Genomic DNA, 288,358 nt, shown 5'->3' on the forward strand with positions numbered 1-288,358 from the left:
GATGCTGGAGACAGAGGATAGTAAGTAGATTTTGACAGTGTGCAGATCCCCACAGATGTTTTACTCTTGTCAGTTTTGCATTTGAGCTTGAGTGGAAATCTGTTTGCTTTCACTTCAAAGGAAAACAAAATTAGGAGATGACTTCAAAAATACAATCTTATTCCTTACTTTCTCTCTCCCTATGAAAGATTAAAAGACATGTGGGCATGCTAGGATCTGTAGGGTGATGTGCAGTCAATGTGCAACACAAAATTCAGAACAATTAAGAACAATTTTGCTTTGACGTATTTTATGATACAAATAATTTTCAGCAGGTCTTCAAACAAAGTCGATCTACAGCAATGGCATTGTTACCTGTTCTGTGTCTCCGAGGTGATCATTAAAAACCCTCCCGCCCTTCATACGCATATAGACAAATAAGAGTCTGATGGGTGATGCTCTGACTACCTGCCTATTTAGAGAATGCCAATAGAAACCCTGCTAAAGGACTTTGTGTAGAAACCACTCATTCCTCCTTCACCAAAGGGAGAGATTTGCTTAACTAGAGAGTCTTCTGACCAGAATAATGATGTAGAACAGGGATGAGTGGGATTTTTGCCAACTCCCCTTGTATAAACATTGCTTCAGCATTTCAGCAGGGAGATGAATCCCAGAGTGTGCAAGCTTGCCTCAGAGGAGCTGATGTTTTTAGCATGTGGGGCACATGCTTGTAAATGGAGTTGCGTGGGAATAAGACCCATTAATTTCAGTACGGTTTGAATGAAGTTTCTTTGGAATATGCCCACTGTTTGCAATTCAGATGGCCATTTGGAGTTCATCTCCTGTGATGATGATGTAATGTTTTTCTTTACTAATACTTGGTGCTAAGAGATGGGGGGGGGGGGAGTTGCAAGATCCATGACAGAAGGAAAATTGAAGGAAAAGCAATTAAAGGTTAAAAAAAGAGAGAGAAACAAACAGGACCTCCCTGCCCTGAAACAAATCCCAAAACTTTGTAGCATTCTCGAATCCCACAATCAGCTACAAAACTTTGCAGGGGAAAGTAAACAGACTTCTTGAAAACTATTTTTATCTGATCTATAACTCATTTGCAGGGTATATACACCCCACTGGATTTTGAATAAGCCACAGCCATTCAGTTCATACTTAATACTAAGCCATAGGAGATTCAATCATAAAATTTAGCCGAAGATTGTACCTAGACAATATCTCTCAAGAGTTCTTGGTCTTATATACTCATGGATGTCACGGTAAGCAGATTGTGCTCAGTCAGATTTCATCTATCTTCCTCACCCACCCCTTCTACAGGCTACTAATTTATTCAAAAGTCATTTTAGCATCTTTTCTTTTATCTATTTCTCTTTTTTCATGCCGTAGTCTCTCCATTTAAATCCAGTGTGTCTAGAACATTTACCATGTTTAGGTTTCTTTCCAGATTCTGATGTTATTAAATTGCCTCTTTTTCCCTCCTTGAATCAAGACATATCTACTAATTATACTACTGTTTATTCTGTACTAGAAAAATCCTTCTAGGAGTAAATATTTCCCCATTTCATTATACTCCCTTTTTTATTAGTAACTCCCTTTATACTCCCTTTTTTATTGGTATGTTAACTTTGGATTCCTTGATCCTGCCATTAAAGCAAAGGCTGCAAGGGGAAAATGTTATTACAGCTGCAGGCTGTCTATTGACTGTTGGAGCTTCTGAAGTTGGTATGGTTGGAATTTGCTCCACTTTGCTTTCAATTGCTTGTGCATTTAAATCTGTGTCCACTTTTCCAACCTCCAATCACTGGCTACCTATAACACAAAGCCAAACCGTAACACAAAGCCAACTCCTTTACATGAGGAGAATGGGTATAAGTAGGACATCTTTGAACTTCCCTAGGATAAAAGTCCTGTTTTACAATAGCAATATGAGATACTGTAAATCTTGTGACAGATACCTGAGATTAAGAATAGTGGTTATAATTAAACTAAGGTTAATTTTGTTTACATCTAAACTCTGATTAAACTAAACTCATGTGCAATGTCATGTCCATGCTTCCATACTTATTAGATAAACCTAATTATTGGAGCAAGGGCAAAAGCCATCAACTGGCAAGAAGAGAAAATACTGCAGCAGTGGCCAATGCATGCAATTAAATAAAAACAGTAACTGAAGTTAACCCACAACCCAAGATAGTGGAGGAAGAAACCTAGCATTTCTTATGAATCCAGGGACAGAATGCAGATGCTTCTGGTTACTTTGGAGCTTGGAGTTCCTCTATTCTCTCTCTTCTGGAAATAAATACAGTTGAGGACAATGTGGAGAAGAAACATAGACAGGAATGAAAGAGATAAGAGCTTCTGTCATTCTTCCTTTAAAACAAAAACATTGAGAACAAATACACATTCCTAAATGAAGCCTTTCCAACTGCTTGGCAATGCCTTTGATTGCTGCTTCATCTTGCCTTTTTAAGTTGCATTTCAGCTTGTCCTTCTATTTGAGAAATAAGATGTATTCATACAGCAGTCTCTCAGCTCCCGATCGCTCCTCATATTTTTTTATTTTATTTTTCATTTCATCCAGCTGTTTCAAATTTCTCAGATTTTTCTCCTTTGGATTAAGTCAAATTAATGTTCTAATTACGTAATGGAAGTCATAGTGATTTGCTTTATAGATATATTGAAAGAATAACAGAAATTAGGACTTGCAAAATATATTGAAAAACAAAGCATTAATAACTGTGTCCTAAAACATGGTTGCTCTGATTTAACTATTATTTTAGCAAAGGCTAAAAAATATGCTTTCAGGTGTATACATGCAAGCATCTAAATGTATGGTAAACTGACTCTCAGACCAGTTCCTTTATTCACTTGGTGCATTTAGCTAGTTGTTTCAGTGGTATCATAAGAGGCCTTGTAGTCCTGAAGTGCAGCCTCCTGAAATCTGAACCTTGGTTCAGTCAGAGTAGCAGTCAGCCTCTGGTAGGACCTCATGCTGGAAGTTTCAGAAGGAGCAGCAGACACTCTCACTGCGTGTGTGAGGGAGACATCATTTTATTCCATATAGTGTTGATACCAGATCCAGTTCCTGAGAACTAAGAAAAGTGACATTGCTGCTCCTAGCCTATGCCAATATTTGTTTTACTGACAAAATGAAGAATGGATTGGGGGTGGGGGGGGATGTACCAAAGCTGCTTTCATTTTGCCCTTTCCATAGGATCTTTAATTCCAGTTGCTTCCATGCAAAAGATAGATCCCAACAAATTCATTTTCTCTTAAAGGTTCTAACCCTCATTTTCCTCCAGAGCCTCTTCAATGGTCTCCCCATTGGCGATTTCTTCTTCGCTGCTGTCAGAAACACTTGCTCTGAAGTTGTGTCTTTCTGTGGGGCCTCGTTCCATATTGTAGCATGTTCTCACTTTGGCCGCTTGCTTTTTGGGAGGCTGTGTCACCTCAAGGGAGGGATTGTTATTGCTCAAATGGTGCTTGTTTGGACATTTCCTTAGGTGCTTGATGTTCTTTCCAAGAAAGCAGGGCATACAGACAAAGGGATATGCTAGCAAGAAACGAGACCATTGCTTGCGTAATTCAGCCTTTACCTGAAAAAAAAAGTAAAAAGTTAGGATTATAGCAGCCTTTTCCAACTGGGAATCTTCTAAATAAGAGCTATGTGGCACAGTAGTTAGAATTCAGTATTGCAGCCTAATTCTGTTGACTGCCAGCAGTTTGATCCTGACCAGTTCAAAGTTCACTCAGCCCTCCATCCTTCCGAGGTTGGTAAAACGAGGACCCAGATTGATGGAGGAAATAGGCTGATTCTGTAAACCATTTAGAGAGGGCGCTACTGCTAATACAATATAGTTATTACATAGCATGGCTGATTCTGTAAACCATTTAGAGAGTGCCGCTACTGCTAATACAATATAGTTATTACATAGCATGGCTGATTCTGTAAACCATTTAGAGAGGGCCGCTACTGCTAATACAATATAGTTATTACATAGCATGGCTGTTTGTGATTATTGAGTGACTGATTTCTGTCTCTCTACATTCAAATGTACGTGCATCCACCAGATTAAACAATCCCATAGTCATCTGAATCCATCTGTTAATCTTATTTTTATTTTGCCTCAGTAATTCTGCATGACAAGTGAAAGGCATCCAACCAGTTAATATGAGAATGGGAATGTATTCTTTCCTAAAGTCCCCAATATCGCTACAATCCATTTTATACCATTGTGCAAAGCGGCACAAAAAAAAAAAATCATTGAAAAAGCAAAGGGGGAAATTCTTGCACCTGCTCTTTCAACTTGGATTGCGTCCACATTTTTCTACTAGAGAAAATGGGCAGCCCAAAACCTCTCTCCATAAACAGAGGCCCTCCCAGGAAGACTATTGGCTTATTGCGGAGCATGACAAACTGTGCATGCCTCTCACAAGTTCATCTGTTCTCAGGTAGATAGCCAACTTGCTGGGTCAAGCAGGGTCTTTTCAACCATTACAAGTAATATGATGGAAAAAATAATAATTCTTCAATCAATTTTTCCATAACTGAATGATCATCAAGAACCATAAACCGTGTGTTCTGAGCAACTGAAATGGGGATTCAGGGCTGAAGAATGAGAAATGAAAAAGATGATGTACCTCGCCATTATAAAAGCAGTATAATAGTGCTACGAGAAAACCCTGGAAGAGAAAGAGGAAGTCAATTAGATTTCAGAAACATATGCCAGAGTACAATTTGACTTGGAATTTATATAATCAGAGAATACTTTTACAAAATACTGCCTGAAACATGAGCCATCATGCTGGCAAATTGAACATAAAAGCAACTATCTTCCTCTCACTCAAAAATCATTTTTGCCTCTTAACAATCATAAAGGTTTTGACCTGTATCCTTCCTGAGTAATCTGCTTAATTTTACTTTGAACATTTTGCTGGAGGAAATGTCTGGCTTGCTATTTTAAAGCACAATGGAGCATTAAATTTAAGAAAATTTCCAAAAGATCAGTTCATTCTGCTCCCCCACTTATTATGCACATGTTTCAAAATTATCTTTTCAGAACTACCCATATTGGACTGATATAAATCTAATACTGTTGTGTGGAATTTCTGATGTTGGTTGGAGTGTGTGGAGTTCTAAGACTCAAATAGGTAGATTTGTGAAATATGAAAAGCAGCACACAACTTCCAACAAGCATGGAACTGACTTCAAATGTCTCATTCTTTGGGGCTAACATTCTCCAAGAAAATTTAAATATATTAGATACAGTACCAAATAACCAACAGACTATAAAATTAGATTAGGACAGGGAAATATTGTGACAAATTTCTTGAGAATGTTGTTCCTAATAACTAAAAAATACTTCACTGAATTGTTTTAATTGAACTAGGTCTCCAATAGCAATCAAGCTAAATTTAACAGAAATAGAAAATTTATATAAAAATAGGCTAAGCCAAATACTGCACATATGATTTTTCTTCACAATTTTTTTATTCTTTTTTGATAGCAATGACAAACTAGGTTTGCTTTTTGTTGTTGCTTTTTTGTCTGGTAAGTAAAAAGATTTAGTTTATTAAAGGCATTGCTAATTAAGAATTATCATTATACTTATTAGCCAGTTCTATTCCTCTGACTTATGAGGAAATGTAGAAAATTTGAATTTGGCAGTCACTACTGTACTTAAAGATTGTTTCAAAAAACTCTAGCAAATAATTGAAGTGACAATACTGAAAAATCATATTAGGTTTGGAAATAATTCTATACAAATAATTTAGTGAGACGCTGGTATTTTTAAATATGCTAGACATTATTTATTCAGTATTAGAAGTTTAATGTTTGTATCAAATCCTATTTTAAAAATATGTTAATTATATTTTAAAGATTATTTTATTATGCATTATTTATTAATGAACTGTGATAATGGTTTTTGATTATTTTTTTCTCAACTGCATTCTGTAAAGTTGATATTAAATTTGTTTAATCTATTTCCATCACTATACCAAACTTACATGGAAAGAGCCAATGGTTAGCTGGATGAAGGTTTTGACATTCCTGGAGAATCCTTCAACGTGATCATCCATAATGAAACTAAAAAGGATCTCATGAATTCCAAGTAAAGGTATTAACACCATAGTTGACCTTACCAACCTTAAAATAAAAACAATCACCAACATGAATTAAATTATTGAAATAAAACTTAATAAGAAACACATAATGGAATTATGGCAGTCAATTCCTTGAAACATTGATTTGGGATTAATATTAGATTGGGAGTTTTAAGCATTCTAGTGATAATTCTATAATAAGACTGACGCCCTGTGATTCTTGGAACAATGTCTGAATAACTTTAGAACCAATTGATATCTCCCTCTCAAGATCACAGACAGGGCCTTCCTTGGTCTTGGAGAAGGAATCTGACATTGCATCCCCAAACTTGGGCTTTGTGAAATTGGGGAAAATCTAAGTTTATAAAGCTCTCCAAAGGAACCTAGTGAGGGTTGAAGAAGACAAAGGGCCTGGGGAGTAAGTATATTTCATTTGTTTCTGTTTTAAAATACTAAGTAAATAAAGAAGAGTGAATATCATTCTTTTGTTTCTGCCCTGATGATATTCAGTAGGTATGGTTTTAATCAGGGATGGGATGCTACCCAGTTCTATAGAACCAGTAGCTCTGAAGAGTAGCAGACACCGAACCAGTTTGCTGCGATGACCTTTTGGTTGTCTGTTTGGCCCACCTGCCTGCCCGTGCTGTTGGCTGTCCTTTATTTCCTGCTTCTTCAACCTCAGCTGCTTGCACGGCACAGCAGAGGTTGAAAAAGCAGGAAAGAAGGGGATTTTCAATGCTGTGCACGAGCGGCACAACTGATGTTTTTTTGCAAACATCATGCAAAATGCACTCTCACTGAACCAGTAGTAACACTTACCAGTGGTAACCCTGGTTTTAATGACATACCCCAAAATTAGAATAGATCTACGTTTTCTTAGAGTTATTCCTTAATCCTTCTACTTTATGATTTCTATTTTAACCTTCTTCCTGATATATATTTACCAGGTTTACATTTTGGAATTGTGGATTTATTTCCTTTAATGATATTTTAATAACTTTAATAACTGTTGTACCTTATGATTCTTGATGAATGTATCTTTTCTTTTATGTACACTAAGAACATTTGCACCAACGCAAATTCCTTGTGTGTCCAATCACACTTGGCCAATAAAGAATTCTGTTCTATTCTATTCTATTCTATTCTATTCTATTCTATTCTATTCTATTCTATTCTATTCTATTCTATTCTATTCTATTCTATTCTATTCCCTTTAATAACAAATGCATTTAGCAAAGTAAATCAATGTTTCTCAAGCTTGACAACTTTTAAGATGTGTAGATATGCATGGCTGGCTGGGGAATTCTGGGAGTTGAAGTCTACACATCTAAAAGTTGCTAAACTTGAGAAATGTTGCTATAAATCTTTGCATATTTTTATTTATTTTATCAGGTCAGTGAAATGTCAAACAGATGTGTATTACACTGTTGGACAAATACATTGACTCCCATATGGCTGTGAATCAAATCCAGTGTGTGTGTGTGTGTGTGTGTGTGTGTGTGTGTGTGTGTGTGTGTGCGTTTTAAAATGGTGCAGAAAATTATAAGGAAGTAATATCTACCTGAACTTATAGTCACGAAAGGTCATCTGCTGAGCTTTAAGTTTGGAAAGTAACAGTTTCAGAATGATCAGGAAGATGCAGAAATTAACCTTAGAAAACACACATCACAGATCACAGTTGGTTTCTCCAAATACAATAAATCTTTGTTTGTTCATAAAATTATTTCCTAAGGGAAGACAACTGCAAGAAACACCCTTCAGACTGTTTTTAATAAGTTTAATGTACTATATGGAGTCTCGGCTTTCAAGTATTTCCTATACAGTGTTGTTGCTCTGTCCTGCTTGTATTTTGAAAACTCAAAGCTTACCAATAGTAATTGGAGATCAGGGGAGGAAAGGGTTCACTATTACATGAACCAAAAAGAAGGCCAAAATGCTGAGATTTAATTGGCTAAGTGGCTTCTACAGAAGAAAAATATATACAAAATATCCTTGAACTTAAATAATTTTTCCAATGCCGTATTGTCACAAAAACAATAAATAAACATTTCTGACTTTTCTTCCTAATTTAGAATGATGATCGTAATTATTGGACACAGATCCTTCCTGCTAAGTTGCTATTTGCCAACTCTGGACTCCTCTTAAGGAGTAATTACAGCTTAACATTGATATAAGATATAATATTTTCAAATAACTAGAATCTTTTGAGCTACATATTTGCTACCTAAAACCTGACAGGAGGACAATAGGAATCCTTCATGTCTTTCTTACCTCAGAAAGGCAACTCTATGGAAATGGAGGGCCTGTATGTGAACTGATGACCTGGTGTTACTTATGATTTGCAAACAAGTTGTTTATAGATGTTGAATTCTAACCCAAGTTTGAAAGCTCTTGCTGTACCTCACTGATTTGAGTATTAATCACAGCGTACAGTAAAGAATTTCCCAATCTAGACATCCCAAATGGATTGATTACAAGTCCCCATCATCTTTTTCCTTATCCTATCATTACATCTCCTTGAATTCTGTAAATTATTCAAAGTGCCCCTTTTGTCTTTGCTTATCTACTAACTAAAGTATAGGAAAATAAAAGCAATATTATACTGGATTCTCTGCACGATAAGATAGGAAGCAGTTTTCCAATGATCCTTACAACAATGGAAAATAACATGGGTCCTCGAATGATCCACCAGACTATCATGTTCTCATTTGTTGACCAGCATCTAGAAAACAAATAAATGTTTATTATGTCATGTAATAAAAAATGATAAACCACGTTTGTTATTATTCTTAAAAAACCTCTATAATTCATCTTGGTGAATTATAGAATTGTATCAAAACTCATTTGAAAAGTTTTAAAAGCTTCAAGGAAGATCAGCAAAACTGCTGTTGTATGCAGGATGTCTCACCTCTCCCGCCAAGTTTTGTTCTCTGGGGAAATTATCCATTGTATAGATAATACACTTTTTCCCCAATGGCACCACAATTTTAAAAGAAACTTAGCACTCCAGCTTTCCTCTTGAGATTCCTTCAGAACTTCTGAAATTGAACTCATTTATTCATTGTAGAGCAGGGGTGTCAAACTTGCGGCCTGCAGGCCAGACGCATCATGGACTGACCATGTCCATCCCCATTTTAGCAAAGGGGGAAAAAGTCGTGATACGTCACATGATGACATCATGTCATGAGTTTGACACCTGTGATGTAGAGGGATGGACCTAGAATCACTTAAGTTAGAAATTATTCTGAATCTCTGACACCTGATTCAGAATGTGATAGCCATCCATCACTTTTCTGGTGGAAAGAAATATAGTGTTATGGACCAGAGGATCAATAGCAAGAAGAGGAGGAGTCAGGAGTCCTTCAAAATATTCAAAACACAGCAATGGACTGATCTCCATTTCATGAGAATTGTTTGGGGCATAGTATACAAAGTGCCATCTTTTATACCACTAGACTTCACAAGGATGATAATATAAAAAAGGTATATCCTTGGCACACTTTAGAGTCAAAACTTGTTCTCAGTTCTGCAACACTTTAGAAATTAAAACTAAACTTGATATGCAACTACAGGGATTTTGGAAGGAAGAATTGGATCAACACTAACCTTTCTTGATTTCTAACAAATAATCCACTGGAAGTTTTCAAGAAATTGGACAATCATTTGTATGAAATGGTATAAGGTTTCCTACCTGAGCAAGGGGTTGGACTAGAAGACCTCCAAGGTCCCATCCAACTCGGTCATTCCATTATTATGTAAATCCAAATTCTCCCCTCCCTTTTTTAGCCTTTAAAAAAATATCTCTCTGATTGTCTTCACTGTAGCAGACTATAACACAATTTCTTATTTATAATGGGAATGGAGATTGCCAAGGGAGGATTGAATGAAGAATAATAATGATATTTTTAAAAAAGCCTTTCTCCTATTGGATATTTCTAAACTTTAAGATCCCATGAATGCCTACTTAGAAATAAGATAAATTAAATGCAACGGAGCCTACTTCCAGATTAGAACAGTGCAGAATTACAACCTTAACTTCTTAGAAAAGGACACAAGCAGACAATCTTCTTTCTCTGAATGATACTGAATTGCAATTCCCCACATTTTTCACTATAACCCATATTTCCATGGAATGTTGGGAGTTGTTCACAATATTTGGAGTGCCAAACATTGCCTATCCTGGGAATCCAGAGTGGTTTAACATTAAGAATGAAGAGCCTAATTATTCTGAATCTCTGACACCTGATTCAGAATGTGATAGCCATCCATCACTCTTCTGGTGGAAAGAAATATAGTGTTATGGACCAGAGGATCAATAGCAAGAAGAGGAGGAGTCAGGAGTCCTTCAAAATATTCAAAACATTCTTCCCTTCCTTTAAAACACTCAGAAGAGTATATATATATTGAGCTCCCAGTACTGTTCCATTGAAATCAGGCCCACTCAATGTCTACAAGCATCCTTACCATTCACAAGAATTATCTTATCACATCTGGTGTTCTGAGCCCAATTCTAAGTATGGCCAAAGCCCAGCTAGACATACATTGACTCTATTTTCAATGTCTTGCCATTTTTTTAGGACTATTCACAACCTAAGATACCTTTGTGGCAGTGCTGTATACATCTTTGCTTTCTTATTTCTGTTTTAACATGATGAAAGTTTCTTCCCTTTTTGCTGTTTCTTCCTTTCTGTCCTTTGTTCTGCTCCTCTTTCAATCTGGAGTAGGCCATAGAAGTGATTTTTGCTGCATTCTAACCTTTCTAGTTAGCATATTTTTAAAAGTTAAAATTATGCCTTTAATCACAATTTTGCCTTTAATCATGTGTTTAGGAGGCTACACTTTTTTTTTTCTTATTGCCTAGCAATGTAGCCACCATAACAAATGGTTGATCATCTTTAGTCTAAACATTGTGGGAAAATAAACAAAAGGCTCTTTTTTCTATTGGCACAAAAAAGGCAAGAAAAGAAACAATGAAACCAATTAAGGGAACATTTAAGACAGTAACTTACACGTTATGATCCAATTGGTATTTTAATATTCCCCAAGGAGCTACAAACAAAACTGGAAAACCTGAAAGGAAAAATATAAAGCGGATATTCTTGTTTGACAAGGCCTAATATAATTTCTGAGAATATCAAGTCTTTTGAGTTAAAAGCAGTTCTAGTTTGATTGATTTACTATTGCCCTCTTCTATTTTTTCTCCAACATCACAGTCTAATATATTATTAAATCAATATAACAAGGATAGCTGATATATAGGGATTATCACTAGTTATGTAAATAAAGGAAAGGCTAATGTCCTCAATAATTTTGTTTTTCTTAGAGTTTGTTCCTTGTAAAAAAAAAAACTTTTTCCCACTCAACAAATATTTTCATAGATATTTGTTTTCTGGTTTTTGCGTACTTTGAAAGTCTCCAAGCAAATAATGGCAGCAGTAAACCGCAAGAACTGCATTTATCTAATAATTTGATGTAAAAACCAAGAGCAAATTTAGCTTTCTCTGCTGACTGAAATATTTTCAACAGGACAATAAACAGGTACTAAACGAAAGATTAGTTTTGACTCATGCCAGCCGAATAACTGAACCAATCATGAAACTGACTGAGGTAAACCTTGTTGTTGTTGTTGTTGTTGTTAGTTGTGAAGTCATGTCCGACCCATCGTGACCCCATGGACAATGTTCCTATTAGTCTATAAATCAAGTCCTTCTCCTTGGAAAAGTGCAAGCTTACCCCATCCAATGAAGATGTATCTCAACAGTTGATGTTTCTCAAACAGCACAGTAGCTACTAATAGCCTGTAGAGGTAAATTCCTTCCACTAAAAGCCAGTAAGAATTTGCTCCAACAACATAATGCATGAAAAGAGGACCCATTTTGCATAAGGCTAGTTTCTGCAAAAATGAAACAAAAAAGAAGAATAACACTGTGCAGAATCCCAGTAGGAATTAATTTATTTTGCCCTTGAGTTTATTGGCTGCAAGAATACATGCTACTTGTCTGGAAACAATAGGACAGATGTTACATTTCAAGTCCAAGGGGTAAAGTGTTGCTAATATTAAGCAGGTCTGTTGAAAACTCATTCAGAAGTTTCGTGTTTGAATTTTGTTCCTCTTTCTTTCTTTTAAACTGCCTCATTTTGGGACATCATGCTTTAATTTATTGTGTTGTGTTGCCTTAGTGATTAGAATGCTGTATTGCAGGCTAATTCTGCCAACTGCCACCACTTTGATTCTCACCAGGCTCAGGGTTGACTCAGTCTTCCCTCCTTCTGAGGTCAGTAAAATGAAAACCGAGATTGTTGGGGGCAATATGCTGATTCTGTAAACCATTTAGAGAGGGCTATAAAGCATTATAAAGCAGTATATAAGTCTAAGTGCTATTGCTATTGCTATTTTTTTCTGAGGGTTCACAAAATAGTAGTCTATAAACAATATATACAGACAAAAACTATTTTAATCTGCTTCCTGATCTTGTACGTCAATTATTGTTGCTTAAAATTAGCCACTAGTTCTCAGGCAGTAAACACGGGATCAGTATCATATAAATGTTACGAATGAATGTAGCTAGAAAATATAACCCTGCAACTTTTATTGCTTCTTAGTTTAAAAATATACGTGGAGAACAACAGACATCATTCTTGCTGCTTCGGTCACTTAATATGAACACTGCCTGCTGCAATACCTCTGGACTCAAGGAAGAGATCCATCCACTTTCATCAGCCGGCATTTCAGATTCTGAAGAAATAAACTTGTAAGTACTGCGTGTTATGCTGTCTTTTATTAGAACTCCTGCAGCTCGGAGGATAAACGAAGCAAAGAGATTCATATGGATGTAGTTTCTCGTGCAATGCAGTTTCCTGAAGGGGAAGAAAAGCATAATTGAGTAAAGTTGTATTCGATGTATTGTACATAGTGTTTTTCTTTTTTAATATTTAATAAAGTTTTCTTTTTAAAAAAGAAAAGAAAAGCATAATCTAAGAATAAGAATATGCCAAAGTTAGTTATAGTTTTATCAGAAGAGCAATGTGTTATTTTCCTGATGTGACTGGGAAACTATACTCTTCTTTTTGGATGAGGGTGGCCTGATCATGAAGGGTTTTACTGGACTGTTTGCTTAGCACTTAGACTTATGAGCCATGGTGGTGCAGTGGTTATAGTGCAGTACTCCAGGCTACTTCTGCTGACTCCCGACTGCCTGCAATTTGGCAGTTTGAATCTCACCAGGCTCATGGTTGAATCTCACCAGGCTCAACATTCCATCCTTCCGAGGTGGGTTAGAGAGGGCTGTAAAGCACTGTAAAGCGATATACAAGTCTAAGTGCTATTGCTATATACTGTTTCACAGTGCTTTGCAGCCCTCTCTAAGCAGTTTGCAGAATCAACATATTGCCCCCAACAATCCGGGTCCTCATTTTACCCACCTTGGAAGGATGAGCCAGTGAGACTCAAACTGTCAAACTGCTGGCAGCTGGCAATTAGTAGAAGTAGCTTGCAGTACTGCATTCTAACCACTGCACCATCACAGCTCTTAGGTGGACTTAAGTTGACTCTTAGCTTAGTTAGGTGCAGGGGTGGGATTCTATAGGTTCGCACCTATTCGCTAGAACCAGTTGTTAACATTCTAAACAGTTCAGAGAACTGGTTGTTAGAAGAAATTACTGGCCTAATCCTGTAAGGAAGGCAGGAAGGAAACATTCTGGTGTTGCTTACAGAAACTGCCTCTCTGTTAACTCTTATTACATTCTTGGCAGGACTAGACTACCTGTCTCAGGAACTTCTCTGGAGTTTTTTTCCCCTCCTTTGCTGGTACTTTGCTTGTGTGGAGTGACCATTCAAAGTGACAATGGCACTGAAAAAAGTCACTTATGACCATTTTTCACACTTATGACCGTTGCAGCATCCCCGCAGTCACGAGAGGCCAGGCGAGGAGAAGTGTGCCTCAATGTGAGTGATGTTGAGTTGGCCACGCCCAGACAGTCACATGACCACCAAGCCACACCCACCAACTAAGCCACGCCAACAGAACTGGTTGTTAAAAAATTTGAATGCCATCCCTGGTTAGTTGTGTGGAAGGTGAAACTGTATAGGATGCCACAGCTAGATTGTATCAAATCTTTCAACTTTCAATTTCCAAACATTAGGAATGCTCAAAAGTTGTGACATGCCTTGGAGATTGCAAAGATATTCTAATTACTTTAATATAATTTAATGTGCTTGATAAATAACTACATAAACATCATAACTTTTTAACATTTCTTTTGTTTCAGATGTCTTTGCTGAAAAAGCAAATTCATGGCATTTGACATATTCTGCATATTCGTACCAGGGATTTAGATTAGGAGCTTTTATTCCCTTGATGGCAATAGCACTTAGACTTATATACAGCTTTATTGTGCTTTACAGCCCTCTCTAAGCGGTTTACAGAGTCAGCATATTGCCCCCAACAATCTGGGTTCCCATTTTACCCACCTCAGAAGTATGGAAGACTGAGTCAACCTTGAGCCTGGTGAGATTCGATCTGCCAAATTGCAGGCAGCCGGCAGTCAGCAGAAGTAGCCTGCAGTACTGCACTCTAACCAATGCACCACCGAGGCTCCTAATGTTATGTCCTCCTCTCAACATAATCAGTTTTTCCCAGTTGCTGCACAAATTCACTTCTGTTCAAAGGTTCCATTTCAAAGAATCCCATAGGGCACCATTCCCTCCATAAGGTGATCAAATGGTGATAGGATTTACAGGTAGTCCTGGACTTACAACAGTTCATTTAGTGACCATTTGAAGTTACAACCATGCTGAAAAAAATGACTTATTAATTCTCTCACACTTATGATCATTGCAGCATCCCCATGGGTCACATGATCAAAATTCAGGTGCTTGGCAACGGACTCATATTTATGATGTTTGCGGTGTCCAGGAGTCATGTGATCACTTTTTGTGACCTTCCGACAAGCAAAGTCAATGGGGAAAGCAGATTCACTTAACTACGGTGTTACTAATTTAATAATTGCAGTGATTTACTTAACAAACATGGCAGGAAAGGTCATAAAATGGGCCAAAACCCACTTAACAAATTTCTCACTTAGCAACATAAATTTTGGGCGCAATTGCAGTCATAAGTCAAGGACTACCAGGACTCAGATGTTCATAATCCTGTTCCTGCCTGTTCAAACTTTCTTCCATTGTGTCCTTCTCTTGTATGCTCCCAGTACAGCAGCAATTGTGAGGGTTCAGGCATTTTAAAGGGAGGGGGGGCGGGATGAAATCATCATTTCAAAAAGCTCAGACGTTTAGCATTACTTGAGAATTCCTATCATAATATAATCACATTAATGTTCCTGTGTTTGACAAGTGAAAGCTCTTATTTGCAATATAACCAGATTCCAGAGGTCAATTAAGACAAATTAATGTACTGTATTGTGGAAGAATCCTAATAGAGGAATGGTTCAGGTATAATTTGCTAGACAGTGGGTGACTTCATTGTGCATCTCCTTCCCCTCCCGAGGACCTGCGTTGTCTTATTCATAGTAAGAATAATTATTGATTTAAAACAAAAGAATTATTATTTGCAAGATGTTCCTGCCACTGTTTATGTACTGGAAAATGTTCTTCTAGTCTGAACAGAGCAAATGAAAAGATAGCTGTTTAGCTGAGAGTGTAATAATGTTGATGATTGCAATCAAAATGTCAACGTTGCAGTATTTTAAAATTCTAATTCTTTTTTTTTTAAAGAAATGCATGCAGATATATAAAACTGAGCAGGACTGAGCAAAACCAGAGCAACAAGTGTTGCAGTTGGAATCAAAGTCAACAGTACTCACCAGCGACCATTCATCACTCCAAAAGTCTACAAGAGTTCAGTAACATTAAACATTAAATTTGTTCCTTGGTTCTGGATCTTTTCACTTTAAGGTTAGCCCAATTCAGAGCAAAAAGTGATACAATGAAATTGAAGCTTGATCTAGTACTAAAAGGTAATATAATACTAAATACTAAAAAATAAGGAGATTTTAGATTTTTATGAAAATATCCTTACATAAAATTCATAAAATCCAACTATGGGAGTGCTCATTTGTACATTTTAATCTGAGAATATTCTTTCCATATCCGTGACTCATTTACAATAAATAGCCGTGGTTTCTATAAGTAATCCATGTCACCAAAAAGGAAATTGTGTAAAAGAGAACAAAACTCAGAAATTATGCAGTAGTCTGGCACGAAGGAGTTATGTTGACTAGAAATGATCCACAAGGAATTGGCATATTTTGAAAAGCATTAGTGAAACAGTTACAACAAAATGTGCCTAAATTGTAGATAGTATATAGAAAAAGCCTGATGTTTGTCGTATTTCTGCATCTTTGAAGAATTCTCCTTATTTGTCTGCTATCTAACCAAGGATCATAAACAATCATTACAAGACAGCCCGCTTCCTTCCAAATACTTGGCTCTTTAAATGAAATGATTGCTGTACTCTTCATGAATTATATCGGCATGTTTATATAATAAACTTTGGAATAACTAAAACACTAAAATGATGAAAAACAACAACAACAGCCCTCACGCCATACTGAAGAACAGAGCAAAGTACAAAGTACAAAGTTAGAAATAAGCGTTGGAGAAAGGTTGAAGACTCAATTCCATGGCATATTTTTATTAAGCCATACCTGTATAAAACTGCCTTGTATTTTCATATGAGAACCAGTTTGGCATAATGATTAAAGGCCCCAGGCTAGAAACATGGAAACTGGGAGTTTTAGTCCCGTCTTAGGCATGAAGCGAGCTGTGTGATCTTGGACCAGTTTCTTTCTCCCAGATCCAGGAAAAAGGCAAAAGCAAACTACTTCTGAAATTATTGCAAAGAAAACTGCAGGGACTTTTTTTTAGGTAGCAGCAAGAGTCAAGATTGGCTCAAAGTTATCAAAACAAACCAATCCCCATATAAAACTATTAAGATTTCTTTTTCATTTTTCCTGTTCTTTCTGTTCTGATTCTCCAGACTATACACTTCATTACATTAAGTGGCCTCTCGTTAAAGTCTTTGCTACAACTTTATCTTGTATCAGCTTATTAAAGTTACTCATGTATTATATGCCTATTATTACTTGGTTCATTACTGATATAATGTAGGATACTTCAAACACAACATGAATCTTGAGGCTTTGATGGCTTCGTGAAATGTACTCAACACATCACTGTAATATTTAACACAGTCAAAGTTCTTTAAAAAAAAAAAAAGAATAATGTTCTTGCCATCAAGTAAGCATATTAAATCTTTTAGGCAAATTTCTGCTGGTTATTCTACTTTCTCAAGCTCAGTAGTTGATGTATTTCATTGCTTTTATGTGTGAACATAAAATCATACAATGCAAATTGCAATGGAACTGAACCAAGTACATGAGTTTCAGGATGTTTTTCAGGGTCAGTTATAATTCTGTTCATCAAAATGGTTTGAAAGAGTTTGGATTCTCTCCGCTCCCTTCCTCTCATTACAATCTGTACTGTCCTATTCTTGGTAACAAAATTTTAATTGTAATTTAGGAATCCCATTGTTCCATTTACCAATGGATTTTACTAACAATCTTCACCCTTGAATTCATGGTAAGGTTGTTCGCTTGTATTTAAAGTGTCTGTGAGGATAGCTGGTAACCAGAGGTGGGTATTCAGCAGGTTCTGACCAGTTCTGGAAAACCGGTAGTGGAAATTTTGAGTAGTTTGGAGAACTGGCAAATACCACCCTTGACTGGCCCCACCCTCATCTACTCTCTGCCTCCCAAGTCCCAGCTGATCATCTGGATCTTCTTTTGTTGCCCTGCACAGGAGAACGGAGCTGGAAAACAGGTTAGTGGGGTGGGGAGAGAATGGGGATTTTACAGTAACCTTCCCCCTGGAGTGGGTGGGAATGGAGATTTTGCAGTATCCTTTCCCTGCCATGCCCAACAAGCCATGCCCACCAAGCCACACCCACTAAACCGGTAGTAAAAAATTTCAAATCCCACCATTGCTGGTAACTAAGCTGAGCTGCATAAGATTATTCCATTCTAGGTCATTAAACTTGAGAATTTGTCTGGCTGGCTTGGTAGTAAATATTTGTTTACAGTAATAGCAATAGCACTTAGAACTTATATGTCATCCCATAGAGCTTACCACACTCTCTGGGTGGTTTACAGAGTCAGCATATTGCCCCCAACAATCTGGGTCTTCATTTTGCCAATGTTGGAAGGATGGAAGGCTGAGTCAGCCTTGAGTCCTCACAGGATCGAACTCAGGCTCTGAGCAGAGTTAGTCTGCAATACTGCATTCTAACCACTGCACCACGAGGGCTCCTTAATAAATAAATAACCGAATGTAGTGATTCCTCAGCAATTCCTTTAATTTCAGTGTTGATTCTCAATGGCTGACATTTGCAAACTAGTCACGACTGTCACAGACTTATTTGAGGAAGGATGATTTAATTTGGATGCAAATACTTTTGGGCAAAAAAAATTGGGTGATAAGGTAAATATATTGGAATAAGATATATTTTAAATATTTGATATGTTATTGAGTGTCATCAAAAACAATTATTTTACTAAGGCATGAGATATGAAAAACATTTTTTTCATTGTTTGAGTAATGTTTATAATTTTGTAATTCATTCCCTCATCTATTTTTCCTTTGTTAATATCTAATTTGGCCATTGTAGAAAGATATTTTTTTACTTCTTTGTATATTTAATAGTCTGTGATCAAGGGAAATCCTTTGGGAAGGTCTGACATCATCTCCTTCTCTGTTCTAACATATGTGGTGATGTATAAATCAAATAAATAAAATATTCTAATGAATAGTTAAAACAGACCATATTCTACTGAAAAAGAAAATGGTTATACTGACCTAAATAACAGCAGAATGATGAATGCTAAGACAAGGGAAACAAGAGAAATAGAATATCCCACAGTAGAAAGTTTTTCAAGTACCATAAACAATGCAAGGTCTTCTGGCTGGAAACAAAAAGAAACAACATAGTTAATGTAGTCAAGTTTTCCTGGAGGAAATAAATTAACAAATATCAGATATATGTGAGTTCCCAAAACATCTACTACTATGTTGATACATACAGTTGACTGCAAATTTTTAGGCATCCCTGGTCTACATGAATTAGTACCATCACTCATACCTTGGTCATCATCCATCCATCCATCCATCCATCCATTTATCAAAATTCTTAACTACGCATCTCCCTCGAAGAGGGAATACAGTAATTCAAATGATTGTAATTCACTCTCCATGGCCCTTTCCTTGAAGATCACTGTGAAATTTCAGCTGCAATACCTCTGGTTTATTACCCTTATTGTAAATCACTTTGAGTCCATTTTCATTTCATTCTCTATCCCTCTATCTTTTTTAATTCTTGGGCTTTTCTCCTAACAGATCTTCTTTTTTAAAAAAAGAAGACAATCAGAGGTATCATATTAAGGAACAAATCTGATCGCCTAATGTTACAAACAAGGAGGTAACCACCCACTTCCTGCCATATTTAGAGAAACACTTAGCAGCCAGTACTTGAAACAGAATGCTATATTTGATTATTGCTTCTCCAATGACAGCTCCTTATGTGCTCCAAAGTGCCAGGACACAGGAAACTCAAAAACAGGAGCTAATAGCAGTCAATTAATCTTTATGATGGTCAAAACCATTATAAACATAAGTTAAAACCACCCAAGTATAACCCCAAAAATATAATAACATTTTAATATTTTAATGCATGGTGAGCTTCTATTAACAAAACTGGATATGATGCAGTTTATGGCAAGGAGACAAAGCCTAGCAATTAAAAGTGTGATTTCAGAATTCTGTCATTTAAAAAAACTTCAGGGTGGCTAGGCATTCTTTCCATTCAAGGACAAATTAATTGAAAATGCAGTTGCACATATAATTCATGCTTTACAATAACACGTTCTAGAATTTCAGGTTCACCAGAGGAACAAGGACATTGTTTCAGCACTAGAGGGATTCTATTATATCTGCCATTCATAACTGGAGCGGAGAAGGCATTAAAATGTGCTGCACAATGGATGTCGGTAAGAATTATGGTATTGCTAACAAAAGAAAAATTCTTCATCATAAAAAGGCAATATTTTCTCTCTCTCTCTCTCCTCCCCCCCTCTCTCTGTCTTTCTTTCTGTATCTGTATAAGACAGATTTGTTTATTTTGTTTTATTAGTCAAGCCTCCATTCTATATTGACTTCCCCTCTTCTTTATATAGGACCATTGTGGAAAATAGATCATATGTGCTATTTAATTGCTGTGCATGTTCCTGAATGTTTCTATGTTTTGTACCTGGGAGCCATAACATTGTTAAAACTATACTTTTGAGCTCATCTTATAAAATATCATTACAAGTTAGGTTTCTTTGGGGTACAGAAACCCAGTATGTAAATTCTCAAAGGAGACTGTATAGTCAATAAGGAAATTAAATCAAATGTAGAATCTTGCTGATGGCTTGTCTCTCAGATTAGTTTGATGTGCTTCTTTTGAATAAACTCTGTAGTCTGGAATCCCAAAGGAGAGAGGGAGAGGGATTCCCTTAAGCCTCCAGTCTAAATCATGCTAACCCTCTTTGCTAAAACAAATGCTACCCATTTTCATGCAAGGTAACTTGTATCATAGGTGAGGTGTAATCACTGTACCAAATAAGACAGAACATAGAATAATAGAGTTGGAAGGGACCTCAAAGGTCTTTTAGTCCAGCCCACTGCTCAAGCAGGAGACCCTATATTGTTTCAGATAAATAATTGTTCAGTCTCTTTTTGAAAGCCTTCAATGATGGAGCAAGCTATTCCAATTGCTCTCACTGTTAGGAATTCTCTTCTTAGTTCTAGATTAATTCTCTCCTTGGTTTCTTTCCAACCATTATTTCTTGCCTTGCCTTTTGGTGCTTTGGAAAATAGTTTGACACCCCCACTCCTCATTTTGGTAGGAGCTCCTCAAATATTGGAACAGTACTTTCATATCCCCCCCAGTCCTTCTTTTCATTCATCCCCAATTCCTGTAACCGTTCTTTGTATATTTTAGCCTCCAACCCCTTAATCATTTTTGTTGCTCTTCTCTGCAGAGAAGAATTTCAACGTTTTTTTGGTATTGTATTGTGACCAAAAAGGGATGCAATATTCCAAGGGTGGTCTTACTAAGACCTTGTAAAGCAATACTAGAACTTTGTTTGATCTGGACTCTATCCCTTTATTAATGCAGCCTAGAATTGCTTTGGCTTTTTTGGCTGCTGCCACACATTGTTGGCTCAAATTTAAATAACTGTCCACTAGGATTCCAAAATCCCCTCTCACAGTTACTGGCATTAAGCCAGGTTTCACCTAGTCTATATTCATTAGGCTAAAAGTAGATACCCAGTAGGGCAAAAGAGGATTTCCAGAGAAGCTTAAATAGTGAACGTGTCTCCCATAAAAGATGAGCCTACTCACTTTTACTTTGAAATCATTCTCCTCAAGGCATTCTGAGCGGTTATTCCAAACCTCTGTTGTATTTTCGATGTTTTGCCAAATCCCTTGATCCAAGCAGACTCTGTATACGTTTCTTGCACTTCCTAAAAGTAAACAGACACAGGCTCAAAGGTCAAGCCATGCATTTCATTTTTCAGCCCTGGTTTATTACTGTCACCCTTTCACCCCATGCTGGAAAGACCAAAAAAAAGGAGACTTGGCTTACTGTAGGGCAGCTCTTTGTAATGCCTGTTTATTTGGGAGGTAACTGTAGAAAGCTTAATATTTCTCAGTGGATTAACACTGCCACATCTGCACATTTCCCTATTTTTAAATATTTTTAAAAGCCTAAACGCTTGGGATAAGATTGTATTTCTTCAAATAGCTTTTAATATCTTTGTCATGCTTTAAATGAATTGCACTTGAGGTTAGAAAGCATTGATTAATTCAACATAATTGGGGTCTTTTTCTATGGAAATAGATTTCTGGTCAAAAGGATCTCTCCATCTCTTCTGTCTTTTGATGTAATATCCATCAAATTTAAGGCATCCATCCTTCCTTCAAATGTATCTCTTTCCTAAGCACAGCTGATCATGAACAGTTCTCACCAAAAACAATTATATTTGAAGACATATGAACACTTTTTTCTGTTTCCCATGATTTTTAGATTGTTTCCATCAGTTGATGTCACAATCATTGTATGATGATCATGCTTGCATGAACACAGCCAACTGATCATTCATTTAATCAACAGAAGTCTTTCTAGTTCTGCTACTTATGTTCCCTTTGACTAGAAATAAAAATGTGAATGTATCGATCTTGTATTCTGCTTCTGGGTGGTGGTGGAATGTCTTTCCATTAGGTTATATTAAGCATTAGCTAAGATCCTAAGAAAATCACTCCAGATTTGCCATGTTAAGCACACAGAAATACTGGTTTTGCCTAAAGAGAACTTTGCATTGGCATAGATGTGAAAATATAACTGTAGAATGCCATTCCATACTTAGCACCTGCTAAGAAATGACACAATTACTCCTATTCCAACAGTTATAGGTACATTACTTTCAAAGACTGCTGAACTCCAGCCAATTTTGCTAGCAAGCCTAGTGGTAAAAGATGATGGGACCTGCAGTTCAGGACATCTGGAAAGTCAGGGGTGCCCCATACCAAATCTATAGCCTTAGATGTTCAGTTTTAGGGACTCTTGCAAATGTAGAAAGATAATCAAGTTCCAGATCTTAATACCACTGCTTTTATAATTGTTGTAGTCTCTACTGATGATAGCAGAATCAGGCTGTAATTTAGTTATTTCTCCAAAAGTGACCAGAAACTATTAGTACAGAAGAATTTCATTTTAGGTCATGGTGTACTCAATATAAAACTCCAAAAGGGAAGGAAACTTATATAATGTATTACAATTTAGCAGGTTTCCAAGTTTGCATTACCATTTTTAAGCCACGGTAAATAAGATGGACAAGCAACAGAGACATTTCCTGGTGGCGAATGAGGCCAGCAAGCAAACTGATCAAAACTTCCATTACAATATATTCCTGTGAAGAAGGAGAGAGAATATTTTTGAAAGTTAACTAAATGTTACAAGAAATTGATCACCAAGGAATGCAATATCTCTAAACTAAGCTCTACAGCAATTATGTTAGGAATATGTAACTATTTGTTACTTAGTGTGTACATAAAATTACTATTTGTAACCAAGCTACCTTTCTGTAAACAGGTTTAAATGCTGACCATAAATATATTAAGTGCACCTAGTTGCCAACTTATTTTTCTTTCATAAACCAAACAGATATTGTTGAGACTAAGCCAATTTTAAATGAAGCTGCCTCACTTTTTATTTCTTTATCACAAACTTATTCTGTTACTGTTTTTAATACTAAAATTATACCATATTGCAAACCAACGTGGTTGGCTGACATTCCAGGTAGATAGAAATGGTAATTTTGTTTAGGACACTCAGCTTATTAAACTAACAATATCAAGACCAGGGGTGGGATTCTACCAGTTCTGTCCACTTCTGTAGAACCAGTTGCTCTGAAAATCAGCAAACAGAGAGCATACATAGAACCGGTTCTATGTTTGCTGCTGTTTTGGCCCACCTGCCCACCCCGGCTCTTAGCTGACCTTTATTTCCTGCATTTTCAACCGCAGCTGCTTTGTGCAAAACAGCTGTGGTTGAAAAAGCAGAAAAAAGTGCTTTTCCAACTGCTGCGCACCCACACGCAGCGCTGCTCAGCTGTCCAGGCAGCTAGCTGATGACGATATACATGTGGGCGGAGCAAAACATAAAATCACCGAACCAGTAGTTACACCAGTCGGATCCCACCCCTGATCAAGACCAATCAAAATAAATATAAACTGTCAGATTGTAACCATGATAAATAAATTTAAAAGCCATGGGAGTATAAAAATAAAATAAATTTCCAGGGTGCCCTTCCCCATTGCTTTTCCTCTCTTTGTCTTTTCTTTATCTTTTTTTGGCTTTATATACATCTTAAATGTCACATTTTAAAAAATCCTCTTTTTATGTATGCATTTCTTGCTTAGTTTTTTATTCTGAGAATTTCTTTGGCTGCATACTAAAAGCAAGTACAATATGGTAAACCAGAGGAAGTAATTCATATTGATCTCAAGAGGCCAAAAGCTTAAGTCAGAAAGTTTAAACATGAGCAACAACCAGAATTTAGATAAGGCAGACAAATAATAATTTTATCATCTTGGCCAGGTCACAACTTTGTGTTACATGTCAGTAAGATATAAAGATGTGTGAAAGGAAACAAAGAGAGAAATCAGTAATGGTTGAAAACATAAAAGCAACAACAGCTCTCTTTTTTTCACTCCTACCAACCAGATAGATAAATTTTCTCCATGACTATTTATCCTTAACTTTGGTCTTTCAGGTTTTCCAAAGTTGCATTCATAGCCACTGTAATTAAATCCATCTACCTTGCTGCCAGTCATCCTCGTCCTCTCTTTCCCAGTTTCCCATTAGATTTTTTCCAGATAGCTGGATTTTCTAAGTAAATAGGCTGGCTTATTTTTCCCATTTTATTAGGGAAAAATAACCCAGTCTATTTATTATCTATTAGTTCTTTTTAAATTCAGTATTATGTTGTATAAAATACATAGCCTCTAATAAATGACTTGCACCCAAGCCATTCTTTAAACAATGCCTTCATTTAAAATTAGTTTCAAAAATATTTTTTACTTTCTTTTTACAGTTCTTCACTATTGCTCCTTTTTATAATAACATTTCACTTAACCTCCATCTAAAATAATTATATTTTCTTTTATAAATGAAACTTACAGTTTAATTGAAACAATGTTAGTTGGTACTAAGCTTTCAAAATGAGATGGGATGGAAGATTTATAAAGATGAAGGAAGTGATGAAATAAGAAGTCAAAAAGGTCTGGAGAAGTAAAACAGATTAATAACAAAGTGTAGCAGAAGAAGAGGCAGAACCTGGGGGCAGAGTCAAGAGAGGAATCAGCCTGAAGTTGTTATGTTCCCACAAGTGATCTAAGTCTAGTCTCGCTTGAATTTTGTTAACTTATCTAGCACCAATTTAGTGCTGATTGTTAATTGCCTAGATTCTTGTAGATAGGCTTGAGTAGTAAGTAAGTTTGGCTAGAACTTAACATTTGATTCTGATTCTTTGTACCTGACACAAAGTGGAGATTTTCAATAGGAAAACAGGACTTATAGACGCAGAATTAGAAAGAGAATTAGACAACTTGGTTCTACTGGAATTAAGAGTGAAGGAATTTTCTTTGAGATGTAGAGCAATTGCTGAGCCTTCTGATGAACATATTATAGAGACAATTAGCTCTAGCAAACTTTTTCTATTAAGAATTGGAGACTAATGAGGCAGAAAATGATAAATTTTACAGAATATGTTCTAGATTTGCAAGAACTAGAAATATCCAAGGGATATTTTGGTACATTTTGTTAGAAAGAAGGCAAGGGATCAAATTTCCCAGTGGCAATTTAATACAAGATAATTGTTTTAAAAGAAATTTTAACAGGGTTTTACACAGAAAATTGAATATACTTTTTGACTGAAAGAGTAAAGTAGAAAAAGATCTTTCCAGACTAAAAAGTATGACTTTTTTCTTTTCAACAGTAGATACTTCTATTGAACTCTGTTCAAAAGGTAAGAGAATATCTAGAAAGATTTAAGGAATTGGAGAAGATATAAGTGGAGGTATCAAAAGAGGTTTTTCAAAAATCACACAGATGCAATAGAAATTTGAAATGAATAATGCTGAATTAGATGCTCAGTTTAATTGACTATTTTAAATTTTTGGCCTGATCATGGATTACAAATATTTTACAAGAAATAAAAATGGAGGAAATGTTCATCAAAATAGAACAAAAATCATTATTACTATTTAAAAAACAAGATATTATTTGCTTTCAAGACATTCTCTGTTTTCATATCAGAAAAATATATATAAAACACTTGATTTATAAAATTTAGGATGAAAAGTTTATCTCAGCAGTTGTGTAAGAAAAGAAAAGTTGTTTTATATATTTATCCTCAACTAAAACTAATACTTGTTTTGACTGATAACCAAGGTAGGTTTTTTGGGAGTGGAAATTATTCTACATGTGATTAAGACTTTGCTATTAGGAATTGGTGCCTTTAATGAGAAGCAAATATTGTTTTATAGATGGTTTATGGAGATATTAATAGGTTTCTTTTTATGAAAAAAATGGCATTTGATGGAGGATTGGAATGGAGTGATTTCCCCACAGAGGATAGCACTTGAGATGGACAATTTAGGGTTGGTTGAGGCAGAAAAACGGCATTTCAAGAGAATATATCTATTTTTCAGAATTACATTGGTTTTTCTCAAGAAAAGATTTGATTTGGATTTCAAAGGACTTGGCCACAAAGGTTTCTGGAGTAGAGATATTATCAAAGACCTTTTACTTCTAATAGTCATAAACTTTAGCTCATTAAAATAATGTCATCGGATTTGATTTGTTTTAATTTCTTCTTTGTCCCATCACCTTAGTGTCTTTTGTAAATCCATAGGCAAAAAATATCTCGGTCACTCTTCTGGTTTGTCATTTGTAATTCCCCTTTAAATTTTAAAACTTCAGCCAATTTCTTCTATTGGCCCAGTCCAGTGAAACAGCATTTCCTAAATCATTCTCTTGACCTGTCCATTTTCAATACCATCTCTACCTTGTCATATTAAATTTCTTCTACATCTGATATTTGTTGGAGTAACATCTTTTGGACATAATCCATTGATAGAAACAGATATCATTACTGACATTGTTGATAATATGGCCACTATTTTATGATTCCATTCATCAAAAGCTATTTTCAGTATGTTATGTTTTCTACAAACCAAAACAGGAACTATTTCCCACATGAAGCTGAGTGTACTTTATAATTCATTCCATCTCTTCCTACTGGCTATTATGGGCCCTCTTTTCTCTCCCCCCAAATATAGCCAATATAAAAGTCCCACACCTTCTTTTTTTTTTCCCCCACCACATTTACTTTGGACAGTGAGGAGAAAAAACGAAGAAAAATCTACCCTCACCCAAAGTAGCAAAGCCATCTCTGAAAGCAGCTAGGAAGCAATGGGGCAATGACCCCAGTGCTTTACAATTGCTTTCCTACAAGAGGGGAAAGAAATCCAAGACATTAGAAGACGTCAAGGTGGATGTTTTCAGCAAGAGGGCATTGCTCACTACGCAGGTGAAGAGGAAAACAACAACAATTCTGTCTTTTCTGCTTTTGCTCTGGAGCCCCAGCCCAGCTGATGCACTTTTGAAGTACATTGCCTCAATGTGCGGAGACTACTGGAACATGGTGGGGACATGTAAGAGTTCTTACATTCGTGCTGGTGGTGGTAGATGGTGGAAGATGGATTTCTGCCTTACCTTTGCTAATTTGAGATTCTTGTAGTCTCTTCAAACATTCATCTTTATATTCAAGCCATTTAGATTTGGTTAGCTCAAAATTTCCTTTGACCTGTAAGTAAAGAAAACATATTTAGCCTCTGACAGGATCCTGTCAATTGCCTGTTAAGTGAAGTTTCTAATACTCACAACCACCTTCAGTTGTCCACTCTGCTATTGTGCAAAGATTTACCCTGCAACCTTTGAACAATGAAGTAAGCAGGACATGTTAATTGCCAGCTGCCAAATTTTTGACACATACTGTAGGCTTTTCATATTCCATTAAATCCTGTGGCAGCTTAGCAAAATGGCAGACTTTTAACATCTGACATGAGGCAGAATGTTACAATACTACAGTCTGAGGCAGCTGTAGTAGAGTGGCTAAGCTTAAATGAGTCAGTGTCCTCAGATTTGGACAGTTCAAACATGCCTCTCTCTCTCTCTGCTATCCAATGTGGTTTGATATGACACATTGTCAATACTGTTGGTCAGGCAGCTCAAAAGATTAAACTTCTGTTGCTCCCTCTGTATTTTCCTCTTATGTCTCTTTGATATACCAGCAATGTCACTTCATCCTAACCTTTCTTCAAGGGACTTGTTGCACACCATCAATGAGAACTGGGGTGACAAACTTGCTTCTTGTTTTGTTCTGTGGTCAATTGGATGTTTGTGAGAAGCTCATAAGCAGGACTTGAAAGCACACTTCCTGCCCAGAAAATAGAACCACAGAGCCAAGCAGTCTCTGAAACCAGGAGAATACATTGTGCACATTCATCAATCATTTTATAGGTACTCCTTGTTTACCTATGATTTCAGACAAGATTTCTGATGCTAAGTGGTTGTAAGGCAATGTGTCATGGTGACCACACTGCTTATGACAACCTACCTAGCAGTTCCATTTGCCCTCATTAGTTGAATTTCACACAGACATGCTTCCTGCATTCATGTGATCACTATTTGTGACCTTTTGCAGGCTTCCCCTTTGACTTTCTTTGTAAGAAACTGGCAATGAAGATCAGAAGTGCTGATTACATAACTCCGGGATGCTGCAACATAATAACTGCAAGCCAGTTGCTGAATACCTGAATCGCAATCATATGGCCATAGGGACACTGTGACAGCCACAGCTATGAGGACTAGTCATTAGTGTCTCTCATTAACTGCTATTGCAACTATGAGCAGTTGTTGAATGAGTGGGTGTTAAATGAGGATTGCCTGTATTGATCAAATTCCAATCTGGTCATCCAGAGAGGGCCTGTTGAAATTTCCCTTCCCTAGTAAAGTCTGCATTGTGAGGCTGAGAAGACAAACCTTTCCTGCAACAGCCCTCACCTTTCTGTCCCAGAAAGAATGTGCAGCTTGCTGCAGTTTCAGAAGCAGGTTAAAATAGTCTTATTTTCAAATGTGCTTTCAGACCCTGCCAACTGAAGTTTAATGATTTGTTTAAATTTTTATTTTGATGTTCTGATTTATTGGTTTATTTATTTAGGCTTTCTTTTTGCTGATGTTGTAAGCCACCTAGAATCCTTTCAGAGAGAAATAGGCTATAATTACTAAAAACAATAACTAAAATATATTCTACTATTTATATATTTATACAATGTGATAAGATGATTCTGTGGGGAAAAAGCAAACCAGAAATTAGGCAGGGAATCCAATCTAAACCACAACACACTACAGCAAAAATATACAGGTAGTTAAAATATAGACAGCAAAAACATCTTCAATATTACAATGGTTTGTGGCCCTCCGAAGCTCAATCCTTCTCAACAAAATTTTATTTCTTAGCGTTTATTTCCTTTTGTTTGGTTTTCTTGGGTATCACATGAGCAGCATTGACATTGAGTTCATGAAAGATAAACAAAACATATGCAGGATCAGCACTGCAAACTACAGCTAATAGATGTGTGATTGGAGAACTTTAACTTGATCGATCAATCTCAACGTTATATTGTGAATAACCTGTCTGTGCCTATTGACTTCCATGGGCTTCCTTGTAGTTGTTTATGGTGGTTTGAAATGGCAAAAGTGCTTCTCTTTTCCAATATCTTGTACAGTTGAAAGTAGTTGAATAAATAATATATTAACAAAGGAAAGACACAAGAATTAATGTATGTTCAAGAGGAGACATTAGAATTAAATTTATTAACATCATACTGAACACTGAACATTTAGATGAAAACCATCAAGCTCAGGAATCCCATTAAATCGTTCTTGGGTATGTAATTTTCCCTTGTAAACTGCTTAATTTAAATGTTACTTTCTCATATCAAGCAAATGTTAAAAGTTGACAAAAATATTCCTAAAAAATCAAACTACTTTTTCAATTGTTTTACTTTTGCTGCAAAATAACAGTTTTGAATGGGTTTTTTAATTGATTATATTGCTATAATTATTATGTATTTACATACATATATATATATATATATATATATATATATATATATATATATATATATATATATATAATTTGATACATTATAATTTATATAAGTAAATAAGTGAATAAATTACATTTAAGCACAGTTATAAATTTACATTAAAGGTTAATTGTTTTTTAATGTTTAACTTTTAATTTAAACATCCTATTTAGTTTTTCTTTTCCTGTATTGCATAAAAAGTAAGTATGTATAAAATTCAACAGTAAAGTAACAAATAAGAAACATGTTGGAGATTACACTTGGTAAAACCGACATGAAGTGCTTGGAAGAGATGCTGTGATGGGTCTATAGCTATTTGAGATATTTAGATGCTGTGATGGGTCTATAGCTACAAAGATCAAAATAGTGCAAACCATAGTAGTCTCTCCGAAACTCTATGGAAGTGAAAACTTTGAAGAAACAGATAGGAAGAGTATTGGTGCCTTTGAACTTTGAAGTTGGAGAAGACTCCTGAGAATACTATAGACATCCAGGAAAACAAACAAATGGATCATCAAAAACAATCAACCCACAGTTTCTCACTCAAGCCACAAATAACCAAGCTTAAATTATCTTACTATGGACACATTATGTCAGGAGACCTAGGTCTCCAGAAAAGGCACTAATACTGGGAAAGGAAAAAGGAAAGAGAAAAAGAGGATGTCAAGCAGCAAGTTGATGGATTCAGTTATCCTGGCAATGGATGCACTCTTGGAAGATCTCAAGGACCAAATTGGAGACATAGCATCATGGAGAAAATCTATCAGTGTAGGATTTGGCACAGACTTGATAGCAGTCATCATATAACGCATAGGTATAGATAAAATATTGCACATCTATGATACTCACATTTCATTGAAATAATTAGGAAAAAGCTCCTTAGGGTGGCAATAATAAAAAAAGGTTCAAGAAACACTGAACTAAGGCAATATGAATGCTCTCCTGGGCAGTGAATGAAATTATGTATATTTTAAACAGGTATCAATTTCATAAGGTTAAGCACATAAAAGTTATGTTTAGAGAATACAGATTAAAAGCGTACTTGTGTCTAAAAGCAAAAGACATCTAGAAAAACAGTTATAACAAACCCACCTGGCCCCAGCATTGGCATTTCCAGGATGAGAATCTGTTATATTTTTAAACTGACTTAAGTCTGAAAAGTAGACAGGAAGATCAGTGGATACATAATATACAAACAAAGGCTCTAATTTTAAAACAGAATGAAGCGTAACATCAAATAGATTGATTTGAGGAACCATACTTATTTTTGATACTTCACTGTTTGTGCTGTTGACATGGAAAATGGTTAAATCATGGTGTGACATAAATGTAGCAGGTCCACTTAATAGAAAGAATGGAAACTGGTTATTTATAACATAATATATAATCTGTGGTTTGTGACAGTAGTGATTTTGCAGATGTGATGCTTGTGGTCAAAACTCCTCCATTTATGTTTTTTGTTGTCTGAGTCTGCCTGCTATAACCTCTGGTTTTAAACAACGGCATATGGATCAATGGTCACTACGACCTTTGGCCCACTTTGAGATGCAGACCAAACTTTTCTGCATACTTCCTCTATGCCTTGAGTGATTTTCTACACCTTGATTATATTTCTCAGTCACCATTCAAGTTTCAAATGTACTCCATATTTGTCCCTTTTCTCATAAGGAAGGTATTTGAGCCCCCCATATAGTTTTCCAGCTTCATTATATCCAAATGTAGAAGTCTTGCTCTCTCACACTTTTCTCTCTCTCAGGGAGGGGGGGGGGCATTGCAGTGTTAGCTATTTTATTTTTATTGCCTTTCCTAATGATCTCCAGCACAGAATTTGCCTTTTTTTAACAGTTGCTGCACATTGAGATGAGTCCAAGAGCTTCTTGATTTGTTACAGACATCTCTGATCTCAAGAGCATATATGTATAATAGGTATTTTTTACTCCAGTGTGCATTACTTTAAACTTGAATTGAATTTGCCATTTGACTACTCAACTAAATTCACCCAGTTTAAAGACACTTTTCTAGAGTACCTCATAATTTTACCTTGTTTTTACTACCTGAATAATTGAGTATCATAAACAGACTTAGCCAGTCCATTGCCTACTGCTTAAACTGAGATAATTTATGAATAAATTTAAAAGGATCAACCCAGATTTTTGACAGACTCCACTTCTTCTTTCCCTTTATTGAGGAAACTGGCCATTTACAAGCAGGCCATTGGGGGTCACAAACTGACCATTTTGAGAAGATGTCAAAACCTGCAAGTTGGCAGGAAGATATCAACATTAAAGCCTCTTGTCAACATGGCACTTTTCTGTTAATTAAGCAAGATTTCTCCTTCATCAGATTCTGGATTACACTGCTATTTATTTTAACAGATGGTTGTAGACATTTGTAATGTTATTTAAAGAGTATCATTAAAAGATAATGAATTTAGAATAAAAACCCAATATGACATCAATCCTGCATAAAAATACATGACTCCAAAAATTTAAAGTACCACAAAGCATACTGTACTGAATGACAAAATTAGAATCTTTTGGAGCCTGGAAGAACAGAATAGTTTGATCTGCCATTAAAAACAGACATGACCATCAATTTGATTTCATACATCATTGGAATTACTTCACAATATCAATATAGGAGCTACAATTATCCACAGAAATTTGCATCCTATATTAACCAAAAATGGAAGATTAGTTGCTTCTTGACAGGGGCCCAAGTTTTCAAGTCAGCCTTCGGAACAGAAGCCAAAGCTTCTAAGCTGTCTTTAGTGACTGCCCATACAGAAAACCATTCCAGAGAAGAGCCATTTGTCACTTGGCTGAGTTAATGCCCTTGCCATCGTGTCAGTTGTTAGCAACTTGGCCAAAATCCCATATGCTGGCAAGAAATATGAGCAAATGCCTGCCTTTGCTTCAGCAAGACAGAAATCTCTGTTCCTCGACTGCCTGTGAAACTCTTCATGAGAATTACTGTTCTTTGAAAGGGCAGAGAATGAAGCTGAACCTCAAGTACTTTGGCCACCAAATGAGAAGAGAGGGCTAATCAGAAAAGACCTTGATGTTGGGAGAGGCAAAAGGAGAAGGGGATGGCAGAGGATAAGATGGTGGGATGGTGCCATGGACACAATAAACAAGAATTTCATCAAACTCGAAAAGGTAATTAAAAAACTTTATGGACATCTATTAGAATTTAAATTGGAGGAGGAGCAAGTTGAAGAAACGATGATTGCCTGAGGGAAAAATTTTGGACATGGGATTGATTTGGAAAAATGGCAAAAATTGTGGTCTCAAAATTATAAAATGACAATGTCAATTCCATATAAAGAAAATCTGTATAAGATGTTTTACAGGTGGCACTTAGCCCCGACGAGACTTGTGAGAATGTTTAAGAATAAATCGGATAAATGCTGGAAATGTCATCAGATACCTCGTTCATATTACCATATGTGGTGGACATGTTCAGATGCAAAGAAATATTGGACTAAAATCCACACATGGTTGGAAAAAATGATAAAACAACATATAAACTTTAAACCAGAGATCTTTTTATTGGGAGTCATACCGGACATATACAATAAAGAACTGAAATATTTGATTGTAAATGTTTTAACAGCGGCTAGAATTGTATTTGCGAAGAACTGGAAAAATGACAAAATACCTATGCAGGAGGAAGTTACCAAAAAATTATGGACTGTGCTGAAATGAGTAAACTGACATTTGAAATTAGAGAACAAGAAGATAAGCAATTTTATGTGATATGGGATTTGTTTTATCAATGGTTGGATAAAAAGGCATGGTAATATAATAGATAATTTTGTGATAGAAATCTAACAGATTGATATAAAACATAATATAGATATATATATAACCACTGGTTGAAAGTATAACATAAATTTTAAGATAAAACTTGGAACATCTCGTATAAAACGATGGAATAAATAGTTTTGTCATGGATGATTAATAACTGATAAATATATAAACATATGTTAGTTTGACAATGTGAAGACTGATATAAATTTTGAGTAAATGACTACAAAAGTATAACTACGTGACCAACTGACACACTGCATGTATATAAAATGGAAGATGGAGATGTTTGTGTTTAAAAATAAAAAAACTTTATTTAGAAAAAAAAATTCATCAAACTCCAGGAGACAGTGGAAGACAAGAGGAGCCTGGAGTGCTGTGGTCCATGGGATCATGAAGACTCGGGCATGACTTATCAACTCAATTACAACAAAAGTCACATCTCTTTCCCATTTTTTCCCCTTGCGAACATTCTCCAAGCTTGCTATCATGAACTTCTCACCCCTTTGCTGCTATTTATGTTCATTTTTCTGACATCTCATCTGAGGCAGATGAAGGAGGCAGAAACATGTCTCTAGTCAGAGAAGGATTCCAGTCTCTTCTGCATCTATTCTGGCAACTTATCAATCTAGCTTATTATTAGTTGAAGATGATAAACAGGGTCAATCAATGGATGGGGTCCATTGTTCATCAACAGCAATTATGTAGGCGATGGTACACAATTATTTACATGAGCCGTGAGAAAGGAATCCTCCTCTAGAGGCTGGAGTCACTTGGATTCTTCCTACTCCTTCCGTTCTTCCTTCCCAATGTAAGCAATTACTAGAGTTTTGTTGGTCAATGAACCTTATCTTAGAGGAATGGAGGTTATGCATGTGCATTGCTGTGTGTGGTTTTTTTTTTTTTAAACACTTAACTTAAGGCACAATTTGGCTTTAAAATAAACAGTGGGGACCTTAAAAGGAAAACAAAAAATGCTGTTAGTCATGGACTTCAGCTTATTGCTCATGCTATGTCATGCTCATCAGTCATTTGTAGTTTTTTTTCCCCCTTCACCAACGGCTTTTGATTTATTTATTTTTTCAAAATGTAACAGTGGCAGTTTCAGTTCAGAACAAATACCCTGCTTAGAAGTGTGGGCTTTTAGCTCTTTTCTCTGCTGGTCAACTTGCTCAAAGTACTCCCCACATCATGCCCTCAGTTGCTTTTCCTTTATGCAGGTGTGTGCAGGGACCCTTTAAGGTGGTCTCCTGATAAATAAATTTACTTGTTTTCAATCAAGGGAAAAAAATTAAAATTATTGAAGCTATCTTTAAGAGGCTCTATTTATACAGCACACTGAACCAGAAGACACCATCCTCAAGTAGCCCAAGATGTTATTCAACTCTAATCTGTGTGGTTGGTTTATGACTCAGTCCCAGGAAACTGAGTTAATTCCATAAGCTATGGTCAACTATGGCTATGTTAACGCAGCCACCAGGTTGCTGAATTTGCCTCTTGTTCTCTGAGGATGGGGCTGGGGAGAGGGGAAGAATCTCCCAGCTCAGCCACAAACCAAAAGTTACAGGAGAAATTCCAGATGGCATTCTGGAACAATACGCCATGTTTGACTTAAGATTGTTTCTGTATTAGACAAACAAGGACCATCAGAATGGCAAACAAAAATATCAAGAAAAGTAAACTTTTCAACTTTCCTTAGATTAATAGATGCAATTGAGTAAAACAATTAGATAGAATAATCATACAGCCTTCCCTCCTCTCTTTTCAAGATCCTCCAACTTTGAACTTCATACAGAGACTCCCCCCCCCCCCATTCAACAGCCTACATTCATTAAGCTTTACCAACTCAAGGTTATGGGGTAACTATGATCCTTGCATAAATCCTTACATGGGGCCACACGTAACTGCTGGGAGCCTTCTGCTCCACTGAAAAGGGGAAGACCCAGTGTGCAAACTTTTGCAAATGTATATAAGCCTCCCTTAATAATCCAAGCAGTGCAGATTGAACAGTTCTGCTTGCTAGTAGCTGTTCTATTCTTCCCCCATGCGCCTTTCTCAGGCTGTGTTCACCCAACATACAGACCAATGTATAATTGCACTGTATTATGGTGAATCACCCAAGATGTTTTTTATTCATGTAATATGCTCCATGTCGTATTCAAGCTAACCATGTCATCACCTATTTGTGCCATTATTTTTTCTGTTTTCAGGGCTCCTTAAAGGGTACATGTACAAAAAAAGGGGGGGGGAGGAGTGGATCTTCACTTGCAACACCATTCTTTCAATCTTGTAGTTTTGACCCACTCACACTGTGCATGCTCCTGATTTCTTTAATGGCCATTTAACTAGAATTCTTAGTGGATGTGCAAAGGGAAAACAGCTAGAATTCAGTACATTCCAACGTGTCAAAATAAACAGCATTGCTAAGATACAATTAAACTTAGTCTTATCCCACTTACAATGGTATAGCTGGACTAGTGCTGTTGGATAACAAATTCCCACCATTTAATTCCCAGTTAAATATAGATTACTGTTTTCCTGGGGTTTTTTTTCTCACCCTGAAATATAAAAGATAGAGCAAATACTTCTAATGGATGAGCCTCTGCCCTCTGAACTTCATCCATAGCATCTCATTCAGACTGGAGTTTGACCTAAAGCATGTAAGAAGTAGATGAGCTTCTGCAGGTATTGATCAGAGGTCTAGATGGGAGTCAATAAATTAAGACTAAATCCCAACGAGATAGCACGATCACTAGATTTCCAGGAACTAAAGAGCTGCTATGATGCAGAGGTTAAGACATTGCTCTAGGATCAGAGAGACCCAGATTCATGTCCACACTTAATCATGAAAACATAGTCAATGACTTTGGACTCAAGTTGTATATCCAGGTTGTTTTTGTGGAGATAAAATAAAGAGAGATCCCCACATAAGGCATCTTGAGTGCATAGAATAAAGTAGAATATAAATAAAATTATTCAACTGCTGACAGTAATACTATCTTTCTGAAAGAGCAGTAACCAGGCTAGGAATACTCGTTTATTCATTTTTATCACTGGAATTTCAGGTAGTTCAAAATTGTCCAAACAGCTTCAATTATATTATAAATTTCAATTATATTATAAATTTATTATTTTTCTATCTTAAAATGTACTAGGTAGTTTTAGAATGTGCTAAGCAGAATCAGAATGAGAATTATATATTATTTTAAGTGTTAAATTTAGGGGAAAGATATAAAGGCGTCATACTTCAATTAGTGATTACAGGAGAAATATTGTGTTAATAAGAAAAGAAAAATAGATGATTACAGAACGGACAAAATATATCAGTATAATGATTTAAATCGAGATGAAATAAATAAAATAGAATTAAGAGAGTGAAAAGAGGGGCGAAGCCATATAGAAAATATAGAATGGTAAATAAGATATGAAATGGTGAGCATGAACTTGAAAAGTGAGCATGAACTTGATTTATGTCTGTACCAAAAGATGTAACCCGGGACTAGGCTGTTTTCCAAAAAGAAGTTTTATGTTTTTGTTTTGTGTTTTGTTTGTGTATGTTTGTTTATTTAAAATTAATAAAATTCATTAAAAAAATGTTCAAACAGCTTGAGTTGGTCTTTTGCTTGTTCCAACTGTTCTTGAAAAGTCAATTAATTCTTATCTAGAACATTGATGGGGTATTTTCCTTGAAGGTAACCAAGAAGCTACAATAAGGCAGATTGAGATGACTACATTATTGAGCTGTTATGTTACACATTAAAGTAGCCCAACTTTTTCTAGGTGTTCACTTGAGCCTGAAAAAAGGCTTCTGGTGCTGGCACCACTTTAAGAATTGCCTTAGGTTTAATAAATCAGGTTTTTTTTTTTTTTCACAAAGAGCTGAAAGATGCTATGTGTTCCAAGCGCTTTTTCCAAATTATTTTCCAAGCACACACAATACTATAAATATTAGTCTGAAACAGCGCATAGATATGTTATAAGTTTGTAAGGACTTCTGGAGTCTTCCAAAATGTTTTTAATCCAATCTTCTTGGCCAGGGCATCCTTTGAAGATGGGAGTTTATAATCTCAGAATTACTAGCCTGCATGCGAATTGCTAAATATTCTGGAAGCTTTAGTCCACATATCTGGAGGTGAAGAGTGGTTGAGGTAGGGTATCCTAATCCCAATCTCACAGAGAAAATGAAAAGAGAATACACTAATGAAAAGCAGCATGGAATGGAGGAACTTCATTATCCTACCTGTTGAAAACAATATGTTATATTATTAACCTTAACCTAACTACAAGAATTTTTTTATTGCAGACTTCTATTTTTCATTGTCGGGCATTGATGTTTAGGTCTGTAGAAATATTTTAATTTGGAAATTTAATCTCAAGACAATTCAAATCAACTTTCTAAATTGAGTCAGAAGTCAAATGAAAGCAGATGCATCTGAATCACTTTCAAATATTTTGCTTGTTTCTGCGCATAAACTAAGCGCCTGAAAATTTGCCGCAAATCAATTCATTCTGACAAAGTGAATTCAGGATTTGACTCTAATTGTTTTTCCAAAGCAATTTGAATTGGCAAATTGAATTGGACTGGGTTAATTGAACCAATAATTCAAATGGGATTTTATATCATTTGAACATCCCTACTGATGTTTGAGCCTCAAATAAAATCTGACGATTCAGTCTTTTTGGATCTTATATCACAAAATGGTTCTGTGGGGTTAACGATGTTTGCTTTCCATTATTGTTCATTTAGTTTTGTACTGATTGGTCTTACTCAGAAATCTATATACATGGATTGCTCTATAAATAAATAAGTATCCTGCTGATTTGAAAGAGTTATGGTCTTGGGATAAAAGTTTGTTTTAAAAAGAATGCTCTAGTAATTGGAACATAAAAAGATAACTATGCTAATACTATCAATAATTTCTTTCTGCATCTGGATCCTGGTATTTAGCTCCTACTAAAATAAAAAGGGAAACATTAGTTCTTTGAAGCTAGATGAAGAAATATATGCAGGATGGAAGAATCTAAATTTTGCCTACAGCTCAGTCCCAGTTTTAAACATCACGTCTACAGTGATGTAGTGAATGCAAGCAATATGAATTCTTTTCTGAGTAGGAAATGTGGCTTAGCAACAGCAGTCCCAATCAAAGATGACAACCTGCCCCTCCCAAAAGGATTTTTGTTACCTTTTCTCAAAATGCATTAAAAAAAACATTTTTCAGGCTTTTCTTTGAAGTCTTAAATGACTTATTCAAATAGGCTAAATAATCATCTGTTGCTTGGCATGTATTGCAAAAATGTAGCAATGTGATCATCAGTCTCAAAAATCAGCTCAGCGCTAATGGTATCAAATTGAGTTGAGGTCTTCAAGGTATAGGCTTTCCATCCCATGAGGTACGTGTATTAAGCCACTTTACTGCATAACTTGATCTGTGCTCTGTGTATCACAACACATAGGAACAAAGAAAGAATTGACTGGCACAATATCACAAGAGAACAGCAAAGCCTGAAATAAAACAAGGCTATTGCTACTTGGTGATAGTAGCTGTTGCCACTGTAGCAATGCCAACAAAAAAGTATTGCTGTGTAAAGACATCTTGGTTCTTGCTATGAAGGTGATGCCACATATCAAATTGGCCTGGCATGGCAGCCACTGTTTACCATACTTATGTTCACTTGTCAGGACAGAAATTCAGAGAACTACATCAAACCACCTTCAACAGATTGCCTTACTTTCAACCAACTGAGGTCTAATTAATACCATGTTTCAAGGAAGAAGGGACTTTTACAATAAACACTTTTCTAAACATGAGGAAGATGTTGCACCATCCACCCCAAAACCTTTTCTTTTAGGCATAGATCTGACTGCGATCCAGGCTTTCATATAAACTGAATTATCCATTCTATGGGTGAAAAAGAAAAGCTTTTTAGACATTTAAAAATTAAATCAGAATGTTAAATCTGAATAAGTCAACACTTATAGAGGTGGATCAAGTCTTTAAGTAAAAGCATAGTTCTGGGAACAAAGACAGTTACTGGATTAAAAAGAAGATTGTGAATTTATGCATTTTGGAAAGTCTGAACAAATGGCTGGATTATAAGGGACTCTGGAAGGGAATCACTGCATAGATTGTAGTTGTGAACCTGAAATATCAAATATTTGCATTCTAATTACTTATCTTTAGCAGTTATATAAAAGATTTGCATGGATACTGTTGAAACAAACAAAAGGGAAATGAGCAGATAAATAACATTTAAGAAGCAGACCAGCTCAAATACATGAACTGTTATGGAAAAACTGAATCATATCGACTCTGATTGCAATTGACAAGAAAAGCCACAGCCAATTTGCAAAAACATCGGGGGGTTATTAGGCAAGCCTTGCCCAATCATATAAAAGTAACCATCTGTAAATTTCATACCGTTCCATTAAAGAAGCACTACTTGTGACTACCTCCTACCAAGTGCAAATACTGAAAAATAAGTTCAGTGGAATTTCCATATTTGAAACTGATCATTCTGAAAGTGACATATTTTCTTACCTCTCTGAGTAGAAACAACATTGTGATTGCAAGGAATGATCCGAGACGGGTCCCATAGCATTGGATCATGGCGAAGAAGAGAAGGGCGAGTGTCCAGCTTAATCCAAAAAGATAAACTTCAAAAGTGATCTCTTCAAGCCTTCTTTGCTTGTGAGCGTTTTCAGATCTCTTCTTTTCTCAGTAAAAAAAAAAGTATAAAATGTATATCACTATCGTATGGCACAGACTTTCTCCCACTTGAAATATTTCCTGGTTCTTTTAAAGGTAACAGATGACAGAATTGCTCCAACAACCTGCAGGCATCTTAGCATCAGACTTCCTTTGACTTCTTCTCTGAAAGAATGAAAGAGGGGAGGGAGAGGCTGGAGAGAGTTTACTGTAAACTTTAGAAGCACATTTATTTTTTGTTGTTTTCTCTTCTTGGCCAATGAGGAGTGAGAAAAGCATCAGACAGCACTCAGAGTTGGAAGTTTTGCTGGGGTGGTCTCTGACTTTTGTCACCCAAGAGGCTGTCTCTGAAAAACAGTTGCTTAAAAGGTGGAAGAGTAAGTGAACAGGGGGAGGAGAGAAAGAGAGCCCGCCTCTTTCTGCAGGAATCTAACAGACCAGGGCTTGTCCTGGCCCCTTGCCAAGGCACAGGCATCTGAGCAATGTTCTTTAACTCTGTCCCCGAGGTGGCTAGTCAGGGACTTGAAATATGTTAGTAAAGGAAAGCAAGAGGAAATTATGTGGTTGGGGGGTTGCATCCCCTTGGGCTGAAGGAGTAGCAGGGCTGTCCAACTTTGGCAACTTTAAGACTTGTAGGTTTCAACTCCTAGGATTCCCAGTCAGTCATTCTGAGAGTTGAAGACCACAAGTCTTAAGGCTGGACTGGACACCTGGAATAGAACATAGGATTATATTTAATTGACTTGTGTGTGTTATGATCAGATCGATAAAGCAAGGGATTTTTTTCCCCCTCTGCCATGCCCTGGCAATATTTGCTTATTTACATCACACAGATTCTGTAAAGCAACAAACAAGAAAAGGATTTGGAGTCATAATAGTTCACACAACATGAGCTGAATACTACAATATATATGGCTGACTCTATCAACAAAGAGGGCCATCCATACATATTGTAGCATTGAACTCAGGTTGTGTTAATCAAGATGATCCCAACTCCTTTGTAGACAGAGAGACAAGATTTATGAAGTGTAAGTCTTAAGCCTCACCCAGTAATAGCACCTAGCCAAGTTTGGCTGATTGTAAAAACTAAGTTAATTTAACCCTGGTCAGGCCTTGGAGGGCAGACAACTTGAAATTAGAGAGCTGTTGGTTAGATTGGGTCAAAAAATATGCCAGAAAATAATGGCAAACCTTTCTATAAGATTAACAAGAAAACTTCACAGATGAATTAACCAGGAATTGATCTTGACTTGAGAACATAGTAATTTTTACAGCATTTCATTTAGACACAAGAGTATACTGTCCCTTAATGCATAGCCCAGGCTCTAAATTCCTTACAGCACCTGGAGGACTAGAAACCCTGTTGCAGGCCAAAAGTGAAAGACTTGCTAAGGAAGCTCAGAGCAATACATTAGTTCATTGCTTTTATTTGAGATTGAATCCAAGCACTCTCGTGATAGAGAACATGATATTAATTTACCTCCAAGACATTCCAGAATTCATTGGAAGAAACTTCAACATTTGCAACTCACATGGATCTGCATAACAGAATAACAGAGTTAGAAGGGACCTTGGAGGTCTTCTAGTCCAACCCCTTGCTCAAGAGGAGACCCTATACATTTCAGACAGATGGTTGTCCAGTCTCTTCTTAAAAGTGATGGAGCTCCAACAACCTCTGAGGGCAAGTCTTTCCACTGGTTTATTGTTCTCACTTGGTATAGTGAAAACTAACCTTAAGCTTAGTGAGGATGCAGAAGTGGAGAAAGTCCTGCAGAGAATTGAAGATCATTTATTAGCTTTCCATATAATTGTAGCAAGACTAAAAGAAGTTGTGCTCCAGTACAGGTGTCATAGCTTTAATTTTTTGCTCCAAAAGATGGCGGAAGTAATTAGGAGCTACTTTAGCATTGATTTTGATTAATCAAGCTGAATTGGTTGAAAATAGAGATTGAGTGGCAAATCAGGAGAAACAAATTCATCAAATTCTTCAAATAAAAAAGAACAGGAACAAAGGAGTCAGCAAAGACATTTCAGTGAAGTTGGAATGATACTTGAATTTCTAAGATGGAATTTCTTGAATCTGTTCAACTATCCTATCACTTTCAGCTCACAAGCAAGGCCCCAATGGCTGATGTTTACATGAGTTGAAATCTGACACATCTGGATGGCAGCATGTTGAGGAACCCTGCTAAGTTTGTCTTGTTTCTCTTCTTTCCTGCTTGATAGTGTACAACCTACTGTGCCTCTAGAACAATTCATTTTTCAAAATCGAATGACAGCTTTAAAATATTGAATGGATGGATTTCCCCCACCACCAGCTATGTAGGTAGCATTGCTTACATTTAAAATATGCAGACTAGCTTGGGAAGTCAGCAGTAAGATCACAATTATACAATATGTGATGTTTCATACAACTGCAGGCTTGGTGAATATAGTCCTTCAGATGCTGTTAGGTTAAAAATGCTATCACCTCTATCTGGTGGCCATACCTGTGTTCTGTACCTGAATATTTACAGGATATCCTCTTGCATTTTTCCTGGTTCACAATTTAATCCTAAAAATACCTACTTTAAGTAATTCTCACTGAATTTAGTTTTTGTGTGTGTGTGTGTGTGTGTATTCAGTAGTAACTGGATCTGTTTAATCCCTTAGTAGCAAGAATAGAGAACCTCCAGTCCACAGGTCAAACCTGGAGAACTAGACTATACCACCCAGTCTGTGGGATATCAGACCAGCCCTTCTCCACCATCTCTACTCACTTCTCAGCCATGAAGTACTGATTTCAAGAGAATTGCAGTGCCCTGAAGTAGGACCTCCCCATGCTTTCTTGAAGGGAAAGGGAGGGAAACAAAAGAGGGGGAGCTCTTTGTGAGCCAGTATTTCACCTTCCCAAAATGGAGCACTTTTGACCTTTAGTTTCCCATCATTTTGAGAAAGGAACGAGGCACTTTGCCTACATTTTAAGGGCTGCATCCTTCATTTGATTCAAACTATACATTGGGTGAAGGGAATCTGAGACAGCATTCACTATGGGCTATAAAGGCAATCTCTGAAAGGCAAATCTGGGACAAGTAAACACCTGTACTTCCTATACTCTGGTTAATTTCAGGAGGGTTCAGTGTGTATCCATGCAACTCACTCTCCTTAGAAAGAAGTAAATGGAGACAGGTCATGTTTTATGACGATACAAAGTTAATTTACGTATATATACACAACAGGCTGCAACACCTAGCCAGCCTTGAACCTCTCAAAGAAAGTCAATACCAAACCACTTCTGTTCTGTTGCCAAGGAAAACAAATGAATGTGTTACCAGGAGTCAAACCCAACAAGGAGTCTTTATCTTACTGTTGCCAGTCGAATGAAAAATGACGGCTGATTACATATATAGTACAACAAATAACCGTTTCCTCCAGATTTCTAAGAGTATCCTACAGAGAACAAATTCAGCCTTGTGGCTCATTTTCAGATCCAGCCCTATATATTTTCCTACTACACACGTAAAGAGTTTGCTTGATCCTTTAGCTTGTTTGATAGAGGAAATAAAATTGGTCATTTCTATCCATCACCCGCATTTCTTAGGCTCTTCTAGCTCCTATATTTCTGACTATGATTTGTCTTTCTTGATGTTAAGAAGTCTCTCTCAGGAGATACAGTAATCAACAACGACTGCCTGTACAGAAATCTTAGGGGGCAAGTTGATCTGAGGCACAGGTGCCAAACTCGTAGTGTCACGTTGCCGTACGTGATGTATTACAACATTTTTCCCCTTCATGGAGCTGGGGTAGGCGTGGCCTGCGTGTGACACCTCCAGCCCTTGGGCCACCAGTTTGACACACTTGATCTGAGGGATCAATTTGATCAGCCCTACTTATTCAAACAGTTCTTTTAACTGGCCCCAATGATGACTGGGGGTGGGTGGGAATGTAACTGAATTAAAAAAGCACCTAAGGAAAACAGTATCTTAATGAGTCTATATTAAGGACAAGACCATGAACAAGTTTTATGCACTGGAAAGAATGGAAGGGGAATAGAAAAAGAGACTTATGTGACACCACTGGGCATTTTTTAATTATAAAAAGTCATAGGAAAAAAAGCAAAGTACCAGCATAACATGAATTGCAATTAGCTAGAGTTCTCCACATCAGGTAACATAATTTTTAAAGGCACACTAGAGAAGGATGAAAAAATGTGCCAAGAAGTTGCATCAGGTATATAGGCACTCTATCCTCCAGTATACCAGGTTTTAGTTAATCAAGTGTAGCTTAATGGCAACCTATTTATGCCAGCACGTAGACACAAAAGTATCCTCTGTGCTAAAGTCATACATTACTTGAGTTCGGACATTGCACGAAGCTGTCATTTGTTTTAAGAATGTTTGGCTGAATAATCCACAGAAGTCTTGTTCATATATCACGTGCAGTGCAAACTACATTATGGCTAAGGCAATGGATGATCCTTGGCTATAAATTTGGACCCTCAGCAAGACTGGAATTTTTAGCTTCTGAGTTTATGTAAACTCTAACATGGTTTATTTGATTCTGTCTTAGCATGCATTATTTGCGAACACAAGCAGTTATTGATTATAATTTTGCCTTAGAGTTGTATATGAATGAAGTGATTATGGTTTGCTAAAACAACTTATGACTTAGCATGATATAATAGCTGATCAGCTAAATTTGGCTTCACAAACCAGGCAGAAAATTTTGTTAACATCCAAGTAACTATGTTAATATATGGAATAGAGTTTTGTGGAGGGATGCAGTGTTTGGAAGAGAGTCCAGCAGGTGTATATTTTTGGCTTCAATTTATTGCTCTTCAAACACGCTGAACTACAATTCCCATCAATTATAGGTATCATAACTATCATAGTAAGACTCTCATCAATCCCTTTTTGGAACCATTTAGTTATATAAATTATGGAGGCCAAAGTTGCCTATTGATGACTCATGATTAACTGAATCTCCTTTGACTAAACCAATTGTGTCATTTCTGGCCTGACACACTGAACAAGATCACCTGATTTGGGCTGAAACAATCTAGACAACATTGGATGACAGAAAAGAGTTAAATATTCCTGTATCTTCCTGGTCCCAATTAATGGTCTTCAAGATTTTTGTAGCCAGGATCTTGTAGCCTCAATTCTTAATCACAATCTAGACAACATTAGATTGCATGCTGTGCCACTCAGTTCATTCAATGATTTATAGCTCAAGATGTTGAATAATCCCCAAATTTAGGTTGAGTAAACCATCATTATTTTAACTATGGGTAAGCATTTCCTGCAAATAGAGCTACTGAGGCAGATCAAGTTGACAGCTCCCTTATTTTCAGCCAATGCTGCAGCATCAGCATTTTCAAACCACTGTTGCATATTCAGTACCCTGTTCAAGTGAACCAAAATCAGGTTTGCAAAATATCTCTACCTTGTTAGCTTTAATAGGTAAACAAATTGCTGCCTGATGAACAAACAGTGAAAACTGAGGTGTTCCTCCACTTCCCTTGATAAGCAGTTAAAATGATAGATTGGCCCAGCATGTGACCTTTGTGGCATTATGCCCAAAAGTACTGGTGCATCCAAACTTAGTTGTGTAATGTCTCCATCAGTACAACCTAACATTGTCTGCTTTCTCTTCCTCTGTGGCAGGTGTCTCTTAAATCTCTATAACCTTTAAATAGTGACTTGATAAAAGCATTGCCTACAAGGCTATAAATGGGGGATGGGGGGAATTTACTTTTAATGTCACGTAGCAGCAGGGAGGAGGGAGCAGAGATAGGTTTCTGTCCTATATTCCAGAGGTGGTATTCAGCAGGTTCTGACCAGTTGTGGAGAACCGGTAGTGGAAATTTTGAGTAGTTCGGAGAATCGGCAAACACCTCTGATTGGAGAGTTTACAGTATCCTTCCCCTGCCGAGCCCACCAAGCCACGCCCACAGAACCGGTAGTAAAAAAAATTGAAACCCACCACTGTCTCAGTCCTATATTCCTTCATTTTGCATGATTATTTTTAGCTTAGTTAACTGACCAAAGCGGACAAGAAAGAAACAAAAGACACTTATACTGCTATTTTCCAGATGGTCCATTTGAAAAATAAGATCTGTACACAGAATCCTACACACAAACATCTGGATGATCCTTAAATGGCAGCAGAAAGATACATAAAATAATAGTTTTTCAGTGTTGCTGGGATTTTTACAGACCTCGTAGCCCTAATACAACCACACTGGCCAAACAGAATGCCACATTTTGCAAGAAAGCTTATACTACTCCCTCCTTTACTTTTTCCCCCACCACAACAACCCTGTAGAGTAGGTTAGGCTGAAAAAAAGTGATTGTATCAAAGTCACCCAAACAACTTCCATAGAGAAAAATGGAAGCTTGAAAAAGAATGATATGCAGCAATAGAGATAGATACATGAATCTGTAAAAGGGCTTTTTTTTTTTTAATTCTAAGGAAGCTACTCTGTTTGGAAGAATTTTTGAGTAAGGACATAGAAAATATTTTGACTTTTGTGCATTACGATAGCGATTTTGTGACTTGTAACCAATTTTCTTTTCCATCACCACCACCCCAGAATTTTTCCAGCCGTGCCTGTGCTACACAGCAGCAAAAACCAACTCTTAATGTGCTGCTTGCCATCAGTTTAAATTGGAAAGGTTGATGTGGGAGTAGAGAATTGAAAATTAAACACAAGCAGGAAAAAAAAATACAACATTACGGCTGTTTGGAAAAAAAAACCTCTTTGCTAGAAGAATGTTAGAATTCATGTAGGTGGATTGCAGGTGGATTGTGTTGTGCTCTGTTTTAAAAGCACATCTTGCAATGTGTGTGTTTGTGTGCACACTATTGTTGCTGAGAAGAAGTATGGCTACTGCTGCTGAAGTTATGTTTCTCTGTATGTATGGAAACAGAAAAATAGATGATATACAAATAGACAGACAGACCATTGGCACTATGTTGCTTTGGTTGGTGAGTTAATTAGTTAACCTAGCTATTGGTGCATTCCATATCTGTTAAGATTTACTGAACTTCAGAGTACTTTTAGAAATGTGTACTTTGAGCTATTTGGTTGAGATTAGTGTACATTCTGTACATGATCGGATCATTTCCTGATCCAATTAAAATTAATTGTCTGGGGCTTCTTCTGAGCTGACCCCATTAGGGGAGTTTGTGCCAGGTGAGTTGGGGAGTGTATCTTGGTTTATTCACTGGTGAGAGGTTCTAACCCAGGGGTATCAAACTCACGTCATCACAGTGGTGTCATGTGACATATCAGACTTTTTTCCCCTTCTCTAAACCAGGCATGGGAGTGGCCAGTGCGTGAGGCATTTGGCCCATGGGCCACAAATTTGACAGCCCTGTTCTAACCCCAAGTCACCATTAACAGCAGTTGCCCATGTTTTTACTGAGGAACTGAACATAGGTCTGATCAAAAGTTTGATCTCACACACAGTGACAGGCAAAGCATCATTACTTCTCCTATGTTACATTAGCAGATTGTCAGCCAACAGCTGTTTTTAGACAAGTAAATTTCTTTTTAAGGAAAGATAAGCAGCAAAAATTCCCACCTGGTTTCAGTGGCTATTTTGTCCAGCATTTGTCAGAAGGTTGCTCACGTTTACCTACGTTTTGACTCCTGCTGCTGATGCTGAGTTTTACATAGCCACCCTGGGCTCAACTGAAGATGCTGTCTAAAGTCATGCCCAGAAACTGCTGGAATCTAGATAGGATGAAACATGAAACAAGTTAAACCTAAACCCAAACAAGACCTGGGTTACTGTTTGTTCATCATGGTTCTGGGCCAGCTCCACTGATGTCTCTCAAAGGGCATTGCCCTTGAGGTCTCTCAAAGGGGTTGCATTGCCCTTGAGATCAGGAGTCCTCCTGGCCTCATAATTACTGCTAGATGGGCAGAGGAGGCCATGACCAAAAGGCCTTTTCCCAGCTCCCTCTGGTATATCTTCCCACTTCCAAGAGTGGAGGCAGGGAATCTGGCTGCAACGTCTCATGGCCTACCACCATCTGATTAGATTTCTGTAATGCCCTTTGCATGGAGTCCTAAAAGTTTTTTTTCCAAAAGGTAACTGGACTGTCTTGTTTTTTTTTCCTTCGTGAAAACATTTTGCTTCTCATCCAAGAAGCTTCTTCAGTTCTTACATGTAAGGAAACTCAGAGCCGAAGAAGCTTCTTGGATGAGAAGCGAAACGTTTTCAAGGGGAAAAACTCAAGAAAGTCCAGTTGTCTTTTGGAAAAGCACCTTTGGGAGAACCATGACTGGGACAATTGAGAATCTCCATAGATACTTTGCATGGAGCTGCCTCTAACAGCCCCTTGAAAAGTGCAGTTGGTTCAAACTGAAGCAGGCTGCTTATTGACTGGCACTAACTGTTCTGAGCATATTACATGTAATTGGCTTGACTTGCATTGATTGCTAATAGACTACGAGATGCTGTTCAAGCACTTAGTTCTTGCTTGTAAAATCCTATCTGGCTTGGCACCTAGATGTTTCCAGGACTGTATACCACCAGGGGATTCAGCCTGACAAAGGAAGTCCTCCCAGAAAAAGCTGCCTATAGCACCCTATTTCTATGAGGTGAAGGGGACTGATGCTACAAGGTTCTGCTTTGTTCTTATTGTGTCTAGATCACAGAATAGATTTCCTTCCTCTAGAAATAAGGCAGCCTCTCAGTGATGGCTTTCTGGAAGCTTTGAAAGGCTGAACATTTCCAGACAGCTTTATGAAATGATTGCAATTGTTACTTCTTGGGTATCTATTTTTTATTGTTGGCTATGTAATCATTGCTTTAATCATTACTTTAATGTTTTGTTTTAATGTTTTAATGTTTTATTTTTCCTGCATATTTTTAGTGCATTTTAGTAGGCTGCAAGCCAGCATGAGTCATGGAGTATGGGTGACACACATGTTTGGTAAATAAATCCAAGAAATAAATCAGTCCTGGGGTCTTGGAGGGAGTGGTAGGGAGCTGTGTCATTCATTTGCCCTCTGGTAAATTAGTGAGTTGTGATTGGCAATGGCCCTTTGACAACTATTTTCTCAATAGGCAATCCCTCTCCCAGAGTAGTTATTTTATGAGAAGACACACGATCAAAATCTCCTGTGTGCGTCTCAGCCCCCAGAAATTGCCTACCTCCAGTTCCGCAATCTAAACTCCTGCACATGATTACATAGGAGTGAATCCCACTGATTTCTTTGGGGAGACAGCACGTACTTCCCCCAGCGTGTCTAAAATAAATTAACTGATGCATCTGCTTGCACAATGTAGATACGTAAATAAACTGTGTATGTCTGGAACAAAGTCAAAACTTGATCCCAAGTCCCTCTTCAAGTTTCAGATCTATCTTTCAGGAGCAGAGATGTCTGATTTAGCGTCTCTCAAGAAATTGTCTGCACATTGGTTGACCTGCTGGAAGGTAGTGATGGAAAGTCCTCCAGAGCTTTAAGAATCAGGGGCGTCTTCTCCTTTGGTGTTATCTCCCCAGCCTCCACTTAAGTTAGCAGTTGGTAGCATTAGCAATGAATAAAAATAATTGCCTGCTTTGATTTGTCCAGCTGAGATCCATCCTTGGGTGATGGTTGGCTTGTTCAGGATGCTTTTTGCACTCTTGACAGGAGGCAACTGCTTGGCTTTTCAGGCTGCACTTAGCAGCCTTTAAAAAAACACATTTTTCTATCATTTGTTATGTAATATTTTTCTCCATAGGCCAAAAATGCAAACGCCACTGTAATAGATGGGGTTCATCTTATACCCTCCCTAATGGGCTTCCTCTCTTAGAATTAAACAAGACAAGGAAAGCATGCAGGTTATAGCTTCTGGAATTTTGTCCAACTCCTTGACCAACAGTAGCTGTAAACAGTATTTGTACTTCCTTCTAGATACCCTCTCTATGTGTGTTGAGAGTATGTCTATTCTCCCCTTATGCTGTGTCTGGTTGCATTATGAAGCATAGAGCTGTTTGCAAACCCTCCTCTCCAGGTCATATGACAGTGGGCAAGGGCCTAGAATGGCATAGTGGCTAATATCCCAGTTGTTTTTTCAATCTTTTCTTGAAGACCTCCAGGGATAGAGGTATGCTAAACCGTTGATTGGTTGTTCTTACTGTCGGGAAATGTTTCCTTAGTTCCAGATTGGATCTCTCTTCCACCCACTACTTCTTGTCCACAGGTACTTTTGAAAATAAATCAACCCCCTCTTGTCTGTGACAACATTTCAAGTACTGGAAGACAGCTATGACATCACCTGTAATCCTTTCCTTTGTAAAGCTAGACATATCTAATTCCCACAATTGTTCATCATACAGTTTAGCCTGCACATTCCTTATCACCTTTGTTGCTCTTCTCTGCACTCTTTCTAGGGCATCAGTATCTTTTTCTGTATCATGGTGAGCGGAATGGGATGCAGTATTCCATGTATGGCCTCACAAGTGTATTATAGAGTGGTACTATCACTTCTTGTGATCTTGATGCTATCTCTCTGCTGATGAAGCCTAGGATTGCACTGACTTTTTTTGCTGCTACAGCACACTGCTGGCTCATATTTAAGTGTTGTTCACTAGGACACTAAGATCCCTGTCATAGTTACTACTGTTGATCCAGCTATTGCCTGTTCTGTACCTGTGCTTTTGGTTTTTCCTGCCTAAGTGCAGGACCTTACCTTTCTCACCACTGCACAGCATCTTATTGGATAGGGCTCAAAACTCAAGTCTGTCAAGATTTTGATTTTGGGACTACCTGCCTTACCCGTAAGGCTAGTACTGCAATGAACCTGAACCAGAGACTTTCAGCCCACAGCTCAGGTGTCTTGCTAAAAGATTGCTTCTTTATGATACAGATGCAGATTAAGGAAAAAGCTTTAATTGGAAGTTCCCTTGCAGAAGGGAATGCTTGACCTGCAGAAGTCTAACAGACTTTGTAGCTATTTTGAGCCTTGAAGCCAAGATTGATGGGGGAGGGCTGACCCTCGATGGTCCATGTGGATGGCAAGGTATTGACTTAGGAGAAAATGGATGAGAAGGGAAAAAAAATTGCTGTTGTTGGTTTGTTTGTTTTTGTGCACCAAGTCAGTGTTGACTCTTGGCAACTGCCTGGGCTAGTCCCTGCAATTTTCTAGGCAAGAAGTTGTTTCTCCTTGCCCCCTTCCTTGGGATTTTCTAGGCAAGAAGTTGTTTCTCCTTGCCTCCTTCCTTGGGATGAGCAAGGCTGTCTTAACAGCATTAGGGGCCCCGGGCAAAGCAGTGCACTGGAGCCCCTACAACAACTACCCACAGGAATAAAAATGTAAATGGTCAATTAAATTAAACATGTATTTATTTTATTGGCACTTCCAACAAATAAATATGTAATAAATATGTTGTTGCATTTATATGATACAAGGTGCATTGAAAGCTTAACACAAACAGATTAGTACGGGGCCCCTATGTTCATGGGGCCCATGGGCAAGTGCCCATCAAGCCCATGCATTAAGACAGCCCTGAGGATGAGAGAGTGGCTAGCCCGAGATCACCCAATTGGTTTTCTGCTAAGGTAGCACTAAAATTCACAGTTTCTCAATTACGAGCTTGGTGCCTTAATCATTACATTCCTCTCCTTTGGCAGCTTTCAGATATGTAGTCTTCAACTCTCAGAATGCTGGGAGTCAAATATTAAAATTGCCACAGTTGAGAACTACCTCACATTGGCTCTCTAATACCTAGTTAGGAACTCTTTAATTCCCATGTTTGCATGGGACTTAATTATATTCCTAGGTCTCCACAGATGTATGGGTGGTGCATGTGAATGAATGATCTTCCCTTCTTTTCTTTTTTTTTAAACAAATTTTATTAATTTTTAAAAACAATACACGGACAAACGAAATGTAAAATATAAAAACATAAGACATCTTTTCTAAAAAAACAAATGAAGCATCTTATTTAAAGACAGCATAATTCCACATAATTCCACATTTCCATACAAACACAATTTGATATGCATATTTATCTTGTATATTCAACTTCATATCTTTTCCCAACTTCTCTCTATTTCTCCCTTTCCTTCTATTCAATTATATTTCTTTTGCCTTGATTTCTATATATTCGTTGTATCCATCTGTCTTATTTACAATTTCATTATTCTCTTCCAACATTTTTCTAGAATTTTATTAATTCAAACATAGACAAACAAAACACAAAACATAAATACATAAAAGTTCTTTTTGGAAAGCGGCTTAACCCCGGGTTACATCTTTTTGTACAGACGTAAATCAAATTCATGCTCACCTAATATACTATAATCTTCCCTTCTGAGTTCTGATTTCATGTTATTATTTCATTCCATTCCATTCCATTTCTAATCATCCCCTAACTTGGAGCAGAGCTTTGACACCATGATGTCAATCCCCTAATCCAATTTGGGGGGCTAGGACCTGTTCTGAGGGAGCAAAGTGCTAAGGCAGAGCCTGTCTGCCTGTTACTTGTACTGTCTGATCTGAACACTTTTCCTGAGGTGTGTATGAGAGAGGGGGGCGGTTGGGGACTACTCCTGTGTGGTTAGAAGAGTGATTGCCAGGTTCTGAACTTCTTAAGCTGATCTCCATCAGCAGTGACAAGAGCTTTGGAGCAGTGCTCCCAGCTTTCAGGTAGTGATAAACTAGGCTCAAATCACCTTGTCCCTGGAGTGTATGTAGGAATCTCTGCTTGTCTTAAGTTCAGGATTGTCTCTCTGTTGCTGATGGGGAAAATTCAGAGAGGGGCTTTTCAGCGGATGTGCAGCCGAGAGCATCAGCAGTGGGTGTTTCCAGGATCCTTGAATGCTGCCTCCTGCTGCCTTTACAAGAAGGCAGCTCACAGGCAATGGGGGTGGACAGGCGGCAGAGAGCCTCGGCAGCCCTCTCGCTCGGCTTCCTCTCTTTAATCTTCTCTATCACAGCCTTCAGCAGCAGCTACTGGTGTGAAGGAACCCAGAAGGTAGCCAAACCGTTCTGCAGCGAACTTGCAGGTGGCACCCACTGCATTGGGATGAACAGCCCAGGTGCGAATGATAGCAGCCTGGTTCAGTACATCTGGGAGACGGGAGACGACAAGTTTGTGGATCGAAAGTTTCATGCTGGCATTTGGCATTCTTGTGAAGAGATGATCGGTGGAAAAGGTGAGTGCCCTTCTGGGAAACAGTCTTCTTCGTCCTGATTTTCTTTGAGAGAGAAGATAGTTATGTAACTTCTTTCACGTTTTGTCTGGTGCTGGGTGAAAAACAGCAGCTGTGGTGCAATCAGGGTTACAACTGTGAGAAATAAGAACCCCCTGGAATGAAGCATGACTCCTATTAGCTTCTTAGATAACTCTGGGTAGCTCTGAGTGGCAACTCATGAAAGTAATTTGATATTGCCTTCTTCCAGATTTATTTTTACACCCAAATATGGTTTGTGATTTTTCAGTGGTCTCCCATCCAAGTAATAATCAGATTTGTTGCTGCTTCGTTTTTCAGGATCAGCCAGTCAGTTTGCTATTTCCACCTGGCAAAAGCAATGTTCAGATTTTAGCTGTTTCATTTATTTATTTATTTTAGCCTTACTCTTCCATCTGTATAATGGAAGCATTTCTCTACATATGACTTACATCCCATTTATAAACAAGCTGTTAAATTACACACATCGTGTTAGCCTATAATGTGATTTGATTTGGCTCTGCATGTTATAGTGCAAGCTTTCTCAGCCATGACTTTTATGCTAACACATGTAAATGTAACCATGATGATTTGATCAATAAATTGAAGATAAAACAAACCATGGCTTAGCGCATATCCAACCAATTCTAAAATAATCTTCAAAGACTGTGAAATGCTTTAAGGGAGGATACAATCTATTACCCGATGACATCTGTTGCAAAGTTATTTCCCAAAGCTATGTTGACAATTATTTCTCACCCCTTTAGGCAACTGACAGATCAAAATTCTCTTGCTATTCTAATATGGAGGTTGGAAGGGAAGAAAGGATTATGGGGATTAAAATGATTTGAACCATATTCTCCTCATTCAATGCAAGAAGGGACATCACAGAACACTATTTGGAGAGAAATGGGCCCATTGCCTGATTTGGCAGAAACTATACAGAGCCTTAAACTCCAGTCATAATAAATATTTAGACTTTAAAGGGCCATAAGACACTCTATTGTTTGCAAAGAATACAGCAGAGTTAACACTGAAATGAATAGTATTTGGGTGGAAAAGAAGTAATTAAAACTCATAATATTATTTCTTTCACCCAATTTATAAAACAACTAGAAAAATGTTTAAAAGAGTAATTTTTGATGTGGTAGGTAGCTATATAAATGTACTTAATAAATAAATAAAAGTAAAAAATATGGGATAGAAAATTTTTCACCTTGTAGGACACAGGCATACAGACACATTTATGCAGAACAATAATTGGTGTTAAATCTGGGGAATTTGGAGGAACTTATATTTTAAAATACAGCATACGATTGAAAAAGATAAAACCTTGTTTCCTTATTCAGATATTTGGGGCCACCAGTAAAAATGGATTCTGGGCAAATCAGGGTAATTGCCTTTTACCTAGATTAAATACCATTCATCATGTTTTAATGCATGAAGAATATAATAGCTTTTATTAGATATATGGATTTGTCACATTCCTTTATTGGGTATATGAATTCTTCAGACTCTATACATTTACCAAAATATTAGCAGAATGATTCAAATTATAACTGAGCAGAATTGGAAACCTGAGTAGGAAGCCAAGGACAGAATTAATGTTGCAGATCAAGTGTGGAATTTCCAAACCTTTATTTTCTCTTCAAATAGAGGCTGAATGCAAGATATTAAACGGTAATGGTCACTGACCATTGCCATACAGCACCCTTTTAATTACCTGTAATTGTTTTTCCTGAGCAAGAATAAGTCAGTTTACGAGGTGATGTGAGGGAATTAAAAGCACACATATAGATGGAAATTAGGTTTGGAGAAGTTTTCAGGCTGATTTTTCTTTGAAAACTGCTGTCAACTATCTCTCTCTTGCCATAGATATTAATATAAGATAAAAAAATACATGTTTCCAAAAGTTGTGGAACTGTCATTTGCTGAAATGAACCATTCTTTCATCCAAAAGCATAGAAGATGAGCCACAAAGTCACCTCTTGTTTGACCACACAAGGGCTAGTTGGCCTCTGGAAAACCTTTCTCCGTGAGCATCACCCCTGCTGATTTTACAGGATGGTAATATTGAGATTCCTAAGGAAATGATGTTAAAATGCACTGAGCCCTCGGAATGTGCTCTTATGAATGCTGTGCCTGACTTATTTGTAGGAGGGAAGCAAAATAAATCTTCCACTGTGTTTACTTTTAATGAAAAGGGGCTCTCCGTTTTCAAGTAATTGAATAAGGGAGAGTTCATGACCAAACGGTAGCCTCTGGAGACTGCCAATGTGGTTTCCTGCCATTTTTAAGCTGGTAGCAATAAAAGTATTACAGTACAATTCTTTACCTCAGGTTAGAACAAATTCCTGAAATCTCTCTGCCTTGAATGAAAGAAAAAGGAGATCCTTGTTCCTGCCAATGTGATGTGACTCTCCCTACTTCATTTTCCAATCCTCTGTGCTTCTCACCCCTACTACGAAAAAGCTGACCTCTCTTCTGAATGAATATATGGCAAACACATCATTCTAGTCATGGTGCTACATAAATCCTCCCAAAGAAAAGATTCTGAAGGTTTTGGCTCCACCCACTCTTGAGACAACTCTGATGAGGTGCTGGAAGCCAGTTCTTAGTCCTGTTCTGATAGCTCATTTTCTTTCTGCCAGTTTCCAGTCAGCCCTCATTGCATGCCTGAAGATGGAACATGCACCTCACTATTAGTGTTGCTAATCTTACCACTTGGTCTCTGGCCCATGGATCACAACAGCTTCCCAGTTTGGTTATCATTTGCAATATTAGATCTTATTTTCATCAGGATGGCAAATTGTTACAGCAAAACACTCAGGTCAATTGTCTGCTTCTGCAAATTACCTGCTGTTGGCAAGCTGAGCACCCATCCACGTATCTGCTCTTATTTCTTTTAGTCCAAATATGTAAGCTTCATCATGCACTGGCAATCGTTGTGAAAATGCAACACATTTAACAGTTTCCATATTCTTCAAAGAAGTGCTTAATATTTAGTGCCTATATATTTCTGAATCTCCTTGTACCATACATATAGGAAATGCTTCAGAAAGTGCAGGGGAATTTGGATCTGGCCTCCAAAAGTGGGTGGGGTGAAACCATTACTGAGCCCTGAGAAGAAAGAAAGTGTGAGACTCAAAACCACCCTGCCTTGATCTTATTCTCTTTTTTAAAAAAGTGGGGTAGCAAAGGTTATGGACAAGCTTTCAAAATTCTATTAGTATACTTACAACGGTAAAGTAGCATCATTGGAATTCTAGTAATATCTGTTTCTTGACTGGCCTACCTCAAAGCAAATTTCATATCAGATTCTGCCCCAAAGAGGAGATGTTTTTCACAGCAGGAATTGTATATCTCTTTCATGGGACTAGATAGGCAAGATTAGAATTACCCAAACTGAAATGATTTATACAATGATTTACCTAAAGTTTTCTCCACACTCCATTCCATTCTAAATAGTATTCCACTGAGTCATTGCACAGGCAATTCAGACCAGGGCAGTGGTGTGATCATAGGCTAGTACAAAACATTTTTGCCTATAGCACAAGGTTCACCCACTTTGATATTCGGATGATTCCAGCAACCAGATAAAATAAGCAATGCTAGAAGAGACAACATCATCCACTTCACCGAAGGACAACCACCTACTGCAGAGGTAACACATAGCTTTGTCCTTGGAAGATTGACTGCTGCTCTCTCTTCTATATCATCTAATAATAAAGCAGCTGTAATGATCTGAGGTGATCATTACAAACATAGAGAGAGATTTTGTAGTAAGGGGCAGAGAGAGAAATTGGACTAAATTCTTGGATTGGAAAAAAAGGTTTCACCCCCAGATTATGGAGTAACCTTTGGCAACAACAGTTACAGCATATTCAGCTGTTAAATCAGAAGAGAAAGTAAATGGCTAAGAGAACTTGAAGAGGTTTAGAGAAAGGGAAGAGGTTTAGAATTGCTGTAACTTTTCTAGAGAGGGAAAGACAGTGAGAAAATTAGAAAATTAAAATAAGAATAAAGGAGCTATAAGATGAACTCTTCAGCGTTGGAAAAGTTTCGTCCATGAACTCCAAAACCTAATCTGTGGAAAAATCAAGATTAAAGCACCCACAACAAGAGGTTGCCTAGTCTTTGAATAAACACATCCAGTGATAAAGAGACTGCCATCTCTCTGGTCACCCAGAGCACTTAAAGCAATGCTTCCGTTTTTGTTATAATTATTTTATTATTAAAACTTATGCAAACTAAGGAAATATAAAAAAGTAGAAAGGGCAAGGAGAAAAGAAAACACAGGGGAAAGGAAAATACATTTTAAAAGAGGTAATAAAGAAATATAGAAAGAAATGACTTCCCCCTTTATCAATACAAGCAAAAACATTTTCTTAACACCTTCTCTAATGCTGCAACTAAAAAAACCACCTTCATCCCAAATCTCATCTTTTATCTATTGGCAAATAATAAAGCCTCATTTTGCAGTCAGCAAAAGTTCATTAAGAACTACCAAGAGATAGATAGATGATAGATAGATAGATAGATAGATAGATAGATAGATAGATAGATAGATAGATAAATAGATAGATAGATGATAGATAGACAGACATAGACATAGACATAGACATAGACATAGACATAGACATAGACATAGACATATAAGGGGATATATATATATTTGTTTTCTGAGGTTTTTGCGGGTATTTGTATGTGGATCTTTGGTTATTCAGGTTTTCTCCCACGTGATATTGGAAGTATCTTGGCAACGTTTCGACGAAATCTCATTAGTCATCTTCAGGCTTGTATCTTTGGCTTTGTGCTTCTTGGAGATGGCACACCATATACCAGAAGAAAACACACACTAACCACTACCTCAACGCCCAATCCCACCACCACCCAGCACAGATAAACTCCGTGGCCAAAACACTAATCGCCAGAACCAAACGCCTGGCAGACAAGACACACATAAAGACTGAACTATGCACCCTGACTAAAGTACTGACAGCTAACGGCTTCCACAAAAGCAAAATCACTGGCTTGATCCACAAAAACACACTGAGACATAATGGAGACCTAGAAGATGAACAGATCTATGGAACAGCTGTCCTGCCCTACATAAGAGGTACTACAGACAAAATCAGTAAGGTACTACACAGACATCACATCAAGACTGCCTTCAAAACAGACAGAAAAATAGCAGCCATCCTTAGCAACCCCAAAGATAAAATTGACCTGGAAAACCAAGGCATATATGAAGTCCCCTGTGCATCATGCCCAGCCACATACATTGGACAGACCAATAGAAGAATAAGTACCCACCTGGATGAACACAAAAATGCAGTCAAAAAGCTGGAACACACTTCCTCACTAGTCCAACACATGGAAGCCACAGCTCATAGCATCGACTTCAATGGCACCAAAACCCTAGCCACTATAGAAAACCCCAGCCACAGAATTATCAGAGAAGCCATAGAGATTGAAAAAAGACCTGAAAGCATGAATAGAAGAGATGATTCCACCAGACTGTCAATTATTTGGAAGCCTGCACTCACAAACAAAAAAATCTCCACATCACAAGCCAGGCAAACACCTGGGCACAAACAGATCCCCCGATACCTCCAACTCAAACACACCCCAACCAGGAACCCAGATGAAACCTAATAAATGATAGCCGTCCATTTACTTGGAGCCAAGCTGCAGTAAAAGCCTCCAATACAGGAACACAATGTTGCCAACCAATCAAGACAAAAAAAGCCACAAAACAGACAGAAGATATTAGAAACACCAATCAAGCAGAACACAGCAAACTCCAAGACCAATAAACACAGACCAAGACTCCCAACCAATCAGGATGAAGAAAAAACCATTCTGGCACAGCAGTAGGCTAGCCCCAAATTTAAAACTGAAACGGCTGTGAAAGTCTGACTCACATACGAACACAATACAGAAGCCTGATGATGGCAGATGAGATTCTGCCGAAACATTGCTACAACTTTAAAAGCACAACTATAATGACGTGGGAAAATACCCGAACAAAGCTGAATACCATATATATAGATATAGATATAGATATAGATATAGATATAGATATAGATATAGATATAGATATAGGTATAGGTATAGGTATAGGTATAGGTATAGGTATAGATATAGATATAGATAGATGATATAGATATAGATATAGATATAGATATAGATATAGATATAGATATATAGATATATAGATATATAGATATATATGGATATATATGGATATATATGGATATATATGGATATATATCCCTTATTATATACCCTTCAAATTATGTCCCACAAAATTTATTTATCATCTTTTCTTCATCTTGTCTTAATACAATAGCTTATCACTTTCTCTAAAAATACCACAAAAATTCTCCTCTTTCCTTATCTTATCTACAAACAACTCTTAAAAATTTCATCATTTAGTCCTAGTCAAGAAAAGCTCTTAGAAAAAAACAGAATCATATACAGTCTAACCTTGATCAAATAAGCCAACTTTGTAAACATGTATTTTACTTTTAAAAGTCTTGATATTTATTATTTTTAAGTAATATTTTTTCTTTTTTTCTTTTCCTTTTTTCAGGAATTCTTTCTAAATATAATACATCTCTTCAGATTTACTTTGGATTTATAATACATTTACTTTGGAAGTACGAAAATTGTCCAAATCACATTTTTGAGTTAACACCTATTTTTCCAAGTAACTCTTTTGGTTTATTATTTGGGTGTCCCTTTTAATTGATAAAACCTTGGCCAATTTCATTTGTTAGTACTATATAATATAGTATTATTACTATATAATACTGTCAGTATTATTCTTGTATCCTGACAATTTTAAATCTGAATTTAAACCAGCCTGCTTTTCAATTATATTTTCTTCTATCTCTCTTTAAAGCCCATTCTTATTGTATGAGACGGTCTAAAGAGTAAGTTATAGGTACATCAGGGGTGGGATTCTACCAGTTTGCACCTATTCGCTAGAACCAGTTGTTAACATTCTAAGCTGTCCGGAGAACTGGTTGTTAGAAGAAATTACTGGCCTAATCCTGTAAAGAAGGCAGGAAGGAAACATTCTGGTGTTGCTTATAGAAACTGCCTCTCCATTAACCCTTATTACATTCTTGGCAGGACTAGACTTCCTGTCTCAGGAATGTCTCTGGAGTTTTTTTCCCCTCCTTTGCTGGTACTTTGCTTGTGTGGAGTGACCATTTAAAGTTACAATGGCACTGAAAAAAGTGACTTATGACCATTTTTCACACTTACGACTGTTGTAGCATCCCCACAGTCATGAGAAGCCAGGCGAGGAGATGTGTGCCTCAATGTGAGTGATGTTGAGTTGGCCACACCCAGCCAGTCACATGACCACCAAGGCACGCCCACCAACTAAATCACGCCCACCGGTTGTTAAAAAATTTGAATCCCACACCTGAGGTACATTGCTACCAAGTATTGTTGAATTTTTCCAGAATTAAAATACTTTTTTTTCTATTTTGTATTAGTGGATCTTCTCCTTTATTTCTTTTTTTAGTTGTTTCTAGTAATGAGCCTTCACAGTCTCCTCTTATCATGTTTTTATTTCATCCAGAACATTTCACCAGGAAGAGATTAGAATACTTCCTGTATTGTTTACAATCATATTAAAATACAAATAAATATATTAAAATAAATATATTATTATTTAATATACATTAAAGATATATAAACCTATATTTCTAATATGATTTTTTTAAAAATTACAGGAAATATTTCATATTTTTCTTTTTCAGAGTTCTGTTTCCAAATCAATCTGGACTGGATTGTTAGTCCAGTTAAAAAATGCCCAAAATCCACATTTTAATTATGCTTTTTCCACTTATTTCCAAATAAAAAGCTTTTTTTAATTTTAAACTTGCACAAATCTTTTATTAAGGGTTGGAGGAAAACATCCAGTGTAAATAAAACTTGTCCTTCTGAAGATTCTCAGTATCAAAAAAAGAATTTTCTTTTCTAAAGCGCCTGTAGGCCAGACAAGGAATAATGGATGGAAACTGAACAAGGAGAGATTTAACCTGGAAATAAGGAGAAACTTTCCGACAGTGAGAACAATCAACCAATGGAACAGCTTGCCCTTGGAAGTTGTGGGAGCGCCATCACTTGAGACTTTCAAGAAGAGATTGGACTGCCATTTGTCAGAAATGGTGTAGGCTCTCCCGCTTGGGCGGGGGGTTGGACTAGATGACCTACAAGGTCCCTTCCAAGTCTGATTATCTGTATCTGTATCCTTCACCAGTTCCATTTTCTGCTGCAATCATGAGCATTGCTAAAAGCAAAGCTGTGTTTTAGTCCACTATTGCTTCTTTAGAAGCTCTAATATATTTTTTCCCCAATTTGTCTGTGATGGTAATTGTATGCAACCCATCCAGTTGGAGGATGTTTTTCTAAAAGCTAGAAAATAATATTGAAACATACCAAGGTTATTCAAGGTTTATCCACTGATTTGTCTCTCTGAAGATGTTGCATGTTTTGGTACAACTGTCTACGTTTCCATAAATAGGAGATACAGTGAGTTCTTTGGAAAGACTCTGCTACTGGGTGATAAAGTGACTCCCTCAGGGGAGTTTCTGATGAGATAATGTTATCCTGGCATGTGAGAACAAACCTAAAAGTGCTGATGGATTATACTACCAACAGCCCCTTTTGTAAAAGTACAAATAGTGCAAGTGAGAAGAGACACTCCAGATCAAAAGCTGCCTGATTGTATCTGCATTCTGATACCATAAAAATACCAAAATAAGACACATGAAACCAGGTGGATGGATGCTTTCCCAAAAGATGACTTCCACAGGGCTTTGCCTTCCACATAAAACAGTAGTGGAACGTTTTATCTCAGTGCTTCTGGCTTCCCCGCCATCTGCTTCCAACTTGCTGCTTGTGGGAAGCTCTTGTTCCTATAAATGTTAGCAAGATAAGAACCCAAATGGGGCAAATATGACACTTATGTTTCTTTTTAAAAAAAAATCTTTAATTTTCAAGTGCTCATTTTATGTGCCTTATAGGTGAGAAATGCAGAAGTTTCATCAGCCTGACACCCCCAGCAGTTCAAGGTAATTATATATTGTCAGTGTTTCAAGTTCTTTCTATATTTATATCTAGTGTTCTGAATCACAAGGGAAAACAATCTTTTAACACACACACACACACACACGCACATCCAGGTTTTATGAAACATACATTGCCATAGAAAGATAGATGTTCAGAATTTTTGCTGAATGTAAATTTGGGCCCGGATGAGACAGTCCTTCATTCTCCATGCAGTTAATGTATATGTCAGCTTAGAGATAAATCTTAAAGAGGTCCAATCTGGTTTTCTAATTTGAAAGCAGGAAAAGCAAGACTCTTCTGCAGGCTAAGTCCAATCATCGTGGCAAATTGATGGCAGACTAGATAGAAATGCTGATAATTACTGTCTCAAACATCTGACAGGTTCCAGATTGGGGGAAGTGGCTATACTCACCCATCCTTAAAATCAATTGCCGGCTGCTCTGAAAAGAAATCAAATTTGATAACCATGTACAATATGTAGCTCTGTTGCTGGTTTATAGAAACAAAAATGTCTTTAAAATGGTCTTAGTGCACTGATTTATGTGTGTGTGTATGTATATGTTCCAGGAGTTCTATGGTTGTCCGTTGCAGCGGAGATCCTCTACATTATTTTACTCATGATGGGCATCACTCTCATGTTGATCGAAATCTGTCATTCCATCAGCATCCTGGATGGGCTGAAGCTTAATGCATTTGCTGCTATATTCACTGTTTTGGCAGGTAACAGTTTGGGAATGTTTCTGTTGAGAGTTAAAGTAAGCCAAAGGAAGAAATGATCAATAGAAAGAAATTATTTTTTTATACTAGGCATAGAAAGATAAGTTCTTAAGGATGGGAAGAGTTGTCTTGTTCTAAGAGAATTAGCTGCTGATACACAAACTCTGCACATTAAAGGGTGTTTTAGTGTGAGGAAAAACTGCCACCCATTTCAACAAAGGAATTCTGGGAAGTGATGGCTGCAATGACAGTGAAGGAACGGACAGAAAATCCAAACAAGATAGAGCACCTGCTTTGAATGTAAAAGGTCCTAGTTCATCTCCAGTTAGTACAATTCCTCACACCAAAGGTGATTGGATTAGTTCTCTACTTGTCATCTTCTGCTTATTTATCTTTTAAGTCCACCGTGATTTAGCAAGAGCTAAATCTGTTCAAATATGTCTTCCTCCCACCCCTTGGGAAATTCACTCAGCACTTTACATGCCCTAGAATCAATTCATCAAGGAGTCATTTATTGAAACTATGATTGACTGTTACAGGTCTCCTCGGAATGGTGGCTCACATGATGTATACAACTGTATTTCAAATGACAGTAAATTTTGGTCCAGAGGACTGGAGGCCTCAGATGTGGGATTATGGCTGGTCTTACTGGTAAGTTTTGAAGCAAAATGTACCACAAAAAGGTGGGCATGGGTCAAATCATTCTGAGGGAGCTATTAAAATTAAAGCTGCCTTTTAAAAATAATAATAATAATAATTCTTATCTCAATGACAAAGTATTGTAGCCATGTCTGAGAATAGAATCACAAGAACTTGCAGGCTTGCTTCTCAAGGGTACCACACAGGTGCTTAAAATTGATGGTGACATCTTAACAGCAATGGTTGTGTGTGAAATTCAAAGATGAAAAATATCTTGTCTTTCTCTGAGTACAGAAAGCTCTGATTAAGTTATATTTCTCCTATCACTGAGGTTTTGCAAAGGAATTATTTCTTTCTATACAGATATTGACCCCTGGAATTTCATCAAGTTGCCCAAAAGAAATATAGTTATGGAGTGGCTGAAGGATATGAGAAAATGAATCTTCCATCTGCATAAGCTTTCTTAGTTTAGCAGCCAAGCCAGTTAGAGATCTGTTGAAAGGGATATATTTTTACAAATATGTTCAGAACCTATAAAAAGGTGTTAGCAGCTCAGTAACCATTTCCCCCCATATATATGAGTAATAAATTTGTTTGTGCCACCATTTTAGTATTAGGATTGGGATTCCCCCCCCCCCCAATTGTTGTCAAAAACAACGATGACCCTCATTTTTTAAAACAGCATAAATTGCATTTGGTGGCTTTGCTACTGATTGGTGGTTGAAATATCATCAGATCGTCTCATTTGATGCATCATTTTTCATTAGTTGGGTGTCCTGTGGTGAATTAAAAAGGAATGCTAACCGAATGACAAAAAAGTGTCACTGATGAACCCTAGTAGTGGCATTTCTACTTTTTCCCTGGTGGCATGAACATGTGGAACAGATTTGCCTCTTCCCTCTGTAAAATTTCCCCATAGAAATGTTCATGTGTGCTCATTCAGCCCGACTTTAAAAGCAATGAAATGTAAAGGCACAAATCTGAAATCATTGTGAGTTTAATTGCAAAACAAGCCCAACAGGATGCTCTTACATGATGGAAAAGCGTTTTAAAAGACAGGTTGTTAGAAATAAATGTAAGAGATCTGCGGGCTGCTTAGTCTGGGGGTGGGCGGGTGTATGACTGTGTCCTGTCATTTTTCCCCCCTTTTTTCTCAAATTGACAGCTTGGCGTGGGTTTCCTTTGCCTGCTGCATGGCTTCCTCTGTGACCACAATGAACAGATACACAAAAACTATTTTGGAATTTAAATATAAACAGAAAAAACTGGAGAGAGGTCTACGAGCTAAATCCAAGCCTCCTGTTCCAGAAAAGGCTTGGAAGATGTATGTTGACACCCTCCAGAGAACAACCGAGGACTTCATGCATCCCTTAACAGACATTCACAACCCATCCAGTCCTATGGGATTTGCGGAGTTAAATAATATTCCTGTGGTACATTGTGAAGAATATTGCTAAGAAGGAGATCCCGGATTGTTGGTTGTGTTTTGTGTTATGGAAAGTACCAATGTATGTATGTTGCATTTTTCTTTTGTATGTTAAGAATTGATTTTCCAGTGGAAAGCCATGGTGATGACCTACAAAGGAAACACTTTTAACATTTCTAATTTGGGGGTGTTCTCTTCTCTTTTGCTTTGACGGCACTAGTTAGGTAGGGAGGGAGATTGATAGCATAATCCCATCCAGGTATCCTCAGAAAAAAAATTCCAATGATTCCAGTGGGACTTACCATTCATTTGAACAACCAGGTTGCTCCAACATGAATATGGATCAACAACTATTTCTTGAGGATCTGCTAATATCAGATCTGTTGATAGCATCCTCTACACCAGCCCATCAGGTAGGCAACTTCTGCCTGTCTTTCCCTGCTGTGCATCAAAAGTAGTGGCTTCCAACCAGAGGTGGTATTCTACCAGTTCGCACCTATTCACTAGAACCAGTTGTTAACATTCTAAGCTGTCCGGAGAACTGGTTGTTAGAAGAAATTACTGGCCTAATCCTGTAAACAAGGCAGGAAGGAAACACGCTGGTGTTGCTTATAGAAACTGCCTCTCCGTTAACCCTTATTACATTCTTGGCAGGACTAGACTTCCTGTCTCAGGAACATCTCTGGAATTTTTTTCCCCTTCTTTGCTGGTACTTTGCTTGTGTGGAGTGACCATTCAAAGTTACAATGGCACTGGAAAAAGTCACTTATGATCATTTTTCACACTTATGACTGTTGCAGCATCCCCACAATCATGAGAGGCCAGGTGAGGAGATGCGTGCCTCGATGTGACTGATATTTAGTTGGCCACACCCAGCCAATAACATGACCACCAAGCCATATCCACCCAGTCACATGACCACCAAGCCATGCCCACCACCTAAGCCACAACCACAGAACCAATTGTTAAAAATTTTGAATCCCAGCCCTGCTTCTGACTGGTGCTGGCACAAACAGCACTATCAATTTCATCTGTTCATTTCATTGTTGGCACACTGTTCCACTTCTGTTGGCTATCACATGCTATTACAGGAATGCTTCTTTTAATCTGGTCATTGTTACTGCCTTCCATGGCCATTTGTGCCAGGCTACCAACCCACTTCTGAAGGACTTCAACCAGGGACCTGTGAGTTTTTTGTACTCATTTTATTCATTTAATCAGTGGTCCAATTAAAAACCACCCTTCTTTCCTCCCTTCCTTCTTTCCTTTCTTTCTTGGGATGCAGTGCTTAGAATGCAGTATTGCAGACTGACTCTGCCCACAGCCATCAATTCTGACTGGTTAGTAAAATGAGGATCCAGATTGTTGGGAACAACATGCTAACATTTGTAAACCATTCAGAGAGTGCTGTAAAGCACTGGGGAGCACTGTGTATAAGTCTAAGTGCTATTTCTATTACTCTTTCTTTCTTTCTTTCTTTCTTTCTTTCTTTCTTTCTTTCTTTCTTTCTTTCTTTCTTTCTTTCTTTCTCTCTTTCTTTCTTTCTGTCTCTCTTTCTCTCTCTCTCTCTCTCTCTCTCTTCTTTCTTTTCTTTAGTGAGATGTAACTATGAAATGGCAAATCTTTCTTTTGTAATCTTTCTTTTTAAACCAGATTAAATTGATATAACTGTTCCACCAATTTCATCTCCTAGCCTAGTCATTTAGGAAACATAGTAAAACAGAATTTTTAATTGTTTAAATTTCTTACTGGTCTACTAATGGGCATACCAGATACAAAAAGTCTCCATGGAAAACCAGTTTTCTACAGATCTGCCTGCTGGGGGAAAAAGGGGGCTAATGCTTAATTTGTTGACATGGGCCAGACAGATGAGAAGCAGAAGTGGGCGGGGGCATAGTAAGCATTGTTTATGTCAGGCACCATTGTGACCAAAGTGGAGGAAATCAGCTTTATTTCTTTAAAGATATTTTTTAAATCCCACTTTTATTATATTTATTATATTTATAAATAATTCAGGATAGTGATAATGCTCCTTCTTCTTCCTACTTTCCTCACAACAGCAATCAGTTGGCTTTCCTCCCTAAAATGGGGCTTGAACTGATAGTCTTCTGCTTTTTAGCCTGGTGCCTTAACCACTAAATCAAACTGGCTCTTAGTAAGTTTATGCATTTTAAGGTTATAATGCAGAAAAGTCCTTATTCTCCTTTAGTGAGTCTAGCACCTTTACAGTTAATTCCTCTCTGCAACGTGGCATTTTATCTTGACTAGGTCATGGCATTACATTGAAAACTTACAGCTGGTATATTTGATGTGTATACCAGTAGTTAATAATATTGAGAAAGTGCTAAATATTTCAAAAAAGATAGAAAAGAAAAAGTACTTCTATGATTATTCATACATTTTGATGAAGCCAAATATAGAAACTTTTGTGTTTTGTTTTGTTTTGTTTTGATCTGTCCTTTTTTCCTTAAAATGTCTTTAGAGGTTTCAGCTCTGTGTAACTTCAGTACACCTTTCTTATTAGAAGTGAAGTTTTATAATTCAGAATGGAGTTTCACTTCCCAAACCACCACACACTTTTAATAATGCCCAGAGAAGCACCGGCAAAAGTTTCCTTCCAACAAGTAATTAAGAAAACTTTCATATTTTAACTTTCAGGTGCCAAGGGATGCAGCTTTAAGCAGCTAATTATTATCTGGCAAGCAAATCTCACCAATTGGGTTTTATATTTTTGGCTGCAGGCAGAGGTGAAATAAACAAAGGAAGTTATTATGAAGTATTTAACAGCTCGATTTTCTTGATGCCTTTCTTGGTCTTAGATTAAGAGTTCTGTAATTTTTGCTGTGAGTGACAGTTAAAGCAACCTGCATTATTAGGACAGGAGAAAAAAAATGATCAGTCATCAAACTTTACCAAAAATATCCAAGGTCTTCTTACCATAAGATAAAACCAGCTAGAGTATGGTTCACCTATGGGTACCATTTTCCCATCTTTGCATTAGATGAGATAAAAGAACTCTATTGTATTTTACTCTTACTGCTGTATGCCTCAGATGCCATGCCCTTTTGCAGTTCCCCAGCCTGGATCAACAAATGATGTACAGAATGTCAAACAAAGCATTGATCCACAAGATACAGGAAAAGAGTTTTATATATTACTCTTAAAATCCTATTGAAATGTACTGAAATGCATTAAAAATTCCTACAAAGCAACCTGTATAATCAGACAGTGTTCTAAAATCCAGATATCAGCCCAAATGTAGCTTAGAGTAAATACTGTATGTCCCCAGATTTATGAGACAAGTGTAGCAAACTGGCAAGCAGATATAATCTGAATTATTGCTTTAAATGGGTTTTACTTTCAAATAAGTATGTATAGGATTAACTAGACTGAGCTGGTAGAAATGTTGGCTCATTTATCATGCCAGATGACACTGATATGGAAAAGAACACATCACTGTGAGTTCTGTTTCAAAAAAAAAAAAAAGCATATCTATCTGTTTTCAAGGCACAATGTAAAACTTCTGTAATAAATGTTGAGAGGAAAATTGTGCTTGATTTGCAAAATCCCCCCCCCCCCCATATTCAGTTTCCTACATGTTTAGCTGGATCTCTGAAATAATTGGAGGTCCATATTAACCTAAACTAAATTTGGCACTTAAATTAAAATGTCCAAGTTGCGATGGGTGTGCTTGAGGATTGAACCTTTTTTCATGTTGTCTCCCTGTATCGTCTTTTTACAACTGTAAAAACCTTTCTTCACTAGTGATCTTTGATGGAATTTGATTCTTGCTGTGCAATAAAAAGAGCTTCACAATACCTTGTGGTTTGAAATTGGTAGATGTTTTGCAGTTATGAAAACATTACCCTAAGAATGTATATAAATCATGTCTGGGGATATGGACACGGAGGTTGGCAAATTATCCTGTGGTGTCAGTGTGAGAAAAGATTTCAAGTCTGTGTTCAGATCTCATGCTCCTCCATTTCCAAATTGGATTTCGCCTATATGTGTTTTACCATTTTTTATCAAAAAATGTCCATGAAAGTGGAGAGGATGGGTGGGTGGATGGATGGTTTATTACTAGCTGGATAAATGTCTTGTTTGGTAGTGGTATGTGGTTTTTTTTTCACAAGAAACAAATAAATTATATTTCTTAATAGGTTTGGAATAGCTTTGTAGATAATGATGTTCTGAAAGGTAATGCTTTCCAAGAAGTATTGCTGGAGGGAATTTGGTAACTTGTAATCTCATCATACCAAAAAAACAGCAAGTTAGAGATGGACAGGGCAAATCAGCCCTTTTCTAGTTTTTCCCCCCATTTCCAGTTATTTTCCCTTTTCTACTAGTGATAAAATTCCATATTGCAGTAATTTTTGCAATTGGGGAGTAATGTTAGCACTTTGCTTTTGTGCATAATACAAATCCTGCAATTAATTCTTGGTTTGCCCTGGATATAGAAACTACGCAGCGCAGTATGTTCTTTTCTGAAATCTTTTCAAACCTCGCTAGAGGATGGCATGATGTCCTACTATGCTTAAGAAGTGTGCTAAGCTTCAGACATCTTCCATTATTGGAGAACTGGGGAAATTCCTATACATTTGATTCAGTTTTCAGATTTCTTTGTGCGTACAGGTGGGGTGAGAGAAAGTGACTTCGGCTTAAATTATTATCTTTTCATCAGAAATGTCCCCATTTCTTGATGGAAACAACTGCAGTGATATCAGAAGGAATAATAAATCAGAATGGATATGCTCATTCCTTAGAAGGTTGCATATTTATATTCTACCCCATCCATTAAGGACAAAATGTACGTCAGATGTTTGTTCAATCTGTATTTTTTCCCCAGTTCTTTTTTCTTTCCAGCTTTAGTTTATATTAGCAGTAATGTTAACGACCATTTTGCATGAGAAAACATCATGAAACATTTTGTTGTCCCCTCCAACATCCCTTCTGCTAGAAGGTGATACTCTGGAGCAAACTTCTTTACCTGCTCAAATTAGAATCCTGCCTATCATAGAGAGGGCAAAACTACTTCTGAGAGCTTGTTCCTGTATCAGGGGAGCAATATTAGGAAACCCGAGACACAAACACTTTATACTTAGTCTTGTTTCCTGTCAGATCATAATCATTTTGGCCATTTGCACATGTTGTTAATTTCTGAGTACTGCAGCATGTCACTGGAAAGAGATATGCAATTCTTATTTTTCAATGATTTTACTCTTATCTTTATATGGCACTTTAGAAAGATAGGTGCAATGGCTATACACTAAAGATGTTTATAGTTTCATGTTCATACAGAAAAATTGCAAAGGAGAATAGGAAATAAAATGATGAATAAGTGGGTAATTCGTTCAACAAACATATGTTGCATTAGCTACAAAGATGTATGAGTAATCTGGTCATTGACTGAAAGAAAAAAAACAAATAAAGTCAAGTTCCGGTTTGCAGCGCTTTGGGGCAGGCAGGAATCCGCGATCGTGTGCGGTTTCTGCCTGCACTCGCCGCTGGAGTGCCCCGAGCCACCCGGCTTCTGGGCTAAGCCACCCCGTAGAAGGTGGTGAAGACAGGGGAGATCTGGCAGGGTCGAGAGAAATCGCACCTCTCCTCCCTAGCCGGCTAAACTCCCTTTTCCGAAGGTGGTAAGAGCAGCGGTCAGAAATGGCTGCCACAAAGAAGCGCTCAGCCGGAAAAGAAAGTGCAGGAGGAAGTCAAGAAGTGAACGTTTTTAGCTGACCGGGACAAGAAGCCGCAATTAAGATACCCTGGAATTTGAAATTTGCAGAGGATACATCACTCCCAGAGACTCACAAGCGGCGAATGAAAGTTAAAAGGGAAAGTTCTTTTTTTTTCACTCCCCTTCCTAACATTGACAGCGAACAGAAATGAATGAGAAATTGGAAAAACCCGCTTTGGCATCAATAGGTAACTAGACTGGATAATTAAATGTCAAGGGATAATAAGGATTTCTGAACATTTTTAAAAAAATTTCTTTGCTGTAAGTGGGAAGGGAGAGGAAAAGAATTGGAGCAGGATTTGGAAGGAAGGAGGAGATTGCCTAGAATTTGAAAGAATCATTAAATACTAATAAGACTTCTAAAAGATACATTTTAACTGGAATTTTGTAACTAAACAGTAACCCCAGGAAGAGAAAGTGAAGAAAGAAGAAAGTGTCAAAAGAAACAGCTTATTTGGATTGTTTGGTGACTTTGGGACTTTTGGAAATTATATTTGAAGGACTAAAAACACTTGGGTGGTTGTTTGGAAAAAAAAATTCTTTCTATAATGGTATCACTTGTGGATGAACTGAAAATTGAATTCAAAAAATACAAAGAAGTCCTCTTTGTAGAAGGGAAGGGCTCTTTTGGCTCTCTTTTTCAATTCTTAGAAATGGCGGTTTGCACCTATGAGAAACTGACTGCGCAACAAGATGATTGGGACAAAGAAGAAACCATCTTTGATGAACAAGTAACTTTACTTGGGGAAGAAAGGGGAAAGGAGGAAAAGAAAATGGAGACTTTAAGATTTAAAAAAACAACCAAAAAAGGGAAAAATAGGGTGAAAAGTGGATATAATGTTAGAAAACAACAGAAAGTGAGAATACAGAAGAGGGAAATGGAGGTGGAGAGACAAGGGGGTAAAAAGGGCAGAGAGAAAAAGAAGCAAGGGAGGAAGGAAGGGATGAGAAGTTTCAATGGTGTGGAGCTAGATGTAAAGAAACAGGATTTATTTAGAGATAATGGGTAAGAATTTAATTGAAAAAGGGATTCTGCAAAGGTACATAAGATTGTATTGTTATATTTGTATTAGAAATAATGTTAGAAAATTGGCAACAACATGTGATTAAAAAGTGGGATAAAATATCCAGTGTAATTCAGTGAAATTTTTGTGAATAAAAGGAAGGCAATGAAATAAATGAGAGAATTGAAGTAGGAAGGAATGGGAACATTTTAATGATACAATGTTTTAAATATAAGTAAAAGTGGGGGGGGGATAATTATGGAAAGTTTATAAGTGTTCCCATAAAAGTATGATATTTAACTGAAAAGTAATGTGCAAAATGTTCAAGATTTAAATGAATATTAATATTAATGATAGATTTGAATTGGTATGGATTGTTGTTTTAATTATATTACATATTTATAATTTTTTCTTTAAAAAAAATATAGTGTGTAATTTTAGAATGTACTAAGCAGAACCCAAATGGAAGTTATGTACTATACTAAGTGTTATAAACTTAGGGGAAAGAGATAAAGGCGTCATGCTCCAATTAGTGTACAGGAGAAATTTTGTTTAAAGAGAAAAGATAATAGATAGCTGGAAACAGGACAGAAAAAGAATAATAAGCATAATGATTTGAACTGAGATGAGATAAATAAAATAAAACTAAAAAAGTTAAAAGAGGAGAAGCTATATAGAAAATGTAAAATGGTAATAAGATATGAAATGGTATATAAAATGAACATGAATTTGAACTTGTGTCTGTACGAAGAGATGTAACCCGGGATCAAGCTGCTTTCAGAAAAGATGTTTTATGTTTTTATGTTTTATGTTTTGTTTGTTTGTGCATTGTTTTTGAAAATCAATAAAATTTGTTGGAAAAAAAAAGAAAAAGAACAAATAAAGTCTAAGTCATATACGACAACAAATAAACCAAAGGACCAGACAATTTTTTTCAAAAAAACAGAATAACATGATGGATTTTATTTATCACCCATATTAAATCATTTGCTGAATCCAGAAAAGGATTAACTTTCCTAGTCCCTTTTTTGGTGTTCTCCTGAGCTGAAAGAGAAATAGAGAGGAAAAAGAACTGGGTGTCATATTGTTGATACTAACCCCAAGATTCTAAGAACCTTTTCCAGCAGGTTTGTGCAGAAAAAATACGGGTAGTCCTTGACTTACAACTACAACTAAGCCCAGAATTTATGTTGTTAACTGAGACATTTGGTAAGTGAGTTTTGCCCCATTTTATGACCTTTCTTGCCACAATTCTTAAGTGAATCACTGCAGCAGATAAGCTAGTAACCGGGTTGTTAAGTGAATCTGGCTCCCCTTTCATTTTGCTTGTGAGAAGGTCACAAAAGGTGATCACCTGACCTTGGGACACACCATAGGTCATAAATATGAACCCGTTGCCAAGCATCTGAATTTTGATCACATGATCATGGGGATGCTGCAAAGATTGTAACTGTGAAAAATGGTCATAAGTCACTTTTTTCAGTGCTGGTGTAACTAAATGAACTGTTGTAAGTTGAGGACTACCTGTATAAGGGATGAAATAATGTGCTGAAAAAAACTCTAGTATAAACCATCCAGTGAAAATAATTGATGGGAAGGTAGCTTCTTTTTCTTTTCATCAACACTGCATACCAAAGTGCAATTAAATAATTGGCATCCTCATCACTGAGCCTTTTCTTTAAAAAAATTCCCCCAAATATTACAAGCATACTTATTAAATGCAATTAACTTCTGGATTTCTAATCAAACCATTCAGATGGAACAGACTCCAGAACACAACAAAATGTTCTGCTAGACCCGTCCAGTATAACTCATTCAGTTCAGCATCTGTTTTGTCATGGTAATCAAGCAGGAAGCCAGAATATCAACCCACCAGTACCTTTTGCCTTATACACTTTAGCAGGGGGTATTGAGAAGCATATTATCTTTTACAGTATGTGAAAAGTGACACACAGCCATCATGACTAATCACCACTAATAACCAATGAAGGGGGGAAAATTGTATCTGTCCTGAATATCCCATCCTTCCATTCATAAGATGACATGCATTTCCTATGATGGCTGTGAGAACTTTTGCATCGGTCCTGTGGGAATGAAAACTCAGATTCAGAAAACTCAGAAGCAGCTTTAATCACATAATGGCTTTGTAATCATCAAAGAAGCTGGATGTGTGTTCACACATCACATACACATGTGGCCCCTGTAATTATTTTCAAGCAAGACTCCTTTCCTTTCTTGACTGTGGGTGAAAGGAGCAGCAGCTGTTTAACCATCCTGCCTATTAATGTTTATCAATCCATCAACTGGGAAGGAAAAGCAACAGCCATTTTCCTGGTGTATGTGCATCAGGACAGCTATGCAGTTTTCAACATAGGCAAAGAGGGTCAGCCTGGAAAAATGATGATAGAAAAAGAGAAAGCAGTTGAGAGAGAGAGAATTTACTGAGAAAGCTGTTCTGCTAAAAGGACTGTTCATAGATTTACAACCCCAACTGCTTTCCTCTTCCCTGGATTCTCCAATACATTTGCACAATTTCCCTGGGCCAAGAAAGTTTGCCTCACTGGAAGGTTATTGACTTCTATCAAAATCCCTAAGAAAAAAATATTGTTTACTTAAAACAGCTGTGGAGAATAACTCAGAATGAAACAGACATCATAACAACATACATGGGGAGACATCTAAAGGTGCCCCAATGTACTGCAATATCTATCTATCATCTATCTATCATATATCGCTATCTATCTGAAGCAGCTTGGAAGGTCAAAAACAAAATATGCATTTACCAGAAATCCTCTGACCCCTTACCTTGCTTCTTATAGACATATTGTGCAAAACCACGAAATTGCTGAACTAAGGAACTGGAAGTAAGTATGTTTCAGTGAATAAGGATGGGTCTGGAAAATAACAGATATGTACTTCTCCTTTTTGGTATAGTTTAACATAAGAAACGCCCCGGGCTAGGCTGAGGTTATGAAATGTATAAAAGTGACGCCTCAGGAAGAGCCAGGGGTTCAGAATTTGCCATGCTAAGTCTCTGAACCTTTGTGCACAAATAAAAACCTGTATTCTCCAACCTTTTGTGGTCTTGTGTCCTGATTTGGAAACAGGATCTGCTGCAACATATCTATCTTATCTATAATCTATCTATCTATCTATCTATCTATCTATCTATCTATCTATCTATCTATCTATCATCTATCTATCTATCTATCTATCTATCTATCTATCTATCTATCATCTATCTGTATCTACAGTATCTATCTATCTATCTATCTATCTATCTATCTATCTATCTATCTATCTATCTATCTAATCTATCTCCATCCATTGATCTATCCAAATATTGTCAGGCAGGCAGTCACTTAAAAGGGACATCATACATAAATTTCCAGTTAGAAAGGATATTCCAATCTGATTATAAGCAGCATGCCTTGTTTGAAAAAGAACTGGTTAGCAGAGCAGAACTATTTATGGGAATAGAGTCAGATTCTGGCTCCTGTTTCTCCTCCTGTCTTCCGCTCCATCAAAGCTGTATTTTCATATTTTTATTATAAGCTTGACTCCAGAGCTACCAATTGCCAAGGGACCATTGGTTGTCTTTGCATAGGACTCTGTATAAGAGGGATGTTGCCCATGTGCTTCAATAGAAAAAATGAAACTTAAAAGTTCTGCTTCATTTTGCATGTCTCTACAATGATTATTTTCACTTACTAAATGCAAAGTAGGGCAATGTTGAAGCTTCCTACAACTGGCAGTAGTCTGGATATGATGAATTACTATATTCTGGAGAATGATTTTCATATGCCTCTAGCTGCACCAATGTTTTCAAACTTAATTTTCTCAAACAGAGAACTTTCAGAATGTACATATCCACAAGAAGGAGGGAGGCATTATATCAACCTTCATGTTTCTTTCCACTTACTTTAAGAGGAACTAATCTTGTATAATTTAACTCTCCCCTTTATCTGAATGAAAGGATTTAATTATAATTAATATCTTAAACTTTTTACGATATCATTTCACAAACACAAAAGAAATATTTGTTTCACTTGAGTTCTGTGTGAAATGCACAATATTAAGATCTAAATTCGTTTTGTTGAGGTACCTTCCCCCCCCCCCCAAATTTTCTGGTTCTCCACATTTGGAGCATGTCACTGTGGCTTTGTAGACCCTACATTGGCTTCCAGGTACATTTAAGATGCTGGTTTTCACCTATGCAGCCCTCTTGGCACAGGACTACCCATTCCACCCAGTCTGACCAATTTGATCAATGACAGAGAAAATAGTACAAATCCCACACTTCCAGGAAGTTCACAGGACCGAAGCAAAAAGATAGCAATAACAGAGTTAGAAGGGACCTTGAACATCCTCTAATCCAGTGGTGGTATTCTACCGGTTCAGTCCGGTTTTGGCGTACTGGTAGCGCCAAAGATCAGCGAAGACTGAACCGGTTCTCTCTGAGGAGCTGCTGTTGGGCCCACCCGCCCACCCGGGCTCCCATATTGACCTTTATTCCCTGCTTTTGAAATGCAGCTGCTTTGCGCGGCACAGCAGATTGCCGCTCGTCAGCTGCTGAAGTGACTGGGAGAGTGCAGGACTGCAGGAGGTGAGTTGGAAAACTTCTTGGCACAAGTGCATGTGCAAAGTGTATGCACACACACAAAGTGTGCCCACCAAGCCATGACCACCGAACCGGTGATAAACTATTTTGAAATGCATCACTGCTCTAGTCCAACCTCTGCTGAAGCAGGAAACCCTATACCATTTCAGAAAAAATGGTTCTCCGATCTCTCTTTAAAAATCTCCAATGTTGGAGCACCCACAATTTCTGGAAGCAAGTTTTTCCACTGATTAATTGTTCTATCTGTCTGGAAATTTCTCCTTAGTTTCAGGTTGGTTCTCTCCTTGATTAGTTTCCATTCCTGCCTTCAGGTGCTTTAGAGACTAGATTGACCCACTCTTCTGTGTGCGTATGTGTGTGTCAATGCAATATTTTAAAAAAACTTCTCAAACTAGCCCCCTTTTTGTTGACTTTTCAAAAACCTCTGAAGACAGTTTTTCAAAGAACCTTCTTTGAATTATGCCATCTGTATTTTTTTAGTAATTACCTTTATTATTCATTATTATTCTTTCAATTAGCATGGTTTATTTATTCTTTATTATTCTTTCAGTTGGCATGGTTTATTTATTCTTTATTGTTCTTTCAGTTGGCATGGTTTAATGGCAATTTATTATAGTTTTGACTAATGTTGACCTTTATTGTGGATGTTCCAAATTGTTTTATTATAATCTACATAAGCTACCAAAAGTCTTCTTGTTTGCAGGAGAATGGAAAATGTTTAATAAATAGATAAATAAAGAAACAAATTACTCTGGGTGAGCTGCAGAGCTGTTCTGATCTGGAAAGGGTTATGGTCAACTCACTGTGTAATCAAACATTTTGCTGTGCCAAAAATGCAATTCACAGCTTTTCCTGACCATCGTGTAATTAGTTTTTCCTGATCTTGGTGTTGATATACAGAAACTAATCAAGAAACAAATCTGTTATGTAGAAATTAAAGCTTGGAAAGATTTTCATAACAAACAATTAAAAAGGAAAGGAAACATCACCTTGTGAATTCATGAGTTGCAAACTGCTATGGACAACTATAATAAAAGCCCACTGCCAAAAGGCAAACAAAATGGGGGGGGGGGTTTCTGCAAAAAGAAGCCACAGGCACCCAGTCACATGGCCATGCCCACCTAGCCACGCCCACAGAACCAATTGTTAAAAAATTTGAATCCCACCCTTGCTCTGTAGAGATCTAATAACGCTTGGTCTGGATTTCTAAATATGTATAAAAGACTAAAGAGGATTCTTTACAAGAAATTCCAAAGATCTTTTCTTTTATCAATCAAGCGTTCTGTATTCCTGGCTCACTACAGATATGATGCTTATTCTCAGCCTCTGTTTTTGAACAGAGTTGACGACAGCACCAGAGTCACGTCTTTGGAGCGGTTGTTTTCTTGTTTAATAATTTTCTCAGTGCACCCTTCACCTCTTTGTTTCTAAGGCTGTAGATGAGGGGATTCATCATGGGGGTGACCACCGTGTAGAACACAGACACAGCCTTATCCTGGCCTGTAGCAGAACTGACTGAGCTTGGCCTCATGTAGGCAAAGAGTGCTGTGCCATAGAAAAGGGTCACCACCATGAGATGGGAACCACAGGTCGAGATGGCACGGCGTTGGCCCTCAGCTGAGCGAATGTGCAAGATGGCAATCCCAATGCGGGCATAAGAGGCAGCGATGAGGATGAAAGGCAGCAGCAGAAGAAGGGAGCCAAAGACAAACACAACTATCTCTGCCTCTGAAGAGTCACCAGATGCCAGCTTTATCACAGCTGGTACCTCACAGAAGAACTGATTTATGTGATTTTGGATACAGTAGGACAGGCGCAGAGCAAAAACATTGACAATGAGGGAATTGAGGAAGCCACTCAACCAAGCAGCTCCTGTGGTCCAACTACAGAAGTGCCAGTTTATGATGCTGGTATAGTGTAAGGGGTGGCAAATTGCCACATAGCGGTCATAGGCCATGAGACCCAAGAGCACACATTCTGCCATACCAAACACCAGGAAAATATACATCTGGAAGGCACACCGGACAAAGGATATGGCTTTATGCCTAGAAAGGAGGTGCACCAACATCTGTGGACTAGTAACTGAGGAATAGCAAATGTCCAGCAGAGACAAATGGAGGAGGAAGAAATACATTGGGGTGTGTAAGCGATGTTCAACCCCAATTAACATCACCATGGAGCAGTTACCTGCTAGGGTAACTAAGTATATGACCAAAAAGAGAACAAAAAGCATAGTTTCGGTCATGTCCCCCTCTGCCAGGCCCAGGAGGACAAACTCAGCTACGGAGCTCTGATTGCACATCTCCATCACATGTGCCAGCCAGCCAAACCCTGCAGAACTGAAACAGAAAAAAGAAAGGTCAGAAGAAAGTCTTATCACTGCTCCCATTATTCACTCTTTTGCTCAAAGGAACATTGGTTAGGTAACATACTTCCATATTGTTTGCTAAGGCGTGACTCCAGAGTGAAGTTAATGTGAAATATGCTATCGTCTGGTTTCCAGTCTCCAGCGTAGGATACAGGTCATTCATTCAGATAATCACTTTGTTCTTGGTGATTCTACTGCTTCCTCTCAAGCACTTTAAAAAGGTGGCTGTCTTTATTAATTTTTAATTAATTTAGTTAATTAGTTTGCTAGACGGTTTAGACCTTAGTTTATTTTTCCAATCCTCCTTCCCTTATTTGCATCATTGACTTTTTTTTCCTATAGAAACTTTGTCATTTCTAAAGTAGTAATATAAGGCATAAGAGTCACTGCAGCAAGAAAAGGCTGGACCTGCTTTAGACAGGATCCTACTTCAATGTGATCCTGCTTTGGAAGTGGACATGGTCCATTAAAATGGTCTCACCCTGACTTGCTGTTCCTGTTCCAAAACATTCAGATAGCAGCATGGCCATGATAAGCACGAATGTAGGTTTAGACATGCACAGCTATGCTGATCTTTAAAAAGAAAAAAAAAAGGTAACTTTAAGATAGGTGGACTTCAACTCTCAGAATTCCCTAGCCATCTTTTCTAAGAATTCTGAGAATTGCAGTCCATCTGGCTGAAAGCTGCCTGGTTGGGAAGTGCTGCCTTAAATATAATTTTCTTTCTTTCTACAGTTGCATAGAATGGTAGCTGCCGGGTGTCTCTCTGAAATAAGTCACAACTGCCTGGCTTACAGAAAGAAAAATAGACAGACCTTTCCCCGCCAAAACAGACTCATCCTCACCATGATATTTTGTTTATACTAAAGCTACAAGATCTAGCATAACAATGGTGTAATATGGAGGAAATTCTGCCTGCTGCCTTCCAGATGTAATTCTGTCCACAGCTTTACAACTACAAGCCAGCTTCTCCCTGTCAGTCTGGATATGCTCCATCTTTGCACAATCACTTTGTAACTGGAAACATTGGCTGGGCAATTGCTTGCTGTTATTGATTTCTGTCACAATCCAAGCAACAAAATAGTTTATTTAAGGAAACAGCTGCAGACAAACAATTTCTTCCCCCTTCCTCCCCTTTTTGTGTTTTTTGCAGAAAAGGCCCATAAGCAGAGAGACATCTAAAGGTGTTCCAGCATATTGCAATAAGCAATTCCTTTTTGTTTATAATATAAGCCCAGAACTGCAAGGACAAACGTATTGGTACAGTTGCATATCAATGTCCCAGTAAAGGAAAGGGGGACAGGCAATTGGCTACTCTCCAGATGTGTCAATTTCAGATAAGGCCAATGACAAGAGGTTGCAGAAGCTGCATTCTAAACATCCAAGAGTCACCCAGTTGCCTACTCATGCTTGAAGTTAATTTATCTATCACCTTCAGTTCTAAAAAAACACTCTTGGTGTATCTGGTGAGATATGTGTAAAATGGAACCATTTCTGAATACAAATAAGGATCTGATCTCCATGCATTAGCAAAATAAATGCAGGCTCTCTTGATTTGCAGATCTTTTACAAATCATCACTTTACACATTTTGCTTATTGCTTCTTCCATGTCTGGTACTCTCTGCATGGATGCAGAAAATGGAGAGCTGTCCTAGCAATTGTTTTGTGAATTGCAATAGCAGAGGAAGAGCTACTTTGCCTTGAAGTGAGATGCACAATGAGAAAGTTTGTTACATCCTGAGAACAGCCAACTGTAGGAGAGGGAAGCCACTTTGTTAAATGGCTTAGAATAAATTCAAAAAAAGAAAGACTTTCCTCTCCATCCTACACACACACACACACACACACACACACACCACACACACACACTGCCAACACCATTTCCCCCCACATGCCTGGTTATACGAACTGGAGCTAATGGAAAATGCAGTCAAAACATCCAGACATTTACCTGTACCAGTCAATTCTAGATGTGAGGCAATGATAGCTAAAGTATAGGAAATGATAAAATCCTTTCTAGAACAGACCAAAGATCTACCTAGGTGTCCAAAACATAAGGGTCCATTAGATGTCTTAGTAAAGTCCAATCATGGAACAAAGGCAGTAATCTTTCCCCTGCTTCCCCCAACAGAGCAATTAAAGCTAACCCAACCTCTGTGAATAGACATAACTGATTTTATATACATCTTGCTACTGCATCATGTAACAGTGAATTTTTAACATAGCATGTAGTTTGGAAGGAAATCCCATTGAATACAACAGAATAACAGAGTAATGGAGTAGGAATGGTCCTTGGAGATCTTCTATTCCAACCCCCCTGCTGAAGTAGGGAACCCTATACCATTTTAGACAGATAGTTGTCCTTCTGAAAAACTTCCTTGTTGGAGCACCCATGATTTCTAGAGGCAAGACATTCTACTAATTAATTGTTCTGTCAAGAAATTTCTCCTTAGTTATTAGTTAATATAAGAAGAGCTATTGCAGTATGATATTCAAATGCTGGAGTAGAACGTAGGTTCTCAGAACAAGACTCAGGTTCTGGTCCTCCTTTATACACTGAAGCCATCTAAGTGCCTTTCCCCTCTCGCTCATCTTGGGGGAATAAAAAATGTTGTCTTCATTGGATCAGCCTGAAAGATTATGGTCTCTAACTTAAAGCAACCCATCCCTATCTTCTAAAGGTTAGGGCATCAAGCCTAATCATCCCAGGCAAACCAGGCCATGCTGAGGGGGCAGGGGGAAGGCTGTTAGGAAAAAGTAATGTATTAGGATGCATGATATGCACTTATTCTTTTATTTATCTTGAACATCTTGTTCATGGATGTCATAGGGAAATTTCAAAGTCTACCCTGTGGAAGAAGACAAAATCAGTTCCTAGCTATTTTCTCCACATTGAAAACAAAATTACCTCCTATCTTATCACCTAAAGAATAATAGTAATAATAATGATAATAATGATAATAATATCACTATTTCCCCTCACTTGCTTTGCTTTGAATGTCTTTTCTTTCATTTTCTGCCATATCCTTTTTGAGGTTGGGTGATCAGAATAAGCACAGATAATCAAAGTACAGCTCCAATTAGTTTGATATAAAGATCTATTATTCAACTGTACTTTAGGTTTCTTTCTTTTTAATTTCTAGACTTGTTTCTTTCATTATAACCATATGCTCCATAATTCCTAGATTTCTGTCTTGGGTAGAGAAAAGGATAGAAAAAAAATCTATTGCTCTGTGATTAGAACCACTTTTTCTTTTCTTTCTTTTCATTGCAGTTCCTCTCCATAGTTTTTAGTAGAGAAGCAGAAAATTATTAATATAGTTTTTGTGACTCATTGTGTTTCTTCCCTTACAGATAATAATTTGAGTGGGCTACTATGGAATGTAGGAATAAGGTTTAGTTCTTTTTTTCTTTGATCTCATCTCTACCAAATTTCAATCCAAATTTTATCTCTATTATCTTTAAGGTAATAGTGATTATTTCATGTACCCAATTTAAATTAATATCTAGTTTAGACCAATAAGCATCCAATCAAATACTAACCTTAGGCATATTGAGAGAGACATGGGGGGGGGAGAAAACTTTTATAGTGCCATTAAACAGCACAGATCACATTGATATGATTTTTATTGGTTGCACTGCAAAATCTGCAGTTTTGCAAATCTCTTATATTTATCTAAGTAACCAGTTGCTGAAAGAAGAATAACACAATATGGTACTATATGCAAACGATGTTTGATACTGAGGTTAGAAATTTACTCAATGCTGAAAGATCTGAACATCTATACAGTCACCTTTTTGTTTTCTGAAGTAAATACTGTACCCATGTAGATATTCCCCTCCTAATATAAAACTTAGAATCTGGGATGATTTGAAAATGAGAGTTGAGAATCTCACGGAGTTGCATGCTTTTCTTTGGCATTTAAACCAAGCTATGATCATAGACAGAATAATTGTAATCCCCTTGTGCAGATGTCTTTTCATAAGGTATATTGACACCCACTCCTATCTCAGCTGTAAATTGTAAGTCTGCTGCTATTAGAAAATAACATATGAAATTGACCTTCACATTGACGGGGTCAAATATGCTAATGAATGAATCAGAGAATGCCGGATGTGTAAAAATTACTATCTGTTCTATTTTCCATTTCCCACATATAATAACCACTTTCTTAGAATTCACTGGGATAAATAAATGAAATAGCATTTGAGGGAGAATCTGTATATTTTACAGCAATAATGAACTGTTTTTCAGAAAAAGCACAGGAGAACTTTTAATGGCGTACCAGGAGAAAAATGAATTGGACTTTAGGTAATTACATCTAGTTAATTCATTTACATTTAAAATAGTTTCCTCCTGCTGACACTATATATAAAATATACAGATTGATGATAATTTTTGAAAGGACTTTAGAGTATCAGAAATCTTAAGCTCTGCACCTTTGCTTTATGATTAATACAATCAAATTTCTTTATTCTTGGTAAAACTTGTTTAAATCAACACTCTGTGTGCTATGCAAAGAAAAGCTTTCCTGAGAAAAATTATGCTACAAATCCATAGGATTTAAAATTTTGAATCTATAGAATCATTGATACTTGGAGATATTTCAATATATATTCTTATGGATTCCATGAGGTCTGTTTGGAAAAATTTGTAAAAAAATACATTTATCATCAAGGATTACACAATTCACATCAAGACATACAATCCTATTACAGTGAAAGGAATCCATCATTTCATGATACTTAAGAATCCGTTAAATAACACTTATTGTCTGAGCTATTACTCAGATAATCCAATGGTCAAACATTGCCTAAAGAAAATTAATACACAAAACATATTGAGCCCAAGTATGAATTTACTTGCATTATTTTGGTTTTCCAGATAAACAGGCTTCATGAGACCCAGATATGGAATGATTTCATTGCCAAAAGTATTTGATCTTTCAAGTATCAGACAAAAACGGAGTGATCATTCAGCATGAAGTTCCATCGTGTCAGACACAGCCCATTATAAGATGAAAGTGCTAGTTGGGAAATCCCAAAGTGCACACATACCTTTGTCACAAGTTGAAGGACCAATGCATCTCCTGGGAACTATAGGAACAAAGAAGCATGAACTTTGTTCTGCCTTTGACTCATATCCAAAGCTAATAATGATGACAAGCTATTTTGAACTCTATATGGGTTGATTGAAGTGATACGTGGATTTTGAAGGTCTAATGTAAATCACTTATCAGAAATATGGTCAAGAGGCTACTTTTCTGGGTCATTTCCATGTTTTGGAGGTAGATTGTTATTGTCCATAAAATTACAAATAGGCTGCCATTTATAACAAGGTCCTCTTGAGACCCTTTCAGAGGAGTTCTTGAAAAGGGAATTTTTATAATAATGTTGTTGTTTTTTTGCCTAGAGTTAATCTTGTTGATTAACAAGATACCTTCCTTAGAAGGATTTTATATTGACATCTAGAGAAGAAATGGCAAATTGGAAATGGCTCTAATAAAGAGGAGCCTACAACTGCGATGGAATGAAGAGCCAATTAATTAATGACTCTTTGTAATTGTTCTCTGGGTAAGAAGAGGATTTGTGATGACCTATAAGTGCTACATACAAGGAGGTATCAAGATAGCAGTTTCTGATGAGCTATAGGACATGAAGGAATAGCTATCTTTTTGTTGAAACCATGATTGGCACTTTTAAAAGGACACTAGGTTTGCATACCTCCTGTTCTAATTGTTTTTGGAAATTGCTTGTTAATTGTGTTTCAGATATTAGTAACTTTTTGATCAACAAGTTTTATAGCACCAGTTGATTTTCCTTCAATTCTTAAAAAAAAATCTTTTAAAAATATTTTAGAATAAACAACTAAATAGTGATTAGAATTCTGATTTTGGAAAGTTACAAAGGAACTAAGGACCAAAGTAGATTTGAATTAATATTTTGGAATTAATTATAAGAATGCTTTTCTGGAAAAAAATGTTTTTGTTTTGAATTCTCTTTTTTAAAAAATGATAGGATGAGACTTTGACTTTGAACTACCGGTATAAGGGACCTGAAGGAAGTAAAATCAACAATTAAATGAGAAGAACAGTTAAATTTGACTTACTAATACAGAAGCTAGCAAAATGTTTTAAAATTGGACACATTGAAAGATATTTGTGAACAATGGATCCAGAAGTGAACTATAAATGTGTCTGTCATTGCAGATAGACAGACTGCCAGAATGATATGCAAAAATATTTTATATTGGACATACAAATGAAATTGGCTGATGTCTTAATAATTAAAAAAGCATATAAACAATAATGAAAAAAGTGACTTGGATAACTTTTCTATAGCTGATTTCCAAAAGAGTCTTGTTAATAGTTCAACCAGAAGTTGGTTGAAGTCATCTACTTGATTTCTTTTTCCACAAATTGGACAGAAATTTTCAAAATGTCATTTGCATCTAAAAGGTGTGAGAGCTAACTCCACCATTGCAGTTTGGAAAAATGTCCATCATTTAACTTGTACAAGAGCTGTATTATTTAGTTGTACAATTCCTATTCCAACTACTACAAAAACACAAAATGATAGTACTGACATAAACTAAAATATATTGATATACTGTATATTTAAAATATTCTTATCCACGCGTAGAAATATTATAGTCAGTTTCTAGTGGCATTCCCACCACTTAAGAACTATGAAAAGTAAGCAGTTCCAACATGTATTATCACAAATGGGGCCAGTAATCTTGCTAATGGCCTGGAGGCTCCTAACAATGATCTCCATGGTAAGTAGAAATTCCAAGAGTATGTTTAGAATTAATTCAAGGTTCCTGCTGACAAATAAATGAAGATCATTCCTTCCTAACATTCAGATATTCTACTGTTCCAAGCTGCAGAAGGACTTGGAAGCCCAGTGAAACAAAATAGGTCAGGTATGTGGCTGAGACCACAGATACTATATTTACTTTTTTAAAGTCTGGGGTGCAGCTGGGCACTATACATAGCTGCTTTTGCTCAAAGGACTAGGCTACAGCTTGTGGGCTGCTTTTCCTTTCCAAAAATGTCTACGAGTTTAATTAAACTTCTGGAATAAACCAGTTGGCAGGAGACACCACTTTATCGGCGGGCTGACTGCTTGCTTTCCAAGTAAGTTATTAGCTTTATTGCAGAACTGTAGCTGGATATCAAATGGGATTAATGTCTGTAGTAATTACTTTTTTGGCCTTTTATAATTATAAGAGGAAATACTTAAGTGGTTTTTTCCTCTACTCTTTTTTTCCCCTTTTTTTCCTTTGCATTGCAATAAACGAATGGACTACTGCATGCAAACTGTTTATAATATAAAGCAAGCAATAAGGAAATGAATACAACATGGATTTAAATGGATTTGTGTCATAGTCCTGATTGTACAAGATAAAATTTTATAAAAATGGGTTGTTTTGCAGAAACAAAAAAAATGGGGTTTGTGCAGTTTTGAAAATCTCCATATGCACTGTCTTGATGCTGAATAAATAATTTCCTGTGGGATGTGGAATGTGTAATATGTTAGCAATTGTCCTACACACTGACCTCTGAGTAAGTATATTCTGAAAAGAAAAATAAATCTGTTTGGCATGTACAGTAATGAAGGACCTCCTATGTGACTTTGTCATCTTTTTTTGCTAGGTGAAGATGGGCATTTGGGCTATTCTTTTCCTTCCACTGCTTGTGGTTGGAATTAGTGGAATCATATTCATTTATCGGAAAGTTACTCAGCTGATGACAAAGTCTGCTGTGCGAAGCAAAGTTGTAGTAATCACTGATGCTCTGTCTGGTGTGGGCAAGGGTAAGACGTGCAGCATATTCTATAGTGTGTGTGAGAGAGAGGAAGGAAGGGAGGGAGGGAAAGAGAGAGAGAGATTGCAAAAATAGGAATATCCTGAAAATTTTAGACTTCTTGATGCATCCAGGATTCTAAGAACTGCAGCATTCATTTAAACTTTAAACTACTCTGTTTATTCTTATTCATCAACAAATTTCTTCCTATAGAACACAATCTATATGTCCATTTGCTCTATCTGAAACAACTGTCTTCTAATGGTCGGTATGCATTCTGAACCTACTTTAACACCTTGGAACAAATTACATTGTCTGCATAATTCCAAATGTTGCAAGTGAAATAAATTAGAGAAAATAAATATAAACCATGTGGCATGAAGACACAAGAGGGGAGGAGAAAGGGGGACTGAATTGTGCATTGTCAGTGTAGTGACAATTGTGCAAGAAATTAGATCCTACACTTTGTTGTTTTGTTTGGAGCCAACTTTCAGAATTTCATGTCATTAAAATTATTCACATTTTGTGCAAACTGCAAACAGCAATAAAAAGCTCTTTTTATTTCGAGACTGGCATCCGCTTAATATCTCTTACGATGCAACTATTGAACCGTCTGTTAGAAAGAATAGTATTTAGATCCATGGTTAATTAGAAAAGTTCCTCCACAAACTGTCTTAGGAGAGGGGAGGAAATCTATTTTTAGTTAGCTGGCTCTGCTGTAATGGTGAGAACCATTTGCACATACTGGAGCTATGAAGTGGCAGCAATCTGATATAAATAGTTTATTTCTGTAATCCCTAAATTATGCACCAGTGGTGAGCTTTAAGATCTTGCACCAAGCAGTTGAGATACTAAGGGTTATCTTGAAGCAAAATTATTGGCAGACCTTTGACCTGAAACCCTGGTTTGGTGTATGAAGGAAAATCATAGTCACTGAAATGTCAGGGAAATGAAAAATGATCCCCCTCAGAGATATGCAGGAGGTTTGCTGCTCTGCTGCCTGTCAGGGGGTGGGGGGGAGGGAGGAGGAAACAGGGGGTGTCAGCTGAGAAATCATCAGGGTCATGTGCACCACTGGCAGACATACTAGAAGTGCATCAAGTGATAGAACAAGTCAATATTACACTTTCATCCCCAATAGTGAACTTTCCTGAACTCTTGTGTTTACTAGAGCTGGACCAGGATGGAGAGTGGAAGATCTAAGACCTCTCTTGATAAAAAGGTTGAGATCATTCCAAATTGTAGACAGCTATCCTAGTCTATTCTAGCAAATTGCTTAATTTTGTTGCCAGGTTCCCCCTATATAGTGCATCCTACAAGAAGACCGTGGTAGACTTTTATGAAAGGAAGAATCTGTTTTAAATGTTTTGTGCTTATTTTCACATAGAGAATTATAATTGTGTTGCTTAATTTTTAACCCTGTGTTGTGTAAACCCAGGAAATCAAGTTAATTCAGTAAAGTTTGAGTCACTTAATGATTTTACTCTGGGTTTTGACCAGAAAACCATTCATTCTTTCCAAGTTGCCATTTTGTCTCTCTTCCTGCTAGACAATATTTCCTTGGTTTTCCATGTGGCATTTCATGCTGCAGCTATTGTGCATGCTCTGTATATCTTAAGCAGTCACCAACTGGTGGGCCGTGGCCCACTGGTGGGCCATGAGAAAATTTTGGTGGGCTGCAGAGAAATCTCAGCCCCAGAGCACCCCTCCAAAGCAATTAATGCAGGCTGCGCAGAAACACAAGGCTCCGCCGCCCACATGGCCCACAGGAACCCTCCCTGCCCACTCAGTCCTTACCCGACAAACTTGCCGGCTAAATTGCTATTTTTCCTTTTTCCGACCATCATCTGTTCTGCTGTGCCAGGAGATTTAGATTAGCTAGGAAGTAGAAAATGGTTGGATTTCTTGCTTTCTAGCTAGTCTTTAGATCTTCGGCTCTGCTTTTAAGCACAGCCGAACCTCCCTTAGGACTGAAGGTTTGCTTGCAAGCAAATTCAGTGCAGACTCACGGCAAGCGAATTTGAGAGACTGAGCTAGCTGATGGCAAATAGATAGATCACTGAATGATTCTGTGAGCAACTCAATCTGCCTGCTTTGCCTGATTTTGGGTTAAAGTTGCTCTTTTTAAAATAAAAAATTCAATATTTAGATGCATGGTGTATTGTGAGTTAATTTTGTGAGTTTGCTTGCAAGCAAATTTTATGTGACAGACTGAGCTAGCCAATGACAGATAGATAGATCTCTGAATGAATCTGTGATTCTATGAGCAACTCAATCTACCTGCTTTGCCTGATTTTGGGTAAAAGTTGCTCTTTTTTAATAAAAAATTCAATATTTATATAAATATTTATAATATTTACATACAAGCCAGTCACATGATCACCAAGCCATGCCCACAGAACCGGGTTAGTGGTCCCTGGGATCTAAAATTATGACTTTGTTGGTCCCTGAGGTCCAAAAGGTTGGTGACCCCTGTCTTAGACTATTTTTTTTGTGAGGATTTCCAGGGATGGGATTCTTTCTTTCAATCACAAGGGGTCAATCACTGCAACCATAATCAGCTGATTCTCCCTTGGGCACGCTTGTTACTGACATACATTACTGAAATGCATGGAAATGTTAGCTTCCCGGGGTTCCCAGCCTTGCCTTCCCAAAGTGGTGTGGAGAGACCTTTTCTATGGAATATACTTCCAGACATTCATTTCCAGGCTGGTAACAGAGGAAAATAAATCTTTTTCGTCACATACTTTGTGGAAGATGCCAAGTAAACAGAGAGAGAACAAAAATTCTGCTCTGGTATCTCTCTGCATTTCTATATTAAATGGGAAATATTAAATAAGTCACTTTTTACCTCAACCAGCATAAACATGCAACAGGCTCCTGTCCTTGTTGTAGCAATGTGGCTAGATTTATAGTTAACTGAGATAAATGGATATTTACCTCCTATAGCCGCAGGCTCCTAACTAAGCAGCATATTAAGTTTGATAATTTCTGATGATTTCACTTAATTTTTTGCATATTTCTCTCAATCAAAGGATCTGCTCATTGGAAACATGACATCCTTGTGTTTTCAGAACTATAACCCAACCACAGTGGTCCTGGGTTCTAATGGTTGCTCTCAGTGCCATGCACAAGTCTTCATAGAATCCATTTATAAGCAAAGTCAGATACAAATATGTTTGTTCAGGAAGTGCCCAGATTATACATTTGTTTAACCACCCACAAGACCAATAGTTGAAATATAAACAATTGCATCAGGGAGGAGAGTTTATATGTATGCTGATGCTGAATTTGGGAAGAATATTTATTTCTGTTGTTAAGGTTGAATGAATGAAAACAGGTATACTCTATTACAATCCCAATTAATTGAATTATCCCTTGGTTTATCTTCCAGAATGTGCACAAGTATTTCATGCAGGAGGAGCAAGATTGATTTTGTGTGGGAAACACCTGGATAAATTAGAAGCTCTCTGTGATGCTTTAAATAGTGCCGCTGATCCTACTGCAGTAAGACTCTTGTATATCCTTCTAGATTTATATAAAGGCAACAAAAGACACTGGATCTAGAATGATCAAGCAACTTTTTCAGGGCTTCTGAATCAGACATTTCTTCCCAACAAATTGATTACTCACAGAGCCAATCCTACAATTAGGTAGAAGAAGGAGTGAGGTTTCTTTACCTGCTTTTACCTTACTTGAACAAATATGGGTGACACACTGTCTCTTTTGCCTTCCTTAAAATTGCTTATTGGTCTTAAATGCAAGGGACAAAAATATTGCCCCATTGCCATTATTGAACTAAAAGTCACTTGCTACTCAAGCTCAGGAAAGCAAATGTTTTTTCCCCACTTCTACTATAAAGGAACTTGAGGGATCAGCCTAAATTTAAGAAAGTAGATGCAAGTAAAAAAAAAAAAAAGTGGTTGATGAAATTATAAGACAAAAGAAAACACATAAAAGATTATTATATTCCAGCCTTCCCCAGTCTGAAAACTTCCAGAAGATTTAAATTATTATTTCCACCATCTCCACCTGTGGCAAACTTAGTTTTGGAAATTGTTGGAATACTGAAGAAGGTAGTTAAGGATGAATTTTCTGTCCTATGAACATAGGCAAATTATGAAATCTAATTATGTTTCTTTAGTACAGTACGCTCATAAAGTAAGAGATGGATCTTGTGTCATTTATTTATTCACTTGTTTATTTATTTATTAAACTTATATGTCACTGATCTTGCCAAAGAGGCTCTAGGCAGCTTGCAATTCAATGATAGCATTTAAGCAAAGCACGTATAGTCATGATACCACAAAGCATAATTTTGCCTGCTTGCTGGAGAAGCACTTGTCTCAGCTTGCTAGAAATGCACTTGTCTGAAGATAGTAGCAACCTAATAAAATTCACATGTAAATAAATAAAATATCTAATCTTTAATTTTGTTCGTGTATCATAAAAGGATACAATAGGAAGACACATCATGTTATTAAAAAACCCTAGAACAAGCATATCTTTCAACTGAATAACTCTTAGAGGTTAAAGGATGGCAATAGACCATAGGCTGTAATATACAGTTTCAGAAAAATATAATTAGTCTTCAGTATTTCAAACAGTATTCAGGGCATACAGTGTAAATATTGCAATATTTTTAGTATTAGATCAAAGCTAACTTATTTTGCAAGGCAATTTAAAATTAGTTTTATTATCTCTCTTTGCAATTGTATAATTTTGTTACCTCACAGTATTGTCTTATATAATGATCACACTTTTTATTGGATGTTACTGGAAAATATCAAAATTAAGGTCAGTCTAATTTGTTTGTTTTTAAATGATGAATGAAGGATGCTGCCTTATAATAAAGATCTAATGTACATGATCCACATATTTTTTTCCGTACAAATAATCACAACCAGTTATTTCCAAATTTAAGGCCAGACAATTATATAAACTGACAAATAGGTGATCCTGGATTTAAACAACAAGAGTACTTCCAAATATTTAAAACTAATACCTTTTTCCTTAAGGAACTGTTACAATTTATACTTTTAATACATTAATTCTACTTCATCTTTGGATCTGATTTCCTTCTACATAGTCATGGTCATCTGATAAATCCCATTTTCTTTACTGTAAGCCATATGACTGGGAATTTTGGGAGCAGAAGATCCAAAAATAAGCAAGTCACCAAATTGGGGAAAATGCTTTATTGTCTCTAGGAATTATCTCTCTCTTTTGTGTTGTTAAATATTATGCTTCAAAAAGTACTGGGATATCTCTGTTTTATAATACAGTAACCCTCAAACCTTCCTTCTTTTGTAGACATTTACACCGAAGCTTATCCTTTTAGATCTTTCTGATGTAAGATGTATCCAAGATGTAGCCAAAGAAATCCTGGATTGTTATGGATGTGTGGATATTCTCATTAATAACGCTAGCATAAAAGCCAAGGGGACAGTTCAAAACGTCTCACTGGAACTCGACAAAAAGATCATGGATGCCAACTACTTTGGACCTATAACCCTCACCAAAGGTATACAGAAGACTGCCTCTCTGTGTCTTAGGGATACAGCTAGTCCTTGACTTACCACCATAATTGAACCCAAAATTTCTGTTGCTAAGTGAGACAGTTGTTAAGTGAATTTTGATCTGATTTATGACCTTTCCACAGTTGTTAAGTGAATCATTGCAGTTGTTAAGTTAGTAACACGATTGTTAAATGAATCTGGCTTCCTAGTCAACTTTGCTTGTCAGAAGGTCATAGAAGGTGATCACATGACCCTGGGTCACTGCAACCATCATAAATAAGAGTTGCCGAACTGAATTTTGATCATGTGACCATGGGAAAGCTGCAAGTATTGTAAGTGTGAAAAATGGTCACAAATTGCTTTTTTCAATGTTGTTGTAACTTTGAACAATCACTAAATGAACTGTTGTAAATCAAGGACTACCCATACTATATATTTGCTCTTGAAAGGAAGGAATCCTTGGTAATTTTATGTACATAGATACAACAAACTACCTCAATTTTACTTCAGTTTAACTGTCATGCCTTTCCCCAGATAATCTCCAGGATATAGAGCTCCACCCAAATCTAATTGCCTAAGGCTCTCTGGAGGAAATAAAACATATCTGTAGGGTAATATGCTTTAATTTCTGATAGCTGTTTCAACTCTTACTAGACTTGACTCAGCAGCGTGTAACTACTTCAAACACCTCTAGTTACTGTAATGTATCATTTCACATGGAAAAGTGAAGGATGGAGAGAGAATTGAAAGTGGTTAAATAAAGAAAAATGAGGCAGTAACTTTAGCAGCTTGTGCTTACATCTGCATTGATTGCAAACTCGGGTGCATTGTGGAATTGTTCCAAAGACTTGAGTTTGATGAGAGCTTTATTAATGAAGGGGATTTGGCATAATATTGCTTGCTGGTAAAGCATTTTCCCCTAATAGTACATATATCTAATGACTGGATTGCTGGGCTCAACCTTACTGCAGGTGTTTACTGTAGCGGGTTAGATGCCACTGAGTCAGCCCTGACCCCTGGGGACTGTATGGAAAAATATCTGTCATCTTAACCTTTCTCTGGTGATAACTTCAGCTGCTTTGGTCTTTGACTATAAAATAAATCCAATCCATTCAACAAGTCGTTCAATTGTTGACTGATTGATAACCCACAGCTCTTCCACAGACCTTCCAATTCTAATATTAGCCATCTCTGGGAAAGTATTAGTTACAATAAAAAGGAACATACAAAGGGGCTTATGTGGCCCAAAATGGCAGTCATTTTTAAGTAGAGCAGCATTAGCCTCTGTCCTAGGCATTCACAGAGTTTTGCAGGGAATGTCACGCCATGTGTACATTCAGAGACTGCTTTGTGCTGCAGAAGCCAAATAACATGTGGTTCTGACTCCACTGGAGGTGTCTGCATCCAGCTAACCAAACAAAGTTCCCCTTCCTTCAAGAAAGACTCCACTCTACACTTTGGGGAGTGGGAAGAATCCATAAGATCAAGCTTATACGTTTTGGTTAAATGTAACAAGAATGTCTGAATACAGCAGTTCAAAAGCTGGGATTCATTCTGGGTGCTCTTTGTGGTAATTCCTCATCCCATAATTACATTGAGCACATTTGCACCTTGCCCAATATTAGTCTATTTGCCACATGCCTCAGATATTTATGTGCTATTATGAACTAATCTCTGCAGCAAGAGTCTGACTCTTGGGAACTTTGGAGTCCGAGGGGAGGTTAATCATATCTCCTGGGTTTGCTCATTAATTTTTCACTAACAATTCTCTGTGGATGATTTCATTACAGCTTTACGTCCTACTTCTGAAGTCCTCAAAATGGTTTGAAATGAATACTAACTGTAGACCCCAAAAATAATTACGATCCATGTTTTTGTGAAAAAGTAACTTACTGTCATGCCCTTGGTAGAGACTGACTCTGAGGGAGAGGAGGAACAGCCGACAGGGAGTGGAGGTGTGGCTCCCGAGGTTGTGGAGGAGGCTGGGGAAGGGCAGAGGCTGGCTGAGCAGTCAGAGGTCCATCCCCTATCCATCCTAGGGCACGCAGGGAGGAGAGGATAAGGGAGAAATGTGGTCTACTCAGGAGCAGAGGGCCTTGATCCTCTTCATGGGCTGCAGCTGTAACAATTGAATAGGAGTATGGACCTGCGTACTGGCAAACACTGGAAACAAAGCGTGTAAATATCTCTAGTTTATAATTCCTCTCTGAGTTTGGTGTCCTTCCCAGTGTGTGTTATCTGAAGACATCCTCCAGCCCTTATCTTGCCTGGTTTGTGTTGCTTTTTTCCTTCTTCGTGTAACTGTTTGTGTGGAAGTTTTTTTGTCTTCCATCAAATATATTCAGAGCTTGGAAGCAAAGTGAAGGAATAAAAGGGGCTTCATCTGTTTTCTGTGACTGTGTTTGTTTTGTATCCCACCCTGGGTCATCACACTTAAATGTGTGGTACAGTCAAGAATATAGAGATGTGATTTATCCGGGAAAAATAAAAGAGTGAGGAAATATATAAACTCATCCATTAGCTGTTGGACACCGTACAGTATCACTCACCTTTTAAAGGCTGTTAGTTCTCAGGTTACAGTACATCCTGGCTGTTTCAGATTGCATCTTGCCTGCATGTCCTGTCAGATTAATAATGTGCTTCCAGATCACATGGATCTGACTCAAATTTAGATCATAGTACATTTCCAAAGGTTTGCTGTTCAATTTTTAATATATTCACACAATGTTATTGAGTGTCCAGTCCTCCATCTGCAACCTTGTATTTCCTCTACTGCATCTTCGTCTTTCTTCCCACTATAGAAAATCTGTTAAAAAGGTAAATGCAAGATAAATGCATTTTTTTAAAAAAATTACTAGTGATATGAATCCTCCATCTGGAAGTATCCCAAACTCCTAAGTAGCAATTATAGCATGTAGGAATCTCATTCTAAAATGAGAAATGATATGGATTTTCCATGCAAAGGTTATGTCTTATGTCTGTCTCAGGACACAATCTCATCAGTTGAAAGGTGCTAGTTGGCAACTACTGCTAGTGCACAGAAAGGAAGAAAAACTTCTACCAGGTTTGCAGTCTTTGGAAGACAGTCCCTTCCTACTTCCTGTAGTTCTGCATTGTGTAGACAGTGCACCTTGCCTTTCAGCAATAATTAGTTGAAAGGGTCTGTGATTGGCAATTGACAAAAAGAATGCAAAGGAGAAATGGACTGGATTAGCATGCAGTGGGAATTGTTTGCAAGCTGAATGGTCTATGGCGGGGGGTCAAATTCATGGCCCATGGGCCAGATGCATCACATGCTGACCCTGCCCCCATCCCCACCCGGTTTAGCAAAGGGGAAAAAAGTCCCGATACATCCCCACCATGAGGGTGTGAGTTTGACACCCCTGGTCTATGGCATGGCCAAGCTCATTGTTTTAAACTAAAGGATGGATATATGGTTGGTTGTATAATTATTTACTACTTGTAAAAGAAAATATGGGGGGGGGGGACTTAACTGCAAGTAGCACGAAACCCCCAGAGTCACCTTATGGAGGAGATGGGTTACCTAAAAAATTAATAAATGATAATAAAAATAAAATAAAATGATAAAACCATGCTCAGTAATAAATTAATGCTAAAAAAATAATAGTTTAGAAAGGGACAGCATGCTTTGTATGCATTAAATGCATGCATTTTTAATACAGTTGTTTTTTTTTTTTTTTTACAAGACCATTCTTGGAAGTGGATGGCCTTTGCTCAAACGTCATAATCTCCAAATTCTCCATTTTGATTTACTCAAAAGATATCAAAAGATATCGTAAGCCAAGATATAAAACAAATTGTACAGTAAAGCCACTGCTTGAATTAATTTGTAAGCAGGCTTGTTCATGACATTCAACTTTGCAGGAGACATGAATCATCCTAATAATGATTGACAAAAATATTGTGCAAGGAAAAAATAATCTTCCTGAGGGGGAAGCAATTACTGCTACTAAAAAAACAATTAAAAATACAGACTTTTGATGTTGCTGTGATTAGACACTAATCTATTTACAAAAAAAAAAAAAAAAGACAGAAGCAAAGATAGAAATTGTCATTTTTTAAAAACAATTTTGCTGTTGTTTAGTTGCTAAATATTTTAAAAATGCACATAAATGAATTCCATCGTTGTTATCTGGATAGCTAATGGCAGGGTGAATATGAAGTAAGCCAGCTCTGCAAGATAGCCTAGCCTTATTATGCCAAACTTTCAGGCAGGGGTAAATGGTATATTACTTCCTACAGCAGTGTTTCTCAATTCTCTTGCCAACTGGGGAATTCTGGGTGTTGAAGTCCACACGTCTTCAAGCTGCCATGGTTGAGAAACACTGTCTTACAGAGTTATCCAGGACTGTTATTCAGGTGTCTGCCATACTATTTTGTTTTAAGGGAAATGTAATGGAACACTTTAAATTAATTGTAGTATAAAGCAAAGACTCCCTCACGTTGAGCTCTGGTAACCACATGGCCATATCCATGTAATTTTCAGAGCCTTGATATGGAAAATAATTTGCCATTGACTTGTTCTGTTTTTATGATTTATTTCTCAAACTAGCCTATAGCCATAGAATTTTCTAATAGTTCCCCATCCAGGTATGGCTCAGGTCCAAGCCCATTTATGTTTCTGATGGTTGCATACTAGACTGCAACAATGTAATTGACTAAGAACTGGAGAAATTGTTAGGGTAGAAAATGTCAGTATTTAACAAGGCTGCAGATTTTCTTTTCCAACCTCTTGGAATGGGGTATTTTCTCCCTTTGAGGAAATCTGAGTGTTGAGTAGTTTTGTTAAAGATGTGGCTGCAGGGGTGAAATTCAGTCACTTCAGCCTGGTTGAGGAGAGGTGGTAGGAACAATTTGAATCAGTAAAGAATCACCCCTGGTTGCTATTACCAAGCCACGCCCACAGCCACACCCACAGAGTCAGAAGGAAAAAAATTGAATTTCACCTCTGCTTAATATCTTGCCTCATATGTCCAGTAGATACCTCATAAAGATCACTACTGGACATATTCAATCTCTTGTGGGTCACCTAAGAAGAAATTGGATTAATTGATATTGCATTGATGAAAGCAACCAAGGAAATTATTTAATTCTTCATCAGATTTATGCCTTCCCTTCCCTTCCCTTCCCTTCCCTTCCCCCATGACATTCAAGGGAATTAGCAATTACTTAACTGCTTTTTAATTTATCAGAAACATTTTTACCTTATCTGCATTGATCAGCAATGCATTTTTATTCATCCCAGGCACAATATCAATTTCTTTTTTAGTATCTGAAATGTTTTTTCAGCTTTCAGTTCCTGAGGAATCTAGCTACAGGTAGGGAAAAAACTGTGTGAAACCTGTGTTTACCACTGAAAAATGCATATACAGCAAACAAAAAAGTTGCATGGTTTCTATATAGTATAGTGTAAATTGATATACTGTGATCTTTTCATTTGCTATTAGTTTAGTGGATAAGGAAGTAGTACTTTCATTTCTGTTAATCTGAAAAGATTTTCTCTCATATTTTGCTCTCCAGCTTTTCTTCCCAACATGATCTCCAGGAGAACTGGTCAAATTGTGCTAGTCAACAATATCCAGGGGAAATTGGGTGTTCCCTTTCGTACAGCCTGTAAGTTTATGAATCTAACTCATTATTTCTTTTTAATTTCTGGGTAATTAGAACAGTATAAAGCTTGAGGTCTTCCAATTAGAGTCTAAAACCACTGGAGAATCTTAAATATTTTTAAGTTTCTCTGAATCTAGCTATTATTAAGAGAAAGACAAAGAACTTTAGTTTCACCAAGTAAGAATAGCCTTCAATTCTACCACATGCTATCTTCAGTGGTCTTCCATATTTGCCAGAAGATACGGATGGACTTGATCAACTGAATCCATGTATTCCTCCATGTTATTACAGACAATGCCACTTAACAATCTTTTCAGTCATCTAGGTACTCCATTTGGATATAGGCAAACACACAATTTGTCTGATTTTGATTAAATGTATAAACTATAATCTAGAGTATGGTGCAAACTCACACCATTGTGGCTTACTCAGTGAATCATGATTATGCACATCATAATGCTGCATGATGTATGAACATTGTTATTAACTTCTACTCTAGCTCCTGTCTTTTAAGAAATTATGAAACTGGTAACTCCTGTGATTGTGTAGGTTATCTGATTGGTGGAAGGTTTTTTTGTTTTTGTCTTTTTGCTAAAATGAGACATGAGATAATGAATAGTTTAAGGAGCTATCCACAAGTCAAGCTATACAAAATGTGCTTCTCACACCAATGAATCCAATTTTGCAAAAAGCTGGCAAATGTCTTACTTAATACAAATCAAGGTAAGGGAATAGATTCCCTTGGTTTTATATTCCATCCCACCAAATGTCACTGTCTGATGGGAAAAAGAATCATCCTTCTTAATATGGGATAGAATAAATTATTGTAAGCAGATGCTCAGAATGGCAGGTTTAGCCACCTGTCAAATTATCCAAGTGATAGACTCTGGGAAGAGCGTGGAGAGATTAGATGAAGCTCCTGGTAAGAACAGCTCCTCCTCCAAACCTCAGAACCATCAGATGAGGAACCAAGAAGACCAATATTGAGTGTATGGCTGACAGCCCCAAAGAAGGAGCCAATGAGATATTGTGATTGGCCAGTACATAACAACAGTCATCACTCTGACATCTAGCTTTGTCCAAACAGAATGGAACAGAAAAATGCCATCACACTCCCCTCAGGTATTACAAGTAACAATGGTGAATGCACGAACACTGCAAATACAATTGAATAATACTGGTTCTAGAGACACTGAATGGTCAGATGATAGTCCTAGCAGTTGTGTGTAGGGCCTCAGGAATAAAAGTAGCAAATATAGTAAAAAAACAAACACACATGTGAGCTAGCAAGATGGCAGAAGCCTGTCTGTAACCTGCTTTATATTGACTTGCTATGTGACAGAGGACTAGCACTTTTTTAGAGCATTGTTTCTGTACTCCAAGAGACAGGCTGAGCATTCTTTCAGGAAGTGCTAAACCTGTGTTGTAAGGAGCCAGCATAAGACCTGACAAGTGCTGCAGCAAGCATTGGTTCAGCTTTATGGAAATGTTTTATGGAAGACAGGCTTCTAGCCTCTTCAGCAGCATAAGCCAAAAGGGACATGGAGGGTGTTGTTGTTAGTTGCAAAGTTGTGTCCAACCTATCGCAACCCCCTGGACAATGTTCCTCCAGGCCTTCCTGTCCTCTATCATCTCCTGGAGTCCATTTAAGTTCATGCTTACTGCTTCACTGACTCCATCCAGCCACCTCATTGTCTGCTTTCCCCTTCTTCTATTACCCTCAATCTTTCCCCGCATTAGGCTCTTCTCCAGTGAGTCCTTCCTTCTCATTAGGTGGCCAAAATACTTGAGTTTCCTCTTCAGGATCTGGCCTTCTAAAGAGCAGTCAAGGTTGATCTCCTTTAGGACTGACTGGTTTGATCGCCTTGCAGTCCAAGGGACTCGCAGGGGTTTTCTCCAGCACCATAGTTCAGAGGCCTCAATTCTTTGGCGCTCTTTTCTTAGCATAGGTAATCAGACCAGCGAATGTGGATGGAGAGATGGATGGATGGATGGATGGGTATTTGGTATATTACAATATGATAGTATGTTTCTTGCATGAATATCTCCCTTTCTCCTAGATTCTGCTTCGAAGCATGCTGCTCTAGGATTCTTTGATTGCCTGAGAGCAGAACTGCAGGAATTGGGTGTTTGTGTCAGTACTGTGTCTCCAAGTTTTATATGTTCTGATCATAATCAGCTGCAGCCTAAGAACTGGGAAGGTACCTCATGGAAAAGTAAGTCATTCACACAGGGATGGGCACCAGAACACAAGCAGAACTAAAAGATAAAAATACCCAAGGTGACAAAGATGATTTAAGCAAATAGTTTGCTGACAAAATTCAAATCACAATAGAGACAAAGACTTACAATACATTCCCTCTAAAGCAGGGTTGTCAAACTCACATCGTCATGGCGTCATCACATGACGGATCTGGACTTTTTCCCCCTTCACTAAACTGGGCAGGGACGGGGCCTACAAGTTTGACACTGCTGCTCTAAAGAATCTACTATCATCAAGCTTTGATATTTCAGAACCATGAGTGATGTTTGTAGCTGGAATATAAGGCAGTCCATTAACTAGAAGCTTAAATTTTTGCTTTCAAAAGTAGGGAATGCTAGTGTTAACTCTTGGCATTCATACAATTTTTCTCTGTCCAATTAATAAATATGGGCAAACAAGTTGTAAAATACTTAGAAAAGACATTACTGCTTGTTCCCAGCACAGAAAATAATACATTGGCCATGAACCACTACGGCATCATAAGTATCAAAAAGTGAATGTGTCTGATATACTTGTGATAAATAATGAAATTCCCTTCCTAACATGGCCACTGTCCTTTTAAAGAAAAAAACAATTGTTTTTTTCTGCCTTTAAAATGTAGAGGGAGAATACATCCCTCATGTTGACATACTGGAGCAGTTTTTTAACATTTTTTAAAAGTTTTGAGTTTTCTTTTTATTGTGTAGTCTACTAAAAGCAATAAACATTAACCTGTCTGCCTATTCTCCTGGAACAATATTTCACCATTTTAAGATTCCTTCCAGAATTTTTATTTATTCTTTTTCTTTGATATAGTATCTTTCCTTCATTCCTCTAAATTTCTTTCCTTCCCTGTCCCCACAATAAGCTTCATATTGTCTTTGAAATAAGACAAGACCATGACACATAGCAGCCAGTTATCCCTTTTAATACTTTGTTGTTTGCCCAATTCCCAGACTTCTTCAGAAAGTTGGCTCATGGTGTCCACCCAGCAGAGGTAGCAGAAGAAATTCTACGGACAGTGAACAGGAAGAAGCAGGAAGTGTTCATGGCAAACCCCATTGCAAAGGCAGCTGTTTATATTCGCACTTTCCTCCCAGAGATATTTTTTGCTGTGGTTGCTGCTGGAGTGAAAGAAAAACAGAAAATTGAAGTTGAAAACTGATTGCATCAAGTTCATCTCCCTTGGTAGAAGGGCTATGCTAATTCTCTCTGGCAAAGGCTAGAGATAGGCATCTTGGAAGAATGTTGTATAAATCCAAATGAAACCAAAAACCAAAAACCAAAGTTGCATTTAAGGGTATGGAGGCAGTGGAATAGGATACGGCCTTTTCATCTATCATTAAAGGTGCACTGATGGGCTACGAAAGAGAGCAAAGGAAATTTTTTTCAGGGTGCCAAGTGAGTTATTTGAAGTGAGGCCACTAGTTTCCTGGACAATTTGCTATTTCAAGAGAGTTAATAGAAAGCATGAATTGTCTGTGTGTTGGGTGACGTGTTCAGAGCAGGCGTGAAGGTCAAGAGAATTGTAAACTAATATTTGAAAAATGAGGAATTTCAGGAATCGGGGAGAATATGAGTGATGGATGTGTGGAAAAGAAATAAGAGAATGTAAGAAGAGTCTGAGGTTCTGGTTTCACACCAGGTTGCATGGATCTTAGAAAGCTGGTTTGATATTTAGGAAATTCTCACAGGAGATCAGAAAAAGGTCTCATAGCCTTTTGCCTTTTTGTGTGATTAATTGAACCTTTCAAATCTGCAGTAATACTTGGTTTTTATAGCTTTTAGTTCTAAAAAAATTAAGCAAATGCCTGGAGTGGGGATGAAACATTCCACGTTTCAAAATGTTGCATTGCTTTCATTCCACATGGGTAAAGATGTCCAGTTTGGGGCAACTGCATAACTTTTTCAAAATAAAAATAAAAATACATGTCTTCAAGATAGTAGTGGGGAGTATATGATAAAATACGTATCATGATGTTACACATCATCATGGTTTACCTGCTGGTGTCAGGTAAGACACCGGAACACAAATGTATAAGAACAGATGATGCATCCTAAGGTCAGCACGAGTGTATTGCAGCAGTGGGATTCTACCTGCTCCACTACTGGTTCAATGATCATGCGTGCGCACGTGCACCTAGCATGCGCTCAGCTTTCCCCATACCAGCTGAGGCCTGCAGGGCCAATCAGCCGAGAGGATAAAGAAGAGAAAAATGCAGGGGCAGGTGGGAAGGCCAATCCTGTGCTTTTGTTTTTCTCTTCGTTCTCCTCTCAGCTGATCGTGGGAGGCTTTTTTTTTTTTTTTTTAAGTACCGGTCCAAACCGGTAGCATACCACCACTGGTGTGTTGTCATTTTTACACAACCCTAACTTGTTGCGGACAAAGCAACAAACCACCACTGGTAGGTTCATGTCTTGGATGAATATTGGCATTGATCTTTTCACACTGCCTCCTTTTCCCTGTGCAATGCTACAGGTTCACAGAAATCTGAAAATGTAAAGACATTACAGCTCTAAACACAAAAGTATCTTTTACCTTAACATTTGTATCTTTGCTGTGCCATTATAGTAATAGTACAAAGGCAGCAGCGTATTTATCTCAGAAAACTACTCCACCTTAAATTTGGAATTAGGGACAGGCATCGCAAATTCCAAGTCTTGTCTAATGTTTCAAGCTAGAATAGATTGTGAGTGGATATTCTGATGAGGCTAGTTATAAATGCAGTAAACTGCTAAGCCTCCAACACCTATATTCATTGGTTATGGCTATGAGGTGGTATGAACTTTTATCGATCAAATGATCAAGCTATGCAGTTTCTTGGGATTTAAATTATCAAATGATATTTGTTGTGATGCACCTTCAGTTAGGCCCCCACACCTGGACTGCAAAAAAAAGGGGGGGGAAGGAAAGGAAAGGAAAGGAAGGGAAGGGAAGGGAAGGGAAAGGAAAGGAAAGGAAAGGAAAGGAAAGGAAAGGAAAGGAAAGGAAAGGAAAGGAAAGGAAAGGAAAGGAAAGGGAAAAAAGGCACCAGGTTAGATACAAAGAACTAAATTCTACTCGGGCCTTAGCAATGAAAGCTGATTTTGGCCCAGTCACTCTCTCTCAGTCCAACCACCTCTCAAGGTTATTGTTGTGGGGAAAATAGAAAGAGAAGGAGTATTGTGTATGTTCATCATATTGAGTTACTTATAAAGTAATAAAGATGGGATTTTAAAAAATTGAATAAATAAAATAAAGAAATCTACAAAGCACATTAGTGTTTGCTATATGTCTTTGTTGCCATCTGGTGGTCATTAGAATTTTTGGAGCCAAATTTGAATTCTGCAGTGTACAATGTGTCCTGGGTCTGTCTTGACTTGCATTTTCCCCCAAAGCAATTGTTCCCCTGCTGTTTCCTCTTCTCTCCCCCGCTCCCCACCATACCAGTTAAACAACAACTCTTGTCATTCCCAGGCAGCATGGGCCATAGTAGCACTAAGGGTGATCGTGCAGGAGCCTAAGTTAGGGGAAGCCTGAGACGGAGATAAAAACAGTAAAAGGTGAAGGTAGATGAGTGAAGTTAATCAAGAAGTTTATAGATAGAGACTACATTTTTTAAAACACTGGAGAAATTGGCATTAGCTTGGTTCAGCTATTTTATATAGCAAATCTGTGAGAGGTTCATCTGGAGATCACCAGGTTGGGAAAAGTGATCTATTCAACACAGAAAATGAGAATGCTTATGTTCTTACTATCAGAATAGGGTTTGTAGAAAGACTGCGCACACTTCTGCAAGTGTGAGGATGTCCATTGTTAGTGGGAAAGAATGGGAAATAAGTGGAAGAAATTTTACTCTTGGTGAAAGTGCCTGAATGAGAGAGAGGGGCACTGAACTGAAAGATGGCTGCCGTTAGGCTTTTCTTGGATGCAATGTCTTGTAATGTTGGCTCCCGAAGAGTGTGCCTTCGGGAGATGTGTTCAATCTTTCTCTGTTCCACTGCCTGTTTATTTCTCTCCCAATCACCACTTGACATTTTGTTATTCTCATCAATAAAAGCAATTGAAAATACATTCACTGATTTAGAAACAGCCATGAGGGAAACAGTGGATTAGCATACTTAAAGTTGTGGTCCCTTTTCTTCCACATTTCAGGGCCATCTTGCCTTGGGGTGATATAAATAAAACTCCTGTTTGAATAATGTCTGTGAGTTCCTTTTTCTTGTCCTCTGCTTAGAGTTGCATTTCTGCTATTCTCATGCAAATTTGGCTGTTGTTAGTACCATGTCTCAGGGGTGTTTTCATTTACTTTTCCTCTTTTAAACCAAGTGGGTCCAATGTAGTTTTTTTTTTTTTTTTTTTAAAAAGAACGTTAAAACTGGAGCTAATCTAAACTCCAAAGGGCTGCCATATCAGAGCTTAGATTATGAGCTCTGCCAAAGAAAATTAGTCTCTGAAACCCAACCCGCCCTCTCCAATTCCTAAACATGGAGAACCATCAGCTGCAAGATCAAACTGGTTGGGCTAATTTTAATGAGTCCTGAAAGTAACTTGAGCCAAGCAATAAAAAGCTTTATAGGTTAAGCCCACTGAAAGCCAATGTGGTGCCCATAGTTGTAATATATTTCCACTGCTGAGTCCTGGATTGTACACAGGCTGCTGCATTTTGAACCAAATGAAACTTCCAAGTGGGCCCATGTTGAATGCATTGCAGCAGTCTTAAATAAGCTGTAAAGAAAACCTGATTCACTGTAGTTAGGACCTTGACTGGAGTCAGGTAAAGACCTTGTTAGCCATGGCTTCTACCTGTTATTTCAGCAAGAGCTACAATTCAGATAGATCCCCAAGCCATAGACCTTCTGGTCCATAGGTCATGCTACCATATTTATTTATTTATTGAATTTATATTGCCCCCTATTCACCCATGGCGACTCGAGGCAGCTTACAGAATGTAAAACCATATTTAAAACAAAAACAAAAAAACAATAAAACTAACAAAAAGAATCAAATAAATTAATAAAGTACAATAGAACAAAATCTGGAAAAAAAAATCACCTCCCAACTCCCACCCCCTGCCCCGATGAAAGCAGATCACACGAGCCATTTGATGGGCTCCATCCCGCTCTGGGTTCCCCAGGCCTGCTGCCAGAACCAGGTCTTCAGTGCCTTCTAAAAGAGTGTTAGAGTGAGGGCCAGTCTAATCTCTCGGGGAATGATGTTCCAGAGGGAGGGAGCCACCACAGAGAAGGCTCTTCTTCTGGGTCCCACCAGGTATATCTCCCCCAGGGATAGGACCCACAGCATTCCCTGCCTCCCCGCTTCGATGTGTTGGGTAGATGTGACCGGCAAGAGATGTTCCCTCAGATAACCTGGTCCCAAGCCATGAAGGGCTTTAAAGTTAACAACCAGCACCTTGAATTGTACCCGGAAGCAAATCGGCAACCTATGCAGCTCCTGCAGGAGGTGAAACACATGCACACTGGGATCTGCACAAAACCATGCGGGCCACTGCATTTTGCACCAACTGGAGTTTCTGGATGTTCTTCAAGGGCAGCCCCATGTAGCTACCCAGGAGCCCCAATGGGCAAACTGTAACACCATCTTGCTAGCATTTAATTTTAGATTGTAATTTTACATTCAAACCTTCACATCTTCTAGACACGAAGAGCTCAAGACCATATGGATCAAGTAAATATATAAAAACTGAGTATCATCAGCATACTGATGGTATTGAACCTTAAAATGACAGGTGATCTCTTCCAATTACTTTGGGTAGGTATAAAACAGTAGTGGGGAGAAGACCAACCCCTGCAGCACTCACAGGGGAACAACTATCAAGCCAACACCTCCTTTCCTACTTTTATAGTCCTGGTGATACCAGGATTTGTGTCTGCTATTAACTATGTGACAAAATACATCGAACAAAATCCCTAAAGAATTTTAAAGAACAATGTATAAGCTGATCCTGAGATTCAGAATAAGTGCCCAAGTTATGTTTAATTCATCAATTCAGATAATTCACCATATTCAAATAATGTCCAAATCCATATTTTAATAATGTCAAAAGATTTAACTGCCCCATATCAAAAACTATACTGCAATACCTGAAAATTTGCAGAAAAAGGAAGAGGCCAATTTTCTAAGGCAAAAGATTGGAATTAAAAGCCTTTTAGTTTATGTGAAACATGATACAACATGAAAAAAATGCCCTCTCTGTTCTGGGGAAAATTAAGTTGATTTTTCCAAACTTCCTATCTGTTGGCAGGCCTCTAAGGTGGTTAGCAGACAAAATTAGTGATTTGGGGGAAATCATGCCTGAAGTAAGTTGAAAAAAAAAGCATGATTGGATTTCCGGTTTGAAGGGCTTTGGCGACAGAGAGAAATCCACGATCGTGCACTGTTTCTGTCTGGGCTCGCCGCTGGAGCGCCTTGAGCCGGCTGGTTTGGGGGCTAAGCCACCCCGTAGAGGTGGTGAAGAGGGGGGAGACCACCAGCAGGTTTGAGGAGAGCCGCATCTCTCCTCCTCAGCTGGCCATTACTTCCTTTCCCGAAGGCGGTTGCAGAGGTGGTCAGAAATGGCCACCACAAAGGAGAACTCGACCGGAAAAGAATGTGCAGGAGGAAGATAAGAAGTGAAAGTTTTGGCTGACTGGGTTAAATTGTAAAAGCAACAACTAAGGTACCCTGGAATTTAAACTTACAAAAAATAACATCGCTCCCAAAGAAGAGTCGGAGCAGCGAAGGAAAGTGAAAAGGGAAAGATTTGGCTTTTTTTTCTTTCTTCTCTCTCCTTCCCTATACTGACAACTAAGAGACTTAAATAAGAAATCGGAAAAATCTGCTTTGACATCAATAGGCAATTAAGCTGAAAATAAAACAAAATGCCAAAAGGATAATAAAGATTTCTGGACATTAAAAATTTTCTTTTTCATAAGCAGGAAGGGAGAGAAAAAGAATAAGGGCAGGATCTGGAACAGGGAGGAGACTGCCTGGAATTAAAAAGAATCTACAGTAAAACTTCAACAAGACTTCTAAAAGATACATTTTAACTGAAACTTTGCAACTAAATAGTAACCCCAGGAAGAGAAAGTGAAAAAAAAGAGCAAAAAGAAACAGTTTGCGTGTATTTGGATTATTTGGTGATCTTTGGATTCTTGGTTATTATATTTGAATGACTAAAATCAATTGGGTGGTTGTTTAAAAATTTATACAATGGCACCACTTCTGGATGAATTGAAAATGGAACTTAAAAAGTACAAAAAAGATGCACAAGAAGGGAAGGGTTATTTTGGCTTTGTTTTTCAATTCTTAGAAATGGAGATTTGGAACTATGAGAAACAACAAGAAAAGACTGCAAAACAAGAAGACTGGGACAAAGAAGAAGCCATCTTTAATGAACAAGCAATTTTATGTGGGGAAGAAAAAGGAAAGGGGGGGGAAAGAGAATGGAGAATTTAAGACTTAAAAAAACAACCAAAGAAAAGAAAAATAATTCAAAAAATAAGTACAATACTGGAAAGCAACAGAAAAAGGGAATACAGAAGAGAGAAATAGAGGTAGAGAGACAAGGGGGTAAAAGGGGGAGAGAGAAGAAGAGAGGGAAGAAGGAAAGGAAAAGAAGTTACAAAGGACCGGAGCAAGATATAGAGAAACAGGACCTATTTAGAGATAATGGGTGAAAATCTAACTGAAAAAGGGATTCTGTAAAGGTACATAAGATTGTATTGTTATATTAGTAATAGAAATAACTTTAGAAAATTGGAAACGTATGATTAAAATGAGGGATAAAATAGTTAGTGTAATTTAGTGAAATGTTTGTGAATAAAATAAGTGAAATAAAATAAATGAGAAAATTGAATTAGGAAGGAACGGGAACATTTTAATTAGTTAATGTTTTATAAAATATAAGTGAAGGGGGGGGGAATTAACTATGGAAAGCTTATAATTTTTCCCATAGAAGTATGATATTTAATTGAAAAGTAACATGAAAAATGTTAAGACTGCAATGAATATTAATATTAATGATAGAATTGAATTGGAATGGAATGTTGTTTTAATTATATTATACATTTATAATTTTTTCTTTTTTTAAGATTACAGTGTGTATTTTAAGAATGTACCAAGCAGAATCCGAATGGAAGTTATGTATTATATTGAATGTTACAACTTTAGGGAAAAGATATAAAGGCATCATACTCCAATCAGTAACTACAGGAGAAATTTTGTTTAAATAGAAAAGATAATAATTGAAACAGGACAGACAAAAAATATAAATACAACAATTTGAATTGAGATGAGATAATTAAAATAAAATTGAGAAAATTAAAAGAGGGGAGAAGCTATGTAGAAAATGTAAAATAGTAATAAGATATGGAATAGAATATAAAAATAAGCATGAACCTGAATTTATGTCTGTACGAAGAAATGTAACTCGGAATTACACTACTTTCAAAAAAGATGTTTTATTTGTATATTTTTTTCTCTTTGTGAAAACTCAAATAAAATTTACAAAAAAAAAAAAAAGAAAGAAAGAAAGAAAGAAAGCATGATTAAGATGGTGTGGGGACAGAGGATAAAAATAATTTTTTGTTCCTGTCATAACATTAGAATTTTGTAATATGTACTTTCATCCAATTATGTCAAGCATGACAAACGTTCTGTTTTTCATTTTATTGGAACACTATATAAAGCAAGATTGTAATCTGGTCCACAAATTGAAGAAGGGAAGAGTTCCAAGTAATCCATGGTGAACTGAGCTATTTTTTGAATCACTACATTTAGAGATGACTCAAATCTATGTTCTGTATATACTCCTTCAAGATGAGGTCAGACATAAATTTGAAAAAATTGTAATGAATTTCTCACAATTTCCAATGACTTTTAGGTGGAGTCCTTGGTGAAGAATTCAAATGCTAGGAAACCTAAGAAACAGGGCAACAAATAAGCAGAGAATATGTTTAAACAAAAAGCAAAATGAAAAAAAAATGGCTATGTACGTCACTGAATTTGTTTATGTCTCATCATCTGCTCTAAAAAGATCTGTTCCAAAAAGAAAGATTATTCTTTAGAAGTGAATAGAATAAAAATGAAACAACACTGCTTTCGAAAAAGCAATGCAAAAGAAATTCAAAGGAAAAAAAAAAACGAACTTTATCGTATTTCTACTCTTTATGGTTCTCATATATCTAAAAAGGCACTGTTTTTATCAACACTTTTTAATCAACTCATTTTCAATCAGCTGTCAGCAATATTACTGCACATCCATGTGATTTTGTTTGAAATTTGGTGAAATTCCTGCAAAATGGTAGAGTATCAACCCATTTTCAGAGTGGTTTTAAGATAAGAAAGACAACCATTCCAATCCCCTCTTAAAACTCTTGAGAAGCAAAAAAATCCAACTTCCAAATAGACCCTTATAGTGGTATCACAGCATCACCAAATGGGCTTTCATAATCCTTCAGAAGGGAGAGTTTCCAATCTTCAAACTACCCATCCTCATGTCACCTTAAACATGTCACCTAAAGATAGTTGAATGGATGAACAATACCCCAGAGCGTTGAGTAGATAAATACAACAATAATACAATAATGAAAGCAGTGTTAATGCTGTAAGCCAGTAGTTCTTAAATTTGGGCAAAATCTAGGGTTAGTGGAGCAATTTGTAACTGTTTTCCTTGTGATTCCAACATTCACTATGGGTTTGCTGCAGCTGAGCCATTTACGTGTGTGTTTGTGAGAATAATGACATTATTTGAGACTGAAAAAGAGTAATGGGGACATACTATTTATTTATTAAATTTATAGGCCACCCATCTTGGTCGTTCGAGGCTACCCTGAGTTTAAGAACTCAATTTTGCTCTTTTTGTACATGTATTGCGACATCACACATATAAAAAGACAATGGCATTGTCATCTTGACAAAAATTTTCAGCCCTGCAGATGCCTTTGTCTGGAAAAGTTGCTAAAAGCCTATCTCCCACCTATTGTTTCTTTTACCTCTGTCAGACAAGTTTATCAGCTCATTCTTTTATTAAACCTTCTTTTTTTATTCCCCAACTAACAGAAAGAATTCACAACATGTGTTCTACAGAGCAAAGGGTGACTGGGAGAGAGCCGAAACCTGGTGTAAGGCAAAAAGCAGGCCTCTTTATCAGGTACCATTCACCTTTCCCCCTCATTTTAACTGAAGATTTTTGCAAAAAAAAAAAAAAACAACAACCCTGAGAGACAGATTAAGTCTAGTGCTGGAGTACCAGGTTTGAATCCAGGAGAAGGTGACAGATGGCATGAAAGTGGCTTGATGACTTTGAGCCAGTCATTCTTCCCCCAGTTCAACCCACTTCATAGGGTTGTTGTGGGGAAAATAAGAGGAAGGGGTATTGTATGTGTTTACTGCCTTGAGATATAACAATTAAAGCACGATATAAAATAAAAAAGAACTTATGATTTATGGTTTTAATGATGAATCAAGCCAGATTATAAGAAAAGAATAATGCTATAACCTTAAAATAAGAGGTAAATTTATAATTGTTCTTATAACTGCTGTAAAGATTAGAAGTCATTGCTGTGTATTTTTTCTTTCTTTTCTATTTTCAAACTTTTTCCCCTTTCCTTGCACTTTAAGCTTTTCTTTTCTTCTTTTGACTTTAAGATTAACTTGTATTCGTTTTATCTTCCTTTTAAAAACTTGTAATACCATTGTGTAAAAAAAATATATATATAATGTTAAATAATATTAAATTATTTAAATACTTATTAAAATACATATTACTAATTACATAAATATTACATTATTACATAATAATACTAATTACATTCATATATGGTGCCAAGCACGCTACAGAAAGCAGAACTGTTGGCTGAGTAACCGCGGCCAGCAGCTGCAGGACTACTGAAAGAAAAGGTGTTCTCACCTGTTGCAAATTTAAGTCCAAGGAGAAGAAGAGGATATCTGAAAAGAATACATTAATTCTGGAAAGAAAAAACTGGGGAAAATCAGAAAATACAAAGACCTGCAAATAGAATCAGCAAACCGTACCGTAGAACGACGGTGGCAAAAGAAAGCAAAGGTAATGCCAAGCGTGATAGGCACCTTGGGTGCAATCCTAAAACAACTGCACACCCTCGCCATTGACAAAATCCCGGTTAGTTACTTGCAAAAATCAGCTTTATTTGCAACAGTTTACCTTTCGAAACACCTTTCATACCATCAAACAGCAGCAACTGCTTATCCCTGAGATAAAATCGCTAGGTGAATGAAAGCGCCAAATCCTGTCTAAACATCTGACTGACAGTACGACGAACAACGACGACAACAACAACAACAACAACAACAACAACAACAATAACAACAACAACAATAATAATAATAATAATAATAATAATAATAATAATAATAATAATAATAATAATAATAATAATAATAATAATAATAATAATAAATAATAATAATAATAATAATAGAAAATACATTTGGCTGACGGTGCGACCAACCACAACAAAGTCATTTCCCTTAGGTTGCATTTGCAACTGTCTTCTGCCCTATTTATGAATTGCATTAGATCCCGCGGGTTGTTGTTTCTCAGTTCAATTTTCACTTGGTGGGTTTGGGAGGCGCTGAACTGGAGAAGCTGTTTTTAGGACGAAAGAAGTTTGATATAAATAGTAACTTCGACGTTTTTAATTTGAAACAAGAACTTCAATGTTGACTGAAAACTAAGAAAGGAACGCTAGATTAATTCACGACCGGGGTAAGTAATAGAGAATCGAAGAGATTTGCATCGTGGTTCCATGGTGTAATGGTTAGCACTCTGGACTCTGAATCCAGCGATCCGAGTTCAAATCTCGGTGGAACCTGTCAAGTAAGTTTTTTTTAAGATCATTCTGGATCCTATTTTATAGACGGACAGGGAAAAAAGGAAGAATTAAGAAAAATATATCTAAAAACTAAGATTAGGTTAAAGGCAAATATTCTTTCATTTTGATGGATAATAGTCGAAAAATCATGCTGAAATGCGGTCTTTTGAGTTAGGCTTTTTAAAAAAACAGGGAATAGTTTTCACTTTTATTGCTCAACAGAGGATTGCCAACCTGAGAAGAGCTTTACAAATATAACAGCGAAGAACAATCCAGATTTCAAAGAGAAACGAGGAGGACGTGCTAATGGAGGACTTTTCCAAACATCTATTCGTCCAATGGTTCTATGGTGTAATGGTTAGCACTCTGGACTTTGAATCCAGCGATCCGAGTTCAAATCTCGGTAGAACCTGAGTTTGCAATGCAACCTTTCAAAGGGACTGTTTTGTTTTTAGATAAAAAGTAATTTCTTGAGACTATGAAAATGTGCCTTTCTTCGAAAAGATCTTTGCAATAAACGTACTAGCTTGTAAGGTTGCTTATTTGCTAGCCACCACTGACCCTTCCTAAATTAAAGACAAAATCAATTGCTTGGGTGCAAAACATATAAACTTTGAATTGCTATAGTTTATGAAAGACCCAGCTGAGAAATCTTGTTGTGACATTGACTCAGAAACTGTTTTCAGCAGACAAAAATCTGAAGGGTTTCCTCCAGACTTCTTGGCTGCTTGATTTTTACAGGACAAATAACTTTTTTCAGTGCTGTTCTAACTTCGGTCACTAAACAAACTATTGTAAGTTGGGGATGATCTGTATGCCTTAACTCTGGGTCTGTGGGAGTGAGTGGGTGGCTGCTCTCACCATGCTAATCCTGAGGATGAAACCTGCGACAGGAAAGTAAGTGTGTATGTTATTAAGAGAGATTTGGAAACCTTCTGGTATAACTATAATTATGAGCAGGATTAGGGTGGATTTCTATTTTTTAAAAAAAACATGTTTTCTTTCTAAAACGTTTCTTTAATGCAAGGAGAAACATTCTCACTCTGCAAAAGTGATGACTGAGTAGAGACCACCCGGAAGGAGAGAAACTGGTCTCTGTAACTTTCCCTAGAGAGGCAATCCATTTATTTGAATTTAATTAAAGCTGCTGCATTTGGAAAGCCTGGCTAAGCTGCCTTTAAGTACCAAAATCTGGGCTAGTTACTTACTCATGGTACTTGCTTACTCATCAAGAGCACCACAAATATGCATTGTACCACCCAAAGGGGATGCAATGGTTCTTTTAGTTCAGGGGTGTCCAACCTTGGGCAACTTTTAAGACTTATGAAATGCAACTCCCAAAATTCCCAGAATTTATTCCAGAATTAAATAGTGATTAAAACACCCGGTTGTGAGTTCAAGTTCAACCTTGGCCACGAAAACCAGCAGGCTGACCTTAGGCCTGTCACTCGTTCTTAGACCAACTCATCTCACAGGGTTGTTGTTGTGGGGAAAGTAGGAGAAAGATGCGTTGGACATGTTCGCTGCCTTCCACAAAGGTGCCATCGCAACAAATTAAGACAGTGGACCTAATGGATCCAATGCACAGTTGACAAATGATTAAGATTTCTATAACCTTGAACTTAAAAAATATTTTTTATGATGCAATGATCATGTAAGAAGCTCTCCCTTTATTAATCATATGGTGTAACAGATTTTGTAGTATTGTCCTACAACTCATATTTTGCACAGCCACAGCTCTAGCATATTGACATTTCATATGTGTGGCTTTTACTTTTTCATGTGTTGATATCTTTTTGAGATGCAAAATGGATGACACCATTCAGTTTTCCATCATGGAAAGACATCAATGTACTGCGAAGGAAACAAGCTTTGCTCAACATACTGTAGACCACTTCCTATCAGGAAAACACGGTTAGGAATTATACTCTGTATTGTCTTTCATTGGATAGAGACCTTACAATGAGGACAAAAAGATCCAAGTAACTGCAGGAGGTGAGCAGTTTTTAAACACATCTGTTGCAGTGGTGGGATTCAATTTTTTTTTACTACTGGTTCTGTGGGCGTGGCTAGGTGGGTGTGGGAGGGGAAGGATAGTATAAAATCTCCATTCCCACCTTACTCCAAGGAAAGGATACTGCAAAATCCCCATTCCTTCCCCACCCCACTAACCTGCTTTCCAGCTCCGTTCTCCTGTGCAAGGCAACAAAAGAAGACCCAGCCCATCAGCCCAGACTCAGGAGGCAAAGAATAGATGGGGGCGGGGCCAGTCAGAGGTGGTATTTGCCGGTTCTCCGAACTACTCAAAATTTCTGCTACCGGTTCTCCAGAACTGGTCAGAACCTGCTGAATACCACCTCTGATCTGTTGTTTCTGTGATGCCTCATTAACCTGAGCAGGGGCAAACCTGGGAAACTGTAGTACCACAGATGTGACATGCAACAAGAATTTGCTTGGTCAGTGACAGGACTTTTCCATAACTCTTGATTTACACTGAGAAGCTTCCATTTTAGGCACAAAAAAGGATTCCCCCCCGCCCCCACAACCGCAGCAAACATGGTATATGGGAACTTATGCTCAGAGTATTTTGAACACTGGACCTGTTTATTTAAAAATCTTTTACTGATATCCATATTTTCCAAAGCCTACCATGCACATAGATTACAAGCAGTTAAAATATGTATAACAAGTTAAATAATATAAAAGGGGCAGCATATCTTTGAAAATGGTCCAGAAGACCTGCTATGAATGAAGCACCTCTTCGCTATTCATTAAAGCAGCCTGTCTTTGTTCAGGTTTTTATATGAGTTTGCAAAAAAATGAATTAAACCAACTGACTATTAAAAGACACACAAAATTCTTGTCTTATGCATTAGTGATATGGCTACTTTAATGAAGATCAGAAATGGTGGATTTTCACACATTTCTTCTGGACTATTTCAGAGTGTATTTATGCATTTATTTATGTATTTAACATAAGATGTGGCCCACTTGTATATACAAACACATTAGAACAGAATAAAAAAGCCAGAATGGGGTGGGTGGGTGGAACCATCCAGGGTAACTCAATGAACTAATTAAAAATAAATTACATTGCCACCATATCTTGAAGGTATTAAAGTCTGTGCTTCTATGCTTTTGCCTTGCTTCAGAAATTTCGGCAACCTTGGTACATTCATCCAAAATTTCTTTTCAATTGCATAACCGATAAGTGTTGAAGGTATTCTTAGAAAAGGCCAGTATCTTTCACCCCCAGAAGAATGTTCTTGTGATAAAAAGGAATCTATGTGTGTAATATGTGGGCCCATCTTTGATACCTTAATGCTGATGGACTTGAACATCAAATGCTGTGAAAAAGTACCATAGCTTGAGAAAGTCCTTTTTTATTTTAATGTAGCACTATGCCTACACATACCTCGGCTATTTTAAATTCCTTTCCTCCATGCAGATAAATTTTAGTATGTATTTTTACTCTGGTATTCATTTTATGTTACTGTTTTCTTGTTACAAGGATATTATGAATACAGGCATGCCATTTTAGTCCAATTCATATGTATAGTACACAAAATGCACCTCTTCCCAACATCTCTATGCCAAAAAGCAAATCACTTTATAATTGCTTGATTTCCTGTGTCTCTTTCCTATTCAGCTAGTCCTGGGTAAAATTGAATGCTTTTGAACTGAGATACCATTGAACCATTAAACATATCTGAAGGTTACATCTTCACAACCTAAAAGTTGCAATATTCCTATTTTATGAATTTACAAACTGGCAATTTAAGAACATCCAAGAATTTGGGATTCCCAGCGAAATCACATCCAAGCTTATTCATGTTGAGGTAAGAATATCTAATGAAAAAGAAAACATGGGACAGGCCAAAGGCAGCAGAGTTTCAAAGGTTCTGATAAAACAAAAGAACAACAGAAAAAGAACAGAAGAATCATCAATCTTTGTAGCATTTTTCTTCTTGAGCAGAGCATTCAAGGGGGTAATTATGTATGTTTGTTTGAGAGAGGTGATTCAGAATAGGGCAAAATGGATTCGCATTACAATTTTGGAGCATAACAACTGCTGATCATTCCTTTCAGTGAGCATGTACTTGAAAGCGCATCTCAGTATTGTATAGGCAGCTCTCAAAATATAAACCTATAATGTCTACTAAAAACAAATCTGGGCTTACTAGGACATCTCCCAGGGAGAGCAATCTTCTTGGTCAAGTGCTACATGAACTTTGAAGGTGTAATATCACATGCTAATAAACAATATTTAATATTCAGCATATGATCCAGGGAAAGAAGTCCTATACTTGGTCTCCTTTGGAGCAATCCTGCTCCAAAGTGTTAATTTATCCCAATGACATTAGCAGTGTGATGCCGGGTAAAATGAATGTTCACATTTTGCCTGCTTGTGCAAAGAGCGACCAGTTGTGAATGGAACAGCCCACAAGTGATGAATAGAACTACAACCTTCACAACATATTAAGGCCTCTCTTCATATCTACCTTCTTTAGAGAGATTATCAGTGACTGATCTGTATGCACAAAATTTCCCAGAAAATCCTAAAAACAAATTAGCGTTTCTAGGGAGAAGTCACTGAACCATCTTTTCTTAAAACATCACTTAGAACTTCAGCATTAGGCAAGATGACAAGAATTATATTACATCTTCTTAAATCAGGTGAGCCCTTTGTTTCAAATATTCTGGCTTTTATCATGTTTGCCTATTCTAGCTTGACCTTTGCCCAGGGATGGGATTCAGCCGGTATGGACCAGTTCAGGCGAAGCGGTAGTTCCAGAGATCAGTTGGCCCCGCCTGCCCACCCCTGCCCTAGTCTTATCCTTTAGTTCCTTCTTTTGAAGCCCAGCTGATTCGCACGGCACAGCGCCTCAGCTGTTTTACTCACCAGGGCTGCAGCAGAAGGCAAGTTTTAGCTGAAAATTGCTGTTTTTTTAAAACGCTACGTGCGCTTACCGAACTGGTTGTTACACTGGTTGAATCCCACCACTGCCTTTGCCCATTTGATTGAATGATCGTATCTGTACTTACAGTACTCTTTGACTATTCAGGATTCCCCAATTCACCTAGCTTTGTTGCTGATGATACAGATCTCCCAAATATAGCTCTGAACCTCAAGGATTTTACCAGGTTTGTCTTAAGACACCAGGATCCCAATATTCTCAAGAAATCAATGCCAGTAAGGAGCAAAGGCCCCTGTTCTCAGGGGAGTTGAAGAAGCTACATAAAGCTGACCAAATGAACATTCATTTCTAGCAGAGGTCAATGTTCCTACTGTTCTCTCAGACTTGCGTAAACTCATTCTTTTTGCCATAATTAAGAAAATAGGCCTGACTTTGTAGACACCACATTAGTAGTAGGCAGGTTTTTAAATTATATTTTGGAATCTTATGTTTAGTAATAATATGAAGTCTTAAGTAAATGACAAACTTCAACCTGACATCATTCTGAGCACATTCATGGTATTAGATTCTTAGCACACAGGCCTCGAGTTCCGAAGGGGTCAGCATTGAAGCATTTTGTAGCAGGCCCTGATTTTCTTTCCAATACACCTTAACAGTATATGGATGATTGGGCGAGAGTTCTGATTAAATAAAGATGCACCACATTTACACTGAGACCAGCTGCATTTTGACTCTGCACAACCCCAAATGAGGAAACAAGTGCAGTTCCAGTTCTGAGCATGCTTTTTTTCATGGTTGTGCCTCCGATTTCAGTTGCATAGCATAGTTGTGACAGTGCTGCAGGTCCATCAACCCTGACGCATGTCTTATAATCGGATTGGTCACCATTTGATGTCATAACTGTTGACAGCTGGTTTTTCCATGTTGTATTTAGTATGCAAAGATTCCTGGGCTTTGTTGGACTCCGTCCCTTCTAGCCATTCCTGATAAAGCTTCTGCACATGCCCGTTGGTTTCAGGAATCTGAACAGGAACTGTGGCATATACATCCTCCATCTGCTTGAGAAGGGCTTTATCTGGTTTTCCGTCTTCAGTCTGGGCCTGGCCATTCCCATTTAAACAACCTACACACCAATGAGCAAAACAAGAGGAGAAATTGGTTTACTTAAACACACTGAGTGGGTTTATCCCAGGGGTGGGATTCAATTTTTTTAACAACCGGTTCTGTGGGCGTGGTTTAGTTGGGCGTGGCTTGGTGGTCATGTGACTGGCCAGGCGTGGCCAACTCAACATCACTCACATTGAGGCATGCATCCCCTCGCCTGGCCTCTCATGACTGTGGGGATGCTGCAACAGTCGTAAGTGTGAAAAATGGTCATAAGTCACTTTTTTCAGTGCCATTGTAACTTTGAATGGTCACTCCACACAAGCAAAGTACCAGCAAAGGAGGGGGAAAAAACTCCAGAGAAGTTCCTGATGTAGGAAGTCTAGTCCTGCCAAGAATGTAATAAGGGTTAATGGAGAGGCAGTTTCTGTAAGCAACACCAGAATGTTTCCTTCCTGCCTTCCTTACAGGATTAGGCCAGTAATTTCTTCTAACAACCGGTTCTCCGAACTGCTTCGAATGTTAACAACCGGTTCTTGCGAATAAGTGTGAACCTGTAGAATCCCACCCCTGGTTTATCCACCATGTTTCTGTATAGCCTATTTTCATGTGATCATTACATCTCCATATTCATTTACCCTGCCTCTGACATCCCCATATGTTCACATAAATATCATGGACAAATACAGCTTCGCTATCTAAAATCTGCTACATGCAATTTCAGACAGTGCTGTCTTAACTAGAGTCAGCATTAGCATCAGCAACATTAAAGAGTTTAATTAGTGTACAGCATGTGTGCAGATTTTTAAAAACTATATAGGGAGATGCAGAAATCTCAGGTTTGGTGATTACCTCCAGGACAGGCTAAAACTTCAACAAAGTGGTAGGAACATTTCCCCTTTTTCAACTTCAGAATCATATTTTGGATATTTCGAAAGCCATAGGCCGCTGCAAAACGTAGCACTGTCTCGCCATCCTTTTCTAGGGTAACCTCCTGAAAGTCTTTGTTTCTGAAAAAACAGGGGAAAAACATTTCTGGTTGTTCCCAAACAAAGCAAGCAAGCAAGCGAAGGAATATGGTTAAGAGTTCCTATTTCGGCCTCTATATCTGATGGCCACAAATGCTTTCTACTAATTCTATCTGCTGCCACCTTTTGTTGCTTGTTTTTGGAAGGAATATGATCACTCTCTTCAAACTGTTTCAATATTTTTTCTGAAAGTGATTGCAAATGTAATGAATTTATACATATATGGTATAGGGGTTTGTGTGTGTTTTGATTTAGGACTAAATACTGACGACATGTGCCCTCAGTAGCTCCCCTATGCCTTAGTACTCAGCAGGTAAAACAATGAGTAGTTTCTCTCTGTAAAAAAAAAAAAAAAAGGGGGGGGGGAATGCTGGCAGCATGATGATACCAATTCTTTATTGTCTGGCCCTGCATTGGTTCTTCATGTTCTTTTCAACTTAATCTAACATGCTGTTTTTATACTTTCTTATATAAATGAATTTTTCTACTATTTCCCCCGCCCCAAAATAATTTTTGACTGAGGTTTTGTTATGACTGATTTTACTATGATTACTTTTATTTTTATCAATCTAGTCTTCATGAAAAAAAAAGGCTAATAATTGACCTTACAGACTTTAGGTCTTGAACTTTTATAGCAAAGGACAGTCTTTGCCTTTCCAATTCACAATAGTTTTAGTCTGCAGGCTCTGAAGGTACAGAAAGTGGCCTTGTGAACAGATTTCCCCTTTGGAATTCTTGCACCTAAAATCAATTTCAAATCAAGGGGCACAGCCTTCCAAAGCTTATCAAATTTCTTAAACGCTGATTTAACAAAAAAAAACAACAGAAATAAACAATGACTGTTAAGCAATTGCATGCTTTACATACAGTGTTTTAGAAACAATCTAATGCTGACCCATGAAGTGAAGGCTTGCATACGAAACAAATATGTAAATAAGGTTGGATCAAGGCCTTAAGTAAATACCATTGCCAACAAAGTAGCCTATAGCTTTCATAAAGCTGCACTGCATTAGCTGTGCTGTCTTTCCAAAGATGTTCTGAAGATTGCGCCGCTTTACAGGCAGAGCTCAGTTTTACAAAAGCTCAGGAGTCCTGTGTAGAAAAAGTTTGCCAGAGAAACTGGGTCCAAAAAGGAGACAGCAAAGAGAGTGACGCTTTCCTGCGTTGGCTGTGGCAGTTAGATGCAAAAGGCAAAAATTGGCATGGGGAACTGGGAGAGAAGGCAGCTGGGTGAATGAATGCTTGCTGGGGCTTACTGGATGGCTTGAAGTTTCCTGGGGTGTGGTAACCAGCCCGAGAACCATCAGGTTCTGGGGCTGCTGGTCATCCTGCAAGAGGATGCAGGGTGGTTAAAAGGGAGCAGATACATGGGCGAGATAGGGAGGGTGGAGGAAGCTGGAAACAGTTCCTTAACTTACTGAGGCTCACAACAGAGAGAGACCGAGCCCAGAAAGGCCTGAAGTGAACAGAGATGTTCCTGAGACAGGAAGTCTAGTCCTGCCAAGAATGTAATAAGGGTTAACGGAGAGGCAGTTTCTGTAAGCAACACCAGAATGTTTCCTTCCTTAATGACCACAACAGGGAATGAATGCTGGAATTGGTGTAGTCACACGACATCTTGCTTTGTGATCACACTGACTTACAATGGCCATCCTGCTCCCGATTGTTATAAGTTGAGAGCTACCTGTACACCTGGTTTAAAAAGCAGCTATTTTCTCTTTCTGCTTAACTTTTAGTTAAGCAACTTACTTTAACGTTTTGTAGGTGAGCTCCTTCACTTCTGTGTTGAATAGCTCCTTGGCAGCGTGTTTAAAGATGTGCTCTAGGTAACCATCTGATCTTCCATCATGCCGATTTAACTCTTCTTCTATGCCACCAAACCTGTTAAGCAATAAGGGGAGAGTCAAGAAGTGGAAAACCAGGGTCACTTTGTATAAGCGGCAACCTTGACCCCTTAAACGTTCCTGACTATGCTATCATTCCCAGGCAAAAGGCTGATGCTGGCTAAGAGTTATGTGAGCTGTAGTGCAGCATATCTAGATTGGGGAAGGATGCACTGTGGACTTTAGTACATATTTGTGCATAAACTGTTGTGATATGCTACCTAATCAGAAAAAGGTTTTCCCTTGTCCAGTTGTATGGGGTGATACTCATCTCCATTTCCTAGCCAAGGGAGCCAGTGTTGTCTGAAGATCCTTTCCATGGTCATGTGGCCAGCATGATTATATGCCGAGGCACACAGAACACTATTACTTTCCCACTGAGATGGTACCTACTTATCTACTTGCATATGCCTGCTTTTTAACTGCTAGGTGGGCAGGAACTGGGTTAAATAGCAGGCACTCACCCTGTTGCGGGGCACTTGGATTCTCAAAGACAGGCTGTCAGCTTTCCAGCTGGCAAGCTCAGTGTCTTTACCTGCTGAGCCATTGCACCCTCACTTAACACAGTAAGGGAATCAAAAACTTCTGCCACCCATAGTCATATTATGTCACCCAGTCATATTACGTGGATATCTGCATTTCTGTAGCTCTTGGATTGGAATAAGCAATTGTCATATGTGCATGACAAATCCTAGTTTGGAAGAACAGCATACAAATGTTCAAAATAATGAATCAGATCACTGCAGCTGTGAATGGTGTTTGTGATTTATTTTGCAACCATTTGATCTTGTAAGCATGTCTTTTCTTCCCTAGTTGTTTGGTTTCCTGTAGATTAAATGACATGTTTGTCCTACAATATTTGTAGACAAATATTGCTAAAAACAGTGATTCTAATAAAATGGGTAACAACTGCTCTTTCAGAAGACAAACAGCTAGAAATGGCATTTTTAAAACACTTAAGTATTGCTTTACAATATAAGAATTATATTATATAACATCTAAAAGACTTCCACCATAATATAATTCTTAGATTTTAAAGCAATACTTGAGCACTTTAAAAATGCCACTTCTGGCAATTTATCTTTTGAAAGAGCAGTTGTTATTGCTTCTAAATGATACAATGTTCGACAGTGTGGAGGCTTCCCACTTAATGTACTATGATAAACATTCCATGCTTCTATAGCAAGTGCATCTCAGGACAGGCATATAGGCCTTTGTGTCAACCCCACAAAGCAAAGCTTATGTGTCCCAGTACTGCAGGCTAGGCATGCCATTCCATCATCTCTGCAAATAGCACAACAATAACTCTTGCTTCTGCACTACAATTGAGAGCATATGGTAATGTTACTTGTCAGGGGTTGTAGATGCTCACATTAGCAGAAGTCAACCTATCTGGCAACACCAACATTTCACTTGGATGGTAGCTGCTGAACTCCCATCTGGCTCATGTCATCTACTCATATGTTGGAGGGAAGGGAGGGAAGGGAGGGAGGGAGGAGCTGCTGGCTGCTTCATTGTTTTCTTCTTGTATTTGCCGGTAAATAAGATGAAGGGAACAAAGAGGCTGGCTGATACTTTGGTTCTGCAATGAAGAGCTACAGGACAGCCAGCAAGAAAAGTGATGGGGATAGGGGCCAGGCCAGTCCATTTACCCAAACATAACCAGGATCTCTGGATACATAAATAATTTTTACAAGAATGGCATGCTGAAACAAACCAATTTTTAACATCACTTTATGTAGTATAATGTGAAGGCCATAATAATTCGTATTTGTGCTTCTGAAATGCTTTCATCTGATAGAAATGCATAAGGTGATTGTTCTTAGAGAAATCATGAAACAAAAGGCTTGCCAAAGCTACTTACAGGGTATCAAAGGGCACCTCATTTATTTCTTTCAATATTTTTCTTTGCTCCATCATTTGGAAGACTTCACCTGTATGGAAAAAAAAAACTTCCTTAAATATGTAACAAGGTTACTAAACACGAATTCTCAAGATAAATCTTTTCTTTTTCTAGAACAGTTTTTTTTAACTCTCCCATCTGGAAAACAGCTTTCAGGCTCCCTGGAGGGCTTCCATCCAAATATCAGCTAAGTCTGAACTTAGTTGGCTTCTAACTGGTTCTTCCGTCAGGTGAGGTAGCCAAACACATTGTTGTTGTCACTCTGAAACTAAAAATTATGATCTCCTAACTCCGAATAACAAATGGAGATTTATTAGTACTCAAGGGCAATAAAGGTATTTTGGCATTTGAGATAAAAAGTATACAAGAGCTCCGCATTTGTTAAAATCAGAAAAAGAATAAAGTACGTTGGAAACCTTACATGCCCATGGACATTCCACATTCTCCCCAATGATAGGGCTGAAGAAACATGACAATCGTATCAATCACAGCTTACTTCACAGTGATACATTTGTCACAGCCATTCTCAGTTTGGGGTCATGGAAAAGTGGCACATGAAGATTCTAGGAAGTTAAGTTCCCGGGGGAGAGTGATAGGATGGGAGAGCAAATTCAGCATCTGTGTATCCTTTTGGTATTACAAGTTCATTTCCCCCATTGTCTGTTTTATATATACATATAATCAGGGAAAATCTTACCAGAAATATTTCCTGTCACCATATATGTCCAGCAGGCACCAAAATAATACAATGTAATATCAAAGATGAAAAATATGACTGTTAATCACAATCTTTCAAAATGTAAACTACCCCGGCTGTCAATCCTTCTCCTCTTCTCTTAAAATACCCAATCATATCGATCCAGCCAACCTGTTACATGACTGTAGGTCCTTGTACAGTGTCCGTGTTAAAATAAATTTGAATAAAAGGCAATGCAGTATATTGTAAAGAAGATATTACCTGATGTTAAAACGCAATCTACCTCTTGAGAGTTATACAAATGGGTATAAAAGTCTTCCCGTAATGCTTCTAACTTTTTGTCATTGCAAGGGGCCACTACGACATGGAAAATTTTATCAGGGGATAGATTCTGATGGAAAAAGAGAAAAAAAAGAAAATACACTTACACACACATACATACATACACAGAGCAACATTTTTTCAGAATGCGTTTCTTACAGAATTTGGATTTGTACACATCTTGATGCTCTTGAGCTTGACTGCTTACAGATGTTTCATGGCCTAATTAGACAATATTATCAGTCTGCACTGATGATGTTACCTAGTCGGGTCATGAAACATCGGCAAACAAAATAACTGAGCTCAGAGAGCACCAAGCAGTCCACAGTTCAATCTTGAGCTACATATATTCTCTTCTATTGGAATCTGGATTTTGTTAAATTGGAAATTAGACTCCCTTAATCTATCCTGGTTGGCCTTCACATTTTTTTTTCCTGTGCTCAATCTATAGCTTGCTTGAAGAATCATCTAATTTTGAAGTGGCAGGGTATATACGGAAAAGTAAATAAATGAAATCTCTTCCTGCAGTGGCTGGTGTACTGGACTGCAGCCTTTGTGATCCAGAACAATTTGCGATTCTACTTTTAGGCATTTATTAAATTTATATGCCACCCATTCCCCAATAAAGCAGTTTACAGATCATAAAGTTTTATTATTGTTGTGAACCGTCTAGAGCTGTGCCCTGTGATAGAAGGTTATTTAAATCTTGTAAATAAATAATAGCAATCTAAATCCTGTTCTAAATTGAAGGGCGATGAGGAAGGGTCATCAAGGGAGATGTCTCTTTGCCCTGTGGTCCAAACCTTGGCCTTACGGGATTTAATGTTAATTGTCTGGGCACTACCAGGTCGACTTTATAGTACAATATAGCAATAGCATTTAGACTTATATACAACTTCACAGTGCTTTATAGACTTCTCTAAGCAGATTACAGAGTTAGTATATTGCCCCCAACAATCTGAGTCCTCATTTTGTCACCCTTGGAAGGGTGGAAGGCTGAGTCAAGCTTGAGCTGCTCAGGATCAAACTCCTGGCTGTGGGCAGAGTCAGCATACAATACTGCATTCTAACCACTCCACCACCAGGATTCTTTATATATAGGTCTTTGCTTATATGGGATGTAGGGATTCTGGAATGCTGGCACCAAAATCTTCCAAGCAGCCAAAATAGAGCAGATAAGTAACTCACACTCAAAACAGTGAATAAACTTACTGTGCAGCCCTTTATCAGGAAGATTTCACATGCATGATCTAAAATTTCACTTAACGTCAAGATGACTTAATAGCAAGGGATGAGTGCTACCAGAAGCCCACTTGCTCAGGAGTACAAGCTGATGTTATAGAAGGATTCCAGGTTGGCTGAAAGCTTTTCAAACACTCATATTTACCAGACTCTAACTGTGCTAAATGGATAAACCCCTTTGTAAAATGATCCCAGGAATGAGCATCTAAGACCAGAATGAGAAAAAAGACATTTTTCTCTCAAAACTGATTGAAAATCAGAAACTGCAAACCCATACCTGCTGCCTGGCAAAATAATTCTTCACAAGAGAACCCATGATCTGTTGTGGTGACTTTGCAGTGCAAATATGTGGGATTACCATGCTGGGCAGGACTCTCTCTGCATATTGGATCCAGCCTAGAAGGAAGGCACAAACAAAATTAGTAAAAGAGGATCTGAAGTGGGTGGAATATTCATAACCAAAGAAGTTAAAATTAAATTAAATTAAAAAGACAAACCCAAAGCCATCTTTTAAAAATACTTGTATCACTATGATGATGAATAAAGAAATTGTTCAGCAAGCCATGTGGATGTAGTTAGTTTTGTTCTCTGAAAATCTCAACATCAGATTACCGAGGGATCATCAGGCTGTAGACAGAATGAATTTGGGGAAATTTTCAAGACTTGGATTGTTACATGAGAATTGGACTAATGTGTTTGCTCCAGGAACAATCAGCTATAGAAATGATGAATGCCAGATCCATAGGAAAACATTACATTTTACATTTGCAATATTACTTCCAGGCTTGATGTTTAGAAAAATCCAAATTATTGCCATAGGTTTTCAGCAAAGATACTTTCTTCCTCTTCAATGTCAGTAATTAGCATCCTGCAGTTCCTGAAATTATAGGGCAGAGAGTACCAAGCTAGGTGCCTGGATTTAGCAGCCTCAACTATACAAGGCCACACACAAAGCTATGCATGTATAAGAAAGGAAAATAGGCAGAAGGCAGGCTGTCGCTATCAGTGAGGTTATCGTCTTTTGCTTTTGCAATACCAAATGTTTTCTGCAAATATTTCAGGGCTGCAAGAACATTTTCAAGACATACAATAATATTTCCCAGAAATGTGATTTTTCAATTTTTTTTCAAGTCTTTTTATCTGAAACTTCTGCAACACATTTTTAGATTCCTTTTTCTCTTTCTACATAATACTATCCATTTAGGGCAGGGCTGTCAAACTCACGGCCCGCGGGCCAGATGTATCACATGCCAGCTACTCCCACACCCGGTTTAGCTCAGGGGGGAAAGGTCACAATACATCACATGACAACACCGTGACAAGTCTGACGATCTAGTTTGACACCTCTGATTTTGGGACTATATAATGAAATAACGTGATGATACTATGTTTCCAATCACATTTGACTACCTTATTACTTCACAGGGAGCAAAGGAAAGCATGAACCTCATAAAGAGAAGGAAAGTGAAGGAAAAGTATGAACCTCATAAGAACTGGATTGGAACTCGCTGCCTTACCACCTTGAACTATGATAATATCAATGAAACAGAATCTGGGCATTTGATGTTAAATATATCTTAACATTTGTTTGATTCAATTTTTTTTAATGAAAAACCTATTGTTTTAATTGCAATTGCAGTATTTAATTTTAGATTGCTTTAAGGTTTCTTTTAATGAGAAATTGTTTTGAATAAGCAATAGCATAAACAGCTGCCAAAATTCTAAATTAGTCAAGCAAATCTTTGACCTGAAAAGTCCCAGAAAGGGTCTGTGTTAGGTTCTCTTTAACATTAAGAATAACATTTTGTCTTTTGCAATAGCAATCATTATTTTCCCCATAATGTTCTAGATTTAGAATGCTGGTATGAAGGATCATATTTTAACAATTCTTTTTTTAAAAGGAGGGGGGCGGAGGGGGGCAAAAGCAACAAATTACGAGAGGGACAAGTATTCTCCACTGCACTGAATGGCCTTCCACTTAGAATTCCAGTTAGGGTAAGACATGTAGGAAAAACTATATTGTAGACTGGCTTAGTTTCCAGGAAGCAAAATTTCAATTGACTTTTTTCCCCCAGTCATCACAACCAAATAAGATTCTTAGTGGATGTCATTCTTTCTTCAGTTAAGGCTCTCCTTAAGATTCAGGTCAGAAGAAGCCACAAATATACTTTCAATCTATCTGGAAAAACAAATGTAATTTTATTATTCCCTATTTGCAAATCTTCTTAGTTTCCTTCTGAAAGTCTAGGCAAGCCACAGCAGCTGGCTGACCCTTCTGTTCAACTTATCTGAGCGTGCACTTGCTTTTTCTTATCCTCTCTTGTCTTTTGTGGCTTCACCCCCTCATATCTACACATACATGAATTCCTGGTCCTTTCACATTTGCAGATAGAACGCTTCTAGCAGAGTGTGAAAAAAATGTATTACGTATAATGACTTTGTTGTAATACACTGGTACTCTTTTGAAACACATACATGTAAACAAAATATAATGTGTAATGCAGCAGTGGCTCCCTGAAACAAAGATGGTGATCCCAAAAATCATTTATAATAATTCATCTCATCAAAGGAGAGCTTCCAGAGTCTTATAATTTCCAAGTCTTATATAACTTCTGATCAAACAAGTCTCAGCAAAGTTTAATGAGCTGAGTCGAGAACCAGCTTATAGCATGAGTCACTCTGTAAATTAAGTGATCTCCAAGTATCTGTTTTGATAAGAAGAAAAGCAGAGTTCAGAGTATTGCAATTTCATACCTTTGCCATTGCATGATCACACAGACTGCCTTGGTGTATAAGAAGCAGGCTCCAGCAGGTATTTATCTTTATTGAAACAAGCACCCAGATGCAGGCTTTTTCTGCAGAGTCACCTCCAAGGCAGAACTCCAAAAATAGGGTTATAGAAAAGCTGAAGACTCAGAGCACTTCCTGGTTACTGTACTCTGCTGCTCAAAGTCAATGTTTGCCATTCACAACCAGATATCCTGTGCGCTTTCAACCAAAGCTGCCATTCTTTCTAGCCAGAACTGTGCCTCAGTCCAATTGGAGTGGAGAAGAGTTGGCTGAGAAAGTGATGAGGACTTCCAGCACTAACTTAAGAGTGGAAGAGGAGGAAAAAAGAGGCCTGGCATAGAGACTTCAGCTATTCTGGTAACAGTCTTACAGCTAAGGTGCAAAATTCAGGTGAAACCTCTGCTGGACAAACTGATAACAATCACAATTTGATTCTGTAGTGTCAAAAAAGTTGAATGTTTCAAGCAAATGTTTTACATACTGTATATCCAGTTGAAATTGGAAGAGGCTTTGCAGTAGTAATGCCTGAAGCATTCGTTTTCACCCGTTCCAACCTTAGCAACTATTTATTTAATTGCCAGCCAAAATGTAAGGTAGAATGCTAATTGTATTTTGCAACTAATTGCATGTGATGGTTGTTCTTTCTATACAGTTGGCCACCCAGTCTTTCTAGCATTGTGTGGCCCTATAAATTTCTATATTAAAATAACAACAAAATGTGGAATGGTCTATGAATTTAAGTGTTATTGCCATATATATCTCATAAAATTGTTTGGCCCTCTTTGATCATTTTTGTCCATTCTGTCTTGGCTCCAAATTTACCTAGAATTTAGATAGAATGGATATATGAATAGAATGTTTTAAAGTCCCTTCCTTCCTTCCTTCCTTCCTTCCTTCCTTCCTTCCTTCCTTCCTTCCTTCCTTCCTTCCTTCCTTTCCTTTCCTTTCCTTTCCTTTCCTTTCCTTTCCTTTCCTTTCCTTTCCTTTCCTTTCCTTTCCTTTCCTTCCTCCCTACCTCTCTCCCTCCCTTCTCCCCTTACTGTTTATGATATTACTGAAAATTAGTATATAGTAGTTCGTCTACATCTGGTTTCTGTCCATATGCTAAAAATATTTCTGTATTATTATTCTATGTAACAATTCTGTATTCTATTCTATGCTATTCTATTTTTTGTTTGAATTGCTTTGGCAAACAATGATGTTATGCCAACATCAGTGATCTTTGAGGCAAATATAATGCAAAGGGTTTTAAAAATAATGCTTTAAAAAAATGGGAAGAAAACCCCAGGGAAGTGGCAGGAAATCAGCCTGCTTGTAACTACATTCATTAAATGCTCCATTACAAGACAGCTAGGGAAATCTGACTTGCTATAAATTATAACATGATGAAAGAGTAACATTACAAGAGAAAAGAATGGGGAAAAATGAACCAAACTGGACTCCCCTCTGTCAGAATTTGCTATTACTATTTGCTACAGGCTGACAAGTACTATTATGGAACTGAAACTGATACCACTCTTCTGAATGGAAAAACAGAAGTTTCTTTGCTGCTGTGTTTTTAAAATAAAAATTAATTTCCCAACACTAAGACAAGCCAATTGAGAGAAACACACTTCAGGAAACTCATTGTCTACATCATTACTGAACGAACTCACCTCCCATTACAGAAAACATTGGAAAAGCAAATTACAGCATGTCTGGATTTAGATTTCTCACCTGGGCAGGCAGAAGAAAACATTGGCAAAACATGTTCTCCCTGATTCTGTTGGCGGTACCGTTGCACAAATTCCTTCTGGCTCTCCAGAAGACTGAAATCAGCAGCTATTGCGGTGTCAAAGACATAATGCACTCCTAGAGAACAGATCAATTACAGAACTAAATTACTTTTTTTCTCCAGGCAATGCTGGTTTTTGGCATGTGTCCTATGCATTTCACGTGAAACTTTTATTTTCATGTGGAAAAGATTTAAATGGAACCTCTCCATCCACCCATGCAAGCAGCAGCCTAAAAGATCATCTTTAATTCTACAGAATTCATTAACAGATCCTTCCTTGCTACCGAGAAATTTGATCAAACCTTCAAATACGTTGTTCCTGTAGCCTACCCCACTTCCTGCTGTCCTACTCTCCTTCCTATCATTCATTCCCAATGTGGATTCTTCATCATTCATTAGGGCAATGGAGGATGAAAAAAGACTCAAAGACAGAATATACATAGTCATGAGATCAACTTTCAAAAGTAAAGGGCATGATCAACTGTTGTGGAGAATCACAAATAAACCATTTTTCTATAGTAAAAGATGCTATCCTCTGAAGGACAAAACTGCAGGAAACATTTCAAAGTGCCCTAAGACAAAGTATTCACCATATATTATGCTGTTAGTGCCTAGTATTATGTTTTGCCTGACAGCAGCTCTTGAGCAAAAGTTTCCAATTATCTCCTAAGATCAGGGGTGGGCTTCAAAAATTTTAGCAAGGGGGTTCTCTATCTGGTTGCTGGGTGGGCGTGGCCATGGTGGGTGTGGGTGTGGCCTAGTCAGCCTCCTGCACCACAGCGGCGTTGGGGGACGCATTTTTGCCTTGCCCGGGCTCTGGAGGCTTTCCTCAAGCCTCTGAGAGGGCGAAAATGGCCTCCCTGGGCTCTGGATGCTCTCAGAAAGCTGGAAATGGGCTTATTTTTAGCCTTTCCGAACTTCTGGGAGTCCCATTTTTCGCCCTCCCCACACACGCCCTGCACTTACCTGCATCCAAAACGGGCCGCATGGGGACTCCTGGGAAGGGTGGGGTAGGCGGGGCCAGCCAGGAGTGGGATTTGGGGGTTCTCCAAACTGTGCAGAATCTTAGCTAGGGGTTCTCCTGAACCCCCAGCAGCCCACCCCTGCCTAAGATTCTTTTAAATGGAGATACACTTGTTGCTGTGCTGTATCTTCTCAGTTTAAATACTGAAGAAAATGGAAATCATGTTGTATGGGAAGCTGATGCCCATTTTCGGCTGCTGAAAACCCAGATCAAGTCTGTATGACTTTTGGTCATCTGCAACTAGGGTGGGGAATTGGTGATCTTGTAAGTTCATTGGCAAGGTTATTTTTTTTTAAAAAAAATAGTGATTCACCCACTGGCTAAATTGTGAAAACAATACAAGTTTTCAACTCATCTTCAATTCCACAACAAATTCCTCTTTTCCTGTGCCACAGCTTTCTAGTATACCAACTTATAGTTGAATTAACAATAGCATTTTCCTCTTTTCCTTCAAGCAGTATACAAGTATTTTTTAAAGCTGAGGAGACTACTGATTTATGTAAAAGAATGTCTGTGTATGACATCAGGATCACCTATGTCCTTGCATTCAAATGCTGTCCCCTTCCATACTGAATAGAGCAGGGGTGTCAAACTCATCGCCTGTGGGCTGGATGCGTCATTTGCTGGACACGCCCACCCCCGGTTTAGTGAAGGGGAAAAAAGTTGTGATACGTCACGTGACGACAATGTGACACCGCAAGTGTGACACCCCTGGAATAGCGGTTGTAACTATATCATCTCTCCCCAGCAAAAGCAGTGGGCAAGGACCATGTAATCAAGGTTGGAAGCATGCAGATCTCTTCCCAGGTGTCAGTCCAAATGCCTAGAACCAGAGGTGGTATTCAGCAGGTTCTGACCAGTTCTGGAGAAACGGTAGTGGAAATTTTGAGTAGTTCGGAGAACCAGCAAATACCACCTCTGACTGGAGATTTTACAGTATCCTTCCCCAGCCACGCCCACCACTGCCTAGAACATTGGATAAAGAAGGCAAGTAGATGCAGTCCTGGTCTTTCCCTTTAATCCTCTCCATGGCAGCTGACTACCTCCAGGGGATGTGCAATTCTTGGAAAGATTTAAAACTCTATACTGGACATTTTTATTCTGTAATGCAAACTTTTAGATGCCTTGATTATGAACAAAAACATAATGGAAAGATTTATATGTGTTCTTGCCTTGTCTGTGCTGCCTTAACTGCCTAATTATATCCCCATTTATAACGCTTGTGATCATATCCATAAACAACTCACTTATCTCAACCATTTTGCAATCCTTGCCTGTACCCTGACACACATGCTATAAAACTTTGTCTAAGGAAGCAACAATGTTTTTTTTTAAAGAAACAACAATCTTTTTAATGCTGTCTTCCACTTTCTTTTCTTTTTTTCATCTAGTAGCAAACTTACCAAGACTTTTGAGGAAGCCACAAAGCCTCCTAGCTGCTTCTGTTACTGAGAGGTTGAATTTAGCAGCAAAATAAGGCAAGGACTGAGGACATATAGACACTGCCAATACTTTGTGTTTTGAGGTATCACACTTCTGGAAAGCAAAATAAAACACACGGGTGTGTTAAGTACAAACATTTAGAGTCTAGCTTATACAAGAGATGGCTTTCTTACATCAAGCAGTGTTGCTTCATACAGAAATTTGGTTTTTTTATACCCGGTGCCAATTCTTATTAAAGCAAATAAACCTCTGAGTTAGAATGAGACAAAAACAAAACATCCCCATAATAATAAATAGCCAAATCAGGACAATGTAACATATAATGTAATAAAAATAATAATAGAAAACAAATAAAATCCCAGCATTGGAAGATGATCATCAAAAAATATTCAGAAGATACATTCACAAATTCACATTCAAAACCAGAAAACTATAGCAAAGGGAGCAGAAGAAAATGGGGTGGTGTGGGGAATCAAAAAGTAAAGTTAAAATAGTTCCCCCCCCCTCAATCTTAAATAAATGATTTAACAAGATTAATCAAATGAGCTTTCTGAATAGAGGTAGGGCCAAAGAAAAATTATATCCAATGTAGGGGTGGAAAGGAATTTTCTGGATTAGAAAAGGAAAAAGGGAGTAGGAGGTAGATTAATAGAAACACGTCAGCATGGGCGTGCTGAATGAAAGAAGGTAGGGCAGAGTAAACAAATGAAAGGATTTGATTGGGTAAGGCCCTCCACACTGCATGCAGGAAAAAAAAAAGGATGCAGGGTAAAAGCTAAAAAGGAAAGCAAAATGGTGTGCAATAATAAGTAGAAAGAGAGGAAAAGATTTCAAATGAGATTCATTGTTAAGTCTGTTCAATAATTCAGAAAGAAATAAGAGAACCAGGATTTTGGAACTCAAATAAAAAGGTAGACATTAGAATTATTCAAAATTTGATGCCAGGACATTTGATGATACACTGGATGGATAGTATTAAAAAAGAAGGGAATTTTAAAAATACCACCCAAATTGTATGCCTGGAAAAACGATGATTGTCATCCGCATCAACGTTATTTTAGCACTAACAAGTCACTAATCAGAAGCAATGGATTTGAAGCGTTTTGAATATAAGGAACAAGTAACAGATATTTGGCTATAATATGAGTATGGAAAGAAGTACTGAAGAACTGAGAACAGCTTTTAAGGAAAGATCTCAGAGGAAAAATCTAAAAGTAGGAAACAGGAAAGGCAAAGAAAACAAGAAGTTGGATGTACCACAATGTTTTAGAGTGACATGTTAGGGCAGAAAACTTCCTGGACATGTTTAGGCATACAAACACCATCCCTTTTACCTTATTAAGGTTCAATACACGGAAGAACTCATTTGGATTCTGCTGGTAAACTTTGACTGCTTCCTCTGCTGTAATGCAACTGTCACAAGCTAGGCAATCACTAAGGAATATTTTAGCATTAGCCAACTTATGGAATTCACTTTTCTGGAAATGAATAAATTTAAAAAAAAATCCATCAAGAAAATGTAATGATGAAGTTAAAAAAAAGAACATAGTGCAGTTATTCTTGAAATAAGAAGTAATGAACAATTAAGTACCACACAATAGGTAAGTGTTCTGTCTATAACACCTGAATTATGGGGAAGCAGGCACAGCCCTTAATTAAACCTGTAGGTTCTCTAATTTTACTCCCTCCACTTTAATCTAATTTAGGTCCCCCCCCCAGCTTTTTTTTGGGGGGGGGGAAGTGGCTGGCTGAGAAAAAAGCAAAGTGGAAAGGTTACATCCTGCTTTCTTTCACCTCTGTAATTTGAATGCTATTGTTCAGATGAAGGCAGCAGTCCACTTTAGTAAGGTTAGTTTCTTTTTTGAAGTAATTATATCTCTCTCTGCTGCATAATCAATGCCTGGTTTGAATAGAATCCTAGCAACTTTTCTCCAATGACAAGTTGAAAGATTCTCTTCCCCCAATCCTTGAATAGTTAGAAACCTTAAATTAATTTATTCAGTTCAGTTCAATTCAGTTCAATTCAATCAATTCATACTCCACTGGTATGCAATTGGCTACCTCTGTAACCAATCCTTATCCTGTCTCTGTGGCTTTTGTTCCCAGTCACTGCCAGATTTTCTTCCAAAGCTTCCAAGTTACACATGTTGAAGCTGACCTTGGAAAAGACCACTTTAACCCTGATACAGCAAAGGAGGATTTAACATTATCTCACACTAGGCTAGGGAGAAGATCAAGGTCACGTGCCAGAGCAAAGGAAAGCAAAACCTGTAATTGGCATAAATTTGGGCCAGTGCGAGATACAAGTGGGCAAAAGCAGCAAGAACACACTTACTTAGGTCACATATTTCTCCACAACAGCCAATCTTTCTGGGAAATGATATTTAGATTAGGAAGGATCTTAACAGTGAGCTGAGACTAATTCCTGTGACTTTAAAGATTCATTTACTTTGAGAATTAAGTGAAGTAATTAAGAAAGATTATTTGTACTGCATTAAATATTACCACTGGATTCTGGATATGCTTTTTTCCAAAGAGCTTCTTTTAAATGCAGAATAATTTCATTAATGTTTAGCAGGCCTTTAGAGTGAAATGTATGATTAGGGAAATCAGGATAGTAGCGTGGTGGGAATTCTTCAGAATTATAATCTTTTCAATAGTCTGGCATTCAGAAATCTAATTGCGGCACAAGAATTTATGAAACTAAACAAAAAAAGAATGCTGCTGCAAACCACAAGAGTAAGTTGCAACTAAATGCTGAAATTAACAAGGAGGGGGGTTATCTTCATTTTCAGCCACCTTCAGAAATGCCTAGTCAAGATTAATTTAAACTGTCTGGGAAGCAATGCAATTCAGAGATTCATTTAAAAGGAATTTACCTCTTTGTTTTCATCATTTGAATTGAGAACATCAACTGTTGCATTTTGTGGATCATCATTCTTCTGTTTTTTACTACATTCCTGAAACATAGCATAAAATATCATTTGTTCAGAAGCAACACAATCACTGATCAAAGCCACCTGAGGTAGAATAAAAGAAGATGGAAATTGTCCATGGGATCACGTAATGGGAATTGTATATATCTGGCAAAACTTAGCCAAACAACATATATGGCTAATAATTTATATAATACTACTGATAAGGCAGGGTGCGCTTAAGGCAAAGATACCATCAGTTTGAACTTGAATTCTGGTACGTACGCAGATGCAACCTTGCAGTTTTCCTGGCAACATCATGGTTTATTGCTGCTTTCTTCTGGAATGTTTTTCACAGGCCTAGAATTTAATAGAAGTCTCCCATCTAAGTACTAACCAAACTTGACCGTGCTTAGCTTCAGAGCAATCCACTGGAATAAAATAAAGGAATTGCTGCCATCTCAGAAGGGGTAACAGAAGGAAAATATAAAAGAAAGAAAATCCAATAGAAATAGACGAAGTATTTTTCTCTCTCCAATGGCAGTAAATATGAAAACTGATGTCTAGATCCAGTAACCTTAATATACTAGATAGCCAGTTAGCATCCACTATAACAAAAGTCTCCTAAGGTCTTTGGGAGGTAGACAACTTGCTGATTTCAAACATGGAACTCCTTAGTTTCTGCCTTTGCTAAATCACTAGCTAACTCTCAGGACTGGTACAAAGGTAAAATTTTAAAAAGTGGATATTACAGTAGGACATAAATGTCAAAAATGATTACTCCTGAAGTATATGCTATTTTCAGAAACCTAAACAATTAAATAACTCATTACAAAAAACAAAAAAGGACCAGCGTAACTGCAAAGTCTTCAAGGGAAAGGAGCACAAATGTATGTGTTCTGAAACCTCTACCAAAAAAATGCATGTATAATATATCCACCACACACAAAAATGCCTACAGTAGTTGAAGTCAATGGACTTTGGCAACCTTCCTTTTCTGTAAGAAATAGAATAAAAATATATACCTTCTGGAATAGGTCAGATTGTCAGTATTTTGTTTTAATTACTACTCCCCTCCAGTATTTTTCTGAATAATCCCTTACCCTAATCAAATTAAATTCAGATCAAATAACAATACTGACTAGAACAGAAGTCTGAAAAAGAAAGGAAATGAAGCACTTTATATTGCCATGCACTTCCAAAATATTCCTGTTGCTCTTGGTTCTAGTTCAATTGATGTTGTTGTTCTTTTAAAAAACATGTCAGAGTAACTAGAATGTACTATTCTTCTGTATTTTAATATATTAAATTTATAATAACATTATGGATTTATAATATTAACTGAACTGAAAGATCTACATTTGATGCAGCACTAATTGTTTTTAAGGAAAGCAATGAAAACAGTCTGTGCGCTAGTTGTTTTCTACAGTATTTTTAATGATACAGAAACCAAATTTCAAATTTGATCTGTTGGTTAATGTAACTTTTCACTTTCATCCTGATAAATAAAATGCAGTACACATTAACTATTTCTAATAATACGTCCCACTCACACAAGGCAAAAAGAAGTTTAAAAAAGATGGGGGAAAGAAGGGGATTGTTAAGATTTTCTTAACAACAGGGACAAAATGATAAGACCTTATCCACACAAGTGGTGAGACTGTGAAGGAACAGCATTTGTGTTAAACTACAAGGAGTTAGAACTACAAAAAGCAAGGTCAGCCTATAACACACACACACACACACACACACACACATACATATATAATCTGAGCTTGTCCCACCGCCTTTCCCCCCACTCAATAAGAAAAAAGTCTCCAAATTTCTCCAAATAATATTAACTATTAACTATATGGTCCTAACATCAAAAAGGAACATATACTGTCCTGGTCAATTACAATAGCGAACATTATAGAAATGAAGAAGTTAACTCATGAAATTCATGGAAATTCTGAGGTTAAACAGCTAAAGCATTGATGCAATTTATTTCTTATTTATGCAGAAACTATAAATATACAACAACTTCCGTTAAGCTAGTAGCTCCCAAATCTTTCTATACTTTCCAGCCAGTATGACCACACCAGCCAAAAACTATGTAAGTTGAAGCCCAAGATTCTTGAAAGGTACAGTGTAGGGAAGACAACTGAACAGAGTTGAAATGTAATCTATTTTTTATCATTTCATGCTATAAATGCACATTTATAACTATGCACCACTTTAAACACCATACTAATGATATGTAAAAGGTTCCATAATAGCGTTGTTTAAAATTATTCTCATCCCAGACATCAATTATATATTTTTCTCCAATTCGTAAGCCAAGTTTTGGAGATTAAAAGAAAGCATTTTCTGTCCAGATAGATTACTTTTAATTATCACTATCCATTTCTTTCTGGATAGGAGGAACAACCACCACAAGAGCAGAAAGCTTCATGTTTATTTGCAAATATATTTTAGTAAGTTCCATTGGGCTTGTTTTCAAAAGGTACACGGCTTTGTTTAGGTATGAATGTATTAGAATTATATTGCACCATTCTTTCAGGAGCTCAAAATAACATAGTTAGTGCTTTCTCCTGTTTTTCCCACAGCATAACTACCTCAAGAAGGCTCAGAGAGATAGAGCCTAGCCAAAAGTTTTTTTGCCCAGTGCTTGTGCATTGGGACTGTAGCACAATATAAATAATAAAAATAAGACTCACCTTTTTGGTGCAATTTTCACACTTCATTGGTAGGTCTGTCTTTGGTACTTTTTATTTTGGCAAAATTGGGTCTCTCTCTTGAGTTGCTGCCAGGTGTGCTCAGAAAAAGGAGCCAGTGTTCCTACTTTCCACCTGTCTGGAATAATGAAAAACAGCAGAAGAGCTGTAGCGGATTTCCCTCATTATTATTCCAGTTTTTCAGCCCTATTCTGCACTTTCTTTTGAATGAGACCTTCTAGAGCCAATAAGAAACTTTGAAAGAGGGAACCACCTGACTGCTCAGCTGCCAGTCCCATTTCTGCTGAAAAGTGGAAGTTTTTAATCTTCTCATTTGCAGAACTAACGAAAACAGCAATTGCCTTCTCAACTCTCGTGATGTGGAAAATTTGTCAAACTAAAATACTTTTTATTTTCCTGTCAATTATTAGCTCCAGGATACACAGTTTTATTGCTCCGTATACCATTTTGCTTCTTTGCCATGGGAACCCAAGCAAACAGTTGTTTTACAATCAGATGCATTTTTCATGTCCAGAGAGGAGAGGGCAAAAGGCAAAAAGGCAGAACTTTTCTCCATCTTTTATTTAATACTATATATCATGAATAACCATGAGATGAAAAATGAAGCTGTGTGCATGAGTGTAAACTACACCTATCAGGTTCTTTTCATGCTTTATTTATAGTCCAGAAGGAGTTGAGCAAACCTTTCTTCTCAGAAATGGGAATGAGTGTCTTTCAATCTCAGATATGAAAACAGTATTGTACAGTACACAGAAAATGCCTGCAAGTCATTCTTGAATTGGCAAAGTAATGGAATTCTCCTCCAAGAGACTAAAGCACAAGACTGTCAGCTTCTTTTCAGCACTTTATGAACATCGAGACAATTCTGCTACTAATAGAAGAAAAGTACTTCAAGATACCCCTAATGCTGCACAACAGGTCCACAGGATAACTTCTCATCCCTGATGCCCTTAAGTCCCCAATATTTTTTTATGCTATGGATGTGGAGCCTGTGTCCAAACCATTCATGTTGCTGGACCACAATCCTCAACAATCTTGCTTTCTGGATGGCCCTGAGAGAAGCCAGAGTCTGACAATATCTGACCACAGGTGCTCCCTCAACCACCTTACATCAAGTCACAGCTCCACCAAACATACCCCATCTCTTTCATTTCAAAATGTTCAAGTTCTGAAGACCAAACAGCACAACTCAATTACCAGAAAGAGTCATTTGTGACCCCTCTCACTGTGTGTAATAATCCTTATGAACTGAACAAGCAGGGATGCACCAAAGCAAATGCCCAGAATCCCTCTGAGGATTTAGGCACAGCTTGCATTTATTACAGGAGCAGAATAAATAAATTTATAACGATGACCGGAGTACACCTGATTCCACAGTAGGGGATAGCTTTTAATCAACCCACCCTTCCAGTGGCAAGTGCCACGGGTGCGTAATAGCAGGGAAATCTGCTAGATTCCCTCATAGGCATGACTTTTCAGCTTGCACAACTGACACGCTGGCTATTGTGTCTCCAGTTCCCTTACCGAGAATGTGCAGAGAGGTTTCGCTCCGCTGGCTTTAAAGGATGGGTTGGTTGGTTCCCTTCGCCTGCCCTCGTCCTAAGATCAAACCCAACAAGAGTAGTTGTCTTTCTCTGCTTGCCCTGCGAAGGGGATTCCCTGGCGAAGCGTTGTTGTTTTATTAATACCGTCCCTCTCTCTCCAGTTAACAGGGCCAACCCAAGCGGTGCATTTTATCTGGGAGATGACACACACGACGCGCGCGGCTGCCACAAGCACAACGCAAAGAGGGAATCTCCTTTTGGAAGGGGGGGACACGGTGCCGCAGCCGGTCGCTACTTCTCGCCCGCGGAGAGCAGAAGGCAATGCCCGTGCCCGCTGAGGGCGAAAAAGGGGGGGGGACATCCCCACATGCAGCAAAAGGGGGAGGGAAAGAAACAAAAGCGGGCACGGTACCTTGCACTGAATTGCCTTAAGTCACAAAGGGCATGCCTAGGAGGAGGATTTAGCGCGAGCCCCTCGCTGCGGACGGCTACGGCCAGCGGAGAAGCGGGGTTGAAACGGGGTCAGGATGCGAAGGGCGTCCTGAAATGACAGTAAACGCGGTGCAAACCGCTCTTCTTTTTCCTCCTGATTTTGGGGTAGTCTCGCTGGCCTTCCCTCTTTCCCCGCCGCTCGCCGGCGTTCATTGTAGACCTGAGAGCTGTCACGTACTCTCGGGCCCTGGCGTGGCTCAAGCGAAGATCAGCGCCCCCTTGCGTCAGAAAGGTGAAAATCGCCCCGCAATGATGATATATATATTTTTTTTAATAGTATTCACTTGGAGAACTAGAGCTGGAAAACTATAGGTAGTCCCCACAATTACATTTCTCCCAATCCGTGAAGCACCTAAAAGTGTGAGTCTGATTCCTCCCTTCTGGCTTATTAATTATTCCTTGTTTTTTTTTCTTGTAGAGGTGTTTTTCCTGTGTCTTCTAACCAATCCTCCAATCTAATTTCCACAGCCTTTTGTGTTCTTTGGATGTTGGAGGTTATGGGAACCCAAATCTTGTCCAGGATAAGGAATTGAACTAAGGGACTTATCAACCATTAAGCTTACAGTTTTCTTGCCTTTTCCTTTTCTGAGTTTATCTGGAATAAACATTATAAAAAACTTGCTTAGAGTTAAACTGGCATCGTGCCAATGGTAATAATTGGAATGTTCCACACAATTGGCTTAATGGAACTCTAGAAGTCATACATTTGCAATATGCTGCAGTAGTGAGTTTGCAAATGTAAAACTGCATTTCCAAGTTGCTTTAGTCCCAGCAGAATTGAAAAGATGTACAGTATGTTTTTGGTATGGTATAAGATCTGGTTATTTTCAGGACTGCTTTCTGTAATTTTTTCTGTCTATTTGATCAACTAAATTGTCAGTCAGGTTGTGGGATCTAAGATATTCCTTCTTTGTTGCTCTTCCTGTTCTCTTATCTAGAATACCATTATCTTTTAGTTTTCAAAACCTAGCTTTTTAAATAGAGTAGCGTTTTTCAACCTTGTAAAAATTTAAGATAAGTGGACTTCAATTCCCAGAATTCCGCAGCCAGCCTGCTAGACTACAGGCTGGGGAATTCCATAAATTGAAGTCTGCTCATCTTAAACTGACAAGGTTGAGAAAGCGGACTAGAGACTGAAGCAATTTGGGATTATGCCAGGTCAATAATGGGTGATTGGAATTTTGTTTATTTCCCCACGAGGCTAGTATTTCTGTATTGACTCATGTATATTTTATAACATTCACACCTCTGAATTTTTACTTTTTACTTTTTCTGGTTTAGCAGCTATATAAATCTAAATAATAACTATTAAAAATGTTGAAAAGAAATTCAAATTCCACAAATTGAACTGGTAGAACATTCCATATTTTGCCTTCAAGATGTCTTAAAATTAATTTGTTTGAAAATTTTGGATATATGAGCTTTTAAATATAACCTTTGATCCATCAGCACCTGCGTGTACTTTGAACTCTTCACTATTTGTGTTATGATGTGTTACAATATAGTTTGTTTCCATTGGGCAAATATCGCTAAGCAGTTGGAGGGAGGTGTGCAAGATACTCAATCAGACCCTATTTAATGATTGTTTGCAGATTCTAAAGAGCTTTAAGGAAGTTTACAGTAAAAAAAAAGTTTGCTGTCATGTATATGCTGCCCTAAAGAACAAGCTTGTAATTTGTACATCCTCCTGGACTCATGGCTACCGTTAAAAGAGCAGGTGAATGCTGTAGTTAGGAAGCCTTTTTTCAGCTCTAGTAGTCTTGTCTGGAACAGGACATGTTGAGGGCAGTCACTCCATGCCTTGACATCTCTTGATTAGATTACTATCATTTGTTCTATGTGAGACCGCCTTTGAAGACCATCAAGAAATTTTACTTGCCCCACAATGCAGTGTCCATGTATTCACTGATCTAGTCACATTACTTCCCTTTTACACAGCTGTTTCTGGAGCTTGACCGGCAACTGTGTTTCCAAGTGCAATAACATGCTAACTACCTATAAAGCCCTATATGGCTTGAGCCTGGGAATCTAAGAGACCACCTTTTACAGATAGACCCCACATGAATAGTTAAAGGATACCTGGTAAAAGTTCTCATCTACCAGAAGGTAGTCAGGAGAGGGCTTGTTAGCAGGGATTTTCTCTGATGATTGCCATCTTTTTGAACTGTCTATTCCACGGGTATCAACCTCGCCATCTCACGTTGCCATCACATGACATTTTGCAATGTTTTTTTCCCCTTTGCGGAGTTGAGGTGGGTGTGGCCTATGTGTGATGCATCCGGCCTGCGGGCCACCAGTTTCACACCCCTGACTCTATTCCATAAATCAAAAGTTACAACCCACTCTTATGACCTTGTAGAACAGGGGTCCCCAACCACCGGGCCCCGGACCGGTACCGGGCCGTGGAACATTTTCTACCGGGCCGCTGGTTTGCTGGGCGCCACCATCTTGTTTTGATGAGAAAGTGCTTCCGGTGAGCTTTTCCGTTTGGGTCCTGAAGGAATCCTCGCGCCTTAGTTTCATCGAAGGGGGGGGGGCTTTGAACAAAACTAAGGCGTGAGGATTCTTTCAGCACCCAAGGCAAGGCGAGCCGAGTGACTGTCCCAAAGCCCATCGACAAAGGTACAAAGGAGGAGTTGAAGGTGGCGGGGAGAAGCAGGGGACGGCTGGCTGGCCGGTCGCTCGGCTCGCCTTGCCATGCGTGCTGATGCCGGTACCGGGCCGCAGATCATTTTGTGATGCCGGTACCGGGCCGTGGCACAAAAAAGGTTGGGGGCCACTGTTGTAGACCTGGCTTCTTAGAAGGCTTTTGGGTATTGATAGCACATCATTGACACCAAGTAGTTTTACCGTATACAGTATTGTATTCATTATTATTATGATTGTACTATTTTATTAGTAGTACTTAAAACTATCTGGTTTGAAGCAGTAAACTAAATGAACAAACAAATAAGGGTACCAATACTTACATCTGTCAGACTGAACATTTCATATATGTGATGTAACTAGGAACAAAGGGATGGAACAAAGGGATGGAATTGTATATATCAGTGGGAATGTTGAGGCTGGAATGGAATGAATGATAAGACATTTGGCCACAGTGTGCATGTTAATCTGTTAAAGAAATGGTTATTTTTTATAATAGTTATTTTTTATAACTGACAATATTCTACTTAATGTTATTTCACAGAAGGTTTTACATGCTTCCATTAATGTCATTCCTATATAATCATTGCCCCAAATTTTGCACTCAGATTCAGAAATAATTATGGAATTCTTTCACTGCGCAGTTAAATTATTTTCTTTTTTGCTAACAGATGACCTTTTTTAAATGAAATCTGTTCCAGTAATAAAAGAATATTCTTGACTTTGCATTTTTAAAATGTGGCATTTGTTTTTGTCTGCTGCTAATGATAAAATGTCTTGTCCAAATTTTTTTTGCTCCAAAGACAGATGAAATAATTAGCCCAAACTCTCCGACAGGTTTAAACATTTTGATAATGTTTATCTAAATGTTTAATGCACTGCATAAAGTGAAAATGAGACAAGCTACATTAACTTAGAACAATGCACTGTAAATGCCTAATTTATAGCAGAGATGCCAAGAACTTATTTTACTAAACATTTACAAGGTTGCCCAATATAGACTGTTCTATTCTCGGCGGGTTACAACATACACACACAATAAATTAAAAAGAAAAAAAACCCAAAGAATACTATTCAACTGCAACCATACAAAATGTAAAATTATTAGTCTGCCTTGATAAAACCGCTCCACCAAACGAGCGCTGTTCCCTCGATTGCTTAACGTGGGAAGAAGACTCAAAAGCCTTGTAGGAAATTAGGCAGCAAGGTTCCCGCTCGCTTCAAGTCTTCGCTGCGTTCCCTCGGCTCTCTTCATTTCTTAAGAACTTCTTCCATTCCTGAGCCTCGCCTTGAGGAAAAATTAAATCAAAAAAGGAAGTGAGCGTTGTGCGCAACTCTAGACTGCATGCTTCTATTGAACTTGAGGCGCGGTCTACGTTTCAAAGCTCGCTGCCCATTTGAGTATAGCGAACTGTCTTAGTTCTATGCTTCTTCGGCATCGCATTGGTCGCACGGCAGACTTTGGAAAAGCGACGGGCGGTCACTTTGGTGAGCTTGGCGGAGATGCGTCTCCCGCGGGATCGTGGAGACACACCTGACGCCGCGCAGTTCTCTAAAACGGTCGGGAGAACCAAGAAAGGGAACCGCGCCTCAAGTTCAATAGAAGCATGCAGTCTAGAGTTGCGCACAACACTCACTTCCTTTTTTTATTTAGTTTAGTCCTGGGACTAAACTAAGGGTCTAGCACGTGTCCAGAAGGGTAACGTCTGAAGGGCAGTACAGAGAGTGAGAGAAGGACGCTGGACCATTTCGTTTATTCAGGATTGTATTGTATTTATTAGAATGGACTGCGGGCGGTGCAGGGAAGGGAGGAAATAAACCCATCGTTCTTATTTCCCGTTTGCTAATTGCACCCTTGAAACGCTATATAAACAATATAACGAAGTTTATGAATTTGCTGTTGGTTTGGAGCGTGGGAAACGAGGGCTTTGGGGCTGTTCATATTGGGGGAGTGTGAATGCATTTGGTTCGAATAGCGGAAAATGCTGGAAGCGTAGACAAATGTGTGGGGGAACTGTTCCTGCCAAACTGCAGTTTGCTTGAAAACAATAACTTAGTTGGTTTCCTGCGTTCTTGTTCTTTAGGTTTTGTGAGTGCTTTGTGGCACTGTGACTTCCTATCCGTTGCCAAAGATGTATATGCAGGTTGAAAGTCATTCAAACACACGCCTTCACTTAAAGAGATCCCCGGGTATCAGATCTTGGTCTATCCTTGTAGGTAAGCCTGTTTCTCCCAAACGTTTAAAACAAAGCTCAAGTGGACTTTTTAACGTCCATTTTTTAAAAAAGACAATTTTGACAATTTTTGCTCTCTTCAGGGCTGGAGACTACAGCAAACACTGTATAGGTTAATATTTAAAATGCCTCTAAGTGCAAACATAACCTTGTAGTTTTATATAGTTTAATCAGATATTTAAATAGTAGAATTAAATTGTAAATCAATTCCTCTCCTTTTTCTCTATAGGGATCTCTTCCTTTGGCATAGCTGCTGCTTATTATAGTGAAGGTAAATTCATTAGAAAAGATTAGTTACTGCATTTGTTGATATCTTTTAAAAAACACGTTCACATTTCTCTCTGCCATTCTTTAAATTTATTATGTTCTGACTTGTGCCTCATCTAGTGGGCTCAGGAGGAATTAGTTAACAGTTCTGAACTCTGTAGTGTATATATTTCCATTTTTCCTAGACACCTCATAAGGAAGAGAGGAAGTATGAAAGTGTTAAAAATGTTGATTCAATTAATAATTCCCCCCTTGTGTAAAATGACGATTTTTTCTAATAAAAATGTAAGAGGCAAAATGCCCAATTTTTTGTTAGTGTAAGAGCAAGTGTTGATGGTGTCTTTGTCTTCCTCTTCTCTCTTACATGGCAACTTATGGTATTTGCTTCAGTAGGCTCTGCCCAACAATTTCTCCATTGTTTTAGCTCTGTATATTGCCAGTTTTAAACATTATTACCAGTTGGAATGTATCAGCTTCTATCATTTTCGTATTAACATTTAGTGAGCTGCTGAAAGCATTTGTAATTGATTTGCACACTAGCTGGTCTTAAATTATTCATTCTCCTTTTAGTTTTGCTGTGATTGTTATTTATTTTTTATCTTCAGCCACATTTTAATGCCAACAAATAATTTAAACAAAGTGTAAATTAGAAATGTATTCATAATTTGAAATATTATTTTGCTATTCAGATAGCCTGGGATGGAAACTCTTTTATCTTGTTGGCTGTCTTTTTGTAGCTGCACAAAACCTGGATGAGTGGGAAGTAAGTACTGTAATGTCTTACAAAAAAGTTAGTTTTGTTGGCCAGAGAGTAAATTGGGGAAAGACAAAACATTCAATAATGAAATTTGTTGCATCCAGATTAGATTGCTCTCAAACTTGTTTGATCAAGAAAACACTTCTGGTTTGGAAAAAGGCATTTCAGTTGCTCTGGAAGTGATTCAACAAATTAGAAAGGATTGTTTCATAATTAAAACAAGGAAGAAATTGGAACAATCCAGTTTGAGATTCAGACTTTTAATATTTTTCTGAAACTGAGAGATAAAGAGTTGGGAAATATGAGATTCTGTTGATTTTACTTTTTAAGGAAAGTTTGAGACTTAAGTTTATTTACATGATCCAGAGGTTTGGAGTAATAGTCATTTTATATTGACTATTTTAATTATTGACATTGTTACAGAAAAAAAGTGTTTATACTTGTCTGACAACTGTGATTATTTTCCTCTCATCCAAAAATGGCTTCATAAGGTGATTTATTCATTTATTTCACACAGGAAGCTATATTTGAGAAAGATGCAGGAAAGGTTTACTTAAAATCATTCAGCCTTTACAAAAAGCTGTTGACCTTTTCAAGAGCTGGCCACGAACAAGGTAAAGCAACAAGTGTTTTTTAGTATGGTGCATGCTGTACAAAAACAAGATATTTACTTCATCCTGACATATGTACATATTGTAGTAAAGTATATTTAGCTGTGCTCATAACTGATTCTTTAACCCGTTTGCTTAGGCAGGTTAAAATTTTGCCTCTGCAAAAACTGGAAGAAAACAATAATTTCTTCAGAATCATGCAGAGGCCAAATCCATGTTGCTACAAATTTCTGTTCAATATTGTCTTTGGTTTGAGATTAAATATTTTCATTTTCATAATAACTAGTAGGTTGTTTGTTTCCAATGGTTGCTGCGACTTCAGAGTTAGAGTTTTGCAACTACTGTTCATTTTATCCTTATGTAATGTGGCATCAATTGGTTGACTTTGAAAAAAAAAATTAGCAGAATTAGATCAAATTAGTACTTCAAAGGGGATCCCCAGGAAACCTTACAGTTATCAGCTAGATAAGAATGTAGAAGAAACATCCTAGAAGAAGGCACTATCCTTGTAAGCACCCTTAGTTCAACTCTACTTGAAACAATATTTATTTTATGCTGTGATTGCCAGAATACCAGAATGGTTGGACAATAGACAGGTAAACTCCTCCGTTTTTCACCAAGAGTTTGCTTATACCCTGTTTCTCCAACAATACGGCCTCCCCCAATAGGAAGTCCCAGCATGTTTTATAGGCATGAAATGAAATTAAGCCCCTCCCCCCAAATTAAGGCCTATATTAAAACATGTGAAATGGGGGGGAATGGTGGGGGGGCTTGCCGTTAGGAAGCACTTTTGTTGCACACCCGGATATGGTGCTGTCTGCGTTGACCCCGATACGAAGTGCCCCACCAACACCGAGGTCAATATCCAAGCTGTCGCTGCCCGCCCGCCCGAAGATGCAAGTGGGGGGAATTAAGTCATCCCCAAAAAGACGACCTAGCCATTTTTTCGGTGCTCAAAAAAAAATAAGACCCGGCCTTATTATATGAGAAACACGGTAGCTACTAAGACCATATTTGCTTCATATTCCATTAATCTGTGCACAAGAAAGCAGTACAATTTTACAATGCAATTGTGTAGATTGATTTCATACAGGACTTTATTTGGGAAACTCATGTTTCCCAAATAAAAATTATCAAAATGTAATCATTATAAGCTAGTAATCATTTTGTTATGAAAGGGCAACTACAGAAACTTACCTGCGTTCATGTTGAAAGCACCAAGGCACTTCCTAGTTGAAAGGATTAGCTGGTAGCATCACTATTGCCTGGGGAATACCCAGATAGAGGCTCCTTTCATGTCCCATTAATGTGCCCACCAAAATGGTACCTAGCTATCTACTCGCAATTGCATGTCTTTAACTGCTAGGTCAGCAGCAGCTGGAGTGAATGATGGGAGCTCACCCCTTCACACAGAAGCACTCTGGTGAATGTGGGCTTACTAACCTCCTAACCACATAGCTACCATACTTCCCACTAGACAAACTAAATTTATGGTTAGGGTTTGAGAGATTCTTGGAGTGTGTTGTTGCTTTAAAAAGATTTTCACTACATGAATGATGAACTCCATTCTTGCCCTGAAATGTACAAATCATCATTCAAAAGTGCTGGGAGGAGAAACCTAAGTTGCAGAAAGGAAAAAAGAGTTTATGCTCGTATTTTCTAAAGAATTCAGAAAGTCTGCTATCTAGGGTCAATGCTTCTTAGCTCCGTTCACCCTAAAATTAATGGGAGGCAATTGAGGGCATGCAAGGAGATCCAGATAGTTTTTGCTACTTTTTTGATTTGTACGTAGTATTGCTTGATATTATTTTACTAACAATTCAGTGTTTGCTCCTTGCAAATAGTGGTTGTTCCATTGGATGAAATACAAGCTGTGAATGTAGAAGAACTGAAGGTTCGTTACTTTGGGAAGGGGCACCTAATTGTACTGCGATTTGGTACTGGATTCTCACACCCTCTCACACAGAATGCAGTGATGGGCTGCAGAAGGTATGTATGAACTGTGTCCTTTGTGATTACCGTATTTTTTGGAGTATAAGACACACTTTTTCCACCCCCAAAAGTGGGTGGAAATATCTCTGCCTCTTATACAGTGAATGTTGCCGAAGCCCTGCCCAACTGCCACTCCCACCCTTTGGCCTCTGCCTCCCAGCAATTTGCCTCCTTGCAGCAAACAGCCTGTTTCAGTTTCAGCACAGCCTGATTAGCACAAGCAGCTGATTGTCGGTTGGATCGGCTTCCAGACAGTCAGCTGTTTCAGGCTGCAGACATCACCATTGCCTATTGCTGCCTCCGAGTGCCCCATTTTTGGCCTCTGCGCGCCCCGTTTTCAGCCTCCACGCAACCTATTTTCTGCCCATTCTGATACCCACCACCCAGAAGGGGTGGAAATCAAGGTGTGCAGAGGGTAGAAAATGGGATGTGGAGGCCAAAAATGGGTCACGCTGAGGTGGCAATAGATTATTGCAATCCCTGCAACCTAAAACAGCTGATCGTCGGGAGCTGATCCAACTGACAATCAGCTGCTTGGGCTAATCAGGCTTGCTGAAACTGAAACAGGTTGTTTACTGTTTGCTGCAAGAAGCAAATTGCTGGAAGGCAGAGGCAGATTTTTTTTTTCTTGTTTTCCTCCCCAAAAGCTAGATGCGTCTTATAATTCAGAACGTCTTATACTCCAAATAATATGGTAATTGTAATATGTTAGGTATCCTTTAACCTGAGATTGGCAATCACATTTTCAACAATCCAATTGTCCTTTTGTTACTATTGTTTTTTTCAAATTCTTCAGTTGTGCATTAGCTTACATTTTCCGGTTAAAGATATAAAATTATTGCAATAGCAGTTAGACTTATATTCCACTTCACAGTGCTTTTCAGCCCTCTCTAAGAGGTTTAGATTCAGCCTATTGACCCCAACAATCTGGGCCCTCATTTTACCGACCTCAGAAGGATGGAAGGCTGAGTCAACCTTGAGCTGGTCAGGATCCAACTCCTGAAGGAGTAAGCAGTGAGTTAGCCTGCAGTACTGCATTCTAACCATTGCACCACCACAGCTCATTTAAAGTTATGGCCTTTTCATGACTGCAACCTATTCCAGAATGAATTTAAGTATATTTAATTTTAAATTTTTTAAGTGTAGATGTCAGAAATGTGTCATTAATATTTTCAGTTCTCCAGTTAAAATGAGTTTAGGTTTTTAATTATGTCTGCTATAGAACATGTAGCTGATTTTAGGCACTTTTAAAAAATGTTATATACATTTTCAGAAGAAATAAAGCTACACATTTTTAAAAGTATTTTAACAATTTTCCCACATATTTGATGTCTCTTGTTTCCTGCTAGTTAGCCATTAGATCAGTAGGTTAGCAGGAAAGGCATAGTGTTTCAGGTAAATTAATGTAATATTTCTTAATTATATATCAGGAAGATAATTGGCATCTGAAACCCATAATTTATTTTGTTTAAATAATTTTGTGATAGCAGACTGAAACATAATTCATTTTGAAAATAGAAGTTAACATTAAAACCCTGTGATATTCTTTCAGACAGACATGGGAATAATAAAGGCCCAAGATTTTGTTATACATTTTAGTAAACATTTTGCCTTTAGTAGATGGATGCACAGAGTTTCATACTTTCATGACCAGCTGAAGCAGGCATTGGATTCATTCATTCTTGCCTATTACTTTTTTTTCTTCCTCAGTGATGTTGAGACTATGGCCAACCTCATTATTGGTTTCCTTGAACTGAACGAGTTACAGATTGATGAAGGCCTTGAAACGAGTAGTGGAACAGATGTTAGTGATGAAGATCAAGCAAAGGACAAATAGTTACATGAACTCTTGATATGTGAAAACCAAAAATTCTCTGAATGGTGGAAAACTTGAATCTGTTATATTCTTAAGTTCTAAAAACAACTTTTTAATTGTTAACTTCCTGTGTATAATGTTAAGCACAGAGATTTGCAACTATCAGAAAGGAGTTTAAAAGTCTTCCATATTTTAAAGTGTCTAGACCAGGGGTGTTAAACTGGTGGCCTGTGGGCCAGATGCATCAAATGCAGGCCACGCCCACCCCAGCTCCGTGAATGGGAAAAACGTCACGTGATGGCAATGTGACGTTGGCGAGTTTGACACCCGTGGTCTAGATCAATGAACCTTTTAACTGAAAGATTTTCAGATGAAAATACCATTTGGACATAATTGGATAATTACCTAATTCCTGATAAGTCTTGAGCCTATTTCTTTCCCCTTCTGCACTCCTTGTGATTGTTTTAAATTTCAATAAAATCCTCCAGCGAGAGTATCATGAGGCCACAGACTTCGAATGTGGAATGTGCTATTTCTCAACAACTGCACTTCTGCAGGAGCAGCAATATAAAAATATAAGCTTTCGTTTTGGAGCAAATCAGTTTAGCAATACACCGAGATTTGAGGCTGTTTTTCTTTTCTACACAAAAGGAAAAGAACATTCAGAAAGCAACTCCAGAGAAGACCCACCTGCAAGTGATTACCAGTTGACAAGCTATAGACATGTTACATAGTGCAGAACCTCTTCTAATTGTCTTAGCAATTAAGGTGGTCTGTGATTACCCATGAAATTTGTCCTGATCCCAAGTTGTTTTAAACAAAACTTGACTCCTGCTTTTAGTTAATTGGCAGTCTGTAAACCTGTGGTTACCACTCTGTAATCAACGGTAGTTAGGTTCTCCCTATCTAGAAAAGGACATGAATGGAATTCCAACCAAAGGCCATTCTCTAAGGCCCACAGAAGTGATATGAGTCTCTAATGGTAAATCAGTGACTATAATAAATTCTAAAAGGCAGAGAGCTGAAATTGAATGTTTTGAATGCAACTTTTCAAAAACGTATCTTTGGCTTGATCGTTTGCGATACATTATTGTTAGCTTTTCCACAGGAACCACATTTGATATTGTATCCTTAAAATTGATAAGCACAAAGAAAGTTTGTATGTGTGTGCACATGCTTGTGCATTTGTTTTCAACTCATGAGTCACATTATTATATCCATTTTTCTAATATTAGTTTGATCGTGATTATATTTAATTCTCTGCTGGGACCAATTACCAATGTCTATTAAATGAAATGCAGTTCAAAGGAAACATCCAGTCTAATAGATAATTCAGTGATGGAGTTTTATTTTAAAAATGGGGAAAATGGTATGTGTAAGATATTCCTGTTTAGAGGAGTTTTTTAAAAAGAAAAATAATAAATGTCAAAAAGGCTAATCCAGTATATTTTATTAAACTAGAAAGGTCTGTCATTGGTTTCCAGATAGAAAAAGTAAATACCTCACATTCTAGAAATTCTCAAAATATATTGTCTTGACAATTCTTATTTTAGTCGTTTTCTAAGTGTCTTAGAGTAGAACCTTGTTGAACGAAATTGTCAAAAAGATATTTTTGTTCAGATATGTCGGGTTATTTGAAAAGTGTTAAGATGTTCATTGGAAAGTGGATGTGCTTTATAAAGTGGTTTTTCAGTTGTATAATTTAAAAAATATTGCACTGTTTCATACTCAGTATTAATATTTCTTGTCATGTATTCAAATACTCTAGTATATACATTGTAATGCTTCCTTTTTAAAACAACTTCTTGCTTTAAAAAAAAATAACAATGGTTTAGGAAACGTTATAAATTCCATTCTATAAATACTTGTTTCCTGGTGATAGGACATTAGAAATTAAAAGTTTTTTTTCTTGCACAATTAAGCAATAGATTTGTATCTACAAATGTGCATTTAAAAAAACAATTCACTGAAATTGATACAATAGAAAAAAATATCCATCTAAATGAGATTAAAATTAGAACATTAAAATAAGAAATGATTCTGTATCAAACTGAATCTAACACAGACTTGTGTCTTTGAGATGGTCAGAGAATGTGAGCTGTATAAGGAAATTTAGGCATGAGGCTGTCACCGGTTCTGGTACATGGAACCTAATATTCATTGCTCATCTCAACTCATTACAGATGGTTATTTAGGGTCAATATTAAGATATTCTGCTGGAAGCAATCTGAGAACATCTTGGAAATGTGATTGATATCTCTGACTAGGATAAGACAGGCACTCTTCTTTTAGATAGTTCTGAAAAAAGTTGAAGTTCAACATTTATTTATAAACATTTGGGTTATAAACTAATCTCAGCCAGGCAGTTTGATTTACTGAAAAATACTATTTAATTAAAGTTCTTGCCTGGATGACCTTAATACTTAAAATAGAAAGGAGCCTGTTTGAAGTTAAAAGTAAAGAGTTGCTTTAACAAAATTTCATATTTTCCCTGTATTAAATATCTGGCAAAGGAACGGTTGGTGCTTTATAGTAGCTGAAATCACTAAATGTTCAAATGCACGAAATGCACTAACAGATGCCCGATTACTTACCAATGTATAAACAGACTTAGTTAAATCAAAGATATTATTTTTGTGTGCTCTTTCTCACACATTACAATCCCATGTAAAGTCCTCCGTTAATTCGTACAAGCCCATTTTTAAGTTGTCTGTATGTTAATCGTTTTTTTAATGAATTCTTTAAAATTCTTGATTGCATGAAATAGTCCGATTGCTATATCCTGAATGTCCACCAGTTTAATTAGAAGATGGTAGAACTTAAGAGAAAAATTATACTTAATTTTTCTCACACTTCAGGGGGAATATTTTAAGCATACTAATAAGATTTACTTAAAATATAAAGTATTTGCATGATTTTTAAATTTGGAAATTTTACACTATGTATATAACTTTACACTGTGTAGAAGCATGATAGAAAGAAGACTCTCATCTTTTATAACCCCAGACTTTCATCATAATGCCAAGCTTATTAAAATTCATCTGGACATACCCTATTATTTATTTGCTTGATTCTAGCTGAAAGTTGAGTTTCCAATTAGCAAAGTCATATATCAAAATGCTAAGACAGTTCATGTACTGCACAGTTCAGATCATCTACTGTTCCTTGAAGTCTTTGAAGGCTTGGTTGGACATTTTCTTCTATCCATTCTTCTACAGCAGTGGTGTAGAAAATCTTTTTCATGGCTGTTTGCAATTCTTCTGTTAGAACAGTCCATTTGGTCAGAAGCCTAAGGAAAAAAAGTGATGCCATATGTTGAATAAAATACCTTGTGCTACAAAGAATATGCACATAGGAGAAGATGCAAGAAGTAAGGGGAGTATGATCTGGCAGAAGTCTTCATTCTCTAGTTGATAGCATTAAATAGGACACTATGTAACATTCTGAAGATTAAACACTAAAGTATTACTTTTCTCATTACTTTTCAATTCAATGTGTTCCCTTCTTATTTAAGCTTCCTTCTTGTTGACTCTATTTCTTCAATTATGCAACCTTGTTCTCCTTTGTACTGTGCAAGATTTGCTGATCTCCATTTCGCTCTACCTGGCTCTAAAGAGCCTGTTGAGAGTTACTGCAGTCGATATAGATAATACTGCCTTGAGGGCCCAGCAATCTGATTAAATGCAATCTATTTCAACATATTTCCCATTTCTGAAGTTGCTCATGTTTCTAATTCTTGTATAATCCTATTTTCTCTTCTGTGTATTCAAGATTCTGAGATCTGAGGAGATTCTGCTCCTCAGCCTGTTTCTTTTTTCAGATGCTATGCATGTTCCTTTCTCCACAATTCAATTTCTTTTATCATTTCCTGACATCTAACATCCAGTCTCATCCCATATGTTTAGTTACATCTCAGCCTTCTACTAATTATCTTATCTCTAGATATTAACATCTCTGCCTAGCCAAATTCACCTTTCATGTCCCATGAAGGACCAGCACTTTGTCAACATTCTTTTCTTAAGCCTTTTAAGTTGGCAATTTAAATTTCCATAAATAATTCATAATTTCCAGCTGTCATATAGTTTAAGGAAGTTCAAAAATAGAGGATAGATGTATTTGTTTTTATTCATCTCTCTGACTTTAAGTGTGTTATTTATTTGATACATACACATACAACCACATATGAGTGAATCAGTGAATAATTTACTTTTATTAATAAGGTAATAAGGGAAATATTTTGCTATTTCTGAATTTGATTGTTATCGACTATGTCAGCTGACCAAAATTTACAATAACATACATAACTATCTGAGCTAGGGCACCGAAATCAATGAGATATATTTGTTATAACTAATAATACATGTTGCATTAACGATGCCACCAAACCTGATTGAAACTGGATTGAATCCATAAAAAACATCACTTAAATCTCAGCATGGGACTGCATGTATTGATGGGTCTGAACAAGAGTGCAAACCTATAGCCATTTGTCCCAAACTAGTTTTAAAAATGCAGACTTTGCATGAGATCACAGATCTTGAATTACCTTATGGCATCTGGCTGAAAGTGATGAATCATTATGGGATGGATCTTCTTTCTTTTTCTGTGATAGGGACTAAACCAACCTGTAACATATCTAAAAATTCAGACTGATATGAACAAAAAAACAATGAGTTGAGAAACATCACGTAAGTCCATTTATTCTATTTAAAATTTAGAAGGCATTATTCAGGACCATTTAACACAATATTGATACTCTTTAAATGCCATATAACCATGATGTAATTGGTGGGTGATTTAATACACAAGAAAATGATACTATATTTTATACAGATAACTATACGAATATATAAGAATCAACTTGTGGGGGTGTAATTTCTCACCTGTTATTTTCCAAAAGTTCGTCTATTGAAGATTTGAGGTAAAATGCAATTTGACTCACAAGTGAGAGAATTTCATTTCCTGGGAAAGTCCCTGTGATGTCACTGTTCAAAAAAAAATATCTGTCAGCTTTCATAATAAATGGCTAGAATAAAACATGTTATTCATTGTTAAGTGATTAGATATTATATTGTTCATTTGATTGTGAATCACTTTGGGCAGCCTTTTTAAAGGAGAATTTAAAAAAAAAATATTGGGAAAGAATGAGTTTCCTGAAAATACATTTAGGCCTTTTTGGATGATGCCTGAGCCTTATTCAGGTATCTATTAAATTAGGGAAGAGGATGAACCTTGGTCTTCTCTAATCAGTAGAAAGATCAATCTTTATAGAAGGAAAACATGTATAGTTATTGACTTCCTACAATTATGAACTTCAGTAGCAAAAGCCTCACTTGGTGCAGATGTCCTTGCCATATTTGCTTATGTCTCTGCTAATAAGATGTCATTAGTATATCCTTAGAGGAAGAATGAATGAGTGCTAAATGAGTTGTTAAAGCAAAAATGGATAGCAGTTTTCTATCCAATGACAATGAACAGATTTTATCAAATCTTCAGAAATGGAATGCATATATCTTTCTCTTCCTACTGGCTTCTTCACTGACATGGAAAGTCAGCAGGAAAGGTCACACATTGTGATCACATGATCATGGATACAACAGTGGAAATTTGAGCCAATTGCTAAGTGCCCAGATCACACTCAAATGACCATGGGGATGCTGCAATGGTCAAAATTACAAGGACCCAGTACCATTTGTTAGCACCATTATATCTTTGAATGGTCACTGAACAATTGACATAACCCAAAGACTACCTGTAATTTAATTAACCTTGATTGGATTGCTAAATATTTAAGACAAGGATGCCAACTTGTGGCCCTATACCTCCTTTTTCAATACCCTCAGTATCACTCCAAGATGTTATTATCCTTGGAAATCCCTTCCACGTAATTTAAAAAATGTATTATGCAGCTTTGCTTATTCCTAATTTAGGAGAAAGAATGTGCAAAACTCAGTAACTTGAGAATGGAATGTTTCAGAGAAATCTGGAACATCTCCCCCTCAAACCATGCAATTCTGGGTGTGGTTCAACAGTTTTATGAGTTGTGATATCTCAAACCACTTCTGCTTTTGGAGGATTATTTCCAGAAAGAGTTGAACTGTTCCAGAAATGCCACGGTCAGGGGATTTTGGCATAATTTTAAGGCAAAACAAAATGTTTCTCTAAAATGTTCCACTCCGAAATCCTTATTTGAAGATGAGTAAAAGTAGATTTAATTTGTAATAATAATTCAATAATAATTTAAAAAACTTGGGACTTTTACCTCATGAAGCTGTCAATTTCCAAATGGGAGAGCCCTAGTAATTTTTCTACATCTTCTCTCACTTTTTCTGAATAGCCACCTTAAAGATCCAAAGAAGAGCTTTTTAAAGCATAAAATTTGGAAAAGGAAACAAAATTGGATAGTTATCTTGTACAGCAATTACTACGGTAATGGAAAATTGAGGAATACCAAAAATGTCTCATTAGTGTTCAAATAAGCTCCTGCTACCTCATTTCATATTGGTGATAATTGCAGTAAAGGTCCTGTTCAGATGTTCCTCAGTTGGACATGTGACTATCAGTCCTCTGGATACACCTGGCCCATCCCTCTCCTGTTGCTGAAAAGATGTTGATCCTATAAACACTTTAACATTTGGGATCTGTAATATCCTTCAGATTAGATCTGTCTCTGAAGTTCTAAATAAATATATAAATAGCTTAAAATTATCTGATAATCTTTTCTATTTGATGCCATACAGGGAATATCTCAGATAGGGCTCAAATATTTAAGAGCATTATTTCCTTAGAGTTACAAACCACTTTATCACTGCCTCAAATTTCAGGCTGTTATCTCACATATTGATAAAATAATTAGTCACATAAAGTACTAAACGTAGTGAAAGAACACAGCTGCCTATTATAAGTTACAAACCTAAAAAGTATGGGTTAAAATAGAAGAGAAAAAGGTATTTCAAAAGAATGCAGAATTTTTGGTATTAGTAATCCCAAAGTTTCCTTGCAATGCTGGTATGGTTTAATCTTGTGAATTATTGGAACTTTCTAGAACAATATTTTAATACATACATCATTCCAAAAATGTGGAAGTTTATTGTTTTTAGGAAATTTGGTTATCAGGCATGGGAAATTGTTAGGAGCATTGTTTTGAGACATTAGAAAAGTAATACTATTCTGAATAGTAAAACTGGAATCAAGATGTGTAATGTATCTATTTTTGAAATGGCATTCCACTAGTAAAGTTTTCTTTGGTACAGATTTCAAGACATTTTTCAAGGTTTTTTATTTGAAATGTTGATATTGTTTAAAACATGATACACAGAGGGTATGCCTACATTGTTCATAATTTTTTGTTGTTTGTTGTGTTTTTTATTTTTGCTTATTTTTGTATTTTTTATAGTTCATTGGGGTATTTTTTTAAAAATTTGAGTGTATTTTATTAAACTTGTAATAGAATGAAATAATTTTGTATATATGTGTTTCTACTGTGATGCTGTTAAATGGCTGTGAGAATAACTTTGGGAGACAGGAAGAACACAGAGGAAATGGGGGTGAAGAAACTGTCTCAGAAGGGACTCTTCCTAGTTCTCTTGAAAATAAAGGTGGAAAGAGGAGAAGTGTCATTAGACTTGCAAGATTCTGTTACTATAATGTTACAATGAAGTTAGTGTTAGTACTCAGGGTTGTGAATTCCTGTTTGGATTACCTCAAAGAGTTGATAGATCCTAAGCATGTGGTTTAACTGATTGAAGAAAGAACCATACTGTACCATTTTTTAATGCTTGGAGACATACGGCTAAGGATGGAATTCCCACAGGCAGAAGTTCACACAAAACGGAGAAGTGATCATACCTAAAGAAGAAAATGCAGGTCTAGTGAGGCAGTATAGTAGTAGCATCTCAGATTGCAAGAACTTTAGGAAAACACTACCTCTTCAGCTGACACAAATAATACATAACACGTCTGAATCTGCTTTTCCAGTGTGTCTAAGCACCTTTATGTAATACAATTATTAGGAGATGCAATATGAAAGGAAATCTCAGGCCTTAGGAAATTTGGGACTAAGGATAGTTGTGAAAATGATACAAATAGAAGATGCCAAAGATGTTTGGACTCAGTTGGAGACAATTATTAAATTTAATGGAGCAAGTGGAAATTTTGTCTCAAGTGATAGCCCCAACATAATCAGTAATTTAAAGCTGTTTTTTTTTTAAAACTAGGACTGCATGATTATGTATGATTTAGTATGAAAAAAATGGCCAAAACCATTTTTTTTTTAAAAAAAAATTATTAGTTTTTACAATTAAAAACAACCAACGATACATACACAAATAAACGAGAGAAAAAAAGAAGAAAAGAAAGAAAAGAAAAGATTGAAAAGAAAGAAAAAAGAAAGAAAAAGAGGGAAGAAAAGTTAAAAGCATTCTTATTTTTACAGTTTGCAAGATCTTTTTTCATAACCTTTGATTTATGTCATCTACACACACCTATTCTATACATATATCGCTATCTCATTATTATAGGTTAATACTTCCTCTTATGCCTTATGGTATATAATTTATCTTTGATCAATCCAATTATACCAACAATTCCAACTATCATAATATAGTGAAGTATCTTTGTTTTTTAGTGCCAAAGTCAGTTTGTCCATTTCTGCACATTTTGAAATTTTATAAATAATCACTTCATCTGGTGGAATTTGATGTTGTTTCCAGTATTGAGCGAAGGCTAATCTGGCCGCGTTTAAGATGTGTATTGTTATGTATTTAGCTTTTTTGGAAATTTGTTTGTCAAAGATCCCTAGTAGGAAGGACTCTGGTTTATATTCGATCTGCTCTTTTGTAATTTCTTCCAACCACATTTTGATTTTCTTCCAGTAATTTTGGGTTTCTGTACATGTCCACCACATATGGAAAAAGGTTCCTTCTTTTTTCTTGCATTTCCAACAATACAGACTCATGTTGGGGTGCATCTTCGCTAGTCTCGAAGGAGGGAGATGGCATCTATAAAACATTTTATAAAGATTTTCCTTGTATGCTACCGATTTTGTGATCTTATTATTCCTGCCCCAAACTTTTTCCCATTCCGCTAGTGTAATACTACGTCCCACGTTCCGACTCCACGCAATCATATTCCCTTTTACAATTTCTTCTTCTAATTCTGTTCCTAGTAAATAATTGTAAAATTTTGTTATGTTTTTTTTGTCCGGTCCTAATAAAATTTTATCTAATTGTTGAAGTTTGTTGTTAATTCCAAATTCTTTCTTGTCTTGTTTGTACCTACTTTGAATCTGAAGGTAAACCCATTGATCAATTTTTTGTCCCTGGTCCTGAATTTCCTGCGTCGATTTCAAATTTCCTTGTGGGTCCAATAAGTCTTTATATTTAATCATTTTAGTAATTTCCAGATTGTTTGGGTGAATCATCGCCTCCATTGTTGAAATCCATATTGGTATTTTTATGTAATGTTTTTTCCATATTTTCTTCCAAATTGTTAGTAGCGCGTCTCTAATTAAATGTCTATGAAAATATTTTTGACTGGTTTTCCCTATATCCCATAAGAAAGCGTGCCACCCCCTTTGTAAGTCGTGGCCTTCTAGAAATAATATTCTTTTATTAGTTAAATTCACCCAGTCCTTCAACCAAACTAACGAGGTGGCCATATAATATAACTTCCAGTTAGGGACTGCTAACCCTCCTCTGCTCAATAAAGATAGAAAAAGGAGTGAGACAGGGCTGCCCACTCTCTCCTCTGCTCTTCATATTATCATTAGAGACATTATTAACGCGAATTAGGTGAAATTCAGATATAAAGGGATTAACGGTTAAGAAAGGAATTTAAATTGCAAGCATTTGCGGACGACATGATTTTCTTCATTGAAGAACCAATAGATAGGGGACTAAAATTGATGAAAGAACTAGAGAAATTTGGAGCAGTAGCAGGACTTAAAATAAACAGGAAAAAAAACCAAATTAATGACTAAAAATTTAACAGAAAAACAGAAAATAGAATTAGAAGAAACAATGGAAATACAAGTGACAAAGAAAGTGAAATATCTAGGAATTTGGCTAACACCACACTGTAAGTCACTTAAAGAAAATAATTATGACAAATTGTTACATCAGGTAAAGAAAGATTTAGAATCATGGAGTAAACTTCAAATTTCACTATTAGGTCGGATTGCCACCATTAAAATGAACATTCTCCCCAAATTCCTATATATATTCCAAACGATCCCAATTAAATTACACAAAAAGTTATTCGAAGAACTTAACAAAATAACCCTCAAATTTATTTGGCAAGGGAAAAAAACCAGAATAAATGTAAAAGCAATGCAAGATATGAAGAGCAAAACCAATTTTAAGAGTGCTCTTCAAATTTTCAATTTACTAATAATGCTATAATATCTACTGATCTGTATACCATGTAGTTACCTTTGCCAGCCAGTCAGAGTGATCCCTCTTACAATACCAGCAGGACAGCTCTCAGCTACTTTTAGCCATTGTTTGTGGTTTTTAAGATGATGTCCAATGAGTGTCAAGCACTGGTTTACTCCAGTGGCTCCTTTAAAGGCACTAGCAAACCAGAATTTTGAGAAGTTACACTTCTGGTACTTTTCAATGAGACTGGCTGCATAAAAAAGAGACAGCAATGACATGGGTTGAATGAACTATTAAAAGGCAAGGGGAAATTTATGGGAAAAATTATGAAAAATTTGGGATGCTAAGGCCCTGTTCTTACAGCTGCTTTGCAATAAGTACAAACCTAATTTCAGATTAGTAATAAAATATTAAAATATAGTGATCCTATGGCTGTTCACAGAGCAGATAAACTCAGTTAAAATATAGGATCTGAATTTGCCTAATAACCTCTTTTTAAAAAACACCTCCCAGTATTAATTATTATTTTTATTATTACTTTTATTATTTCACCTAGGTAATGGTTTTAAAACTTTTTAAATGAGTGAGGCTTTCCCTCAAAGATATTTTTTCTCTGCACCGATAGGCTTATTATTAAAACATGCTTATTTTCCCTTTCCAATATCTTTTTAAGACTAATTGCACAAATTGTACTCGTTGAAATAAAACTAAAAAAGACCTAGAAGTAAAGAGCTAATCATTGCTTTACCTTAACATGTCAACAAATGAAATAAGCTTTCATTTCTTGCTTATATATCTTGCCCATGAGAATAATTGTGAGTTTTGTTAAGATAATAGAATGGATGTGGTTCATACATGCTAAGTCATACAGTCCACTGATTTAGCACATTGTGCTAATTCAGACTGTCAGACCTTAATCAAAATCTATAATCATGACTTGATCCATATTTTATCCCAACCAAATAAATAGCTAGCTTATAATTAGAAGCCATTAATCTTTTGGGAAAATAGCACAAAGGGTAGAAACACCAGCAAATGGGTTGTTTCTGTAGCAATATTTCTGCTGCTTCCACCTTGGTTTAATTCTATGCTGTGTGTATGTTTCTCTGTGAGTCAGAAGCACAAAGGGAATAAAGAGCAGATAAGCTTTTTTTCCATTTATGTTTAGTGCCTCCATACCCAATCAGGCCATTGCTGGTTATTGTTAAAAACTGGAGCACAAGGGGACTGTTGCTAAACAAGCATACTCTGTGTTTATTCTGGCAACATCCAGTGACCTTCCTGCCAAAATGGAGATTTAATCCCAATTTTAGCGGAACGTACCAGCTGCTGAATGCAGGGCTTGGGGAAGCTATATTTACTCTGATCATCAGGACTGTGTATTTTAGTTATATTTTTTCAAGTGAAAACATCCAAGTACAAACCTTTACTCTCCACATCAAGATCAGGAGAATAATCCCAAATCATCAGCTCTATCAGTTGTGCTAACCCAGAATCTGGAAAGAAGCAGAAATGTAAATAATTGTGAAGATCAAACTTTTGTGATGTTTGTTCTCAATTTTGTGTGAACAATTCTTATTTCTGTAATTTTGAGAACAATGGCTAAGATTCTAGAAAGAAAGTTCCTGCCTTTCTCGGAATGGATTAATGAAGCCAGGAATACAGGTTAGTGAAACAAGTGATTTTAGCATTCATTCATGAAATAGTAGAAGATGTGATGATTTAACAATGTGTTTCCTTTCTAACTGTTTCAAATTATTTTAATTTTAAACCAGTTCTGAATAATTATCGAAAATGTGGAGGTATATGTCAAATTCTTGATCCCAATGCCAAATATGGTTTGTGAGGGCAAGACTGAAGAAGATATAATCCTCCGGCAATCTCTCAGTTCAGTATTGAATCAAAACTTTATTTTCCTCTAATTCAACAGTATCTTTAGTACTATTCCAATTCATTTCATTGAGGTATTTCTATATTTTGAAATAATTTCTATTATTTGAAGTGTTTATATAGTTTTAGGATTTTTATTTTTAAACTGTTTCCCTGATCACAATAGACATCCTTGTCAGTGCTAATTATAATAATTATAGGCTTAAATGCCTTAATTATGTATTTTTGTATGTAGGTTTCTTTAATGTTTCCAAAAGAACCTCACTTCAAACAGCACAGCAATTTGACTTTATCCATCTTTAAAAAAAAAAATTAGCTTCAAGTGCTTACTTTTTAATGATGTTTAGATTCCAAAATAGTTGGCAGAAATAGTTACTGAACAAAGATATCTTTTTATGAAAAATGAAAAAAGGCTTTTCCAAATGATCAAAGAGCTTCATTATGCATTTAGAATAACTATCTCCACTATGAAAGAAAGGAAAATGTCTTTTATAGTTATTATAATTGATCTTTCTTTTGCAAAAGTACCTCAAAATCCTTGAGAAATTATGGAATTATAATGTTTATATATATTCCCAATACAGTGCAAACAATAAAGTTTGGTTGATATTTGTGTGTCCACTGGCTCTTGTTTTCAATTTCAAGCAATACAATTACGAAATGTCCTGATGTAGGTTTCTAAACAGCTACCCTTACCCAAATGTAGGATGCATGTTTGTGACCCCAAACAAAGGTAGGAGAACTGGTAGTCAGGCTACTCTGGTCAGCAGGCACTTTCACATTAAGCAAGCCTAATGGCTTATTATTTAGTGCAAACGTGACTGATGAAAAGTGACTTCTCAGAAATTATTGAGTTTGCTCCAATATTCCAAAACTACAGCTGGATTTCTCCTGAATTGACTACCTACCTCTCAGAGTTTCTTTGCTTGTTCTTCTCAGCATGTCATCCCACACAATTGGTTTCACTGTGGGATGGGTTGAGACTATGTGACTGGCCACTGCTTTCATGTGGGCTAGGCACAATTTTTCAATAGTATTTTCTTCTTGCTGCAGCCATTCCTTGGATTCTTCCCCTTCACCAAGGTAATACACCTGAAGATATAAAATCAAACTTTTTATTTTTCTTTAGGATACCTTCATATTGCTATGTCATTTGGAAATAGGTTTTCCCAAATGATCAAAGAGCTGCTTTTCGCATTCAGAATGATTATCTTTACCATGAAAAGAAAGAAGGGAAAATGTCATATATTACTGCTGTCCCTTCTGTCAGGTTATGTTAAAATGGACTAATAAATGTGAAAACCAGCAAAACCCAAAATTCTAAATCTGGAAAATTGATGTGGGCAAGGCAGAAAACAAAAGAAATCTGGTTTTAATACACACCTCAGGTATAAAATTATTGTACTACTTTGCACTAACAGCAGGCAATCAATCACTCTGTGGCTTCATTCTTGTTAGAAATAAAGATTCTAATTTAGCAAAGCCGCATCTGGGAATCTTTAGCCATGTCACAGGGAGAAGTCAGGCTCAACTTTTAAGTGCTTAGAGGTCTGTGATTTCCCTCACTGAGAAATCTGACAAAATCCTGCAGGCATTATTAATTGTATCCCAATAAAGTAGTGAAGTTAAATAATACTGTGTTGTTTGTAAGAAAATATCTCATGATATCAGACAACTGCAGGATAGTAGCAACGATGGAGAGGCAAAATTGTTATTATTAATCTAAGTATAGGTGTGAACACAATGGAAAATACATTTTCTTCCAAATATGAAACAAACCATCATATTCAAAAACTCTGTCCATTAATTTTGAATCAGCCATAGTTTGGTGGAAATAAACCATGAAATTACTCTGGGTGTTGACTGAAACAAAACCCAGTGGAATTATGTCATTTTACAGGGTGACTAGAACAATGTTAGTGCATGCTGTCCCATCTCTCTGCATGGACTTTGTGATGACCTGCTTGTCCATCTTTGTACTGACTCCCCTTTCCTTTTTCCTCTCAGAAACCTCTGCTGCCAATGTCCCAATTTGGCCTATTCCACCAGCCTATGCTTTCCCTGCTTTCCTTGAGCTGTTGCTACTGGACTTTTCCACTCACCCCACCCCCATTTGTGCTTAGAAAAACACTTTTTAGTTAGTATCTGGAGCAAAGCAGCTTTTGTTTTGTGTGGACTAAAGTAACTGAAACCCAGATATTTTGTTTCAGGAAAGCAGCTATCTGAAACATATGTTTTTTGTGTTTTCATCCTTGTCTTGCAAGGAGATTTCTTCATCTTCCTTACACCAGGGTACAATCAAACTAACAGAAAAGTAAATGACAAGTGGCTAAAAAAGAAGATACAAAAGTATAAGTTCTTGATGCATAACAAAAGCTGATCAGAATGATCCCATGGAAGTTGGCATGAAGAGAAACATCAAAATAGCCTTGAGTAGCCTCAGGGCAAGATAGGTGACAAATAAATTTAACAAATAAACAATTTAACAGGAAAAAAACCCCACAAGGAAACATAAAGATGTGCCAATTGGCTATGATCACTGCTAAATGGCTGTGTCTTCCCTGATCAAATTCAGGCCCATGTTTCCAAACATTACCTCATCACAGCCAATGTGAAACCATCGGAGATTGTCATGTAGTGCCATTACTTGCTCTATCATTGCAATAACCAATTTCAAGGAATCCTCTTTATGGGGGTTCACTGTGTTGGGGAACATTGACACTTCCCGGAGATGACAGAATTCTTTGTGCTTCAGAACAAACTGCAGGAGAAGCAAGAAACAGAGGCAGTAATCCATAAACCAAAAGCAAATATAGTACAGTAATCCAGAAAATTGCACAGCTAAAAATACAGCTCTGTTTAAATAAATGTTTATAAACAATAAAACAACTCAGAATTACAAAAAATAAAATAAACAGTGATGAAATGTCCATAACTAGGACCTGGCACTTACCTCCATGTGTCCAAATGTTTGTATTAAAGGGATAACTTCTAAATCATGTGACTTTGCCAGCTTTAAAATCTCTTTAACCTCAGAGGGACTAGAAAAAGAGAGGCATTCATTAATAAATTATACATTTAATGCCAGGGGTTTTTTTTTTTTTGTTTAGAAATCCATCTTGCATGGATGTGTTTCCTTTGCATAGTGGACAGATTGCATCTATTTTACGTATCCATGCCTGCAGCAAATTTAAACAAAGTTTCTAAATATTAGATACTCTAGATTCTAAACTACTACCCAGTACAGAGCAAATAGAAGAAATAAGTACTGAATGAGGTTGATTTTGAGGGATATTCAAAAAAATAAATATTTTGCCTCACAGTAGTAAATTTATATCAGTTCCAATTGCTTGGTACAGCTCTATAAAACCTGGGATTTCAGTGAGACAAAAGAACCAGAGACTATGTCATCTAAGATGACCGGCTGACTAACATACCTGTATGCATCATTTGCTTGGAGTGGCTTCAGTTCTCCATCATAAGGGTACATATCCTCATATTCAAGGAGAATACCATTTGCACCCAGGACATGGAACAATGGGAAGATCTGTTGGTTGCATAAAACATCTCAAATCTCTAGTCAGTGGTGATTTGCTACATTTGCTTTTATAAGATAACAATGACTTTAGAAAACGCCTCCCAGGTGTATTGATCACTAACCTTAGGTCTTGTGAGATAGCATGTTTTAGCTGTTTTCTTTTTTTACCTCTTTAAAAATTAAAGCAAGTATAGAGCAGAATCTTCCTTGATATTCTCCTTCCTTACAGAGAAACTATCAACATTAAGCATACAGTACAAAAATGGGGAAGAAGCAGCTTTCTTCTTTCAAAATGCTAGAACCCAGGTTCACACATTTCAAATGAATGTGGGAGATTTAGCACAACTACTAGGAACAACACAATGCATGTATTTAACCTTGCAATGGAGAGATGATGGTTGGAAAACATGGTCCCAAAATGGGAGGGATTAGATAAATTCATGGAACATAATGGCTAATAGTCATGTTGGTTACATAATACAGGCAGTCCTTGATTTATGACCATTTGCTTAGTGACTGTTCACTAGTTATGACAGATCTCTCTGAAGGTTACTTATAAACTAGTTCTGACAGTCATCCCACCGTATTACCTCACTGGACTTCAAGAGTTCAGCAACTGGAATACATTTATAGCCATTTGCAATGTCCTGTAGTCACATACCATGTTTTATAACATTTTTGCAGAAAACTGACATTTTGCAGAAAACTGACATTTTGGCAAAAGCACGTCCATAGCAAACTATTAGTTCACAATGACTGCAGCATTCACTTAATGACCACAGCAAAAAGGTTGTAAAAATTTGGTTAGTCGCATGGTTGGCTCAAGTTATAACCATCATGAGTTACAATACATGATGAGCAGGGTTCATTATGATCGTAACTCAAGGATTACCTGTACTACCAGTATTCAAGACAATAAATTGCTGAAGGAAACAGTTGGGAAATACTCCTATTCTGCCAGAGACATTTACTTGTTGTGTGGTACTAGAAAAACAGCTAGCCTAATCCAGCACAACTCTTGAGTTCTTCCTAATGTCACTTTTCAAAACCAGTTATAGCTGTTTTAGAAGTCATTATTTCTACAGTATTATTTTCCAGGCCATTGTTCTTCTTAATTGCACGGTTAACTGAATTGTAGTAACACTGCAGCTACTCTATACAAAATAGATCTAGGAATTTTACCATAATTGATTGACTGATTGATTATATTTATCTGCCACCAGATTCCTACTGAATTCTCCTCAGCAATTATAGAATTTATAGATTAAAGACTACTTTTTTCAGCTGGGTGAAGCTAGAAATCAATTATTCAACTATACACATAAAGACTGTGTTACCTCTGCCAGGTATGAGACTCTGGGTGGAGCTCCCTTGAGATCCAGGTGCACCAGGTGCAATTCAAATGGAGATGAAACCATCATTATGTTTTCTTCTGTCTTTGCTGTCAGCAGTACACCAAATGATATACTGGAAAAGAGCAGTAGCATTACCACTTGCCTCATTTGCCCCATCATTAAATCAGATTATAGAAAGTTGCCACAAAACAACCTTTTGTGAGTCTTTATTCTTACAGGAGGACATGATGTCAAAATAAGCCACACTCATATTTTCTTCATGGCTTTTACAAAGCAAATACCATAGAGTGACCTTCCTATTATATAAGCTGAAGCACACTTTCAATCACTTCACCCCTAGAACATGGGTCAGAAAAAGAAATGTTAAATTAAACCTTGGATTTTCAGTATATATGGTCTGAGTCTTACTGTTGACAATCACTACCTTTTTGTTTTCTTTTTAAAACCTTGTAATATCTTATGCCTCTGAATCTCTACCTGCAAACATTCTTTTTTCAGTAATGGTTTGGGAGAAGCCTGATGTTAGTAGCTTGAGAGTGTTACCACACTGATTACCCTGTCTCAAAATTACAGGGCCATTTAGTTACATAACACTCTTCACTCCAAGGATGTTTGTTCCCATAAGAGACTGAAGTTTTGAAGCTGTCCTTTCTGAAAGAAATGGTTCAACCTCCTTTAATATGCCTAACCTTTCCCATATACAGGTAGTCCTCAACTTACAACAGTTCATTTAGTGACATCAAAGCTTCGACAAAAATGATTTATGGCCATTTTTCACCCTTATGACTATTGTAGTATTCCCAAGGTCATATTCAGATACTTGGCAACTGACTCATTTTTAAGATGGTTACAATGTCCCAGGATCATGTGATCCCCTTTTGAGACTTTTTGATAAGCAAAGTCAATGTTAAGATTCACTTAACAATTGTGTTACTAATTTATCACCTGCAGTGATTAACTTAACTTAACTTAATAACTGTGTCAAGAAAAGTCATAAACTGGGAAAACTCACTTGACAGATATTTTGACAGAAATTTGGGGCTTACTTGTAGCCATAAGTCCAGAACTACCTGTATTCTTATTTCTTTCTCATCTTCAATCCATAAGCTTCATTCATCTCAAAGAGCAAATTTGTCACTTAGGTCAGTATAGGATGACATAAATTTTCCATTACAACTGAAATGCATGTTTTTTTGAAAAAAGCCACATCACATTCAGAGTCTTCTCTCCAACTAAAGGTTGCTACCTTATAGCTTAATTTTATTTATTAGCATTCTGTTAAAGTTTAAATGTTACTGAGTCACTTTATAATAATTTAGCAGAAAATAGATATGAGGAAAACAGTTTCACGTTTTAAAATTTGACATATTGCTAAATCTAAAACTTCAAGATATTTTACAATATACAGCTGTCAATAAAAGAGGATATTTGATATTTGACTTAGGAAACTGCTTCATGCCAAACACAGAACATTGATTGCTCAGCATGTCAATCTAAAGTCTCTTTGGAGTTAAAATCCTGGTGACTTCACAGACACATTCATATAATTTTTTGTGGCATTATTAAACTAGTTTGCTATGAACTTCTTCTAGGATGTTTTCAAATTCTCAAACCTAATGTTTATTTATGGTCTCCCATTCAAGCACTAACTAGACATGGTCCTTCTTAATGTTCTGAGAACCAGTCAAGTACCTGGCCATGAACAAAAGGCTCAACATATCTGGAAGGCAACATGTTAACTGAAGCAGCTTGCTGTTCTCTCAGCCCTATCTAGAGATGCCAGGGATCCAATCTGAGATCTTCTGCATGCAAAGTGTATCATATACACTGCAGTTATATAATATGCAATACACAACAAATTGGAACATATTGGGGAAAACCCTATTTAATAAATCCCTTTCTGCATACACCTGCTTTAGAATGTATTTACATTTATTTATTTATTAGATTTAGAAGCCACCCAATGCCAGAATGACTCTGGGCAACTTACCTTTAAAAAGAAAAACACTACCCACAGGGCCTACAAGAATAACCACATTCTGAAAAGAACTTAGGGATCTTTAGAAATTATTAAAATTAAGAGCAGGTCACAAATGGGAATAATACATTCAAACAATACATTTGTCCTCAAGGACTTCACACGTTATCCATGTTAAGGTAACAGCGTGAAATGGATATATGCATTCATTTTACAGAATTGCAGGTGACTTTCAATTCTGGGACAGCCGCAGCTCGAACTAGCAAAACGTCCACGCTCTTCTCTAAGAGCAAACTGGCATCCTGAAGTCACCCCTTCGTAAGGTCCGTACAGACAGCAGAAGGCACAGGAAAAATAATCAGAGTAAATGCAACCTCTTAGATATATTGCTCGTGGCTCAAGCCCCACCCCCTATCCTGCGATCTCCTTTTTTTTTTTTTTTTTTTAACTCTACACCAGCTTCCACGTAACCTTACCGCACCGGACCTCCAGCAACTGCTCACCTTTCCACCTCCCCTGGTTTGTGTTCGGCTGCTCCAGGCTGGATTGAGCATGCCTGATCGGCTCGCGTTCTCTGACATCAATTGCGTCTCCCTGAGCTTCCGGGTCGGGCGCTGTGAAAGCCTATTGGTCGATGCCTCCCTCCGCGCCCCTCCCCCTCGAAGGCAGCATCCTAAGATCCAGGTGGAGCTGCTTCATTGGAACAATGGCTCCTCAGCGGCGGGCGGGCGGAAGGGTTCCGGAGAGCAGCGGTGCAGGTGCGGCGGCTCGAGCGGAAGACCGTCGTCACTGCAGCAGGTACGAAGATCCCCAGCGGCGTCTGGGAGACTGGCTGCTAATAGTTGCCTATTAGGGTTCGGTGTTGCGCATGTGAGAGAAGAAGGGAGCTCTTTGCACTTCATCTTTCCCATCCTGCCTGGCTTCTTTTCACTCCTCCTACAGCGCTTTGCCAGCCTGGCTCTGTCTCGAGGTGGATAACTCTTTCCCAGAATATTATGCACCCAGGATATAGAGTCCTTGGGGCCGGATTGAGGATTGAGGTAAAGTCAGACATCTCCAGAGGGTGTCAGTTTGGGGTATAAGGCTCAGGACTTCGACCGGCATGATGAATCTAGAATCAGGCAGCTCTTAATAATTTCTTGTTGGACTGAGTTGGATTCCTGCAATAAGGTTCTTATTAATAAGGGGACAGGTTGTAATCTGCTTGTAAGAAAGAAGGTTTCTCCTTCCCCTTGGTTTAAGGAGGTATTGATAGCTGGATTCTAGACAACCTACCTTATACAGGTAGTCCTTAACTTACGACCACAATTGAGCCCAAAAGTTGTGTTGCTAAGTGAGGCATTGAGGTTTTTTCCCCCATGTTGCTACCTTGTCACAGTTGCTAAGTGAATCACTGCAGGTGATGAGTTAGTAATACAGCTGTTAAGCGAATCTGGCTTCCCCATTGACTTTGCTTGGCAGAAGGTCTCAAAACGTGACATTGCAATCGTCATATGTGTTAGTTATCAAGCGTCTGAATTTTGATCACGTGACCATGGGGACCCTGCAAGGATTGTGTGAAAAGTGGCCCTAAGTCACTTTTTTCAGTGCTGTTGTAACTTTGAGTAGTCATTAAATGAACTGTTGTAAGTCAAGAACTATGTATATGAGGTCCCATATTGAGAATATGTATGCTGCAGGAAAAGTAGGGAAATTATAATATTTTAGCTGTGCACTATGGGTCACACTCATGACATAGGTAGCCTCATAAATAAAGAGCTCTTTGTTAAGTTCATTAAAAGAACTTCAGCTTCCTTTTGGGATTTGATGCTTGTGTTGTTACTTGGCCAGTATTATCTTTTTGTAACTTTTATGTTTCTTTTGGATCATGGTGTTCCTCTTTCCTAATGAATTGGCTTAATGACCTCTGCCTAGTATCCTTACTGTAGTAGCAGAACACTGGATTTAGGCCAGAAATACCCTAACTTTATTTCCTCACTCAGCTACAACGGGTTTTTTGTTTTTTTTGGACAATCTTGGAATTGCTTATATGTAAGCAACTTAATCTTTATAAGTCCTTGTGATGATATAAATAGTAAAAGCCATGGGGGAATAACTAGATAAAAATAGTATTAAGTACAACAATGATAGTATTCTGCTTTTTCTATAAGCTGTCAAGGAATCTTATGTGGGGTATCAGCACATTTTGTCTTCACAATAATTCTTTGAGGTAGGTTGACTAAGAGAGACTGAATTGTCTCCAAAGTCAACTAGTGAATTCTCTTTGTGTGAAACCTTTAACCTGGGTCTGTCCAATGCAAATCCAAAATCCGAACTCCACTGTTCTAGCTTTCTATAGCAGTTTATACTAATACTTCCTGCAACTTACTACAAATAACTAAATTTAAAGAAAACAGAGGTAGAATTCAGGTATTTCAGTTTTCCTTGATATTCAAGAAAACATGTATTTTTTAGTAAGCCATAACTTGTTAAAAATAATTATAAGGAATTTTAATAGCTTAAAGGCTATTTTTCCCAAGCCTGATATTCAGAAAATGATATGTTTCTTACTTGATGTGAATGAGGCCTGTGTATTAAAGATGCAGTCATTGGGCCCATGTTATTGAGTAACAAGTGTACTTCACTAGTTTTGTGTTTAAAGAAGTGCAAATTGTGTGAATTATATTTATTGCTTTTTAAAATGCATGTTCTGCTCTTCAATATAGCATTTTCCCAGATCAGCTGATACTATTGTATAGTGTACTATAATCATAAGACAAACATTTTAAAATTAAAATGATGAAAAAATAATACACAGTAAAAGTATGAAGGCCAGACATAAGTTTTAAAACTTTGTTGTAAAATCCAAAGTCTAAATATGTATTAAAGAAGAGAATAAAAATATCTTGTTTTGTTTTCAGTGGTGTGAAAGAAAATGTTCAGAAAGAGTCACGGCGAAAATGGTTAACAGCAGCTTTCCTTCTCTCATCTGCCATGCTGGGTTATCTTTTGAGTAGAAGCTACCTGTTCATTGAAGATGGAGTTACAGAAGTATTGGCTCATCATGGTGAAAGCATCCCAAACAAATTCATTGAAGTACCCTGCTCAGAGGATTATGACAGCCATAAACGGTTTGAAGGTATTGAATAATATGACCTGCATTGATGCTTTTTTAATACCGTGTTTCTCCAACAATACGCCCCCCCAATAGGAAGACCCAGCATGTTTTCTAGGCATAAAATGAAATTAAGCCCCTCCCCCCAAATTTAGGCCTAGTTTAAAACATGCAAAATTGGGGGGAAGGCAGGGGGAACTTGCCATTAGGAGTGCCCCGCGGGCAGCTACGCCTCACCATCAGCCGCTCCTAACACCATGTTGGAGCACAGAGGGCTCACTTACCCCTCCCTTACCTGGGTCAGCAGGCGGGCGGCGTCAGCGTGGATGTCCGGCAGCGTTTCAGCCGCTTCTCAGGTCTCCGTAGCTTCCACGGTTCCCGCCAGTGCTGGCGCCTCTCTCGCCCGTGCCATCTCCAATAACAGCGGCAGCAGCAGCGGGAACCGTGAAAGCGTTTCAGCTGCTTCTCGGGTGGGGAGCCACCTCCGTAACTTCCACGGTTCCCGCTGCTGCTGCTGTTATTGGAGACGGTGCTGGCGAGAGAGGGACAGCTGCAGCTCAGCCTGGGCGCTTGGAATGCAGGAACAGGCTGCGCACCGGGACTTTTGCAAACTTGCAGAGCCTGAGGCTGGAGCAGCAAGGGTAGCAGCAGCAGAGACGCTCGCTCGGCTCTTCTCACGCCCACCCAGCCGCTCGGGACTAAACCAAAACGCAGCTCGCGGCGCTCCCAGGTACCTCAAAATCTTTTTTTTTCCTGTTGTTACGGGGACGAGGGAAAAGCGGGAGCGACTCAGATGCTGTTGTTGGAGATGGCGCTGGTGTGCGGGGGGGGAATTAATTCACCCCCGAAAAGACATCCTAGCCGTTTTTGGGGGGCTCAAAAAAAATAAGGCCCGGCCTTATTTTGTGAGAAACACAGTAGTAATTTTACTAAAAATTATAATTACAATGATAAAAAATTAATGCAAACTAAAAGAAAAAATAGAAAAGAAAAATAATATAGTAAAGATACACACACACACACACACACACACACACACATACCCATTCATCATAATTATGAACAACTATAGTAACTTATCACCTTCTCTTAAAATACAGCAAATGGTCTTTCCTTCCTGTATTCCATCTCTTATCCTTAAATCGTTAAAACCTTGCATTCCAGTCCTGATGTCAGCGAAACTCCATTAAGAGGCTACCGGAAATAATAACATTTCTATATTTACATTGATGCAATAAACCAAGTCTATTTCCTTTCTTTATTTCTAACAACCTTTTACAACTGTTTGCAGCATCCCATGGTCATGTGACTGTGATTTATGACAGTTTTACTGGAAACCAGTGTTTACTTCCAGTTTATTGCAAAAACCAACCATAGCAAATAATAGCTTTGCTTAACAACCAGTGTAAACAAGGTCATTAAAAGAGGTCTAGTCACATCCACTTTACAACCATCATGATTTATAACCATAATTACCAGGCTCAGTTATAGTTGTAAGTCAAGGACTATTTATAATTCAATATTTTGCAGTGGCACGAAAATATTTTTTACAAAATAAGATACATGTAATTTTTCATGATTTCTAGACAATATCTTACCTTATGTCCAGGATTTATATTCAGGTTCAGAGACTTCTAAAAATCAATGACAATATTTCTAGGTACCATCGAAGTCCAAAGCTACTGTCTAAAAGATCCTTACATGGGCTTTCCATAAACCAAAGTAAAGAAAACACATACATGAATAGAACTGTAAGAATCACAAATTTTATTATGATGATGCTGTTGAGCCATGGATCAATGCCAGTACTTTAGATTTAGGTATGAGATTGACCCCGAGCCAAATCATTAGATACATTTCTCTCTATAAAACACATAGATAAAATTGCTTATCTATTGGTACAAACTAGTGACATGAAGCATGGTTCCACTATATTTTTTACAGATTTCAATCAAAATACTATTTAAATTACAGATCATTTCTATAATAGATGCTGCAATGAGGCAAAAGCATTACTCTGATTCACTGATGTTCATGAATCTTATATAGCATTCTCTCCAGCATAGACAAATCACCTAGTATGATTCATATAATTAAATCAAGTTTTAAAAAATTACACAGTATATATTGTACATTGCAAATATGGCAGAAAATTGTATGGAATCATGGACTACATCCATGCTGTGCCATCATATGGATCTTCTTGATGTGTACAAAAAAATTAAAGATCAATTGTCAGTGTTACTAATTCAAGTTATGGCTCTTCTGGTTTTTTGTAGGAGTTCAAAGGCTGTTTTTTCTAGTACGTGGGAGAAACCTCTCTATGAACTCTTAGTGTTCCCTTTGGAGAAGCATAAGATATATTCAGGCAGAGAGAAGTTATAATAAAAATCATGTACTATTAGCAATACGTAAGTGCAAGAGATTCCCTTAAAGGAGTATAATCTCCCAGACTACATCTATATTCAAAGGATGCAGAAGAAAAAGAAAACTATGCAGTCAGTGCTGATGTGGCATAAAATGGGAAATGTTTAAAACAAACTTGAATCTATCCCAAATATCAATAGTTTTACACCATGCTGCTGCTGATGTTATTTTCCAGTTCTGATAAGTCTCTGGAATCAGATGGGATTTTATGGGTGCATGAGAAACTTTCCCATAAAATAAGCATGTAAATTTTAAAACTTCACAACAACCTATGTCTTGGATTCATTTGTTTAATATGATACCTCTCTAAAATTCAGGTCCCATGATTCTTATAGTTGCCTGCTTGTGCCAATATAATCTGATTCAAAAGCTCATCTCCTATAAAAACATGAGTTTTCGTAACAGTTCATTACTCATAATAGTGATTTTTTTACCTTCAGAATCACTAAGTTGAAATTAGAATTAAAAATTGGAATCAAAAATAGTGCTTATAACTGTGGAGGCAGATATTTGATTTCATATAGAATGAAATAATACATAGGATTTATGTCTCACATTTGTATTTTTGTGCTTGTTAGACACATACTCAGTTTTGGGGATAATATTTTTAGATCCATTTTTTTATTTTTGGGACCCAATTTTTACTGACAATTGGTTTTTGAGGGTGAAATTACAGTTTTAACATGCTTTCAAATGAGAGGTTTGCATTTTCAATACTATGAATTTAATTTTGAAGTATTTTAATTAAAAAAAAACATTTTATTTTGACCTATTCAAATACATACCCTGTTTCTCCAACAATACGGCCTCCCCCAATAGGAAGTCCCAGCATGTTTTATAGGCATGAAATGAAATTAAGCCCCTCCCCCCAAATTAAGGCCTATATTAAAACATGCAAAATGGGGGGGAATGGTGGGGGGACTTGCCGTTAGGACGTACTTTTGTTGCACACCCAGATATGGTGCTGCCTGCATTGACCCTGATACGAAGTGCCCCACCAATGCTGAGAGGTCAACATTCAAGCCGTCGCCGCCCGCCCGAAGATGCAAGGGGGGGAATTAAGTCACCCCCAAAAAGACAGCCTAGCCATTTTTTCGGGGCTCAAAAAAAAAATAAGACCCAGCCTTATTATATGAGAAACACGGTATTCTTAAATGAATATACTCTGATCATACTCTGCTGCAGGGATCTTCAAGCTTGACAGCTTTAAAACTTGTGGACTTCAACTCCTATAATTCCTCCTCCAGTCATGTTAGCTCAAGAATTCTGGGAGTTGAAGTCCACAAGTCTTAAACTTGCCAAGTGTGAAGACCCTTGCTCTGCTGGATCAATTCAGTCTGTTCTTGAATGGCTGCTCCTTTTTTGCATTTCTGTTGCAATTTTCATATTACCAAGTTTCCACTTGGGGGCACCTGTGAGATGCATTTGACAGAGTTCCCTACTTTGTAACATGACAGCAAAGTGTCTTAAATATATCAAAATTCAGTTTGATGCTTGCCAAGATCACATCTAACTGTACCCGAGAATCCTGGGAGCTGTAATTTATCTCTAGTCTTTTTCAGGATTTATCTATTGCTTTGATAATTTACTGCAATACTGTTCCTTCCCAAGCTTGTGTAATGCTGCTTTGTTTTATCTGCTTTAGTTCTGAGAAGTCTAAACTCTGTCCAGGATTCCTCAGAGATCTGTATACAGTACTATTTGTTCCTAGTTAACATCTATAACATCGCCAGGTGGTCTCACCTATTGTCATGGGGATAAGTATCACCAATATACTGATGATACTCATGTATGAATCTCAACTCAGGACCATGCAAGTTATGTTTTGTACTAATATCTAGAGGCCAAGGGGGCCTGGATAGGCAGCACATATTTGAAAAGAAAGTAAATTGAGTGGCAATGAATTCTAGGGGTCTCTGGATCCTGGGGGCCTCTATTTTTGGGGGGGGGGGGTTGCATTTCTTCAGACAGAACTGGTGCAGATTTTTGGTGTCTCTTGGAACTTTGAAGAGTAGATGGCAGCCATGGTGAGAAGGGCTTTTCCATAAAACCATCTTGTGTACTGGTTATGCTTCTTCCTGGATTGGTCTGTTCATGGTCACTTATGCCTTGGTCAGTTTGGACTATTGTAATGTGCTGTGCATAGGGCTACCCTTAGAGGCTATCGGGAAGTTACATCTGATCTAGAATGTGGCAGCATAGGTAGTCATAGTCTGCAAAACACACTTACTCCCAGTAGACTTCTAAATACTTCAAATTACAGGTTACTACTTCTAAACCTCTTTATGGTACAGAATCAAATTATAGATTAGATTTACTGTCTTCAATTCTTTCTGCCTGTCTGACAAGATATGACAGGATGGATTTGCTTTGGATCCCCTCCATGAATCAATACCATCTAGTAAGGATTGTGTTTTCTCTGTCACAATGCCTGCTGTGTGGAACAGCTGCCCGCTCTCTCTCTGATTCACAAGGTCCCAATCCTGCTGTCCTTTCATAAAGCCTTGAAAACCTGGTTCGTCCCCAGGCATTGCACCACCGGAGTAGATAGATTCAATGTATGGCTATGATTTCAGCCTTACTGTTTCCTATTGTTTTATCTTGTTGGTCTTTTTCTGTTTGGTTTTTAATCTTATATAAGCTGCCTAGATTGCAGACTGGTACCCCAACATCTTTTTAGAATTGAACATAAAATGCTGCAGAGTTCTCTAGTATACATTTCAATATATTTTTTCTTAAAATACCAATGATTGAAGTGTCCACTGAAGGTAGATCATTTGTTTTCTCCTGTCATGTTTACTCTTTAAAAGTACAGAAAAGGTTGGTGTCAAGAGTCTAATGTATTCTGAAAGATCAAGCTTGTAACTCAGTATTTGTTTATTTCACTTGAAGAAGTTGAATCAATAGTTGTTTCCCAGATGCTCCTTGAAATGTGATAGTTTTGTAAATGTCCAAAAAGTAAAACCAACAGAATAGAATATTAACTTTAGCTACTTGAAGCTCCTAACAAAAATATAAAGATTGCAAAGTCAGAGATAACTGTTTTTTACATTCAAGTGACATCAAGTGACATTAAAAATTGGCATCAGCGGATTCTTCTAAACAGATCAAAATTCTTTTGGTGGATTAGGCAAAAAAACATTACTTAGATTTGTTACAATGTTTATTATTATAGCAGGATCATTTGTGGGGAAGAAGAAATACAGACTTCTTAACAATGATTTGTATAATTTTGAAAATCAGAATGTCAGATTCTTTAGCTAATGCATAAGACCAAGAAAAATGGCAGAGGAAATTGAAATGGACCTTTTTTTTTTAGATACCATAATTATTATGAGAAATATGAGGTACAATGATAGCAATGTATAAGTTGTTCTCAGATTCTTACTACTGGTGGATCAATCAGTTCAAGCAATACAGCTGTCTGTAATACCTTTAAAGACAGGTACAGCAGCGATAAATATTTAAATACTGTCTTTTTTTATCTAGGCTGTACCCCTCGGAAGTGTGGAAGAGGAATAACAGATGCCATAATTAACAGGGAAGAAGCTGAGCAAATCCGTAGGTAAATATTTTTTTTTTCCAGACACAGAATGTCCTTGTTAAAAACTTTAGAATAGAGTGGTGGTGATGATCTCTGTTTCTTTTATAAACAGTATACAGATGCCCCCTTGTTGACTGACTGTTTGAACTTACAATGACTGTGGTAGTTATGATTGGACCTTGTACTTATGGATGGTGCAACATTCCCACAGTCGTGTGATTATAATTTACAACTTTCCCTGCTGGTTTCCCATAAGCAAAGTCAGTGGAGACATTGGCAGGAAGTTGGAGGTTGCAGTCATGTGACATTCTTGTTTAACAAACCTGTGCAGTTCTTTTTTACAGTAGCATCCAGGAGGGTCATTATTAAGATGGGACAAAGTGATGCAGTCACATGATTGTTTCAGTTTATGACCATGTTACTTAACAGAGTTACCAGTCACAATAGCATTATTAAACAAAGACTTCCAGTATACAGCATTAAACATTATTTACACATCATTCAAAAGAGACAATTTTAAAAAGCTAAGAAGGAAACAAAAAGAAACCACAGAATATTTGTTGTACAGCAGCCAATAACCGGATAAACTGGGATAAGCACCAGGCAAACAATCAAGTAGAAAACAATCCCTAATCAAGGAAATACCAAGGAGAAACCACATCCCCATTAATACTGACAGGGCAAGCTATTGTATATAAACTGGGAGCAAACCCCATACTCACTTATACTGATGATTCTACCTAGATAAGAAATGAAATGTCTAGAGAGCACCAAAGAGTCCACTTTCCACTAATTTTCTCAGTCTTAGTCAAGAGGACTTTGGTGAAACATCTGGGAATGCTTGTTCTATAATATCTAAAGAGTCTTAGACCCTTTCCCCTGATATAACATGAAACATACGTTTTGGTCTGCATTCTATTTACATTCAAACATGCTTGTGACATGTTTATTATTTCATTTAACAGGTATGGAATTAAGGTTGGGAAGGCCAAAGGATCAAATGTTTCCTTTTAAAACTTGAGCTTATACCTCCTCTCTAACTGTATTAACTTGTTTATTAACAGTAAATAAATTACTGGCCATAGTTTAAAACCAGGTTTCCAAATTGTCTCCATTGTATTTTCATATTTTGGAATTTGGATCCGGAAATCCAGAAAGCCAATCTAGAATAGTTTGATCTATCTAGATCAGGGGTATTAATCTCACATTGTCACAACATCACGTGACATATTGGGACTTTTTTCCCCTTCACTAAACCGGGTGTGGGTGTGGCCAGCGCATGATGCATCCGGTCTGCGGGCCAGGAGTTTGACAGCCCTGATCTAGATATACTTCCCATGGACACATACTGTATCTCTATTAATGGGTATGTGTGTTTGTGTATATAAACACAATATTTATTTCAAGTATATACAGTTTTATACTCTGCACTATATGCCTCTGTTTCAGCATGTGATATTCCTATGAAATGTTGATTAGCTCAGCATGAATGTATATTTTGGCCTTGTTACACAGTATGCTGTTGGGAATATGAGTTGCATTCACTATTTTCTCCCTTGCCAGCCCTATTTCTTGGATAGCCTAAATTGTTGTTCTTCCCATATTCAACTGCTCTAAACTTTAGCTGGGAAAATACACCTTGACCAGCCCTAAGGTTAGTTTTCAGCGGTAAACAGAGAAAGAACTGAAAGCTTTAATTAGAGGCTTTATCACTTTTTTCAATAAAGATGGGCAGCTCTTTTCTTCACAGAAGGTACTTCAATTGCTCCCTTTTCATTCTCTCCACTGCATCTTTAAACTCCTCTGTTCAGCCTATAGATTCCCATTTTCCCATATAAATTATTTCATTGATAATAAACTAGATTTTCCTATCCTTTGCTCACTTGTAATTCAAAACTTGTTGCTGACCTTTGGAGTAATCCTACCTGGAAATGGCTGGGTAAGCGCAGAGCTTTGGATTTTGCCATTTTTACTAGCAAATGCTTTGCCTTGCTGAGTAATGTGTGTGGCACAGGTGCCCCTCATCACCTGGAGTCTGGATCATGCGGAAAAGTTTATATAACTATAGCTTGGAGCTCTCCCCCCACTTTACATGAGCACAATATTCTGGATAGCTTTTGTCTATGCATAAATTATCTCTTTTTAAAGTCACATCTACAGTTTTTTTAATCCCTTGAGTTTGAACCCTTGAGAATGAAACTTCACAGATTATGAGGGCCACCTGTTATGCTGATTTACCTGCTATGGATCCAAGGGGGCTGTTTCTTTTCTGTTTCTTCTCTATCAATGGTGGCAAGTCGTATTTCAAAAGCATCTGTAAACAACTGGGGGAAAAGCTATGTTTTGAGATTGTTGTTTCGTCCACAGAATAGCAGAGAGGGGACTGTCCTTGGGAGGATCGGATGGAGGGGTGAGCAGTGTCCCGTTACTTTCTTACATTCTTCTGGTATTCAGGCAAGATTCCTCAGATTATGTTTTACACTGTCTTTCAGGGAGAAGTACCAGTCAGACAGAAACGGGCGTCCATTCTCATCTTCATTTGTCAAAATGTTCATTTCAGTTACTAATAGGAATCTCAACTGTCTGTGATCCAGTAACATTAGATCCCAGATTTTGCCATTCGATCTTAGTGTCTTTTTTATTAGAAAATGTACAGCCTATTCAATAAGGAATCAATGTATCCTTGCTATTGTTTGAAAGGCACAAAGTCTCTTGATCTAGATGAGTGAGAAGGACCCACTTTCAGTCTGCCTTTCTGTTCTCTTAGAACTGTACAGTAGTGGCCAAAATTGTGGAAACCTTTTGGGAAAAGTGTCTCCTTACATATTTTATGCCATCACTACCAAATGGAGATCTTGGTCTCATCACTCCAAATAACACTGTCCCCTTGTTCCTCTGTCCAGGTAACATGGGTTTTACTCCAATTTAGTCTTTTCAACTTTTGTTTGAGAGATAAAAGTGGCTTTTTTTGTGTGTGGAATTTTAGATTTTAGGCCAAATTCCTGCAGTCTACGCTGAACAATCCTGGCACTCAACTTCACATTGCATTGCTCCTTTTCATCTTGTATACAGCCAGATGATTTTCTTCTGTCATGTAGGCACAGTCTCTTAATTCTTCTATCATCACTTGATATTGTGCACCTTTTCCTGCCTTTACCAGTGTGGTTTTGTATGACTGAGTCTCTTTATACCTCTTCAAAAACTTAGAAATGCCATATTTGGTTAAGTTTCCACCAATTTTTCTTCTAATTTATTTGTAACTGTAGCCTTATTCACTTAATAATACTATTTTACATCGCTTTCTGGGTGACCAGTCAAGTCTTTGCACCATTATTTTAATTTATTATGTTTTACAAGCTCACTAAATGAAATAACAAAAAAACCCCAACCAACTTGATATCAATCACATAACACAGTGACAAATGTCCTCCTCTAAGATGACATCAATAACTGAATCCTACTGTGATCTGATTTGCTCATTGCAAAACAAGATGACACCGATTCGCTATCTAAAAACTCATGCTCATTGGCTACAATAGGATGAAGCAAAGCTACCTGATTTCAACCTAAGCAAGTTGTGCTTCCTTTTTCTGGTTATTTGGCTATAACTTCATAGAGTACAGATAATTGAACAAACCTGTTGCATTACATTCTTGATTAAATTATCATTCCATTGATATATAATTTTATGGTACTACTCCAAAAAAGTGGTGTTATTAGCCATCAAACCTCAAAAATATACTTTTCCCAAAAGGTTTCCACAATTTTGGCCATTACTGTACATTGCTTGTTCTTTGCTTGCCCGCCATCTGTCAAATAAGTTTCCATTAGGATATATTGGTTACTTAAATCAGTGTGCTCATTTTCCATTATGCAAAATGTCTTCAAGCACAGAATTTTAAATGCACTAATGATCACACAATTGAGCTTGACTGATAGGCTTAGGAGCTTTCTTCCATAAACAAATGTTATTGGTATGATTACTTTGTAATATATTAATAGCACAATCATGATAAAAGGAAGAAAAAAAAGAGTAAAACTGAAAAAAAATCCACATAGTATAATATTAAATAAAACATTTCAAAATAATATTGGGTTAATATTACAGTAATCTTAATTACTAAAATCAAATCACATATCAATAATTAATAAAAAATAAGAGCTGTTAATCAGAATAAAGTACAGTATGTAACTTCTTTTTTACCAAATTTAAATGATTTGTCTTTGTTAGACAAAAGAGACAAGACTTAGTATTTTAAACAGTACCTTAAGATAGGGGTCTCCAGCTTTAGCAACTTTAAGACTAGTGACCCTCAACTCCCAGAATTCCTCAGCCAGCTTCTAGGCATGGAAGTCCACTTGTCTTAAAGTTGCCAAAGTTTGAAACCCTCCCTTAAGAGGCCCAAACTTTGCATATAGTACAAGTCCACATATAGAATAACAGTTCAGAAAAAAGTTTTCAAGTTAAATTCAGAATTATTTTTAAATATATGTTTAATTTTGGCATTGATGCATAATCCACAACTTAGTTTGCTAAATCTTTTTTTTATGTACCTCATCTACTATTATGATGGCTTCTAGCTATTTTATTGCACAGTAAAAACCCAACTTTGACTATTGATTTTGGATTCCAGCAATACAATCCTTAACTTGTTCAGTTTCTAGTTCATATTTCAGTAACAACTTAGAAATAAGCCTCAACAAATGTTTTGAGTTAACAACTTTTAAAAATTCACTCAAGTCTCTTGAGTATTCTCCCTTGTTTGAACTATACTACCTATATAGATAGAGATATAGAGGTATTGAAACCAATCAGCAATTCTAACCATTCTAAGGAGAGAATCTCAAAAGATTTCATCTTTATTTTATCAGTATGAATCTCCACTAGTCAAATATTTATATATTCACCTTCAGGAAAATACATACTTAAAATTGAAGCTAGGGATTTGGATTAAACAACTGGTATAATAATATAATTTAAGGTTTGATACTGCTAATCTATCTCTTTCAGATATTGCAAAATCTTAAATTTTATTGTCAGTTTTTTCAGTTGATCAAATAGAATTAATTACTCATTTCTGATACACATTTAGTACCTTTTCTTCAATTCTTATTGGAATTATTTGAAACTGAGAGTTAATTCTTAGTAAAAAATATTCATTTTTACTGCACATATCCTTTCTGATCAGGACAAATTTAGCATTCTTTGCTATTAAAATATCTGCCATTATATTTTGTTTCCAAATATGTGAATAATTATTCTTAAATAAATCTTTTTATATTTTGCCGAGTAAAATTCCCAAGTACTTAATTGGCTTAACAGTATTACTATTCCTTTTTTTTCCCTGATAGATTCCATGTAATTCTTTGTGTCTTATTCTGATTAATCTGATATCCTAATACCAAACCATAGTGACCTATATCTTCCTGATTGAATCTAAGAAGTCTATTAGTTGAGTTGGGGGCACTATGCTGCTCTGTAAACAGCTTAGAGAGGGTTGTAAAGCACTGTGAAGCGGCATTTAAGTCTAAGTGCTATTACTATTGCTATTCTGATAATCTAACTTTACAGTAAAGTAGGATTAGTTTATCTGGTCATATTTTCTGTCCTGTCTGGTTCAACTGGAATAGCTGACATCAACCTTAAAATTCTGAAAATACCCTAACCCTAACCCTAAACCTAACTCTGTCTCCTTTACAGCCCCAAAAGCTAGGTGGGTCTGAACTTCTTGCCCACCCCATTTTGCAACTGTGAACTGTGCTGTCTCTTAACACAGGGGTCACCAACCTTTTGGACCTCAGGGACCACCAAACTCATAATTTTAGATCCCAGGGACCACTAACTGGTTCTGTGGGCATGGCCTAATTTGTGGATGTGGCTTGGTGGTCATGTGACTGGCTGGGCATGGCTTGTATGTAAATATTATAAATATTTATATAAATATTGAATTTTTTATTTAAAAAGCAACTTTTACCCAAAATCAGGCAAAGCAGGCAGATTGAGTTGCTCACAGAATCACAGATTCATTCAGAGATCTATCTATCTGCCATTGGCTAGCTCAATCTGTCACATAAAATTTGCTTGCAAGCAAGCTCACAAAATTACCTCACAACACGACATGCATGTAAATATTGAATTTTTTTATTTTAAAAAAGAGCAACTTTTACCCAAAATCAGGCAAAGCAGGCAGATTGAGTTGCTCACAGAATCATTCAGTGATCTATCTATCTGCCATCGGCTAGCTCAGTCTTTCAAATTTGCTTGCCATGAGTCTACACTGAATTTGCTTGCAAGCAAACCTTCAGTCCTAAGGGAGGTTTGGCTGTGCTGAGCCGAAGTTCTAAAGACTAGCTAGAAAGCAAGAAATCCAACCATTTCCTGCTTCCTAGCTAATCTAAATCTCCCGGCACAGCAGAACAGATGATGGTCGGAAAAAGGAAAAACAGCATGCCATGTGGGCGGTGCAGCCTGGATTAATTGCTTTGTGGGGGTGCTCTGGGGGTGAGATTTCTCTGTGGCCCACCAAAATTTTCTCACGGCCCACTGGTTGGTGACCACTGTCTTAACTGACTGTCTGCTGGACAGCATCTCTTCCCATTATTTCCCAATGTCTTTTCCACATGAAATCTAATGTGATTCAGAAAGAGTCATATCATTTGTTCATTTCTGAATCAAAGAACAAAAAGTATTTCCATGATGCTGGAAATTTGTCGTGTATCTTAATCTCATTAGTTCGTTGAGTTGAAATTTTAGTCAGAATTTTCTTGAAAAATCTTGTACTATATTGTTGAATTATCATCAGGTCCTGGAGTTTTATTCATTTTTAACTTTTTAATGGATTCTTTAGTTTTGACTTCTGTTATGGGGTGAAAGCTTTTTGTTGATTAGTAATATTTAAAATAATATGCCATTTAAATATTCATTTTTTGCTGGATCAGGTAGCTATTTGCTGTACAATTTCCAAAAATAATTGATGTGTTGTTGAATAATGTGATTTGTTTTAGAGATGTATTGGGTTCTTTCCCAAATAGAAGTTATCTTTCTTTTATGCCGTTCTTCTGAAATGGATAAGCTAACAAAGTGTCTGGTTTATACCTTTTTCATAATATTTCTGTTTAGGATGTGGTGTTTTTTTTATAAATTTTACATAGTTCCAATAAATCAAGCTGATTCAGTATTGCTTTTATCTGTTTCTCTAAATAACAAGTTGACTTCTTTTCAGTTGCTTCAGATCGTTCAGTAAGAAATCCCTCTGCTTTTGCATGGTTTTCCTTCTATTTGATGCAAGAGAGATGGACAATCTTTTCATAAATGCTTTAAATTATTAGTCTCTCATATTTTAGTTAAAGGCACACAGGGGTAGTCCTACTTGCCCAAGTGAAGATTTCTATATTCAGATGTTGTCACAAATAAGGTCTTACCTAGTATCATAGTCTAAACCACACTGAATGGAATTGGTGAAGGGGGGTTGTTTGCTGCTTTAAAATTGGTAGTATGATGATACCAATTAAGATGAATTTATGTGTATATGTGACCTGCATCACTTACAAGCTACTTTGCCATTTCTGCTGATTAAGGATCAGTAAAGGAGAGTATTTGTAGTTTAGGATTGAAATGAGAGGTCCTTGGTACTCTCTGAGCTTCGTTGTTTTCTTGCAGATATTTCATTAATCGAACTATGTAACATCATCATTGTTCTAGCTCAGAGAGCACTTAGGAACCGTCATATTAAGGATTATGATATTCACCTGCTATGGCATAAGAATGTGTATCTTTCGTGCAAATGCTTTCATTATGTTTTATTTATGCTGGTATACTAATTATTCCATATCAGAAGCACAAAAGTCCTTCCATGATGAAAGGATTTATTGATTGATTGATTGAATTTATATTGCCGCCTACTCGCCATGGCGACTTGAGGCAGTTTACAGAATATAAAATCCTATTTAAAATAAAAAACAATAAAAACTAACAAAACAAATCAAGTTAATAAAGTACAATTGAACAAAATATTTGCCAGTGACATCACTGTTGCTCAGTTGGAGGATCCTTCTGAGTCCCCGTGAAGTTTCCTACTTAAGTTGCACCCATTTATCTACTCGCGATCACCCACTTTTGAACCACTGGGTTCACCCCGCCCTGTGGCAGCAACGGGTCTCAAACATGAATCAGCCAGTCATCAGCCCAGTGTTCTAACCTTGTGAGTGCTCCATACTCCTATTTATGCTGGTGAGCAGATTCTCCTGAATGAATGACTTTCCTGACATTTTGTTTCTGTTAATGCCCTTTGTACAGCAAGTCACTCGGCATGTTTTTGTAGAAACTGAAAACTTTGTTTTAAAAGCTACTTACTTTGTCAGCATATTGTAAAGCTAACTCAATTACTAGCTGAACAGGTACCTATGTAATCTGATCAAGGTCATGAAAGAGAATATTACTGCTGTTGTTCCTAATGTTAATTAAAAATAAATAAATAAGATATTCTATGGAGTATATAAAAAAACTGACTCTTGAATAAAAATATACCATAGCTTAACCTTACTAAACAAATAACCTTTGTTTGCATTTTATTTCATATATAACTTCATCTTAAATACAAATATATTGTCAAGCATTTTTTCTTGGTCATGTACACTTAAGAGGGATTATTTCTGGATCCCTTCTGCAAGATGCTAACGTATTGCTCTTTATTGTAAAGTGAAACCACTTCAGAGGTCTGATCATTTTCTGTCTGGAGGTTTATTCTGAAAAAAAAAATGAGATCAGGGAAAAATTCAGACTTGCTTAATTATAATTCTGTAAAAAGTCAGGGTATGTGGAAAAGTTGCCCATTCCTGCCATATGATTTGATTTGCTTGTTCGTTTTACCCAACAGAAGAAGCAGAGGGATAAATGCACAATAATCTAGAACCAACTGAATTGGCTAAGTCTTGGAGGGGTTAATTGTTATTAAATATTTTTAGTTATTGAAGAAATTGTGATTTAAATCATTGTTTCTTAATAGTGATTTCTATCATGGTTTAAATCACAATTTAAATAAAATCCACTCCTCTTGAAATGCATAACTTTTTTCTCTCCAGAAATAATGGTAAGCCTCATGGTATTCATAACTGGTAACCATTGTGTATGAATTATGATATCAAAGCTTGACATGAATAGATAAAAAGAATTATTGGGAAATAATTCAGAGTAAGTTTGACTTTCCTTGATTCTTGGGAAATACTTACAATCAGCACACTTTTATATTAAGTTCTCAGAACATTGTAGAATAGGAATGTGACTTCCAGAGTAATCTGTCTTATTTTCAAAGAAAGCAACATGCCTTAAATATTTTCCATTGTCTGTACTTACATATTGAATGTATATATTTATTCCTATTTCAGGCTTCAATTCTAGATTTGCACTCTGGAGCCCTTTCTTTGGGGAAGCATTTTGTTAATATGTACAGGTAAATTTAGAATTGCATTTTAATATATCCACCTTTAGAATGGTTGATCTTTGTTCTTTTAGTTCTCAGTCTGTTAAACAGGTGTAAAGCCACAAGTTACTCTGTTTTCAGCAGCTTCTCTTCATTTAGCAAAGAATATGTGATAACCGTTTTGGGGATATTGGATGTGGAAATAGGCTCTTGTTCATTTTAGATTTTTTTTTTTAAACAAGCTGCAGGTTTTCCATAGTAATGTGTATTTACTGGAATTAGTGTGTTAGACTTAATAAGTATTGTGTCAGAATCAACATGACAACCCTAAAGCTGACCTGACCGAAGTCATTTTTTACAGCTTCAGTATTGCCATATTGTTCTGAAACTTTTAAAATAATTGTGTATTAAAATTGTGATCTAAGTAAACAATTGAAAGAGTATTGAAAGTAATTGTTTAGTGCAAAGTTTTAATCTACATTATCTGTGAATTGGTTTCATGAGTCATTTATTTCTTTTCCCTCCAGATACTTTAATGATAAAATCCATGACATCTTCACAGAAGATGATTTTCAATTATATCGGTAAGAAAATCCAGGTATTATAAAATTTTATTTTTGCTTTCTCCAGTCAGCTGGCTAATACAACTTCATTATACTAGTACCCATTGTTTATTACTGTATTCGAAAAAAATTATATTGCAGCATAATTTTTGAATTGATCATTGTCTCAACTTGTTATATAGCAAAGTAAGATGAAATATTTTGCATTGTAGAAATATTAGTTCAGGAAACATTTTAATAGCTTGAAGAGAAAAATCTTCATGAAATCACTTGTTTTACCACTAATGAATGGCGGGGTAGAACACTGAAAGAATTTGGTTAAACGTAGCTTGAGGCATCCTAGACTTTATTTAATCTCAGCATTTGATTTTGGTACAGTCTTAAATGGCAAAAGGAGAGAGTCTCTTGTGCAGCTTTCTTTTTCAAGATTGGTAATACTTAAGATTAGTAAAGTTGATATGAAGTTGCCATCATGTTTTTCCCTACAGTAATAAATCTGAAGGGTAGGTTAGGCTGAAAGAGAGTTACTGTCCCAAAATCAACCTGTGGGCTTCTGTGGCTGATGGACGAGAACCTGTATCTCCCTACTCCTGATTCTGCATCTGAACCACTACACTGCATTAGCCTTGGTTGGCATCAGTTGTTCATTGCCATTGGAGAGGACTAGAGAAGGACTGCGGGATGATGCTTGAATAGAAACTTGGAGAGGGGATGCTTAGTGAGAGCATTCTGGACTTGTCATTGTTTGTCAGGAATTTTTGTCAGTCTGATTGTTTTGGGAAGCATTAATTGTATTGCCATGTTGTATTTTGAACCAGAAAAAGATGAGGTAGTCTTAATTATATTAATCTGACTCATGAATGAATTCCAGCTGTGTAGATATTATGATCACAATTCAGGTTACATTGTGTATTTTCTTCTTGTACTCGATACTGTCTCTAATACATCCAGTTCTAGGTAGAAGATTCATTCTGAAAAGGCAGATAAACACAAGTCTAAATGGTGGGTTGATATAAAAATAACCTTTCATTTTGGATTATCATCTCTGAGCATGGCTCTGCATTAAAGAGCATCTGATGCATTTTCAATATAATCACAGCTATTGTGTAAGAGAGCACAGAAGAAATCCTTAAAGGATTTTTCAGTACAATTCAGTCTGGATAGCTTTCAGAGCGGCAGCTCAAGGGAATAGCTAAAGAAAAGCCCTATTGTCTACTTAGAGTGCCTGAATTGATTTTTGTCAAATAGTCTATGAATAGAAACTAGTTATTGAGGAAGATTTTTAAATGATGGGCAAAGCTTACTGAAAAAATAGACAAGACTTTCAAACTGATTTGCTTTGGTAAAATAAGTTTTCTGAATAAACTTTTTTGAATAAACTTTTTTTTTTAAAGGGTAGAACCGAAATACGGAAAAGAAGCAGTGTGGATAATGAAAGAAAGAATCATTTATGCTATGTGCAAGTTTGTGCTGTTAGATCAGTGTTTCCCAAACCTGTGTAAATTGCCCCAAATTGGGTAAAAGTGGTTTTTCTTTGAGTAATGACACACGAACCCATTATCCATCATAACAGGGACATTTCAATTGACTTAAAGATCACCATGTTTATTGAAATATGTTAAGAAATTTCCCAAAGCATTCTTGTTCAGATGAATATCAATAAAATCGACAAAGAAATGATGGTTGAGATGGTATAAAAACGTGTTCATTTATATAATACAGGTAGTTCTTAAATTATTACCATTTGTTGAGCAACCCTTCAAAGTTACAACTCAAAGTTCAATAAGACTTTCTGATACACAGTTTTGAGTTACAAAGAAAAAGAAAAAAAAATCTTTTCTTCTAAATTTTCCAGTGTGGATAAAAATTGAGAATATGGACACTGGATTCTATCACATGGATATAGAGAAACATTCAAATGTATTATGCTCAAATACTCAGTGGCTTCGGGGGTAAGAAGACAGTGAAGGTCAGCGGGACATGCAGGACAGCAGGGGCTAATGAATACAGGGGGCCAAAAGGACAGAGTTGTAGGGGGTGAAGTGCATCTGTAGCTTATAAATGCAGGTGGGCTGGTAAGCACCCTAATTGTGATTGCATGACTTCAGGGATGCTGCAATGACTATAAATTTGGTGATGGGGCTTAAGTACCATTTATTCTCAGTGTGGCTGTAACTTTGAATGGGTTCTGAACTAAGAGTTGTAACTCAGAGACTACTTAGAGTTTTACAGCATTCACTTAAATTCTAAGTCTTTTCTTTCTACCTCTTTGGATATTGGCCAATTCTCTTCTGGCCTTGAAGGGGAAATAACTGCCCAGTTTTTAGATAATAGTACTATCGCTGGTTCCCACTCTGCCTGCTTCAGGCCTTCCACCCAAAACTGACAGAATTTCTCTTATGCCTCCACTTCCATTAACAAAAGTGTTTGTTGGGTAAGAAGCTTTTCTATGGCAAGATTGAATTCACCCGTTGTGTTTTATAAATCTGATTTATGACCTTTATGATGTGTGAAACTGAGCACAGTTAGAAAAAGAAATAACAAATTACACTTTTTTCAGATTGAAGGTTACAGTAGTAGAATATAAAGTGCATGTCATATACAGTATTTGTATCATTGGAAGCTTCAGAACTAAACTGAACTGAACTATAAACAAATTAATAAAATCTATTCTCTCTAAGGCTGCTATCCAATTAATTGTGTTACACATATGTTATAGAATTCTTGAGACAATGTGCATGAATTTATTTTAATAATCTGTGTATGTTAGATATTGTTAAATAAAAGAATATATTTAAAATAAATCTTGTTTTGTGCAGTTTTACTCAGTTCTGGTGGTCTTTTCTCATTTGTAGTGATGTGAGGCTAAGAATTCAACAAAAAATAGCTCTTACTTTTGGCATCAGCTCGTCTTCCATGTATTTGACGAAGCCAACTTTCTTCTCTAGAATAAATAATTCAGAAGCAAAGACAACCCATGATGAATATTGGCATCCTCATATTGACAAGGTAATGAGATTTTGAAATAATATTTTCCTTAATATTCTTCTAAATATCTACCTTTGGCATTGGTGTCCTGCATATATAAGTGCTAGCACTCTAAATAAAGAGTCACGATGCTCTGATGTAATTTTAGCATGTAAGTACCACGTGTGCCTTCTTGGAAGTAACTCCTGCTGAGCTTAATGAAACGTATTAATGACTAAATGGATATAGAAGGACTTTTAAATTTGTAGTGCTCCCCTTTTTGTTGAGCCTAAATTTAGAAGTTAAAATCCTAGGGCTGATTCCTATTACATAATCAGTCTGGCCATTCTGTTGATTGTTATTATGTTTTGCTAGATAATATGAAAATGTAGGATCAGCATCTGTAACACTTTGTTCGTTAGGAGGATTTTCTTATCTTGATAATGCTAAAATATTTTTAGTATATGACTTTGAGGATCTTATTTTGGGGGTATGTTTAGTTTCTTATTTTTTAGAATTTTTTTTTATCACGTTGACTTTCTATTGCCTTTTATACTTGTATGCTGTAATCCATTATTTATTCAGTTTACATTCCGATTTTCTGTTCAGAAAAGGAAGTTAGTAGTAAAAACGTTTTTTAGCCAATCCTCCCAATGTAAGTTCAAAGACTATAACATAACATTTATAACATTTCATCTATTTCATTTTTATTGAATTGAACATACCTCTTGTAATAATAATAATCATCATCATCACCGTCATCTGACCAAAAGCTTACCTGGAATTGGCTAAACTCAGGAATACTGTAAAAAGAAACTGAAGGCTTTATTTTGGCTGCTCAAGAACAAGTCTTAGCCACAAATTGCATGAAGGCAAAGATTCAGCATGTCACCACCAACAGCAAATGCTGCCTCTGTAATGAGAAAGATGAAACAGTTGACTATTTAATCAGTGGATGCAGCAAAATTTCACAAACTGACTACTTAGAAGGCCAGAACTGAGTTGCTAAAATCATTCATTATGCCAAAAGTTTGGATTTGAGTATAGTAACAACTACTGGGAGCATCAGGTTGAGATGGTTCTGTAGAATGAAAAAGTCAAGATCTTGTGGGATTTCAGAATTCATACAGACAGGCGCTTGGCCCACGATACATCTGACATAACAATAGTTGAAAAGAAAAAGGGTTGGCTCATTGACATTGCAATACCTGGTGATGCACGAATTGTAGACACACAGCAAGAAAGTATCACAAAGTATCGGGACTTACAAATTGTAGTTGAGCGACTTTGGAAAAAGAAATCGTGTGTTATCCCAATTGTAATTGGAGCCCTTGGAACAATACCTAAAGAGCTACCTCGCTATTTGGAAATTCTGAATTTATTAGACTTGAATACCATGATTCTGCAAAAAAAAACCACCCTACTTGGAACAGCTTATATCCTCGAACGTTACCTGAACAGTTCCTAGGTCCTTGGTCAGGACTCGACCTGTTGATCTATCAACCAGCCCCAAAGTCTGTGAATCTCATCAAAGATTAACCACCACAACAACAATAACAACAAGACAATAATAATAATAATGGAAGGATTGCATATATGGCTAAATCCAGTCTAAAGGTATGGCTGGCTGTGCAACAAATCATATTTTTTAAACTTGGATGTTGCCAACATTCTGTGACTCTGGGCATTTCACAACAATCAAAGACATTACAATAAAATCAGTAAAACATAAAAAGATAAAAGATGTTAAAGACTAATCCTAGTAGACAACGATTGTTGAGGGCAAGTAATAATTATTAGTACAGTAATGATTAGTAATAATTTGCATTATATGAACTCTGGAAAAATGAAAGGAATGAAGGTAGTTTAAATGGATAGGTTTTCCCATCATTTGAGCTTTCACATGGAACATGGTCTGTTTCATTATATTCTCTTCTTTGCTTTTAGAAGGAACTCAGAATTATATGCATAGTTTTGGGGTGGGCTTTGATTGGTGCTTCTTTGTATCAATATGCTTTCACATTTCATGGATTAAACATTATCTTAAAACTGTGATATAATAAGTCACTAGGGGTTTTTTCCCCTCTGAGGAAAAATGGCAAATCTTTAATATAGATTTCCAACCCTTGATATGGAGATTCCTGTTTAATTTTTTAGGTTCTAAAAATTGTTTCCTTTGTATGACTAGGGTAACATCTTTTTCCATGTTGTTCTTTTACCCTGTCATTTTAAAGTCATTGTCAAATTAGTATTGATATTGTCAGATAGAACTTATTTCTTTTCCATAACATCTTTTAAGTAGTCTAGAGGTGGATACTCTTAAAATGAACTTCAGGATCCATTGTTCAAAAATATCTTTAGTTATTGTGTAATGTTAAAATACTTTGCTTAATTCTGTAATTGTGTGTATCAACTTTATAATGTTTAGTTCACTTTAGTACCTAACTTTTAAAGTCTTATTATCTTAAAGAAAGAAAGAAAAAAGCAAAACAAAAGCATTTTCCCATAGGAAGGATTCTTTATAATTAATTCCAAAATCTTATTTCATATTTATCTGAACACTTAGTTCGTTTGTAACCTTCTAAAGTCAAACTTTTAATCACCCTTTTGCTGTTTATTAAAAAAAGTTTATATATTTAAACTTTTAGTTAAAACTTATTTGGCTAAGGATTGAAGGAAATACCTGGTGCTATAAAACCTGTCAAGCTAAAGGTTCATAACAGCTGCAAATTAGTTAGCAAGTAATGTCTGAAAGTGATTAAAAAAGGAAATTTGTGAGCTTAGTATCTTTAGTGCCCTGCTGCAGGCTTCAGTCACACACATACATTTCTTGGGTAATTATCAGTTTACTAGGTTGAAGAAGTTACAGGAAACAAGAAACGTAAACAAAGCCAAAGCTTGCCTTTACTTTGAAAACTGGAGCATGCCAAAGAATCCTCCAGAACCAGCTCAGTGTTTCAAGATCAAGTTAAGGTTATCAACTAGTCCAAAGGTTAAAGGCCCAAGAACCAAACTCACACACAAATGTGATTTGAGACATGAGATATTTCCAGCAAAGAAACAGACAAAGTAGATTCTTTGATAAGTTGCAGCCAATTAGAAGATTTTCTTCTTTGCTTGGCGAGGAGTCTTATTAGACCTTCTCTGCTCTCTACTTGTCACATGCATGGGCTGGGAGGTCACATGTCATTTTCTGATTTTTCCAGCTGATCATGTGGTGCATGTGTTTGATCAGCCTCGTGTGATTCCTCTTGACATACTACCAATTCAGCTGCAGGTTGTTCAGTGTCAGATTCAGACTCCGTACGTGAGTCCTAAGCCTGGTCCATGACAATTTCAAAGGCTCTGACTGCCATTTGAACAAGATGGCTATTTCCTCATAACTATTTTGCAACATAACACCACAATTAGGTTTAATATTATAGTTTTATAGGGCCAGCGCAACATACAAGATGTATTTTATGGTTTTTTTTAGGGGGGGGGGGGGCTGCACCAAGGGAGGCTCATTTCAATTTCATTGTACACATGTTGTGCATTGACAATAAATGGTTGATTTGATTTGATTTGATTCCTCACCACCCAGAGCTGTAATCCTGCTGGAGACTGCTGTCTAGCAGTCATTTCATGAGTGGCCTGAAGCACTTGTAATTTCAAGTCTACTCCTTGTCCGGAGAAGAATGATCAAAAAGCAAGTCTACTTGCCTGTTTTTTATCTTGTGGTGGCTCTTAGGTCCTCAGTCCATCATTACTTCCCCATAAATGGTAAGGCTTGGAAAGATCCTGAAGTTATATTCATCAGGAAGAAACTGGGCATTCTGTCCTTTATCTAGCCAATATCTTTTTTCTGAACCTTTCTGGTGATTGGAAGAGATCACCAACTTATTACCTTCCACTCAACCGAATGTGAGTGACAATGTCCACTAAAACATTTAGCTCAGCATTCTGCAACACATTTTGCAATAGAGATTACACTCTTCTGTAAAACTGAACTGTGGTAGATAAGGAAAAAACAATGAAAAAACCACCTTTTCTGGGTTATAAAGGTTCCACAAATATTACATTTGTGACCTTCAACACTTTCATTCTAGTGAAAATGTATTTTTCTCAAAGCTATAAGATTAGAAATACTGATTATTCAGTAACTTATGAAAAATTGGGTTTGAAACATCATATGGACATTTCACTCTATATTATTGATTGAGGAAATTGTGGATTGCTGACATAAACATTTGTATGGATTTTTCCTGTATTGTTGGAATACATTTGCACTTGTCAGCAGAGGTTAAGTGGTGCTGAAAATAGTTGCAAGTTATTGACATTTTAGCTTTAAGCACTTTAAGCTAAAGCACTTTAAGACAAATATCAGACCTCGTGTTTGAAGGCAGTCCTATTCACTTTATTACACAAATTATTTTATGGTAACAGCAGCTGAAATAAAAATACAGCAGAAGGCTCATTTGGGTCTTTCAATAAATGATTAGGAAATTATGCAAAATAACTGATCAATTCTCTACAAAGATATTCTCACTTGCATATGCTAATGCCTCATCATTTTTTCCATTCTTAAAACAGATGGATGAAGGATAGTAATTTTTGGAAGAAAATTAGTTTTGGAACATGCAGCACATAACAATTTTCCTTCTGAAAAGTGATTGTATATAAGTACTGGATACAATATATTTTAAAAAAGAACAAATGGAGAAAATCCTATTTGCTGTTAGTGGAACAAGTAGAAAAAATATTATTCATATATGTTCAACATAAAAGGGAAAAATACAAATTATTATACCAACTGCTTAATGAAAATGAGAAAAGGCAAACAGGAAATAGCCTTTTTCTTACTTGCTGTTTGGTTTGGTCTTCTTCCACAAGAATATATTTGCTGTCTAAGGCAGGAGTCTCCAACCTGGGTAACTTTAAAACTTGTGGACTTCAACTCCCAGAATTCCTGAGCCAGCAAAGCTGGTCTAAGAAAATTATGAAGAGCAGAATGAAGGGACAGAGCTACAATTTAACAAAACATGATGAGAGGATACTTCTTTTCTTTACATGAATCTTAAGTTTCCAGGGTCAGAGGAATTGCATCCTTTGATACTGAAGGGCATAGCTGATAGTTTGACAAACCTTCGTATGTTATTTTTAAGAAACCATGAAGAACTGGTGAAATGTCATATGACTGGAAGTGAACAAATTTTCCTATCTTTGAAATGGGGAAAGAGACCATTCAAGAAAGAGACCATCCAAGAAACTATCCACCAGTCAGTAATTATGTCTCTGATCTCTATTACCTTGAAAATAATGTGATAATTACTAAACATAAGCATATATGTGTCATGGATAAGTCTTATTAGAATAACCTTAGTTTTTTATTTAGTAACTTTATTAGATTGTGAAAATGCTGCAGCCATCTAGATTTCTAGATCATCTAGATTTCTAAATCATTCTAAATTTTAGCAAACCATTTAATCAAGGATCTCATAATATTCTGATTAGCAAATTGTGTGTTGAATGGATGACATGATGATTAAGAGGTTGCCTAATTGACTTTAAATAATCCGATTCAAACAGTGCTCGTTAATAGCCCCTCTTTAGAAATGAGGATGAAAATAGCTAATATCCTTGGAAAAGTTCAATCAATCTATTGAAAGTTGCAGAAGGAAATTTATCACAAATACAAAGTATTTCATAAACTGAAAAAAAAAACAGATAAGATATGGGATCGAGAAACCTAGTTTAGTAACAGTGTTTATGAACAAAATATGACAAGTAGCTGATTGCAGATGGAAACTCTAGTGTGATGTGACTGCAAAAGAAGCAGATCCAAATTGAGGAGAATACTGCAAAGTAAGGTTGCCCTACACCTTCTCTTGGGGGCAGTCAAGGGAGAGATACTATGTTTGATAGTATGAAAAGCCACTGAAATATCATTCAGTACCAGGAGGGATACATCTCACCAGAGATCAAACACAGATGAGATCAATACAATCTCATTGCCATACTTGGACTTGGAGCCCAACTGAAAGGGATCCAGATAACCATCTTCTTTCAGGGCCTATGCATTTGTAGACCCAGTACAATCCCCAAGCTTTCTTTTGATATTCAGTACTCTTTCCTTTATAGGTGACCTATGGCTCCTTTGATTACACATCACTGCTCTACCTATCAGACTATGCAGAAGACTTTGGTGGCGGACGGTTTGTCTTTATGGACGAAGGTGCAAATAGGACTGTAGAACCTCGAGCAGGTAAGAACTTTCTTTGCTTTACAGATCTTACTAGTTCATGATCTGTTTCTAATACCTTCCTTTGAACACAGCTCCCTAATTTGTGTGTATATCCATAAATAAAACTGGCAGCTTTTGTCTTAAAAGTTATCTAATATTTGCGTTTACCTTACCCTAGTCTTTAGCAGCATTATACTTTTCATCATTCAAATGTTATACAAGTAAGAATTGTGATTTCTAGCTCCTTTCTGTTACAAAAATAAATGAGAGGTAAATATGTATTGTAACTTCATATCACCATGTTACATGAGGAAACATAGTTTTGGAAATCAACGTTGCTTTTTTTAAAAACAAGCATGATTTGTGAATTGTTAGTTTTCAAACAATTTTGTTGATGGTAAAAAAGGAGACTAAAATATAAAGAGGGGTACTCAGCTAATAATCTAGTAGTATGCTTTGAATTATTGCAAACAAAATATACAGTCTGATCATTCATTCATAAACCTCTATCTGTTTTGACTTCACATTTTTCAAAATGACTCAGCCATGACAATATGAATGACCGAGTCAAAGAGACAGCCCAAATGACTCAGTGGACAGCCTATATAGAGCTTTCACTACCCTATTGAAACTTTATAACAGTGTGATGCTACAAAGGGTCATCTAGTACAGTGGTCGCTAACTGGTGGGCCAGGGACCACTGATGGTCCGCGAGAAAATTTTGGTGGTCCGCAGAGAAATGTCCCCCCCCCCAAAGCAATCCAGGCTATGCGGGAACACAAGGCTGTGCCTCCCACATGGCCTGCCCACCCACTGGCCCCCACCCTTCAGCTGAGCGCAAACCTTACCTTGAGTAGAGCCACACGAGCTGGAACTGGAAGGTAAGACCAACAGCGGAGGAGGGAAATCCGCCCCGGGGTGGCTTGCTGACGGTGGGAAAATCGGTCCCATATTCCAGAACTGCAGTAGTTACAGGACTGGTCCTTTGGTCATCCCAGAGCAGCTCCTCCAATCTATTGCAGGCCAGTGCACCCGAGTGGAGGAGCAGCTGCTCCGAGATGTCCAAAGGGCCAGTTCTGTGACTATTGCAGCTCTGGAATATAGGACCTACTTTCCAACCAACGTCAGCAAGCCACAATCAGTCAAAATTCATATTAGGGGTCTGTAGGATTTAAAATTATGAGTTTGGTGGTCCCTGAAGTCCAAAAGGTTGGCGACCCCTGATCTAGTCTATTCCTCCCCTTTAGATATATTCCATTGGATTGGAGTTTTGGAAGTTATGGTCTCAAGATATTTGGAAGATCCTGAGTTACAAAAAACTAATCTGAATTATTTCACCCCTCTGGGTGATCTGGGGCCAGTCACTCTCTCATCCCTAAGAAAGAGGCATTGACAAACCACTTCTGAAATCTTGCCAAAAAAAACTGCGGAGGCTAATTGAGGTCTTTGCCAGGAATCAAATGGTTTCCTCCTCTCCATCATCATTACTTAGGGTTTAATATACAGTTTACTTGAAAAACATTTCATGTGAGAAAAATTTCCCAAATATTTGAAAGGTATATAGAGAGGAATAAGAATGCATGTATTCCTTTAATTGACATGCCAAGAAATACTGGAACTGTTCTGCTGTTCTTCTATTTCTTTTTTTAACCAAACCATTACAAAGCAAGAAAAAGAATTATCTCTCACTAAAGAGTTCCAATTTTTTCTCTACGACCAGCCTCTTTTTTGAGATCTTTAAAAGGACTCTGGCTTTTTTTCTTGAATATATATAACAAAAAGCTTTCCTTTTCCCCAATTTCTATGAGATGGGTGAAATAAAGCTCTGCCTTTCCCTTAAGCCCTCTTACAGGCTCAAAGAATATGGAAGAAAAGAGAGAAAGGGAAAAACTGCAGTCAAATTCACGTCCTCCCTTTTCTGAACTAAAGCTTTTGAAGATCCTTAGGAGCCCATTTAGCCCCTGAGGTTCTTCTGGCTCTTAATTGTGAATATCTAAGTTTAAGCATAATTAATTTTGTGGTAAATTATGGCCAAGATCGCCAAGGGATTCTTGAGAATCTCTAAATCACTGAGGCATCAGTGTTATAATCGTGTGGACATTTGTGTAGCTTCATGTGTTGCCTTTTTAGCACAATCCCAATCCCCATGCAGGCATTCTAATATGTATATTTTGCCAGTTCAATTAGCTCTATAATGCTAACTTTTAACTATTTTTAAACAAAAGGTAGTGTATTGTGGCAATACCTAAAAGCATTAATAGCTTGAAAAAATTGGCATACTGGTGGTAGGTTAAACAGAGGAATATGTCCAAAAAATGATGTAATTTATAACTGTTGGAGGGAAATGAATTAGAAAAAAGGAAGACACAGGGAAGGAAGGAGGTGCAGAGTAAAGATTTAAAATCATCATAATCATGTTCCACATTAATAAAGTGCAGTTAAATAACTTTGTAATTTTCCTGCAGAAGGAATTTTAGTAATTTGATTGCTTAGCTCTGGAAACTATGTCCTTTGCTTGATATAATTGCTTTTCTCCACATACACATTTCCTTTATGAACAAGTTTCTGATTAATCTGGTCCTTTTTTCCCTTGAACATTATTTTAATAAAGTAAAATCTTTCTTTACTTGTGGGAAACTGTTTTGTGCTGAAGGAATGTCATACAGAATATTACACTTGAGCAGTCAGGTCTAGGGGCCTCTTCCTCACGATCTGAAGCTGGTTATTTGGTCACTTTAAAGCAAGTCCTTAGGAAGGCTCAGATGTGCGATCAGCAAGGTATCTTCTTTCTCAGGTGATACCTGGAAGAAGTTCATAATCTCTCCACTATAATCCATGTTGGAAACTATTAATTGGCACATGTCCTTTTATTTGAAGTTTGATTAAATACATTTTATTAAGGTTTTGAAGATGAGCATACTAAGTGAAATCTTAAAGAGGTCAAACCTTCAACAATGCCCTTTTGATGTACCTTTAAGAATGAAATTATGCTCCAGTTCTACAACTATATAGGTTAAAGGACAACAACAAAAATTAGCTGGAGAAAGAAAAAAATATGTTTGTTTTAGTTCAGCAACAAAAAGCTTTGTTGAATAGTTAATGTTTCTGAACTTTTTGTGGAAGCAAGACTAGAACAATCATTTTCTTCTTTGCATTCCAAAAATGCAATTAAATTGAACCCTGTAAAATTTAAGAGAGATGAAACTATAATTCAACAAGAATTAGAAGACATTTATGTATCAATGCATGACTTTGTTATTTGAGGTACTTTTAAAGCATATGTTCATGGTTGTATTGTTGCTTATACTTCATAAAAGAATAAATACAAACAAATACTCAATTTTCATTGAACCACATGAAATAGCCCGGGGAAACTTTGTAAACTATTAGCATTTTGGCTCAAGCAGCCACCATAGACAATATTGGGTTCTGAAAAGGTGTCATCCAAGAGGAATGGACCACTTTGCTTGAACTGGAGGCACTCAAGTAGAAGGTCTTATTTTTCTGCCAAACACATTTCATTCCTCTTTTTGCAATTTTGCAAGATTTCCTTAAAAATCTCTGCTGTAAGTCTTTGGTGACAAAAATGTATTTTGTTGCCGTTTTTTCTTACCCAAGCTTAATGAGAAAATATCCAGTGATCTTAGGGAAGATATAATGAACTTTTACCCCAGGTTTTTAGTCATTAAGTGATTCTCAGTAATGGGGAGAGGAGAAACTCTACATATTTGAGAGGAAAGATCTCTGTATAAGGTCATAGCTTAATAAATACTGTCTCGAGGCAAAAATTAAAGTGCCAAAGAATAGGAAATATCTTGGCTTACTACCACAGCCGTCTGATTTTGTGACAGTTCCCAGGAGCATCCCTTCAAAGCAGAGCCCTTTCTTCTTTATTTTATTTGGACAGTTGTTTTGAAAGTAAGTAAGACTAAGGAAACAAAGTCCTCTGCCCTTAAAGGAAAGTAGAGTTAGGCATGAGATTGACTCATTCTGCAAGAGTAGTTTTCCAAGGGCAGGCTTCAGAGCAGCATATAAACCGGGAGGTCGGTTGAAGTCCACTTCAAAGTGAATTTCCATTTCCAATAAGCACAGTTGAACTCCCAAAGCTTATGTCCAGGTTGAATCCATCAGACTTCCTGAAGTTTATAGGTAAAGTACTGTTAGTGTAGCTTGTTTTTGTGAGATGCCTAGATTTTTTTTTAAAGGTTTTTAAATACCCTTATAGAATTACATAGAAAATACAATGCACTTATGGTGCAAAGTTCCCATTGCAGAATCTGAAACTTTTTGCATTTGAAGAAGCATTGATCAAACTCATTTGAAATAATATGGTTTTTTTGTGACTTATAATGTTGGGGTTCTCCCCTTCCCCTTGTGACCTGAATAATACTAGTAGCATAGGCTTGTATCTTATCATTGGAATTTATAGTTGCTTTTTACTTCTGGGGCATTTAGATTTCCACAGCCTTCTGTCTTCCCAGAGAAGGAGCAAAAGGCTAGCACATGCTCTCCTATTATTCTCAGTTGCAAGATCTGGCTAAGGGATTCAGGCATTTTTAATCTCTCGGGTACTTATTATGTAAATGAGGAACTTTGGAATAAGTCTGGGTTTTGCTCTTGCTTATTTTGAGTGGAACTAATGTTCTTGGTTTTGATCGGGCAATAAACCATACCCAGAACTGGTTAGGTTTGATAGCCATTCTTACTGACAAGTGAATGCTATGATGTAAGCTAGAATTTTAACATACCCTTCCAAGCAAATACAAGTAGTCAGACATGAGCTAACATCAAGTGTCATATCTAATCATATGCTTCCTTTTCATAGCTCTTATAACTTTTTTTTTTTTTACTGCCAACTGACATAGTAAGAAAAGTATTATTTAAAGTTATCCATTTTTGGAGAAAAGACTGAAGTATTCTGTCATAACTAGAGTACATTTACATCTCAGTAATGTGGCAATTGGAAACTGTTTTTATTAGTGAAGTGTCAACACATATTATGTGTACTTTCAAATTTAAAGAGAGTTCTTACATAATGAAATCACTTGGCCTTCTGATGAACTCCAGAAAATTGAATGGGTCTGTATTATATTTAGGACCAGGCCTGATAAAAGCTCCACCATCACTTGTGTCTATATTTAAACTTTCTGCATAGGCTAACAATTAATAACTCTACTGCTGTATATTTCCCATGTTGGGTTGAAATCAGAATCTGTTCATATCCGTTTGCTATAAATGCTATATGAGTAGAGCTAAATAACTACATTCTTTAAATTATTGGGAACACTTCATAGATATAAGGCATGGGAAAGTCCTATTATGTAGTACACTGGCATTTTTAAAAAAATAGTATGCACAGTTTATACATCCCAAATCCACAGTTTTTACAGCTTTCTGTGTGGTGGAAGACGAAAGAAACCTGCATTTTATTTGAGAGGCATGCATAGAAGGTGACTTTCTGGTTTCATCTACTCAGCTTGGGGTTAGGAAAAATCTTGTTCTTTGTCTTCCAACTGGGGCAGATTATTAGAAAGTTAATAATATATACTTACTTAAAAGCTTATACTAATTATAGAATTGGCAAGAAATTCAGTAATTTTATTCAATAAGTTTTGCACAATAACAGCAATTTTATTTCTTTATGGGCATCCGTTACATCAAAGCATTTATATTTTTCAAAACTCCCTTTAACAGATCTTAAATTGTTTCAGAACAAGAGAAACATTAAAAATAGTTTCAAATTCAGATACTAGAATCAGGTAGAATTAAAAGTGTTTAGATGCGTAAGTGTGACAGTTCCTGGGCTTGATTCTTAATCCTACTAAACGTCAGGCTATATTAAATTGCTCAGTTTGCACCTTTTTAAAAGACTTGGGTGTTTTCCCAGAGTCAACATCTATAGTAGGACAAGACTACTTGGTTTAAGGAGTTGTTGATAGGGGTTACTGTGATGACCCAGGGTGTGGCACAAAGACAACCCAGCCAGATAATAAGTAGGGGCCCCTTTATTAACTACAACTTAATTCAGTGTTTGTTCCAGGCCAATGCAGCTTGCATCTGCCTCTCCTTTAAACTCCCTCCCCAGGTGTGCCTTGTGAAGGGAATCAGACCCCCTCTCCTCCCTTGTAAGCCACACAACCCATGTTGCTCTGTTCTCCATTCTTCCCTCCGTGCCCTAGGATGAAGAGGGGGTGGGCCTTGGTCTTCCTCTGAACCCCTCTCCCTTGTTCTACCTCACCCCTGCTCTGCCCAGCCTGACTTTGCCCTTCCCCAGTTTCTTCCACAGCCAACGGAGCCACTCTCCTGCTCCCTGTCAGCTGTTTGTCTTCCTCCTTGGAGACAGACTCCAAGGGTGGGGGGGATGCCAGTTACTTTTCCCCCTTCAGAACCAGAGCTGTGCACAACCCAAATCAAAAGTCTTGTTCACTTAAGACTATGTTCAAAGATTTATTTCCTTCCTTCCCCCCCTGCTGAAGTCTTTCTTTTAATAATTCTAGGACTAAGAATATACATATTAAAAACATATTAATAAATTCTGTTAATTGCATGATATTTTGATCAGGGAACAGGATAGCTTTACCATTAGATAATGGTATAATGATCAAATCTTGGATGATTGAAGCTGAGTAGCTAATCATAGAATCCTAGGTATCAGCAATCAGATAAATAATGTGTATCTTGCTCCGCTCCTGACTGTAGATTCTTGTTTTGCAGGACGGGTTTCGTTTTTCACATCTGGCTCAGAAAACCTCCATCATGTTGAGAAAGTCCACTGGGGCACTCGCTATGCCATCACCATTTCCTTTACCTGCAATCCTGACCATGGTATCAGGGATCCCGTTTTAACATGACAGGTGGTAGCCAGATGGATTGGCAAGAGAAATTCTGTATGGAAGAGGAAAAAAATCCTTTTAAATTACCATATAAATTTCACTGAATTTTATTTAAAGTAAATTGTGTGTGTGTGTGTTTTTTTTTTACTTTGTTTCCTTCTAAGTTTTGCAAAAACAGTGCCTTAAGGCCCATATTTCTAAGTTTATTATAACATTGCTTTTATAAGATAGCAGTGGTTTGGCTTTTCTTTTCCAGCTCTTTTGGGTATTGCACAATCAGCCTGGGAAAGAGTACCATATTATGGTGGCGCAGTGCTTAGAGTGCAGTATTGCAGGCTACTTCTGCTGACTGCAGGTTTGGCAGATCAAATCTCACCAGGCTCAAGGTCGACTCCATCCTTCCGAGGTGGGTAAAATGAGGACCCAAATTGTTGAGGCCAATATGCTGACTCTGTAAACTGCTTAGAGAGAGCTGTAAAGCACTGTAAAGTGGTATATACATCTAAGTGCAATTGCTATTGCTATTCCATCATTTAATCTCTTCAAATATTCCTTTTATCAGTTGTTCTCAAAATTACAATTTGTGATATTCCATGAAATATGTTCATGGACTCTGGAATATATTGCAAGGAAGAAGTTTCATCATGCTTTGTTCCAGATACCATAGAGTTGTTTATATTTTGGAAAATAAAAACCTGGAACACCTGTGAAACTACTGATTTATAGCTTTAATCACTTGCAATTTTACACAAGAGTTACCCTACTCTTTTATACAAGAGTATCAGATTTTTGTTTTATACCCTTATTTCAATATGTTCTTCCTTGGAAGAAGCCATGAGCTGTGATGATTGAATTTTCTCTGAAGAAACCAGTTGTATATGATCTCAGTTATGATTTCATATAATCAGCTAAGAGGAGGCTTCTTAGAATAAAATAAAACTACTAAATAATGTGTTTAATAGTGGTTTAATTTCTCTATTTGCCTGGAGAAACAGGCTCATTAGCTTGTTTAATCTTACAATCATAGATTAGAAATATTCAAATGATTTGAAAATCCATTAAGGTTTACTTTGAAATAAACTTGGTCTTGGCTGCCTGACTTATTCAAGTGTTGAGTAAGTGTAAAATAACTTAAAAGTCCTTTAATGATTTTTTTTCCTGAAGATGGAAGTAAAATTGACAGAACTTAAAACATATTAGAAATGGAAACAATATATTTGATTCATGCAAATTGTACTGCCATTATTATAATAAATATTTCAGTAGCATTCTTTCTACCAGAGGAAAATTTAAGAAGAACCTGCTAAAACTATATATTCTTTAATTGTAGGAAAAGATTTCCAAGCAAGTTATATAGGAAAATACTGTGAGTTAAAATTATTCTGTCATGAATGTTTATATTCTGTCATGAATGTTTATATGAGTCATATTTAACTGTTTTTGTATTTACAAAGCTTACCTGCTCCTTTGACACATCTTTCACGCAGCAGTTTTTAGAAGTTTGAATACTCATCAGTTTTAAATTTTAACAAATACGGCACGATCTGACACAAAGAATTCTGGATGGTCACTGCAAAGAATGGTTCAGTGAATTTCTGATTGAGGAGAAGTTGTAATTTCACAACCTGTAAAATCATCTCCAGTATATACATTCTATGAGAAAGCCAAGCACACAATGTGCCTTTTTAACGAACCTATCTAGCCCACCAACTAAAATGCTTATTACAGCAAAAGCTGCCTGATTTGATTTCCATTGGCAATAAGAAAGTTGTCTTCCTTTGAAAGGGGATTCTAAGGGCATTTATTTATTTTCAATATTAGCTATTTTATTCTCTCCCATAACCCACCCCTGAAAACCTCTGACCAAGTTTATTATTTTTATTAGATTTCCCCCCCATCTTTGTTTCTCTATAAGTAGCTCCAGGTGGCAAAACATTCCTAATACCCATTTCCACCTATTTTTCCTATAAAAACAGCCCTGTGAGGTGGCTTGGTTGAGCTGAGGGAGAATGGCTGTTCCAAGTCACTCAGCTGTTTTTTTTTGCTGAAAATGGGACTAGAACTCAACAGACGTCTGGTTTCTAGATCAGGATTCAAAGTTAAATTACTTACAGGTAGTCCTTAAGTTGCATCCATTCATTTGTGGCTGTTCAGAATTACATCAGTGCTGAAAAAAAGCGATTTGTGGCTAGTCCTTGTCCTTACAACCATTGAGGATCCCTACAGTCACAGGGTCAGAATCCTAACAACTAGCACCCACTTATTTACAATGGTTGCAACTTCCCAGGGTCAGGTAATCAGCCTTTACAAACTTCCCAGAGGTTTTCCAGCAGGCAAAGTCAGTGAGGGAAACTGGATTGATTTAATAGCCATAGTGTTTTCCTTAATGACTGTGGCAATAAAAGATTATAAAATCAGGCACAATTTCATTTAATGATCACATTGCTTAATGGCAGAAGCTCCATTTCCAACCGTGATAATAAGTCAAAGACTACTTGTATGCAGATCACTCAAGAAATACCCTCACATTTGCTAGATCACTTCAACCTTCATTTCAGTCCATGGGAAGCCAGGAGAAAAGTGCTACCACCTTGCAGCTGCTTGAGAATAAGCTTATAGCTGCCTCCTTCAAACATAAAATTTGCAATTGTTGGGGACAATGATTTCTAATCAACACATTCCAGTCAGCAAATGCAGAATCCTTGATAATGATCTTTTCAAAAAGCTATTTAACTTTTAGGGGGGGACATTTTTACTGGTGCTTAAGCATTTTCTTCCCACTTTGTTCTTCACAGCTTCTATTACCTTGTCCAGTTTTTTTTTTTCTGCCTGCAGCAAATCATCCAAATATCAAAGAAATCTACATTATATATTCTGAACGCTCTCTCATTTTCTGACAAGATTATTTCACTACAGATCTTCTACTCAAGCACTTAATGAGAAAATTGTTTTCTAAACAGAATTTAATTTGCTTTCCAGAGAAGAATTAAATTGTCTCATAATTATCATTACAAGCATCCATGTCTGATTGTCATAAATTCATTTGGCATATGCAAGCCACTATGAACTTATTCCAAGATCTAGGTATAATTTAACTGAGTCTCTTACTTTTTAATTGATGCTCTATAGAATACATTTAGTGAAGAAAGCAAAAATGTTTATTTGCATTCACCATCCATTATGGGAGCCAGTTTAGTCTAGTGGTTAAGGCACTGGCCGAGAAAGCGGGAGACTGTGAGTTCAAATGCCAGACAGCCATGAAAGCCAGCTGGGTGACCTTGGGTCAGTCTCTCAGCCCAACTCCCCTTACAGGTTGTTGTGGGGAAAATAAGAGGAAGATGTGTTGGATATGTTCTCACCACTTCAAGTTATGTGTAAAAATAATGAAGGTGCAATATAAATAAATAAAAAATACATGTTGCTGACTTGAAGAATTTTATTTTCATGTTAAAAGAAATATCCTTCTGGGTTCAGTTCCAAGTGGGGAAAAAGACACTGGAAACATGGAGGCTATTTGGAAAGATGGTTTAATGGTGGACAGCAGGACCACATGGCTTGGAGCTCCAAAGTGAAAAAGAAAGGATGATCACATACTTCTAGGTGAGAAGGGAAGACCAAGAAGGGAAGACCAAGATGCTGAGAGACCCTTATATAACCTCTGTTGAGCCCCACCTTAGTGTTTCCTGTTCCTGTGTAAGAAATGTATCCCATTGGCTGTCAGACTCCCAGGGGTAGGGGTCTTAGCTAACTTTGTAGGCTTTGTCTGGACCACATGGCTTCACCTGAATGTTGGCCATACAATCTTCCCAGGCCAGGTGGTAAGATGGGTAGACCCTTTATTATATAGAATACTCTGGCCTAGGCCTTAACAGCCCATTAGCAAAGTGGGGGGCTGAGTTTCTGTTTCTCTGAGTTTCTACTTTACTCTTTTTAGGGGAAATATTCTGCCTTTTTAATATTTCCCAGGATATTTCATTTTTCTAGGAGAGGGGTGGGTGCTAACTTCCTACATTCATATGCTAAAATTCCTTTAATGGTAAAATGTTGATATTTGAAAGTACACCCAATCGGATGATTTGGCCAGTCTTCTGTAATTCTACTGTGATGTCATTGATACATATGCAGAGCAAGAGTGTGTGCTAATGGCTAGAGTCAAATGCTAGAGCAGGAGTCTTCAAACTTGACAGCTTTAAGACTTGTGGACTTCAACTCCCAGAATTCCTCCTCCAGTCATGTTAACTCAGGAATTCTGGGAGTTGAAGTCCACAAGTCTTAAACTTGCCAAGTTTGAAGACCCTTGTGCTAGAGTGAGTAATGACAATGAAGCAGTGTCTCTCTTTACTTGTACTGGGAACCAGATGGACACAGGTGGTACCACCTACCTAGGAGAGAACCCCTTCTACTCGTCACTTGAGCATTTGTTTTAACCACTAGGAAGAAAAACCGTCCCCTTTATCTGTTGCCTTGTCTCCCTCTCCATACATACTATTCCACCCCACCCACCCCCGCATCTTCCATTCTGCATTTTCTGCTCTGCTTCTTTTATCTCTTACTGCCTTTCTTCCTCTGTGCCAAAACACTGTAGAAGTGAGAGCATTAATTTTATGTGACAGGCTGTACACCCTGATTTCCCTATTCATGTCTATTTCGGCTCTGGGATATCTGTTCACACTGGCATTTACATGAAGTTATTTTCTCCTGACCTACCATTCTTAATACAAGAGGAGAGAAGTTTCCAGTGAGGAATGGCAAATTGATTCCCTACGGAACAGCAGGAGACCTTACAGCCTACAGGCAGTTGGAGGCTGCATCCAGATTACCAAATTGTATCTAGAGGAAAGAGAGATGTATTTGAAATCACCTATTAGTATTCCAGACAGATGGGGTTGTTTTGTGAACAGAGGGCAGAAACTGATGTTTTTGCAGTCTCTTGCAAACAACTGGGATTCCATTAAGCCAGGGGTGGGCAAACTTTTTGGCTCGGGGGCCGCATTGACTTTTAAAATTTGACAGACGGGCCGGGTCAGCACAAGATTTTTTGGGAATCGCCCCCCCTTCCCCCCTCTTCTCTTCCTTCCCCTCCCCTCGGAGGCCCCCTGAGTCAGGAGTTGCTACCACCGGCGTGGCTCCAGTCCCGCGTTGCCTCGGGAAGGGAAAGGCAAAAAGGAAGAGCCGCGGCAGTGCTTTGCAACGGGAGCAGCGGCACCGGAGGCTCACGCTCAGCGGCTCCTGGTTTTGCCTTTTCCTTCCCAAGGCAACGTGGGACTGGAGCCGCACGGAGCTGCGCCGGCGGTAGCAACTCCTGACAGCCCCAGCCGGACACCTGAGCGGAGCCCAGGCGAAACTGCCTGTTGCTGCTGCCGGAGCACCGCCGGGTCGCCTCCTCCAAGCAGCCCGCCCACCGGGCTTCCCCTCTGCCGCGCGGCTTGGGGCCAGGCGCAAGCGCCCGCGAGTTAAAAGGAAGCCGAAAGTTGCTGGAAAGTTGCTCGGGTGCTGGGAGCAGGCTTTTAAAGCAGGGGTCCCCAACCACCGGTCCGCGGACCGGTACCGGTCCGTGGAACAAGTCCTACCGGGGCGCTGGTTTGCTGGCGCCGCCATCTTGTTTTGATGAAAAGTGCTTCCGGTGAGCTTTTCCGGTAGAAAGCTCACCGGAAGCACTTTTTCATCAAACAAGATGGCGGCGCCCAGCTGATGCCGGTACCGGGCCGCGCCATAAAAAAGGTTGGGGATACTGGGCCGCGGCATAAAAAAGGTTGGGGATCACTGTTTTAAAGTGCCGCCCGAGCAAAGTTTAAGCCTGGAAGCCCTGGAAATCCGAGCAACTTCCCAGCAACTTTCGGCTTCGTTTTAACTCGCGGGCGCTCACGCCTCGCTCCGAGCCGCACAGCAGCCCGCTCCAAGCAGCCCGCCCGCCCACCGGGCGGAACCCTTCCCGCTCCTCGGGAAGACGCTCCAGCCTGCAAACTTTGCCTTTGCAAAGCCCTGGAAGCCCCGGAAAACTGAGCAACTTCCCAGCAACTTTCGGCTTCGTTTTAACTCGTGGGCACTCGCCCTGAGCCGCACGGCGGAGGGGAAGCCCGGAGTGCCGCCGGGTCGCCTCCTCCAAGCAGCCCGCCTGCCCGCCCGCCCACCGGGCTTCCCCTCCGTCGTGCGGCTCGGGGCCAGGCGCGAGCACCCACGAGTTAAAACGAAGCCGAAAGTTGCTGGGAAGTTGCTCAGGTGCTGGGAGCAGGCTTTTAAAGTGCCGCCCAAGCAGGACCGCCAAGCCGGGAAACGGGGCACCAAGGCAGGGCAAGGCTCCACCAGCAGCGGCCTAGCTTTAGGTGGCTCCAAGCAGCCCGCCCCGCCTGCCAGGTGGTACCCTTCCCGCTCCTCGGCGGGAAGACGCTCCAGCCTGCAAGCTTTGCCTTTGCAAAGTTTAAGCCTGGAAGCCCCAGAAAAAAAGGGGGATCGGCGGGACTCACCTTCGGAGAGGTCGCACTCGAAGGTGATTTGAACTCCCAGCCGAGGCCTTTGCAAATTTCTTTTCTTTCCTACCCCTAGATCGCTCCGCACTGTTTTGCAGCTTTGGGGGACACGCGGCACAGGGCAATACTGCCCAGCGATTTTTTTTCAGGGGCGGGCCGGATTGGACAGACCAATGGCAGCGATTTTTTTCCAGGAGCGGGCCGCATTGGACAGACCAACGGGCCGGATGTGGCCCGCGGGCCGTAGTTTGCCCACCCCTGCATTAAGCTCAGAGCCATTAATGTAGCTTTATATGGAGTCAAGGTTTGATCAAACCTCATTTTTCAAATCGCTTTTGCTTTTTCCTCCCCTTTTACTGCTTGTTAAAATTGAAAATTCTTTGAAATTTTTTTTTATTAAAAAAAAAACCTGCTTGTTAAGATTGAAAAGCTTCAAAACTGCAAGTTGGTTTGTATTTGCTGGGTAAAAGAAAATTATGAGTTTAAAGTTTTGTACGACCCCCCCAGAATATACAGCAGAAGGGTGATTAGAGTGCCAATTTTAGAAAGTTTTAAACAGATTAAGGGTTCAGATGGATCTAAATGAAAGAAAAACTTTGAAGTTAATTAAAATAATCCTTTCTCATGGGGATTTTTTTAAACAGCTAATAAGATGACTTTGAAGGTTGAACACTAGAGGGCACTAGAAGGAAATTAAATGTACCAATGGTATTATAAAGGAAATTTTTGATGAATGGTCTAAAGCTGTAAGCTACCTGTTATCATATTGAAAGATGATACTGAAGAAAAAATTCCATTGAATAAAAACCAAATTGATTTGAATATTGATTTTAAAATAATAGCTTATAACAAAGAGATGGAATAGTGGATTTACAAATGGAACTGGTTGCTGGCTTATTATAATTACAAAAGACTTACAAATATCAAACCAGTAGAGTGATGTGGATGACTTCTCTATAATGGTTTTACAGAAAGGACTAGTTGAACTGTCAAAGATTTTGTGAGAAGTGACAGTGACAACGTGAAGAGTGATAAGGATAATTTTTGTTCACTGGAACCACAAAAGAGTCATGAAAAAGATGCCAACACTTCTGAGAGAAAAGATACAGAGACTATGAAAAATTAAATGTATGGACTTTGAGGGAGTTAAAGATTTTTGGAAGGAAAAAAAAGATTTCAACATTGGTTTATTTGGTCAGGATTAATATAAGTGAACTGCTAGTTTCAGTGACATTTAATGGATTTTAATTGATTAATACAAGAATGATGTTTTAATATGTTTTTGTTATGAAGGTGGTTATTAATGATTGGATGTGATGCTTTAATGTTGTTTATTTTAAAATGAGATGGATTTGTTTAAATAGAGAATGAGATATAAACTTAAAATGAAGGATTAAAAATGGGTTTATTAATGCAACTTTTATGATATGTTGTTATTTCTTAATGGACCCTTGCTATCTAGGTTGGAGGGGGTGATTTTAAAAAAAGAGCTGTTAATATTGATCCTACTTGCAGGGAGGAAGGAGGATTCTTTTTAATGGACCTTTATATCTTTTTTCTTTTAAAATATATTTTAACTCTATGTAGAATGTATTACTTTTATTTGTATAACATAACATTTAATATTTTTATTTTTGTAAAAAGAAGAGGCATGGTGGTGGGGAATTCTACAAGCTTAGTAGGCTGCATTATCAGTTAGACCTTACCCTAACATATCAACTGTTCATACCCCTATTTCCCTGAAAATAAGGCCCAACCATAAAATAAGCCCTAGCATGATTTTTTTAGGATGCTCGTAATATAAGCCCCAGTTAAGATTTTCAGCCAGACAGACTCAATTAGTACCGTATTCCCCTTAAAATAAGACCTAACTGGAAAAAAATACCCAAGAACAAGCAGAACAAAAATACAGGGGTTACCATACTAGATATATGCAAGGCTGAAAGTATGTTAATTTTAAAAGCTCCTGTGGAAAACTCTTCTGTGGAAACCCGGACCTCAGACGATAAACATTCTTTCTGTTTTGTGATTGGGAAAAATAATGTGTATTGTAAAAATTAAAGGTAAGGTTCTAATTTGATGATTTAAGTTAAAAGTGGGATCAGTTGTAGAGATCAAAATTAGCCTCCTACTCACAGATAAGTTATGCATCTCTTTATATAAAAAGCCATATTATCAGGCAATTGCCAAAACATATGAAAATGAGGGAAGTTTGTGTGTTTTATGATAGAACCACACAAAAGCTCTTCCTTTCACCATGCTCAGGTTACAACACAGAGGAAATTAAAGTAGAGGCATTCTATTCCCAATAGTAATTTGGTACCCACTGATAATTTGCTGCTTAAATGCCTAATGCTGATTTATGTCATTATGAAAATGTTAACAAGATAGTTGAAATTACACAACCCATTTTGGATGCTTTTTTTTTGCATTTGTTTATGCTCTCAGAAATGCCATAAATCACTCCTGTCATGCTGCCTATGATCAGGACTCTTTTAGCTGTGTAACTGTGATAAAATAAATATATGATTATGCACATGGTTTTATGTATAAGTCCATACAGAAAACATCTCAGGATTATTTTAAACCTCATTCTGCATAGAATTCATTTGAAATGGTGGGAAAGTAATAATAGCCTGTTAGTATAATCTCTCTTTAACGGGGTCAAAGAGGACACTTCTATAATTACAATTTTAAGTATTAAAAGGTTTAATAGAGAAATTGTGTCTTTTTGATCAGCACAATAATAACAGTGAAACTCTAATGCTACTCAAGCTAATCATGTAAATTTTCTTTGCTATTTTAGTATAATCACTTGTTGATTTTGGCGTAATCCTTTGGCACGGAATCTAATCAGTTCAGAATTTCATTTGGATGTAAGCCAACAGAGCAATGTCTCAGTGTCAATAATAGCCGAAACAAGTGGAAAGGATAAGGAAGAAGGAACTTTTTGCATCTCTCACAATGTTTTGATGCATTCCAAAAGCTTGAAAAAGTTTTGCATTAGCCAAAACTAATAAGCATTTTAATTCTAGCTTTATTTGTAGGAGATTACCATACTTAGCAGTGATTTCTACTGGGTCTTTTCTGGATAGTTAGAATACAGCCTATATCCTTCTTGGTGCCTAAGAGACAGAATCTGCATTCAGGGCCTTGGTATGTGTCATGAAAACTCGTGAAGCATTCCTAACCTGCTCTCAAGTTGCCATAGGCAAGGGGGATGGGGAATCGAACCTCAGCTACATCAAGGAACTTGCATTTTAGTCAAAACAAAGCACATTCCAGCCGTCAACATCAAGGTCATCTCCACGGAGATCCACAGTGGTTGGAAGGAGTGACTTCTACAATCCGTGAAATTGCTTCGTTGGGGAATGTGACTGATAACACATCTTGGAGGGAGGGGGAAACAGGGTCAGAGCTAAAGCATGAATTAAATGAGGTCAAAAATTGGCTTCATTTGGTCCACGCGGACATGAAGCTCCTAATAAATAACTGGATTTCTTTTGAAGCTTGGCCTGAGGCTCATGATTTAATTAGGACATTGGGTCAGATCCCTGACATGTCACAGGAGCACGTTAACCTATCTGTCCTGTAACAAGTCTAAAAAGAAAAAAAAAACTTTGCACAAGCTAAATACTGAAATTTGGGTTGCTTCTAGACAAAGTTCTTTATTGAAATATTTTGTATAGCAATCCACTTTTCTCTCTGTAAGAAATGGGGAGACTTCCAATCCAAGAGCTTCAAACTAGTAGTGGTATTCAGTCAGTTTGCACCGGTCCAGGCGAACCGATAGCAAGGATTTGGTGTGGGTTGCCAAACTGGTAGTAACTTCTGGCTGGCCATGCCCGCTTGCCACTCACTCAGCTTACCCACCTTATGCTAGCCCGCCCAGTCACTCCTTAGGGTATTTCTTTTTTTCCCCTCCTGACAATCAGTTGTTCCTATGATCAGCTGTGCCAGGATTCCGCTCGCTGTCTTACTGCTTCACCCAGGAGGCTTTCCTGAGGCCCAGGAAGGCAAAAAAACCCTCTCCAGGGAGGCCCCAAAATGAAGAATGGAGGTGAGCTGCGCCCCCCCAGGCTCAGTTTTCTGCCTTCCTGAACCCTAGGGAAGCCTTCCGGGAGCAAAAATGCCCCCCTAGGAGGCTTCTCTGAGGCCCAGAAGGCCCAAAAAATGGAGTGGGGGTGCTGCAAAAAGCAAAAACAAAAAATGATGCCCACAGAACCGGTTGTAAAATTTTTGGAATCCCACCACTGCTTCAAACATGAAAAGACTGAAGGCAAGGATAGCTATTGTGAGGGAAGGTTACCTTTTGCTAGATAGGTCCAAATCTTCAATATACATTCACAAGAAACAGATGTCCTTTGTCCATACACTACCTAAATGTCCTCACCACCATCATCCCTCTAGGACAGGGGTGGGCAAACTTTTTGGCTCGGGGGCCTCATTGACTTTTAAAATTTGACAGACGGGCCGGGTCAGCACAAGATATGATACATATAAAAAACTGCAAAATCTCCGCAAAATCAAGTCACTGCGCCTAATGCGCTACCTGGTGTCGAAATGCCTGTCATTACAAGTCAAAATCAAATGAATGCAATCATTCAATCATTCACATCAAACCTTAATTCTGTACCAATCTTCGGCGGGCCGGATTAAAAAGACCAACGGGCCGGATGTGGCCCGCGGGCCGTAGTTTGCCCACCCCTGCTCTAGGAGAGCGGTCGCCAACCGGTGGGCCGCGGCCCACAGGTGGGCTGTGAGAAAATTTTGGAGGGCCACAGAGAAATCTCACCCCCAGAACAGTCCCCCCAAAGCAATCCAGGCTACACAGAAACACAAGGCTGCGCCGCCCACATGGCCCACGGGAACCCTCCCCACCCACTCACTCCTTACCCGGCAAACTTGCCTGCTAAGTTGCTATTTTTCCTTTTTCCGACCATCTGTTCTGCTGTGCCGGGAGATTTACATTAGCTAGGAAGCAGGAAATGATTGGATTTCTTGCTTTCTTGCTAGTCTTTAGATCTTGGGCTCTGCTTTTAAGCCCAACCTCCCTTAGGACTGAAGGTTAGCATGCAAGCAAATTCAGTGCAGACTTACGGCAAGCAAACTTGAGAGACTGAGCTAGCCAATGGCAGATAGATAGATCACTGATTCTGGGTAAAAGTTGCTCTTTTTTTAAAAAAAAATCAATATTTACCTACATGGTGTGTTGTGAGTTAATTTTATGAGTTTGCTTGCAAGCAATTTTATGTGACAGACTGAGCTAGCCAATTGCAGATAGATTTCTGAATGAATCTGTGATTCTGTGAGCAACTCAATCTGCCTGTCTGCTTTGCCTGATTTTGGTAAAAGTTGCTATTTTTTATAAATAATTCAATATTTATATAAATATTTATAATATTTACATACAAGCCACACCCACAAATTAGGCCACACCCACAGAACCAGTCAGTGGTCCCTGGGATCTAAAATTATGAGTTTGGTGGTCCCTGAGGTCCAAAAGGTTGGCGACCCCTGCTCTAGGAGACAACAAAAAATGAGTGTTTTAAATCTTGATGCAAAACTTATTCAGAAATTTTGAATGGAGGTTGGGAAAAGCACAGCTTCCCCTACCATTTTTAGATCTAAACTAGGAATTTGAAAAGTTCTGAATTTCCAGGAAAAAGGGGGGAAATAGTTAAATAGTTTAAATAGTAAATGAGTTTTTCTGTTAAGAAAAATGATTTGTTCTGCAGAAAACTGTACATGTTCTGAAGAGGGTTGGCATTTAGATTGTTTTGTTTTACCATAATACTGAATCATTTTTTTTTAAAATTTCTCTATGCAAGCTAATTAATTCTGTATAATTTCAACCTTTACCTATTTTTCAGGATAAACCTGGGGTATTGTTTGTCATCATAATGTTATGATGAATTGCAACAAACTGAAATCCCTACAACATCCCTTTGAAGATTCTGCTACAAAAAGTCGTGGTTGTAGCAGACTAGCACCTTACTGTAATTTGCTTGGGGTGTTATGTTTTCTTTTTGTTTGATATTTTGAATATTTAAAATTTAAAAGGGTTTTTTTAGTTTATTTTTTTAAATAAATTTTAATTTGGTTTATCTTCTGTGAGATTGTTTAATCTCCCATAGGGCAGAAATAAAGGCCAAAATCTCTAGTAGCACAAATCTATGCTACAAGGACAGATATTTGTATTGTTGAAATTATTTACATTATATTGAAGTGTGCATTTTTCATTACAGCAATAGCATTTAGGATTCTATACTGCCTCCCAGCGCTTTGCAGCTCTCTCTGGATTGTTTACAATATAGAAGCATTATTTGCACATTGCCCCCGTCAAACTGGGTCCTCATTTTACCAACTTCAGAAAGATGGAAGGCTATATCAACTTTGAGCCTATCAGGATCGAACTCCAGGCTGTGGGCACAGTTTGCCTGCAATACTGCATTTTAACCATCATGCCACCATTATATTTATAGAGTCATAAATTAAAAGTTCCTTTGAACAGTACACCTTTTCTTGCTTAGTATATCAAATCTCTCAGCACAAAGATGCTCTTTCTTTCTGGACACCAGGCAACCACAAGATTTCTAAATCTGTGATGTGGCAATATGCTGCGAGTACACTTCTCCTAGATTGGCTGTCATATCCATTTCACACGCCTTCTTCATGCTGCTTCTAGGCATGGCAGTCACTGGAATGCATTTCCTTTCCATATGATTGCCAGTTATTTTAGAGGCGACCAGCTGCTTGAGAAGACATCACATGTCTCATCCTTTACCAGTCAGCGAAACTGGAGCAGCACTGCAGTATTTGTCCAATTTGCTATTTTGATGTTATCTTGGCAGATATGAACCATGCTACAGTCAATTTCACACCACAGAAATTTTTTAAAAAATATTGGCAACTTATCTAAACCAAAACCAAAACCAAAGAATTCTGTCTATGTATGCATAGGAACCAAAACAAGACATTTCCTGGCCAGAAAATTAACAAGCATAAATCTCTGAATTCTCTCTACAGACAGAAAGAGGAAACAGTTCTGTTTTTGCAACAAATGGGAACATTTTCCCCATTTGCTATACCATTAATGCAGCTTCAAAAAAAAAAAAAAACCCCAACCAGCAAGGGAAACCAATCCATCAATCAATATGGATTCAGTTTCATACTGTCCTGAACCAAGCCCTGCAGCCTTTTTCAATGTGTAATTACAGCAGCTTGCCAGGTAAGTTGATGCTGCTATCCTTGTAGGAGCTGAAAAAATGGTATCTATCAACTGGGCATGAGTCATGCTGCAATGGACCCTTTTACATTTTAAATTTCCAAAATACCTCCAAAACAAAATAATAATAATGCTCCAAGCAGATTACAATATGGTGCTAATCTACAAATATGAATGCCATGGTGGACTAATGCAATTCCATTTTTTTTTCCCATTTTAAAACGGTCAGTGTTAGTTTTGGTTCTTATGCTAAGCTATTTCTTTTAGGGCAAGGCTAAACTGCTCTTGTAATACGTCGTTGGTTTGGTACTGAAAGTGCTGGACGTTTGCACAAAACAAAATTTCTTAAGGTGAAAATATTTTGTTTATCCTTAATTATGTGGACATGTTGAGACTAGCAAACTGTAAATGGCTCTCAACAATAACTTCCCCTTCCCTTTCCTCCTCCTCCTCCTCCTCCTCCACTTCCTTCCCTGACCCCTTCCTCCTCCTCCCCCTTTTTCCCCCTCCTCCTCTTCCCCTTCCTCTAAATCAGGGGTGTCAAACTCCCAGCCTGGAGGCTGGCCCTGCCTCTGCCCAGTTTAGCAAAGTGGGGGGAAAGTCCCAATATGTCACATGACACCATTGTGACACTGCAAGTTTGACACCCCTGCTCTAAATGTATCAATTTCAATGGCTAATGACATCAGAATTCAATTTTCCATTATTTTGGGCAAAAAAATTAAAAAGTGAAGGCTTTATTTAAGGATGAAAATTCAAGAACCTTCCCAAACCTCAGAAAAATCACCCCTTTGAATGGCACCAATTACATCACTGTCTTGACTGCTGCAACATAGAAAGACTCTCAGCCACTCAATATTGTTATCCTGACCTCACACTGACTATTTCTTCTATTAAGTGTTAAACCATAATAATTCTCAAACCTCCAATTTAAGAATGCAAGTGGATTCAGATATAGAACATACATCGTAAAATATTGTGTGCAAGAATGATCTCTATTAGTATTTCTCAACCTTGGCCACTTTTCAGTGTGTGGACTTCAACTCCCAGAATTTCCCCCAACCAACGGCTGGCTGGAGATTTCTGAGAGTTGAAATCCACATATTTGAAAATAGCCAAGATTGCGAAACACTGGAAATAAATCTCTTCCTAATTCTACTTCTCTTTATTATTCATGTCCTGATGGAAGTAAAGATTAAATACATGCTCCTTAGAGCATCCTGCTTCATGTATGAATGAACAATAATTCCAGAAGGCAGTTTTTGCTTTATGAATTTTAATGCTTGGGTTTGCAGCTATGAAAACAAAGCTCTTGTTGGATATTTCCATGCAGATCTGAGGTAGATTCAAGATAACAGCAGTGGAAAGTTCTGCTGTGTGTTAAATAAAAGTAAAATCTGGCATATCAGAAAATAAATTTTGCTAAAGTCAGTGGGATTTCATGTTGAATGGATTGCACCAGAAAGCTATATAGTTTTCTGCTTTATTTATATATTGGATTTATAATCCATTTTTTATTTGTGAACTTTAGGCAGCATCCCTCCTATTTTTCCCTAGAGCACTACAATAAGGAAACCACTATCTGGGGCTCCATTCATTCTATTTATTGTGGATATAGTCCAAGCAAGAAATAACCAACAACCAAACAACCAACACAGATGCCTGTTTAGACACTTCTCTACTCCCCCAAAGCCATTGCTACCCACTGTCCTGGGAGGTTAAATTTTTGGAGATTTTTCATATGTTTTTCTCCCAATATTTTTGCGGGGTTGTTGTTATTCTTGCTGAAATTCTCCTAAGATTCTTTCATAGAACTTACATCATAAAAAGCAGCATAATTCAAATAAATCTGTGAATAAATAATAAAGGCAATGGAACCAAATATACAGTATTTTTGTTGGAAAATTACACAGCTGTAGTCTTGAGGAATTCCAAATATCAAATTAACCATGAGCATTTAAAAGGGAGGAGAGGAGCAATTAATATGCAAGACGGGAAAACAAGGACTGCAGGAAGAGCTAACAGAGAAACAGCAGTAAACTCAGCAAATGACTTTAGCAGGTGGTTCATGTGCTATTAATTATAAACATGGCCATTCACTCTTATTGAAACTAAATTGGATTACCATAAGCACTTGTGTTCCGATAATTTTTTAGTTTCATTTACAAAGCTAAAGTAAAAATATTAATGGAGCAGCTGGGTTGATGACGCAAAATGAAAAAAAATGGCTTTTTTTGTGCTTTGGTTGGATACAAGTTATTTTCTTCTTTTTTTGTAAATTATACTCACCCTATTTTAGGATTTGCGCCCATATTTTTGTTTTATTCATTCCCTTATTCAAGGAATTCTCAAGAAGTAGGGTTATCAGTTTTGGCCTGGAGGTATTAAAAGAACCACTTGGATGCAACAAGATGTTAGAGTTTGGGGTGTTTCTCTGCTGCCATCTATTGGGCATCTAGAATTTTGCTCTTCAGCAGGCTTGAATCTGGCAGATCCCTATCCAAAACTCCCCAAAATATTTGGAGATTTCTTTTGGTCAAACCCAGAATAGGAAATCATAAGGGAGGGTTATTTTATCTGGGTCACAACTGGCCCAAGCAGAGAACTTCATGAACATACTGCTTTCTTCCAAAAGTCACTTCTGGTGAGATGGGCAACCATATATCAATAAATCAATACATTCTAAAATATCATGCAATCATTGAAAATATAGTCTTTCTATAATCAGTTATGGATAAAATATTTTTTTGTTAAACAAGCAGGAAAAAGAATTCAAAGTACCTGCCTATTTTTCTTTTTTTTTTTAAAGAATCAGGAGAAATGCAGTAAATTAAAGGGTGCTTCTTTGCAAATCAAGATAAAACATTCCCTATATACTTGTGTTCTCTTTTCAGATGTAACAGGGGACAAATCAGTGGAGTTGGTAATGAAGAAGTTTCAACCAACGAAGGACCATACAGGAAGAAAGGGAGTGAACATTCAAAAAGCCTACCCAAACCATTTATTTTTAAAATGAAGCAGATTATTCCTATAGCTAGTTATTAGTTCACACCTTAGAAATAAGGAATACATTATGTTTCGTCTGCATGCACAAATACGGATGAATAAAATGACCGCAGGCATACAGATATCACAACTCTCTCTCTCCACCCCTGGAGGTCTGGGGGATTGAGACTGTTTGGGAACATAAACCACTTCTCCTGAATGAGCCAGTGGAACCTGGGAGAACTCCTTTAGCCTAAACTGTGAGTGGATTTGCAGGCAGTGCCATATGTCAAGAAGCACTTTTGAAGAAGTACATCTGCAATCCTTCTGGAGCTGTTAAATTTGTCAAGAGTTTTTTTTTTTTTTTTTACAGCGAGGACCATCCTCTCCTTGGTGATTGCAATATGTTTGATATGAGGCTACCCTTGACACCTTTCCAGAAACTGTTATTGGTGCAAAATGTGGCAGCTGGACTGTCAGTTGTGATGAAAGATCTGTATCTTTGTATTTTATAAATCTGCAAAACAAATTATGTTTAGTTATCAATGGATCCCAAGTCATGTCCCTGAAGCAATTGGTTCCAAATCATATTCCACAATCTTCATGCATGACAGGAGACACAGATGTTCCTATTTTCTTTCCAATATCATTTTAACATAGTTTGTGAACTGTCACATACATTGGCCTCATAAGCAAACCAATCACAACATTTAAGAAGGACTGCTTCATGTATCATGAAAGTGACTTGGAAGATGGATAGATTAGATTAGATTAGATTAGATTAGATTAGATTAGATTAGATAGATAGATAGATAGATAGATAGATAGATAGATAGATGATAGGTAGGTAGGTAGGTAGGTAGGTAGATAGATAGATAGATAGATAGATAGATAGATAGATAGATAGATAGATAGATAGATAGATAGATGATAGATAGATAGGACAATTAACCAGTGGAACAGCTTGCCTTCAGACATTGTGGGTGCTTCATCACAGGAGGTTTTTAAGACAGTTCCTTGTCTGAAATAGTGTAGGATCTCCTGCTTGGGCAGGGGGCTGGACTAGAAGACCTCCAAGGTCCCTTCCAGCTCTATACTGATTCTGATTCAAAAAGTTTAAGTCAACAAAGAAGAAAAGTTATCAGCACCCTTGTCTGATAAGGGTACTGGAGGGGGGGGGGGAAATAGCGTGACAGACAGAAACAGCAGAAGCAGAATAAGAATAGAAGGAAGCAGAAAAATGGGTGACATGTCCAATGGGCCCTTCAACCTGGCAGTCTCTTGGTTGATGATGGACAATAGAAGCCATAGGCACTTGGTAACACAGAATGAGACCTTCACCTACAGTATTTGATTTGATTGGGACTTTCTCCTTTGATTGTTGTATAAGGATCAGGGCCAAAGAAGGAGAGCAAAGCCTAGAATAATGAATAAGGAGAAGCCAGCAACACTTTCTTAATAGTTCAAGTGTTCCTGTCATCTGTGAAGATTTAAAATTTGATTTAGGACCATCAGTGGTAATGAATGATGACTAATGAACTATCATCTTTTAAGCAGAATAAAGAGATTTATTGTTACAAGTTCAAAAGAACTTTATTGGTAATGGGGAGAACTCTGGATTTAATCTGAAGGAATCCTGGGAAGTAGGGAAATAAATAATTCAGAGACTTTGGGGCTGAATAAAAGCAGCATTGAAAAATGCAGAGATGATTGCAACTGGGAAAAAAAGGTCTGGAAAGAAAGTGAACATGTTACAGGTGTATGGCAGGAAAAAAAAATCAGCTCGCAAAATTTCAGAAGTAGGAAAAAAAGTTGAAAAACTAGACAGGGAGGGGCTAGCTGAGAATGAAAAAGACTAAGCTGGGATGAGGGAGAGAGAAGATGCAAAGGCAAAAGTGTAATAAGTAAAGCGTGGACATCTTAGCCAGGAAGCACATGAGTGAAAGGATTGTTAGCTTTCTATTCCTTTAAGGTGGGAATGGACAAGCTTAGAATCTGCAGGGCCAGACACACCCTAAAAGCCTTGGACACAGCTGCAAACAATCCTTTAAAAGCTGCCGCCAGGTTGTAATTATTAATGTAACAGAAAAATAAGTGTGAGGAGAAGAATGACATTAGCCTCAGCACATGGTAGCACTTGCTTAATCTTGTCTAAGCTGAGGAGCTAAGTAGGTTGGTCCTGGATGGATGGATGGAATTAAAAAAATACCAAGACTATAAATTAAACTAGGGGGGAGGGAATACCTATGAGGAGACAGGAAGCAAATCAGCTCTGTACTGTTGCCAAGGAACTATATGGATCTACCCATGACATCACCAAAGAAGAGAGCTCAGCTTGGAGGACACTTTACTCTTTAAATATATCTGTTCCATCATTTGTTCTAGATGTAATTAAAAATCAAATTTATTCCTGCAGGCTGCTTAAAGAACAAAGATAGGTCTTAACTTTTTAAAAAGTTGAACACTTGTTTTCAGATAATCTTTGTTTCATCATCATAGCTCAATGAATGTTATGTCAGCCTGTATAATAAAGCTTATCTCGTCCATGACTTGATTGTGAACGAAAGAGTCAACCTGACATGCTTTACTGAAATCTGACTGGGTGGGGACCCCCTCCCCCTCTTCAAGAAGTGCATTTCCAGATTTCAGGTATGGCACCAGTAGTGATTTTAGGGCGAGAATGGGTATGCGGCTGTAGTTTATCTGGTAGTCTTTGGTGACTCTTAGGGATGCTATCACATAAAGCCAGGTGAAAGATCCTGTTCATGAAACTGGGGCATTCAGTTGGAGCTGCTGCTTGCCTACCTTCCTCCCAGCAACAGAAGGGTATCCATGCCTCTTAAACTATTACATCATTTGATTTGTGCTAGCAAGGGAATCCCTGAGAAGGGATTCATCTTGTAATGAACTCATTTAGGACAATACTGCTAATATTGCCTGCAATGACACTCTAATGTCATTTTGTTGTTGTTTGCATGTACTTCCATATTCAGCTGATGCTATGTTGCTGGCTGAAGTTCAAAATGATTGGAATAAATGTTAGCTAAATTGTATGAAACAAGGAGTATGGATTTGAAAATTAATGTATCCAAGGCCGAAGAATTTGTGTTGGACAGGGAGAATTGAACTGTTGCAAGCTACATAAATGGTGAAAAATCAGAACAAAGTGATACATATGTGTATCTTGGTAGAATGTTTTCCAAAGATATTGAGTTCTTGAAATATTACTCTTTTAAAAGATTAGCAAAATACCCTGCAATAACCTTTATCTAGCCCATTATCACTGCATCATTAAAGTTAATATAGCTGTTTGTTTCAATATATTGATTTTAAAAAGTATTAAAAAAAACAAACCTATGATGCACAACTATGATGCACTAGCACCAGCCTTCAGAAAGATTATAGAACAAATCAACAAGCATGCAAAATATTAAGCTCTGCCATAAAACTGAATGATACATACTTAGGAGTAAACTGCACTTAGTTCAAAATTACTTAATTCCAAGTAACTAAAATATTGCAATTTAAATTGTGGATCTTTATTATTACCTTTATGACCCTTAAAATCAACTACTATATTAAAACACTCATGTATAAGAAAACAACAAAACCAAGACATATGGGATATAACCTTAATAATCTCTGTGAATGGATAAGAGTGATATTTATCTATTTGCAAAGATTTGTTCCTAGTTATATAAATCCAAAGTGTGTTTTTTTTAAATAAAAAGCCTCTGCTGAAATTAAAGTATTATAATAACCAGTCTCTCCAATTTTCTACAATCCCAGAGCTTACTACACAGGGTAAGACTTATTGAGAATTATCTTAATGAATTAAATAAAGACTTCTTGATTTATATGCTTAAATTTACCCCAAAGACTTGGAGTAAACTTGTGTCACTTTTAAGGTTAACATGTACTTCTGATTTTGAACAAAACACAATTGTGTGTATACTTAACACAGAAGAAAGTTTCACTTTAAAAAAGTTTGTTATGGAGGAAATAAAGGCCACCCTGGGCATTTTCAAAACAGACCACCCACATGGCAAATCTCACCTTGCTGGGGCCCACCTGGATGGTCTTTGGAAACGGTTTCCCAACAAGCAAGAGGGAGAGGAAGTTCATTTGCAGTCCTTTAGTACAGCCATCCCCAGACCTTCTGTCCCAGACTCAGACTGGGTGCCCGAACAGGATGACCGTTTCCAAGAACAGTTCAAGTTGGAGCCCTTCTTCCGAAAGGAAGAAGTGAAGCGGTAGAACTTCCTATGCTGGTTACGGAGATACTCTCGGTAGTTCCTGGTCAGCAAGATATAAAGAAAGGGGTTGATGCAACTATTGCTGTAGGTCAGGCAGGTGACCAGGTAGTTGATATACTTCTGGATGTGGAGCGGCAGCCCCAGGGGCCCATGGTAGAGGGACACCAGCTGCCAGATCCAGAAGGGCAAGAAGCAGGCCCAGAAGACCAGCACGATGGTGAAGACCAGGATGAGAACTTTCTGGCGGGGAGACCGCTTGGGCCCCGTTTTGCGCGGCGGGTTCTTCTGCGACTCCAAGTAAGTGGCGGCCAGGCGGGCGTAGAGGCAGCCAATGAGCAGCCCGGGGGCCAGGATGCTGGTGCTGAAAAGCACCGTCAGGTAGAGGCGAAAGGCGTCGGGGCTCCAGGTCGGGGCACAGATCTGCTTGCCGTCGCCGCTCTGGCTCAGGGTGACCATCAGCATCATGGGCAGGGTCAGCAGCAGCGAAATGCCCCAGACGGCGCCGGCGGTGATCCTGCGGAAGCGCGGCGCCCGGTACCGCACGGCCAGCGGCCGGGTGACGGCCAGGTAGCGCTCGGTGCACATGACGGTCAGGGTGAAGATGCTGGCGTGCATGGTGAGCAGGTCCAGGCTGAGCAGGAAGCGGCAGCCCACTTCGCCGAAGTACCAGTCCTGCGCCACCGACGTGCCCACGATGAACGGGATGGAGCACAGGTAGAGCAGGTCGGCCAGCGCCAGGCTGGCAATGGAGCCGGACAAAGGCGCGCCCCGGGCGCCCCGGCCCGAGCGCCAGAGCAGCGCCAAGGTGTACACGTTGCCCGTCACGCCAGCCACACACATGACGGAGAGGATGGCGCCAAAAACCCAGGTCGCCGCCATTTCCCCGCCATTCCCCCCCGCTGCCCGAGAAGACTCGTTGCCAAGCCCGGCGCTCAAGTTGCGCTCCATTTCGAGCGCGGAGCAAGTGGGGCCAGTCGTCTCGCCACCCACCCCTCCAACTTGCCGCGCGGTGGCCACTGCCTCCCGCTCCCACGGCGGGGCTCCAGGCGGCCAATGGCTGGCTCCGTTCCCGAGCCTTGCCTGCCCCGCTGCTCCAGCATCGCCTGGGACCTGGCTTCTCCTCCTCCTCCTTCTTCAGTGGCTTGGCGGTCGGAGTTATAAGCTACTCAAGTAGTCGAGGCTTGTCGGGAACTGCAGTTGCTCTCACGGGAGGGCGTTTGGATTCGTGGGATTGTCTTGTGCATGTTAAGCAACTAGCCTGGGACGGAAGACTTGGATCAACTTTATTGTCACTTTGAATATACACTAATCGTCATATATTAAAATGAAATTTCGTTGCATACAGCTCTCAAAGGGTCATCCCCTCCCATATGCATTACATAACCGTGACAGAAGGAATGAATAAATAAAATAAATACAAAATTATGCATATACCCATATATATTATATGACACAGAGAAACAACACAGTCTAGTTCCGATGTATACATGGATATGGCCAGAAAAACGAATCTTGGGAGTTTACCAAACAGATGACATAGGGAACAAAGCTGTTACAGAATCTGGTAGTCCTGCTAGAAATACTTTGAAACCTCCTCCCAGAGGGGAGCAACAGAAACAGACTGTGAAGTGGGTGTGTGGGGTTTCTAACAATGCTTTGAGCTCTAAGCACATAGCTCTTATAAGCAGTATCCTGAATGACAGGAAGTGAACTTCCTATAATCTTCTCTGCTGCCTTAACCACTCTCTGTATGGACTTTCTCTCTGAGGCACTGCAGCCACCAAACAGTGATGCAGTTTGTTAAAACACTCTCAATTGTTCCTTAGTAAAAAGTGGTCAGGACAGAAGGAGAAAGATGTGCTCTCCTCATCCGATGCATCCGATACTTCACTAAGGATGAGTATAGAGGGACTACTTCAGGTTGTTAGTTATCTGTACCCCCAGATACTTAATACTGTTGACCATCTCTACAGCTGCATCCTTGATACTGAGTGGAGTATGACCATGCTGGTTCTATGTAGATCTACTTGGGAGACTTTAGGAATTTACCCCCAGTTTGTCAAGTACTTAGGAGGTGAGAGCTTGGCAGCACAATCAGAATAGAGCTGGAAGGGACCTTGGAGGTCTTCTAGTCCAGTTCCCCAACAACTTAATAGCCAGCCATCAACTCCCCAATCTACGTCTAAAAAGCTATCAATTACACCATATAAATACCAAACACAGATCAGCACCCACTCTGCTGTTTTCTGAAGATGGGCTCCAGCACATATTGGAAAGCTCAGAAGAGAAATCCTCTGGTCGATGTGACTGACCCAGATTGGCTCCTCCAACTTTAGGAATAGCCCTTCTTCAGTTTCATTAACACTATTTGCCATTCACCTTTCTTTTGAGAGCTGCAGAAGGATCTCCACCTCACTGTCATAAAAAAAAGCTTGTGAGGTTTGTAATTTGGCTGAGAGGTAGTGAACGGCCCGAATCAGATATTATAGATAGGAGAGGCTATGATAGTCCAAAATTAGGGTGAGTCTGTCAGCACCCTTCTAGACTTAGGACTTTTTGAAAGGCTCTAAGTCACCCAATGGTCTCTATGAGCTCCATAAACATGTGAAAATAGCTCTGCTGGATTAGGCCCAGGCTCATTTTAGTCCAAAATTTGGTTTCTCACAGTGGCCAAACAGAAACAAGCAGGAGCTTTTGAAATACATTTCCCTTACTGTTACTCCCTTTCTCTTGTTATTTCCAAACATGCCATCTGGCCCCATCTCAGAAGTATTCTTAAAATAAACAGCCCTTAACACACCAGGAATCTACGCAACCCCCTTTTAAAGCCATTCAAGTTTTGTTTCCCTGCTTTTGCACTTACAAGTCAATCAGTATTGACTTCTGGTGACCGCTGGGAAAAGTTTTTGTTTTCAGATTTCAGAAGTGATTTGCCACTGCCTCCTTCATAGGGGTGAGAAAATGAGTTACTGGCCCAAAGTCACCCAGCTTAGGCTTCATGCAGGACTAGAACTCGCAGTCCCCCAATTTCTAGCCTGATGCCTTAACCATTATATTAAACTGGCTCTTTAATGGCCTTCACCTAACTCACTTGTGATAATGAATTTCTATGATTAATTGTATACTGTATGTCTATCTCCTTCCAAATAGCTTCCATGGATGACTCTGGCCTTTAGCATTTTAAGCAAAAGTGAAAAGTTTCTCTCTCTGCCCACTTCCTCCATGCTGAGAGTGATTTTATATATTACAATTGTGGCCTTGCCCAATCATCTGATTTTTATACACTGCAATCATGTCTTCATTCGGTCATCTTTTTTTCTAGGCTAAAGAGTCCCAAATGTTTTAGCCTTCTCTTGTAAGAAAGATATTTTGTTGCCTGCTCCTGTGTGTTTTTCCACTCTGTAATATCCTTTTTTCAAATTTGATGACTAGAACTATACAGAATTTTCCAGATGTGGATGTACATTTGAATGAGGGCTTTACAACATCAAGAGTTTTACTTTCCATCTCTTTCCCTAATGCTTCTTAGCATGAAATTTGTCTTTTTTAAATGCTTCCTGCACAGTATATCCACTGAATTATCCACTGTAGTCCTGAAATCTTTCCCAGGTTATTTACAGACAGCTCAGCTGCTAAAGCTGCATGTAGAAATACCTTTAGCTTTATATGTGAGTGGTGCATTTCATCTAGTCTGTCTTCTGAATTCTGAAAGAATCTCAGGCAGAATTATTCTTTTGTTTAAACCATGACTACATTGGTATGCATGTTCAAGCCTGCAGTCACAGGAAACAAATATAAAACCCTTTTAGAACAGGCTGTACGAGAAAAGGTAGAGAGACCAGTGAGAACTTGGAAACATCAACAAAGTTCAGGACTCACTTTTCATAACTATATACACATTAATCCCTTAGATCCAGGGCTGTCTTAACAGCATTATGGGCCCCGGGCAAAGCAGTGTACTGGGGCCCTTATGACAACTAGTCACATGAATAAAAATGTAAATGGTCGATAAACATATATTTATTTTATTGGCACTTCCAACAAAATCGGTGTTGAAACATTAAAAACATGCTGTGCAGGAACAACTAGTCAGCATGATAAACATTGAACAATACACTAGGCTTGAAAAACACAATAATACCCAATAAGCCATATAGTTTTTGTATTTATATGATACAGGGTGCATACACAAATTAGTATGGGGCCCCTATGATCATGGGGCCCACAGCAGAGGTGGTATTCAGCAGGTTCTGACCAGTTCTGGAGAACCGGTAGCGGAATTTTTGAGTAATTTGGAGAACCGGCAAATACCACCTCTGACTGGAGATTTTACAGTATCCTTCCCCTGCCATGCCCACCAAGCCACGCCCACAGAACCGGTAGTTAAAAAAAACTTGAATCTCACCACTGGCCCACAGGCAAGTGCCCATCAGGCCCATGCGTTAAGACAGCCCTGCTTAGATCTATAACTTTCAGAAATCTAAAGTGCAAATTAAACATTTGGTGCAAATACATGTAAAAAAGCTCCACCAGAAAGGCATCTTGACATTTTCCTGTTATTTTAGACTGCTTCTCCCACAGCTCCTTAATGTTAACCAGGCTGATTGGGTCCCATGAGAGTTGAAGTGCAATTTTTTTTTTCTTATTTCTTCAAATCACTCTTGGCTCCTGGGAGCTGCTTGGACAAATCCCTGCAGTATTCTTGGCAATATGGATATGGTTTATTCCTATCATTTCCCCAGGGCTGAAAGAAATCGAATAGTTCAAAGTCACTCAGCTGGTTTCATTCCTAAGGTGGAACTAGAACTCACAATCTCTCAGTTTCTAGCCTGGTACCTTGATCATTAGACCAAATGGGCTTTCCCAAAAACATCTAGCATACTCAAAAATATCTAAAACTAACTTACTACTTTGTCAGTGAAAATATCAGGAAAGTAGAAAGAAATTACACCGAAGACTATTAACTCTTTTGGCATGGATGCTGTTCTGCTCACTATCTGTCATGAAAAATTCAAGGTATACAAACATTTATCCAGAAATAAAACATCTTCTCTTTGCTGTTAAATAAAGCAGTATCTTTGGACTGTTTTTCATAAAACAAAATATCCTGGATTTCCTACACAGACCAATATGTCACTGAAATAACTATACAAAAATATTTTCCCTGAAAGTGGCTCTTTCTATATTTTAGAGAAAGATGCTCCCTCTCTGTATTTTAAGGCATGTAATATTTTATTTCTTTATTCTTCGAGGTAGTGTCCTTAGTATTTAAAATGTTAGCTTAAAGATATATCTCCTTGAAGATTTTTTTTTTACACAATTATTTTGAATTCAAAATTTGAATCCACAGAGACATCCATGTGTTCTAGTGACTTTTCTTCAGGGCCTTTAAACTTTGGACCTAAACCAGTAGTGCATCCACATAAAGAAGTTTAATGTCAATTAGAACAAAATGCATGATATACTCACAGCCCTTAGGAGGGGTGGGTGGGAAAATAAAGATTTATTTTATATTTATTCTCATTTATTAGGTTCTGGGGATATTCCTGATTGTGGTAGATAAGTGATAATTGACCAGCCACAATCAACTCACACTGAATATTTGATCAATTGATGCAGGTTTCATCATTGTAAGACGTTTGTCTCTATTTTCTTTCTTCATTAAATGTAACATTGGTGTTATTTTAAATAAAAATAATCGAGAGGGAAATAAGTGCCTGTCATTTGGTTGTGTCTATAGAACATATTAAAAAATAATTCAGAAACAATACCCAGTATTTACTTTTGATCCAATTTCATTAACTTTCATTTCTAATGTCAAATCTTATCAAATTCATTACATGAGACTTACCAACAGATATTGGAGTTCTATTAGATTATAAATGCCATCAAAATATGGCAGTGTCTTCACACTATCTTTATAGTCATACATTACTTCCTCAGTTAGTGCTTTTTCTTTTAACTGGCATATACAGATGTCATCTTTACTATATGGATTTAAACTGGAGATCTTGAGCAAAGATTTGTCAAAACTGCTCAGGACATTCTGCCACTAATGTCATCCTTGAGCAAAGGAATTGCAAAGGCCATTTTCATTGTGTCAGCTGGTGCTCCATTCAAAATCCAAGAAAAAAATACTTAACAGTCCATTAATTAGAGAAAAGATATCTTTTAGTGGAAATCAAGTGGTAGCAACAAAAGAATTCTGAATCTGAGAAAATGAGTGTGTAAATCACATATACAAAGTGATGGCAACGTTCCTACACCCAATAGTTCAATTGGCTCATCCAATTAAAAGTTGTGTATATCATCATGTGGGCATCTCCAGGTGGCGATGAGGCCTCTGTCCGTTAACCTTGACATATTTTGGTAAAGAGTTGCGGCTGCGCATAGCATAGGATAGAATCCTAAGCAAGAAACTTCCCCCCCAACTTATACAGTTCTGTTTTGTAACGCCTCCAGCTCGCTTCCCATAACAATGTCCCCCCACCTCCCCCCGTTACTTATGACAGCTGAAAGATGCAAAGCAAAGGAAGAAAATCTTGAAGGCTGACACATTGCAAAGTAGCTGTACTAGAATGTATTAGAAGTTTGAGCAGCATTTATTATGGGTTAAACAAAGCTGAGGGACTTATATTCTGTGCATTACATAGCTCATCAATGCATGCATGTCTATCACATCCAACTTTTTTAAAATTAAAAGCCATTATTGATAGATTATTTATACTGTTTTGCTTTCTAGATTTTATTGCTGTCTGACATTCCTTTTATTATTTCTCCCTCCTCCACAGCAAAGTATATACTACAGTATACTCCTCATTCAGGATAGTATTCAATGTATTTTGTGAAGTAGATAATGATCCATGAAAGTTTATGTTGTGATCAAGCAGTTAGCTCTTAAACATTGCAAGAATGTTCTTTGTCCCTTTTGTTAAAAAATAATCTAGCAAGAGCTCTAAACTTTGGTAATAAAATGAACTAACTTCTAGGGTTATGATTCATTTCAGATTCAAGAGCAAAAAGATCCTTCTGAACAGGAGGGCCAGGGACATAGCAGCACCTATTTGTAGCTCCTTGGGGAAAAAAAGCTGGCTACTTTAAAAAGGTAAAGAAGAAAATGTTTTAGTTTGTAACAACCAGGCAGTTAACATTGTAGTATGTTATATTAAAATGCTCTTCTGCATTATTCAATTGTCCTCATTCAATGTTATAAAAAAGAAATAGCTATCCTGGAAGAGTGTTTCAAGAAAATGTTTATGAGTGGTTTGTGTAATTTTTAACTACAAGATGACCAAGGAGCATGTCTCTATATCCTAAGCCATTCCTATTGCCTTAGCTTCTCACATCTATATTTAATCCCCAGGGAAGACATCACTAAGAAGAAAGATTACTGCCCAGAGTCATTAGGAATTGAGTGCCATATAATTTATTATTCTCTGTTCACAACAATGTGATGTCACAGCTGCCAGTTCATTAACTGGTGCTGCCCTTAATACCAGGGGTGGGATTCTACCAGTTCTCACCTATTTGCTAGAACCAGTTGTTAACATTCTAAGCAGTTTGGAGAACCAGTTGTTAGAAGAAATTACTGGCCTAATCCTGTAAGGAAGGCAGGAAGGAAACATTCTGGAGTTGCTTACAGAAACTGCCTCTCTGTTAACCCTTATTACATTCTTGGCAGGACTAGACTTCCTGTCTCTGGAGGTTTTTTTTCCTCTTTTGCTGGTACTTTGCTTGTGTGGAGTGACCATTCAAAGTTACAATGGCACTGAAAAACATGACTTCTGACCATTTTTCACACTTACGATTGTTGCAGCATCCCCACAGTCATGAGAGGCCAGGCAAGGAGATGTGTGCCTTGATGTGAATGATATTGAGTTGGTCACGCCCAGCCAATAACATGACCATCAAGCTATGTCCACCCAGTCACATGATCACCAAGCCACACCCACCAACTAAGCCACACCCACATAACCAGTTGTTAAAAAAATTGAATCCCACCCCTGCTTAATACCCATTGGGCTTTTCCTAAGACCCTAAAATGTTGTAATGGATCCATATGTGGATCCAAGCAATGTGACCTTTTGCAATTGACAGACATTTTATCAATTCACAGATTTTTTTTAGGTGTTGTCCAATATTTTTTTGGTATAACATCCAGTGTACTGATAAACACTAGAATCATCATGGTCATAACCACTTTTGATTTTCAGATCTTGCTACTTTGAGAGCGTCTCCAATTCTTCGTCTTGTATTTTGCTGTCCCCTGCTTTTGTCACATCAATTATCCATATTTTCTTCTTTTCAGTCATGGTTATATATGTTTCATAATGAGTCAAAATTTTATCAGTCTATATTCAAAAATACCACAATAGTTTAACCTGCTATTTTCAGGTTATTTTTCATTACTGGCACATATCGATATTCCAGTAAATTGACGAGTGTGTTAGGTCATTGTTTATAATCAGTTTGTGCAATCTTCTTGCATGAACTGAGTATATGATCTGCTTCTTTGTACAATTTGCACTTTGAATCATTAGATGATTTTTTTCAATTCTTGCCTTGATTGCATTATTTTCAGATAGCTTGTTCGCTTGCACATTCATAATCAAGCCTTCAGTTTCTTTTTTTTTATGTTCTACTTAGAAGCCACTGCCAGGTTTATCTTTATCTACTAACCCTAACCTTCGAATTTTGTATAAATTAATCATGTAATACTTTTCTTTAAAAAAAAAATTTTTTTTTATTAAGTTTCCAAATTTTAAAAAGCATAAAACAAAACTTAAGCACTTATTTTCATACCTGGTGGACATGCCAGGAAGTGAAAAAATATTGGAATACAATTAGACAATAGATAGAAGAAATCATGAATCAGAAAATAGAATTTAATCCGGAAACTTTTTTATTAGGTATAATAACACAAAAATGCAATAAAACAGATAGATATAATATGTTACATATATTAACAGCTGCAAGGATTTCGTACACAAAACTCTGGAAGGAAAAAGGGTTCCACTGGAAGGCATGGTTATTAAAAAAATAATAGATTGTATAGAAATGGACAGGCTAATGATGAAAATAAAAGATAGAGAAGATTCAATTTATTATAGGGCCTGGTATGCCTGGTATGAGTGGTTTAGAAATAAAAAGAAAAGAAAATGGCAATTAGGAAAAGAATGAGGGAATATATAAATATGTAAATATACCATGGAGAAGATTGAGATGTAAGGATAAAAGATATTGATTTATAGTAAGAGTAAGAAGCAATGGTAAAGGAATAAGTATATATATATATATATATATATATATATATATATATATATATATATATATACACATATACATATACATATACATATACATATACATATACATATACATATACATATACATATACATACATACATACATACATACATACATAATATATATATATATATATATATATATATATATATATATATATATATATATACATATATATATATTTGTTTTCTGAGGTTCTCATGGTATTTGTATGTGGATCTTTGGTTATTCGGGTTTTCTCCCGCGTAAGATTAAAAGTATCTAGGCAACGTTTCGATGAAGTCTCATTCATCATCTTCAGGCTTGCTTCTTCAGCTCTGTGCTTCTCAGAGTGATGTGAGCTTTCAGCTGCTTCTTCCTTCTAACTGCCAGTGGGGGTGTGACTTGACTGGGTGGGGGCTTGGCTGCGTTCCGATTGGGTGGGGGTGTGTTCTCATTGGTTGGAGGCTTGGCTGTGTTCTGATTGGTTGGGGGGCTGGCCGTGTTCTGATTGGCTGGAGGCGTGCTCTGTTCAGGTGGGGGCTTGGCCGTGCTCAGGCTAGTCCCAGCTGCTGGGGGATTTGAGCTGGTGAGCTGGGATCTTGCTGTTTGGCTTTGAATTCACCATGGAAACAGAAGCTAACAATCAACTTCCCTTCCTAGATGTCTTGGTATACAAAAAACCCAATGGCTCCCTAGGACACACCATCTACCAAAAGAAAACACATACAAAACGCTATCTACACGCACTCTCACACCACCACCCAGCACAGATCAATTCCGTAGCTGAGACACTCATCTCCAGAACAAAATGCTTAGCTGATGAACAACACCTAAAAACCGAACTAAACACTCTCACCAACGTACTAACAGCCAATGGATTTCAAAGAAAGAAGATCACCCACCTAATCCAAAAAGAAACCCCAACCAAAATCCAAGACAGAGAACAAGAGAACGGCAAAGCCCTCCTCCCATATATAAAAGGCACTACAGACAAAATCAGCAAGATCCTCCAAAAACACAACATTAAAACAGCATTCTGCACAAACAGAAAAATATCCACCATCCTAAGAAACCCTAAAGACAAAATCGAGTTAGAAAACCAAGGAGTATATGAAATCCCTTGCACTGCCTGCCTCACCACATACATTGGACAAACTAACAGAAGAATAAGTGTGCGTTGAAGAACATAAGAACTCAATCAAAAAGAAGAACCAACCTCTTCCCTGGTCCAACACCTCAAAGCCACAGGACATGAGATTGACTTTAAAAATACCAGAACTATCGCCAAAACTGAACACTTCAGAAGCAGAATAATCAGAGAAGCCATAGAGATAGAAAAACGCCCACACAGCATGAATAAAAGAGATGACACCTCCCGCTTACCAGCCATTTGGAAACCCACCCTCATGAACAGACGAGTACCCAACATGATGAATGACACCAGACCCACACCCACGAGGGCCACACAAGATGCCACCACCACACTTCCACGTAAAAATCAGACTCACACCCACACAGAAGATGAGACACGACCACAGACCAGAAGCCGCACTGCAGCTGCATCACTACCCACTTCAAACCCATCTGAGCCATACATGAAGCGAACTGACCCCCACCATGAAGATGTGGCACGACCACGAACTCAAAGCCAAACAGCAAGATCCCAGCTCACCAGCTCAAATCCCCAGCAGCTGGGACTAGCCTGAGCACGGCCAAGCCCCCACCTGAACACAGCACGCCTCCAGCCAATCAGAACACGGCCAGCCCCCAACCAATCAGAACACAGCCAAGCCTCCAACCAATGAGAACACACCCCCACCCAATCAGAACGCAGCCAAGCCCCCACCCAGTCAAGTCACACCCCCACTGGCAGTTAGAAGGAAGAAGCAGCTGAAAGCTCACATCACTCTGAGAAGCACAGAGCCGAAGAAGCAAGCCTGAAGATGATGAATGAGACTTCATCGAAACGTTGCCTAGATACTTTTAATCTTACGCGGGAGAAAACCCGAATAACCAAAGATCCACATACAAATACCCCGAGAACCTCAGAAAACAAATATTGCACCTCTACGGGAGGAAACCCACCATCTGACCAGGACTTATGAAAAACTTGAAGTCCAAAGAGCTTCCATTTTATGTGACCTCGCATTCCTATGCAACTGCCGAGATCAAAATTTAATTCCCACAAGCTTCCAATTGAAATTCCACACCAACACAGCAGCCACCAAACGCATCCTAAAAAGAACAGAATTGGCCCTAATTAGAAATGAACTTCACACAAAAGATTTCTCCTAGACCAAATCAACAAAGATCTTCTCACACTTCACCTCAGACTCAGCAACATGATTCACCCCTTACTTTGGGACAAATCCAAACAACTCGCTGTCTGGAGAGCCGAAACACAGACCACCCTCAAGACAGACACACACACCAACAAACTCAGAAAACTACAACAATGCCAGAAACCAACTCCTCTCCCCTCACAGCCACACATGAAACAAACAGTGCACAACATCTCAGACAAGATCCTCACCGAAGCCGAAACCAAGGTCCTTTCAAAAGGATTCAACTTTGCTGTTGCTCCCAAACACATCCCCACAGAAACCATCATATGCGGAGTTGAAACCAGCCTGACCAAAACCAACCCTGATGATGCTAATAGAATCAGACTCGAAATCACCAACATCCTCTGCACTAGCAAACCACCAAAAGCAACTTATCCAAAGAAGAACAAACTGCACTCGTAACCTGAAAGAAGACACCAGCATAATAATCCTACCAGCAGACAAGGGCAACGCGACAGTGGTTATGAACACATCTGACTACCAAACCAAGTTAACCAACCTACTCCTAGACCCCACATACAAACCCCTAAAGACAGACCCCACCACCTACCTAGAAAAAACCACCAGATCCAAAATAAAAGCCTCCCCCATCAGTGAAGAAATCCAGCAAAGAATCATACCCAGAGAGAAATCTTCCAGATGCCCTAAGCTTTATGGTCTCCCCAAGATACACAAAGAAGGAACTCCACTTAGACCAATAGTCAGCTCCATAGGCTCACCTCTACAAAACCTAGCCAAATTTCTCGCCAAACAACTACAGCCCTATGCAGAATCCATCAACTCACATGTAAGAAACTCATTCCAGTTCATCGAGATCATAAAGAAACAAAACTTACAACCCAGCGACCTACTAGTGAGCTTCGATGTCATATCCCTCTTCACCCAAGTGCCAATAAAAGAAGCCTTGACAGCCATCCAAAACAAATACAACCCCCCAGCACATCCTAGATCTGACCAATCACTGTCTATCCAATACATACTTCACCTACAACGGACAAAAATACAAACAAATAGAAGGAGCACCCATGGGATCACCCTCTCACCTGTCATCGCAAACCTCTACATGGAACACTTTGAAACACAAGCTCTAGAAAAATATGATCACAAACCCAAACTCTGGCTCAGATACGTAGATGACACCTTCATAATCTGGCCACACGGGAAAGAAAAACTGAACAACTTCCTCACACACCTCAACAGCCTACACCCCAAAATACAATTCACCATGGAAACAGAAGCTAACAATCAACTTCCTTCCTAGATGTCTTGGTATACAAAAAACCCAATGGCTCCCTAGGACACACCATCTACCAAAGAAAACACATACAAACCGCTATCTACACGCACTCTCACACCACCGCCCAGCACAGATCAATTCCGTAACTGAGACACTCATCTCCAGAACAAAATGCTTAGCTGATGAACAACACCTAAAAACCGAACTAAACACTCTCACCAACGTACTAACAGCCAATGGATTTCAAAGAAAGAAGATCACCCACCTAATCCAAAAGAAACCCCAACCAAAATCCAAGACAGAGAACAAGAGAACGGCAAAGCCCTCCTCCCATATATAAAAGGCACTACAGACAAAATCAGCAAGATCCTCCAAAAACACAACATTAAAACAGCATTCTGCACAAACAGAAAAATATCCACCATCCTAAGAAACCCTAAAGACAAAATCGAGTTAGAAAACCAAGGAGTATACGAAATCCCTTGCACTGCCTGCCTCACCACATACATTGGACAAACTAACAGAAGAATAAGTGCACGCGTTGAAGAACATAAGAACTCAATCAAAAAGAAGAACCAACCTCTTCCTGGTCCAACACCTCAAAGCCACAGGACATGAGATTGACTTTAAAAATACCAGAACTATCGCCAAAACTGAACACTTCAGCAGCAGAATAATCAGAGAAGCCATAGAGATAGAAAAACGCCCACACAGCATGAATAAAGAGATGACACCTCCCGCTTACCAGCCATTTGGAAACCCGCCCTCATGAACAGACGAGTACCCAACATGATGAATGACACCAGACCCACACCCACGAGGGCCACACAAGATGCCACCACCACACTTCCACGTAAAAATCAGACTCACACCCACACAGAAGATGAGACACGACCACAGACCAGAAGCCGCACTGCAGCTGCATCACTACCCACTTCAAACCCATCTGAGCCATACATGAAGTGAACTGACCCCCACCATGAAGATGTGGCACGACCACGAACTCAAAGCCAAACAGCAAGATCCCAGCTCACCAGCTCAAATCCCCAGCAGCTGGGACTAGCCTGAGCACGGCCAAGCCCCACCTGAACAGAGCACGCCTCCAGCCAATCAGAACACGGCCAGCCCCCAACCAATCAGAACACACAGCCAAGCCTCCAACCAATGAGAACACACTCCCACCCAATCGGAACGCAGCCAAGCCCCACCCAGTCAAGTCACACCCCCACTGGCAGTTAGAAGGAAGAAGCAGCTGAAAGCTCACATCACTCTGAGAAGCACAGAGCCGAAGAAGCAAGCATCTTCATCGAACGTTGCCTAGATACTTTTAATCTTCGCTGGAGAAAACCCGAATAACCAAAGATCCATAAGATCATATATATATATATATATATATATATATATATATATATATATATATATATATATATATATATATATATATATATATATATGGATCTTTGGTTATTTGGGTTTTCTCCCGTAAGATTGGAAGTATCTAGGCAACGTTTCGATGAAGTCTCATTCATCATCTTCAGGCTTCTGTCTTCAGCTCTGTGCTTCTCAGAGTGATGTGAGCTTGCAGCTGCTTCTTCCTTTTAACTGCTAGTGTGGGTGTGACTTGATTGGTTGGGGGCTTGTCTGTGTTCTGATTGGGTGGGGGTGTGTTCTCATTGGTTGGGGTTTGGCTGTGTTCTGATTGGTTGGGGGTTGGCCGTGTTCTGATTGGCTGGAGGCTGTTCTGTTCAGGTGGGGGCTTGGTTGTGCTCAGGTTGGTCTTAGTTACTGGGGGATTTGAGCTGGTGAGCTGTGATCTTGCTGTTTGGCTTCGAGTTCGTGGTCGTGCTGCATTTTCATGGTGGGGGTCAGTTCGCTTCATGTATGGCTCAGGGGTGTTGAAGTGGGTAGTGATGCAGCTGCAGTGCGGCTTCTGGTCTGTGGTCGTGTCTCATCTTCTGTGTGGGTGTGAGTCTGCTTTTTACGTGGAAGTGTGGTGGTGGCATCTTGTGTGGCCCTCATGGGTGTGGGTCTGGTGTCATTCATCATGTTAGGTACTCTGTCTGTTCATGAGGGCGGGTTTCCAAATGGCTGGTAAGCGGGAGGTGTCATCTCTTTTATTCATGCTGTGTGGGCGTTTTCATCTCTATGGCTTTCTCTGATTATTCTGTTGTTGAAGTGTTTGATTTTGGCGATAGTTCTGGTATTTTTAAAGTCAATCTCATGTCCTGTGGCTTTGAGGTGTTGGACCAGGGAAGAGGTCGGTTCTTCTTTTTTGATTGAGTTCTTATGTTCTTCAACGCATGCACTTATTCTCCTGTTAGTTTGTGCAATGTATGTGGTGGGGCAGGCGGTGCAAGGGATTTCGTATACTCCTTGGTTTTCTAACTCGATTTTGTCTTTAGGGTTTCTTAGGATGGTGGATATTTTTCTGTTTGTGCAGAATGCTGTTTTAATGTTGTGTTTTTGGAGGATCTTGCTGATTTTGTCTGTAGTGCCTTTTATATATGGGAGGAGGGCTTTGCCGCTCTCTCTTGTTCTCTGTCTTGGATTTTGGTTGGGGTTTCTTTTTGGATTAGGTGGGTAATCTTCTTTCTTTGGAATCCATTGGCTGTTAGTACGTTGGTGAGAGTGTTTAGTTCGGTTTTTAGGTGTTGTTCATCAGCTAAGCATTTTGTTCTGGAGATGAGTGTCTCAGCTACGGAATTGATCTGTGCTGGGTGGTGGTGTGAGAGTGCGTGTAGATAGCGGTTTGTATGTGTTTTCTTCTGGTAGATGGTGTGTCCTAGGGAGCCATTGGGTTTTTTGTATACCAAGACATCTAGGAAGGGAAGTTGATTGTTAGCTTCTGTTTCCATGGTGAATTGTATTTTGGGGTGTAGGCTGTTGAGGTGTGTGAGGAAGTTGTTCAGTTTTTCTTTCCTGTGTGGCCAGATTATGAAGGTGTCATCTACGTATCTGAGCCAGAGTTTGGGTTTGTGATCATATTTCTCTAGAGCTTGTGTTTCAAAGTGTTCCATGTAGAGGTTTGCGATGACAGGTGAGACGGGTGATCCCATGGGTGCTCCTTCTATTTGTTTGTATTTTTGTCCGTTGTAGGTGAAGTATGTATTGGATAGACAGTGGTTGGTCAGATCTAGGATGTGCTGGGGGGTTGTATTTGTTTTGGATGGCTGTCAAGGCTTCTTTTATTGGCACTTGGGTGAAGAGGGATATGACATCGAAGCTCACTAGTAGGTCGCTGGGTTGTAAGTTTTGTTTCTTTATGATCTCGATGAACTGGAATGAGTTTCTTACATGTGAGTTGATGGATTCTGCATAGGGCTGTAGTTGTTTGGCGAGAAATTTGGCTAGGTTTTTTAGAGGTGAGCCTATGGAGCTGACTATTGGTCTAAGTGGAGTTCCTTCTTTGTGTATCTTGGGGAGACCATAAAGCTTCGGGCATCTGGATGATTTCTCTTTGGGTATGATTCTTTGCTGGATTTCTTCACTGATGGGGGAGGCTTTTATTTTGGATCTGATGGTTTTTTCTAGGTAGGTGGTGGGGTCTGTCTTTAGGGGTTTGTATGTGGGGTCTAGGAGTAGGTTGGTTAACTTGGTTTGGTAGTCAGATGTGTTCATAACCACTGTCGCGCTGCCCTTGTCTGCTGGTAGGATTATTATGCTGGTGTCTTCTTTCAGGTTACGTAGTGCAGTTTGTTCTTCTTTGGATAAGTTGCTTTTGGGTGGTTTGCTAGTGCAGAGGATGTTGGTGATTTCAAGTCTGATTCTATTAGCATCATCAGGGTTGGTTTTGGTCAGGCTGGTTTCAACTCCGCATATGATGGTTTCTGTGGGGATGTGTTTGGGAGCGACAGCAAAGTTGAATCCTTTTGAAAGGACTTTGGTTTCGGCTTCGTGAGGATCTTGTCTGAGATGTTGTGCACTGTTTGTTTCATGTGTGGCTGTGAGGGGGAGGAGTTGGTTTCTGGCGTTGTTGTAGTTTTCTGAGTTTTTGGTGTGTGTGTCTGTCTTGAGGGTGGTCTGTGTTTCGGCTCTCCAGACAGCGAGTTGTTTGGATTTGTCCCAAAGTAAGGGGTGAATCTTGTTGCTGAGTCTGAGGTGAAGTGTGAGGAGATCTTTGTTGATTTTGTCTAGGAGAAATCTTTTGTGTGAAGTTCATTTCTAATTAGGGCCAATTCTGTTCTTTTTAGGATGCGTTTGGTGGCTGCTGTGTTGGTGTGGAATTTCAATTGGAAGCTTGTGGGAATTAAATTTTGATCTCGGCAGTTGCATAGGAATGCGAGGTCACATAAAATGGAAGCTCTTTGGACTTCAAGTTTTTCATAAGTCCTGGTCAGATGGTGGGTTTCCTCCCGTAGAGGTGCAATATTTGTTTTCTGAGGTTCTCCGGGTATTTGTATGTGGATCTTTGGTTATTCGGGTTTTCTCCCGCGTAAGATTGGAAGTATCTAGGCAACGTTTCGATGAAGTCTCATTCATCATCTTCAGGCTTCTGTCTTCAGCTCTGTGCTTCTCAGAGTGATGTGAGCTTGCAGCTGCTGCTTCCTTTTAACTGCTAGTGGGGTGTGACTTGATTGGTTGGGGGCTTGTCTGTGTTCTGATTGGGTGGGGGTGTGTTCTCATTGGTTGGGGGTTTGGCTGTGTTCTGATTAGTTGGGGGTTGGCCATGTTCTGATTGGCTGGAGGTGTGTTCTGTTCAGGTGGGGGCTTGGTTGTGCTCAGGTTGGTCTTAGTTATTGGGGATTTGAGCTGGTGAGCTGTGATCTTGCTGTTTGGCTTCGAGTTCGTGGTCGTGCTGCATCTTCATGGTGGGGGTCAGTTCGCTTCATGTATGGCTCAGGGGGTTGAAGTGGGTAGTGATGCAGCTGCAGTGTGGCTTCTGGTCTGTGGTCGTGTCTCATCTTCTGTGTGGGTGTGAGTCTGCTTTTTACGTGGAAGTGTGGTGGTGACATCTTGTGTGGCCTCGTGGGTGTGGGTCTGGTGTCATTCATCATGTTAGGTACTCGTCTGTTCATGAGGGCGGGTTTCCAAATGGCTGGTAAGCGGGAGGTGTCATCTCTTTTATTCATGCTGTGTGGGCGTTTTTCTATCTCTATGGCTTCTCTGATTATTCTGTTGTTGAAGTGTTCAGTTTTGGCGATAGTTCTGGTATTTTTAAAGTCAATCTCATGTCCTGTGGCTTTGAGGTGTTGGACCAGGGAAGAGGTCGGTTCTTCTTTTTGATTGAGTTCTTATGTTCTTCAACGTGTGCACTTATTCTCCTGTTAGTTTGTCCAATGTATGTGGTGTGGCAGGCGGTGCAAGGGATCTCGTATACTCCTTGGTTTTCTAACTCGATTTTGTCTTTAGGGTTTCTTAGCATCCTAAGAAATATATATATATATATATATATATATATATATAATATGGTGTCCTGTTGGTATTTTCCCACGCATTGAGTTCTTTAAAGTTGTAGCACGTTCAGCAGAATCTCATCTGCCATCATCAGGTTCTGTTGTGTCGTATCAGTCGAGTCAGATGATTGGTGTTGCAGAATGGTTTTTTTCATCGATGAGTCTGTGTGATGTGCATGGTGTCTCTAATATCTTCTTTTCCTTTGTTATATATATATATATATATATATATATATGGTAGCCAAAAACAGACGAAGATATAGAGACAATCAAGCAGAACACAGCAACTCCGAGACCAATATATCAGGATATGGCACAGCAATATATTCAAATCTATATATATGATATATATATTTGTTTTCTGTACCCAAAACTTAAGAAAACATATATATATATATATATATGTATATATATATATATATATATTCTGAGGTTCTCTGGATCTTTGGTTATTCGGTTTTCTCCGCGTAAGATTGGAAGTATCTAGGCAACATTTCGATGAAGTCTCATTCATCATCTTCAGGCTTCTGTCTTCAGCTCTGTGCTTCTCAGAGTGATACTTCCAATCTTACGTGGGAGAAAACCCGAATAACCAAAGATCTATATATATATATATATATATATATATATATATTCTTAAGTTTTCGCGGGTACTTACATGTATGGCATTCAGCTTTGTTCGGGTATTTTCCCACGTCATTGTAGTTGTGCTTTTAAAGTTGTAGCAACATTTCGGCAGAATCTCATCTGCCATCATCAGGCTTCTGTATAGTGTTCATCTGAACCGTATATATATACTGAAAAATGTGAGGAAATACAAAAGATGCCGATGTTAATCATGTAATATTTTTCTTTGCTACCATTCTGTTTGTGCTTTTATTACATTTTTTTCAATATTCATTTGCATTCCAGGTATTCATTTATAACTGCAGCCATGTGATAATGTTTAGCAACATTAATTGGCAGTTATTTTTTATTTTGGTTCATCGCATAGTCAGATATATGTTCAGACTGGATTTGGCCGTTTAACCACGTATTGAGTCCTTCCCAAGGTAGGCAGATGTGGATGGTTGATGGTGTTACAGATATTGTCACCAGATGGAAACTATTTCAAGTAAAGCTGTCTTTTGCAATTGACTGGTGGTGAATTTGGCAGTGCTGTTGGTATCCAAGTGATGCTTCAGTTGCTTTGGGATTGCCTGTTATTATTGGTAATATTAGCTTTGCTTTCTTTTGCTATATTTTTATTATCCTTATTAGAAGTATCATCATCATTATCATCATCACCATCATCATCTAGAAAATTTGTCCTATGTGGTCTGTTCACAACAAAAAGCCAAGGAAACTACATTAACACCACCACATCTGGGCTGCAACATTCCAGATGACCATTAAATGACAGAACTCAAGCTCTTTGGTGCAATTTAGTGGTTGTCAGATGATTGCAGCCTTGATATGACCGCCTCATGTTAGGAAGTCTGCAATGGCTATTTCTTTACCAGTGGCCCCAGTATATATATTTCAGTTTTGATTGGTCTTTTTTTAAGCCGTAGGCTGTAATGGTTCTATCAGGTTTAACACTTTAAAGTCAAATCTTAATGTAACTCTATGTAAATATTTAACCTGTAGGTAATTAAATCATTGTGCCACAGACTATTTGAATAAATCAGACAGAGCTAAATTTCTCAGTTGTTAGTTACGTACTTAAGTATTGTGAAATTTATTGTAAAAAGATCTATCTCTTATTCTTCTACATTTGTTCTTCTGGCCTTTGGGATAAAAGTACTGTTTCCTTATTTATTTATTTTTTGCCTAAAACCATGCCATGTTGCTTAAATTTTAGCTTTAGGAAATTCTGTGAATTGATGATAGCTGACAGCTTTCTGTCATAATATTCTGGAGTTGATAGATGCTTGCTGTTTGGTTAAGAAATGAAGGGGAAATGGGGTAAGAAAGTTTGAGTCCTTGAAAACCTGTGTTACCAAGTTGTACATAATATTTGCTTGTATAAGAATATGCAAATCTTGTGTCATTAAAATGAAAGCAAACGAGCAGCTCAAAGAGTCAGATTTTATTATTTGTATTGGTCTGATAGAACTGAGAAGCCACTTAGTGTTCTCTTAGACTAAAATAGCTACACTGAGCAGATGGATTTAATTAAGTTTTTACCGAAAGATAACTATGCTTCCCACATATTTCAGATGAAATTTTCAGAGAAAATTACAGAAGAGTTAATTCAATCTTAAACTGCTTTTGATATGTGAACATGTTTTTTTCTGAAACATAAACAAACAAGAGGAACTCATACCTTCAGAAAGAGAAATAGCTCAATTCTATCTTCCTTTAATAGGCTACTTTGTGTTTATCAGCTTAAGTACCATAGAGATGGATATATTTTTTCATGATCCATAAAAGACACGGCTAACAACAGGAGATGCTGGAAACTGTAGCTCAGTAGTTAGAAGACACCAACCTGCCTTCCTTTGCTCAGAATATTATTTGATTTATATGGCTGTAATTGCCAAACATTTGAACATACAAATTAGCAAACAATTATTTTTTAAACCTCATAATAGACATTTTATTACATTTGATCTTGTTGCAGGCCTCTGGCAGTCTGAATGATTTGACAGCATATAGCTGATGATGAAGAAATTCTGATAAAATGCACAAACGTAGCAAAATATGTAGTCAAAAACTCATGTATGGGTTTAAATTTCTTTACAGTAACTAGAAACAATTCACAAGCAAGCATCTTGTTATTCCAAGTAAACCAGCCCCATCATTTCTCCAATATCTGTTCCCAGCTATGAAAAGTTAGTAGCATTTGCCTCTAAGGCAAGGGAGTCAAACTCATGTCATCACAGTGGCGTCATTGCATTTCAAATTCCCACAGGTTGTGGGAAGAGCTGCTGGCTGCTTGTGAAGGAAGCAGAGGGTGAGTAAAAAGGAGAAAGATAGAGGCCTGCGCGCCTAACGGCGCACGAATCATATAACTATATATCAAGAATACCAATAATACATTTAGGGTAAACGCGCTTGAGATTGTGATTTTATTTCATTTCAAAATGACTGGCTTAGTTGAGTGTAATACTTGTTTTACAGCTGTCTTTCGCAGTACTCTTTTCAAACTTGGATACTGTCCTCTTTGTAAAAAAAATTACCAGTCTACATGGACAGATTACCTATCTACAATCTCTAATCTGTGCTCTCCAAGCAGAAATTAGGTGCCCAATCCAGCCATCTATTGAGCTGCCCTGCTACCAACCCCCACTACCACAAAGATCCTACAGGAAAAGGGCAGTATGGACAACCGTGGGATCTGGCAGGGTGAGAGCTGTGGACCATAAACGCAAAGCTTTTGCTCTTTCCCGGCATAACAGAGACAGTGCCCTTGCTGACCTTAATAGGGACACTAAAGTGACAGGTCAAGATAGTTGTGATAATGATAACTCAAGTAAGCTGGGGATCATGGTCCTAGAAGAAGAACTTACTTTGGAAAGGAGAAAGTGTGAATCATGTATTGATTCCAATACATGATTGTGTATTGGACACCAGTCACACAAGAAGAGCAAGGCATCCAAAAAGAGAAGCCACCTTCTGGTTGGGGGATCTTGGAATCTTAGTGGACAACCAGCTAAATATGAGCCAGCAGTATGCAGCAGCAGCCAAAAAAGCTAATGCAATCCTAAATTGTATTAACAGAGGGATACAGTCAAGATCAAGGGAAGTACTAATACCACTCTATAAAGCCTTCGTAAGACCACACCTAGAGTACTGCATCCAGTTTTGTTCACCACATTATAAAAAAGATGTTGAGACTTTTGAAAAAGTACAGAGAAGAGCAACCAGGATGATTAGGGGACTGGAGGCTAAATGAACGGTTGCAGGAACTGGGCTTGGCTAGTCTAGTAAAGAGAAGGACCAGGGGAGACATGATAGCAGTCTTCCAATATTTGAGGGCTGCCACAGGGAGGAAGGAGTCAAGCTATTTTCTAAAGCTCCTGTAGGCCAAACAAGGAATAATGGATGGAAACTGAACAAGGAGAGATTTAACCTGGAATAAGGAGAAACTTTCTGACAGTGAGAACAATCAACCAATGGAACAGCTTGCCCTCGGAAGTTGTGGGAGCGCCATCACTTGAGACTTTCAAGAAGAGATTGGACTGACATTTGTCAGAAATGGTGTAGGGTCTCCTGCTTGAGCGGGGGGTTAGACTAGATGACCTACAAGGTCCCTTCCAACTCTGATTATCTGTTATCTGTCACATGGGACTTTTTCCTCCTTTGCTAAATCAGGCGTGGGCATGGCCAGCATGTGACAGCCCTGCTCTAAGGAATCAAGTGAAATTTAGAGTTTCTCCTTGTATGAAAAGTACAACAAATCCTACAAAATCTAGTGAGCCTCTCTTGCTAGAATCTGCTTTGAAGAATTTTGGGTGATAGCAACCAAAGCTGCTTAATAACATATAGAGTGTAATTGTGAGAGGGAACTTACAGTCTAGTAGACAATCACTTAAATGTGAGCAAGGAGTGTGTTGCAGCAGCCAAAAAACCCAATGCAGTCCTAAGCTGTATTAACAGAAGGGAATCAAGATCATATGAAGTGTTAATACCAATTTATCATGCCTTGGTAACACCACACTTGGAATATTGCATTCAGCTTTGGTTGCCTGAATATAACAAAGATGTTGAGATGCTAGAAATAGCGCCCAGAAGAGCAACAAAGATGATTAGGGCTCTGGAGACTAAAATATATGAAGAAAGGTTACAAGAATTGGGTATGTCTAGTTTAATGAAAAGAAGGACTAGGGATGACATGTTAGCAGTGTTCCAATATTTAAGGGGCTGCCACAAAGAAGAGGGGCTCAACCTATTCTCCAAAGCACCTGAAGACAGGACAAGAAGCAATGGGTGGAAACTAATCAAGGAGAGAAGCAACCTAGAACTAAGGAGAAATTTCCTGACAATTAGAACAATTAATCAGTGGAACAACTTGCCTCCAGAAGCTGTATATGTGCTCCAACACTGAAGATTTCTAAGACGAGATTGGACAACCATTTGTCTGAAATGGTATAAGGTTTCCAGCTTGAGCAGAAAGTTGGATTAGAAGACCTCCAAGGTTCCTTCCAATTCTGTTATTTTGTTATTATAATTATAATACCTCACCAAAAAAACCCCAACCAACTAAAATATTTTTCTTCTATTATAGTTATTCTATAATTTAAAGATATAAAGATATATATTTTGTCATTTTATCTGAATATTGTAATGTCATTATTGGTTTGGTTTCTTCTGAATCATATAATTTTACCTATTAAAAATAGGTAATACAAATAAAGAGGAGCGGCTTGTGGTCTGTACCCATTCCCATTTCTTACTAGCCCTTCAAGGGAAACAGAGCAGATATGGTGTGTAAAATATAGTATATTAATGAGCCATGGTGGCACAATGGTTAGAATACAGAATTGCAGGCAAACTCTGCCCATTGCCAGGAGATCAGTCTTGACTCAGCCTTCCATCCTTCCGCGGTTAGTTAAATGAGGACCCAGATTATTGGGGGCAATATGTTGACATTTGTAAACTGCTCACAGAGAGCTGTAAAGCACTATGACACAGTATATAAATCTAAATGCTATTGCTGTTGCTAAACTTAGGATCACTTTAATATATCTAAAACCACAATATCCCTTTCTTACAGAAATTCACACAAATGCTCCCTCCCTCCCTCATTCATTAATTCACTCACACTCACATATCCCTCAAATCAACCCTTACAACCCCCAGGCCAGGAAAAACTATATTTAAAAAAGTATGACAAAAATTCCTCAACCAAACTATAAATAAACTGCCCTTTTACATCTTACCTAAACATCCAGCTGTCAGAAAGGCTGATCAGTGAGTCTTATTCTGACATGTGTAACATTTGAAATGTTTGGAATTTTGCTACAGATAAGGCATTCCCATTCTGTCCTTGTATCTGGTTAATACTTCCAGTCTTGCATAAAGCTGTACAGCCAGTTTCCAAGAGGGAGAGCAGGATTCCTGCACCACTAAAAAGAGTATAGGAGCTCTAAACTGTTGCAAGCCACCCAGAGTTATATACAGTACATGATATAAACGCTCTATAAATTGAAATAAATAAGTTTAAGAGCCGTGGTGGCACAATGGTTAGAATGAAGTATTGCAGGCTAATTCTGCTGCTGCCGGCTGCCAGTAATTTAGCAGTTCAATTCTCACCAGCTCAAGGTTGACTCAGCCTTTCACCTTTCTGAGTTCGGTAAAATGAGGACCCAGATTGTTGGGGGCAATATGCTGACTCTGCAAACTGCTTAGTGAGGACTGTAAAGCACTGTGAACTGGTATATAAGTTTAAGTGCTATTGCTATTGCGAAATTCTATTTTTCATATGCAGCATGATGACTCAGTGGTCAAGACTCCGGGCTTGTCAGCTAGAAAGCCAATAGCCCAAGTTTGTGACTCAAGCGTTGTGCAACATGGTGAGCATCCATCTTTTCCTAATTCCTGTCAACCTAGCAGTTCAAAAGCAAAGATAAATAGGTGCCACTTTGGTGGGATGTAACAGTGCTCTGTGATGTCATGCTGGTCACATGACTGTGGACATATCTTTGGACAGCCTTGGCTCATGGTTTCAAAATGGAGATGAATGCCGCTCCCTATAGTCAGCAATGACTAGCAGAGTAAAATCTGCAGGGACTTCCTTCCTATCCTATTTGTAATTTGCAGGAATTTCAACTTATTTTGCATCTAGTTAATCCAATGCAATAGGCAGAATGTTTTGAGGAATGGAGATCCTTGTCAAATCACACTTACTTTCTCCTGTTTCTTCATTATTCAAATGCCAGGCCACTCCTCTGGAATGCCATGAGAACTAAATGAGAATGTTACAGAAATAAACTCTGACAGTTATAGGTCAGGATGAAAGCAGGAAAGGGCTTTGACTTATGGTTTTTGAATAATTTCTTTGCTTGCTGAATAATATATTACTGGCACCATATGCCAAGGCCTATGAACTTCTATACAAGTTGTAGTGATTTCATTGTTATTTTCCCCCAGCAAACTTTAGTCTGGCTTTCTAAAAGGGAAAAATGTCAAAAATTATCTATTTGCTATAGGAAAGGGATGTTGTATGCTACAACAAAAATTTGAATTAATTTAAATTTAATTAAGTTAAATGCAGCTACTAGGACTGCTCCCTATTAATATTTTCCCCATCCTAACATAGTAAATAAAATCATTTGGCAACATATTCCAAGGGACTTGACTGGGGATTATGCTATATCTAATTGTTGTGGTTGAGTTGTTTCTGACTCTTTCTGACCTTATGGACATCATTTTACAAAGAAAGTCTGTCACTAACAGCTTCTTTGAACTTTTGTAAGCTCATGTTTGAGTAGAAAAATAGGAAAACTAAAAAATGAATAGGAAATCCAGCATTATAAGATCTATACACCACTAGAGCTCTCATTGTCTTTATCTGTTTGTATTTTGTACTCTCAAGTTAACCAAAACAGTGCACTATACTACAAGAAGTTTTGAGTCAGAGTACCTAAAATAGACTAACTGAACGTGTAAAAATCTGGGACTCATTTACTTCTGTGGAACTGAACTTTCCATGTTGTTCAGACCAGTTTTGTTCACAAAATTGTGGCCATTGCAGTATCCTGATGGTCATGTGGTTGTCATTTGCAACTCTCCCTGCCAGTTTCACACAAGCAACATTTATGGAAAAGCTGGTAAGAAGTCAGAAGTTGCCCCTGCTCCCATTGCTTTTGTGTCCATCCATGGTCATTCTGGTTATCTGTTCAGGTAATTAAATATTGTCATTGAAGTTTGTTTGCCACTACTATTTTTATAATAATTTTATGATATTATGATATTAGTCTTAGATGTTCATGCCCAGCATTTGGGTAAAAAAATATGGCCACCTTAAAATTAAATATTTATTCTGGTCACACCAGACCATACTACCTTTCTTTAAAAGATGAGCCAATCAATCACACAATTGTCTAGTTAAATAAATGCAGTAAATTTGAAAGTACAATTATTTGTTTCTCCGGTTTAATACTTCATTATTAAAATCAAGATTATATACAATTTGTAATAATCAGTACAATATAAATTACAAATCAAGATATTATAATAATTTCTGCCTAGTCTAAAAATGTCATCCTCATTTAGTAAGTCAGTCTGAAACTTAAAGAAGATATAATTTGATGTTATTTTTCTGAAGTAAATCTGGTGGGATATTCTAAATAGTCCAACCCTGTTTCCTATACTAGAATATTTACTTAAGAAAATGACAAACCATCCCTGGGATACGGAGGCATAGAGATAGGGAGAGGTACATTCTGGGACAAACAGGGAATATTCCAAGAAATATAAAGATGCTCTGTGATAAGTATACAATGTTTTATACACAACTACTACAATATAATCAATTACAGAAGCCATAGTTGTTTTGTTTTGTTTTTCTATATCTGAGAAGGTTATCTGCAAGCACTGACATGCTTCTACTGAGTATTGAAGAATAGGCTATTACTGAAACAGATACTAATAAAAGAGGGCCATTTATTTTAATCTCAAACTGAGAATTAAATCTTTAATCATTTTGTGATTCAAGAGTTGTCTGTGGTGCAACTAACTAAAATACAAAATATAAAATATCTATAAAGAGTTTAAACAAGACTTGGCGTGTCTTACCTATTGAATTGGCTGGGCTGCAGCTGCTATCATGTGTTGGCTGCCATGACATCTTTGCACTATCAGTCACAAAACCTTTCTCTTGTTTGACATTTGTTGCATCCTGCAAATTTGTTCATGCATAATACCTCAGACATCTCACTGCTAGCCAGACTCCTTTGTATATTCCAAGGCTCTCAAGGTGTTTTACATATTTTATCACCAGGTTCTCAAAACAAGGGGCAAAATCCACATGAAGTACTTACTCACTGACTGGTGGATTTAAGGAGGACAGAGAACTGGGTTGTAATAATAAGTGATCCTCATCTTAACCCTTGCAGAAGGTCACTAAGGGCTACTAGATGTTACAGATTACCAGCAGTTTTAAACTTAAGAATTTGGTATTATTGCAATATTTTTGAGAAGAAACATGTCTAATACTATGGGATTTTCCCAACAGAGCCCTACTTTATTTGTTAAATGTATAAACCAAGTTATAAATGTGACTCTGTCTCCCATATTGAAATAAAAGCTGCCAGGACTAAACTCACAGATGATTGAGATGATTTCTGGTAGGGTTCATCAATGACAGATGTTCAAAGGAAATTGTGGGGCTGTTCAGAATATGATGCTGCAGAGTCCTATTATGATTGTCATTTTGTTGTGGTGAAAGGTATTCCATCACTCCAAGAAAAAAACAAACCTGAAGCCCTCACTTCTAAAAGCTAGGATTCAGTATTACCATCTTTCCCTTATGAAAACAAACACAATACCCACCTTTTCAAGAATAAATAAAGTTGCTTGCTTAAATGCATATTCTTAAATCTCATTACTGTTGTTTAACAACTCATGTTCAACAACTCATGTTAAGTTGGAATTGTGTAATTTCATACTTAACAGTTCAGATATAATTGTCCTGCTTGACCCTCTAGAAGATTTTCCATCAGTCTCCTTTTAGAGTCAAATTATATCTCTTCCTCACCTTATTTTCACCCCAAATTTCTGTAAAATAGGCACAAACCTCTTTTAAGGAACTGCTGTGTCAAGAAACAGTGTCAGTCTTAAAAGAACTTTCCTTTAATCTCAGAACTGGGGCTGGTCTGCATTGTCTTCTTCCCCTGGTTCTTCACTGGTCTGAACTGAACTGTGAGTTCAGTTCCATGGTGGTGATGATAATGATGAAGATGTAATTAAATTTGTATAAATTTCAGCATACATGCTAATATTAATAACTGGTAATGCTTATAAATATTTTTTAAAGTCTGTCTATTCCAGTGATGAAGCTTGACCAAACTGTATAAGAAGTGATAATGATGCCTGCAAAATGATAGTGCTGTCAGAAATGACACCTAGGTTGGAAAACCTTAATTAACAAAGTAGCAGTTTGTAGTACTTTGTCAGAAATTAATTGGCATCACTCGTCAGTTGCTTTTTCTTCTCTAATGTGACAAGAGTTATATTATGTTTCAATTCTGTGAAATGAAATATATAATTAGATACCAAAAGACCCTTCTTCTGTAGATGTAGTGATCTAGTTAAGCCATCAATTTTGCTGCAGCCAATCTTTTGCTGACTTCAAGAATAGCACTCTTATCAACAGTTGAATCATTCAAAAGCTGCCTAGTCTGCTGGGGGAAAAATGCTGTTCCTATGATATCAGAGAATTCAGATAATTACTGGTGTGTCCTTCCCTAGTCTCAAAAACTTTGGCCTTTGATTGTTAAAAATAGCATTGAACATTTTCAAAGTGCCTTTTCATATAGGAATCATAAAGATGCACTTGAAATGATCCTGAAAATAAGAAATCAGGGACTGGCAGGTGAAAGTGATATTTTATGTACTGTATTATGTGAGGGTACTGAAATGACAGACATTGACGTGGAACATCCTGCACTGGGGCAAGGGTTGTGTGAATGAGTCATCTTTAATGGAGCAACCTTTTTTTTCAGCATTCTGTCTGCAGCATCCCAGGGTTTGATGAAATTGCAAAGGAGGTACCAAGAAATAATCTCTTTCTTGGGTTTATTCCAGTCCAAAAAGGCAGCAGAGCAGGGGAGGAGGGGAAATTCCATCCTTTATGCCAAAGTAGAGTACATCAGGAAATAACCTGCAGAAAGTATTACATCCTATGAATGAAAAAATAAGCCTCTTCGGCATGGAAAGAAAATTTTCAAACACTGGGAAGCAGAAAATTTTAGCACATTACTTTGTTTCATCTTCCCTTGAAAAACACCTATTTTGAGGCAGCTATCTTTTGGGAGTGTCTGTGTGGCTGTTTATTTATTGGTTTCAGATTTTTATTTTCTTTTGCTTTTAAACCTGGTTGTTATATACATTCTTAGGAGCCATCTATTCTTATGTTTTCTGCAGCCCTTCCATAGTTTCCATTTTTAATTTAATTTAATTTTTCTTTAGATACAAGGAAGCTAGAAATATATTAGGAGACTGAAGAGGGAAGGAAAAAGTAGGGAAGGAAGGAAGGAAGGAAGGAAGGAAGGAAGGAAGGAAGGAAGGAAGGAAGGAAGGAAGGAAGGAAGGAAGGAAGGAAGGAAGGAAGGAAGGAAGGAAGGAAGATTTTTGATGTTCCCTCCCAGTTTCTCACAAAAATACTCAGTGGGGAAATCAGTAGAAAATCAGAAGTTGCTCTTGCTTCCACTTTTTTTCCCATCCATGGTCATTCTGTTTATGTCAGGAAATACCCCTGAAACAATCATCCAGTGAATCATGGGTTGTCTAGTAGTCATTAAAAGGGATTCTCTGATAAGATTCAGGTGAATTTCTTTTTTCATGGATCATTTTTAAAGAAGTAGAAGTGGGTAAAGGAGGGTTTTTCCCCCTGATGCTTTTCTGTGAAGTAATCCACTGGCAAGTATCAGAATTTTTAACTGATAAAAACAAAACATTCATTGTTTATAATTAAATAGGAGTCAACATCAACAACCACCAAGCACCTTACATTTGAAATTTCCTTTTTAATAGTACAATGTGTCTCTCATCTATAAAGAGGGTTAGTGGAATATATTTGAGAGAAAATAATTAAAATCCCATTCCCCATCAAATTCAGCATCTGTTTCCTGTTGCGGCCCTATACATGAGAAGAAGTTCTATTGAAGTCAATTCTGAATAATTATACTTAAAACAGCATATTTCTTTCTCAGCGTTGACTTATTTTCCACTCAGAGAAAGCAGAATAACTGAACATACAGGGTTTTTGGGTACCTCTTTACATCTTGTCACAATGAACTATCAGGAACCAAAAGGGTAAGTGACATTTTTCAACATCAACCACAGTGGTGGTGCTGAAAGGAAAGTTTACTCTCCTTCCCTACGGAATTAATAAGCTGATATTAAGAAACCTATTTTTTTTTAGGTAAAAACTGGATTTAAGTGATGAGTGGGAAGGGAGAGGACTAAAAAAAAATATTCGTATACTAAGACTTTGTTGGAGGAGATGCCTTAAGGATTTGAAGACTGAAATATATTGCAATAAGACTTTAAGAAACAGATTTGGTCTTTCTTTTTTTCTGATTGATACTACCCCAGGAGGAGAAAGTGAGAACTCTGCCTTGGTTTGGACTGATTGATAACTTTGGGACTGTTTTATTTTTCTTTGGAATATTCTGGTTGTTGTAAGAAGAAAGAAGGGGAAAAGAAAAGAAAAGATTTATAATGGCTTTTTCTGTTGAGGAACTGAGAAAAGAATATGAGCAAGCAAAAAAAAATGGTAAAGATGGTTTGAAAGAAGCCTTCCTTTTTTTAGAAATGGCGCTTATTAACTATCAACAAACATTACAACAGATGAAGACAGCAGAAGAAGAAGAAGGAGAGGAAGCCATTTTTAATGAATCTCAGAATTCGACCAAGAAAGAAGGAAGAGGGAAAGGAAGAGAAATAAAGGACTTAAGATTTAAAAAAACACTTAAGAAAGGGAAAAATAAGGTGCAAAATCAATATAATGATAGAAAACAAAAGGGAAAAGGAACATGACAGAGAAGGGAAGCCAGTAAGGCAGAGGCTAGAAGAAGGTGGGGTAGAAAGGTTTGTTGCGAGAAGAAAGGAAGGGAAAAGGTGGAGAAAAGCTACAAAGTTTTGAAACTAGTTGGGAAAAAAGGAATCTTTTTTAGGGATAAAGGGTAAAGTATAATTTCTTCAAAAAAGATTTTGCAAGGTACATAAGATGATATTGTAGCATTGTATTAGAAATAGAAAACTTAAATGGTTTAAGAGTTGATAAGAGATTAAAATGTTGAAATGTTTAATAATGATTGGTTTTAAAATTTAATAATATGAGGGTAGGCTTAGAATATTGAGTTTTAATTAAAGAGTTTAATAAGATTATGGTATTGATGTTATTATAAAATTTTTATTATAGTATTTGTTTTTTGGAAAAGGCAATGGGAATGTTATAAAATGCAATATTTAGATCTATTGTTTAACTATGTATTTAATTATTTTGGATGTACTATTTAGATAGAACGTACCAAGCAGAATCGGATTGGGTATTGGGTGTTATTTTAAATGTTAATTTGATTAATTTAGGGGGGAGATAGAAAGGCATCATACTCTGATTAGTGATTTCAGGAGAAGCTCTTTTTTTTTTTTTTTATAAGGAACGAGACAAAGGGACAATAAAGAATGGACAAAAGATACAAATATAATGACTCAAATTAAGATGATTAATTAAGATAGAATTAAGAAGAGTGAAATGTGTGGAGAAGTTAATATAGAAGATTCAGAATGATAAATAAAATAAGTAATGACATGTAAGATGAGCATGAATATAACTGAAGTCCATGAAGAGAGAGATACCTGGGGCTAAGTTACTTTCCAAAAAGATTTTTTTTATGTTTTGTGTGTTGTGTGTATATGTTTTTTTTTGGGAGAAATAATAAAACCTTGCAGAAATATAGAATGAGAATAATGGTAACTAAGTCAGAAAGAAATAGATGAAATAATAATAATGAAATTGAATAAGAGTAAAGAGAAGTAAAGAGAAATTGGATAAGAGGTTTTTGTATGTTTATATGGAAATGGTTTAAAACAGAATTATAGTGTATAAAATAAGGTTTTATCTGACTTGTTAAATTTATAATGGAAAAAGGTTTAAGCATGTAATGGTTAATGATGATTTGTGTGTTTTTGAAAAATCAATAAAACTTGTTTTTTTAAAAAAAAAGAAAGAAAAAGAGTTTTGTAACATTTTAAGAATAATAATAAAGAAAATATTTGATGTTATCAGTCACCGGTTTTCTTCCTGTGGAAATTCAAGATACTGGTCATTACCTGTAACACCCTACACGGCATAGAGCCTGGTTACTTATAGGAATGCCTTTTTCTGCCCCACCAGTTTGATTTGGCAAGTTTGGTGTGCTCCAGTTTCTTTCAGTTAAAACAATGTCAGCTGGGACCTCAGAAATGTGTCTTCTCTGTAGCACCATCTGCCATCTGGAATGAGGTTCTCCACAATAACTAGGGGGCAAGGACACTCTCCTATTATTTATAACAGCATGAATACCTAGCTTATCATTTCAGCTTTTGGCAAGGGATAGTGAGACCTGTCTATTTTCTGTATTTTATCTTTTATTAATTTTAGTGTGATTTCTTGCTTTGAGCTTCCTATAGTCATTGGGAGTAAGGAGGCATAAAGTTAAAATTATTATCAAATACACAACAATGTGAAACCACAACTGCCAGTTCTTTAGCTGATATTAGCCTTCATACTCATCGAGCTCTTCCCAAGGACCTTGGATGTCATATTGTATTGGCATAGCATACTGTAGATCCAAAAACACTGTCGCCTTTTCTATTGACAGATGGAAGTTTTGTCAATGCACAGAGTTTCTAAGTGCCATCTAAGTATGCTGATATGTACTGGAACCATCACAGCCATAATCTTTTAGTTTCAATTTTCAGATTTTGATACTTTGTGTTCATCTACAATTCTTTATTTTCTATTTTACTATGTCTTGATATTGTCACATCAAGTACCCACACTTTCTTCTTTTCAACTATGAATAAACCTAGTGGGTTATGATCCAAGGCTTTATCAGTTTGTATTCAGAAATCCCAAAATATTTTAACCTGCTCATTTTTACTACTTTTTCAGTTCTACATTCCTACCATTTTCTTCATTATGGGCAAGGGACAATTTTTACAGATGTTCCAGTGAATCATTTTGGTGACCAGATTATTTAGTTGTTTATAATCTATGCAATCTTTTGGCAAGAGCTGAATATATGTTCTATTGTTTTTTCTGTCTCTTTACACAATCTGTACTTTGTATCATTTGATGATTTTTTACTTTTGGCCTCTGACATCCTAGGTTCTTGGGAAAAACCTGAAACATATGAAGGCCAACACCAGCCAAAGAACTGACAGCTGTGATTAAACATATAATAATTTCAGTTCCTTAGTTATAATTAAAGAACATCTGAGAATCAGCAATGAATACAAATAGTCAGATTTTTTTTGTGGAAAAACTTGCAATATCCACATATGGAAACAACTCAGAACAATGAACAAATTGTTTCAGATATTTTTAGCTTTGGAATTGTTTCAGCCATCTCACTACTAGAGATGGTTTTCTGTGACTGATAAATATCCTTCAGGATTGTCTCAGGAAATTTGCCTTTGGTTTTCTGACCTGCTTTGTTATTTAAAAATATTACCTAGCAGGAGACCATTTTAATAACTCTCCAAAAATGAAAGAGCGTATGGTTCAAGTACCAAACTACATGATGTATTATAGTAGCTAAATGTGTTTGACATGGCTTTCCATTAGTCTCAGCTACAGATAGACCATGGAAACAAGTTCAAAAGTACACAGTTGCTTTCTCAGTGAGGCTGAGATCGCATGGGGTCCCAAAATTGTACTTCTGGTGCCTTTTCTTCCCTTAAATTGAACATTGATTGAGCTAAGTGAAATGGTTACGGAAACCTTTTTATTTTATAATAAAAAAGAAGCAGCAACAAAAGCAGTCATCTTTTCTGCTCCTCTCATGGCTTCAAATAGCACCTTTAAGAATAGATAAAGAAAAGGGAGAGGTGGGGTGGTAGAGAGAAGAAGAAACAAGGGGGTATAAGAGGAGGATTTAAAGCAGGAGTATCAAACTCCATTTCACTGAGGGCCGCATCAGGGTTGTGTTTGACCTCGGAGGGCCGGGAGGGCATGGAGAGTAGCCAGGGTGGGGATGAGTGGGCATGGCCATGATGGGCATGGCCATGATGGGCATGTTGGAGACTTGTGTCGGGGGCACCTGTGGTTGCCAAGTCCTCCTTTACTCCTATTATAAACCCTTCCTTCCTTCCTTCCTTCCTTCCTTCCTTCCTTCCTTCCTTCCTTCCTTCCTTCCTTCCTTCCTTCCTTCCTTCCTTCCCTACTTTTTCCTTCCCTCTTCAGTCTCCTTTCTTCTTGTTTCCTCTCTTTCCTTATTTTTCCTTCCTTGCTCTCTTTCCTTCTTTTTCTTTGTCTTTCCTCTTTCCCTTTCTCCTTTCCTGTCCCTTCTTGGATGCTCAAATGCAAAAGGGGAAACATTTCTCCTTTTGTTTTGTTTTTAGTTTGTTTTGATAGCCCTCTGCCAGCAAAAACAGAGCCCAGGTTTTTTTTTTTTTTTTTAGCTAGCAGAGGCACTACAGGCTGGTCCTTTGCTGTTTCCAGGCCAGCCCCATGGGTGAGGTCTAAGCACCCCATGGGCCAGATCCAGCCTGGCAGGCCTTGAGTTTGATACACCTGATTTAAAGAGTTCTAAGAATGATAACAATACAGTACAACTCATTGCTTAGTATCAGTATCCTCTTCACAGATAATACTCTGGACTGTTAATTTTGTAGTAATTTCCATATATTATAATCACTAACTTTATTATTATTTAGGAAGGAACAAATATATCTAAGTCCTCATGGCAGCCTTTAACCAACCTTCCTGGGGCAGCCCCTAGCCAAAAAGGGTCCTACAGAGAGAGAGAGAGACAGTTCTCCAGTGTATATTTCTGAGAGGTTGTGGATGAAAACTTTGTCACACGTAGTCCTGAAGTTACAACCACAATTGGTACCAGAATTTTCATTGCTAAACAAGGTGATTAAATGAGTTGGGCCTGATTTCACAACCTTTTTTTGCCATACATGTTAAGCAAATAATTGCAGTTGTTAAGCAAATCTTGCTTCCCTCCACTGACTTTGCTTGTTGGAAGCCAATGGGGAAGATGACAAATAACAATAGCACTTAGACTTATACGCCACTTCACAATGCTTTGCAGCCCTCTCTAAGTGGTTTATGGAATCAGTGTATTGCCCCCAACAATCTAAATCCTTATTTTATTGACCTTGGAAGGAGGAAAGGCTGAGTCAACCTTGAATGACTGAGCCATGAGCTGCTGGTAGCTGGCTGGGATACTACAAACATTATAAACACTTGCTGGCTGCCAAGATCCTGAATGTTGATCATATGACCATTGAGAAGCTGCAGTCATAAGTGCAAGGACTGGTTGTAAATCATTTTTAATTTCAAATGGTCACTAAACGAATGGTAGGACAAAAGTGGGTAGGCAAAGCACTTTAAACAGCAGCCAAATGGAAATTCTAACTAGCAACATTTCATGATCTGTGCCTCACAGGAGAGGATTCAGTAACACTTTTTAATTTGGTTAGACATATAGAAGGGGGTTGGTTTGTTACAATGGGTTTTTATTTTGATACTAAATGTTATATTTCAAAATGTGAATCAGTACTATGCATTTGGCATATTGAGTGAATGTAATCCAGAAGCATTCATTTAAAACAAATAAATATAAACATAAACAAATCAACAACAAATAAACATAAAGAAAACTATGCTCTTCTGGAGCACCTTTAACAAATTAGGAAACTTTCTACAACCATGCTAAATTCATTTTGCCTTTACAAAGAAATAATAGCTAAAAACCAAGGGCAACCGTAAAACCACCTCACCTTTAGGGTTCAATTGGTGCAAACTGTATGTTTCTCCAAAGACATGCCTACCTTGCTTTCCTTTTTATTGTTAAAATAAAAATTACTTTAAAAAAAGAGAGCCAGGAATTCATGCAGTGTTGCCACCTAACAAAGGATTAGTAGAAATGGCAACATTGACCTGTTTAGTCAGGGAGAAAAGAAAAAGTGCTTTCTTAAAACACTGGAAAACTTTTATAGACTTTTTGCTAAAAGAAGAAAAAATATGAAATGAAGATTTAATGGAGTTAATGATAGAAAAAGATGAGAAATTAATATGGGGTTGAAAGGATTTCTGGAAAAGATAAGAGGGAGGAGAGAGAATGAGTCGGTCAATATTGATTGAAGAGAAGAAAGTCACTATATTTTATAACTAGTATTCTTTTTTCTTTTTTGCATTTTCTTCTGTTTTCTTTCTTTTCTCTCTTTTTCTTTAGATTTGTCTTTCACTTTAAGATTTATATTGACAGAATGGATAACATTAAGGAACAATAGACTATTGACCTTAGAAGGGCATGACTTGCTGTTGGGATGGCATGCCTTCCTTTGGTACAAGGGAACTAAAACACAGGGGTATTTTAAAAGACATTACATCCGAGAGGCATTGTTTTTGAATTGGGAGAAGATAAAAAGTCAATACTATTTAAAAATTCCATTATGGATATCTACCATTGAAGCTTTTTCTTATCCAATAATATATAAAAAGGAACAAACAGTTAGATATGGTGAGATATTGAATGAAAAGGGTGAACTTAAATCTATGCAAACGTTGGAAGAACAAGGTGTAAAAATGAACTGGTTTTCATATTTGCAAATACAATCTAGATTTGACAAAGATGTTAAAACAGAAGGTATTTAAAATAAGTTGACTGATTTAGATAAAATTTTGGTGGGTACTGATGAAAAGGTAATTTAAAAACTTTATGGACACTTATTAGAATTTAAATTGGAGGAGGAACAAGTTAAAGAAACGATGATTGCTTGTGGGAAAAATTTTGGATATGGGATTGATTTAGAAAAATGGCAAAAATTGTGATCTCAAAATTATAAAATGACAGCATCAACTCCATATAAAGAAAATCTGTATAAGATGTTTTACAGGTGGCATCTACCCCTGACGAGACTTGCAAGAATGTTCAAGAATAAATCAGATAAATGTTGGAAATGTCATCAGATACCTGGTTCATATTACCATATGTGGTGGACATGCTCGGACACAAAGAAATATTGGACTAAAATCCACACATGTTTGGAAAAAATGATAAAACAACATATAGACTTTAAACCAGAGATCTTTTTATTGGGAATTATACCAGAAATATACAACAAAGAGCTGAAATATTTGATTGTAAATGTTTTAATGGCGGCTAGGATTGTATTTGCTAAGAATTGGAAAAATGGTAAAATACCTATGCAGGAGGAAGTTATTAAGAAAATTATGGACTGTGCTGAAATGAGTAAATTGACATTTGAAATTAGAGAACAAGAAGATATAAAATTGTTTTCCCATATGATATGGGATTTGTTTTATCAATGGTTGGACAAAAAGACATGGTAATGTAATAGACTAGATAATTCTGTGATAGAAATTCAATAGATTGATATAAAATATAATATAGACATATATAACCATTGGTTGAGAGTATAACATAATTTTTAAGATAAAATTTGGAATATCTAGTATTAAATGATGGAATAAATAGTTAGTCATGGATGATTAATAACTGATAAATATATAGGGATATGTTAGTTTGAAAATGTGAAAATTGATATAAACTGTGAGTAATGACTACAAAAGGATAGCACAAAAGATTTGTAACCAACTGACACACTGTATGTATATAAAATGGAAGATGGTTTTATGTTTTTATGTTTTATATGTGTATGTTTGTTTTAAAAAAATAGAATTTCTTAAAAAAAACTTATATTGATGATAAAATCCCTAACATACCAGACTCAAGTATCTTGCTAACACACTTGTTATTTTACAGCACTGGTACTTTTAATGGAATTTTACTAGTGGAAAGCTAAAAATCTTCCATTAATGAACTAAAACAAGAGTTGGTTCTTCATGTTACATAATACTGACTAATATTCTCCACTCTATCACCATGCACCACTGGCTTCAGGAATCAGCAATAGGGAGTAATAATTTGCATTTTTATGAACTTCATTCCGTGAGCATACCCTATGATGAGCCACTTTAGTTTAGCATACCCTATGATGAGCCACTTTAGTTGCCTGGATCGTTCTGCATATATAAAAGCTTGTGAAAAGCGTAATTGGAAATGTAGGAGAGACAGTGAGAGAGATTATATAAAAAAAGCAGTTATTACCTGGAGCTGGGAATAATGACAATTGGCTCATGTGCTCAGCTGCATATTTTCTCAGTAAACAATCTTCCAAAATGATGCCATTTAATCTGGTAATTGGCTTTTCCCAGGCAAATATACAGATTTTCCCATCTTGATCAAGATAAAAGTTCTGGGATATTTCTTTTAACCATTTGGTTCTCATTCTAGCCTTTCAAATTGATATCTTTTTGATCCATGACCAGCTTGTTCTTTTATCTTGATTCATGGTTGGCTGTGATACTACCTCTTGATTTGAATTTGGAATTTGCAAAACATTCCATCCCCAGAATGAAACATTCCAAAGAAGCAAGCCCAGAATATTCTAGTATTCCTTTGGAGACCAGTTCATTCCAGCCATTTCAGTATATTAAGGATTTTCTTTAACTTCAATGGAACAACATTCATTTATGGTTTGATTACACATTTTGAAAATGCAAAAACTTGGAAGAGAAGTATGTTATGAACACATTTGTTTTATTAAATAAAATACATAATTGTTTTGCTCTTCTGGAATGTTACTCTAATGGGAAATATTTCTTGAATTGCTGCATGGAGAACTTGAGAACTTTCCTCTGATTTCAACTACTTTTCAATGATTGCAACTGTCATAATATTGTCTACTAAATTGTCTCATATTTTTTCCACTAACAGCAACTTTCACATGCAAATAGATTCAACTGTACTGCTTTGTTAATTTCTTTCACAATATAATTTTTAACAAAAGAGTTCATAATCATGGGATCCGATCTACATTTCTGTGAACTATGTCTTGTTTATTTCATGAGTCCGTGCAATATGAAACAATTCCCTTCTTTTTCATAAAAAATCTCAGTGGGTGAAAACTAGGATTGGAAAATTGAATTTGAAGTTCCAATGATCATCAACCACTTAGTCACATGATCAAACTTTGGGTGCTAGGCAACCAGGCAATGTTTGCAACTGTTTGCAATTTCCCACAGTCACATGACCATATTTTACAATAGTTTTGGTAAAAAACCAGCATTTACTTCCAATTTTCAGCAAAATCCCACCCATAGTGAATTTGGTTTGCTTTATGATCATAGAGTCACTTTATGACTTTATGACTTTGGTATTTGCTTAACTATTGCCATAAAAAAGGTTGTGAAATCAGATCACTCACATGACTGACCTGTTTTATGACCATCATGGCTTAATGGGCATACTTCATTAAGGTTGTACAGTCAAGGACTACCTGTAAACAGTTTTTATGTTGAATTTGAGGAAAACCTTTGCAGGATCCAATCTGAATTGGTTCCTGGGACCAAAGGTTTAGTTTTCCGGGCTTTCAGATTTATGCTAGAGCCCATCCTTAATACATTACGTTAGAAGTTCCCTAAGAATGGGTTCCAGTACGAGTCCAAAAGCTCAGAAGACTAAATCTCTGGTCCCAGGAACCAACTCAGATTGGATCCTGCAACATTATTTTGCAACACGTATATTTGCCTTCATTTGTGAAACTTTTGGAAGCCATACTTGCAAGCTTTAGCTCAAACTTAAGTTTAGAGTTATAATTGATTGATATGGCTGATTACACATCATTTCCTATATAAGTCTAAAAGCATGTCAAATACAGCAATCCTATTAAAAACAATTGAAGTCTGCACAGTAAATGGTTTACAGACTTGTTGTATGGATCCCAACCGCTTAATATACAAATTAGTACATCCGTGACATACTTCACAGATTCCAATCTGAGAAGTGGTAAAGTATGTGATAGCTGTCAACTCAAATTTGGACATTTAGTCAAACTAATGCATCAAAATTCAGTTTGCTGTTATAAAATGGAAGGTTTCATTCTACTGTAAAATTCTTATTTGCTTGCATTTACTCACTTGGTTGGGTTTCCTTCCCATTTTCCCTCCCCCCTAATTTGCATCTCTTTCTCTCTCTCATTTCAAGATGTCATTTTGGGTCATTTGTACATGATTCAAATAACTAGAAAACTGGCACCTGAGTGCTACTGCTTAAATGCAGTTAGATTAGCACCAGGTAGCAGCTGGTAATTTTCCACAAGTAAATTGTTCTGCCAAATAGCAATAAAAATAGTGGAACCACCTTCCCTAATTTGTGTGCACACATATGTGTTTGTGAAAGTGTAAAGAAATGGTCCACCTGTTTCTGAAGGTTGTTTTAAAAAACAAAAACAAAACTTTTGCCTCTTTTGGATTTCCAAACATTTGTTGCAATGAAGTTTTATCCTTCTGCTCTCTTGCTTAATTTAAAACTTGTAGAGTGCCATGCAATTATTTCAATTCTAGACTAATTTGCCAGAAACAAAAATAGGTTAGAACATGCAGTGCAGTTACTTGAAAGAGCATGTTGTGCTTCCTGTACAATGGAAAGGGAGGTTGGTGACTTTCTATTTCAAGTATTTTAGTATCTGGTGATCTCACAGAAACAAGTGATCTATGGCTCTTTTGATGTTTCTGCCCATGCAGATTTCTAGGTATCTTTCCTCAAAATTGTGCCTTCAGAATCTCAGATAGTCATGCCAGAAGTGGGGATAATGAGAGTCACAATCCAACATGTCTTTTTGGAGGTGGTGGTTAGGGTAATCAGTTTGACAAAGACTGTTGCAGGCAAAAAACTTAAGTGACATAGCCTCTGCTAAAACATCCACTGATACATCTTTTAGATTAGCAGAGGGAACTTATTATTACTAGTTATAATTACAATACTACCCAATTATAACACCACTATTCTTTTAATTATTGGTCCTAGGAATAGCAAATTCAAATATTCCCTATTTTGCTTCCAGATTTATTGTCTGTGGTAGGATAACTAGAGAGGCAAGGCAAGTCTCCACCCTGCTCATGGAAAGCATGATCCTATGCAATCTGGCAAGCTTGTGCTTGGCTATGAACCATTTTTATACTGGAGTCCATTAATGGAGAAAAGTAAATGCAAAGTGTATGTCATGCAAGAGTATAAGGCAAACAGTGCTGGATCAGACTAAAGATCAATTCAATCCAGCTTTTGTTTCCAAATGGCCAATCAAATTTCTAATAAAGCCCACAAGCCAGACATAAGGAAAGTAGCCTCCCCCCCCCACTACTCTTGCTCATATTCCTTAATAAGACTGGACAGACCTAAGGCCTACTACATATTGGCACTACACAAGTAGAACCCATCAATAGTCATTATAAAGTTTTAATGCCATCTGTGATGGCATCTGCAGCTGTAGTAGTGCGGGACAGCCTTCTCAGAGACAGGCTCAGATAACATACTGGCGGAGGAAGGAGAGAGGGGAGAAGTTCAGAGACAACCACTTTCACTTTAAATTTCACAAGTACTTTTTAATTCAATATTTTATAAGAGTTTTAAAGCTTAATTTTGCTTCTATGGATTCAGAAAACACATTTCTCTTTATCACCAATCAATATTCCAACTATCAAACAGCAATACTGCCCCATAGAGCTTTACAGCCCTCTCTAATTGGTTTAGAGACTCAGCATATTGCCCCCAACAATTTGAGTCCTCATTTTACAGACCTCAGAAAGATGTAGGGCTGAGTCAACCTTGAGCTGCTCAGAATTGAACTCCTGGAGTGAGCAGTGCAGTACTGCATTCTAACCACTGTGCCGCCAGGACTCTTACCGGTTTCCATAAATCAGTAACAAGTTTCTCTGGATCTGCTTGTATAAATTTTCAGTTGTGCACAATAATGTTTTGTATGCTATTTGAAGATATAGCATCTGTCACAGTTCTTAACTGATTGATTTCTGCTTCCATCCATTAATATCATCTGACTGTGATAAATTTGAGTAAATAGTAACTTGATTGATTTATATATGAGATAGTGAATTAGTGATGAAGCAGAAAGCTTCTTTAAACATCTAGATTGTAAATGAAAATATAAGTACTTGCCAAGGAGCGTCCTTTTCAAAATTTTGACATTTTCCCACTTTCTAGGTACATTTCAATTCTTTACTCATCACAGAATGTTTATTTCTCTGTAATTGTCAAATGTCAAGGTAGTGCTTGGCAGTAATTCATAGTCATCCAGGGACTTAACCCTCTTATTCTGCCTCTGGCTTGACTTGGCAGAAGATTTTCCGACATGATTTAGCAAGATTTAAAGCTTTCCTGTAGACAAGAATGACAGTTAAAAAAACTACAGTTGATTATTCATTGTTGTGCAATCAAGGTCAGAACTTTTCTGTCTCCTAAAATTTACACCCTAAACTTCTTTCTGCCATCTTTCTCAGCTAAGGGTAGTTGGCCAATCTCTTGATAGCAATGGAAGGCAATTGAAGTTTGTGGACACAATGAATCTATTAAGGCTGGGAATACCCAATACCTGTCCTGCCAGTCTCAGCCCTTACACTAATTCTTTTAATTTACTTTCCAGCGTGAGCAAGGGCCTTTCTCACCCTTGGGGAGTAGTAGTACTGAATAAGAGGTATTGATGAGCACAACAATTACAACTTTCAGTAGTTGGTCTCTCTTTTCCAGTACAGTATGCAAATTTCCAGTAGGCTAGCAAATGGTTTTCTTAGAAAAGTTTTTTTTTTAAAAAATCAATATATCATCTGTTGTATTTAGAAGATCTGAGATATTGAGAATACATATAGAGGATCATTATATAAGAAGGATCTGCTAAATTCAAGAATTTCCAGTTTGTTTATTTTTATTTTTTGTTTACTTTCATTTAACGAATAAGCTCCAATGTGTCATGCTTCCTTAGCTCCAGCGAAATATTCTGAAGAACTTTAAGCAGACTCTTGTTTTTTTTCTTTCCAAGAATAAGAGAGGGGATTATATCAGAGGCTTACTTGACAGTTAGCGAGAGGCAGCTGTTTTCAGCACGTGCCCTCAAAATCCTGGAAAGAACAAAAGAAAGCCTCTTCTAGTCTCTAACAGAGTTACTAAAATTCTGGGCCTGCTGCTAATGTTGAAAAAGAAGGTCAGTTTCAGTAATAATTCCTTGTAATTGTAGCCACCTAATCGTTGCAGTTAAACTATCAGTTAATAAGGTTTTATAATAAGACACCTAGGCTGGGTATGCAATATTGCCTTGGCCATATGCATGGATGTATGACCTATTTTTGCTGCTTTTTCTTTCACATGAGAATGGCACCACAGTTTAAAATTCCAATTTGCAGGCAATACTTCTGTTGTTTGTTCTGTCCACGCTACCAGAGGCGTAGTGGCTCAGTAGCTTAAAGATCCTGGAGAAGGTCTGTGCTCTGAGTCCTAGTACCTCATGATGGGGGTGTGCTCCCATCACTTGCTTTGGCTTCTGCCAATGTAGCAATTCGAAAGTATGCTACATGAAAGTAGATAAATAGGTACCACTTTGATGGGGGGGGGAAATAATAGCACCTTGTGCAGTAGTATGAACCCAATTAGTTCCAGACTTGCCCAAATGCAACGTCCAAACTCAAGGTACTATCGGTGGAGGGGAAAAAATGGATGCTGCTGCAGAATGCCCTCCATACTCCTCTGGATATGAAGCTAGTTCACCTCCTGTAGCACACTTCTGGATAGCATGCAAACGTGAACCAAACAGACTAGTAGTCTTAGGCAGCAAAACAACCACTCTGTATTAATACTATAGTCTCCTGGCTAATGTACCATTGCTGTACACTAAATAAAATAATTCACAGTACTACTGTTTGATTCTCTGACCTACCCGCTGTAACAACTTTATGGCAACTTTGTTAGGCATGCTCAGAAAGGAAACTCATGTCGAACAAGATTGCAGAAGAAAGGTGTTGAGTCATGACTATCTTTGCTCTTTTGCACTGAAGCATTTTAATTTACACAAGTTCTTTTGAATTCTAACACTCATAACCATAGCTTACCTTCTCTTTAGGGATCTTCATTTGATTATTTTTTGTGTAGAATAGGTAGGCTCAGATTGGTACTAATGTTGGGGATAGACTCTATCCTTTCCCATCTATAGTGTTTTCCAAATAGAAGACATAAATGCAAGAAGTTGTTATTAATTTCTTGAAAAATATATTTCCATAAGGAGGCCAATTATTTTCTGGGAATTTATATTAGAAAAACAATATAGACAGATGCTGTACTTTTACCATATTACTTATAGATGTACTGGACCTAAACTAACTGTAAATAGAACATTTTATCTAGAATATGGAAATAGTTAAAGATATGATACTGGATTCCCTCTCTTCACTCAAGAAAATTGATTGTGACTTCTGAAAGCGTTTATAGAAAGGACAAGGAGGAAGGCTAGAGTACAAACAATTCAAGCTCAAAATACAGTGCTTTTAAAGAATCCAGGCTAAAGCACATGCTAGATTGAATCAATAGTGACAAAAATACTCGATCTCATTGCTGTATTGTGTTTGTTCTATGCCAGTATAGATTTTTTATATGTTTATGTTCAATGAGAGTTAATCATTTAAATACAATATTGATTGATTATGTATTGGTTGATTTATAATTATATTGCAATCTTCTCCAATTTGTCATTTTATAACTGACAGCCTATAATCTAGGGCCAACATGATCATTAACCATACTGGGTCTAGAATGGGAGTAATAGTCCAAAATATCTGGAGAGTGGCAAGTTGAATAAGAGAGCTATATTGTACATTACAGGCAGGGAGCAGGTGTTCTGGTTACTGATGTAAGAAAGTGTCATTTTTATCTACTTTGGTCCTTATCTGCCATTGTGTGGAGCAAGAACAAAAATGCATTTAAGTTGTGAGCTATGTTCTATATTCTTAAAAAAAAATCTCTTAATGTAACTATTTTAATTGAGCCATTAGCATTACATCTAGATTTTTAAGTACACCGTCAAAGTTTCTCCTTGGTTAATTACAATATTCTAGACACATTGAATCATGAATGTATTTGTATATTAAATGTTGGAGAGAGACTGGGCAAGCCAGGGAAAGGAGTCAAATGGGGAATTAGTCTGGAATCCCTATGTGGGCACAAGAAAATGAAGTCTGACCCTCCCCTTAATATTGAATGTTGAACCTTGCCTAGTCTTACCCAGATGCAAACCATCACACTGAGAAGATTCCTATATATAACATGTAAAATGTGTAAGCTTGAGCAATAAGACAGCTAACTGAACTCTTCACATGTGGATCTGGTTGTTTGCATTGTTACATGAAGGCTTGTAGAAATAAGCAGGCATGAATTGGAAATAGCTGAAATCATTTTTCACCATGGGTACCCTTTTAAATCTAAGTGTTTACTTAATATATAATTAATAATTTCTTGACAACATGTAAGATTATATGATTTTACATATATCCTCAGGTTGTAAACATCCATCTTTCATACATTGTTTTCAATTTATCAACAGATGAATGTGAATAAATTCTTCCAACATCTTTGTACCTCAATGCTCTTTACAACTATATTCCATCAGAAATATGCTTCAGTGCTTGCTTTTTGATTGAAATTAACTTCCACAACTCTCCAGGATATCTCTTTATGTCTTGCCTGAAGAAATTAAAATATACTACTATTGCCTTGAACATGGTGTCTGATTCACATGTTCCAGACATTTATTTCCATTTACCCTTTCAGTTATTGATACAGAAAACTTAATGAGAGTAAATAACTCTTACACTGCCAGGTTGTTGTGTGGGTGTGTACACACAAGAAGATGTATACAGAATAACAGGTTGGAAAGGACCTTGTTGGTCATCTAGTCCAACCCTTCTACTCCAGCCGGAGACCCTATACTATTTCTGACAAGTGGCTATCCAATCTCTTCTTGAAAACTTCCAGTGCTAAACCACCCACAACTTCTGAAGACAAGTTGTTCCATTGGTTGGTTGTTCTCACTGTCAGAAAATATCTTCTTATTTATTACAAGAGAACAAAGCCCTTGAAAGAGAAAGTGAGAAAAGAAGCAAGAAACAGTTTTGGATTATTGGATGATTCCTGGAACTTTGGATGGAGGATCCTAATGAAATAAAATAAAATCAACTGGGGGTTGTTTAAAATTTTTTTAAATGGCATCACTCCTTGAAGAGTTAAAAATGAGGCTTAAAGAACAAAAAGAAGAAGCACAAGATGGAAGAGGATCTTTTGGCTTCATATTTCAATTTTTAGAAATGGAGATCTTGAACTATGAAAAACAACAAGAAACGCTGGCAGAACAGAAAGGGTGGGACAACGAAGAAGCCATCTTCAATGACCAAGCAATTTTAAGCAGGGTAAAAAAGGGAAAGGGGGGAAAGGGAGTTAAAAACTTAAGTACTGAAGCAACAACCAAAACAAAGAGTAATTTGAAAAGTAATCATAATATCAGGAAGAAGCAGAAGGGAGGATCACAGAAGGGAGAATCAGATAGAAAAGGGAATAAAAAGGGGAGGGAGAAGAAGAGAGGGAAGAGGGAAAGGAAAAGAAGCTACAAAAGACAGAAACAAGATATAGAGGTACAGGAAAAACATACAAGAATTAAAGGTATAAACCTATTTAAAAGACACAGAGACAATGGTTAAAATTTAACTTGAGAGGATTCTGCAAAGGTGCACAGGATAGCATTGTTATATAATATGTTAGATGATTAAAGTGATAGAAAAAATTTATATTGATGTATAGTGGAATATTTGTTTGTAAAGAGAATAAGACTCTCAATGATTTAAAAAGAACGTTTAAAAAAACTGAAAATAAACATGGAAGATTTTTATCAGTTGATAAGGTGAACTCGAATAATAATAATAACTTTATTGACTACTGTTAATAACTATTGTTTGGTTTTTTATTTAAAGACAGTAATAAATAAAATATGAAATATAGATGATTAAAGTGAAAGACAACTGATATTACTAGGTAATGTTTGTTAAAAGAAAAAGAAATGTAAAAGATTGTTATTAATATTAATGGCAGAGCTGCACTTGAATAGAATAATTATTCCATTTACTATTGTTATACATATATACACAGTTATATATACATATATACTTTTTTCTTTTAAGAATTTAGTGTGTATTTTAAGGGAATGTACCAAGCAGAATTCGATTGAAAATAGGTATGTGTTATAAAATAGAGGTTAGAAAATGAATGTTATAACTGTAAGGATGTAACTTAAATTTTTAAATAAGATTTGAAAAAAGATACAAAGGTGTTACACTCCAGTCTAGTAATTACAGGGGAAAATTTGTTTTATGAGAAAAGATAATATGAAATTGTAAACAGGACAGATGAAAGTGTAAAAACATTGATTAGAAAGATTTTTAAAATTAGAAAAACATATGTAGTTGAATTAAGAAAGGAATGAGATAATTTAAAATAAGGCTATAGGAAGTAAAGAAAGGGAAAAGCTATTGAAAAAATTGTGAAAATAGTTATAAGATATGGATTAGAATGTATAAGATAAATATGTATTGAGTTTATGTCTGTATGGGGAAGTGATAACCCGGGGCCACGCTGTTCTCAAAAAAAGATATTTTATTTGTATTTGTATGTTTTGTGAAAACTTAAATAAACCTTTTATTAGAAATAAGAAGATATTTTCTTTTTGAATCTCTCCCTGATCAGTTTCCACTCATTGTTCCTTGTCTGGCCTTTGGGTGCTTTGGAAAATAGGTTGACCCCCTCCTCTCTATGTCAGCTCCTCAAATTTTGGAAGTTTGCTATCATGTCATCCTGGTGCTTCTCTTCACTAGACTAGCCATGCCCAGTTCTTGCAACTGTTCTTCACATGTTTTAGCCTCCAGCCCCCTAATCACCTTTGTTGCTCTTCTCTGCACTATTTCTAGAGTCTCAACATCTTTTTTATAGTGTGATGACCAAAACTGGATGCAATATTGTAGGTATGGCCTTACTAAGGCTTTATAGATCTTGATTCAATCCCTCTGTTAATGCAATTTAGGATCGCATTGGCTTTTTTTGGCTGCTGTGGCACACTGCTGATTCATATTTAATTGATTGTCCACAGGAACCAGAAGCACTACTCAGATGACCCTGAGGACACAGATAAACCTCCAAGTGCTTCAAAGACCCTCTAAAACAAGGGTCTTCAAACTTGATAGCTTTAAGACTTGTGGAGTTCAACTTCCAGAATTCCTCCTCCAGTCATGTTAGCTCAGGAATTCTGGGAGTTGAAGTCCACAAGTCTTAAACTTGCCAAGTTTGAAGACCCTTGCTCTAAAGGATGCAGATTACCAGCTGTCTGAAATGAATATAAATCCTTCCATTCCCCACTATCCTGTCAGAGCTGAAGAAGCTTCTTGGATGAGAAGTGAAACACCTTCAAAAGAAAAAAACAAGAAAGTCCAGTTGCCTCCTGAAAAAGCACATTTGGGACAGAGGGATCTTTGTGCAACCATGCTGGTTTCATCTTGGATTTCTTATTGTTCTTTTTCAGTTATTTTGTGCTAGTTTGGGCTTTTATGATCATATTTTTCAGAGCTTCCCGAGGCTCTTGAGTTGTTTTCCCCTTTAGGATTTTCATCCAAGAAATCTTTCCCAAGCTCTCTCTGAGTTTATTAAAATCAGCTCTTTTAAAATCTAAAACTCTGGTGTGTTTGTGTTCTCTTGTTTTTATTTGCATTATATTGAATTCCAATATGGCATAGTCTCCCTCACCCAAGATTCCTGTTTGTGTGTTTTCATTTCAAAGATAAAGCTTCCTCCATTGCCTTTGGTAGCCATTTCATTCTTCACCAGCAAGACTTTTCAGGACCAAGTAAATATATCTAGTATTCTTCTTGATCTCTTGGTGAAATAAAATGCTGGCTCTTTTGTATATATAAATGGCACTAAATGAAGGCTTTTAGTTGTAGCTTTTGAGCAGTGAATAGTGCATTTGTGGAGAGCTCTTTTCATGGCATGTCTCTCTTTAATCCTAGCTCAATTGATTATTTACTTTTATGACTCAACTGAGTACGCACAGAATGTACAGGCTACTGGGAAATGCACTGGGTCCCAATACAATATTTACAAGCACCTCTATATTGGTAAACTCTTCCTTCTGAATCACAGACTTCACTGCTGAACCTATAGGCTTTTGAACATTGCTTAAATAGACTTTCCAGATATTCATAGCACATCGAGGTAAAGGCCTCCCACTGTCTTCTGTGTTAATTCCCCAGAGATATCTTTAAGAAATAACAAATGGCATCCAGTTCAACAAAGTTCTAATAGCCAGAAAAGGTGAAGGATGTGATAGATACATAGTATGTATCTATCAAATCAGTACTGTTGTGGTGATAATGTAGGGTACCTTGCAACATTTGAACATAACAGTTCCTTTCAGTTCAGTTCAGTTAATATAGAATTTTTATTTTATATTAAATATAAATTTAATATTAAAATATAGTTTATATATATAAACTTATTTAATTATAACAAAATCATAAATTCTTAATTATAATTGTGGGGCAGAGCAAAGGGAAAGGAGGGGCCTCTCTCATCCTTTGGGAAGAAAGAGGGGCCTGGAAGCTGGGAAGATCTGGACAGGGAGGAACCGGCTGCCCTTCAAATGGAAGGAAAGCAGAGCCCCCCCCCCAATCTGGTCTCCTGTCATTTCATATCTCCCCCAAGTCAGAGGAAACATCTCTCTCCTTTTCCAGGTGTGGCTGCCTGGAGTTGGGGGAGGGAAGGAGGGCTGGGCTGGAAGCGCTAAGGAAGATGGGCTCCTAATAATGGGGCAACACTCCCCCTTCAGCCTCCACACAAGAAGACTCCCCTCTCCAAGGCTAAACTCCAGGTTTCTCCCGCAGCTTCCAAGCAGAGAAGGGTCCCTCCCTGTGTGGAGGCTGAAGGAGGGGTGTTGAGCCCGGAAAAGCTCTTGCCTGCGCAAACAGGCTGGTTATTAGGAGCCAGTCTTCCTCAGCGCTCTTTTGGTCTGGGCATTTGGTCTCTCCCCCACTCATCCCATGCCAAAGGAAAGCCAGCCAGGCTCCTCCTTCCCTCCTACACCTCCCCCTGCTCCCTTCCCCTCACTCAATCCTACTTCAGGACAGAGGAGAAGGTGCTGGAAATGCTCACCCACAATTCTTCGCGTTCCTCCAGGCCTGGCTTGCTGAGGGGGGGAGAGCAGCCCTAAAGTCTCTGCTGCCTTCCCCCTCCCCCCATGGGCCCACCCATCATTTCCTGAGGAAGGCAGAGATCAGAAGGCACAGGCAACCGAAAGCGATGATTTTTAAAGGTGGCAGCTTCTGTCTTCTCTTGCCTGTGCCTCCTTCAATATCTATCTTTTGCCCCAATGAGAGCTATGTTTCTACTTGCTTTTCCTATGCTTTCCCCAGGCAGTGATGGATGGGGCCGTGGGAGGGGGCAGCAGAGCAGAGCAGAGCACTGAGAGGGACAAGGAAATTGACAATGCCGATGATGCAGATTTGCCCACTCCACCCCTCCCACCACCAGCAGCCAGTATTTTTCCTGCCCTGGGCCATTCCTACAGCCAGCAGCCATCCAGGAAGAGCCGAGGCCAGGAGAGGTGAGCTGGAAGGTGTGGGAGTGACACGCAAATGCAAGTAGTGCGGCGCTCCTGCACCTTCCATCCATCTCCATCGCTGCTTCAGCCTGCCTGTGCCGCCATCCCCCTCTTGCTGCAACAGCACCTCGTCCTGGCTGGTGAGAGCTGTGCTGCTTTTTGCAGGTTTGCGCTCAGCCTAAGGGCGGGAGCCAGCGGGTGGGTGGGCCATGTGGGTGGCGTAGCCTTGTGTTCCTGTGCAACCTGGATTAATTGCTTTGGGGCATTTTTCTGCGGCCCACCAAAATTTTCTCATGGACCAACAGTGGGCCGCAGCCCACCGGTTGGTGACCACTGCTCTTTTTCATGAGAATGTCACATGCATGTTAGATATGGCTATGGAGATAATTGTCACATGCATGTTAGATATGGCTATGGAGATAATTTATTTTAGTGACACACAACCAGAAAAGTACTTAGGATCTTCTAATAAGCACTTTCTATATGGCTTCTGTAGTATCTCATCTATATGAGATGATTGATCCACAACTCCCACAATCCCATCTCATTATCACTTTCTAAGGGCTGAATGCAATCAAAGCATAACACATCTAACAGACACCAGATTTCTCCTTCTTACTTGAATGAGTACCAAGTGCTCTTTCTGTCTCTGTGTGTATCTTCAACTTTTATCTTATGATTATTTATTGCTTAGCTTTGTTCAATATTAATTCCATCAGTGTATAATGGCATATATACATCTCTTTACGTGGGAAAATAAAATTTTTATTACAGAGAAATTTTTATAAAAGATCAAAAACTATGGAAACATAAAATGGAAAATAAAAAATAGGAATAAGTGTGAAAGAATAAAAAGATTACAAGAGCAATATACAAAGAGAGGGGGGGAGGGAGGGAGGGGGAGTGAGGGAAATATAAAAAAGGGTCTTCCAGACTTCTTTGCAGCACTTACAAACATACTAATTACCATTTCCTCTCTCCCAAATTACATATCTTTCCATTCTTGCCATAAATCATGAAATCATCAATTCATTATTATCTTTATTTTCCAGCAAAAAGGCCATAAAGGCTTTTATAAGGCTAATTCTTAATTGAACAAGTCAATTCAACCATTTCTGTGAACTCTACCGTCTTCACAATCCATTCATCCATTAAGGGCGTAGGGCCTTCCAGGATCATTTCACACACCCCCGCCATCCATGCAGCTGCACACGTGGTGCATCAGGGCTTCCAGGCTCTTCTCCCCCCCTCCCACGCAGCCGCTGTCAGCTGTCCTGGAGTTGATTAAGGGGTGCCTTGCTGACATGAGCCTCTGGCTGGGGAGAGGAGAGAACGTTCTGTTCTCTTCTCTCCTCTCACTGGCAGGCACGGCCCCAGCCCCGCAGCAGCTTTTCTGTGGCCAGTGGGGACAGGAGAACGCTCTCTCCTCTCCCTGGCAAGCATGGCCCCAGCCCAGGCAAGCCCGGTGATGGGGTGGGGTGTTTGGAGACAGCGCAGCAGCCTAGGCTGGCCCGGGTTGGGTGTTGACTCGACCTGGGCTTGCTTGTAGGCTCACTGACACAGGGAGATCAGGGCTGCGGTGGAAAGCAGGTAGCAATGGTGGGCAAAGGCAAGTTAGCAATGGCTGGCGAGATGAGGAATAACTGGGCGGGGCGGGGAGTGGGGGGGCAGAAAAGGGCAGGGCCAACCAGGGGCGCGATTTACCGGTTCTCCGAACTGCTCAGACTCATAATATCCCGTTCTATAGAATCGGTCCGAACCGGTAGAAACCCATCCCTGGTTAGTTTTCATGTTCTCTTTTAAAGTTTTAATAAAATGAACAGATAAAAAGAAAAACTTGTAAGTTTGAAAGTACATTTCTCCTTCCACTTTCTTTACAGCCCACATCAGAGATTTTATGGTGAACCTTTCTGTTTCAGAAGGGATAAATTATTGCACACTATTTATTTATTTTAAAGTCCATAATATTATTCAATTCATTCTGGCTGTAGAGCTTGTTCTTATGCTGTTAATTGCTGTTTGCAAAGTACAGGAAATAGACTGGCAATTAATTTCACAGATTTGATTATAATCTCTCTAGAGGAGGCACCTACTGATAGGGCAGTTATTAAGCAATGACCCAAAACAAAATACTTCATGTTGCCTTTTCTGTAAAGGTGACACATAATTCACGTATGCCAAAAGCTGAATTATATGGGGGCTTTCTGTGTAGTTGAAGAAGTGAGCAGTGGATTATTCCAATAGACTAACCATTTGTAGGAAATGAAACGATTAGATAATTTGTAAACAGTGTTGAAAGGCTGGAAAATGCCTTTCTTCTGAGGGTTCGGTTTTCCTGCTGGGAGAACTCCAGTGCAAGGACACAGGCAACTGCTTGGAAGCTGGTTCTTTTTATTTTTCAGTAAGGCGAGAGATAGCAAGAAGTCTGCGTTCCTGGGGCTAGCTCGCTTTGTATGATAAGCCCCCTGATTTATATACCCTTTTCTCATTTTGTGTGTGTGTGCTTGTGTTTGTATTTCTTAATGTTTTAAATCCTGTCAGGGGTTGTCTTCATTTCCTCCGGAGGGTAAACTCCGTGGGGTGCAGAAGGCAAACTTTGCAGGGTGGTTTGATTGGATTATCAGTTTCCTAATGTTTTCTTGTGGCAATCTCCTGTCTGTCTCCTTTGCAATATATTTTGTGTCTTTTGTCTGTTTGTTTAGCTGATTTGGCATGTCTTGTGTTTGTAAGGGTTTTCTTTTCTTGTTTCCTTAGTTTTCTTAATTATTTGGGCTTTTCTCTAAGGGGCTTCTTTAATACCTTTTATTAAATCTCTTTTCCTATGCAAGTTTGTTTTATGGTTGGCCTGATGTTCCCTTTGGGCTTTTCCTGCTTGGGTGTCACCACTGTCCTCATAAAGTTCCCTTTCCACAACAGCACAGAGGTTTTGTGGATAGAACTGCTTAACAGATAATCATCAGAAAAAGTGAAAAAACCTTGTAATGCTTGCTGAAATTGCTGATATACCAGGAAAATAAATAGCGTCCAGTTTTACCTCATGGCAAATAATTCAAATTTGTTTCTGTATTAAATAATATCAACTCAACACTAAACAAATTTGCAAAATGACCATAAACTTGCATACAATATGTACTGAAATTGTGGGAAAGGAAAGGGTGTCATTTAATCACAACTGTAAATAAAAACAGCCCGAAGGGGGAGTTGGCAATGGCCCCCTCCATTGGCGTGTCACTGCCTGCAGTCCTTCATACTGTTCACATGTTGAGGCAGTAGATTTTGAATGGAAAGCCTGCTTTAGACACCCACATTCCTCCTATAATGCAGGATCCTATCAGAACACCGAGAACATCATGAACACATCAATGCTCCCCCTAGCTAATCAAAGGCAGAGTCAAAAATCCTTCAATCAGTATTTTGCTCTATGAATTATGACATGTCTTAAAACAAATAAATCCCTTTACTTATGCGTCACATGGAGGGGGAAAAGTGGCAAGCACCCTTCCCTATAATGTCATATGCATATGTATGGTCATGTTGCAAATTTGCTTAACTGTCAAGATGATATTACTCCTGCATTTAAATTCCTTTAGGAAGCTCTGATGATCGGCTTAATTTGCATCTAAGTGCTTTCTACATCTATAACTACTGAAATACTGTAAGTTGCAGTGTGAAATTTCTCTGTGTGACTGCCTGTCTGGGGGTGGAGATAATAATAGCTCAATTTAGCCCAGTGGCTGGAGATGGGGTGTGACCAAAACATAATGCCGACTGCTTGTATAAGTTGGGGGGAAATGTGGATAGTGTTTGTAGGGATTGTGAAACAACTAGAAACTGATAACTTAGAAATCTCAGGTGTGGACCGTCTCAGTTGTTGCTCTCCTGGCCCTGATATCAGACAGGTCCTCACTGTTAAATATTTGCACAGTTATTAAGATCTGACTGCCTCAATGGACCTTTCAGTTCTGAATGGCTGCTTCTGTGTTTCCACTGTGATGCATGCCATAATTATTCCTAAGCATTTGGGTAAACTGCATTATTAGATCGCTGCTTTACATTTTTAAATTCATTGGGTAAGTTGCTCAGAAACAGGCATGATTGGTGGCGTACAGTAAATCCAATACAATAAAGTAAAGACTCAATTGTCACTGAGTCTGGGGATCAGGAGGTAGGGCTGATGTGTGCATTAGGGCTTGTGAGTGCATTATATTAACTTGTGACTGATGGGCCTTTTTTAATCTTGGCTGCTGTTTTATATCTGTAGTTTTAGTTCTTCTGTTTTTTCTGCTTTTCTGCTTTTTTAAAAAAACACTGTTAGCTACCCAGAGTCATGAACTTGAGATGTGTGGCATTCAAATGAATGAATAAACATGGAAGTGCTGTTATATAAGCTGAACCATACTTGAAAATTAAAGTAGTTCATCTATCCAAGGAAGATGGCCAGATGTGATGTAGAAGTGATTCCGAAACTATATGTAGAATTGTCCTTCAAACAGATAGCTTTTCTTTCTCTCCTGATGTTCCAATTTAGAACTAACAAAATCCAGCTTCTTGCCTAATGTGCCTGGTCACTTTGCCCCTTTGATGATTGCATTTTTGGAAATCAAAACTGCTATGTTCTTGTTCCTTTCCTGTTCTCCTGTGCTAGAATGGTAATAAAGAAACTTGTCTGAATCCTTTAAGAACAACAAAGAAATTGGCGCTTTAGAATTTGTCAAAGACTAGTCATTTTGAAAATGAGGAATGGATACATTTTTATTCCAGTGAAAGGATGAAGGATGTGTCATAATTCAATGCTGCAACATATGCTTTGCATCCTATAAGTAAGAATTTGAAAATCTCTATTTGCTGTTGCCTTGAAATACTTAACACTCTTCTATGAGTTAACAGAAAACATATATGTTGGTATCTGTGGCCATCTGGGAGACAATTGGTTCATTAGGATTCAGGGAGAATAGGCTTAAATCAGAGTGAAATGCCAAAAAGCATTTTATTAATAAAATTATGGAGAAAGAAAAATATACCAATTTGAATTAGCATTTTCTTCTCTTACTAAGACCCCCACTAGTGGCAAGGGTCAGACCCACTTACAGCCAACGGTTGTGCAACACTTCTTCTTCCTGGGACTTTAAAGCTGAAGTCTAAAAAAAAAAATCTATCTGGGGACTTTTGCTATCTTTTTCTAGTTTTCTTAAGAGATAGAGAGTATAAACAATAACACATGGTCGTATAACATATCAGTCATTTGGACATTACTTAAGATAGTGGACCCTCATCCACAGATATTTTTAATTCAGACATGCACCCTAGAAGGCAATATCTGGGGATGGTCTGACAACTTATCTTGTCAACTGACCATCTTCTAGACCAGGGGTCGCCAACCTTTTGGACCTCAGGGACCACCAAACTCATAATTTTAGATTCCAGGGATCACTAACTGGTTCTGTGGGTGTGGCCTAGTTTGTGGGTGTGGCTTGTATGTAAATTTGTGACTGGCTGGGCATGGCTTGTATGTAAATATTATAAATATTTATATAAATATTGAATTTGTTATAAAAAAGAGCAACTTTTACACAAAATCAGGCAAAGCAGGCAGGCAGATTGACTTGCTCACAGAATAACAGATTCATTCAGAAATCTATCTATCTGCCATTGGCTAGCTCAGTCTGTCACATAAAATTTGCTTGCAAGCAAACTCATAAAATTTGCTAGCAAACAAACTCACAAAATTAACTCACAACACAACATGCATGTAAATATTGAATTTTTTATTTAAAAAAGGAGCAACTTTTATCCAAAATCAGGCAAAGCAGGCAGATTGAGTTGCTCACAGAATCATTCAGTGATCTATCTGCCATCGGCTAGCTCAGTCTCTCAAATTTGCTTGCCATGAGTCTGCACTGAATTTACTTGCAAGCAAACCTTCAGCTAAGGGAGGTTTGGCTGTGCTGAGCAGAAAATCTAAAGACTAGCTAGAAAGCAAAAAATCCAAACATTTCCTGCTTCCTAGCTAATCTAAATCTCCTGGCACAGCAGAACAGATGTTGGTTGGAAAAAAGCAAAAATAGCAATTTAGCAGGCAAGTTTACCGGGTAAGGAGTGAGTGGGCGGGGAGGGTTCCCGCAGGCCATGTGGGTGGCGCAGACTTGTGTTTCTGTGCAGCCTGGATTAATTGCTTTGTGAGGGTGCTCTGGGGTGAGATTTATCTGTGGCCCACCAAAATTTTCTCACAGCCCACCAGTGGCCCGCGGCCCACCGGTTGGCGACCGCTGTTCTAGACAAGTGTTGAATAAAACCTGGGGCAATACCTGGGGATGGCCTGAAGACATATCTGGCCAGTAACACTCTTCCTCCCTCCTTAAATATATTAGATTAGAGAGCTCACACTGCTCTCTTTATCTTAATTGCTACAAATAGGAACAGATAAAAGGTTCAAAGGAGAGAGTGATTTTCTCATACAAAGATGAAATCTGTAAAGGAATTTATAGTACAAAGCTTGCTAAGTTACACATTGTCATGTTATCCAAACAATACTTTTTACACAGTTACATCTTGTATATACAAAGAGAAAAAGGAATTCATACCACAAACTTCCTGCCATTCTTTTGTGATGTCCATTTTCTAAGGTTGGCTCAGCCTTCCATCCTTCTGAGGTTGGTAAAATGAGGACCCAGATTGTTGGGGGTAATATGCTGACTCTCTAAACCAGTGGTTGCCAACCGGTGGGCTGTGGCCGACTGGTGGGCCATGAGAAAATTTTGGTGGGCCACAGAGAAATCTCACCCCCAGAGCACTCCCCGCAAAGCAATTTATCCAGGCTGTGCAGAAACACAAGGCTGCTCAGCCCACATGGCCAGTGGGAACCCTCCCTGCCCACTCACTCTTTACCTGGCAAACTTGTCTGCTAAGTTGCTATTTTTCGTTTTTCCAACCATCATCTGTTCTGCTGTGCTGGGAGATTTAGATTAGCTAGGAAGCAGGAAATGGTTGGATTTCTTGCTTTCTAGCTAAGCACAGCCAAACCTCCCTTAGGACTGAAGGTTTGCTTGCAAGTAAATTCAGTGCAGACTCACGGCAAGCAAATTTGAGAGACTGAGCTAGCCGATGGCAGATAGATCACTGAATGATTCTGTGAGCAACTCAATCTGCCTGCTTTGCCTGATTTTGGATAAAAGTTGCTCCTTTTTTAAATAAAAAATTCAATGTTTACATGCATGTTGTGTTGTGAGTTAATTTTGTGAGTTTGCTTGCTAGCAAATTTTGTGAGTTTGCTTGCTAGCAAATTTTATGAGTTTGCTTGCAAGCAAATTTTATGTGACAGACTGAGCTAGCCAATGGCAGATAGATAGATTTCTGAATGAATCTGTGATTCTGTGAGCAATTCAATCTGCCTGCCTGCTTTGCCTGATTTTATGTAAAAGTTGCTCTTCTTTTAATAACAAATTCAATATTTATATAAATATTTATAATATTTACATACAAGCCATGCCCAGCCAGTCACATGAGCACCAAGCCACACCCACAAATTAGGCCACGCCCACAGAACCAGTTAGTGGTCCCTGGGATCTAAAATTATGAGTTTGGTGGTCCCTGAGGTTCAAAAGGTTGGCAACCCCTGCTCTAAACCACTTAGAGAGGGTTGTAAAACACTATGAAGTGGTATATAAGTCTAAGTGCTATTGCTATATGAAATATGCTGATACCACTGCCCCTATTCCAATCACCAAAGTACCTGATTTTCCACCATGGTAATAGGTGACAATTTAGTCTTTAGAGATTTTACAGCTGCACTTTGAGGTCTTATCTCTGTCAGAGAGAATATACAGGTAGACCTCAACTTACAACTACAATTGTGCTCAAAATTTATGTTGCTAAGTGAAATATTTGTTAAGTGAGTTTTGCTCCATTTTATGATCTTTCTTGCCACAATTGTTAAGTAAATCACTGTAGTTATTAAGTTTGCAACACAGTTGATGACTTCCAGTTTGAGCTTCTTCGGTGACAGACTGAGGCCTCATCTCTGCAAGGCTTCGATCCGTGCTTACCCCTGGAGCGCCCCGAGCCAGCTGGTTTCGGGGCTAAGCCACCCTGTAGAGGTGGTGAAGAAGGGGGAGACTGCCTGCAGGGTTTAGGAGAGCCGCATCTTTCCTCTCCAGCTGGCCATTACTCCCTTTCCTGAAGGCGGTTGTAGCAGTGGTCAGAAATGGCCACCACAAAGAAGAACTCGATTGGAAAAGAATGTGCAGGAGGAAGATAAGAAGAGAAAGTTTTGGTTGACCGGGTCAAACAGCTAAAGCAACAAATAAGGTACCCTGGAATTGAAACTATTAAAAAAAAAACAATGACATTGTTCCCTAAGAAGATTTTTAAGCTGCGAAAGATAGAAAAGGGGAAAGATTTGGTTTTTTCCCCTCCTTTTCCTATACTGACAGCTAAGAGACTTAAACAAGAAATTGGAAAAAAATCCACTTTGACATTAATAGGCATTTAATGCTTAAAATAAAAAGTCAAAGGGATAATAAATATTTCTGGATAATCAAAAGCTTTTGAAAACAGGAAAGGAGAGAAAAAGAATAAAAGGGCAGGATCTGGAAGGGAGGAGACTGCCTGGGATTAAAAACAATTTACAGCAAAATCTCAACAACACTTGCAAAAGATACATTTTAACTGAAATATCGCAACAAAAACCCCAGGAAGAGAAAGTGGAAAAAGAAATAAGAAGATATAACTCGGGACTATTTGGATTACTTGATGATTTCTGGATTTTTGGTTATTGTATTTGAATGACTAAAATCAATTGGGTGGTTGTTTAAAACTGTTTGAAATGGCTCCACTTTTAGAAGAACTGAAAATGGAACTTAAAAAGTACAAAGAAGATGTACAAGAAGGGAGAGGTTCTTTTGGCTTCGTATTTCAGTTTTTAGAAATGGAGATTTGGAACTATGAGAAACAAGAAATGCCTGCAGAACAAGAAGATTGTGACAAAGAAGAAGCCATATTTAATGAACAATATGAAAATATGCAACAATCTATCATTAAAATGTTTGATAAAATTGCTATCGTAATTCAGTGGAATGCTTGTCAATAAATAATTGTAACAAAATGAATATTTAATGATTTACAAAACATATGAAGAGAAATAAGGGAAAAATTAATTATGGAGACTATATGTGTCTTTAAGGAAGTATGATATTTAATTGAAAAGAAATGTTAAAGATGTTAAGATTTTAATGATTATTAATGATAGAACTGAATTGGAATGGAATGAGGGTTATAATTACATATATTTATAATCTTTTTTTTAAAGAATATAGTGTGTATTATAAGAATGTACCAAGCAGAATTCAATTGGAAGTTATGTATTATGTATTATATTGAAGGTCATAACCTTAAGGTATATATTGAAGTTTAAATAAGAGTTGAATGGATGTAATTAAAAGATATAAAGGTGTTATACTCCAATTAGTAACTACAGGAGAAAATTTGTTTAATGAGAAAAGATAATATGAAATTGAAACAGAACAGACAAAAGTATAAATATAATGATTTGAATTGAGATGAGATAATCAAAATAAAATTGAGAAAATTAAAAGAGGGGAAAAACTATATAGAAAATGTAGAATAGTATAAGACATGGAATAGAACACAAAAAGGAGCATGAAACTGAGCTTTGTGTAAAGAAGTTCAACCCGGGACCATGCTATTTTCAAAAAAGATGTTTTACTTGTATTTTGTATGTGTGAAAACCCAAATAAAACTTTATTAAAAGTTTGCAACACAGTTGTTAAGTGAATCTGGTTTCCCCCATTGAATTTGGTGGTCAGTAGGTTACAAAAAACCCCAGGACACTACAACTGTCATAGATATGAGTCAATCACCAAGCATCTGAATTTTGATCATGTAACCAAGGAGATGCTTACTGGTTGTAAGTTGAAAAAAGGCCATAAATCACTTTTTTGCCATTGTAACTTTGAGCGGTCACAAATGAACTGTTGTAAATCAAGGGGCACCTGTATTTCTGCCTCAGCTGTAGTGTATCTGCAAAGGAAATATTTAATTTGCAGAGCTGGAACTCTGTAGACCTTGTGGGCATGGTGCTTTCCATAAAACCAGACATGTTGCCTCATCTTGTATTAGCTTCTGAGCTCAAATTAGTCTTCTTCCTCTTCCCAATGGAGGTTTAGTGATGGCTAATCTTTTTGGCATTGAGTGCCCAAAGCTGACACACATCCCCAAAATACAATATGTGCATGTCCTCCATCATGCACCCCATGCCCTGTGCATGTGCCCTGCCCCTTGCGCATACACGGCAGAGACCCAAATACCAGCTGGCCAGCAGGAGGCACATGAGCATGCACGACAGAGCTGAGCTGAGGCAACGGCTCACGTGTCCATAGAGAGGGTTCTGCGTGCCACCTCTGGCACGCATGCCATAGGGTTGCCATCATGGCACTATAAGATTGGGCCAAGATTAGCCCTTCTTTCATAGGAATATTTAGTGCAACAGAGAAAAAGGGTCTTTGTACCCCAGAAGCCATGAGAGAAACTCATTTCACATTCCTATTCATCCACTCAGCTTAGGTAATTATAGCTTAGGACGGCGGAAGCATTTGAACAGCAACTTGGAACGCATAAATATTTATATCACAAATGCTTATTTTATAACTCTGGAGAATGCAAGAACAAATTCATGTCCCTGAACATATCTCTCTTCTTCCAGTTCTTGAACATCCAGATTTTAAAAAGATAGATGGACAACTGATTTGTTCAAGAAATGAAAAGAGGAGCACTAATTCTATAGAGCAGGATTGCTTACACATTTTTCTCCCGGGATTCCTTCCCACTTTTAAAAATTGCAGAGGACCTCAAAAGCTTTTCTTTGTGTGCATTATAATTATTTATATTTACCATATTAAAAATTCAGATTGATGCATTTGCTGCCATTACTCATAATTATTTGATGAGATTTTAATATTGTATTTTTTTTTAACATAGACTGGCAAAATTTTGATTTTTGTGGATCCCTGTGGGGGACCCCAGGAATCTTAATATTATGAAACACTGATGTAGAGACTTGACTGTGACTAAATCATAAACGCATTGGCCAATATCATGCCCCTGTCAGAGTCTGAATCCAAGGAGGAAGATGAACGGCTGACAGGGAGTGGGAGTGTGGCTCTATTGATACAGATACAGATAATCAGAGTTGGAAGGGACCTTGTAGGTCATCTAGTCCAACCCCCTGCCCAAGTGGGAGACCCTACACCATTTCTGACAAATGGCAGTCCAATCTCTTCTTGAAAGTCTCAAGTGGTGGCGCTCCCACAACTTCCGAGGGCAAGCTGTTCCACTGGTTGATTGTTCTCACTGTCAGAAAGTTTCTCCTTGTTTCCAGGTTAAATCTCTCCTTGTTCAGTTTCCATCCATTATTCCTTGTCTGGCCTACAGGAGCTTTAGAAAACAGCTTGACTCCTTCCTCCCTGTGGCAGCCCCTCAAATATTGGAAGACCCCTATCATGTCTCCCCTGGTCCTTCTCTTTACTAGACTAGCCAAGCCCAGTTCCTGCAACCGTTCGTTGTATGTTTTAGCCTCCAGTCCCCTAATCATCCTGGATGCTCTTCTGTGTACTTTTTCTAGAGCCTCAACATCTTTGTTATAATGTGGTGACTAAAACTGGATGCAGTACTCTAGGTGTGGTCTTACTAAGGCTTTATAGAGTAGTATTAGTACTTCCCTTGATCTTGATTGTATCCCTCTGTTAATACAATTTAGGATTGCATTAGCTTTTTTGGCTGCTGCTGCACACTGCAGGCTCATATTTAGCTGGTTGTCCACTAAGACTCCAAGATCCCTCTCACAGTTACTGCTATTGAGCCTGGTTTCACCCAGTCTATATGTGTACTTTTGGTTTTTCTTGCCTAAGTGTAGGACTTTTCTTTTTTCTATATTGAATTTCATTTTATTAGATATGGCCCAGTGTTGTAGTCTGTCAAGATCCATCTGGATCTTGAGCCTATGTTCTTGGGTGTGGAGGAAACTGGGGAAGGGCAAAGTCCGGCTGGACAGAGCAGGGAAGAGGTAGAACAAGAGAGAAGGAGTTAGGAAGACCCAGTCCTACCCCCTCTTCATCCTAGGGCATGCAGGGAAGAACGGAGAGAGCAATGTGGGTTGT

The 288,358-nt window shown here is 37.7% G+C and overlaps 9 protein-coding genes, 1 long non-coding RNA gene and 2 other non-coding genes across 26 annotated transcripts; 7 read left to right on the forward strand and 5 right to left on the reverse strand.

The window, feature by feature from the left end:
• Nucleotides 1–2,530: 2,530 nt before the first annotated feature.
• On the reverse strand, nt 2,531–40,791 carry GLP2R (glucagon like peptide 2 receptor). The gene is made up of 13 exons (XM_026667569.2): nt 40,275–40,791; nt 27,489–27,579; nt 23,014–23,118; nt 21,551–21,672; nt 18,965–19,071; nt 12,780–12,954; nt 11,830–11,989; nt 11,106–11,166; nt 8,749–8,818; nt 7,658–7,746; nt 6,001–6,139; nt 4,633–4,674; nt 2,531–3,587 (listed from the first exon to the last, which is right to left on the reverse strand). The coding sequence occupies exons 1-13, from the start codon at nt 40,341–40,343 to the stop codon at nt 3,273–3,275; spliced, it is 1,545 nt and encodes a 514-aa protein (XP_026523354.1). The 5' UTR covers nt 40,344–40,791; the 3' UTR covers nt 2,531–3,272.
• A 12,186-nt stretch (nt 40,792–52,977) lies between these two features.
• Nucleotides 52,978–69,597, forward strand: GSG1L2 (GSG1 like 2). Of its 2 annotated transcripts, XR_015747644.1 has the most exons (6): nt 52,978–53,583; nt 62,649–62,696; nt 63,262–63,414; nt 63,951–64,062; nt 65,216–65,558; nt 68,135–69,597. XR_015747644.1 is itself a non-coding variant. In XM_026667235.2 (5 exons), exons 1-5 carry the CDS (start codon nt 53,289–53,291, stop codon nt 65,505–65,507), a joined length of 900 nt encoding a protein of 299 aa, XP_026523020.2. In that variant the 5' UTR covers nt 52,979–53,288; the 3' UTR covers nt 65,508–65,741. The 2 variants fall into 2 exon arrangements, 1 of the variants encoding a protein (XP_026523020.2); XM_026667235.2 differs by lacking the exon at nt 68,135–69,597 and having other exon boundaries at nt 52,979–53,583; nt 65,216–65,741.
• An 8,598-nt stretch (nt 69,598–78,195) lies between these two features.
• On the reverse strand, nt 78,196–84,194 carry LOC113411948 (olfactory receptor 2D2-like). The gene is made up of 2 exons (XM_026667259.2): nt 84,068–84,194; nt 78,196–79,174 (listed from the first exon to the last, which is right to left on the reverse strand). The coding sequence occupies exon 2, from the start codon at nt 79,141–79,143 to the stop codon at nt 78,196–78,198; it is 948 nt and encodes a 315-aa protein (XP_026523044.1). The 5' UTR covers nt 79,144–79,174; nt 84,068–84,194.
• Nucleotides 84,195–86,182: 1,988 nt separating this feature from the next.
• Nucleotides 86,183–102,310, forward strand: DHRS7C (dehydrogenase/reductase 7C). 2 transcript variants are annotated; one of them, XM_087955691.1, is made up of 8 exons: nt 86,183–86,343; nt 86,643–86,772; nt 86,863–87,022; nt 90,407–90,519; nt 92,326–92,536; nt 98,073–98,165; nt 100,223–100,378; nt 101,361–102,310. In XM_087955691.1, the coding sequence occupies exons 3-8, from the start codon at nt 86,869–86,871 to the stop codon at nt 101,567–101,569; spliced, it is 936 nt and encodes a 311-aa protein (XP_087811817.1). In that variant the 5' UTR covers nt 86,183–86,343; nt 86,643–86,772; nt 86,863–86,868; the 3' UTR covers nt 101,570–102,310. The 2 variants fall into 2 exon arrangements, with proteins under 2 accessions (XP_087811817.1, XP_026523352.2); XM_026667567.2 differs by lacking the exon at nt 86,643–86,772 and having other exon boundaries at nt 86,185–86,343.
• Nucleotides 102,311–112,167: 9,857 nt separating this feature from the next.
• Nucleotides 112,168–112,239, forward strand: TRNAQ-CUG (transfer RNA glutamine (anticodon CUG)). Its single transcript has one exon. It is a non-coding gene; the product is annotated as a tRNA-Gln (tRNA).
• A 340-nt stretch (nt 112,240–112,579) lies between these two features.
• Nucleotides 112,580–112,651, forward strand: TRNAQ-UUG (transfer RNA glutamine (anticodon UUG)). Its single transcript has one exon. It is a non-coding gene; the product is annotated as a tRNA-Gln (tRNA).
• A 2,171-nt stretch (nt 112,652–114,822) lies between these two features.
• NARF (nuclear prelamin A recognition factor) lies at nt 114,823–140,253 on the reverse strand. Of its 2 annotated transcripts, none has more exons than XM_026667565.2 (12): nt 139,956–140,253; nt 137,982–138,117; nt 135,247–135,327; nt 133,702–133,845; nt 132,328–132,460; nt 129,843–129,977; nt 125,614–125,732; nt 124,035–124,164; nt 123,038–123,107; nt 121,040–121,171; nt 119,115–119,272; nt 114,823–118,281 (listed from the first exon to the last, which is right to left on the reverse strand). In XM_026667565.2, exons 2-12 carry the CDS (start codon nt 138,006–138,008, stop codon nt 118,040–118,042), a joined length of 1,371 nt encoding a protein of 456 aa, XP_026523350.1. In that variant the 5' UTR covers nt 138,009–138,117; nt 139,956–140,253; the 3' UTR covers nt 114,823–118,039. The 2 variants fall into 2 exon arrangements, with proteins under 2 accessions (XP_026523350.1, XP_087811823.1); XM_087955697.1 differs by having other exon boundaries at nt 139,524–140,197.
• A 3,572-nt stretch (nt 140,254–143,825) lies between these two features.
• On the forward strand, nt 143,826–153,408 carry CYBC1 (cytochrome b-245 chaperone 1). 6 transcript variants are annotated; one of them, XM_026667564.2, is made up of 7 exons: nt 143,826–144,169; nt 144,766–144,898; nt 145,145–145,186; nt 145,872–145,945; nt 146,457–146,553; nt 148,395–148,539; nt 150,253–153,408. In XM_026667564.2, the coding sequence occupies exons 2-7, from the start codon at nt 144,814–144,816 to the stop codon at nt 150,377–150,379; spliced, it is 570 nt and encodes a 189-aa protein (XP_026523349.1). In that variant the 5' UTR covers nt 143,826–144,169; nt 144,766–144,813; the 3' UTR covers nt 150,380–153,408. The 6 variants fall into 6 exon arrangements, with proteins under 6 accessions (XP_026523349.1, XP_087811835.1, XP_087811836.1 ...); XM_087955709.1 differs by having other exon boundaries at nt 143,834–143,998; XM_087955710.1 differs by lacking the exon at nt 143,826–144,169 and adding an exon at nt 144,339–144,519 and having other exon boundaries at nt 144,776–144,898.
• On the reverse strand, nt 151,770–170,083 carry HEXD (hexosaminidase D). Of its 4 annotated transcripts, none has more exons than XM_026667557.2 (13): nt 169,999–170,083; nt 167,500–167,629; nt 166,062–166,171; nt 165,578–165,665; nt 165,221–165,385; nt 163,533–163,716; nt 162,159–162,230; nt 160,789–160,984; nt 158,124–158,206; nt 156,621–156,699; nt 155,242–155,343; nt 154,905–154,994; nt 151,770–153,647 (listed from the first exon to the last, which is right to left on the reverse strand). In XM_026667557.2, exons 2-13 carry the CDS (start codon nt 167,581–167,583, stop codon nt 153,479–153,481), a joined length of 1,422 nt encoding a protein of 473 aa, XP_026523342.1. In that variant the 5' UTR covers nt 167,584–167,629; nt 169,999–170,083; the 3' UTR covers nt 151,770–153,478. The 4 variants fall into 4 exon arrangements, with proteins under 4 accessions (XP_026523342.1, XP_026523341.1, XP_026523343.1 ...); XM_026667556.2 differs by having other exon boundaries at nt 169,972–170,033; XM_026667558.2 differs by having other exon boundaries at nt 169,508–170,033.
• Nucleotides 170,084–170,192: 109 nt separating this feature from the next.
• On the forward strand, nt 170,193–204,681 carry OGFOD3 (2-oxoglutarate and iron dependent oxygenase domain containing 3). 3 transcript variants are annotated; one of them, XM_026667561.2, is made up of 9 exons: nt 170,193–170,293; nt 172,396–172,613; nt 178,506–178,581; nt 180,928–180,970; nt 187,945–188,009; nt 188,507–188,563; nt 191,398–191,551; nt 197,630–197,753; nt 204,447–204,681. In XM_026667561.2, exons 1-9 carry the CDS (start codon nt 170,202–170,204, stop codon nt 204,581–204,583), a joined length of 966 nt encoding a protein of 321 aa, XP_026523346.1. In that variant the 5' UTR covers nt 170,193–170,201; the 3' UTR covers nt 204,584–204,681. The 3 variants fall into 3 exon arrangements, with proteins under 3 accessions (XP_026523346.1, XP_087811831.1, XP_087811832.1); XM_087955706.1 differs by having other exon boundaries at nt 170,238–170,465; XM_087955705.1 differs by lacking the exons at nt 180,928–180,970; nt 187,945–188,009.
• LOC113411947 (urotensin-2 receptor-like) lies at nt 203,343–226,629 on the reverse strand. Of its 2 annotated transcripts, none has more exons than XM_087955704.1 (2): nt 225,302–226,629; nt 203,343–204,617 (listed from the first exon to the last, which is right to left on the reverse strand). In XM_087955704.1, exon 1 carries the CDS (start codon nt 226,447–226,449, stop codon nt 225,367–225,369), a length of 1,083 nt encoding a protein of 360 aa, XP_087811830.1. In that variant the 5' UTR covers nt 226,450–226,629; the 3' UTR covers nt 203,343–204,617; nt 225,302–225,366. The 2 variants fall into 2 exon arrangements, with proteins under 2 accessions (XP_087811830.1, XP_026523043.1); XM_026667258.2 differs by having other exon boundaries at nt 204,487–204,617; nt 225,317–226,626.
• Nucleotides 214,085–222,088, forward strand: LOC148132163 (uncharacterized). Its single transcript, XR_015747652.1, has 3 exons — nt 214,085–214,188; nt 218,062–218,263; nt 221,155–222,088. It is a non-coding gene; the product is annotated as an uncharacterized LOC148132163 (long non-coding RNA).
• Nucleotides 226,630–288,358: the final 61,729 nt, after the last annotated feature.

This window comes from Notechis scutatus, chromosome 2 (genome assembly GCF_049901735.1).
Source record: "Notechis scutatus isolate UNSWTSFEM ecotype Mainland chromosome 2, rNotScu1.2, whole genome shotgun sequence".
Lineage (NCBI taxonomy): Eukaryota > Metazoa > Chordata > Lepidosauria > Squamata > Elapidae > Notechis > Notechis scutatus.

Coding starts and splice junctions, on each gene's coding strand:
- GLP2R (XM_026667569.2), bottom strand. CDS start 40,343: ATGATCCAATGCTATGGGACCCGTCTCGGATCATTCCTTGCAATCACA. Junction 12,955..18,964: donor ATCATTCTGCTGTTATTTAG/GTCAGTATAACC, acceptor CTTCCCCTTCAG/GAAACTGCATTGCACGAGAA. Junction 7,747..8,748: donor CCATGTTATTTTCCATTGTT/GTAAGGATCATT, acceptor GTGTTTTCTAAG/GTTAATTTCTGCATCTTCCT.
- GSG1L2 (XM_026667235.2), top strand. CDS start 53,289: ATGGGGGTGGACAGGCGGCAGAGAGCCTCGGCAGCCCTCTCGCTCGGC. Junction 53,584..62,648: donor AGAGATGATCGGTGGAAAAG/GTGAGTGCCCTT, acceptor TGTGCCTTATAG/GTGAGAAATGCAGAAGTTTC. Junction 63,415..63,950: donor TATATTCACTGTTTTGGCAG/GTAACAGTTTGG, acceptor TGACTGTTACAG/GTCTCCTCGGAATGGTGGCT.
- LOC113411948 (XM_026667259.2), bottom strand. CDS start 79,143: ATGGAGATGTGCAATCAGAGCTCCGTAGCTGAGTTTGTCCTCCTGGGC.
- DHRS7C (XM_087955691.1), top strand. CDS start 86,869: ATGGGCATTTGGGCTATTCTTTTCCTTCCACTGCTTGTGGTTGGAATT. Junction 92,537..98,072: donor ACCTATAACCCTCACCAAAG/GTATACAGAAGA, acceptor TTTGCTCTCCAG/CTTTTCTTCCCAACATGATC. Junction 100,379..101,360: donor GGAAGGTACCTCATGGAAAA/GTAAGTCATTCA, acceptor CCCAATTCCCAG/ACTTCTTCAGAAAGTTGGCT.
- NARF (XM_026667565.2), bottom strand. CDS start 138,008: ATGAAGTGTGAAAATTGCACCAAAAAG. Junction 124,165..125,613: donor ATTATTTTGCCAGGCAGCAG/GTATGGGTTTGC, acceptor TTTTTCCATCAG/AATCTATCCCCTGATAAAAT. Junction 123,108..124,034: donor AGATTGCGTTTTAACATCAG/GTAATATCTTCT, acceptor TTTTCCATACAG/GTGAAGTCTTCCAAATGATG.
- CYBC1 (XM_026667564.2), top strand. CDS start 144,814: ATGTATATGCAGGTTGAAAGTCATTCAAACACACGCCTTCACTTAAAG. Junction 144,899..145,144: donor ATCTTGGTCTATCCTTGTAG/GTAAGCCTGTTT, acceptor TTTTCTCTATAG/GGATCTCTTCCTTTGGCATA. Junction 148,540..150,252: donor GCAGTGATGGGCTGCAGAAG/GTATGTATGAAC, acceptor TTTCTTCCTCAG/TGATGTTGAGACTATGGCCA.
- HEXD (XM_026667557.2), bottom strand. CDS start 167,583: ATGATGGTTTCATCTCCATTTGAATTGCACCTGGTGCACCTGGATCTC. Junction 155,344..156,620: donor GAAATTGACAGCTTCATGAG/GTAAAAGTCCCA, acceptor TTTTTTGAACAG/TGACATCACAGGGACTTTCC. Junction 153,648..154,904: donor TTTCAGCCAGATGCCATAAG/GTAATTCAAGAT, acceptor TTTTTTCCTTAG/GCTTCTGACCAAATGGACTG.
- OGFOD3 (XM_026667561.2), top strand. CDS start 170,202: ATGGCTCCTCAGCGGCGGGCGGGCGGAAGGGTTCCGGAGAGCAGCGGT. Junction 180,971..187,944: donor TGGGAGGATCGGATGGAGGG/GTGAGCAGTGTC, acceptor TTCCTATTTCAG/GCTTCAATTCTAGATTTGCA. Junction 197,754..204,446: donor GACTGTAGAACCTCGAGCAG/GTAAGAACTTTC, acceptor CTTGTTTTGCAG/GACGGGTTTCGTTTTTCACA.
- LOC113411947 (XM_087955704.1), bottom strand. CDS start 226,449: ATGGAGCGCAACTTGAGCGCCGGGCTTGGCAACGAGTCTTCTCGGGCA.